Source organism: Podarcis erhardii (genome assembly GCF_964252035.2).
Source record: "Podarcis erhardii genome assembly, chromosome: 1".
Taxonomy (NCBI): domain Eukaryota; kingdom Metazoa; phylum Chordata; class Lepidosauria; order Squamata; family Lacertidae; genus Podarcis; species Podarcis erhardii.
In genome coordinates, this window is record NC_138497.1 from 15,854,793 (window position 1) to 16,143,150 (window position 288,358).

Below are 288,358 nucleotides of genomic sequence, written 5' to 3' on the forward strand. Positions count from 1 at the left end.
GAGGGAGGAGGATCGGACAGCCATGCAGAATTTTACAAACTCCTATCACGTCAACTTCTTCCTTGCCTAACTAAAAAGTCCCAATCTGCAACTTTACCTTGCAGGGAAGCTTCTCCATCCCATTGATTGTTGTGGTTGGGTAGTAAATTAAAATAACAGTAACAGTAGTAATAAAGGATGGGGAAAGGTTTCTAAGTGGTTTGTGATGTAATAACCAATTGTTATGAATCATAGAATAGAATCATAGAATCATAGAGTTGGAAGAGACCACAAGGGCCATCGAGTCCAACCCCCTGCCAAGCAGGAAACACCATCAGAGCACTCCTGACATATGGTTGTCAAGCCTCTGCTTAAAGACCTCCAAAGAAGGAGACTCCACCACACTCCTTGGCAGCAAATTCCACTGTCGAACAGCTCTTACTGTCAGGAAGTTCTTCCTAATGTTTAGGTGGAATCTTTTTTCTTGTAGTTTGGAACCATTGCTCCGTGTCCGCTTCTCTGGAGCAGCAGAAAACAACCTTTCTCCCTCCTCTATGTTACATCCTTTTATATATTTGAACATGGCTATCATATCACCCCCTAACCTCCTCTTCTCCAGGCTAAACATGCTCAGCTCCCTTAGCCGTTCCTCATAAGGCATCGTTTCCAGGCCTTTGACCATTTTGGTTGCCCTCCTCTGGACACGTTCCAGTTTGTCCGTGTCCTTCTTGAACTGTGGTGCCCAGAACTGGACACAGTACTCCAGGTGAGGTCTGACCAGAGCAGAATACAGTGGCACTATTACTTCCCTTGATCTAGATGCTATACTCCTATTGATGCAGCCCAGAATTGCATTGGCTTTTTCATGCAGAATTGCATGAAAGAGCTCTCCCACCGGTTATCTTGATTGACATCGCAAGTCCTGGCGTCAATCAAACACACACGACAGCACCGGATTTCCCTCATTCAAGAACCCCAGACAGTGTTGCCTTCTTTTGCAAATTGGCAAAAACCGTCGGCATGGGGTACCATGGGGAGAAACAGATAGGCCACCACTAAGCTAAACAGATTATCTTTCCTCTGGGATAAGGCTTTGGCGTGTTAGAAAACTGCCAACAAGTGCGCCGAAAACCAAACAAAGCATGCTGTGCAGCGTTGTTCTGCCTTAAAACACCATCTGCCATTTTCTAAGTGCACGGCAGAAACGTATCATTATGACACTCAGCTTCCACAACAAATCTAGAAAGCCAAGAACACAACAACAAACAAAAAGAATGGTGCGTTATTTTGTTTGTTTGTTTTCCTCACTAGAAGGGATCTGCATCCATTTAAGTCCTCTGGACTTGGTGGTACCTACCCAAAGGACCTAGCAGGAGAAATCTCATTCTATTTGAGAAGAAAGGGACAGTGGCATTTCTTCTGCTCCACACAATTCTACACTATGGTTGTAATGCTAGTGGCATAGCGTGGGTTGCCAGTGCCCGGGGCTGCGCAGAGGGAGGATAATGGAAGGAAATGGAGTACGCATGCACATTCAACTGCCTAACGGCATCCATGTCACCCAGCTGCAAAGATAAGAAAAGAGTTGTTCTGCTGTCTGGAGAAGTCACTTCCTGGTTCGCATGGAGAAGCCATTTTCAATGGAGCCCAGCGACGGAAGCCACAGGTGTTGAAATTTTGCAGCCCCTAACAATTTTGCACCCGGGGCAACTGCCCCTGTGGCCCCCTCTCACACTACACAACTGCATAAGGCCCTTCAGCATACAAGTGCCCTCTCAGGACTAAAGACTGTGTACCAGTACATACTCAAGCGTTTCCTCCTGAGGAATTTCAATGGGGCCAAAATGCACGCAGGATGCCCTCCAATATGTACTGATGTTCCACAATCATTTACCCCCCCCCCCCCCATTCCACCTCTAACTAATCGCAAGCCCAGCAGGCCAATCCTAGGCTTGGTTACATGGAGGTAATGTTCCACTGCGTTCAATGTAGATGCTTACCAAATAAGTCTGCACAGAATACGCATACATACTCTGAAGTAAGTCCGCCCTGTTCAGTGGGGTTTACTCCCTAGTAAGTGTGTTTTGGGTTGCAGCCTTAATGCATCCAGTCTTGTAATATGCAAGGCCTATTGAAGCAACACTGCACAGTGCTCAAAGCATAGCTCCCCTTCCCCCACAGCTATATGAACACTCGATAGCCTTTTGAATTTGAATTCAAGCGTCAGCTAGCATTTCTAGGTGAGAAGTAATTACATGCAATTATGTAAGCAGCAAACCCCGCGTAAGAAGTCTTGCTCTCAGAAACACACAGTGTTGGTTTACTAAACCCTCGTTCAATGGCCAGAGGCAGAAGCTGACAACCAGGACTGGCCCAAGACATTTTGCCGCATGAGGCAAAACAGAAGATGCTGCCATCCCACTGCCTCCGTCTCCTTCTCCGCCGTCTCCCCCCCCCCACTGTCTGAGGCAACTACAGGCAGCCCAGGGCAGAGAGGAGCAGGCAGGGGCGGGGGGGGGGACAGAGGCGGCGGCGGAGGATGAGGCAAGCAACACTGAAATATACTCGGAGTCGAGAGTGGATTTCATGCTCTTTATTCAGCTCATAGTGGTGAGGAGGAATGGACTTTCCCCCAGAATGTCTGCCTTATATACATTATTTACACAATGGGCTGCAAGTGATTGGCTAATTCCGGGATTCTCCTGTAGGCCAATCAGGTTGCAGATTCCCTTCCACCTGGAGCTGGATTGGGTGTCTCCTGTGGACCAATCAGACTGCTGCATTCTGAATCCTATTGTTCTAGGACCAATCAGACTGCTGCATTCTGAATCCTATTGTTCTAGGACCAATCAGACTGCTGCATTCTGAATCCTATTCAACTCAGTACAAGCACATGCCTGCTCTTCCCAGCTGCCGCCCGAGGCAACTGCCTCACCAAGCCTGATGGGTGGGCTGGCCCTGTTGACAACAGTAAGTTGTTGTGAGCCACGGTGAGGATGAGGAGATTTCACCCCTCCCATATCCAAGAATCTGCTGGTGTTCTCTGCTGATTCTCCAGAGAGGAGGGGCGGTTTCTGCTCTCTACTTATTCCGCTCCAGCCTCACATCAAAGTGTCAGAGAGAGAGAGACTGAGTGTTAGAGAGAGATCGTGTGTAGAGATAAGGTTGCTGCTAAGAGCAGCTGCAGACACTCAGTGCAGTTCAGCATTTTTCGTTTAGACCTCATTTAGCTCTGTATATAGTTGTGTATTATAGTTGTAGATAGAATAAAGAAAATATTCTACAGAGTTGCTCTCCGAGTCGTTTATGCTCTGCTGTACTCTGCTATACTCTGTTGTGCGACGACTGTCTTCTTGTGGAAGTGAATCCGGTGCTCACAACTCTAAGCTGTGAGTCCACAGCACTTTGACCTGTTCCTGTGCAGAAGGTGGTCTCTGGAAGTGCTACCCAGCTCGCCTAGCCCAGTCGGGGCTGAAGTGGATGAGTCCAGTTGGTGGCACTGGCTCAAGGGCAATGCTGACAGAGAGACACATAAGGGCAGATTTCACATGCATTTTTATCAGGCTGATTGTGATTGGTGATTTGCATGTGTGAAGGATGCTCCAATTATTTACTGCAAATAGAACTTTCACCTCACCTGATTCCAGACCCTCCAAGTGTCCCTATTTTCCAGGGACGTCCCTGATTTACAGAAGCCGTCCCAGGTTCTGATTTGATCCCAGAATGTCCCACGTTTCCTTAAAGGTAAAGGTAAAGCGACCCCTGACCATTAGGTCCAGTCGTGACCGATTCTGGGGTTGTGGCGCTCATCTCGCTTTATTGGCCAAGGGAGCCGGCGTACAGCTTCCGGGTCATGTGGCCAGCATGACTAAGCCGCTTCTGGCGAACCAGAGCAGCGCACGGAAACGCCATTTACCTTCCTGCCGGAGCGGTACCTATTTATCTACTTGCACTTTGACGTGCTTTCAAACTGCTAGGTTGGCAGGAGCTGGGACTGAGCAACGGGAGCTCACCCCGTCGCGGGGATTCGAACCGCTGACCCTCTGATCAGCAAGTCCTAGGCTCTGTGGTTTAACCTTAGGATGTCCCTATTTTTAGTGGAGAAATGTTGGAGGGTATGGAGTTATCCAATACACACACCCCTCCCCCAGAGCCTGCTGAAGGCAATCCTGTACAGGGAAGTTTTTAAAAAACTGTTTAATGTTTTATTATGTTTCTATATATGTTGAAAGCTGCCCAGATTGGCTGGGCCAACCCAGTAAGATGTGTGCGGTATAAATAGTAAAATTACCATTATGGAATGGGACATCCCTATTTTCATCAGAGAAATGTTGGAGGGTATGTGATTCCATGGTTAAAGCTTTCACGTCTGACCAAGACTCATTAAGGTTGCATATACACCCTACATTTAAAGTGCATTACTTCCCCCAAAGAATCCTCGGAACTGTAGTTTACCCCTCACAAAACTACAGTTCCCAGCACCCTTAACAAACCACCATTCCAAGGATTCTTCAAGGCAAGTGCTTCAAACGCATGGTGTGTAGGCAGCTATAGTGGAATGATAAGACTTGCACAGGCATGAACAAGCTGAGAGTGAATCTAGGAAATTGAATCTAGTGGATCTAGGAAATTGTCCGGACTGCCTTGAAACCACCCTTTACCTTGGAAATGTCTAGGGCGGTCAGTTACCCAATGCCACAAAAAGAGGAAATGTGTCATTTAAAAGCAGGAGGGCAAAAGAGGACACAGATTTGCGTAACATTTGCATGTTACAATGCATAGATACAAATTTAGAAATGATGACTATAATTGAAACAGAAATGGAATACGTCTCAATCAGGGCCTGTTTGTGAGCTTCCCACAGACATCTGGTTGGCCACTGTCAGAACAGGTTGCTGGCCTGGATAGGCCATTGGCCTGATCCTGCAGGGCTTTTCTTATGTCAGATAGCCCTGATCTGGTGATCTGCATGTCTCCCCATTCCACTGCCCGGGTGCTAATTGTTGATGGGCAACTTCAAGCCCCCTGTTTTTCCTTCTTCAAGTCCTTTATCTTTAAATAAAGGACTTGGAGTGGGCAGGCCTTCAAATAAAGGACTTTTTCAAATGGTGGGTTGTCCTTTGTGAAGTACGACACCCTATAAATATCATTAATGCTCAATTACTCCTGTTCCTGTGGCCTGTTGAGGAACCTCGATGGACTTTTGGCCATAACCTTGGAGACTTAACTAGTGAAACGCACTGGCTCAATCCTGGTCTCACATTGACTTGGCAAAGCCAAAAAAGTGTTTATGCTCACAGGAGTGGGAGGTCAGAAAGGGGTGGGTGGGGCAGGATTGCAAATTAACAGGAAGATATTGCAAACGCAAATGACATTAAACAAATGCAAAGGGAAAGAATATTAAAAGGCATGCATAAGGGAAATCCCAAACTAATTCATCTGTTTGCTCAGTGCAATTTTATTTGGGTATAAAAATGAAATAGGGTATAAATATTGTGTGCTCTCTTTACTTAAGTTGTGAGAGATGGTTTGATATGGAGGATGGTTAGGGTTATGCTAAATTATAGGGTTGCTATATGTCAGGAACTTCCCGGACATAGACGGAATACTGCAGTCGGAAGCAGTGTCCGGGCGGAAATCATTTTTGGCTATTTTCCTTAAAAATAGCTGTAAAACTTCTTTTTTTGCGATTTAGCCATAAAAGCTCATTACTTTGTGCAAAAAAACACACACAACCCCCCTCCCCAAAAACCCTCAACAACTTTGGCACAAGAAAAGGTCAACAACTTTTGTGTCTGGATTTTCACTTTTTGAAATATGACAACCCTACTATATTAGCGTTCATAAAGTGAGAGTGACAGCCATGAAATGTTTTTAAAAGATCAACATGTATTTACAGCAGGAATTCATCTATGCAAATACAGCTAGGAAAGACGTTAGGTACCTCCTCCATAGGATCTGCACATAATTTTGTTGTTGTTGTTGTTGTTGTTGTTGTTGTTGTTGTTCTTGTATACCGCCCTTCATCCGCAGATCTCAGGGCAGTTCACAACATTAAAATACAATATAATGCAACACTGGGGAACCTTTGGACTACAATTCCCATCATATATGATCATTTGGCTAGAGTCCTGGAGGGCTAGGTTCCCTAGCCCTGAATTAAAGTGATGATTACATCTAAAGATAAGTGAATGATTTTCTCCACAAAGCACCTCACAAACATACCACAGCCAGCCACTGAGGATTAGATTTGATCATAATTTAAGTTGTTGTTATTTTGTTGTTCTTCTATTTATTTATATCCCAATTTCCCCCCTGACAGGACTCTAGGAGGCTGTGCTAGGCCATTTACTGTTCTGCTAGGCAGGGTTTCACAAATGCAATGACAGAAAAATAAGTTGCGTTTGATGCCATTCCTGTCACAGAGCAGGACTTCAAATGGGCTCTCACCATATCCTCCAAACACCTTGATGGCAAAATTCAGGACACAATCTTCCAGGATGCCGTCTTCCCGTTTGTTCTCGTGAGAGAATGGCGGCCATTTTGGATGCTGTGATCTTGTGCAATTTGGGGGCATAATTTCCCCCTGGAAAAAGTACTTTTTCAGACACAGCGCCCTAAAGCATGCATTTTGGGGTGCCACATGAGATCACAGGACCCCCCCCAAAAAAGTGCTTTTTGGGGAAGAAATCACTGCATAAATTTGTGTGAGATCACAGCACCCACTGCTCTCTCATGAGAAAAAACAGGACATCCCAGTTTTTACAGGACACTTGGTGCTCAGTTAGATTATAGCTTAAATTCTTGTCCTGCTTTGTCTGGTTTTCTGGAATATCAAGAAGGATCATAGCCTCCAGAAAGGGGTCCCCTGAAGTCATCATGCCTGCCATCTGAGGTAACTCTCTGTACCAATGATTCATTAGGGTAGGAGTAGCCAACCTGGCGACTTTCAGATATTTTAGACTACAACCCCCATCATCACCGGTCAGCCTGCCAATGGACAGGCATGATTGGAACTGGATTCAACTGGATGATTGTTGGTGGCCGGCCAGTAACAACAACAAAAAGCAATTTGGAAATGGACCAGGCACATCCACTTCTCAGGAAGGGTCATTGTCAGGGCTGAACCAAAGGCAGCGGTCTAAAATAAGCCAGGAATCTTCAGTCAGACCGAAGAAACCAAACAGGCATTGGAGATGAGGGTAAAACAGGAATCATGGCCAGGAAGCAATCCAGACCAAGGTCAGATGTCGGGACCAAAGGACAAACCCAGAATACACACAAGATCACACCAAAAGCTCAGGAAACTGGAAGCCCTCACAATCCTTTCTGTCCACAAAGGTCCACTGGATGGCTGAGGGCAGGCTAGGTTACCAGTGTACTTCAATGCCTAGACCAGAGCTAAGGAAGCTGTGGCCCTCCAGCTATTGCGGGACTCCAGCTTCCATCAGCCCCAACCATCATGACCAATGCTCAGGGTATGATGGGAGTTGTAGTCCAACAGCAGCTGGGGACTGCAACGAAGGCTAGGTCCATTCTTAAGGATATGTACGTAACTGAAACAATTGCAACAAGCTCTTTGGGGCAGGGCCTGCCCTCTTGTATTCTGTGACGATTCAAGCATGATTTGATGGTATTAGTGTTTTGTGTGTGTACACACACACACACACATATAATGTTAATCATGTAGGGTGAAAGGAAGAAAGTTCTTTGACAGGCCTCATAATACACACCAGACTCTGCAAAATTATAATAAATAAATAAGAGGGCGTGCATTGCAGTGTGCGAGGAAGGAGATGATTAGCAACCGCAAAGATGGTAAACAACACCCTGCCAGCTTAAGATGCGTTACGTTAAGCTGCAGCCCAGGGACGTACTCTGATTTTTATTCTTAGCATTTATACACCGTTCTATGAGCAGGGAGCTGCTTAGTGAACCTCCAGAGAGGTTGCAAAATAGAGAAATCATGGGAGAAGTCGTGCAATAGATTGATACTCTTTATTCTTAATTAATAAAATAGATGAAACAGGAAACATTCAAAGCTTTGACTGGAGAAGTGTGTTTTATTGGTCGGATAACTGATCTAGTGCTTGCCTTGGGTGGGGGATGCTGCCCTTGAAAGAAGTCCCTTCATAGTCTGGGAGTGGATCCTGGAATCCACCTCTGTTGCTTTGGCCCAGGTGACCTCAGGGGTTAGGAGTGCCTTTTACCGGCTTCAGCTGGTTTGGCAGCTACAGCTGTTTCTGGAGTGGGGGAGCCGGAACACTCTCGCCCACCCTCTGGCAAACTCCAGGTTGAATCGCTGCCATGGACTTAAGGGTACCCAAGAAACTGCAGCTGGTGCTTCTACAAAATCGCCTTACCCCACAATTTGATTGGCAGAATTGGCATTAATGCAATTAGTGCCCCATAATACCCGCTCGGCATTTGTAAGAATGCAATCATTTAGTGTGGCATTTTGGAACTCCCTGCCTGTTGGGATCAAACAGGTGCCTACACAGTCCTCTTTTTAGCACCTGTGTAGACAAGCCTAACCAGATGCTTAGAAAGTGGAAGAGATTTTAATCTGCTTTAGGATTTTAACTTTTGTATGTTTTAAAGTAGGGTTGTGATTGGACTTCCGGGTTGGCGCCATAGCGGACTTCCGGGTTGGCGCCATAGCCGAATGGCGGATTCCCTCCGAGCTCCGGAGGGAATCTGCTCCACAGGGGTCGGGTCCTGCCGCGCCGGCGACGCGGGGACCCTCAAAAACCACGGGCGCGGAAGCCCGTGGACCTGGTGACTCGGCGGGCACCGTTTGCACCCCCCCGACCCGCGAAGGAGCCTTTTTAAAAGCTCCGGAGTGGGGGATGGGGAGTGGCGTGGTGCTGTGAGTCTTCTGCTTCCCCTGTCGAGCGAAGCCTCAAGCCATTCGACCGGGAGTGCTGACTTCTTCTTTTGAAAATCTGGACTAAAATCGAACAACCCGTGAGTAATCTGGAAATTTGGATATTGGCTAAAAAAAAATTTTGGATTCGGTACGAGCGGGGAAATGTAAAAAGGAAGTCCGTTTCCCCTGCCTTGTAAACAATCTGAAGCAAGGACTAAACAATTAAGGTCGAAAGACTATCTTATTTTTATTGGATTAAATTATTAATTACACGGATTGACCGTATAAGTAATTGCGCTAGAGGATTAGAGTCAACTCTGAGAGCTAAAGTTCCCCCCCCCCAAAACCCGGGAGCGATCCGCGAGAGGAGCCTGTGGAGGAGATGCAGAAGACTTTGACAGCTGTGAAACTAGCTGTCAAAGTGGGAGAAAATAGAGAACTTTGTTCTTGATGTTTTTGCTGGCTAAAATATAGCGATAAATTGTTGAAAATAAAGAAGAAATTGAAACAAATTAACTGGACTGTTGGGCTGGAAGTGTGAAGGAATACTTAATAACCAGAATCCCTCTAGAGGGGGTTCAGGGACACTACAAGAATGGAAATTGGCCGGAAGATACTAGCTGACTTGGATGAGGTTGCTTTTCTCGTGAGAAAATTGGTAGAGCAAAGTTATGTTTTGTCTACAGTCCAGGCAGCTGAACAACAAAAGAAATTTGAGAAACTTGAGGAAGTGGAGAAAGAGATATTTGTTGAAAATGAGCAGCAGGAAGGAGGGGCTGAAATGGTGCAGGAGGCAAAGGAAAGCCGGAGGCCTGTCAACATGGATATATATAAAAAAAAGGTTTGGATGATGAAAACTTGTTTTGAACTGAAGAAGGAGGAATGGAAAGATCTCCCTCTGTGGAGATCTGAAGATTTTGGGACATTAGGACCTAAAAGGATTAAGAAACAAGCTTTGAGCTCCACCTTTAAATATGGAGGCCCGGCTGGAAGAAACATGGACATTTTTGGGACAGAGCCCTTCCGAGATCTGAGGGTTAATGTAAAGGACTATCAAAAAAAACCGGCAGATAGGAGCTGAGAGGGAATTAAGAGCCTCTGATGTGAGGAATCCAGGCTGATACAAGATGGACTAATGGACAATGGCTTAGGGATTGAAACCGGGAAAGGGAGGGAGGGGTTTGGGAATCCGAAGGGTGTACAAACATATCTTGATGCTTTTTATTGTATTTGTTTTTTCTTTGCTTTTACATAGGGGAATTTGTGTAAGGGAAATTGGGTCGACCTTAGCAAAAGTTTTTAAGCATAATGATTATCGTATATAAGTTAAAATTTCGATATATAAATTGAATTAAATATAACAACAAATTAGGGTTAAAAATTAGGGATAAGAACTTGTTGAATAAATATTTGGACATGGAATACAAGAAGGGGAGGCGGGGAGAAGTCGCGGAAGAAAGTTATTGAAAATTAGGATTCTAAATGTTGAATGCTTTTTCTTTTCTTTTGCTTTCTTATCTTCTTTGTTTTTGTGTATTTTGTGTATTTTTTGAAATTATAATAAATATTATTATTTTTTAAAAAAAGTAGGGTTGTGATTTTCTCTCTCTCAGTTTTACTGTTTTACCTTTTGTAAACCGCTTTGAAGGGATATTTTTTCTTTCTTTCTTTTACAATCAAGGGGTGTATAATTTTTTATTACATACATACATACATACATACATACACACATACATTTGTTGTTGTTGTTTAGTCATGTCTGACTCTTCGTGAGCCCATGGACCAGAGCACGCCAGGCACTTCTGTCTTCCACTGCCTCCTGCAGTTTGGTCAAACTCATGCTGGTAGCTTCGAGAACACTGTCCAACCACCTCGTCCTCTGTCGTCCCCTTCTCCTTGTGCCCTCCATCTTTCCCAACATCAGGGTCTTTTCCAGGGAGTCTTCTCTTCTCATGAGGTGGCCAAAGTATTGAAGCCTCAGCTTCAGGATCTGTCCTTCCTGTGAGCATTCAGGTCTGATTTCCTTAAGAATGGATAGGTTTGGTCTTCTTGACATACATACATACATACATACATACATAATACATACTATTGGGAGGACCATTCCACATGATGTCAGAATAAAGCCTATAGTGTGGCAGTGGACTGGGAATGGCCACATCGGTCCTAAAGGATCTTCACTGGGTCCCAGTACATTTCCAAGCACAAATTCAAAGTGTTGGTGCTGACCTTTAAAGCCCTAAATGGCCTCCGCCCAGTATACCTGAAGGAGCGCATCTATCCCCATCATTTAGCCCAGACACTGAGGTCCATCTCTGAGGGCCTTCTGGCGGTTCCTTCTCTGCGAGAAGTGAGGTTACAGGGAACCAGGCAGAGGGCCTTCTCGGTAGTGGCGCCCGCCCTGTGGAACGGCCTCCCGTCAGATGTCAAGGAAATAAACAACTATCTGACTTTTAGAAGACATCTGAAGGCAGCCCTGTTTAGGGAAGTTTTTAATATTTGATGTTTTATTCTGTTTTTATATTCTGCTGGAAGCCGCTAGAGTGGCTGGGAAAACCCAGCCAAATGGGCAGGGTGTAAATGTTATTATTATTACTGCACTTTGTAACTGCTGTTATATATCATGCAGGCATATTCTCTATTGGCCTTTCGGCACCTGCTGAAAACATTCTTCTTTCAACAAGGTTTCTAAGTGGAGACTTTTATCCCATCTGATATCTGCATGATTTGAATTGATTCGTCATACATGTGTTCATGTTTGTCCTTCCACCGGCAGGTTCAATGCCTCTTATTCAAACAGGCTGTTGGGAGCTGACTGCTTTTAATGAAAGGGCTGGTGCCATGCTGTTTTTACTGTAAGTATCTTTATGTTTCTAATAGTTATTATATATATTCTCTTAATTATATACTGTTTAATTTCTTTTTAATCATTGCTTCCCTCCCAAACGCTTTTAGCTTTTCCTATTTTATATGTAAGCTGCCTTGACTTGATGTCAGGTAACAGGGCAAGGGTATAAATAATTATTATAATAATAAGAATAAGAATAACATACACTCCACCACGTCGAGGCGAAAAACCTGGACACTCATTTTCTAGGGCACACTCCCATGTGAGTCACATGACATGGGTGAACTCGTGGCCCCCCCCCAAAGCACAGTGATCTCACAGTGCCCGAAAATGCATATTTTGGGGCGCCACGAGAGATTGCTGCCCCACAAAAAGTGCATCTTTTGGGGTGAGTTTACGGTGTGAGATCATGTGAGATTGTGGTGCTCAAAACCACACGTTTTTGGGTTCCATGCTCTTGCACAGAAAAATTGGATGTCCCGGGACAAGTGATGGGTATGGAATAAGAATAATATGTGGTGCACATGTACGTTTGTTTGTGTGTGCGTGTTGTAAATTGCTGTATTGCAAATTGCTTTGAGGTGTCTCACAGGGCGGGATTCGTAAATGAAATAAATAAATAATACAGTGGTACCTCTGTTTACGAACTTAATTTGTTCCGGAGGTCCATTCTTAACCTGAAACCGTTCTTACTCTGAGGTACCACTTTAGCTAATGGGGCCTCCTGCTGTCGCCGTGCCGCTGATGCGCTATTTCTTTTCTCATCCTGAGGTAAAGTTTTTAACCCGAGGTACTACTTCTGGGTTAGCGGATTCTGTAATCCAAAGTGTTTGTAAACCGAGGTGTTTGTAACCCGAGGTACCACTGTAATAGCCAAACAATAAAGTTGCTTACAAGAAAATGTATTCACTGAAAGTGGAAAATGGGAAAGGTTGCATTAAACAGCGACATCAGAAGAGGTGTGTTGTCAGAAGCCTTGAAATTGCAGCAGGAGAGAGAATACTAACAGCATTGTTGCAGGGATGTTGCTGGAACTAAGATGAAACTGTCCAACTCCCTTATTATTTGTTTGCTATTGCCAGGAAGTGCCATGTTGTTTAATGTTGTTGTTATATTTATAGTACTGAAACATTGGGGGGGTTTCCTGCATGTCGCTATATGTATTTGTTATTGCAGTGGTGCCTCGGTTTTCAAATGTCTCCGGTATCAAACATTTCGGTTTTCGAACGCCGTTAAACCCGGAAGTAAATGCTTCGGTTTTCGAACACACCTTGGAAGTCGAACACGCCACGCAGCTTCCGTATTGAGTTTTCTGTACTGATTTTTCTGTTTTCAGTTTTTGAACGTTGCGGAACTCGAACGGTCTTCCGGAACGGATTACGTCCTTGAAATATACTCGGAGTCGAGTGTGGATTTCATGCTCTTTATTCAGCTCACAGTTCTAGTACCAATCAGACTGCTGCCTTTTGGATCCTATTCAACTCACTACATAACAGTCCGAAAAACGAGGTACCACCATACGTCGTTTCATTTCGTTATCATGCAGGAGCTCTTGCGATGGTTGGTATCAAGATATATTCCTTTATCCTTCGTTGCAAGCAGCCTTCAGCAAAATTCTTTTTTTGTGGAAAGGCGGCAGAGAAATAAAATGATGATTGAAATTGTACTGAAAGTTAAACAAGCAAACAAAATACCTAGAGGCAGCTAAAGACAACTGGAAGCTTTTAGGGTGCCTTTAAAAGCTGCAGAATCGCCTTTGCATTAAAAGCGATAAATATTTGAATGATCAAATCACCCAGGGCATTTTCTGGCTAAATTGTCTCACACAGAATTAAAACAGCATTGCAAAGGTGGGAGCCAACACCCTGACAGCTTCAGATATGTCACTCTCAGCTGCAGTGCAGTGATGTGCCCCCATTTTATTCCAAGTGTAGTATTTATACACTGTTCCATGAATAGGAAGCTGGCCTGGCCAAAAGATGAAATTAATTGGATAAGTGGCACCAGACTGGGCAGTCCAAAAATAATGATTTACATCTATTTCAGGAAAGGCATATCCACTATACTAAGGGAGCGGAATTTATCTTAGCGCGACACATCATCTACAATAACCCAGACACTTCAGGAGGACTTCTAGCAAATACTTCTCTCAAAACGGGTCCTTCAAATTGTTGCTGAATTTCACTGCTCTTTTTTTAAAAAATAATTATTGATCAGCATTTATTCTTGATTTTATAGCCATTGTTTTCAATGGTGGAGGCTGACATGATTTCAAGGATGTGTGTGTGTTTATGAGATGTATAGAAACCACAAGCCACAGCGTCTGGGTGCCTCAGAGTCTGCTTAAAAATAAACAAATATCCATGGCCTCCACTGTTTGATGGGAAAAAATAGATGTGCTTGTTTGGCATAATGTGACCAAGGGATTCAGAAGAGGGTAACAGCCAAGACTCCTCAGTTAGGTGGATGGTGACTAAGGGTGTTAGAAAACATGCCCATTTTTGTGTGCCATTTTGCCTCATATACACATATTTGCAGGAAACCTTCCCAATATATATAGAGATGTATTTATCCATTAGAGAGTAGATATATATCTATATATATAGATAGATAAATAGATATATTGATTATGTATATTGATATATATATATATTGTTTTAAAATAGATACATTTATGCCAGGAAAGCAAACAAACAAACCAACAATCATACAATCAAATAAATAAACAAACAAACTATAAATTGACAAACAGACAATAGCAATACATGAAACAACACAATTATTGTAACTAACATCATTTGCACTCCCAATGATGTGAACGATTGTAAAACTTGTAAAACAAGAAATTAAAAATGACTTCCAATTAGTCTTGCTGTACTTTATCTGTTGATTATCTTATACCGCACAGTTTCATACCATTAGAGAGTTACTGCCCTTTGAGGGGGATGGTCATAGGGCAGTTTATCCCCCCAAAATGGTACTGTAAAAAGATAAACTCATAATAAGCAAAACAATTGCGATAATTCTCATGAGTAACATAATTCGAACACAGCAAAAACGACTGAGGAACAGTTCCCAGGATCCTTTGCTGCAAGTCATGCGCTTCAGAGTTCCTTTAAATGGATGTTGTGTACACAGCCACGGTCAGAGCCAAAAGCGACATTCAGGATCAGATTGAAGCCCTTCATTCCACAGGAACAACAAAACTCTGAACCCCTGGCAAAGGACGCAGGAGGAAGGCTTGGGAATAAGGCTGCTGGAGTGATGAATGCAGTTGTGTGTAAGTTCATACATCTCAGTTAGATCAAAGTGCATACATCTCAGATTCATGCAACTCCGTTAGATCAAAGGAACCAGCAATTAATTCACTTTAACTCTGGTCCCAGCCTACTTTCTGGGCTCATTACGGCATGTGTACATCTTTCAGCTCCTTCCCCAAACTGCAGAGCAGCCACCAGTTTTTCACCTGGACAGTACAGGCATTAGGGGTCTGTGTTTAATGCCTGGGGAAACTTTTGTGCTGCGCATGCAGAATCCACAGACTGCTGAGGGGGAAGATTTAGGCTTCCCAGAGTGGTTTAACATTCAATCTCTCTTCACAGAGAATTGCAGGTCTGTGAGGGGAATAGGGGTCTCCTAACAACTCTACAGCTCCTGCCCAGTTCTCTTTGGGAGAAGCCATGACCGTTTAATGTGGTATCATAGTGCTTTAAATGTATGGCCTGTGACTTTCTTGTTCCAGCAGGTATTTAAAGGTAGAATTTGACCTTATGATATCTTTTTTATTGTTTTGCTGTCTCATATTCTGTCAGTTGTTTTATGTACACGCCTTAGAAATGTGAATAATTAAGCAGTATGAAAATGCCTCAAATACCTTTAAAAGTTTTTCTTTTTCTTTTATAAGACTGGGCAAAGCTGGATCCAAAATGTGGCAACCTTATCCCAAATTGCTGATCTAAGGGACATGGGATGCAAGTTGGATAATTGAATGAAATGCAATGAAAGGGGGCTTTGAAAATGCGATTCTCTGTAATTTGAGCAAGTCTTGTTTTTGCAAAGTCCTTTTAAATGCATCAGGTTATGTTTTATTAACATTTTCAGCCCCTGCCTTCCTCCACCTCTGATAAAAGGGATATTCACAGTGCACTAACACAACAGCAGTGCTCCTTTCAATAAAGCTGTTCAGGGGAATCAGTCCACAGTGAAAATACGATAGCAAAAGAAGAAGAAGAAGAAGAACGCAGCCCAAGCTTTAATGAGCTGGGAGGCAGGCAGATTCATTTGGGAGCATTCAATCAATAACATTATCAAACAAAGGCAATTTGCATTCTCTTCTTTAAAAACAACAACCATCAAAGCTAAATGCCAAACCATATTAAAACAACGGCGAGGTAGCGAGTTAAAAAATAAACACAAATTGCATAAAAGAGCACCAAATGTAGATACTACGCAACAATTTTAAAGACCTTGCCTTATTCTGAGGGGATCCGCAAGCCCAGCATTATTGTGAAGGAGAGATGGGGTGGCCCTCCAAATATTCTTGGACTTCAACTCCCATCAGCCCCCACAAGCGTAGTCTATGGTCAGGGATGGTGGGAGTTGGAGTGCCACAAAGCCTGGTGGGGCACAGTCTTTTCATCTCTCCTCTAAAGCAATGGGAAGCAGCTGGTTCAGGCAGAAGGTTCCAGAAGGAGAACCATTCTTCTGTTTTCCGTTTCCATCTCTGTGTGTCATTTTTTTAAAAAAAGAACAGTCCAGAGGAGAAAGCATCCGCCATTTTGACTTCTTTGTTTTTCTCAGGTTTTAAAATATCTAAGGAGGACATGTGCAGTTTTTAAAAAATATTTTAATTCTCTAAGGCAGTGCTAGGAGTGGGTGTCAGGAGAGCCGGTCAGCAATCAACCACACAGAATCAGTCAAAACAAAACAAATTCCTTCCAGTAGCACCTTAAAGACCAACTAAGTCAGTTCTTGGTATGAGCTTTCGTGTGCATGCACACTTCTTCAGATACTTCTTCGTGTGCATGCACACGAAAGCTCATACCAAGAACTGACTTAGTTGGTCTTTAAGGTGCTACTGGAAGGAATTTGTTTTGTTTTGACTATGGCAGACCAACACGGCTACCTATCTGTAACTGAAACACAGAATCAGTGAAATTCACTCTTTATTTAAGGAAGCGGGGTCTGCTTGGGAGGCCAGGCCTAGTGAGCACAACACCCTGGTAGATATTGCCCTTTTGAGGTAGCTGTAGGAAAGAAGAAGAAGAGGAGGCGTTTGGATTTGATATCCCGCCTTATCACTACCCGAAGGAGTCTCCAAGCGGCTAACATTCTCCTTTCCCTTCCTCTCCCACAACAAACACTCTGTGAGGTGAGTGGGGATGAGACTTCAGAGAAGTATGACTAGCCCAAAGTCACCCAGCAGCTGCATGTGGAGGAGCGGGGACGCGAACCCAGTTCACCAGAATACGACTCTACCGCTCTTAACCACTATACCACACTGGCTCTCCAGGGACTGAAGGTCGCCACCTTCCCACAGCCACCTAAGTCTCTTCTCCCAGGTCCTTCCCAAGCAATCTGAGACTCCATCGATGTGTATGTCTCTGCTCCACGCTTTTCATACCTTTTCTGGTTCTGGGAAACCAGGGGGAGAGGAGCTGGTCTCAGCAGGAGGGAGAGACACCGTGGCTTCTTCACCAGCCTGACTCATCTCTGCCTTTTGGGCCCCCTCCTCCCCAACCTCTGATTCTGCCTCTGATTCTGGGCTTCTCTCCTTGCCTTCCTCCTCTTCTCCCCATGACTACTCATTGTGACCCCACCACCAGTCCCCTGGCTCTGAACCTTCTCCCCTTGGTGGTTCCCCAGTTGGTTCCTCCCGCCATTCCTCTGCGTCCAACCAGTCCATGACAGTAAATGAAACCATATATCCTAAAGACACCAGTCTCCGCTGACCTTCATTCCAAGGAAGCCGAACCCCTGGAAGCTCTCAGGGACTGGGGTTGCGAACAAGGATGTGTGTCTTGTAGCTTCTTGAGAAATACAGTGTGCTGGTCCCGTGGGTTACCCGAGAGGCGAGGTCCAAGTCTGGTCCGTGGTCAAAGGTGCAACATGGAGGCAGTCCGTAGAAGCTGAAGCTGGGTGCAGGGCAGGGAGTCAGGTGAAGTCAGGAACAGGCATGCAAGCAGGGAGCCAGGGCAGGGCAGGAGCTCAGGTAAGCAGGACAGGGTCCAGGCAGGAACTAGCAACCAACAATGTTGCTCCCACAATTTGGGACTGGGGCTGGCTGGCTTTTATCTGCCCTGAGGCATAGGGCGGCCCCTATCCTCTGGTGACTTGCTTCTCCTGGCCTGGAGGCGAGCACTCCTCCTGTGTGAACTTAGTTCCCTCTGTCTCTCTGCCCTGAGCCTCTGCAGCTCAGGAGAGGCTGGAGGGTTACCGGACCCAGAGGCAACCTCAGCTTCCTCTGACGGGGCTGAGAGTGGAGCACCTGCAGGCAATGGGTCCTCCATCATCTCAGGAGCCAGAGCAGACTCAGCTGGTGCCTGCACCTGAGGATCCAGCACAGGTGAGGACCCTTCAGGCTCAGGCCCCAGCCCCGGCTCAGCTGCTTCTGGAGGCGGGGACTCCTGTGCAGGCTGGGATCCCTCAGGTTCAGCATCCAAGTCCGAATCCCAGGCCATCACATACTGTTCTGTGATGCGTTTCCCATTCAACCAACTTCTACCCAACTCGAAAACGTAAGTTGCTTCATGGGGAAAGAAATTGGGGGGGAGGCATCCCCACCCCACTCTCTGGTGTGTACAGCAACACACAAAAAGAACTCGAAACGCAGCAGAAAGAAATGACCTCGCTGCATTTTAAGCCACTGATGTGTGATGTGTGAAGCTTTTGAGATGAACCAGCCTGTCATTCAGTTAACAGCACCGTCGGACTGAAGGGCAAGCTAGCAAGGCAACAATGGACCATCTGCTTGTAGGAGAAGCCAGAAAAGGGAATCAGCATAAGATGCCTAACTGCTATTGAAATGTAATCAATTAATCGATTGACTAAGCAGTAGGGATAGTCGTGAAAGCCTCCCATCTGAATTAATCCCTAGATGCTGAGCTGCTTAATTACCTGATTATGTTCCCAGAGCAACACTGATAAACTCGGAATCCTTCGTTCTTATTTCCAGAAACTGCATGGCGTCAAAACGTTCCTTTTCTGTAACTCAGAGATGGGGAACCTTTTTCGTCCTACGGGGTGTGTTTTCTTCTGAGCAGCCTTCAGGAGGGCAACTCGCAAGCAGCAGGGCCAGACACAACATGGAGGGGGCAAGGAATATATATATATATATATATATATATATATATATATATATATATTCTTTGTATAGCAGGTATTCGTGCATTGCTGTGGGTGCCAGCAGTGGTCCATTCTGCTGAGTACCATAATAAAGGCCTGCTCCCTCTAGCCAACAAAGTAGGGGTATAATAATTAATTAAAAGAATAAATAACTAAAATCAGTTAAAAACACCAAGACAACAAATACATTATTCATTCATTCATTAAATTTGTATTCCACCCTTCATCCGTAGACCTCAGAGTGGTGGCTCCTGGAAGCTGTCTCCATGGCACAGCAGCCACATTCCAGGAAATGGCTTCAGCTGGCCAGCTAAACAAGGTGAGGGTAGCCAATGGGTCTCAGACCCACAGGGAGTTAGGGGCCTCCACTGCATGCAAAGGCAGACTCTGGCAGGTTCAGCAGAAGAGACCAACTGTGATGCCAACAATGGTCAAGAAGGTGGTTTCTGCACCTGCTGTAGAGGGAAGTGAGGGGCCAGTGGGACAAAATATACACCAGGAAGCTTAGTTGGGTCAGTCTGAAGTATACCCTTCCAGAGTTAACACTAAATACATTACTTCTGGTAAATGAGCCCCTAGAGCTGCTAGAGGGCTGTGACAATTTGTGTCCCGGGCTTCTTAGACTCATCTACCCATGTACTATTGTGCAGATGCAATCCCCCGCCCCCAAGTTTTCCTACCCCACTATGTTAACCAGGTATGGTAGCACATCTAGGAAAAGGAAAACACTGATCCTAAACCTCCGCTGCCTAGGCAAATCTGGAGTGGAGTCCCCAGGGTGGTTGAATGGTGCATCGTACGCCTCCTTCTGGCAACTCCTGCAGCCAAGCTGGTGCCAAATGTATTGCTCTGCTTTCCTTTGAACCACCTCAGCGAGACTGAGAGTCTTGTCATCTGGGAAGCCCAGAACCTCCCTATACACTACCCAGGCTTGTGCCCGGTGTGATGGCCTGGGACTTGGGCTCGGACTCTGCACAGGTTCCCCTGCAACAAGCACCAGCTGGGCCGAGTCAGGGGCCTGAGCCTGCCTTGGCTCCAGATGCAGGGATTACCTCCAGCTGGGCAATCACTTACAGCTGCTCCACTACCAGTTTGGTCGGGAGAGGCTGAGGCGGCCTCTGGGTCTAGTAACCCACCGACGTCTCCCAAGCTGCAGAGACTGAGGTCGGAGAGAAGGAGAGACCTGAGTACTTGCAAGAGGAGTGCTTGCCTTCAGACGAGACAGGGAGGTGAGTCACTGGGGGATCAGGACCGACCGTTACCCTGACAGAGAGAAAAGGCTGTCGGACCCTGCCCCAGGTTGTGGGAGCAACGGTGCTGTTTGCCAGAACCTGCCTGTGGTCCTGTGCCTAACCTTGCCTGGTTCCCTGCCTCGTGTCCTGCCTTGGCCCTGTCGGACTGACTCCTCGCTAAGCCTTGGATTCGGGACCGGACCTGGACCACGTTGCTCAGGTTACCCCCGGGCCCAGCACACCCTGGGGAGGCCACTTTGGTGCTGTACATGCAGCAGTTTGGCTTCACACCCGGAGGTGCACTCCACTGTCTCTTGAGACAGACGGATGCCAACAACAGCAATGAAGTACTTTTCAGGGATGAACATGGATGCAGCCCCAAGGTGATACAATGCCCATGTTGATTCCTGAAAGGGACTTCCTATCATGAGTTGAAGGCATCTTCCCAGAACTAACTCGGTTAGCTACACAATTGGGAAGGGTGATAGGTAAGGGTTAAGGGACCCCTGACTATTAGGTCCAGTCTTGGCTGACTCTGGGGTTGCGACGCCCATCTCACTTTATTGGCCGAGGGAGCTGGTACAGTATATCTGAAGGAGCGTCTCCTCCCCCATCGTTCTGCCCGGACACTGAGGTCCAGCTCTGAGGGCCTTCTGGCGGTTCCCTCACTGCGAGAGGCCAAGTTGCAGGGAACCAGGCAGAGGGCCTTCTCGGTGGTGGCGCCCGCCCTGTGGAATGCCCTCCCATCGGATGTCAAGGCGATGGACAACTACCTGACATTCAGAAGACATCTGAAGGCAGCCCTGTTCAGGGAAGTTTTTAATATGTGACATTTTAGTGTATTTTTTATCTCTGTTGGAAGCCGCCCAGAGTGGCTGGGGAAACCCAGCCAGATGGGCGGGGTACAAATAATAAATTATTATTATTATTATTATTATTATGTGGCCAGCATGACTAAGCTGCTTCTGGCGAACCAGAGCAGCGCACGGAAACACCATTTACCTTCCCGCTGGAGTGGTACCTATTTATCTACTTGCACTTTGACGTGCTTTCGAACTGCTAGGTTGGCAGGAGCAGGGACCGAGCAACGGGAGCTCACCCCTTCGCGGGGATTCGAACCGCCAACCTTCTGATCGGCAAGTCCTAGACTCTGTGGTTTAACCCACAGCGCCACCCGCGTCCCTCAGGAAGGGCGATAACTCGGTGTTAAAAGCATCTGCTTGTCATGCAGAAGGTCCCAGTCTTGATCCCGGGCATCTCCAGCTAAAGCTAGGAATCTCCCCTTCCTGGATCCTGGAGAACAGTTGCCAGTCGGTGGAGGCAATACAGAGCCAGCTGTGACAGTGATGTGACTCAGTAGAAGGAAACTTCCCTACATTTCCAGCTTGGATGAGTAGTAGCACCACGGACGTTTTCAGCATGATGCAGTGTATACCAGCAATATATAATTAACTGCTACAGTACTTCCAGAACAAACATGCACGAGTTGGTTTGAGTACTGTTAGCTGCACTTCCCTTCATTCCGGAGGATTAGATGTTGACTTTTCGTTTCTGCATGCAACACTTGCTGCTGTAGGGCGAAACAGAAGGTTGCACTGTGCTTATCCTTGTGTGCAAACAATATAAATAGATGTCAAATAGAGAACGCCGCGGAGCCATCTTTCTCCCGACAATATGGTAAGCCTCAAAGACAGAAATGGATTTCCTGCTCGCTGCCCGCTACCTCTGCCTCAGTTGCTATAGCATTAGCCGGAGCCTAGCTTTCCAGAATGAGGGAAATAAAATAAAAACAAGCATCTACGATAAGTAGCAAACAACAACAACATATGCACTGCTCCCAGGAGGTGCTGCTAATATCGAAAGGCTTTCGGGAAGCCGCTCGTCATTCTTAGCATGGCTTCGAAGGCTGAGAACAACCGTAGCGTGGAAGAATATTGTGCATCAATTTCGTTCAACAGCAGCTTTAAAGGGAGAGGAAATCACTCCAAGCGGTGACTTTTTGTGTGTGTGAAAGCAGCTCTGTATATTCTAATCACACCTCATTGCTGCCAAGTCCAGATCTATAAGAGGGGAAAGAGCTGAATCAGAACAGCACAAGAACGCATGCAGAAGGCAACCTCTGCTGCAAGGTTGAGGGAGTTCTGCAGCACATTTTACTAATTCACCTCCAGCCCCGCAGCGATAACGTGGCGGTTTGCAATCTCCAAGTACTCTTGGGGGGGGGGAGTGAAGTGGATGGGGGGGGGAGCATTCGTAGGAATCCTTGGTGCAATACTGAGCTGCACAACCGAGAGAGACAGGTTTCCAACCAACTCATTAAGCAATTCAACTTAAATCCATAAATGGTACTTCTTGCGCTACCTTTAACTCAGGTTGTGCTCTTCACAGATAAATGCCTCCTGAGAAAATAACAGATGCCGGTTTCGGAGGCAGATTGCACAGGCGAAAGATCGCGTTGCCTTCTTTGGCATTTAAAACAAATATTTTGTTCCAGAGTACAGGGTGATGCATTATACCAGGGCACGCTGCTTGCCCAGCTAATCTAAGTACAGTGGTGCCCCGCAAGACAAATGCCTGGCAAGATGAAAAACTCGCTAGACGAAAGAGGACAGCAAGTGAGAGCCAGGCTGGTGAGAGTCCTGAGGGCCAATGAGAGACACCTAGGGGGCCTTATCTGGCCCCCAAGCCTTGAAAATCTCCATCCCTGGTCCAGCAACTCTCCAGGGGCCCAAATAAAGGTTTTCATGCACTATGGGGGACGGAATGGAACTGTACACTCTCCCACTTCAAGTGCTGGAGCACACAAGCTGGGAGTCACAGACACTACCAGAGTCACAGACACTACCAGAACTAGTAAATTATAAATCTCTAGCACAAGTGTCGCATTTGGGGGAAGGGCCCTGCTTTCTGGATTATGTCAACCTGTATGATATACTCCCGATGTTTTAGACTACAACATCCATTATCCCTGATCATGGCTGAGTGAAGCTGATGGAAGCTGTAGTTCAAAACATCTGAAGGGCAATCACTGATCTGTAGTGATTGGTGGGGCTCATCTGCCTTCCAAGCACCAAGTGTTGCTGCTGGTTCCTGAGAGAAGGGGGTGCGAGGTGCAGGAAGCTGCCGTGCTTGGTGAAGGCACGGCAGTGGAACCATGCTTCCTGCCACCATGCTTGCACCGTGCTGAGCTCCCTGTGCCTCGCCTGTCTCCCTGGTCCCTCTCCCTCTCAGGAAACAGCAACAATGCTCACTGAGCGATACTGCTCTGCCCTTCCCCACCTTGCTGGCTGCTACGGCCTCTGATGTCAGCAGTTCAGGAGTTAAAATGAGGGATGGACATCAGTATTGTGTACTCTCTTCCCCTGACAGATGGGTAGCCGTGTTGGTCTGCCATAGTCAAAACAAAATAAAAAAAATCCTTCCAGTAGCACCTTAAAGACCAACTAAGTTAGTTCTAGGTATGAGCTTTCGTGTGCATGCACACTTCTTCAGATACTCTTCCCCTCTCAACAATGCTCACAAGAGGAGCTTTGCGGAACTGGCATTGTTACAGGTGCCAACATAATGCCTGTTCTGCATTGGTACCACCAAACTTTGAAACTCCTTGCCTGTTGACATCAGGCAAGTGACTTTACTGTACTCTTTTCGGTGCCTCTAAAAACATTTTTGTTGAGACAAGCCTACAAGGTTTGGTAGAATGTTGGTGTATGTTTTAAGCTTATTGCTAATTTTAATATTTTTAATTTTAAAAAATAATTTAATTGCTTTGTTCTCTTTTTAAATCGGAGGTAATGCATAGCCACCACATCTATGAGCTCCTTTTAGTGAGAACCAGTGCTCCATCTAAAACAAGCTTAATGGCTGCCAACCTTAGGTATTGGATTGTCTGAACAAGCACAAGATTCACATGCAATGGCATGCATGTATCACAGGAGGAGCGGGTGACAATTTCTGGAAAATGCATGGCACCTCCCTTCGCATTTGTTAACAGCCCAGCTTGAACAACAATTGGTCTCTCTCAGTTCCTGGCCAGTAGAGATTAGGGGTATTATTATGAATGGTGACATTTTTGGCGCATAGGGAGAAGAGGAGTTTTTTCACCGTAGCTGTTCCTTCTGGATAACAGAGATGTGTGAACTGCATATTTAATGTTCATAAGAGGCTTTGAAAATGTAAAGGGCAGTTTATTTATTCTTGCTTAAAATGATTAATCGTGGTCCTGAGGCACAAAAAGAAAGCATCGGAAGCTTTCCCAAGCACAAACTTTCACGTTTCAGGTCTCAATCTCCAGCTCATCATGGGCAAGGCTCGATGCAAGCAGTTTGCGTTAAGTATAATAAACATGTAAGGGTGTTGTCATGCTGCAGTGCACTGAGCCACTGACAGGGGGTGCTGTAGAGTAAACCCATCCAAAAGGCAGTGGATGAATGGCCCAGGAGCACCCAAAACAAACTCCAGGAGATCCCTAGCAGATGCCCTACTCTACTAGCTCCTCTAGCTGCGTCCTAGAATTCCTGTCCCCAGGAGCCAAAGCCCCAGGTTGCCTGGTGCTGCTACAAGCCACCTTACTCCTCCCTGGTCAACTTGAGGAGCTTGAGCTTCTGCTTCTACTGCTTCTGCTTCTGCTTCTACTTCCATGGGTAGGAGCATGAGTTCCCGTAGGAGCACAGGAAGGTGGCGATAAGCAGTGGCAGGCCAGCCTGGTAATCCGTTTCTGCAACAGAAGATCCCCAACTGGCTGGCGCTTCCGGCCTCCTTCCTGCTCTCATCCTGCTGCCAGGCCAACCTTTCATCTCCCTTGGCTGTGGTGGACAGCAAAAAGACATAGAAGCGTGTTTTGGTCAATGAAGGGGATGCAATTTCTGGAAACGGCTTCTCCCTCCCAGCAGAGCTCTTTGGAGCTGCCCTGCATGGCTTCTTGCACCTCCGAGCTTGGAGCCACCTAGGAGCCACATGGAGAGGCTCTGAAAGCCCTTCCAATCCTTCCCCATTTTCCTTTGCACCTCTGACATTGGAGTTGCAAAGGAGAAGGGGGGAGAAGGATCATAAAGGACTAGAGGAGGGGCGGGGGATCTTTGGCCCACCAGATGTTCATAGAATCATAGAACCATAGGACTGCAGACTTAGAAGGCCCCTGAGGGTCATCTAGTGCCTGCAATGCAGGAATCTCAGCTAAAGCATCCATGACAAATGACCATCCATCTAAAATATCTCTAAGGAAGGAGAGTCCAAAAACTTCCAAGGGAGCCTGTTCCACCGCCAAACAGTTTTTACCACCAGAAGGTTACTCCTGATGTTAGTCAGAATCTCCTTTCTTGTAACGTGAATCCACTGGTGCACAGCCTCTCCTCCAGAGCAGGAGAAAACAAACTTGCTCCATTCTCCTTGTGACGGTCCTTTAGATATCTGAAGATGGCTGTCATATTTCCTCTTGGTGTCCTCGTTACCAGGCTGGACATACCCAGCTCCCTCCATGACCATTCCCCATAAGGCTTGTTTTCCAGACCCTTGATCATCTTGGTTGCCCTTCTCTGCACACCTGCCAGCTTGTGAATGACCTTCTTAAATTCATAGAATCATAGAATCATAGAGTTGGAAGAGACCACAAGGGCCATCGAGTCCAACCCCCTGCCAAGCAGGAAACACCATCAGAGCACTCCTGACATATGGTTGTCAAGCCTCTGCTTAAAGACCTCCAAAGAAGGAGACTCCACCACACTCCTTGGCAGCAAATTCCACTGTTGAACAGCTCTTACTGTCAGGAAGTTCTTCCTAATGTTTAGGTGGAATCTTCTTTCTTGTAGTTTGGAACCATTGCTCCGTGTCCGCTTCTCTGGAGCAGCAGAAAACAACCTTTCTCCCTCCACTATGTGACATCCTTTTATATATTTGAACATGGCTATCATATCACCCCTTAACCTCCTCTTCTCCAGGCTAAACATGCCCAGCTCCCTTAGCCGTTCCTCATAAGGCATCGTTTCCAGGCCTTTGACCATTTTGGTTGCCCTCCTCTGGACACGTTCCAGTTTGTCAGTGTCCTTCTTGAATTGTGGTGCCCAGAACTGGACACAGTACTCCAGGTGAGGTCTGACCAGAGCAGAATACAGTGGCACTATTACTTCCCTTGATCTAGATGCTATACTCCTATTGATGCAGCCCAGAATTGCATTGGCTTTTTTAGCTGCTGCGTCACACTGTTGGTTCATGTCAAGTTTGTGGTCAACCAAGACTCCTAGATCCTTTTCACATGTACTGCTCTCAAGCCAGGTGTCACCCATCTTGTATTTGTGCCTCTCATTTTTTTTGCCCAAGTGCAATACTTTACATTTCTCCCTGTTAAAATTCATCTTGTTTGTTTTGGCCCAGTTCTCTAATCTGTCAAGGTCATTTTGAAGTGTGATCCTGTCCTCTGGGGTGTTAGCCACCCCTCCCAGTTTGGTGTCATCTGCAAATTTGATCAGGATGCCCTTGAGTCCATCATCCAAGTCATTGATAAAGATGTTGAATAAGACTGGGCCCAAGACAGAATCCTGTGGCACCCCACTAGTCATTCTTCTCCAGGATGAAGAGGAACCATTGATGGGCACCCTTTGGGTTTGGTCAGTCAGCCAGTTACAAATCCACTGAGTGGTAGCATAGTCAAGACCGCATTTTACCAGCTTCTTTACAAGAATATCATGGGTCACCTTGTCAAATGCCTTGCTGAAATCAAGGTAGGCTACATCCACTGCGTTCCCTTCATCTACTAGGGTTGTAATTCTGTCAAAAAACAAGATCAGGTTAGTCTGACAAATTGTGGCACCCACAACTGAAAACATGTTGTGCTGCTAACTGCCGGCAAACCACCTGGCTTCATCTTTTGCAAGCAAAATCTAGCAATGAAAGCATGGCTACCTACAAGGTAGGTTCCCATCACTACATGAAAATCCAGAAACTGCTGCTGCTGCCAGAGAGAAGACTTGGCTGACACTGGAGCTGCTGTGGCCAGAAAGCCGTGCAGAGTTTGCCTGCCACCTTTTCAACGGGGGCCTGAGCTGCTGTGGCTACTGTTTGGGTTGCCTGGATGATGGTTTAGAAAAGGCTGCTCTGGTCAAACACTTGTTGTTGTTGTTGTTTAGTCATTTAGTCGTGTCCTACTCTTTGTGACCCCATGGACCAGAGCACGCCAGGCACTCCTATCTTCCACTGCCTCTTGCAGTTTGGTCAAACTCATGCTGGTAGCTTCGAGAACACTGTCCAACCATCTCGTCCTCTGTTGTCCCCTTCTCCTTGTGCCCTCCATCTTTCCCAACATCAGGGTCTTTTCCAGGGAGTCTTCTCTTCTCATGAGGTGGCCAAAGTATTGGAGCCTCAGCTTCAGGATCTGTTCTTCCAGTGAGCACTCAGCGCTGATTTCCTTAAGAATGGAGAGGTTTGATCTTCTTGCAGTCCATGGGACTCTCAAGAGTCTCCTCCAGCACCATAATTCAAAAGGTCAAACACTACATAATCCATAATGCTTACCTAGGGGGAAATGTACCAATAGGACCAGTGAAAGAGAAAGGGGTAAACTTTCACACCAGGGCTGGTTGCAAACTGCAGCAGGTGTAACTAAATTGCTAAATGCGCATTTCGGGTGTGCGTGTGCTGAGTTATAAATGCAATGCCTCTCTGATGGAAAATTGCTTCATCTATCCCCCCTTTTATAGCATTGCATATGCTTGCATCTAATAGTTGGAGAGTTAGTGCAATCCAATTTCTCTGGCTTTAAAAAAACAACAATGCTAAAGCGGAAAACTATAACTTGCAGCCATTAGTCCACATTTGCAATGATCTATTATGTTCTCAGTGCCTAATTCCACCACCCTGCATGAAAATGAAATTAACAGGATCATTTTCGGGATGAGCCTTATTTTCAAACACAATGTCTTAAGATGTCAATAAAGCAGCAGCTCATTGGGCAGAGAAGCTTTATATTTTGTCAGTTGTTGGTTTATATATATATATATATATATTTGCTTTCGTAGATTTTCACGGGTACAGGAATGCAGGTTTTGGTGTCCTCGGGTGTCTTCCCGTGTAAAAGTTGGGGTGTCTAGGCGACGTTTCGACGAGGTCTCACTCGTCATCTTCAGGCTGGTGCTTTCGGCTTCTTGTTACTGGAACAGAGCAGGATCTCAGTGTTTGAGTTCCTATAAATACTGTAGAGGGGGTGTGGTGTATAGCCTCCAATGTTCTGGGCAGAGAGGAAGTTCCCAGGCTAGTGTGCCTTTTCTTCTTTTGTTCCTTAATTACTTGAGAGATATCTTGAGTGATTTCTTGAGTGATATCCTGAGTACCACTTAGGTGGGTCATTAGGTGTGGATTAGTTGTTAAAGTCTTTGTGTCTTGACCTCTTGAACTTTGTGAAGAGTTTTCCTGAGAAGATGGCTGTACTGTACTTAGTTGTGCTCTGGCTTGGCTTCGTGTATAGGGGCGAGCTGTGGTTTTGTGGCTTGTGTCAGCCATCGAGATAGAGAAACACCCTCACAACATGAACAAGCGTGACGACACATCCCACTTGCCAGACATCTGGAAATTAGCCCTCCCCACAAAAACTGACACCAGATCCAGAGGCACACAGAACGCCAACACCAATCAACCACACCAGACCCAAACCCAGACCCTCTCCACAGATGAATTACAGACACCATCCAGTAGCCAATCCATGGTGGCACCTCCGGATGCTGCACCCCCCTGCAATCCCTACACAGATCTGGCTGACACAAGCCACAAAACCACAGCTCGCCCCTATACACGAAGCCAAGCCAGAGCACAACTAAGTACAGTACAGCCATCTTCTCAGGAAAACTCTTCACAAAGTTCAAGAGGTCAAGACACAAAGACTTTAACAACTAATCCACACCTAATGACCCACCTAAGTGGTACTCAGGATATCACTCAAGAAATCACTCAAGATATCTCTCAAGTAATTAAGGAACAAAAGAAGAAAAGGCACACTAGCCTGGGAACTTCCTCTCTGCCCAGAACATTGGAGGCTATACACCACACCCCCTCTACAGTATTTATAGGAACTCAAACACTGAGATCCTGCTCTGTTCCAGTAACAAGAAGCCGAAAGCACCAGCCTGAAGATGACGAGTGAGACCTCGTCGAAACGTCGCCTAGACACCCCAACTTTTACACGGGAAGACACCCGAGGACACCAAAACCTGCATATATATATATATATATATATATGCTTTCGTAGATTTTCACGGGTACAGGAATGCAGGTTTTGGTGTCCTCGGGACACCAAATGGCTGTATTTGACACCAAATACAGGAATGTATTTGACACCAAATACAGGAATTTGACACCAAATACAGGAATGCAGGTTTTGGTGTCCACAGCTCGCCCCTATACACGAAGCCAAGCCAGAGCACAACTAAGTACAGTACAGCCATCTTCTCAGGAAAACTCTTCACAAAGTTCAAGAGGTCAAGACACAAAGACTTTAACAACTAATCCACACCTAATGACCCACCTAAGTGGTACTCAGGATATCACTCAAGAAATCACTCAAGATATCTCTCAAGTAATTAAGGAACAAAAGAAGAAAAGGCACACTAGCCTGGGAACTTCCTCTCTGCCCAGAACATTGGAGGCTATACACCACACCCCCTCTACAGTATTTATAGGAACTCAAACACTGAGATCCTGCTCTGTTCCAGTAACAAGAAGCCGAAAGCACCAGCCTGAAGATGACGAGTGAGACCTCGTCGAAACGTCGCCTAGACACCCCAACTTTTACACGGGAAGACACCCGAGGACACCAAAACCTGCATATATATATATATATATATATATATATATATATATATATATATCAAGATCCACCGATACGCTGGGATCCTTTCAAGCGTGCTTCACAGAACAGTGGGAAGCAACGATACGATCTATCTTGGAGTAACTTCACACGCGGCATTTTCCAGTTTATAAAACGGTCGTTAAAAAGAAAGCGAGGGAGGTGAATGATTATGGAAAGTGCGCTGTACGTGACAAGTCACGTCTGCGGCAGGATGGCTCGGGAAAAAACGTATTTATAAACTCTTCCCGTTGGGTGCTTATAGATTGGCAAGATTGCAACCCAGAAGATATGCATTTATGGAGGATATAAACTGTCTTTGCAATTTACACACCAAAGGAGGGTACAGCAGAAGCTGCCAACCGTGTGGCTGCCAGCACCTTCTCAGAAACCCACAATGCACGAGAGGCTGTTTGCTCATTCTTCTCGGTTCCTGGCTCAGTCCCTGCAGCCTGTCCACATTTTATTGGGTGCCAGGGTTGGACACCCATCCTCCCATCCTTCCTGAGTATAGGAGAGGTGCAAAGAGCATCTCTCTGTGAGTGAAGGTAGAAAAGTCTGGTGTAGATGCTCCCCACAACCCCCACGGATAGGGTGGCTGATGCAGAGGCATGTCTGTAATGTTTTATAGCCTTGTGCCTTTTGCTGCCCTTTTGGATATGGCAGTCATTTTGTGTTATGCCGCACCCCCGTGGCAGCCATTTTGTGCTATGCCACGCCTCCTGCAGAAGCCATTTTGTGACTGGTGCCCATGGCACTTCTTCCACTGCGAAATGCTCCCACCTGGCCCAAAAGGTTGGCATCCCCTATCATGGTAGCTTGATGGAAGAGTGTGTGCTTTGTTTGCAGAAACTACCAAGTTCAATCCTTGGCAGTGCCAGGATCAGGACCTGAACCCCACACTCTGGTGAGGCCCGCTGCTGAGCCTACATTTATTTTCAGATCTGACAAGCGGGTGAACCAAACCAACCTTGTAAAATCCCCACAGTGCCCCTGGATCTAGCATCATTCTGGAATGCAGTGGCATAGCGTGGGTTGCCAGAGCCCAGGGCTGTGCAGAGGGAGGGAAATGGATGGAGTAGACATGCGCATTCAACTGCCTAACGGTGTTCGTGTCACCCAGAAGATTGCAACCACTGAGATAAGAAAAGAATAGTCGTTCCGTTGTCTGGAGAGGTCGCTTCCTGGTTCGCAAGGAGAAGCTGTTTTCAACAGAGCCCAGCAACAGAAGTGTGCAGCTGTGTTGATGCAGCACTAGGTGTTGAAATTTTGCAGCCCTAACAATTTTGCGCCCAGGGCAACTGCCTCTGCACACTATGGCACTGCTGGAATGTTCTAGGGAATTAATAAGTTGACTAGAACCATCAGCCCAGTGCGGTTCATAACCTTGCAACCAGGTAAGCTCACTAACAGAGTAAGGGACCCGGGGTCCCTTCAAAGCTGGAGCTGTGGCCCTGATCCCTGGAATCTCCTGTTCAAAAGGCCTGGGAAGATCTTTGCCTAAGATGATGAGACTGTGGAGAGCTGCTGTCAGTCAGAATAAGCAATAGTGAACTAGATAGACTAATGGTTTGATTCAGTATACTATTATTAATCATTATTATCATTATTTTCTTATACCCAACCCATCTGAATGGGTTGCCGCAGCCACTCTGAGCACCTTCCAACAAAAATAGAGGGAAACTGGAGGAGGGGGGAACCATCAAGCATTAAAAACTTCCCAAAACAGTTATATAGTTGTTCAACTCTTTGACATCTGCTGGAAGAGTGTTCCACAGGATGGGTGCAGCTACCAAAAAGGCCTTCTGCCTGCTTCCCTATGAGGGAACCGGAACGGGTTAATTCCAGGTTTTGGGGGTCACGCATGTACAGAAGCACCGAATAGTAACCCGTGCGTGCGCAGACATGCCGCTGTGGGTTGTCAATGTGCATCCCACATGGATCATGTTCACAACCCGAGCGTCCACTGTGTGTGTGTGTGTATATATACACACACACACACACACACAGGTATATAAGGCATGTGGCCTCTTGGTTGTTCATATGCCTTCCTCCTCAATGGAAGGGCCCTTCCTTTACTACATGTTTTGGGATCTGTGGCTGCTGCATCTCCCCTTGATTGCTACACTCGAAGGTAAATTCACACTTTCCCGGGTTATATGAAATGACAATCCGCCTTGTGAGTGCCAAAGAACACCGCCCAATTTCTTCCTCACTAAAATTCCTGCTTCTTTTTCAACGGTCCTGATCTGCTGCAGACCACGGATGGAAAACCCACTATGGATTCAGCTATCCTTGGACAGTATTCAATCCGTTATTCAGTTAGCATAAGGATGTACACTTCCCCACTCGACGCACTGTACCCTGCCCCAAATTTGCTCTGAAGGGTTCAGGGAACCCCCAAAACAGGTTTAGGAGGCACCAGAGAGGCCGAAGAATAAAACCCTTTTCCTCCAGCGCTGTGGAAAGTGCCTCAAACAAGAGAGGCAATGCTCTATAATGGTTGACTTCATGATAACGAACAGCGACCAGAAATAGATAAAGCGCCAATAGCCACAATTAGTGGGTCAATATTCATTAGCGTAATAAAAGAGCTGGCCATAAAAGCACTTGGCTCCAACCCAAGAGGACAGTAGCCGAGTTTCTGTTTACATAGCCAAAACAAAATAGCTGATTTCAAGGTGGGGAGACCACTATTAAGGAGTGGTTCTTATCAGTTCAGCGCAGTCCTAATTTCATCCCTGCTCTGCCACGGTGCTTGCTGGGTGGCCCTTGGGCCAATCACTGGCAGGGGCTGGAAGGAGCTGGCAGATGAAGGGGCTGAGGAGAGAGGGGACGTGACAGAGGGCACGACTGGGGATAGGCTGGTGGGGCAGTGTGAGGAAGAGGCAGAGGATCTTGGGGATGCGACTAGTGAACTGTGGGGTTCTGTGCCACCAGTGAGAATTTAAAAAACCCTCCACCACCAGCTTCCCCATAGGCTGTGTCTGCGAGGCATTTGCCAGCAAAGTCAGGGGCTCAGGAGCTGGGTGCAAGTCAACAACAGCAAAGGAGAGGAGAGGGAAGCCCAGGCGTTGACTGGACAGCCTCTGGAGATCCCTGAGCATGCCCATGCAGAGCTTGTCTGAGGCCTATGGTGGGAATCCCCAGTCAGCTGGGAGGCACGGGCATTCTTGGCATGACGGTATAAGTCCCTGGCAGGGGACTCCAGCCAGCTTAGCCCTCAGGCCTGAGGCAAGTGTACTCTGTATAGCTCTGTACAGTCATGGCTTGGTCCTCAAATGCCTTGTGACTCAAATGTTTTGGCTCCTGGATGCCGCAAACCCGGTTTGCAAACGTTTTTGGGAAGCCGAATGTCCGATGGGGCTTCTGCGGTTTCCTGCAGCCAATCAGAAGCCGTGCCTTGGATTCCGAATGTTTTCAGAAGTTGAACAGACCTCCGGAACAGAAATCCCTTTCAGAACCAAGGTATGACTGTATAAGGAAGCTTTTCAATGTTTAATGTTTTATTATGTTTTACAGTGGTACCTCAGGTTACATACGCTTCAGGTTACATACGCTTCAGGTTACAGACTCCACTAACCCAGAAATAGTGCTTCAGGTTAAGAACTTTGCTTCAGGATGAGAACAGAAACTGGAGCCCTTGGTGGATCATTCTCCCCACTGAGGTGTACCCAACTACATCATTTTTTTCTTTCAGGAAACAGGTGGAGACCCGCCTTTTCCAGCAGGCTTTGGGATGTGGGAATTGTGATGGCAGTAATTTGTGGATAGTTTGACGATGATGCTTTTATTATAAGTTGTAGTAAAGCAAGTGTTTTTACCTCGAATGTCTGCTGTGCTGTTTATCGCGTTGTAAAGCACCCCGTGGCCTTTTGGCATAGAGCAACACCCAAAATAATTTTGATAGCATTTTGCATTCATTTCTGAAAACGCAACTAGTCATGTTTTGGTTGATGCATTTAAGCCAGGGAAGTACAAATTTGGGTAGTTTCCATTCTCCATGAATGAGTCTCGAAAGGCTTGTTCACATGTTATACCAAGCACAGGTATAACATATACATATACACACATATACTCACATCTGAGCAACAGAGTGTATCCTTATGGAGTTGTACAATTCAAATACCTGGGCACACAGGTACACAAATTGTACACCAGCCAATGGTATTGCATGTACACTCATACGGCCAACCCCCTTTAAAGCCATCTAAAGGCAGCCAATTCCACAGGTTAACTTTGTGCTGTGTGAATAAATACTTCTCTATCTCTGGCCTTGAATTTTCTGCCAATCAGTCTTGTTGGATGGCCCTGAAAGGTAGACACAGCGGTGAGGGGTGGAGAATTTTTGCATCTACGCTCTCCATACCAGGCAGAACGTTATAAACCTTCTGGAGTGATCCAAGGCCAGTTTAGGCCACAGGAAGGCATCACAATTGATTAAGGTAAAACCGCAATTCATCTTCCTTCTCCCTTTTTAAATAAGTAAAATCCAAACATTATTATTCAGTCGTTACCTTGGAAAGTTCCTTCAATAGTTGGGTTCAGTCCATCACAGTATAACTAATAAGCTGCCCTTGCTTAACTCTGGCTGGAGAAACGCAATGATACCCAGAAAGTGCTGAACTGGCATTCTAGAGGACATTGGACTTAGCAGCTTTTGGAAAGAAGGGGGAAAAACGGCACTATAAATAGAGAGCTGGAAGAATCCAACTATGTTAATTACGGTATAAATAAGGCACGCTTCAGCTGTGTTTACACGTGCACTTCATTCTGGATTTGTTCTTATTCTTGTTGGCTTCACACACACAACCCCATCCCCCAATTGCATCTGAGCTTTTGCAACGGGGTGGGGGTTTGTTTCCCCCCAGTTTGCATTCCCCCGTGGGAAACTTTCCAGGGTTCATATGCCAGTGGGGAGCACGCTGGAGAGAAATGCAGCCATCCTTTGAAATCCGCACTTCTCTGAATTTTGCTACGAAGTTCTCCAGCCAAGTAATGTGCACGAAAATACATATGCTCATGTAAGATGTGCAGATGGATGCATCTATCAGTGAAAATAACATGCAAAATTGCATTGCGCTGTAATGTGCCTTGGGATCTCCAACATTTCTCCTATGGAAATAGGGACATCCTAAGGAAAAGCGGGACATTCCGGGATCAAATCCAGAAACCAGATGGCTTCTCTAAATCAGGGACGTCCCTGGAAAATAGGGAGACTTGGAGGGTCTGCCATTCGCTTTGGGATCTGGCCCCTCTCACTGGTGACATGCACGCACACACACCCCAAACAAATTACCCCCAAGACAATGTGATTCCCTGCTCTGCTTTACGAGACATACTTGCAAAGTCTTTCATTCTAGGCTGTTCTGACGTTATTCTGCGACACGCATATGAACCTGCATGCACAGGGAAGAAGTGGTGCCATGCCAGCTGACACTCACCCCTGACACCTACAGATTGGGGAGGGCTGTAGGAAAGGGGAGCCTAACCCTTTGTGGCTTAGGGCCTTCCTATTTACAGGACCGCCTCTCCTGGTATTGAGGCATCTAATCATGCCTGCATTTTTATCAAAGCTTATATGTTTGATCAGGGCTTGTATTTTAAAATGAGCTTAAAGATTTTCAAATGTTTCATACCAGGCAGAAGACCAGCAGCCTAAAGAACCTTGGCAAAATGTTTTTCCTCCTAGACAAGGGGGCCCCCTGATTTATAGCAGAAAACAATTCTCAAAGTCGTAAAAAGGGAATTACAGGCTGAGAGCAGGACACTGACCTTGCATGTTACAGAGTACAATTAAGCTGTAAGAGTGGTCAAAATTAAGAGTGGGTAAATAGTAAAATAACACCATGTGCCTCCCATTAAACTTGAACCATATTTTCCTAAGATTGAAAGGTCAAGAGCAGTGAAAAAGGCAACTGGCTTGGCTGGAGAAGAAGAGGCTTCTTTCTATTTTTATTTTGAGGCTGGAAACTGTTCCTTCCTTTTTTACTTTGAGAAGATTTCTTTTCCTTTTAAAAGGTTATTTATGTATTAAATATATTGGCTTAAATGTAATTATGCAAAGGATTTAAGAAATGCTAGATTCTTATTTCATATAGTTGTAAGAGTTGTAACTATCCTGAAATTAAGTCAGCCACCAGCCCAGCCCCCCTGCCAAGCAGGAAACATCATTAGATATATGGTTGTCAGGCCTTTTGTTTAGAGACCTCCAAATGAAGGAGATCTTTCAATGTTGATGTGAACTCAAGATCCTTGACATATGTTTAAGATAAAAATTTAAGATTAACCATCTATTTTGGAAGGCAATAGGGCAAGGAGGGCAAGAGGTGAGCTGGTAATTAAGGTTCCTTGTTGAGACACATGTAAGATATATTACTACTTATTTGTCATTTATAGATATAAGAATATATAGCTTTTTGTGTCCCATAAAAGGGCGAAAGGAAATGGGTGTATCTTTTGTGATTGGTTCTAGCAAACAGCCAATAGGAATTTCAACCAGGCTGATTGGACAGAGGCAGCCACAGGAGGAGCAAGGGGGCTGGATTAAGGAAATATAAGTGCTGGCCAGAATGGCAGGAGGCCAGGCCAGAGCTTGGTAACCATATACCACTGTGCCTCTCATTTATTTGTCTGACAAATAAATTACTATTTTAATTTCTCTATTGCTGCGTTGAATATTTCATTCCAGCTAAGCGTTAACCACAAGCAGGGTGCTACATTATGCCCCGCAGAGGGCCTTAAGGTCCAGGAATAATCATAGTTTAGAGGTCCCGGGCCTTAAGGAAGTCAGATTATCCTCTACCAGGGCCAGGGCCTTCTCAGTGATGGCTCCGACCTGGTGGAATGCTCTGTCCCATGAGACCAGGGTCCTGCAGGATTTAACTTCCTTCCGCAGGGCCTGTAAGACAGAGCTATTCCACCTGGTTTTCAACTTGAACTTAGTCTGATCTTTTATTCCCCTTCCTTCCCTTCCCCTCCTCTTTTTATGAAGATTACCCGCTCTGGGATCCCAGCTATTTCTCCTCTGGCCTCCTTGCTGGCCCAAATAGGACTAATTTAACCAGCTATCCCTGGTGATCATTTAATGTTTATTGGATGGATTTTCCCCTAAATTGATTTTTGAATTTATTGTTTTTCACGCTTTTATACTGTATTTTATGCTGTTTTTGTTGTATCACAATTAAGTGTTTTAAATTTGTTGTTAGCTGCCCTGAGCCCGGTTTTCTGAACCAGGAAGGGCGGGGTATAAATAAAAAATTATTATTATTATTAACCTGCATATGTTCATGCCCACCAGCTCATGCCCACTCTCCTTTCAGACAATGCACAAAGACTTGGGTGCATGGAAACATTAGTGGGAACAGTGTTGTGCAATGGGTGCTGCTGAGCTGGAACTGAGAGGTGACAGTGTGCGTCTCTTCTGTTGGTGTCTGATGTCTACGAGCTGCAACATAGCCTGCCTGCCTGCCTGCCTCAATGCCTGCCTCCTCCCAGGTTCAAGAATGCCATAAATGCTACTCTCCCTCCACGAGGAATCTGACCACATAAAAGGCTTCTCCTGGATCTTCTTACAGACCTGTGGAAGTTGAGAGCCCAGGAAACTTCTCTCCTGAAGGAAGGGAGGCATACGAGTTCAGCCCGAGTGAATGAGTGACCATTTGCCCGAGGTTTCTCTGCTACAGCTGCAGACAGCTTATGGTAATTTTAAAGAGTATTTATAGCCAGCTTTGATGAGTTCCCTGCAGTATTTCAAAGCTCGTTGCAATCATTTGGCATTTCTAATGACTCCTCTATTCCCCCACCTCCTCTCTCTCTGCCTAGCCTAACCAAGCGACACTGCGGTTCCTGCAGGTGTAAAGGTTTCTGGGAAAGCAGAACTGTTCAAAGGTGTGCCCACACCTACACTGTTGTCTCATCACCATTCTTTCTGATACCAAACACAGATACCTATCAGACCATATCTGCATGGCACAAATGCCACTTTAACCATCCCCCCAAAGAATCCCGGGAGCTGTAGTTTGATAAAGGTGCTTAGAGTTGTTTGTTGCAGTTTAGTTGTTTAGTCATGTCCGACTCTTTGTGACCCCATGGACCAGAGCACACCAGGCACTCCTGTCTTCCACTGCCTCCCGCAGTTTGGTCAAACTCACGCTGGTAGCTTCGAGAACACCGTTCAACCATCTCATCCTCTGTTGTCCCCTTATCCTTGTGCCCTCCATCTTTCCCAACATCAGGGTCTTTTCCAGGGAGTCTTCTCTTCTCATGAGGTGGCCAAAGTATTGGAGCCTCAGCTTCAGGATCTGTCCTTCCAGTGAGCACTCAGGGCTGATTTCCTTAAGAATGGAGAGGTTTGATCTTCTTGCAGTCCATGGGACTCTCAAGAGTCTCCTCCAGCACCATAATTCAAAAGCATCAATTCTTCGGCGATCAGCCTTCTTTATGGTCCAGCTCTCACTTCCATACATCACTACTGGGAAAACCATAGCTTAGGAGAGCTGCAATTCCCAGAGTTCCCAGAGAAAAAGGAATCACTGTTAAACCCCTCTGGGAATTGTAGCTCCAGATGAGTTGCTAGGAGAACCCTATTTCCCTCAAAGACCTGAAATTCTCACGGTCAATTCCTCTCCCCAGGGAACTCTGGCAATTCCAGTCTCAGTGCTTTCCAAGGGAATGGGCTGGGGGGGGGCTGAAACAGGCCTCCTCTCCAAATGTTGGTCAGCCTCTCCACTCTTAATGGCCTGCCATCATCTTTGCAACTCTCTGATATCTGTCCACCCAGACAGATTTTGCTACAGACCCTCCAAGTGTCCCTATTTTCCAGGGACAGTCCCAGATTTAGAGATGCTATCCCGGTTTCTGATTTGATCCCAGAATGTCCCATTTTTCCTTAGGACGTCTATATTTTCATTGGAGAAATGTTGGGTGGTATGGTGTTATCTGACCCCCGATCCATCTGAAGGCAATCCTATACAGTCGTACCTCGGAAGTCAAATGGAATCCATTCCGGAAGTTCGTTCGACTTCCAAAACATTCGGAAACCAAAGCGTAGCTTCCAACTGGAAGCCACGGAAGCCCCACCGGACGTTCAGCTTCCAAAAATAGTTCGCAAACTGGAACACTCACCTCCGGGTTTCGGGTGTTCGGGAGCCAAAACATTCGAGAACTAAGCTGTTCAAAAACCAAGGTACAATTGCATAGGGAAGGTTTTTTTAAAATGTTTAATGTTTTATTATGTTTTTGTATACGTTTTATATACATGGCTGAGGCAACCAGTAAGAAGTGTGGGGTATAAATAGTAAAATTATCATTATGGAACAAGATGTCCCTATTTTCATTGGAGAAATGTTGGAGGGTGTGTTACCACCACCATCCAGCGTTGCCATATAAAACTGTGGGAATCAGGCCATGGATAATAAACTAAGGCCCAGTAGTAGGAGCATCCCATACGCCGCAAGTGTTCCAGAAAAACCAGCACATCCTGTTTTTTATCATGAAAGCATGGCAGCCATTTTAGTTGCTGTGATCTCACGCGATTTTGCAGTGCAATCTTCTCCTGAAAAAAGCACTTGGGGGTGGGCTGCAATCTTGTGTGGTACCCCACAAAAACACGTGTTTTTTGGATGCCTTGACCGAAAAAGCGCTTTTGGGGAAAGGAACCACAGCACGAAATTGCATGAGATCACAGCAACCCAAATGGTCGCCGTGTTCTTGCGATTAAAAAAATGGGAAGGTGGCGTCCGGGAAGATGGCACCCTGAATTTGGGCACCCCACAATGTCAGGAGGAAGGCAGCAAGTCCACTTCAACACTCCTCCCCCTGTCTCTCACTCAGGGGGAAACTCACCAAGTCAAAGTTGCCCTCTACCAGGCTTTTGCCCCAAGTGAGGGTCATAGGCCTGTTTCATACAGGACCTGGAGTACAGTTCCATATTCTGTCCGACAGTGCGATTGCCCCTGTGCCCCTGACACCCCGAAGTAAAGACACCCGAAGCATCAAGCCCCTTTGGTGTCTCCCCTTCAGAAACAGCCATGCTGCCCGTGGCAGAGCTTGTTCTTCTAATAAGGCAGGCCAGGGATTATGGCAATTGTAGTCTGGAAACATCTAGGGGGCCACAAACGCCCCACCCCTGATCGGAGCAGAGCGCCATATTGTAATGCTGTGATTTATAGGCAAAGCCCTTCCTTCTGAATGGCTTCATTTCAAATGGTGAATTTGAAACTTCCATTGAAAACTATAAATCCACAGAGTGACTCCCAACCCCCCACCTTACAAGGCAAAAAAAGAGAGAGAGTTTAAATAATCACACCCATGAATTAGACAGCTTGGGCAGACTCATAACCTATGAATTACAGGGTGGTACGTGAACTGCATCGCAATGGTGCCTTCTACACTATTAATTTTCTTTTTTTCTTCTTACGTAATTCTTCCTAAGGGTTCAGGCATTAATGGAGTACTAGAGCTCCCAAAGCAGACAAGAGACCAGCATATTCCAGATTCTAATTTGAATTGTAATTTTTAAAGCATTGAAGAGATGTCCCTTTGCCCCCAACCACTGAAGGTATTTGTCATCCCCTCCTCTCTCCGGAATGACAGCCCTGTTCGCCATTTCTCTCCTCATCTGGCCAAGGTTCTCTCCCCAAGTACTGTATAAACATTTAGATGATAGATTTTTTCTGGTGGTGTTAGAGAACCAATGGTGTTGGGGAACAAAATCCCCCGATTTCTCTGGGAAGAGGGATCGATGGTTTGGGAACCGCTCTGTAAACGGTAGTTCTGTGAAGGGAATAAAGGACTCGTAACAACTCTCAGCACTCTTCACAAACTACAACTCCCAGGATTCTTTGGGGAAAGAAGCCATGACTGTTCAAAGTGGTATCATAGTGCTTTAAATGTACGGTTTGAATTTGGCCAGTATTTGCCATCAAAAGGTATCTGTTTCCCACCCTCCAGCTCTTGAAAAGCCTGCATACGAGACCTGCTTCCAGCAGACTTCTGAGGGGGCTTTCTGGCCTTTGGAGTTGAGGCAGAAAAAAAATGGTTGTTGGCCCTGAATTCCCCCACCATTCCTCTTCGTTGCAAGACCCTGGGTTCTAATGCTATGAGAGAGGTCTGTTAGCTTTTTTCAAACAGTGCACCTCTGCCATGCTCCTTTACTTGCCTTTTTTCCAAGCTAAAAAAACCCCAAACATTGTACAGTGGTACCTCGGGTTACAGACGCTTCAGGTTACAGATGCTTAAGGTTACAGACTCCGCTAACCCAGAAATATTACCTTGGGTTAATAACTTTGCTTCAGGATGAGAACAGAAATCGTGTGACGGCAGTGTGGCAGCAGTGGGAGGCCCCATTAGCTAAAGTGGTACCTCAGGTCAAGAACAGTTTCAGGTTAAGAACAGACCTCCAGAATGAATTAAGTTCTTAACCCGAGGTACCACTGTAATCTTTTCTCACAGAGAATTTGTTTCAGTCTCTTAGTGATCTTGGTTCCCCTTTTTGGAATTGCCTGGAATTCAACTGCAAAACTGTTGATTTGGGGCATCTCCACCCCCATCGTTCTGCCCGGACACTGAGGTCCAGCTCCGAGGGTCTTCTGGCGCTTCCCTCAATGCGAGAAGTGAGGTTATAGGGAACCAGGAAGAGGGCCTTCTTGGTAGTGGCACCTGCCCTGTACAACACCCTCCCATCAGATGTCAAGGAGATAAGTAACTACACAATTTTTAGAAGACATCTGAAAGCAGCCCTGTTTAGGGAAGTTTTTAATATTTGATGTTTTATTCTGTTATGTACTGAAGTTCTCACCCTGGGCCAGCAGGGGGATACTGTAGATAGTTATGCAAATAAGGGATCGAAAGTGATGTTCAGTGATTGGATAGTTTTAGAAAATTGTTACAGTTATGTTGTACTGGCGCTCTATATAAGCAGGCTGACTGAAACCTTCAGTTCAGTTCTGTTCTGGCCTGTGAATAAACGAGAGCTGTTTGAAGAATCGCTGTGTCGTCTGATATGTTCACCCACAACTTAACATATTCTGTTTTTAATCTGTTGGGAGCCGCCCAGAGTGGCTAGGGAAACCCAACCAGATGGGCGGGGTATAAATAATAAATTCATACAGCAGCAGTTTTGGGGGGCATACATGTACGTATGTATGTATGCATGTATTGCTTTGTTCATTCTAAAATGGCATAATATATTAAAATCATAAAGTGGGCATGTACCTTAGGAATCAGCTAGAAATGTTGAGTTTGCTAAATCAACTGTAGCTAATTTTTTTAAAAATAATAATAATAATAATGTTTTTAGCTAAATTGTTATCTGGGTTTGTTTTTCTGGACTTTTGTGCCTGCTGCTGTGGTTAGCATAGTCACTTAAATAAGACAAAGTCCAGAGAGAAAAGTCTTGAAAACGCATTACTGAGGAACCGGAGCAGCACGGGGGGAGGGGGGGGTGTAATGTGAGAAATAAACAGAGCAGTTTTGTGCTTTCTTACTTCAGGCCTTGTACAGATCAGGAAGACATCCAACCAAACAAATGGAGGAAAACTCCCTCAGAACTACAGAGCACAAACTACCTTACAGCACTCTGCCTGGTTGCTAAGTAACATCACCTCAGCCACCCTCTTAGCTGACTTATGGATAACAAAATTAACCCATAAATTACATATGGAATGATCTCTTCTGTTACCCTTCCAGCAGTTATAAATCTTTACAGGTACAGTTTTATTGTTTTTCTCACCAACAGACGCCTCTCCACATCTATTAATACCGTAAGATGAGGCTTTCAGATTTGAGGATCAGTGACCTTGCCCCAATCATAATAAATTATCGTCCTGCCCACCGCCCCCGCCATTGCACCATAGTACCTGACTTTCCTTGAGCTTTTCTTTATATGAACCAATTTATCATAAAAGAGGTTGGAGAGGAACAAGGACTGCGGAAAATGTATCCTGAGAAAGCTAGTCAAAATTGGATCCACTGAAAAGCCTTCATCCTAATTACAAAAGACTGAATCTCAAGAATAACCGGTATGAAACTATTCTAAAAAGAAAATTGTATCTCCTCCACTGTGCTCTGATCTGCGTGGGAAGATACCTTCTTATCTTCCCTTTTGTTTGACTAGATCTGGGTTGGCATGTCCGCGCTAAATCATTCTCTAAGTCTTGCCTTGTTTTTCAAACAAATTATCAGACCAAATTACTTACTCCGCTCAGATAATGACGCCATTCAGATTGTCTAATGTACAATTTCCTGACACGCTCCGCAGTGGTTTCTTAGGAACCCATTCAGAGGGAGACCTGAGATCAGAACCTCTCCCAGCCTCAGTCCAACCCTAGGAAAGGTATTAATGTGCAAATGTGGCATAAGAAGCTAGTGGGGATGCACTGCAATGCGCACCCCATGCAAAGTAATACAGCACAGGTAGATTGCATCCTTCCCCAACTGTGTACAGTGGTACCTCTGGTTACATACTTAATTCGTTCCGGAGGTCCGTTCTTAACCTGAAACTGTTCTTAACCTGAAGCACCACTTTAACTAATGGGGCCTCCCGCTGCTGCTGCGCTGCTGCCACGCGATTTCTGTTCTCATCCTGAAGCAAAGTTCTTAACCCAAGGTAATATTTCTGGGTTAGCGGAGTCTGTAACCTGAAGCGTATGTAACCTGAAGCGTATGTAACCCGAGGTATCTCTGTATTCAGATGAAAACTACCAGCGGGGGTGGGGGGGAAGAATTCAGGACGTTATACGCCAGGGGTCAGCAAACTTTTTCAGCAGGGGGCCGGTCCACTGTCCCTCAGACCTTGTGGGGGGCCGGACTATATTTTGGAGGGAAATGAACAAATTCCTATGCCCCACAAAAAAACCAGAGATGCATTTAAATAAAAGCACACATTCTACTCATGTAAAAACACGCTGATTCCTGGACCATCCATGGGCCGAATTTAGAAGGCGATTGGGCCGGATCCGGCCCCCAGGCCTTAGTTTGCCTACCCATGTTATACGCCTATCGGCTTAGAGTTCTGAATTTCCTTAGCTCAGGGGTGGACAATGTTTTTCTTTTGTTGAGAGTCGTATTCTCTGGGGATAATCTGTCAGGGACCACATAGCTGTGGTCTCAGGGCAGTTCAAAGAAAATCCTTACCAACCATACAAAGTTACAAGTAGGGCAAGGATGCATGAAATTAGGTTGAGGACCACGCAAGGCCCTAGGGCTGGTGTGGCAAGCTGCTGGCCCTTCAGAGTTCTGCTGAACTACAACTCCCATCAGCCCCAGCAAGTATAGCCAGTGACCGGGGGGATGGGAATTGTAGTTCAGCAACACCTGGAGGGCCAAAGGTTCCTCGCACTTGCCCACACCTGCCTCAGGTGGATGTAGGAGACTGACTTTCACCTTCTGTTCTGTCCAATAAGCCACACTCATGGGAATCATAAGCCACACAAAGCCTTGGGTGTTTAAGGAATAAGTTCTGCAAGAGCACCTGACCCAATAAAAGTGACATATTAATATTAATAACATTAAGAATAATATGAATACATTATCACTGCAAACCAAATGATTTTGATTAAACTGTCCCCATACAAACTCGGTTCACTAAGGTACAGAGCTCTCTGCTGGGATGTTTTTGTATATACCGACATTGTCATAAAAGTTGCGGCATAAATATTTCATGAATAAATAAATTGCTGTTTTTGTTGTTTTAATTCTGTAAGGTGCCCTGGAAATATTAATGCTGTAGGGTGACATTTTGATAGAACAAAACAAAGAATAGATATGAAAATTATGAGAAAATCTTAATGCGAAAGCTATTTAAACATTGCGTAGTGCAGTAAATATATACAACCAGAAGGACTTGCCACATTGTTTTCTGTTTTAATTTGATGGGTCACCTTCTCTATTACACATAAATCACCTCTTCTAATTAGTAATGATCCGTTTATTGCCTTACCTGTCCCATCCCCCGATCACACTTCCCAACGCCCTTGGTTCAGTTCACATTCAAGCCTTGTAGGCTACAGTCCTATGCATGCTTACCTGGAAGTAAGTCCCATAAAACTTAACAGAGCTTACTTCTGAGTAGACATGTATCGGATTGCCTTATTGGTGAAGCTACAATTGTAGAAACCCCCTCCCCTCTCTGCATATACAGCCTTCCAGACAAGGGAAATATCTTCCTTTCCTTAAAGGACAAATGAAGAAACTGGCATCAGAGAGCACAGCTGTGCCACACATTAAGGCTTAAATTGCTGAAACCTTGAGCCCACCCACACTTCTTTCCACAGCTTCTCAGACTTCTGGATCCTCCTAACCCAGCACAATCTACTAGAGTTGTGCTCTTGAAAAATTGCTGTTGCATTTCATCTCATCCCTTGTTCTGTTTTGTTTCCAGGAACCCAATTTCCTTACTTTTCCATTTGTCATTGTCTCATTTGTTTAGTTTCCATTTCATTACTGTTTTGTTCTCTCGTCTTTTTCTTTTCTTGGTTATTCGTTTCATTTCTACGTTAATTAGAACAGAGATGCAGCCATAACGTTGGTGTTTACCATCCAAACGGCATTAAATATGTGTAGATGTTGTACTATTCACCTAAGGTAGACGTTCCCAGAACAGGGGTGGAAGAATCTCTGGGCTCTGGGCCATTCTTGGCCTACGAGGCAGTCCGAGTTGGGCTGCTAAACCATTTCCCCAAACCAAACCCACCTGACCATCAGCTGACACAACCAGGTGACATCAGTTGGCTGGCATGGTTCAGTCCAGCTGAGTGTTGCTTCACCAGCTCATTCCCTGCAGGGAATGTGCTGGTGAATGAGACCCCTCCATCTGGCTCCATGGGTCAACTTTGACAGATGAGAGACGGAGGGCCTGCCCCTGCCCACCTATCAGTCACCTGATGTCATTGCGATGATTGACAGGTTGGTGGGGTCAATGTTGTCTCATGGTGGTGGGGTGAGAAAGATTTGTAGAAATAGATTTAGTCACTGGGAGAGGATATACTGTTGTTATGATCCTTCCTTGCTCACTTTAGTCAGATCAACAGAGTACCATCCTTTGCAGCTTAAACATGGAAGCTAAGACAAAATTGATCTAACCTCCTAGAAACAATAATCCAGGATGCTTTAAGGCAGACTGGATTTTCCTGGTATTGCCCCTTTCCTCCCCCTTAAAAACAACAATCACACACCCACACATTGTTGTGTGAACAAATAAAAGTAGTATTTACTTACATAATCTAGGCCTTGAAGCAGCAATTACACTTGCAAGATGAAGGCAGGTTTGTAACTACTGTACTGTCTAAGTGACAAAAGTACAAAATGGATTTTTTTTTTAAAAAAAAAAGGTGTCTGAGCTGCAGAGATCAAGCATGCATGTGTGATCAGCTTCGGAGCATGATGAAGAAAAAGAGAGGTGCCCAGGAAAGAAGGAAGTGTGCAGTGTTTCAGCTTCCTGCCAAGGCAGACAAAGGAAGTGACCTTACAGAGTTCTCTCTAGCAAATATTACGGGAAAGCTCTATGAGCCTCAGCTCCTCCACATGTCTATCTGGCAGAACATGATTTGTTGGTATGACTACGATAGTGTCCCACAGTATAAAGATCTGATATCCCATCCTTGCTATAAAGGACTGGATTCAGATTTGATGCTGTGCCCACATATACCTGTGGCCTTGCCTACCACTGGCATGTGGGTACCAGAAGTATCTACACCCAGAACCCTCCCATGCTAGGAATGGTTCTCCATTTCTGGTGTTGGCTCTTGACCCAGTTTCATGCTGGTGTCAAGGAAGGGGAAAAAACACAGGGTGAAAGGAAGGGGGAGAGAAGATTGTGCCCCTCCCACTTTTGCATCCGGCCCTGCCCGCCAGTGGCATGTGGCCCCTGACAGATTACCCCCAAGGAAATGCAACCCAAAGGTTTGGTTATAGAAGAACAGACAGCCTGGCTGACCTTGTAATTATTTTCTCCCCTGGAAGAGAAAATTAGAACTATTTGTTCAAAGCCACAGATAAATACCGTAATGCCATTTTTCTTTTACTTTATGCGGGGCGGAGGGATATATATATATACCAGATGGGGGAGAAGATGCCTATAAAACACATGCATGGTGACAACTGGAAGCTGCGGAATTGGGTTGGAATTGCATTTTGCCCCCTTTTGAAAGCTTAATTTGTCATTTCTGGATGCTGTGTATATACCACAGGACACAGCTGCAGAGTTGAATCACGACTCTCCTGCCAAGGCAGCATTTAAAACCCACAAAATGGAAGTAAATTCTACTGCTGCAATGCAAAGCCCGGTTTCGGGGAGGTCAGATAGGCATCTTTCCCCCACCCCCACCCCTCAAAAAACAAAAATGTGTTGCTCCCACATTCAACATTGCCAGAGAGTTTCTTTGCACAGCCCTGAGAAACTAGGGAAGCTGTGGATATCGCAGGCCTCTTAACACAGCGGTCTTATGAACACAGCATCATGGTGAAACTGGAGCTCAGGGGTGGAAAACCTCAGGCCGAGGGGCCGAATGTGGCCCTGGGGATTCCCACCTCTCCCCAGCCACGCCCCTGTCAGGGCCTGTCAGGTCTCTGAAGAGTGTGTGGCAGAGGCAGGGGCCAAGGGGAGTGTTATGTACTGAGTTGAATAGGATCCAAAATGCAGCAGTCTGTGGATGGGGGGGGGGGAGACTTTCCTTTCTTTTCTCTATGTGATTAACCAAGAATCCCCCCCCCCCACAAGTCACAAGTCAGAAATGCCGTTTAAATGACTTAAGCTGAGGATTTAAGACTGTGTGGAGATAATTTTCTAACCAAAGCATGTTTTAAGGAGACCGTGGAAAGTATAAGAGCTTTGGAATGACGCAGCAAAAAATAGCGTCGCCATTATGGCAAGTTCTGTCGAAAGACTTATTTCTGGGAGGAGGGATAGATCTGTTTTCATATTGTGGGTGAGCCTCCTCAGAGGGACTAAAGAAGGCGACAGAATTGTGAGACTGATGATGGAAAGAGTGCTTTTATTTATGAAAGTGATGATATATGGAAACCATCTCGACATGATGATTGGATGAACGGAAAATTCACACAGGATTATAACTGGTGTTTACCTGCTTAAGGAGATTATCAGAAGGGATCATAAGGAAAAAAAGAAAAATATACGAACAAGATGAGATGTGAGAACAGCAAGATAGGACTGGATAGAATTATGAACATTATTTGGACAGATTTGTGGATATTAATGCAGCAGCAAGAAGATGATTGGAATCCCCTTCGGAACTTGAAATATGGGTCCCCCCAACAAAAATTTAAAATTCGGCTTTGTAATTCGGAATTTATGTGATGTGATTTGATTTGATTTGATTTGATTGGTCGGTTAATAAAAATTATTTTTAAAAAAACAAAATGCAGCAGTCTGATTGGTCCTAGAACAATAGGATTCAGAATGCAGCGGTCTGATTGGTCCACAGGAGCCACCCAATCCAGCTCCAGGTGGAAGTGAATCCGCAACTTGATTGGCCTACAGGAGAATCCTGGAATTAGCCAATCACGTGGGGCCCTTTGTGTAAATAATGTATATAAAGCAGACATTCTGGGGGAACTTCCATTCCTCCTCACCACTATGAGCTGAATAAAGAGCATGAAATCCACTCTCAACTCCGAATATATTTCAGGGAGTGATCCAGGAGAGGGAGCCAGCGCTTCATGGGGCTTGACGCCATTCGCAAGGCAGGAGCCAGGGCAGGCGGAGGGAAGAGAATCAGGGCAGTCCGAGATGGAAGAAGGCGCATGGGATGTGGTGGAAGAAGAAGAGGCCATTCAGGCAGCAGGCAGGTCACTAGGCCTTCCCCTGACCTGCTGTCTCCTAGAACCAGGAGGGGCTTGAAGTGGAAACAGCAAGTCAACCATGCAGGTTGGAGTTCACTTTTTATTAGTAGAAGCACAATCTCTGCAGTCTTCACTGAGTGACAGGCTTAGTGAGCAGAGCAGTTCATTCCCTGTGCTCTTCCTCCATGAAAACCAGTTGCCGCGACTGAAAGTCCCCTCCTCCCCACAGCGATCTAAGCCCCCTCCTCTCCAGGGCTTTTTCCAAGCAATCGGAGACTGCGCCTGCGTGAAGCCAATCTGTCTTCTGCCCTTTTCATGCTTCTTCTGGTCCTGAGAGATGAGGAGGAGAGGGAAGCTGGTCACGGCAGGAGGAGAGACACCCATGACTCTTCGACAGCGGGATTCATCTCTGCCTCTTGGCCTCCTTCCTCTCCGGCTTCAGCTTCTGCCTCTGGTTCTGAACCTCTCTCTGCCACAGACTCTGCCAGCTCACTAAGCTACTGCTTCACTTTGCCCCGTCAACAATCCCTGAGCTCTGAGCCTTCTTCCCTTTGTAGTTCCCCTTCTGGTTCCCCCCACCATTCCTCTGCATCCAACCAGTCCCCAACAACTTTCCATGCAGAAGAAGTCTCAGGGGAGGGTATATAAGCTGCAGAGGGGTGGGGGTCTCATTATTGGCGCAAGTGCTCTGCAGGGTGCAGATTTATGGAGGACAGCTGTCTAGCGACTAGAGCCATGTGTGTGCGTGCGTGTACATCTGCATGTGCATCTAGAGCACCACGGGAGTCACCTTAAGTGCTTCTTTTGTCAATAAAGACTTGGCTCTCAGGCGTATGCCTTCTTTAGCTGTGGTGGGCTAGGAGAGCCCCCTTTCCCCAAGCCACACCTCCTCACTGGCCCTTCTCCACAGGCTTAGGCTGGAATGTGCATTGGAATTCTGTTCATGCCTCTGGATGAAGGAGGAGGGAGACAGGGCATGGGAGTGCATGGGTGGAAACTAGGCTACTACAGAAAGGTAAAGCACATTTTATTGCCCCACCCACTTCCCCCTTTTGTCCCGCCCACTACCAGCATGCTGTATGAAACAGTACAGTGGTGCCTCAGGTTACATACACTGTTTAATATTTAACGCTGTATTGTTTTTAATACTTGATTGGGAGCCGCCCAGAGTGGCTGGGGAAACTCAGCCAGATGGGTGGGGTATAAATAAATTATTATTATGATGATTATTATTATTCAGTTTACATGCGCTTCAGGTTACAGACTCCGCTAACCCAGAAATAGTGCTTCAGGTTAAGAACTTTGCTTCAGGATGAGAACAGAAATCACTCTCCGGCGGCACGGCAGCAGCAGGAGGCCCCATTAGCTAAAGTGGTGCTTCAGGTTAAGAACAGTTTCAGGTTAAGTACGGACCTCCGGAACGAATTAAGTACTTAACCTGAGGTACCACTGTACATCCTTTCATCTGTCCTAAAACCAGGTCACTTGAGAGAGTACTTGTTCTATAGTCCAGCTCTTCTCTGGAAAGATTGGAACGCCATTCCTAGGTTTCTGCCTAGGATCGCAGCTGTTCGGCTACGACAATGTGCCAGAATTAGCAGGAAGTGGGGCTGGAGTCCTTGTGGGGGAGGTCTGACCTTTAGATGTCCACAAAAATGATAAGTCAGTGTTGGGCAGCTAAATGTCCCATGGCATTTCAGTTAGCAAGCTGGTGAAATGTGAGCCAGACAATAATACCGTTCGGTTGAATCGCAGCTGGAGAGAAAATCATACTTGGAAAGTGGGCATCAGTGGTTCCTCATCAAACTGGAGAGAGGCATTGAGTGGGGTGCTGCTACTCAGAGCCTAGTAATATTTTCATTAATTACTTAGATTACTGAGAGCCAGTGTGGTGTAGTGGTTAAGAGCGGTAGACTCGTAATCTGGTGAACCGGGTTCGTGTCTCCGCTCCTCCACATGCAGCTGCTGGGTGACCTTGGGCTAGTCACACTTCTCTGAAGTCTCTCAGCCCCACTCACCTCACAGAGTGTTTGTTGTGGGGGAGGAAGGGAAAGGAGACTGTTAGCCGCTTTGAGACTCCTTCAGGTAGTGATAAAGCGGGATATCAAATCCAAACTCTTCTTCTTCTCTTCTTAGATGAAAGCGGTTGTTGAAGGGACCCGTATCAAACCCGCAGATCACACAAAAAACAGGGAGGAATAGCAAATGCCACAGAAGATGGGAATGAAATTCAAAGCAGCATGGACAGAAAGGGAAACTGGGCTGAAATGGACAGAATGGAGTTCAGCAAGGACAAATACAAAGTCTTGCATTTGGGCACCAACACATGTATATGATGGGATATATTTTGGAAGCAGCACACGAGGAAAGGATTTTGGGACCATAAAGGTAAAGGGACCCCTGACCATTAGGTCCAGTCGTGGCCAACTCTGGGGTTGTGGCGCTCATCTCGCATTATTGGCCGAGGGAGCCAGCGTACAGCTTCCGGGTCATGTGGCCAGCAGGACTAAGCCGCTTCTGGCGACCCAGAGCAGCTCACGGAAACACCGTTTACCTTCTCACCAGAGTGGTACCTATTTATCTACTTGCAATGCGTGCTTTCGAACTGCTAGGTTGGCAGGAGCAGGGACTGAGCAACAGGAGCTCACCCCGTCGTGGGGATTCGAACCGCCGACCTTCTGATTGGCAAGCCCTAGGCTCTGTGGTTTAACCCACAGTGCCACCCACGTCCATAGTTAATTGCAAAAGGGATGGGGGGTGGTCTGGAATGCTTTCTAAAGACACTGGGTCTGTCAGCTGTCCCTCCCCCTTCACTGCTGCTGCTTCCTCCTCTCCCATTATTTCCCAGCTTTTCCCCTCATCGGATTGTGATCTCCCTCAAACCCCTGTTCTAATTCTGAACTGTCTTCTTCTTCTCTGGAAGGTCAGGCTGGGGAGGAGGTCTCCACCATTCCTCCTCTGCCCAGTCCCTGACAGCCATGTGCACACTGCTTCCAAAACCAGTATCAGGAGCACACTACACAGAGAGTAAACAGGAGTGTGCACACATCCAGTCTCTCCTGCACTGGGGTCTTTAAAGGGGATATTTACCTGATCCAAAGACTATATGGAACTGGCGGAAATGACTGGCAGAATCCGAGACCAGGGAGAAGAGTCGGTGGAAGAAGACTGGAAAAAGTTTAAAGATTATTTACGGAAATATTGTAAAATTAATGAATGTTAGAAAAAAGGTGGAATGAAGCTATATGGCTTTGGCAGAAATGTTAGAAGAAACTAGGTATAGATAGATTGTTAATGCATTAAAAGGGAAAAAAACTAGGTTACAATATGTTAAAATTAACTTTAAGATAGAAAATAGATGAAGATGGAAAGGACTTGCTGAAATAGTTAATTGAAGTGGAATACAAAAAGGGAGGCGTTGAGGAAGTCAATGAAACAAGTGTATGAAAGTTAAGATTTGAAAATATTGGAAGTGTTTTTAATTGTTTTTGTTTAGTTTTGTTAATTTAATGTTTTAGGTAGTGTTTTTGTTTTTGTCTTTGTCTTTGTATGTTCAACTTTTCTTTTTTCTTTTTGTAATTTCCAAAATCTTAATAAATATTATATAAAAAAATAAATAAAGGGGATATTTACCTAGACATCATATCGGCTATGGGTGGACTTATTGCCACCTGTGGGACCTTGTTGGCAATCCATTTTCTAATTTATCCCCCTCCCATGGTCCTAATAAGCATTGAGAGGCAGAAGTCCTGGGGCTCCTGCAGAAAAGAGGGGAAAGGAAGAGGTGAATTTGCTTGAAGCCAGACAGATAAGCAACCAGGGAAACATTTGCACACAGGAGAGTGCATTACATTTATTGAAGCAGTAGCTATGAAACTCCTAGCCAATGATAATGTGAAATTTACATATCCTTCCACTCCTGGCACACTTCAGGTGTGGGGTTGATTGTTGCTCCAAAGCTTGAAGATTTGGTTCCTTTCACAAGAGTGGCATCCTACATTGAAATTAAAACATAGATTGCTGCAGAAATAAAGCTATTCCCATCTCTGTAAGAGCACCTTCACACAAGAAATTTTTGCTTGCATGGGCAAACGAAAAACCAAGTATACCCAATTTGCATTTGGGTGATCACTGCACATTATGATCTGTGGGGGGCTTTCAAATCATTCTTCTAAGCAAGTGTGTCCTGCGGAGGAATTCCGAAGCATGATAAGTGGGATCCTCATCTTCCTAAAAGTCCAGGAACCAGGACACTCCATAGACCACTTGGTGGCACATATTTGCAGACCCATCAAGTTGATTACACAGTGTGCCAAGCGTGCCTTCCTCTTAGCACATTTCTCCTTTTCTCCCTGAGTTTGAGCGTCTTCAAAGCCCATGGTAAAGGTAAAGGTAAAGGACCCCTGGACAGTTAAGTCCAGTCAAAGGCGACTATAGGGTTGTGGTGCTCATCTCGCTTTCAGGCCGAGGGAGCTGAAATTTGTCCACAGACAGGTTTCCAGGTCATGTGGCCAGCAGGACTAAAGCACTTCTGGCACAATGGAACACCGTGACAGAAACCAGAGTGCACGGAAACACCATTTACCTTCCCGCCAAAGCAGTGCCTATTTATCTACTTGCACTGGTGAGCTTTTGAACTGCTGGGTTGGCAGGAGCTGGGACAGAGCAACGGGAGCTCACCCTATCATGGGGCTTCGAACCACCAACCTTCTCATTGGCAAGCCCAAGAGGCTCTGTGGTTTAGACCACAGCGCCACCCACATCCCCATCACACCTCTGGGAAAGGCTGTTCTTTGGAGCACTCTTAGGCCAGTGTTTCCCAGAAACTATAATTTATAACCCTCTGCCCAAAATCATATCCCCTACCTCTCTAATGCTCATACACCACACAGGGCAGCTCTCAACAAAAGCACAATGCTTTTTTTATTTAAAAAAATGCAAAAAAACACCAAACATAAAGGACGCACAACATTAAAAATGCATTTCGAAAGCAACGGTGGCAGAGATCACAGATAAAAATGAAGAACGGTGCATACTGGAGTTTGCAAATTCCGTTCCAAATATGTGGACATTTTTCTTTCCTCCTTCAGTAGCAGCAGCAACACGAAGACACTTTGCATAAATCCTCCTCGGCCAGAATCTGTAATCTACATGATCATTGCTTCTAATCTACTGACTTGCCAGGGCTTTCCACACTGGCATTAAGGAGGATAATTACAACAGCCCCCAGCCCCCCATCCGTCGTTTATCTATAGATCCAAAAGCTTTACAAATGATTTCACAAGCCCCGAGATCCTTCCGTCAGCTAAGGTACTAAATAATCCTTAAGATCTGAGTGATGGGTCACCTCCAGATGAAAATTTACCTTGGGGAAAATTCAATGCAGCATCTTCAGCTGCTTCCAACCATCTCCGCATCTGCTTGTTCTCCTGGTCCTGTCTAGTGGCTTGTCGCTAGAATTATAGCGATCGTTCCGGCCCAGATTTATGGACCATTTATGTGCAAACCCCTACAACTTTTGTGTTCTATTTTTAGGCATCCGGTGGTTCTGTGGCACTGTAGGATGCTCGCACTGCACACATCAGCCCCTTCCTTAAGAGTTTCAGATGTGCCACCTGGCAGAGGCTGGAGTGCTTCTTTCTGCCCATTGCTGTACTTGCTGAGCTCTTAGGCCAACAGGCCTTAATTTAAACCTGGTTTCAGCTCCGGCGGGGATGTGGGACCTGTAGCTCTTGGGATGGTGCTGGCTGGGTATCAGGAGGCTGTCAGAGGCTCCTGGCTGGACGCCCAGGAAAGTATAAAGACAAGGGAACGTTGGTTACAGTCCTTTTTTATTCCAATCCTTAGAGAGAGAGGCTATAGAACCCTGCCTCTTGGATAATGGCGTTGTCCCGTTGAATCTCCACCCCCCCCATCTCTCCCAATTCCTCATTCATCACTTCTATGGGTGCTGCTATGTGCCCTCTGTCTTTGAGCTCTTTGCTTTCCTACTTTCAAGGCTCGCCGGGTTCTGGGAAAGGCGGAGGGTCTGGAATGCTTTCTAATGACTGTGGCGATCACACAGGGTCCCCGGACGTTTCACCGTCTATTGATCCCTGTGCCACCACTTTATTTCTCGCTGCCACCACCCAGGCCCTACCTGGTACAATATTGAGTCCAGTCAGGGTTAAATTGTTTATTTATTGCAGTTTAACAAGCGAGTGGTTTCATAAATGGTATCGGTCCATTACAATCATGGGGTGCCTGTCCAGACCTATAACTTCCGCTACCTGCTCTCACTCACTAAACCACCTCTCAGATATTTACTTGTCTTCCTAGCCCCTAACTGTTCCTGACTCAGCTTATTTCGCTACACAAACTCAACCTACCCCCAGACTGTATCCCAATTCACTCCCACTCCAACCAACCACCCAACTCCCAATGAACTCCTCCTTCGCCCCTCCCAGAGCTGGTTTTATAGTCCCTCTGACTCCACCCCCCTGGGCTCTGATTGGGTAACCTGTTTAACTATTCCACCTCCAGCACTCTCATATGTTAACGTCATATACCTCCCCCCTTAAGAAACTTCTTAAAGTTACACTCCTGATCAAACAGTTTTGTGTTTTGTATTGTTTTTTTCTCATATATATATATATATATATATATATATACACACACACACACACACACACACACATACATACATACATATACACACACATATACATATACATATATACATACATAAACAAGTAAATTGTTGATTGTCTCTGTTCATCCTTCACTCTGGTTTTTGTGATAAGGCATCTGCCACGATGTTCAAGGATCCTTTCACACTTTTGATGGTCACTTCCAGCACTCTCATATGTTAACGTCACAATGACACGGCAGCAGGTGTTGCTCTGGCTCTCCCATGGTTTCCCAACTTTCCCCCTTATCTGCCTCTGAGCTGTGACCTCCCTCAACCGCCTGCTGTAAATCTAGACTGTCTTCCTCTTCCTCCTCCCTGGGAGGGTCAGGGTGGGGAGGTGGTCTCCACCTTTCCTCCTCTGCTCAGTCCCTGACACTGAGGTGGATAGCAGTTGAAGTTCAACAACTTCTGAAGGCCCCTGGGTTCCCCATCCGTGACTCAGGGCTTATCCACACCCCTGTTTGCCCTGTCACCACCACCCCTGGAAATCTGACCTTTAAGAGGACAAATGGTAATTGGGTTTGCTGTTTGTTTTGATTTAGCACTAAAGAGTAGTTTTTTTCAGTGGACAGTGGTGGGGCATGGCATCCAAACAAAGAAAATCATCGCCATCAAAAGACCTAGAAAAGAGTAATTTTCAAATCGAAAGCGGGGATTCTCCAGGAACCGTTGTTTTGATGTGGGTTTTCTACATTCCCACAAAACTGTGGAGTTTAGGCAGACATATGCACTTTATATGTCTGTTGGACAACTAGTACCTGGGAAGCAATGGAAAACATTGCTGTTAACTCTTCATTCCTTCGTCCTTTTTCACCTGACAAGTCTGCATGTGAATTGCTGTTTGAGAAAACGCCTACTGGCGTGAAAAATGTTGCAATTGTTTTGTCTTCTGTTGCTGCATCTTACGCTACATTTGACTTGAGTGCCTCCCCCTCAATCATTCCTGTTTGTTTGTATGTAAAATTTTCTCTTTTTATAATTCACAAATTTTTATAAAAACTTTTTTAAAAAACAAAAACAAAAACCTAGCTCACACAAAATCTGAAGCTTGAGCCCATGACTTCCAAACAGACTCTAAAGGCCCAGCTTACCCCTCTTTTGGGGACGCAGGTGGCGCTGTGGGTTAAACCACAGAGCCTAGGACTTGCCGATCAGAAGGTCGGCAGTTCGAATCCCTGCAATGGGGTGAGCTCCCGTTGCTCAGTTCCAGCTCCTGCCAACCTAGCAGCTCGAAAGCAGGTCAAAGTGCAAGTAGATAAATAGGTACCGCTCCGGCGGGAAGGTAAACGGCATTTCCGTGCGCTGCTCTGGTTCGTCAGAAGCAGCTTAGTCATGCTGGCCACATGACCCGGAAGCTGTACGCCGGCTCCCTCGGCCAATAAAGCAATAAAGTACCTTTACCTTTACCTTTACTTTTACCTTTACCTTTACCGCTCTTTTTAGCAATGAAGTGATCACTTTGTAAAAGAAAAAAATTAAATATCACCAGAACTACAGTCCTAGGAAGCCACAGCAACCTACATAGCGGGGATTGCAGAAGAGAAAACAAGTGACAGCAAAGGGGGATCAAGGTAAATCTTGAGTTATATGCACTGCATAGCAAGGAGATGAGTCTTCTTAGGCATCTGAAGATTGTCAGTTTTTTAACCTCGGAAGGTAAGAAAAGTGGAATGCAAGAAGCAAGCACACAAACAACTAGAACTGTCTCTTCCACGTAAGCCTAGCTGATAATATAACATCAAAACCTCTAGCTTTTTCCGTGGGAAAAACATATATTCTCCTCTCTCTTCATGATTATTTTGATTCAGTTTCTATACTTCATACAATCCAAGATGAAGGATTTGACATAATAATAATAATAATAATAATAATAATAATAATAATAGTTAAGTTCTGGGTGAATATATCAGACGACATAGTGATTCTTCAAACAGCTCTTGTTTATTCACAGGCCAGAACAGAACTAGGCTGAAGGGTTCAGCCAACCAGCTTATATTGAGCTCAGCTACAAAGCAACAGTAACAACTTTCTGTAACTATCCAATCACTGAACGTCACTTTCAATTCCTTATTTGCATATGTGGACCTGAGTGAAAACTATCTACAGTATCCCCCTGCTGGCCGAGGGTGAGAACTTCAGTACATAACAATAATAATATTTATTACTTATACTCCGCCCATCCAGCTGGGTTTCCCCACCCACTCTGGGCATCTTCCAACACACATAAAAACAGAATAAAACATCAGCATTAAAAACTTCTCTAAACAGCACTGCCTTCAGATGTCTTCTAAAAGTCAGATAGTTGTTTATTTCTTTGACATCTGATGGGAGGCCGTTCCACAGGGCAGGTGCCACTACCAAGAAGGCCCTCTGCCTGGTTCCCTGTAACCTCACTTCTTGCAGGGAGGGAACCACCAGAAGGCCCTCAGAGCTGGACCTCAGAACGATGGGGGTTGTTGGAGGCGCTCCATTCTTAAAATGGACAAAGCTACATATTTTAATATAGTTCACTAAATTTATATCCTGCTCTTCCTCCCAAAGGAGCCCAGGGCGACTCCTGAAGGCACATGATTTCCCCCGAAGAATCCTGGGAACTGTAGTTTAGCCTTTACATAGTTGCTACTGTTCTCAGCACCTTTAACAAACGACAGCAGTAACTGCAGAGAGCACCTCCCTGGGGGTGATCCGCCCATAGGGTTGGGGTTGGAAATTTGATTCAGCTTGCATTTAAAGGCAAACCTACCCAATTCACATTCTGCCCAATCGCTATGTGAACTGAAACACAGCTGTCCTTCAAAAGTTGCCCTTTTCTGAATTTTGCAATGCAATTCTCTAGCCGATTAATGTGTACGCCCCCCCCCAAAAAAATGCATTTAATAAACCGTGCATATAAATATTCGAGAAAATAACTTGCAAAAACACTCTGTATTAAGGCAAATTGCAAAAAGGTTGCACACACGAGAAACACCAACCCCACAACAAAGACCCGCCCGGAAGCACATGTATGCAAGAGGGAAAGACTATGGACATCATCCACGGAGTGCCAGTTTTCTGAATGCATCTCAGTGGCTTCTGTTTGAAATAGTATGCTAAAGTTGTTGGCATCCATCCGTCTTGCGTGACAATGGAGAAATGAGCCTTTAGGGATGAGGTCAAACAATTGGGAGGTTGCAGCACCTGCTGTGGCTGTAGAGACCAGTGCAAGAGAGACATGTTTTGTTGCAGCTAGGGCAGGCAGATGAAGGCATCCGGTTGGGCTGCTGCAGACTCACCATGGCGTTTCTTCTCTCTGCGCTCCTCCCAGCAGTCATTCCTCCTCTGGTCACTGCTGTGGATGCACAACTTGACTGCCCATCCCGCAGGGTTGATGTTGCCAGCCTTCCTGTCACATTAACAGACATCTTTGTGATGCAGAGTTGGTTTGCCAATGGGCCTGGTGCCTGAAGGCAGCTGCCTGAATTGACGGGCCCTAAACCACAGAGCCTAGGGCTTGCTGATCAGAAGGTCGGCAGTTTGAATCCCCGCGACGGGGTGAGCTCCCGTTGTTCGGTCCCTGCTCCAGCCAACCTAGCAGTTCGAAAGCACGTCAAAGTGCAAGTAGATAAATAGGTACCACTCCGGCGGGAAGGTAAACGGTGTTTCCGTGAGCTGCTCTGGTTCGCCAGAAGCGGCTTAGTCATGCTGGCCACATGACCCGGAAGCTGTACGCCGACTCCCTCGGCCAATAAAGCGAGATGAGCGCTGCAACCCCAGAGTCGTCCACGACTGGACCTAATGGTCAGGGGTCCCTTTACCTTTACCTTTAAATCTGGTCTAGCAAGGTGCTTCCTTAAAATCTCAATGTAATAAATGAAAGCTACTGCTCAGTATTAGACAGAAGGGCATTGTTAATATTTTATTTTCCATTCTCTTGTTACAGTTACCATCCCGAGACAGAGAAATAAATCCTGAAAGAAAGGAAGAGCGTTGCCCTTTAATCTCCTGCAATTAATGTTTGCCCCCACTAATGAATCAAGCTTTAGATAAGATTGCTATCTTTGGATTATTAACCTACTGATGGAAGCCTGCCGCAGTACATTTTAAAATGCATCTTTTAAGGTGCAAGTTTTAATTACTTACTGACCCCATGGTACCTTCTCCAACAGAATGAAGATGCAGTCTATGGGTCACGACATTCGTTTGCATGACTGGTGACCAATTTATCTGGGAACTGCATTTGTGTTGGGTGCTTGAGCTGCCTATGCAAGGCAGCCAGCCAGATTCCTGGTTGTGCTCTGTCCCCTATAAAGAATTTAAGCGTATTTAAAGGGGCACGAAATCACCTGGAGAAATAAATCACCACTGCCCAGTCCTGCTGATGACAACTTAGAAACACCCCCACTGTGTGACAGAGAGAGAGGAAGTATGGTAGTTTCCATTAGGCCATTGATGTGACATGACATACTATCATAGGTGTATCTGGGCAATAACCTAGGACCTTTTGTTATGGACTAGTGTAATAAACATAAATCTGCCCTTTTTCCCTTTGGGGGGACACAAGAGCCCTTACAGAGTCTTCTGTAGGTTCTCCATCGGTCAGAGAAAATAACAGAGGCCAACTAGAGAATATTGAGAAGCAAAGCAGCTAGTAAGCCTGATCTTTACTAAAGCTGTTGCAACAGGGTGCTCCCCTGACAGGCAGGAGGACGGAGGAGGACCCAGAACCAAGCTGTGCCTGCCCTTATAGAGACATTTTAAATTCCCTGCCCTGGAGCTCAAGACCACCCCTCCATACATCACAGAAGGGGTGTAACCCAAGAACATCATACCTACATCACAGAAAAGGTGGTCTACCACAGAAATTTGAATGTTGTTTTACCTGTCTGCCTGGTTATCTGATAATGCCTTACCCGACTGCCTTTCCTGGTAGTCTGCCCATTCCTTTGAGATGGTGATTATCCAATTCCTGAGACAATGGAAAGGCTCCCCCACCCCCTCCCTCCTGGCAGAGAAAACATTTGGTCAGTTTGGGAGTCAAAATGGTTTCAGGACGGTCTTCCTGTGCTGCTCCAGACATGTGCTCCACATATCTATGTACGTACTTGGTTGGTACATTTATGAACATTTATTATATATATAAGCCCTTAAATTTTTTATTTCACTAGAAACCTAGGTGGGCATTCAGCTGAAGTTGCACATAATGTGGGATATTTAAAATGCAGTCAAACCAACAATTCACATTTTGCTAGACAGGCACATGGTAGGAACTGAAACTCACAGAGTTTCCCTGTAAACTTGCTAGAGAGTGTCTCCCACTGTGCCCTGACGGGGGGGGGGGGGGGGGAGGGAGGGCATAGCCATATTTTCTCCTACCTGCCAGGGCACAACCTTTTCCCATCTCTTTCCACTCTGCCAGCAGTGTGCCAACATCTGCCTAGTCTGAGCTCCAAGCTTAGATTTACATATGTCTTTGTAACTGAATTACCATTTTAAGCCTACCTGGACAAAGCTGCTGTACCTGTTACTCTTCGACAAGTATTCTGTATGAGGAAATGTTAGTCTTACCTTTTACAAGACTGTTTGTGTGGTTATTGTTTTAAGGGGGGGGGGGAGAAAAGGGGGAAATACCGGGAAAATCCAGTCTGCCTTAAAATATCCTAGATTACTTAAACAAAAAGGCTGAAACTAGCCTATCCAAGCTACCCTTTAAGATGCTGAACTCGCAAACAGGAGGAAGGAAAGATAATATTTTATAAATATATCCTCTCCTAGCATCTATTCACATCCTAAAACATAAAATAAAAGGGGAGATCACTTTAAGCAGGAGACGAATGAGTGGGGCCATATCCACATTTGATTTCCCAGTCTGCTCAAGGCAGCAGCAAGAACGGCAATTGCTGCATGTTTGTGGTGCAGTGAGTGCTCTTTGGTGTATTATGTCTGAGTCCTGCCTTATTTGCATGGTTACACTGCCGAAACACATTTTGCTGCCTTAAGAATATCTCAGATGTTTCACCTGAGAATCCACCAGAGAATTCGCTTCAAAACAGGCTTCAGAATTGCACCTCTGGTGAAAGCAGCAATTCTCTCTGTGTGTATGTGTGTATGTGTTGGGTTAATTTTGCTCAGGTTTTCTCCCCGCTCGCTGTCTCCTGTTGCTAGGGTGCGATAAAATATAATTTCTGTTAGTTCTACCCCTTCTGAAGAAAGTATCTCCTCGCAAGCATAGAGTCAATAAAGATCACAAAGCGTTTTGCAAATTAATAGCGCCATTATCTTCTGTATGGAAACAGCCAGCTCCCACGCTGCTCTCTGCTGGCTGCAGTCTTAAAAGCCCCAGATTCCAGGGTTTGCCACACTCTGCTGTCATGCCAGAATTCAGGGCAAGGATATCTCAGAAGGGCTGAGGCTCAGGGACTGAGCAATCTGCTTAAGGCCCCAGGTCCAGTCCCCGGCATCTCCAGGGAAAGACTCTTGCCTAAATGGAATGTCAACAATATCGATCCGGGTTCCTTTGCTTTCTGTGGGACAAAGGAAGCAGCCTGCAATCTGAGAGACACTCAGGAGGGAGCAAAGTCTGCCTCTCATCCCAGATCACTGGCGCCAAAAGGGTGGGTGTGGATTTCCTCCCATTGTAAATAGCAGCTTCAGAGGAGCAATCTTCACCAAGAGCATAGCAGGACAGGGAGAGGGTTTGAATCCCCCTTTCTGGCCTGCTGTGATCCCAATAAATATCTGCCCTCCTTCCCTCCTCCCCAGAAGCTGCTGGTTGCATTTTCAAAAAAACGTAACAATGCATTTGACCTAGTGTTTAATTTGGCCCTGGGGTGGCCAGGGCAGGTTTTTAGGCACACCCTGGGGTGCGTTCCTGAGTATAGCTCTTTATTTTCTCTCATCCAAATGAGTGCTTCCTTTCCCCTATTCCGTGGGGTCGGACAGGCTCACCGCAGTTTTTCTAAACGTTGAGAGTTCTGTCTCCAAGAGGCTCACTATCTCAGGAAATCAAACAGTTCGAGGGATATAAGACAGCCCAAAAAATAAATGACATTAGGCTAAGCCATAAACAGTTCCAAAAGAAAATCACCCCCCCTCCTTTTTTCTTTTCAAGAGCATCAGTTGCAATGCATCTGTTTGGGAAAGAGGTGCTGCAAAGCTCAAAGCTCTGTCCCGCATATGTTGGTGATGGTGGTTTCTGGAGCTCTGCTGAGGAAGTAGGTGGGCCGTCACTCCTGGGCTGCTCCTCTTCTTCCTCCTGTCAATCAGCAGCCCCAATGGCATGGGTTGGAAAAGATGCTGCAGTGTGGCCTGTGGGGAGGGAGGATGGGGCATGGAATTGATTTTGTTCACATCTCCTATCAGAAACTTCCTAGTTCAAACATTTGGAAGCAATATGTGTAACGCATCCATTCTGAAGGAAATCAGCCCCGAGTGCTCACAGGAAGGACAGATCCTGAAGCTTGAGGCTCCAATACTTTGGCCACCTCATGAGAAAAGACCCTGGAAAAGACGCTGATGTTGGGAAAGATGGAGGGCACAAGGAGAAGGGGACGACAGAGGACGAGATGGTTGGAAAGCGTTCTCGAAGCTACAAATATGAGTCTGACCAAACTGTGGGAGGCAGTGGAAGACAGAAGTGCCTGGCGTGCTCTGGTCCATGGGATCATGAAGAGTCGGACACGACTAAATGACGAAACAACAACAACATGTGGAACGAAATGCAGCGATCTTTTCCAAGTCCACACTTCTCCGAATTTTGCGATGCAGCTCTCCAATGTATACAAAAATGCATGCTTGGGGGAGGGGCAAGTTTGCATCAGAAGACACATATTTCTGGGAGAGTAGAGCTCAGGTTCAGTGGTGGCGATACCTTATGTATATATTTAATTTATAAGTATTCTTAACCGCTCTTCATCAAGTCGGCATACAAAGAAATATGCAGTTTTGGGGGAAGCCATCATGGCTGTTTAAAGTGATATCATAGTGCCTTGAATGTATGGGGTGAATGTGGCCATATTGTCTCATTGAGGCAACACTGCAAGTAAAAGCAGGAAAGTGTCAGGCTCAGCGTGGGGGTGGGACAGCTGTGACCCTCCAAACATTGCTGGGGGCCAACTCATATCAGCCCCGGCCAGCATGCCCAGTGGTCAGAGAGGATGGCTCTAGGTGGCAAAACATCTTTGGCCAGCCCTGTCATTGTGCTCGTTTATTGTGCTTTGACTGAGTTTGGTTCTCATTATCTTTTTATGGTTGCTTTTCTTTTTAATTAGCGGGAGCTGCTTTGAGGGATTTGGGCTGACAAGCAGCCCAGAAACAAATATGAACAGTATAGATGTTATGTTAATAGATTCTGGATGAATCACGTACCTCGGTGTTTTGTAGAGCAGGGTCCTCAGCTGACCTTGGGCTCCAGATAGAGAATCACAGAATTGCAGAGTCAGAAGGGACCCTGAGGATCATCAAGTCAACGCCATGTAATGCAGAAATATCCCATGCGGGGATTGAACCTGCAACTTTGGTGTTCTGAGCACCACCACACTCTAACCAACTGAGCCAAGAAGATGGTTTAGTCAGGATTAATAAATAATACAGACACAGCATGGAGCCAAGACAGCTGGGGGACAGGAATGGCAGATAAATCCTTGTGTGCTCACAGTCAAATCTCCCCCAATATTAAGACACTGGAAAATGTATGATGATCTCCGCCAACAATTTGTAGACCATCTATGTATTCCAACATGGAAACCAGAGATGGAGGTTATGTGTGTCTTATTACAGGGGAGAGACCAGGAGCTCACCAAGACAGTAGCTAAGTTCCTCTATTTGATTTTTTTTGTCGCCGAAGTACGCTACAGGATCCTGCCCTTGCTGGAAACCCACAGAGATGAGGCGGATTGCTCGCCTCTTCTGCCCTTTGGCAGGTGAGTGTGTTGTTGGGGTGGCGACGAGATCGCACTGGCCTATCTATTCTGAATGTATTCTGAATGTTCTTATGTGATGCCAATAAAGCTTACTTGACTTGACTTAAGACACTGGTGAGTCCTTCGTTTTTTTAATAGGTAGCATCAATTCTATGCAAACCCTTCCTCCATTAAGACCAAGGGCTCTTTCGCCCCAGCAAGAGAGGTTGCAGCAGAGATGCCTGTGACAAAAGGGAGAAGCTCTGGAGAAGCTCCCGTGCCATTCCTTGCACAACTGCCTTGCAGAGCAGGCTGGTTGTGTCTTCACTACACAGTACCAGCTGCCGCCACCACTTACAGTTGTCCTCTCCTGACAGGAATATGTTATGCTCAAGGAAGCACTGAGAACCCACACAAATACACAGAGAGACCTGGGCATTTTGGCCTGGCTGGAATGCATCCTTGCACTCCCATCATGTCTGTTGCTTGCCTGGATAGAGGACCGAGAACAACATGGTGTAGAAACTAGCCTATGGCACAAAGGTAAAATTTATATTTGTTGATCTGCCGACTCCATCCCACACACACACACACACACACACACACACCTCCAACCAACACTGGCATGAGGTCCCCAGAAGGCTCCCCTGATGCAGAAAACATTTTCTCAAGCTTTCCATACCAGGACATTTTCTTGTCACCCCTGCACCCCCCGTTCCAGCATCACCTACGGAAGACTGTTCTTTTCTAACATACCTTTGATTTACTTGCCGTGCTTGTTTGTTGATATGCATCTTTGCATTTATATATATTCTGCTGTTGGTGCATCCTTTTTATTTATTATGATAGTTATGGAATCATAGAATCTTAGAGTTGGAATCATCAATTCCAACCATTCCTGCAATGCAGGAATCTCAGCTAAGGCACCCATGACAGATGGCCATCCAACCTCTGCTTAAGAACCTCCAATGAAGGAGAGCCCACCACCTCCTGAGGGAGACCATTCCACTGACAGCTATTAAGTTCTTCCTTATATTGAGTCGGAATCTCATTTCTTGCAACTTGAATCCCTTGGATCGGGTCTTAGCCTCTGGAGCAGGAGAAACCTTCTTCCTCCATCTTCCATGTGACAGCCCTCGAGATATCTGAAGATGCTTATCACATCTCCTCTCAAAATAAAAATATAAAAAATTGTCCAGTTGTACCTTATAGACCAGTGTTTCCCAACCTCCAGTAGCACCTTATAGACCAACTAAGTTTATTCTGGTATAAGCTTTTGTGTGCATGCACACTTCTTCAGATACCTTCTGAATTCTTCAGGTATGCATGCACACAAAAGCTTGTACCAGAACAAACTTAGTTGGTCTATAAGGTGCTACTGGACAATTTATTTTTATTTTGACTGCGTCAGACCAACATGGCTACCTACCTGAATCTATATCTCCTCTCAGTCCATCACATGCCCAACTCCCTCAGCTGTTCCTTCTAAAAAAGCCCAAGGTGGTATTCTACTTTTCCTCCAAAAAGCCCAAGTATATGGTTCTCCCTCTCCCTGGTTTATCCCCACAACAGTGTAGGTTAGGTTGAGGGATTGCTGTTCAATCGTTCCATCCATCGGTTGCTGCATTGAGCATTTCTGAAGCTGGAAGGGCGAAGAATATGTTGTCTAATAAATGAGTAAGTTATGAACGGACCCCTAACTTTGCATCGCCTCTTGTGCTATGGACACGGCGTGTTCTGTTTGGACAAGAGGAACGGGCTTTGTTCCTGCAAGCGAATGCCTGGCGCAGCTTCCTCTCAGCCCCGGCCCCTGCATCTTTTGCATTCAGATCACAGGCAAGTTAACCTTGGCTTTATTTCTGGTGCAGGCTGTAATGTACCGCTTTCTGCTGCCACAGTAATGACCCTGGATGGTGACAGGCAGGCTGTGGAGCTCGCAGGATGCCCTAGGAAAACTAAACCAATTTACTAGCAGAGCTGCTCCATCTCGGGAGGATCTGGGGACGTCTTCTGCCACTTCCTCGCGACTTCTCTTATTATATCCTGAGCGTTATATGGCTCTGCGGCTGCATAACTTACCAGATACAGATGGATTCTCAAGCACAGGTAGGTGTACGTGCGCCAAGGAAGTCATTTCAGGAAATCTCCAGTTGCTGCTTTTATGAAGACGCAGTCCCTGCCTGTCAGGCCCACAAGGATGTGCTGGAGCCCGAGGAAATATTGCAGGCCCCCCCCCAAGCCCAGACGGTTCCCCTTCTCACTTTTACGCCAGTGTGGCTCACCTACATGCACTCACAAGTGCATTCCCACACACACCAGTACATTTTGGAACCTGAGGCAACCCCCCTCCCAAATGGCTTATTCCTCCCTGCAAGGGAAGAAGGGATGAGTGAAGGAACAAGGAGGGGGAGGAAAAACAACATCGGGATGTGCTGCCCCTGGGGATCCTGCCACCTGAGGCCGTTGCCTCACTTGGTCTCATGTGTGGGCTGGCCCTACAGGGACAGACAGACACACACAGAGAGAGAGAGAGAGAGAGAGAGCATTGCTCACGCGCTGGCAACATGCTGACTAACACTCTCTCTTCAGAAGCTGCGTCAGTACAGACTACTGCAAATTAAATGAATGCATCCAGGAGTTCCAACTTGGCCCACCGACTGTGGGGCCATGGGTAGTACTGAAATTTGTGGGTGCCAATTCATGGGGAATGTTGTGGGTCCTCAGGCACCCAGGGCCTCGGGGAGTTGGCACCTAAGAACGCACCCTACAACAGGCAGAGAAGATTTGCAACTGGGGTGGGAGGAGCTTGAGCAGTGACCCTCGGTATAAGAATAATGGCACTTAGGTACAAAATGTGACCCTGTTTTACCCTGTGACATGTTGGTGGATGTGAGGATGCTCTGATGATAAGAGGTGACTGTACCACTTCAGACTTCAGGTGTGTGGTGAGGTGTTGAATGCTCCCCCATGGTTTGCTTGTTTTTGTTTGTTTCCTTGTATATAGGAAGCTGTCTCGACTAGAAAATCTCCCCCTGAAATGCTAGGTTTTTGTTTTTCTTAAAATCACAATAACCCCCCCCCCCTTATAGACTGAAGTGGCACAGTCCCTTCTGCATTCTCAGAATTCTACCATCTCTCTCCAGTTCTACCGAAAAGTGCAGAGCATGAGCCAGAAAGGTCCTGATTCAAACCTCATTTCATAATGATGTGGCCACTGTGCTCTCAGCATCCTGCCCCCCCCCAAAAAAAATCAGCATCATGGGGATGAAAATATGGGCCTAACTTGCAAAAGTACAGCAATATGACATAATGTCCATGAATACACCTTAAAATACTTTTATTGGGTCCGATCTAGAAGCAAATCACTCTTCGAATAGACTCGTTTAAATCAAAAGGATTTGAATGAGCAAGTCCCAGTGGTTTCAATGGGCTTAGGCTAAATATGGACCAAAGGCTGGTTCACATGCTACACTGAGCACAGATGCAACCCAACCCACGTAAAAGGGTTTGTGTGAAAGAGTCCAGCCTTGTTCATATACAGAGCTTAACGGTTGTGCGCAGGGGTACAGATGTTACACTTGCTGAACGTGACATGGGAATGACTGTACAAGTGCACAGCTCAGCTATTTGTGTACAAATGGATATGGATGGTACACCCACTGAATGGAACATGTGAAAAAATTTACTGTCTAGATCCAACCAGAGAGGTGACATCCAATATATTAAGAGTGGACTTCCACCCCTACAATGGGACATCCTTTCCTCTCCCTTCTTCTTCTGTAGCCCCCACTCCAAATCTGTTTCAGAGGACTCCCAAACTCTCCAAGTGTCCCTATTTTCCAGGGACAGTCCTGGATTTATAGAAGTTGTGCTGGTTTCTGATTTAATCCCAGAATGTCCTGCTTTTCCTTAGGATGTCCCTATTTCCATAAGAGAAATGTTGGGAGGGTATGGAGTTATGTGACTCCAGAGCCAAGAAGGTAAGTAACTATACAACTTTTAGAAGGGAAGTTATTTTAAAGGTTAATGTTGTATTTTGTTTTTATATATGTTGGAAGCTGCCCAGAGTGGCTGGAGCAACCCACTCAGATGGATGGGGGAAGGAGGAGGAGGAGGAGGAGAAGAAATAAGACACCTCTATTTTCATTGGAGGAATAATATTGGAGGGTATGGACACTGGTGGCGCTGTGGGTTAAACCACAAAGCCTAGGGCTTGCCGATCAGAAGGTCGGCGGTTCGAATCCCCGCAACGGGGTGAGCTCCCGTTGCTCGGTCCCTGCTCCTGCCAACCTAGCAGTTTGAAAGCAAAAAAGTGCAAGTAGATAAATAGGTACCGCTCCGGCGGGAAGGTAAACGGCATTTCTGTGTGCTGCTCTGGTTCGCCGGAAGCAGCTTAATCATGCTGGCCACATGACCCAGAAGCTGTACGCCGGCTCCCTTGGCCAATAAAGCGAGATGAGTGCCGCAACCCCAGAGTCGGTCACGACTGGACCCAACGGTCAGGGGTCCCTTTACATTTACCTTTATTTTCATTGGAGGAATATTATTGGAGGGTATGGACTTCTCAACCCTCCAGACTGCATTTCTGGGGGAGAATCTGCTGTGCCAACAGCATCTGCCCTGCTGAGGGATGGACACATTAGATCTCACCCGTCATGTTTGAACAGCTCATTATGAGCAATATAACAAAAACCCAGGAACTCCAATATTGAAATATTGTGACATTAACACTGAATAATTACAGCTGTCATGCAATTGTCAAATATCCAGGATGGCACTTCAGGCGGATTGTTTCTGTGCTGTACGAATCAATTCTAAAGAGAGAGTGTTTTGAAGAGGAGGCACGAGTAGCAGGCAGGCAGATAGGAACAAAGTCCTTATTGAGACATGTCAAGAATGGAAGCCACGTAGTCTGGGCTTGGGGTGAATCTTGGTTATCCACGCCCCTGATCTCAGGCAGATGGGGTGCCAAATCTCTGAGAACTAGCTCTCAAACGTGCAGCCCACTGCCAGTTCCTACTTTCGTTCTGTTTCTAATCAAGCTGCCACCAGCATGAATGAGATAAGACCCCTAAGGAAAATGTTAGTTTGCAGAGCCTACCAAATGGAAAAAGAAAAAGCGATAAAATTGCTACCGTGCTTTGTCAGCTGCACTGATTCCCTGTTTATTTCCAGGACTAGTTTAAGGTGATGGTTTTAACCTTGAAAGCCCTTAATGAGCTGGAAGCAGGTGACCTGGAATTTCACCTCCACCTATATATAAACTGCCTGATTCTCCAGATTCTCATCCGAGGGCCTGCTCTGAGTACCGCTGTCAGCTTGAGAGAGGGCCTTTTTGGTGTTGGCACACCAGATATGGAGTTGTTTCGCTTGCAACCCCTTTATGGTGTTTTCAGCACCAGGCAAAGACCTTTTACTTCACCCAGGAACACGTAAATAATTTGTGCTTTTACAAGCTGGGCTTTTCCATTTGATTTTGTCTTACTATATATCAGGAGCTGCAAATCGTAGGGAGAAGCTCTTTGAACCTTTGTTCAGAATAAGAGGTATCCTAGTCTTGCATGCAATGAAATATAATGATGTTTAAGCAGGGCCAGGGGGTGGGGTGGGCTTTGTTTAATGTAGGACATGTGTTGTAAACAAAAATTGCCCTTTTCCCTTATGGGGTATCCAAGAGCCCATATAGAGTCCTTACATAGGTTCCCTATTGGTAGGAGAAGGTAACAGAGGCCAACCAGAGAATATTGAGAAGCAAAGCAGCTAGTAAGCTTGATCTTTATTGAACTGTTGCAACAGGGTGCTCCCCTCACCCGCAGGAGAGGAAGAGGAACCCAGAAAAATGGCGCACAAGGCCTTATAAAGACTTTTGAAATTGCCACCCTGTGGATCAAGACCACCCTCAGATACATCATACCTACATCACAAAAAAGGTGGCCTAAAACAGAAATTTGAATGTTGGTTTTTCTCCTGTCGCTTATCTCCTGTCTGCCAGGTTACTTGATTGGATTGCCTGGGTAGTCTCGCCAGTCTTTTGTAATGATAAATACTTAGTTCCTCGGCCAGGTCACAGGCTCATACCCTATTCATATCTTAAATGTGCCCTTAAGAAAGGATTTGTGAGGAAAGAGACAATGGGAGGTTTCCCACTTTGACCTTGCAGAGAAAACATTTGCTCAGTTTAGGAATCAAAATGGTTCCAGGTTGGTCAAATATATAAAAGGATGTCACATAGAGGAGGGAGAAAGGTTGTCTTCTGCTGCTCCAGAGAAGCGGACACGGAGCAATGGTTCCAAACTACAAGAAAGAAGATTCCACCTAAACATTAGGAAGAACTTCCTGACAGTAAGAGCTGTTCGACAGTGGAATTTGCTGCCAAGGAGTGTGGTGGAGTCTCCTTCTTTGGAGGTCTTTAAGCAGAGGCTTGACAACCATATGTCAGGAGTGCTCTGATGGTGTTTCCTGCTTGGCAGGGGGTTGGACTCGATGGCCCTTGTGGTCTCTTCCAACTCTATGATTCTATGATTCTATGGTCTTCCTGTGCTGATCTATGTACGTGCTTGGTTGGTACGCTTATGAACATTACCATATATCTAAGACCTCAAACTTCCTATCACACATGGGTCAGCAAACTAAGGGCTGCGGGCCAGATCAGGCCCAACTGCCTTCTAGATCCAGCCCGCGGAGGGTCCGGGAATCGCCGTGTGGGTCGCCAGTGTGCGTGTTCTTTCCCTCTCCCTCTCTCTCCCTCACATGGCGGTGCTTTTCTTCTCAGGGACAGAGCAATCTTGTCCCACTCTGGGCACTGTTGACGGCGGGAGTCGGCTCGCCCGCCCGCCTGCCTCAGCAGGGTGGCACTGTGTGACGCTGGCTGCTGATGCGTTTTCCTCCTGTTCCTCCTCCCTCTCCCTCAGTCCACCCCCTTCCTTCTCTGCGCCCCTTCTCTGCGCTGCTTCGTCATGCGGTTTCTTCGTTGCCGCCTGTCTCCCTCCCACCCTCCCTCCTTTATTCCTCCCATGGCGTTCAGGTGGGTCATGTTATGTACTGAAGTTCTCACCCTGGGCCAGCAGGGGGATACTGTAGATAGTTATGCAAATGAAGGATCAAAAGTGACGTTCAGTGATTGGATGGATACTGTAGATAGTTATGCAAATGAAGGATCGAAAGTGACGTTCAATGATTGGATAGTTTTAGAAAGTTGTTACAGTAACAAGGTACTGGAGCTCTATATAAGCAGGCTGACTGAGCCCTTCAGTTCAGTTCTGTTCTGGCCTCTGAATAAACAAGAGCTGTTTGAAGAATCGCTGTGTCATCTGATATGTTCACCCACAACTTAACAGGTCATTGTGATGGCCACGGCCACTTGCGGGTTGGCGGGCGGCTCTGTCTTCTTCTCTGCGGTGCCTCTCAGGAAGCAGCAGCAGCAGGTAGTAGGTAAAAGCTCCGGCAATGTTCCCCTAGCTCCGTCCACGGCTCCTCTGCCGGGGCTGCTGCTTCTGTTTTCGCCGGCCAACACAGCCTCCTACCCTGCCACGGCCCTTGGCTGGCTGGAGAAGCCCAACTGTGGCTATTGGGACAACAACTGGGACAGGTAAAGCAAAGCATCTTCAGGCCTCTTTGCAGGCAGGTGAAATTTGTTCATTATTTTTTCCAAAATACAGTCCAGCCCCCCACAAGGTCTGAGGGACAGTGGACCGGCCCCCTGCTGAAAAAGTTCGCTGGCCCCTGATGTAGGAGGTGCTGAATCAGGAACTAAGCAGGAAGAACAAGCAATCTCTTGTGTATTGTGGATAACTCAGGCCTTTTGTCTTAGTAAGTAACCAGCTGGCAAATGTTGGCTCCCCATTTTGTATAGACATGCTGTTAATTGTTTTTTTTCTCCCTGCCAGGGAAAACAATTAGGCTGCTTTCTATTAATCGTACAGTATTATAACTTTGCATTTTTTTCTATTACTTTTTTTCCCCAAGCTGCCCAGATAACACATTCCTCCAGTAGCCACCATGCAAATAGAATTAAATAATAAACCAACATTAAAGGTGGATAGGGGATATTTTTTGCTACGTTATTTCTTTTCTTTCTTTCTTTCTTTCTTTCTTTCTTTCTTTCTTTCTTTCTTTCTTTCTTTCTTTCTTTTTTAAGTACATTTTTATTGGGTTTCTTTGTTATAACAAATTGCAAATGCAATTATCCAAATTTTATATTTTACAATCCCCACCCTCCCATAGACTTCCCTCATCTTCCCTTTCTGGTTTATTACGGTACATTACTTGTTATCTTCTGCATGTTAAATAACTATGCATGTTGTTACGCTGTCTTTCATCATATTCTGCTTAAATAAAGTTGTGAATGTTTATTCAAAACCAGCCAATGAGTCCATCTCTTTTTGTTGTTTCTGTAGGTAAGTTGTGAAAGGTCCCCATTCTTTTTTAAAGTCACTATTGTCCTTTCCATGTAATTTGTCCGTTAGCTTTGCTAATTATGCATAATTCATCGATTGTTCTTTCGTTGGTACTTCTCCTGGCTTCCAGCCTTGGGCTAACGAAACTGTTGCCGCTGTTGAAGCATATATAAATATTTTCCATTTTTCTTTTGGCAGATCTTGACCCGAAATACCCAGCACTGATACGTTATTTCTGTGATCCTATTGAGTGCCCACCTCCAAAAATTGTGCAGCCTGTGGCCATGCCCACCACATAGGAATGTGGGTGAGGATATGACCCTCTGCATCCCTCCAGCATTAGGGTGAGAGATTCCCACTGCTGTGGCATTAAGTTTGGCTGGTATTAAGTGCTATCTGGACACTAGCTTCTGAAAGGACTCCCATTGCTACGAATGTGGTATTAAATAACTGCTTGGTCCACATAGCACCCAAGATGCACTTGAACCCACTTGACATGTACTATATCAAAATGCTAAGTGATATTTATACTGGAAATGCCTGATGCAAACTTGTGCATCAACTTCTTCTTGGGTAGCATATGGCCACCCTTTATTTTCAGCCTCGGCCATGAAAATATCATCAACGCCACCGGCAATAAATAAATAAAAAGAACATCCCTAAAGTGGCACAGTTATTGCTACAAATGTTACTGATAAGCACCGATGAAGTGCAAGGAAATCGTTTTAGGAAATAGAGCAAGCATAAATGCTAGAGCCCATTATCTTGTGCCACTGCCTCGGAATTATGCCTATTTATCGCATTAAAAAATAACCCTTTGCCAGTCCGAGGAAATCCCTTTAAAATATCACACATCCCTTTAAAACATGGGTCAGCAAACTTTTTAAGCAGGGGGCCGGTCCAGTGTCCCTCAGACCTTGTGGGGGGCAGGACTATATTTTTGGGGGGGGAGGGGAATTGAATGAATTCCTATGCCCCACAAATAACCCAGAGATGCACTTTAAATAAAAGCACACATTCTACTCATGTAAAAACACGCTGATTCCCAGACTGTCCGCGGGCTGGATTGAGAAGGTGATTGTGCTGGATCTGGCCCCCGGGCCTTGGTTTGCCTACCCATGCTTTAAAATACAATACATCATACTAGCATACAGGTTGGGGTAGCTGTAGCCTGAGGCATTAGGTAAAGGTAAAGGGACCCCTGACCATTAGGTCCAGCCGTGACCGACTCTGGGGTTGCGGCACACATCTCACTTTATTGGCCGAGGGAGCAGGCGTACAGCTTCCAGGTCATGTGGCCAGCATGACTAAGCCGCTTCTGGCGAACCAGAGCAGCACACAAAAACGCCATTTACCTTTCCGCCCGAGTGGTACCTATTTATCTACTTGCACTTTGACATGCTTTCGAACTGCTAGGTTGGCAGGAGCAGGGACTGAGCAACGGGAGCTCACCCTGTCGCGGGGATTCGAACCGCCGACCTTCTGACTGGCAAGTCCTAAGCTCTGTGGTTTAACCCACAGCGCCACCCGCATCCTATGCACTCCCTAATTCCACACTAACTTCCAGATTTTAGACTACAGCTGGCCAGCATGACCAAAAGCCGGGGGTGATGGAATCTGAAAGGCAGTACCACCTGGAGGACAACCCTGCTGCTGCTGCTGCTGTTATTATTATTATACTGCCTTATACCCATAGATTTCAGGATGGTTCACAACATAAAATTACAATATAAAAAAACGCAAAATACATAATAAAAATAATAACTAAGACAACCCTGGAGAAGAGTGACTAGTGGGGTGCCACAGGGTTCTGTCTTGGGCCCGGTCTTATTCAACATCTTTATCAACGACTTGGATGATGGACTCAAGGGCATCCTGATCAAATTTGCAGATGACACCAAACTGGGAGGGGTGGCTAACACCCCAGAGGACAGGATCACACTTCAAAACGACCTTGACAGATTAGAGAACTGGGCCAAAACAAACAAGATGAATTTTAACAGGGAGAAATGTAAAGTATTGCACTTGGGCAAAAAAAATGAGAGGCACAAATACAAGATGGGTGACACCTGGCTTGAGAGCAGTACATGTGAAAAGGATCTAGGAGTCTTGGTTGACCACAAACTTGACATGAGCCAACAGTGTGACGCGGCAGCTAAAAAAGCCAATGCAATTCTGGGCTGCATCAATAGGAGTATAGCATCTAGATCAAGGGAAGTAATAGTGCCACTGTATTCTGCTCTGGTCAGACCTCACCTGGAGTACTGTGTCCAGTTCTGGGCACCACAGTTCAAGAAAGACACTGACAAACTGGAACGTGTCCAGAGGAGGGCAACCAAAATGGTCAAAGGCCTGGAAACGATGCCTTATGAGGAACGGCTAAGGGAGCTGGGCATGTTTAGCCTGGAGAAGAGGAGGTTAAGGGGTGATATGATAGCCATGTTCAAATATATAAAAGGATGTCACATAGTGGAGGGAGAAAGGTTGTTTTCTGCTGCTCCAGAGAAGCGGACATGGAGCAATGTATCCAAACTACAAGAAAGAAGATTCCACCTAAACATTAGGAAGAACTTCCTGACAGTAAGAGCTGTTCGACAGTGGAATTTGCTGCCAAGGAGTGTGGTGGAGTCTCCTTCTTTGGAGGTCTTTAAGCAGAGGCTTGACAACCATATGTCAGGAGTGCTCTGATGGTGTTTCCTGCTTGGCAGGGGGTTGGACTCGATGGCCCTTGTGGTCTCTTCCAACTCTATGATTCTATGATTATATGAACACAATAATCCCCTCTACCACAACACATTCAAAAGGGCATCGGATGTCAATCAGCCAAGGACTTGGTTGAAGATGGGGAGCCACCACAGAAAAGGCCCTTTCTCATGTTGCCACCCTCTGGACCTCCCATGGGGAAGTCACATGAAGGGCAGCCCACCATTGGAAGACTGACTACGTTCCTTGGAAAGGCATATACCTATGTAGATTTATGTTGAGAGGCCAGTGTTAAGATGTCACACAAACAGCCTCTCAAATGGGAGAAGAAAGAAAAGGCAATATGTCATCTTTCTCATTTACTTTTCCTTTCACAAACCAGAGCAGCTGTCCCTCCCCATCTCATTCCACCATCCAGCAGAAACCTCATTAAGGAATCCTTCTTTTCCAAACCCCCTCGTGTGCCTTCTCCCTAAGGGAGTTTTAGTGCCATAACTCAAGCGAGCTTTCAAGTCTTATATTACTTCTGTTTTGATTTATCTCACGCCCTGTTCACAGCAGCCCAGGGCAAAGCACAGCGTGGTTAAAAGCTGGGAAAATATCAAATGTGAATCCTAAGTGTATCCTATCATTGACGATCATTTATAGGGCAATTATATTATGCAGAATGCTTTATAACCTGCCATTTAGGCTGTTGACAAATCAGAAAAGGACACCGCCAACGTTCCCGCTTTGCAAACAATGCTCTTCCCAGGGCACAGCCTCTTACCGCCACCAGGGATGCAAAGACTGCAGTCGTATATGCATTTAAGAGTTGGATGAGACATCAATAGGTCACCTAACCCAACCTGTTTGTGAGAAACCCACTCCTCCAGGGTCCCTGACAGGTGGGCCTCTGTTTCAAGACCTCTAAGGAAGGAATTGACTGCAATGCAGTCCTGCGTTATGCCAGCTTGCCAGTTTAAGATTGCTCAGGACTCTGGTCTTCCCACCCTAGCAAGGCAGAGAGGCCATGTCTCCCCCTTCAGCATGCAAACTGTAGAAAGGGTTCATCTGGCTGGGAGGTGGGGAAATCCAGCAACAGGGATAGCCTTTCCCGACTTCCAAAAGGCGTCATGTTCCCCTGTCTGTCTGTCCGTCTGGGGAATGACTAAAAGCCACCTGAGTCAGGAGAGCTTTCAAAAGAACAAAAAAATACTGAATCAATAAACTGCGCTCCAGAACTTTTAATTTTGACAATATTTCCAGGATCGAAAGAACTGTAAACATTTTCACTAATGGCAGCTAGATGGGTACCTCAGTTTAGCATGGGAAGTGTTACGGAAGGGGGGGGGCATGTCTTCTTCACCTTCTTCTTCGCTACAATATATCAATTTATTTCCAATTGTCAATGTCAAAAGGGACTAAAATCTATAAAATTCATAGAAAATCAACGTGCCAGTTTGCTCAATTTCTCTAGGACTCCATCACACCTCCCCTGTCCAGCATAATCCCTCAAGCAAGGTGTTAAGACCCTAATCCTGTCAAATCGCTCTGATCAGCCTTTCCTCCAGGCAATGTCAGGTGACAGACTATGCATATTTGGGACCATTGTCTTCTCATCCCCAGGAAGTGTTTATCTGTGCATATCTCCAGCTCTGCATATTCCCCTCTCCCTCCTCCATATGTTAATCTGTGTAACCCCCCACCTTCCTGAAGTGCTGATCTGTGTAACCCCCCACCTTCCTGAAGTGCTGATCTGTGTAACCCCCCACCTTCCTGAAGTGCTGATCTGTGTAACCCCCCACCTTCCTGAAGTGCTGATCTGTGTAACCCCCCACCTTCCTGAAGTGCTGATCTGTGTAACCCCACCTTTCTGTGATGTATTCATGATGTGTTTTGCACTGTATTCTGGGACATGGAGGGAGTTTCAAAAACTCATGTCACCCCTTTCTCACTGTTCAATCTCGCCTTGAACCTGTTGCGCAATAAACTTGGATCTTCTGCAGTTTGCTCCTGTCTCCGGCTGAGCTCATTTTCCTCCGCAGGGACCCACGGACTTAGTCCGATGAGCTGGGTGGCAGAGCAGCCTCGCACCCAGAATTTTGCCCTAACAGAAGGAATCGGAAAATCTGTCTACACAGATTTCTGTTTAGGGAAGCTTTTAATATTTGATGAATTATTGTATTTTAATATTTTGCTGGAAACCGCCCAGAATGGCTGGGAAACCCAGCCAGAAGGGTGGGGTATAAATAATAAATTATTATTATTATTATTATTATTTATTATTACACAATTTTGGTATAAGAACCTTTGGTCTGCTGCAACCTCAGGAAAGATAGCAGCCTATCTAAGATCGAAACAGGGGGAGGCAATATTTCAGTACAGTTTGGTGGGACTTTATTCATTTACCTTCAATCCAAATATGTGCATCTCTCTGCCAGAAGTAGCCAGATCTATATGGATGTCATAGGTCAAGCACAGAGATTTCTGGTGATTGTCTCACACCATTAAGAAAAATGAGAGGGCATTTATAATATATAGATGACCCTCAGGGACCCTTCCAACTCTATGATTCTCTTTGATTCATACCAGCTCAGGAGCTAGTCCTAGGTTTGGGCTGGGTGAGTGCCAGACAGCTTTTTAGCCCTTTTTTGCAATCTTTCCTGAATTTTTCCAGCCCAATTGGCATCAGAGCTCCAACATTTAAAAAATAAATAAATAAAGTTATGAGAGGAAAAGAAAAAGTAGAAAAAAGGGGGGAATAGTGCCAAAAATACAATAAGATATAGTATAATGCACTACATATAATCAGTTACACCTAATTCTTCTTCGTAGAAGAAACTGGTTGGTTTTATTTTGAAGGATTAAGTTAGTTTATTAAGGAAAGGGGACAAAGATTATGTTCTGTATTATATTACATTGTCCTTCCTAAATGAGCAGGCCCGCCTTTGCCTTTTGTTTATTGACAACTACTTGGCTGAAAGCTTATGGCAATATTTTGCCATTTGAAAACACCCTCACACAGGCTATGCTAATGCATTCCCAGAGAGCAGAACATTCTCCATTGCAGGTCTTCCAGATTTTTGCTGTCAGAGCCCAAAGCCGAACCTGACACTAATGAGAAGGTCTGATGGGTGAGCGTTCAGATTGTGTCTCTTATGCAGTCATTTGTTATGGTTTCCCTGTGAAGTTGTGACACAAAATCATAACATCCGGCCCTTTTAACTTCACAGCGGCTTCTTCAAGCCCCAACATTTTATTCCTCTCATGCAGATCCTTGTCAAGGGAAAGGACGGCTATAGCAATAGTAAACCTATAGTCTATGTTGTTGTTTAGTCGTTTAGTCGTGTCCGACTCTTCGTGACCCCATGGACCAGAGCACGCCAGGCACTCCTGTCTTCCACTGCCTCCCACAGTTTGGTCAGACTCATGTTTGTAGATTCAAGAACACTGTCCAACCATCTCGTCCTCTGTTGTCCCCTTCTCCTTTTGCTCTCAATCTTTCCCAGCATCAGGGTCTTTTCCAGGGAGTCTTCTCTTCTCATGAGATGGCCAAAGTATTGGAGCCTCAGCTTCAGGATCTGTCCTTCCAGTGAGCACTCAGGGCTGATTTCCTTCAGAATGGAGAGATTTGATCTTCTTGCAAAGTCTATAGTCTATAGCAAAGCACTTAAGACCGTGCAGAAGGCCTTAAAACACACAAGCAAAGGCTCTTATTTGTAAGGAGGAAATATATATTTATTCAAGCAAGAAGTGGCATCGGCTTAGCAGTAGACACAGGGCGCAGGAGTCATAGTTCAGGAGCACAAGAAGCAGCACAGATCTGGGAGGAAGCAACAAAGATGTCCCAACAAGTTGCCATGCCATGCCTGGGACAGGTAGAGACATGGCGGCCAACCTGGTTGTGTATTTGCAAGGGAAAGCAGACTTTGGCTCTTTTTCCCATTAACTGATGGATCGTAAAGACAAAGCCTGTTGGATTGGCTGTGTGTAGTTCTGTAAAGTCCCAATTTGGGGACCTCAAAGTGCCAAGTCGCCTGGCATCATTGTGCTATCAGGTGACAGACAGGTAGGCAGCCACGCTGATCCTGATAAGGATCGGGCCCGCAGAGCCAGAAAAAGGTCCCTCACTACTGTTCTATGTGAAAAGCATGTGCTCTGCCACCGAGCTTTGGCCCCTGCCTATTTCACCAACTACTCTTAAGCACTACAGCTCATGCGTAATAGTCAAAACATAACTGCTCATCAGCTTTAAAGCATTTAAAGCGGCTGACAGAGTGTTGCAGAGCTAACAACTTGCTCATAAATACAAGGAAGACAAAGGAGCTTGTGGTGGACTTCAGGAGACAGAAGAGCAATGTCCAGCCACTTTTGATTGATGGGGTCTGTGTGGAGAGGGTAACAACGTTCAGATTTTTGGGGATTGAATTACAAGAGGATCTGTCCTGGAGTGTCAACACAAGGGGGCTTGTGAAGAAGGCGCAGCAGAGACTGTACTTTTTGAGAATCCTAAGGAAAAACCATCTTCTGCAGAAACTGCCGCTTGCCTTCTATCACTGTGCCATTGAGAGCGTGCTCACTTATGGCTTATGTGTGTGGTACGGAAGCTGTACTACCCAGGACAGGATGGGGTTGTGCAGAGTTGTTAGGGCAGCAGAGAGCATTGTTGGCTGCCCACTCTCCACCTTAGAGCAGATTTATGCCACAAGGTGCCAGAGGAAGGCACTGGACATAGTAAAAGATTCATCGCATCCTGGTTACTGTCTCTTCGAGCTCCTGCCGTCGGGACGGAGATACAGGACGATGAAGACAAGAATGAGCCGTCTCAAGAACAGCTTCTTCTTCTCCAGAGCGATCTCGGCCCTGAATGGGAAACCTGGACTTTGAAAGTCATCTAATCTTCCTTGCTGTATTATACTGTATTGTTTTAATTAGTGTTTTTATAGTTGTTCTGATTTTGTGTGGAGTGCCCTACCTGGGTGGATGGAGCAGCCAAGTAATTTCGTTGTCCCCGAGAGGGGGCAATGACAATAAAGATGATGATGATGATGATGATGATGATGATGATGATTAATTATTATTATTATGAGACAAAAGTACAACTCAGTGCCTGGGCACTGTGACTATTCCTGTCACAAAGGGAGCAAGCCAGTGCTCTCGTCAGCAATACTATGCTATGAGAGAGAGGGAAAAAGACAAATGAAAAGGATGTTGCAGTGAACCATAGCTTTATCTTGAAAAGATTGTCCCCTCTTTCAACACAACCAGACTTTTGTTTGTGCAAAGAGGGATCTACAGGAGTGCTTGTAACCTACTTGGTAAATTGTGTTAACAGAAAATAAATAGGCACTCCCATGAAACTTTGCTAATTGCCTCTTAATGTGCCAAACACAGGTCTCCATTCATGCAGCCATTGTTTTGCTCTGTTTCCGCTGTGGATCCATTGGGCTTTCCCCTAGAAAAGGAACAAAACCAGGTATGCTCACCTCAAGTTTACTGGGTTGACATTGGCTCAGTAGAGGATGCAGTTCCTTTGTTGAAATGAGTCAGTTCTAGAGTGTTATTTACTTATTAGTATTATTAATAATATTAGGTGGCATAAAACAAGGTTTTACTCATCGAGTAGACCCATTGAAATTACTAGACCTACATTATTAATTTCAATGGATCTTTTTTGGAGAAAAACTTAAGTTGAGTATCACCCATTAACACCACTGTTAATTTGAAGTATTGTCTACTCTTCATCAAGGGAAGCGGGTGGAGCCTAGGACTTGGCAATCAGAAGGTTGGCGGTTCAAATCCCCGTGACGGAGTGAGCTCCCGTTGCTGTGTCCCTGCTCCTGCCCACCTAGCAGTTCGAAAGCACGTCAAAGTGCAAGTAGATAAATAGGTACTGCTCCGGCGGGAAGGTAAACGGAGTTTCCGTGCGCTGCTCTGGTTTGCCAGAAGTGGCTTAGTCCTGCTGCCCACATGACCCAGAAGCTGTACGCCGGCTCCCTCGGCCAATAAAGCGAGATGAGCGCCGCAACCCCAGAGTTGGCCATGACTGGACCTAATGGTCAGGGGTCCATTTACCTTTTACCTACTCTTCATCACAGGGTCCCAAGGCGAGCCATAACAATTTAAATAGTGTTTGAAACACATTTCTGTCACGAAAGATATTACAACGCATGTCTAGGACTAGGGTAAAGAGGTGCACCTTCAGCATACAATGAGAATTGTACAGTGAAGGTGCCAGGAGCACCTCTATGGTGAGGGAAACCCACAATTTAGGGGCTGCCACAAAACAGGTCTTCTCCTGGGCAACCACACTCTGAACCTCTGAGGACAGCAGAATTACCAAGAGGGTCTCCACCGCTTATCTTCACACCCAAGACATGTCAGTAGGGAAGGAGGAGGTTTTTCAGATATTTGGTGACCAAAGTCACTTAGGGCTTTCAACACTAGCATGGGCACTTGTAATTGGGTCCAGAAATGAACCTGACAACCAAGGAAGATGTTTTCCAACGTTCCAAATGGAAGCCTAGCCAGTAGCTGAGACAGTAGCTGCATTGTACATGAAAGCTTTTTAATTAGACATGACTTCAATTTCTAGGTTTGAAATATGCAAGAAGGTACATAAAACAGGAGCTGGCTGAGAGCAGGCTGATGTTTGTAGGGGAGTGCCCCCTTTGCTCCCACCTTCACTGACTCTGGTCTGTATGGGGGTATGTCCTACACATGAGTAATACATTCCGTTTGGGTTTCTTTTGTGAGAGGGGGCTCTCTTAGGCGCTGCAGCCACCAGTCTGCCTTTCCACTTTTCCCCATGAACCCAGAACAAGACATCAACAAAAGGGCTGTGGACCTCAGTGGCAGGAATCAAGAGTCTGGTAATCATAATTTCTGGGCAACTTCCAGAACTGCCAGTCAGCCTATAGTAGCCCATAATCTGATACCCTAATTTCTTAAATGGTCTGAAAATGGGACGTTTCAATGGTTTAAATCAAATGCTTCTATGTTTGCAGACGCAATGCTAAATTTGTGAATTAAAAGTGTGATTTTGCAGCCCGCAGGGTACAAGACTGGATCTCTATAAACGGCAAGGAAGGAAAATCACTTCTCAGGGGCAAAGCTGTCATTTCTGTAGGATGCATCTTCTGTACGTGTTGATCTAAAATAAGAAATGATGGTCTATATGTTACAACCATAATGAGCCCCTGTGAGACCGAATGAACTGTGCAACTGTCCTAATGTATATTGACAGCATAATCTGAGGGATTACGGTGGAACTGTAGCCTTGCTAAAATTTATTGGATAAATAATAGAGAGAGATTTTTTAAAAGGATTATTGGATACAGCATTACTCTTCAGCCCAAGAGTGATCTTTCCTGGTTATCCAAAACACTCACAAGAGAATCAAGAGCTTGCTTGGAATATTCTGACAATTGATAGAACATCCTTGTTTTAAGTAATGTAGAAGTGTGTTGCCGTCTGGAATAGTAATAGCAGCTTAGGAGGACATGGTGTGTATTATTGAAGTGACATATTCACATACACATATGAGGAGGTGAATGGGAATAAAGCCTTTAATGACATTTGAAGCCTATTTGGTGGTTTTGTTTGTTTTGTTTTGAAAGAAGACATTGAAACAGGATTATGTTCTGCTATGTCTTGAAAAGAAGAGGTGCTGGTAGCTTCAATTAGCCCAAGAGTTCTCTCAGGCCAGTGAGGGTTCTGTCAGGAGTGATTAGTGTGTGCATTCCCTGGCCTGAGTTTCCTCACTTCTGGCTTCTCCCTGGACCCACAGCTCTTTCTTATATGGCCCGAGGAAAGAGAAGATCAAGGCTGTGTACACACTTCCGTCACTGGTTTGGGAAGTGCTGTGCAACCAGGTCCTGCTATCCAAACGCTCATTATACAAAAAATTCACCTATCCAAATACGAGGAATTTGTACCCAAACCTCACTAGACACACCGCAGATTCAGATATCCAAACAGCTGGACCTGCAAGTAATTTCGTTGTCCCCGAGAGGGGGCAATGACAATAAAGATATTATTATTATTATTATTATTATTATTATTATTATTATTATTATTATATAGGACAGTAAACAAATAAGCCGCCTTAAACAAGCCTTGCTTTTTTGCTTTGCAGATCTGTGGCAGCCCAGATCTGTGGGCATATAAGAGAGCATATTTTCCCCATCCTTGTTTGCCTTTTGCAAGGTTTTAAAGGGTGGTCCTGGTGTTTTATTCCTTATCTTGGAGTCCAAATCCCGTAGTCGGGAACGCAATAGAATTTTCCTCATGGGAATCAATGGAAACCGCAGACTTGCTCTGCAAACACTCACAACACTATTCCCTGAGAACACATTGTGTTTGTCTGGCAGGAGCTGCCTTTACAAATCCCGTGAGCCAGAATCTGGATCTATCCTGTCTCTCCTTATGAAAAGCAGCCTCAATCCAAAGTAAGAAGAATGGCTTAGCTGCACGGTAAGCAGGTACTGTGTACACAGCCTAAGTATGGGATAAATAGAAGTTGCATATTGATTACAAGAAGGGACCTATTAGGAAAGAAGAGGTCTGCTTGTTTTGGTTTGGCTGTTAAGGACAGGCCATAATAATCTCGGTCACCTCAAGTGTTGGCTGCTGATACCTGCAACAGGCCTGTGTCTCTCTCAGAGTGAGGCGTCAATCACGCTGGACAAGCAATCAATTGTCAAGTCCTATCCATTTTGGAATGTTGAGGCTTTTAAGCACACAGTACATCACATCAATGGCTTAAGTTTTGTTTTTTGTTTTTTTTAATTTCATGTCAGCAAACATTGGAAATAATAGAAAAATGAACTGTGCAGAGTTTCAGAAAAGAATCACGAGTTCCCCTCCCCACCAATAATTCCTCTTACAGTAAAATGATAATTCAAGGGGTAGGGGAGGAAAAACTATTATTTTCAGTGGCTAAGCAGTTTTATAATTCTATGACCATTCATCACAGTTAAGTGTACTAAATAATGAGCAAGGAGGGAAAGAAACAGGCAACAAAAGAGAGAGAGAGATGAATAATATTACTTACAACAGCATTATCAATACATACTTTAAAAAAACCTACCCCTGATGCATAATTGTATCACTTCAAAGGCTAATACAGAATTTTATTATATTTGCAAACTTAACTTTAATCATCAGAAAGTCCGGGGGGGGGGGATTGACCTTGTAAGCGGTCTATGAGAATTTAACGAAATTGATAAAATCTACATAATGGAATAACTATACACTCCAGTATAAATTTAAATTTGAGGAGAATATGAATGTAAACACTCATTAATATACAACATGCCCAGACATATACTGACCTTCTCTCTTCAGAACTGTTGCTTTCGCTGCTAATTGTGCTTTGCTGCCCACAGAGGCAGCTATCCAACAGGTGCTGCTTCTGTTCCAGGGATGCTTGCAAGGAAAGGATTCCAGCTCAAGCACCACTGAAATGAGTGGAGACTATGCCTCATCATCATTGCAAGTGGGATGTGCCCAGAGACACACACCAAAAAAAGCTGCATTTTTTTCAGGGAGTAGCCGAAGGGGACTCAGGGTATTCTAGGGCATTGCACAAGATGGCTCGGTTTTGACAAGCTAAAAACACAGACTACAGCTAATTGAAACTCATAAAAACAGGGACACTTGATTTTGTTTTGTTTTTACCTTGGTTCATGTTTTAAAAATGTCCCAGGAGGATTAAACTTTGCCATTTTAAAACGGAAACTTCCAAAATTAGTAAAGCCTTTTTCACTCGTCTATACTGCAAGGACATCAGGTTATTTAAAAGCAATGCTAGGATCATATCTGGTACACAACATGCAGTGTGTGTGAGAATCTAAACGAAACCAAAGAGTTAAATGACAACATATTTTAGCTGGGCCGTAAATAGTAACAAAACTGCTGGCTAGGATGGCGATTTGAGGATAGTTCCCTCCTCTTTCCCTCAAAAAAGTTGTAAAATTCTTGCTACCATTTTTACCCAACTTCAAGATGCACGCAACAGCCAAAGTCATTTCTGGAACTCAAGCGAGCCTTATATTTTCTTGTTTTTTTCTTCTCAAACGGCATCTGTTCCCTAGCCTACCAATGCCACATGACAAACTACTTCAATTTAATCAAAGGGGAGCTTCTCACATGGGATTAAGCTTCTGAGAAAAATAGCAATCCCTGCCAGGAGGCCACTGCAAACACCATGCATGGGACTTGAAGCAACTCATCTATCAGAACGTTCGAACACGGCATTGGCTGGCATTGGAACAGAGATCATTCTGTTTGGAATTCCTGGTACATCTTTGCAGTGGGCCACTTGGGGCTGTGGAACAGGAGGGCAGAATTATCACCTCCAGGATTGAGGATGGGCGCCATCGGTTCTCTGGTCCTACCTGACTTTTCTGGGAGCTGCGTGGAGGAGACCACTGACTTCCTGGGGGGTATTGCAAGGCAGGTTGCCAGACAAGGCGCCGACTAGTAGACTAGATGGCAGAGCCTGACCTTCTTCTCCACCTTCCCTCCATGTGTATACTGACTGCATGGAGTGGAAGAGCAGTTAAAACAGCCAGTCACCTTGCCCCTCAATCTGTCTTCAGCAGAATGTATGAAATACACAGGCGGCTTCTATCCACACGATCAAAGAGCCTGGCTGTGCAATGTCCCTACTCACACTGAAGACTCCATAGATCTGTGCATGGGCGGAAGCCCTTTTGCACACATTCTGCCAACCCCTGGAAAACAGGGATGGGGAGGAGCTGCATGAAGGTCAGGGATTGGGGCCAAGGGCCACAATTCCCTCCCTCTCCTCAACACACAGATGCGTTTCAAAGGGGGGAAACTGCAAAAACAACAGCAACACAAAACAAAATAAATCCCTGCAATATGTACGAGGGCAACCCTTATGGCTGCTTTGCCAGTTGTAGCTGCTGCTGAGCATATGATTGTACAACATTTCCCTAAGCTGTGTTTAGTTCAACATACAATGTCTCTTGCAAATATCTCGTCTTCCCTTGGCTCTAAATTAAAGAACTTCGATCGCATTGTGTCAGACCAGTTAGGATACAACATTCAAATAAACAAGGCATCCTGATGGATAAGCAGAGCAGTTTGGGGAGAAAAATGTACTGGCATGTTACACAACTATACTTAAAAATTAAATAGAACAAACGTAAAATTATGGCGCATGTGTACATTTGTTAAGATTTCTAAAACTAAGAGTCTTTTTTTTTAAAAAAAAAAAAGTACCACTTTTTGTCGTAGCGATGCCGTCGTTGCACAATAACTTACACTTAGAAGGAAACGAAAACTTTCCATCTTCCACAAAATATATATAATTATAACATCCACACTGATAGTTTAAGAAAACAAAAATTAAGCAAATATTACATGTAATGTAGCAATCTTTGTGGACCTTTCTAAATCAGAACGTGGTGCCTCGGAACGTGAACGCTTGAACTGAAAGGTTAAGCTTTTCCATATAGGAGACAAGACTATGAAACAAAGAAAACAAGCGAAAGTTGTTAATATTTCCCCCGTTTCATACAGTTGCAGGTGATATTCAATTAATGGTGGGGAGGGGAATTCAGTGTCGTGTTTTACTGTAGGCAGGTTTACAATAAGATAATCGTGAAGAGGCAAAGACATGATTTCTCTTCCTGGGAGAGGGATCAAGCCAAAACCCGATCTTTTTCTGATAACGTTTGGTAGGTTTGCTGAAGGGAGCAGCGAAACAGGCTTGTACTCTTGAGTTAAACCACATGATCAGCAGGTCCACTGTCATGACTGTACCACTTCAGCTGCAGAGGAGAGGTTACTCGACATAAATGCTCCCTAGAGACACAATCTTAACATGTTCTGGCCTCACTCTCTGGCATGAAATTTCTCTACGTGGAAGAGTTTTCAAATCTCTCCCAACCAGCAATCTCAAATGTCCAGCAACATATACATCACATGATCATACCTTTCAGCTCTCTGACATTATGGATTTGAGGCAGACCATTCAAACCAACCTGGCTATTATATCCTTTGCTAATTTAATATAAAACATTTACATAGATTTTCTTAAAAAATATAAAATTGCACACTGCCTAGTGCTGCGGCTGGATTTTTAAAAAAGGACAGGCCAGGGTTGTTGTTTTTGAAAATAAATAAATTACTAGGTGGAAATCCAAACCCAAAACACGCCTATTATTCTTCGCCACGTCTCTTGGAAGCTGCTACTTTCTACAACCTTGCCTGGCAGGGAATAGACTCAATTCAACAAGGATAGGTGAGGATTTAAAGAAGGGGAAGAAATGGTTCCCAGAGATCGTAATCTAGATCAGATAGCTCAGGCACAAGGAGGTGTCACTTAGGAGTAAAGGAAAGAGGCCAAGATTTTGTCATTTGCACGCTAGTATTTTTCAATTTCCCTGTTCCTCAGTAGACTAGCTGGCGTTATTTTTCAAAAAGCTTTATTGTTTCTTTAGCTCTCTATGATTTTTGGTGTCATCTATGTATTCTCCTCTTGTTTTGAACCCTGGATAAGAAAACAAGCAACATTATATATCTCGGCTTCTCCAACATTTCATCATCAGGCAGCTGCTATGAAACAAGTCTTGTTTAAAAGGTGCTTCCAAGTGGCTACAATTAGTCTTGATCTTGGCTGTTCAGGATCCGCTATGCTAGGGACCGGGGAACCTGTTGCATGTCACATTTGGCAGGACTACAGTTCTCATCAGCCCTAGCCAGCAAGGTCAGGCATGATGGGAGCGAAGGTCCAACACTATCTGAAGCACCACAAGGTTCTTCATCCCTGCAATCAGGGCAAAATGGGCAGGTGGTTGGGCTATTATTTTCAATGAAATTTGTCTACCAGCCAATTGCAATTCCCTTGTGGTTTCAGCCACTGAAAATTATGATAAAGTGCAGTTCTGCCTTCTCATGCATAGTAGAAGTCCCCAGTTATTATTACTGTTATATTGTTATTATTATTATTTTAAAAAGCTTCAGAGCCCCCTAAGTACACCACAATGGTTAAAATGCTTACACTGCCTAATGCATGTCGTAAGGAATAAGCCACCTCTTGTGCTTTAACTGCATATATTTTTAATTATCAAAACAGAAGGGACAGACCCTTCCAAAAATAAGGCATTTACATTACCTCAGGAAACAAGGGTTATTACTAGACCTGTTCCCCCATATATTTGCAGTGGCGTTTGGTGTACCAAACAGAACGTGTCTTAGGACAGCAAGCTTTGATCGGCAGGTTAGTTCGTAGGCAGGGTGTGTGTGTGTGTGTGAACTTTAGAAGGCAGAGGCAAATTTTAAAATCAGCGTGGCTGCCAGCGAAGGGCGCACATGTACATTTGCAGCTGCTACCGTAAAAAAGGGCATGGCAAGAGAAAAATATTAAAGATAGCTCTTTTTCCGTCCGACGAGCGGTAGGTTTATTAAACTGCAAATTAGTCCCCCTCTTCGCCCTCAGCGTCTCAAAAAGCTGTGCATATTGAGGTTGCAACTTTATTTGAAATTGATTTCTACATTAAGGGTACTGTGGCAATGAAGTCAACTAAAAACACACGCACATAAATTAACCCCTGGACATCCCTGATTAAAATTATTTAATTTTGCATCGTTATTACAGCTAATGAAAATATTTAAGAACGCTACATCCTACATCTTTCAGCTGAAGGGCTCCTTTGGTACCCACGCCGCCTCCATACTGCCGAGTTCAGAAGTCTAAGGAGGAGGAACCTCCAAGCCTCTGTTCCTCAAGCCAGCTCCATCCCAGCTCCTAGGAAGTGGAATTGCCACAACGGCCTTTGCCACACAGCTGGGCTCCGCGTGTTGGAAGGAACTAAGCAACAGCAGCTTAAAGGAGCTCTTGGGGTGGGAGAAAGGGGACAGGGTGTGTATGTGTGTGTCCCCTCTGTTCAAACACACATTTTAAAGGACTGAAGCTCTCTATCCTAATTTGCACCACAATGTCGTGGCCGAGCAAGCCATTTGCCAAGCGCAGCGACTGTGCTGCCTCTGTTCACTTCGATGGGGAGCCAAGTCCCTTTCTTAAGACGACAGAAGTATCAAACAGATGCAGGAAAACCCCAGAGTGAATGGCAAAGGCTGCTGCTTTTGCCCGAACCCCTTAAGACGGTCAAAGGAACTCAGCTGTGTCAGCATTCGCTGGGAGGTTATAATGAAAGTACATGGGTGTTTGGGTGCATATACATCGATTGACCAACAGATTGTTCCAAAGCAGGTTATAGGCTGCACATTCCCTTTTGCACTAAGTAAGAAGGTCCATTACGACAATAATAATGACGATAATAGAAATCACAACTAAGAACGGAGTTTTCTTTAAAAATAAAAAGGAGCAGAATACAGGTTCTGCATGTGCTAGGAGGCGGCGGGTGGTCTACCGCTTGCAGCCCTGAAATCCTACCTACTTGCCATGTCCCCTGACTTCAGAGAAGCCACCAGGCCAACCTAGCACATGCTCAATACATGTTTTTGATGGAGAATTCATTCATATATATATATGTATATAATTATTTTTTTAAAAAAAGAAAAAGATTTTAAAATGTCACTGTAAGAATAATGATTACACCATAAAGTAAGCTGAAACCACACAAGGCCGTACAGAAATACATACTACTAGGGAGCAAGTTTTAGAAACACCCCTGGTTTGAGGGGTCAACCTCTGAGCGTGGGGAGGAGCAGGAGGGGGAGGAGAGCTGGCTGGTAAGAGGTTTTTGCATGCCGGCACGTAGATGGCTCAAGGAGAAGCTAATGCTTTGAAGTTGGGTGTTGTTGAAGGGCAGAGAGCTTGTCCCAGGAACTGCAGAAAAGCAAATGGAGGCAGTATGGAGGAATGAGGAGGAAATTAAGGCAAATGTAGCACAGGAACAGAAGTGTTTTTGCCTTGGTTTGTGATTTGTTCTCTTCTTCTTCTTCTTCTTCTTCTCTCTCTCTCTTTTTGGTAATAGCTGCTTGTCCACGGAGATATGATGGCTGTCTTGAGGTTTTGCTAATACCTGATATCATGGATAACCAACAGTAGTCAAAACATCAACATTGTTCTAGGCTACCTGAGTTTCTCATGATGCGGATGTATATCTGACATCCAAAACAGAAGTTGCCTGGAGGAGAAAAGAGAAGGGAGACACAACATTAAAATTGGACAACTCATACAGAGGTCAGATTTCCAAGCCTCGTATCCTGTCCCCAAGGAATCAAAGGTAGCAGGCACCAAAATGAGGGGGGGGCCACAAAATGAGGGGGGTGGGTGGCTGACGTGAGAGCAAGGAGCTGGCAGTTCCCGTCTGCTCTGAGACGTCATTCACGGATTTCTCAGTCAATATTCATAAACAAACAGAAAGCTGAAACGTCAAGCTGCATTGCCACTCTTGTCAATGGCACGGCTTTCAGCAGAACATAAGAAGGGAGGGAGATGAGGCAGGAATGTCATCCTCAAAACCCCCTGGGCCCTAGATTTATAAATGTCTATTATGTCTCATGCACAACACTCGAGATATTCCATAATAGAGTCAAAACAAATATAAAAGCCGCACGCACATCAAGCTCACAAAGCAATGAAGCAGGGTAGGGGGAGAGAAACGATATGAAAAAGTCGAGTGCCATCCGAACTCGTTAGAAAGGGAAGGTTTAGAAATTGGGCCTGACACATCAGAGAAACAGAAGTGTTTGGGTGCACTTTCCCAGGAAATCAACATTCCATGGAGGGAACTCAGGAGCGAGGCTCCCCCCTCCTGGGAGGCAGAGTCATATGGAGACATGCTCCCTCTGTGACATGTGGGTCCTAGGCCACCAAAGGTCTTGGAATGTCAAAACCAGAACTTGAATTTCGCTTGGAAATAAATCGCATGCTCATGCAGCTGCCACCATGGCAGGCGAATGAGTCTTGGTTCCCCCTGCTTCTATCCCAAAGCAGGCTGCAGTGGGAACTCCCAAAGGGGCCTTCAGGGAAGCCCAATGCAAAGCACATTGCCCAAGAAACAAAGGTATCTCCCCAACGAGGAAGGCACCTCACTCACACAAGCCGCCATAAGATCTGCCATCATTTGAACAACGTCAAGAATAAACGAATTGATTTTCACTGTTTCTGTCAATAGCAACAACCAGACTTTGGGAACTGACTGCTTTTAACCAAAGGGTTGGTGCTGCGCTGTTTTTGCCATAATTATTTGCATGTTTTAAACAGATTCTATGTGTGTGTATAGTTTTAATTCTATTAATGTTCAATTGTTTCTTAATGATTGTTTCTTCTATGTTTTTAGCGATTCTTCTTTTTATCTGTAAGCTGCGAAGAAGAAGAAGAAGAGGAGGAGGAAGACGAAGAAGAAGAAGAAGAAGAAGAGGAGGAGGAGGAGGAGGAGGAAGAGTTGCTTGGGCAATCCAGTCAGAAGGGCAGGGTATAAATATCATCCTCACATGTGAGGAGACGCACTACCCCAAGGGCCTCCACCAGCCACTTTCTTGTCACAGATTTTACAGAAAACTCAACAAAATTTTGACGCGGAGTCACAAAGAAAGTTCTTGGTGGACAGTGTGTTTAAATCAGACCTGAGAAAGACAGTGATCTTCCATGTACATGCTAGACACCCCCAGGTTAGCCACACACAATCGTTGGAGGCTGCCAACTTTCTGTTTTAATCTGTCCCTGTTATAAAGTTTTATTGTTGCCAAGATAATTTAACTTGTACTTTCATTTTTTTTCCCCTTTTCAAATGCAACCCAATTTGCGGAATAGCGGTTGGAGAGCAGGCTTTAATTCTGCCAGCTCTGTGATTGACAAAAGGTAGCATTAAAGTCTACAAAATAAAATATAAATAAATAAGATACACGTCAAACCCAGAACGACCTTTCTTTCTTTCTTTCTTTTTGCCATGCTCTGTGCATCCTGTGCTAAAAAGTTGCCACAGAGCAAACTTTTGCTTCGTTCTGCTGGCCTCGAGGCTCTCCTTGGCTCCAGTGAATATCTGACGTTCTCCAAACATGTCAAAACCACAGGCAGTTAGCTGATAATATATGACTGGCCAGCTTCCAAATGACACCGCTAAGTAATAATGTTAGCAAAACACCATCCGAAAAGGAGCCGCTTCTGCCAAGGAACTGATTGTCAAGTTTTGGGGAACTAAATCAAGATTGAACTCAAGTTATATCCCTCCTACCTCATCTTCTTCTTCGGAAACTTTAATGGTATTATCTGGTGACTTTACGGGTTTCTGCGTACTAGTTCCGTTCGTCTCTTCTTTGCCATGCTCTGCTTCCCACTCCTGTAGGACTTCGTCTATGTTAAAACGCCGCCGGTAATTTACAAAAAAGTTCTTCACCTGCACCACAGACTTGTTTCCAATCACATCAGAGATTGCCTGAAAATCTCGACCGTATTTCCTGATGGCTAGAGAAAAGGAGAAGAGGTGTTAAGGTTATTGTCAGCGCAATAATGGAGGCCTTTGAAGTTTTAATAAATTATTATTATTGCTACAGGGAACAAGGCAGAGGGCCTTCTCGGTAGTGGCGCCCTCCCACCAGATGTCAAAGAGATAAACAACTACCTGACATTTAGAAGACGTCTGAAGGCAGCCCTGTTCAGGGAAGTTTTTAATGTGTGACATTTTAATGTATTTTTAATCTTTGTTGGAAGCCACCCAGGGTGGCTGGGGAAACCCAGCCAGATGGGCAGGGTAGAAATAATAAATGTATTATTGTTATTGTTATTATTATTATAGACATGTGATGCTTGAATTTGTATTGTTGGGAACACTGTGTCCTACGTATCATTATGTTTCTATCCTTCCTATCATCCTCTACATTCACCCCCATTTCATCCTCTCCACTGGCTCAAGATCACCCAAATCCAGTATGGTGGGGGGGGGTGGACTGTGTGCTGGGATTCCTGCACTGCAGGGGGTTGGACTAAATGATCCTTAGGGATCCCCTGCCACCTCTACAACTCTGTGATTTTATTATCTTTGAAGAGGATCCTGCCCATGGTCACACCAGGGGGCTAAGCCCAAGGGACGGTGGCCTTCTGAATAGTAGAATACTCTGTTTAAAACCGATGTAAAAAATATTTCATAGCAAACACTGGAAATATCATAAGGTCAAGCAGGACCCTCCTTATGGAACTCTCTGCAACTGGATCTGCATCTTTGAGCTTTCAATTCCGCAAACAACTTAAGGTGCAACTTTTCACCCAGGCTTTTGAGCCCTCTTGATATACATTTTCTGGGTCTCTGTATCTTTTTGACTATAGGATTTTTATGTGAAGCTGTTTGAAATTTACACCATGGTTTGCAGGTCATTTCTTTTTCAGTGCGTTTCTGTGTTCTTGTATCTATATGACAATTTGTGAACAGCTCTGAGATTTCTTAATGAAGGGTGGGCATATAAACGAAACGATAAACACAAAATAAAATTTTGAAATTGTTCCTGGCTCGACAATACTTAGGGCTGCATTGCATGATAGGCGCTACTAGGTATGAATGGAACAAATAAAATTCATCACCATTGTTAGGCAACAGCCCACAAAACTTTAAAAGTCGGAAAAAAGATTTAAGAAATGCAACCAGGACTGCATGCACTCTATATTTTATATACAGTGCTGCCTCGCAAGACGAACGCCTCGCAAGACGGAAAACCCGCTAGACGAAAGGGTTTTCCGTTTCGGAGGCGCTTCGCAAAACGAATTTCCCTATGGGCTTGCTTCGCAAGATGAAAATGTCTTGCGAGTTCCTGCGGGTTTTTTCCCCTTTTCCCCCCCTATTCCTAAGCTGTTAAGCCGCTTATCAGCTGATCTGCTGATAAGCCGCTTAACAGCTGATCGCTAAAAGCCGCTAAACCGCTAATAGCACTAATCCGCTAAGCTGTCAATGGGCTTGCTTCGCAAGACGAAAAAACCGCTATACGAAGAGCCTCATGGAACGGATTAATTTCGTCTTGCAAGGCACCACTGTGTGTGTATATATATATATATATAAAACTGCACAAAGAAAAGCAGATCTATGCAAGCTGCATGATTTTTGTTTTATCTCCAATCCCTTTTTGTTTCACTTTTCTATGCTAGCTAATAAGAACTTGTAAAATATCAGTCAAACTTTACTGAAAACGGAAGTAAACAGACCCAAAGCACCACAACCTATACTTGTTCTCTCTGTTCACCACTGTTGTGGGAGGCGGGTTACGCTGTGGTCTAAGAAAGTAACTTTTCTGCAGGGATGTTCTGCTTGAGAAATGCCTTCCCATTAGAAGTGTGCTTGGCCCCAACACTTTCATCCAGTGTTCAAAACGCCCATCATTCTAGGTGCATTCTGCGACGGGGAATTTCATCAACCCAAGCAGTTTCTGAGCTCTCAGCGCAGTACCGCGCCTAAGATTTCAGATTAAAGCTGCAGAGTGGAAGGAAAGGAGGACCTTTTTCTACCTCCCCACTTCCAGCTACTCTCTGAAAACTGGAGAAGAGACCCTCTTAAGAATATTAGGAGGGTGGGCAGGAGAAGAACTAGACCATGTGAAAAATTAACGTAATACTTCAGCTGCAGTTCATTCCTTTTCAGCTTTGTATTCTTTGTTATTAAAAAAGTGTGCCTGGACATTCCGTTGTTGCGCCCACAACCTAGGTTTAAGGTGCCATTTAGCTCCTAGCTAAAAGTCCTTTGAGTAAATGTTCATAATCAATAGTGCTACAAATGTATAGGCCTCTTTTTTTCGCTAGCAAACTCCACCTGTGACTTGCGAAACTGCATTGGGCATGACTACCTGGGTGGAGCCAGAGCTGAGCTATCACAGAGCAACCTCAACCGTAAATTGCAAACCAGACACCCTCCAAACTACTGTGATGGTTTAAGGTAAGTAATAATAATAATAATAATATTAATAATAATAATAATAATAATAATAATTTGATTCATATACTGCCCTTTATCGAAAGATCCCAGCATACAACATTAAACATTTTGCAGGGCATCATAAGAAAAACATAAAAGCACAGTAATAGATAGCATAATAGTAAAAACAATCATAATAACTGTCAGTCCCCAACACCTTTAACAGGCCACAGGTTACCTAATGACCAAAGGCCTGGATAAAGAGGAATGTTTTTGCCTAGAGCCCAAAGACACGCAATGATGACACCAGGAGCCTCTTGATAATATTAAGTAGGAAAGTAGATAAATTCTCTCTGATTTCCTTTTTCTTTTAAAAAATGTTTTTATTAACAAAGGTTTTAGTTAACAAGGGTACACACAACGGCTCTGTTTTCGATGCATAGAGTCCTTTCTACAGGTCGGTTGCATTCAATGTGAGACACTGCTATATACAAAATACTACTCCAAGACCCTAGAAAAATCCCTCAATGCAATCCCAGTCCAATTGGAGCATGATATAGGTTACGAAATAAACCCCACCCAATGGTCTAAACCACCCTTTAAGCCCATCTCAGCCAAAAGAAGGGAACTCACTTTGAAACTAATTTATAGAAGCTGGCACTGATTCACCCAAAACCTCACCTAAATGTTGGAGAAGTTGCACCACTACAGGATAAATTCTTTGTTATCAATGTGGAAGTTCCACATCACCAAGAAATAGGGTGCCCACTATATATGGCAAACTAGAACTCCCATCCTTCCTGATCTTTGATCCTGATGGCTTGGGCTGATGGGAGTTTGGAGTCTCCAGCACATCTGGAGGGCTCCACGTTGACTACCCCGGGGACAGAGAGCCACCCTCCAACGCACAGAAATAGGTTTCTGGCACTATACCTTGTACAGCAAGAAGCTGCTCGTCGGTGGTCCAGCGCGCGTTGCATTTCAGCGTAACCTAAGTGTCACGAGAAAGAAAAGGAATCATTTACTTAGGTAACAGATCTGCTTTCAAACCCCAAGCCTGACAGGTGTACACAAATGAAAAAGTTGAACAAATTGCTTGAGCTGCAAGAGGAAAACAGTCATTTGTTAAACAAAGTCCCCATTATTCCTCTGAGCGGTAAGAAAGAAAGAAAGAATATATTTAGTCAAACGACAGAAGCAATTCATTATCTGAATTAACTGCTGACTGACAGCAGGGAAGGAGGAGGGGGTGAAGTGGGCAGGTGATCTAAGCTCAGGGAATCTCTCCCAGCCCAACCCGGAGATTCCAGGCACTGAACCTGGGACCTTCTCCATGCAAGGTCGATGCTCTGCCATTGAGCGATGGGGGCCATCCCCAACAAGTTATCTTCAAACACCACCCCAAGAGAGTTTCACGCACCAAGCTTCATGTTAAAACTAGGCTTCTATGAAATTTTATTTATAGCCCTCCTTTCCACCAAGGAGCTTAAGATGGCAGACGTGATTCAACCCTGCCTTTCATCCTCACAAGAACCCTGTGAAGTGGTTCAGCCAAGAGCTTGTGACTGGTCCATGGTGACTCACTTGAGCTTCAATGTCAGGCTCTCAGTTATGCCTGCTAGCCTGGCTCCACTCCCTGACCTCACATTTCATTTCATTTCACTTTTAATTTGTATACCACCTTTGTGTATGTTACTATACACAAGGCGGTATACAGCAATGAAATGTGCAACAAAGAACACATGCATTTTAATAATCTGATCCACTACAGAAAGTAATAATAAAACGGAACTTTGAAATGGAAAGACTTGTATCAAACCAAGTAATATTCAGCGATCTATTAGAATATAATAGTAGACAATAAAATCAACTCTCAAAACATTAACGGGTAGTAATTAAACAGAAGTTCACTCTTAACAATTGCAATAAATAATTTTTAAAAAATTCCTTCCAGTAGCACCTTAGAGACCAACTAAGTTTGTTACTGGTATGAGCTTTCGTGTGCATGCACACTTCTTCAGATATACAGTGCATGCACACAAAAGCTCATACTAATAACAAACTTAGTTGGTCTCTAAGGTGCTACCGGAAGGAATTTTTTTTATTTTGTTTCGACTACGGCAGACCAACACGGCTACCTACCTACCTGTAAATAACTACTAAGCTATGATGAATCAAAATAACTGCAAGTCACAACGTATAAAATACCACAATGCATACAAAACCATGTAGAAGGATCAGATTCAGAAACAAAGCCACACAACCTATAAAATCATTAAAAAAAACCACAACAACCCTGAACTCCTCGTCTCATATGAGAAAGTCTAGAGGGGGAGCTGGCTATACTCACGGGGGGCTTCTCCATTCAATCTGGCGCCAGGATCGTGACATGGTTTGATCCCAACGTGTTTGAACAAACCATAGTTTAAGCTAAGCATAGTTCACGGGAATGTAAGATGAGTCTGTTGGATCAAAGCCAGTGGGCCATCTAGTTCTTACAATGACTAACCAGCGATGCCTGGGCTAAAGCCTGCAAGGGGAACCTGAGATGAACAGCCTGCAATTCCCAGCAAGTGGTGCTCAGAGTCCAGACATAGACCAGAACTCTGGTTACGCAGAAGTGCACATAGATGCTCCTAATCTCTTCTGCATGGCTGCACCGGGAGGAGGAGTGAGAAGGGAGAGCATGTGAGCCCCAAGGCTTATTCCCGCATTGCTAAAAAGGTACAGAACCTATTTTTTTTCCTATGGAAGCCCTGCATTCTCTCTCCTGTTAGCTTGCAGGGCGGGAGTAGGTAAGACCAGAGCCAAGATGAGTGTGGCAATTTCCTCTAATAAATATATAATATTTGTATGCAATTTTTTTTGTTGTTGTTGTTGTTGCCGACTTGCGTTCCAAAGTTTGGAGGTAAATTTGAAAGGAAACCTGTGTTTCAATCTGCCTGCTGGTTCAGGAAGTGTGAATTTGGTAAAGACACATCAAAATGAGAACTCATATGAATTTATCCCCAGTCAGTGCACATGAAACCAACAGACTTTCAGCATAACTGCCATCTCACCCACCCCCCTCCTTGGGTTCAAATTCCACTAGGACATAAAGTTACCTCTGGCAGCCGATATTGTTCAACTCCTCCTTCAAGTTTCTCTTTCAGAGCGCTGTTTGTTTGCTTGATATTCTGAATCTGAAAAGAAAAGCTTCGTCTGTCAATAGAGATAACAGAAGAAAACGCCACTTCCTTCAGACTGGGTGGGGTGGAGAAACCCCTGCCAAGCTCTGATCTGCAATTTTCTGAAACACTTTCTCCTTTCTCTAAAACTTCCTACCTCTCTCTCTTTTTTTTTCTGGTCAGCGCTGCTTTGAGGACTGCAGCTTCGCTTCAGAGCCAAAGGACTCCAGGGAAGAAATGAGGACTTTTAACTAATTTAAGAGGCAAGCTTGCACAAGATCTAAAAGAAAAATACCCTTTTCCAGGGCTTCTTTACACACGCACAAAATCTAAGGGAATTGTTAAGTTTCAGAGGCGCAGGTCAAGAGGATCTCGGAGACGGTTCGCAGGCCACGGGTCTCAGTAGGAAATAACTGGGAAAGTACGCCTGGCCTTTGAATTACAGAGAGCGTTTGCCCTCAAAGACCTTTTACGCCGAGAGGCAGCTGGTAACAGTTTAATGCTCACATTTAAAAGCAGACAGTACTTACCTATCCCGCCCTTAAAAAAACCCAACAATAACACAGCAAGAGAAAACAACTTGGCTTTTTAAAAACTAAAAACAACAACAACCACCACCAGATTATAGAACACAGAAGCCTTGCCTTGGAGCTCTACTGAGACTGTCAGTTTCAGTAGACTGTAGGGAAACATTAAAGAGATCCTGGAATCAGATACCAGAAGGAAATCATACAGAAACACCCAGGCCTCGCTTTTGCTTCTCCCCATCTATCTATCCAGCTACCACCCCAAAGAATCTAGCAATTCAGCTGCTGGGAAGCAACTATAGGAGAGGGAAATCCCCAGGTCTGACCCAACAGCAATGCTCTTCTTATGCTCTTAAACCTGTGGCATGGCACCTCTGTGCATTTTGCTCACTGGCTGCCATGCTCCTCTTAATTCGGGGTGGGGAATCCGTGGCTCTCTAGATACTGTTGGATTCCAAGTTCCCATCCCCTCTAGGCAACCTGTTCAATAGCTAGGAATTAAGGGAGTTGGGAGTCCCAACAAGAGGTCCCTGGCCTTGATGGGGGACAAAAGCATCAGCACAGGACCGCCTCTCCTGGTATGCCCCGCGGAGGACCTTAAAGTCCACAAATGACAACACTTTGGAGGTCCCAAGTCACAAGATGGTAAGATTGGTCTCAACTAAGGCCAGGGCCTTTTCAGGACTGGCCCCGACTTGGTGGAACGCTCTGTCACAAGAGACTAGGGCCCTGCGGGACTTGACATCTTTCCGCAGGGCCTGCAAGGCAAAGCTGTTCCACCTGGACTTTGGTTTGGACTCAGTCTGACCCTTCTGTTTCCCTCCCCTCACGGTTTTGATCTATGGGCTACTTTTAAAATGAGGCTGCATTTTAAATTGCATTTTAACCTGTATTTTAAATTAGGTTCAACCCCCCCCCCCATTATGGTTTTATTGTAATTTTACTGGTGTTAGCTGCCCTGAGCCCAGCTCTGGCCGGGGAGGGCGGGTATAAATTATTATTATTATTATTATTATTATTATTATTATTATTATTATACAATGGGCAAAAGTAAAGTCAGCGGGAATTTTCAGTTGGTGCCATTTCTCCCTTTGGTGGGTTCAGTGTTGGCAAGGCCGCACCTGCCAAGTTTTCAACTCCTATCCTTCATTCCCCATTCCTTCGTGAGGCATTCATAATCCATGCGGAGCCTATAAATATTTTGTTCAGCTTTTCAAGAGATTCCATTAAGCACCGGGGTTCATTTTTCTCACTTCAACCCTTTTATAGCTGTAGCCAGTGCAGGGAAAATAAAAGCCCGGTGTAATGCAAGATATAAACGTAGTAAAATTAATTAGGAAAAGGGAGTATTTGCTTTACTTGATTTCTATTTGTTTGGGGTGAGGGGTTTATCCCACTTATCTGCGCATGGAACCAAAGCGCCATTAAGTGATTGGTATAAGCAAATGTAGAATGCGGCCAAACAAAAAAGGTTGCATTAACTTCCAGTGCAATTCTGCGCATGTTTACTCACAGGTTCAAGTGTATTTACTCACGGATAAGCACGCATAGGATTGAAGCTTTTGTTCATATTCATAAAGGGCATAAAATATTTGATGCTCTGGCCTCTAATTTCTGTTATGCTGGAACGGGATGCTTGGCCAAAGTATAGCCCCTAAATTTTTATTAATTAAATAATTGAGAGTAATTAAGAGTGGTGCAACAGGCATAAATCATCCAAATCGGACAACTGATAATTGGTTCAAGAGAAAAGGGAACAAGGCTACAAGTGTCTATTATTATTATTATTATTATTATTATTATTATTATTAATTTAGAAAGTGAGAGAAACCTGCCTTTTAAAAAATACGAATGCTGCTCAGTTAATCATGAGCGAAACCAATCAACACACAGCCTCTTCTATTGCACTGATTGGGAGAAAGGCAATTGGAATTCTGCACCATGGACCAATCAGTACATACTAGGAAAAGTCTGGGAGGAGCTTACATCTCCCTTGGCAACAGTTCACACCAGCTATTAGAGGAGGCCTGGGCCACATTCACACCATAAAGTGGTTTCATACTACTTCATACACTCAATGTCTTCCCCCAAAGAATCTTGGGAGTTGTAGTTTGTCAAGGGTGCTGACAGCTGCTGGGAGACCCCTACTCCTCTCCCAGAGCTACAGTTTCCCAAGTTCCCTGTGAAGGGGGACTTGATTGTTAAGCCACTCTGTAAAGTATAGCTCTAGGGGGCAAACAGGGGAGTCTCCTAGTAACTCCCAGCACCACAAACTACAGCTCCCAGAATTCTTTGGGGGAAGAAGCCATGACTATTCAAATCATAGTGCTTTAAATACGTGGGGTGAATACATGTGGCACTTAAAAGAATGGAACAATCCTTTTAAGACAAAGCATATTTGGGGAGCAAGTTGCCCAGGGGTTGCGATTATAAAATCATGAGTTGGATCATCTGGCCCAACCTCATGCAATGCAGGGAATTGAACCTGCAACCTTGGCATTCTCAGCACCACGCTCCAACCAACTGAGCTACTGGGTTATATCAGTTATATTATAACAATTTTCTTTCTTAAAATTGGGGGGGAAACCAATTTAACATTGGAACCTTGAAGATTTGCAGTACGGCATCAACTAGGCCAAATCTGTCACACAGTTCAGACTAGCTGTGATTTGGGGCGGGGGGGGGGGGGGTAGAGAAATATCTATTGTATAGGAATGGTATGGGCAGGAAAAACAAGTGCTATCCTAGTTGTATTCCTGGATTTGAGAGTATGGAAGATTGCTATATGAGTAAAAGTTGAAGTTGGGAAGGAAATCAAGTCACCAAGTATGCAAAAAAAAAGTAGTTTTTTTAAAAAAATAGTTGGCCAGTACAAAAATGTTCTCCAAACGAAACCCCCCCCCCCAAACCCCGCCAGAGTATAAAAAAAGGGTACAGAAACTGTGATTTATAGAAGTCTATAGTAGCATCTTGGGGGAAGAGACAGGAAGCTGGCAAACTGCACATTGTACCTTGCTGCACTGTAAATAGAAAGCCAAGATGAAATAATTCCGTTCTGAAACATGCTGCTCAGCTGACAGCTTGTTAATCAAGTCTCATCCCGATGCAAAACATCTCGTCCGAGCTATGAATCCTCCGGGGAGGCACAAAATTGAGACCGATGGCAGCTCCTTTCTTAAAATATGTATGGGATGATTAAAAATAAGCCTTGATTTGTCGCAGGGAAAGCGCTCGTACCTGCCGTTTGATGGAGACCAATTCCATATCCAGTTGCCTCAGCAAGGTGGTAGCAGCTGTCGCGTTGGCGGAGACTGCCTCCACATCTTCTTGAGAAAGGAACATTCCTTTGGGAGGTTTCCTCTTGGCTCTGTTCTTAGCTGCCTGGGTACTGTGCTTTTCCTTCTTCACCTGAGGAACTGTTTCCACCAGGGGAACCTGCAAAGTAGAAATCTGCCATACGTTAAGCCGGGATAATTCACTTCAAACTATAATCCACACATACAACTGTTTAAGAGGCCTACGAACCTGTAATTTGTCTGATTGTGGTGGCTGATCAGTGCAGCTGCCACATTACTGGCGCTAGGGCTGGGTGATATCTGGTTTTCAACTTTGTGATATACCACCATCGCAGAATAAAAAAGAAAGGTAAAGGACCCCTGACAGTTAAGTCCAGTCGCAGACCACTCTGGGGTTGCGGCGCTCATCTCGCTTTCAGGCCAAGGGAGCTGGCGTTTGTCCGCAGACAGTTTTTCGAGGTCATGTGGCCAGCACGACTAAGCCGCTTCTGGCACAATGGAACACCGAAGCCAGAGCAGCACATGGAAAGGCAGTTTAGCTTTCTGCCGGAGAGGTACCTATTTATCCACTTGCACTTTTTGGCATGCTTTCGAACTGCTAGGTTGCCAGGAGGATCATGGGGATTCAAACCCCCAACCTTCTGATCGGCAAACCCAAGAGGCTCAGTGGTTTAGACCACAGTGACACCCGTGTCCCACAATGTCTGAAATAAGGATGGAGCTATGTGGAGGCATTGGCTGGCTTTGCAGTTTTTCTCACATTGTGATTTTTGCATAGTGCACACACAAACACATCGTGATTCGCGATATATCACCAGGTTAAAAATTATGAAACCAGTATCATGATATGAACTTTAAACCCGTTTTGGAAAATGTATAGATATATCGCCCAGCCCTAACTGGCCCCACATGCAGGGACCAGCTTGTATAGACCAGCGACGCCATGTGATAGCCCCATATGTGTAAGGGGAGAGGCTAGAAACATAGGAAGTTCCCTTACACTAGTGTGACCAAATTGACCTGTCTAGTCAATACCTCAAGGACTGCCTCTCTCCATATGAACCAACCCTAACCCTGAGATCATCCTCTGAGGCCCTTCTTTGTGTGCCTCCTCCATGAGAGGTCTGAAGGGTGGTGATACAAAAACGGGTCTTCTCTGGGGTAGCTCCCCATTTGTGGAATGCTCTCCCCAGGGAAGTTCGCCTGGTGCCTTCACTGCATACATTTAGACGCCAGGCAAAACATTGGGCTGATTAACATCTGATATCCTTAAATGTGTTGTGGGAGAGAGGACTGTTCACTTTATTATATGTTTTGTGTTTTTTATGTTGTAGTGTCATACCTCGGGTTGCGCAATTTCGGGCTGCGCACTGTGCCGAACCCGGAAGTTACCGGAACGGGTTACTTCTGGGTTTCGGCACTTGCACACGCGCAGAAGCGCTAAATCACGCTTTGAGCATAAGCGCCGAATTACGACCCGCGCGTGCACAGACACGCCGCTGCGGGTGCGAATTCGGCGGGTTGTGAATGTGCTTCCCTCATGAATCACGTTCGCAAACAGAGAGCCCGCTGTATTTTTATGCCCTGAAGTTATAGACTGGCTGGATGGAGAGGAGTGTTAAGAGGAACCGGCCGGGGAACCCCTAGGGGAAGAAGAGTCAGAGCCAGGGGACTGGTGGTAGGACGACAGTGAGGGGTCAGAAGGAGAAGACCGGGAGGAGGAGGTGTAGGAAGCTGAAGAGGTAACAGGGTTTGGTGAGCAGGAAGATGCTATGGCAGAGAGCGGTTCAGATGTATGGACAATCTTGCCTTGCAAATTGTTTGGGATTAGCAGACCAGCCCCCAGCATGGTGGGGGAAATGTGGACTCCCTGGGAGGAACGACCATCATAGCACTACTGCAGCCACCACGAAGGCTGACATGGTTCTTACGGGTAACAAATTGGAACTCTGGGACTGCTTGACATACATACAATGGTGACCCCAGTGCTGTTAACCATGCTTGCACTGCATCTGTCAGAACAAGGCTGGCATCATTAACAATAACATGTAGATATGCAACTGCATCTCAGATTTTCCAGGAAGATGTATTTGCATTATTTAGGGAACAGTGGAACAGGGAATTAGAATGTACAATACGACCCGAACAATGGAAGATTGCTTTGGAATCTAGACAGAAAGTTTCTTTTGATTTAAAAATTGGGAGTTTCAGGTAAGCTGGACTCCATAACATCTCTACAAGAAGGTGCTGTCAAGCTCAGATATAGGATGAAAGTGCAATGTAGGAAATGCCTCGTTGAGTCATATAATGTGGGCCAGTGCAGCAAAAATATTTGTTTTGCGCTGAAGTTGCTATCTGTATTAATCCTGTATTGGAAAAATCCTTCATATTTGTGGGTGTTCGTGTACTTTTAAATTATTCCCCTGTAGTATGGGGACTAACAACAAGACAACAAAAATGGAATGTGTGAGTCCTTATGGTGACAAAGTGACTTACACTTAAGCCTGGAGGAATAAATACCATCTATTATGTAATGATCTGAAGACCTTAATGCCCTTGGACATTTGGATAGCATATATTGATCTATATGTGTAAATTAAGATGGATGCATAGATGCTGAGTGTTACTGTGAATGTGAATAGATGATCTGGGTTTTGTTCTGTTGTTGTTGTTGTTGTTTGGTTCCACCACCCCCACCCCCTTGTGTGCATTTTCTCTCTATTTTTTCTTTCTATAATTATTTTGCAATTAAAAAAAAAGATATGCATTGTATTTTACAGTTGCAAGCAAGGTAAGTGGGTAATAACAAGTTATGAGACTACTTTACAGGGGTTGAGTTGTGGAATTTATTGCTGGGACAAAGTTGTGATTAACTTGACACGGCTTCCTAGTATGTATTCATTATGTTTAGTATGTATCATGTATTACCTGTTATCATGCATTGTATTGTTCATTATTATGAACTGTTTAAATTTTTGTTATTGTATGGATGTTGTGTTATGCATTTAATATTGGCTTGTATCCAAGGTAGTGCTCAGTCAGTTCTTCCATTAGGGCCAGGTGATCTGTTTTCCCCTCCTTCCCTCACTGACAGCAAATCACACTAGCAAGTTGGAGTTCACTCTTTATTAGCAAAAACAGGATCCACACAAGGAGCGTCAGGCCTAATGAGGACAGCAACTCATCTCCGGCAGATTGCCTGGGCTGAGTCTTTGCTTTGTTGGAAGCTGCCTTGTGAGGGTTCAGCCCCAAAGGTATTTGTAAAATAAATACCCTTATAGAAGGTTGCTACTAGTTTTACCAGCTGGAGGAAAAGAATCCTGTCTCCGCTCCCCTCAGCACTTTCCAAGTGTGTCACTCAAAGCTACACAACGATTTCCACGCCACTCTTTCCAAAGCTAGGCCACCAATATGTCACTTTCATTCTTTGCCAGAAATAAAAGAAGACCTAGCTTGTTGAGTGGGTGGGAGAGAGAGAGAGAGAAGAGTAAAGTTTAAGTTTGAGATGTAATTTCCTGTGTGTCAGCCAGAGGGGAAGAAGCAGAAACTAATTTAAGACAAAACATGAGGGGTCAGATGATTGCAGACTAATCCTTAAAGCTCATTCATTTTTATATGCAGTACCGCAAAGCACTAAGATAAGGATTTTTGCATGGGTATGGAATCTGCCCTGCAAAAGAAAATAAAAGGTCTTCTGGGGACAAGGTAGGCAACAGAAAGAATGCATTTTCAAAACACGAATCTGGGATATTGTTTTGCGTTTCAAAGCACTTGGATTTGCTTGCAGCTCCAGTACAGATTTCTCTCTCTAAAAAACTCATTGTTTTGCTTCTCTCCCAGTTCCTTACAGATAAGGAAGTATACACAGCAGAATGTGAAAGGGTCTTCTAAAATATTTGTGCTACCACCGTTACTTCTTCCTTTCCTTATTTGAAGACTGCTAGGTATGAAGTAAGGGATGCGGGTGGCGCTGTGGTCTAAACCACAGAACCTACGGCTTGCTGATCGGAAGGTCGGCAGTTCGAATCCCCGCGACGGGCTGAGCTCCCGTTGTTCGGTCCCAGCTCCTGCCCACCTAGCAGTTCAAAAGCACGTCAAAGTGCAAGTAGATAAATAGGTACCGCTCCGGCGGGGAGGTAGAGGGTGTTTCCGTGCGCTGCTCTGGTTCGCCAGAAGCGGCTTAGTCATGCTGGCCACATGACCCGGAAGCTGTATGCCGGCTCCCTCGGCCAATAAAGCGAGATGAGCGCTGCAACCCCAGAGTCGGCCACGACTGGACCTAATGGTCAGGGGTCCCTTTACCCCTCTTTTTAGCAATTAAGTGTCATGAAGTGTTCGCAACTGGACCTAAGGTCAGAGGTCCCCCTTTACCTTTAGGTATGAAGTAGTCGTGCTGCTCTCTCCTAGTCTGAGGGAATAAACCAGGGGTCGGCAACCTAAGCATGGGCCACAAGCAGCCCACGGGGGTCATTTAACCAGCCCACGAGCCGCCCCTGAACCGAGCCACCCGCAGAAATCAGGCGCACGATCCGACCCACGGAGGGATCTCTGCTGGAGTGAACTGGCCCAGGTGAGGTAAACCTTGCCGACCCCTGGAATAAACCTTCCCTGAGCAGGCAACACACCTTGTTCTAAGGATGGGGTGCAGCAAAGGGGTTGAGTGTCAGGTCTCATCTCCAGGTTATCTTGGAGAGCTGCTACCAGTCAGTGTAGACAATACTGAACTAGATGCTCCAATGGTCAGGCAGCTAAGCACCTATGATGGCTGGTGCCTCCTCAGATAGGGAGGAGGCTGTGTAGGCTGACAGCTGTGATCTGCATTAGCCAGAGCTGAGTGAAATAGCTATCACAGAGGGCAACAGTCACATGCACCAGAATAGCAGCACATTATATTTTACATGTTTTTGTTACCTCGTGGTTCAAACCAAGAGCATCCCATAGCTTCGTTTGCATCTCTGCCTCTGTTCCCCTTCCTCACCCCTCCTCTTTTTCTGCGTAGTCATAACTATGTTTTTACCACAATGTGCAGTAATTGTTCGCTCTAGTCACCCTTGGCTTGCAAGCCAGAGATTGAAACCAGTTTTTAATCTTGATTTTCAATCTCTGCTTTGAAAGCAAACTTTGGCTGGCTTTAAATGATGGTTATGCCAGTCTGGGCACCACGACCCAAGTTTCGTGATCACTAACAAGGAAAGGAAGGGGGTGTTAGTGTGGGGTAATTCAGAGATGCTGACAGAGAAGCAATTGGAAGGGGGGGCCTCTGCAGTTTGTGTGCCTCTGGATCTCAGCCCCCCTCCCTCGCAGTTGTTCGTCAGCTATTAATGATTCCTTTGTTCTGGCAGGCTTTTGTTCATATGCGGGGAGCTAATGTTCTTATGCTTGGTTTCTACTGCTGATCTTGTCTCCTTGGCTGATTGTTTCATATTGATGAGGTTTTTTTGTTTAATGAAATTGTCCATTTTAAATGCAAGCAACCCCGAGCGGTGCCTTTGCACCAGGAGGGCAGCATACTTCAACAAATTAATAAAAGTAAAATAATAGGCCCCTCCCTCCCCCCCAAAAACACTGTGATGGAGGAGCACACCCTACAATTTACATTCAAAGTTGAAAAATACTTCTTCACACAGATAACCATGGGCACAGATTGTTCACTTCTGAACTAGAGACAGAAAACAAGGCCGCATAAATATTCTGTTGGGAGCCACCCAAAGTGGCTGGGAAAACTGAGTCAGATGCGTGGCATATAATTAATAAAGTTGTTGTTGCTGTGTTTGCAGTTATGTAAATAACTGTTGTTAGATGCCTTGAGCATGGTTTTAGCTATGGAAAGGCAGCCTACAAATAACATGATGATGATTTGCACTATGTTTGGGGAGAAAGCCATTTCTGCTTCTTTGCTTCCACACATTCCAGCGCAATTGGGACACTGTGACCCCATCCGTCTTCCCAAGCGCTCTCTGTGTGCCAGGGGGCTCAAGGGAACAGAGATAGGCCACAACAAATAATGGCCGGCAAGCATAAGTCAACATCTGTGGGCAGTGGCACCATCCAGCAGAGACACCACCATCGACACATTTTAGGTTAAGCTTTTTGGAACACGCGGCGCAGCTAACAATCCCTTAATGTGTGTGGGGTGTGTGGAACCTTTTCCCACCAAGGGCCACATTCCACCTTAGGTGACCTCCCTGGGGTCGCATGCCACAGATGGACGGGGCCAGAGGCAAAAGTGGGCGGGGCAATGGTTCTAATTTTGGTACTGTAGGCCACAACCTAGCCAGGCAAATGTCAGGAGGTTACCACACCCCAACCGTTACATTTTTCCATTCTCCATAAAGGTAAAGGGACCCCTGACCGTTGGGTCCAGTCGTGACAGACTCTGGGGTTGCGGCGCTCATCTCGCTTTATTGGCCGAGGGAGCCAGCGTACAGCTTCCAGGTCATGTGGCCAGCATGACTAAGCCGCTTCTGGCGAACCAGAGCAGCGCACGGAAACGCCGTTTACCTTCCCGCCGGAGCGGTACCTATTTATCTACTTGCACTTTTTTGCTCTCGAACTGCTAGGTGGGCAGGAGCTGGGACTGAACAACGGGAGCTCACCCCCTCGCGGGGATTCGAACCGCCGACCTTCTGACCAGCAAGTCCTAGGCTCTGTGGTTTAACCCACAGCGCCACCTGCGTCCCTATTTCCCTTCTCCATGCAGGCAAACAAAATGCATTGTCTTCCAGGGCAGGTTCTAGTCAGGCAAAAGCACTTGAGGAGGGTGTAAAAAGGTTTGGCTTGAAGAGACTCCCAAGGGCTGGATAAGAGCGCTATTCAGCCTGAGCTTCTATTTACAGTAGCAGAAGAAATAAATTATATTTATTTATTTTTCACTGCTCCACAGAACATCTGAAGGATGAAGCAGGGACTTTATTTTATTTTTTTTTAAAAAAAAGGAACAATGGGATTTGCTGATCAAAGGATTAAAGGAATACACAAGCAACGAGGGGAAAGGGGCAGAGATTTCACTTTGTTAACAAGCTTTAAGAAAACCAATTGTGACATGTACATTGTGCAGAGGACCCTTATATAATTTCTCCCACTCTCATATTAATTTTTAATACCATTTAACCAAATGATAAAGCGGCGTACTCCGAGTTCATCCAGTTTTTAATTAAATAGGGAGGGAGGGGAGGAGGGAGAAGAGAAACCTGGCCATGTCATTTCCAGAAAAATATGACAAGTGAAGGGAGAATGGGGAGAGATGTACGTCCTCTCACAGATTAATCTCGCAGGATAATTTTGGATTGCATCAGCCGAGGGACTACAGATATGCAGGCTGATTAACTCTGTGCTGCCAGTTCTGACTGACAACTTCCATCTTTGCTCTATTCAAGGTGGTCACCTTGGCGGTGAACCCAGGTAGAACCAATGCAATTATCCCTCACTAAGAGTCCCTGCAGCTCAATAATCTAGAAGGCCAGGGATAGGGAATCTCGAGGCTATGGGCAGATTGTGGCCCTCTAGAGGTTTCCATCTGGCCCTTGGAATCCTTCTGAAGACACATTGCACACCGAGTTTGCTCTGTGCCATTCTCAACTACTTTGGCCTGGCTGGAATGTGTCCTTGAACTATGATGGTGCCTCCTGCTTCCCTAAATGATGTGATGGGGAGCAAAAAAAAAACAAAAAAAAAAACAAAAAAACCCTCACTTTTACAAGGCTGGTGCATTTATTTTTCAAGTAACAGTGGTATCTAATAATCTGCCCACCTTTGCCTCTGATGCCACCCACCCTGGCATGCCGTCCCTGGAAAGTTAGCTATAAGAGATCTGTTCCTCAGACTGAAAGGGTTTCCCCACGCTGCAGCAGACCTTAATAGTGCCTCCATTTTAAAGGCATGTTCTAGGATTTAATCCCAGGAGATGAAATGGGACAACTAAGCCCCCATATCTTATCCAATTTTGCAGTGGTCCTCTGCAGCGCTGAGAATGAGGAAAGGAGTATAAACGCTCAAATGCACCCAGGGGCACTACTGCCCTACACTGGGGTGGTGGTGGGGGTGGGACAGATGAACCTTGGGGGGGATGCCCTCTTCCAACTCTACATTTCTATGGTTCTTCACCAGGTCTCTGTCAAACAGGTCAAAACAGTAGTGGAGGGGGCAAATTTGAAGGTGTGGGGGGGGAGTAAGGGGGGGTGTCTGTGGAAGAGAGAGATGCCAGAGAAAAGGTAGCAGGTGGGAGAAGAGTCGAGAGAGTCCCTCCTGCTGCAAATAAATACAGAAGAGGAAAACTCTGGTTCTAAACCTCCACTGCCTTGCGGGACATCTTCGGGAGAAGAAAAGGCTAAGGAGTAAACCAGGGGTCGGCAACGTGTGGCCCATGGGCCAGATGTGGCCCACGAAGACCGTTTTACCGGCCCACAAGCTGCCCCTGAACTGAGCCACCCACTTGGCGAATCCTCCATGCGCTGCGCTAAAATGGTACAGCGTGGTGCGGGGACTCACCGAGCGCGCCGGTAATCACGTCTGCACACGCACAGATACCAGAAATTGCATTTGTGCATGTGCAGATGCTGAAATTCGCTTGGGCGCAGGAGCAATTTTCAACATCTGGGCACGTGCAGAAGCGATTTCAGGCGTCGTGCTGCGTCAGTCCGGCCCATGGACGATCTCCATGGGAGTGATCCAGCCCATGGCCGGTAAACCTGGCTGACCCCTGGAGTAAACCTTACACAAATCTGGAGTGGAGTCCCTAAGGCGGTTGGATGGCGCCTTGTAAGCCTCCTTCCTGCTACTCCTGCAGCCCAGCTAGTGCCAAACGTAATTCTCTGCTTTCCTTTGGACCACATCAGCGAGGCTGAGGAGGGGGCCTTCCTATCTGGGCAGCCCGGGACCTCCATACACACTGCCCAGGCTTGCATCCTAGGGAGACCACTTCAGTGCTGCTACCACAGTGGTTTGACTTCACCCCTGGAGGCGGACTCCGTTGTCTCTCAAGACAGGTGCCCAACGACTGTGGCAATAGAGAGAGCGCACAGCCATTGTGACTAGTAGTACTCTCATTGTACCCCACAATGCACTGCAGCTGCTGGGCAGTGACCGAGGCACCAAGAACAGTGTCTGCTGCCAAACACCTGGTTTCCCTTCTCAGACCTGAAGAATGCACACACGTACTCAATGCACACACACACACAAGCACACAATACTCTTATGTATTCTTAAGAGGCAGCGTGTCCTTGTGCCCGCAGAGCGACTGGATGCGCGTTGGCAATTCTGGAGGGGCGAGGTGAGTACAAGGGAGTACGAAGGCAGAGATTAGCTCTACTACAGCGTGATAAACAAGGGTGTGTAATCCAACGCACACTGCTTGGCTGCAAAGGGGACCTGAACTCAAACATTGCAGCCATCTGCTTCCTTTTGGAAAGCACAGCAGACACAAATTAACTTTGACTTTCAGCATGCACGGCTACGTCCACCGTTCTTGGCTTTGCAGCGGGGAGCCAGTGGCAATAAAAGGCTTTGGGGGGTGAGGGGGAAGCACAGCCAAAGCCAACATTTGTCATAAGCAAAGCCTGTCAAAGGGATTTCAAAACTTTTAGCTAATTATACACCGATCCTAAAACATCCATCCGACAAAGAGACAGTTGTGGCCTTGGTAGTGCCAGAAAACAATGCCAATTAAAAATAAAAAAATAAAAGCGAGAGTGGGATATTTTTATTGGTCTTGCAAACCACACCCATCTGCTTTTACATAAGTCACACCATTGGTTCATTGAGCCCAGCATTCCCTGCACTGACCAGGGTTTCAGGAGAGAAAAAGTCCTACAAGTTCAGATTGGCAAGTGAAATTTGTGTGCTTTCAAGTGTTGGTTCAAGGGAAAAATAGGCATTTTTAGAAAGGAGAATTCCCTGGATGCCAAAATCCAGGTTTGGGACAAGTTGTCTTTGGTGAGAGAACCCCAGCAAAGATTTAAGATAACAAAACATGCAGAAAAGTAAAGCGCGGAAAATATAGGCTGTCAGACCTTTAAAATATGCCCTTATGAGATCTAAAATTTGCCCCTTCCCCAGTATAGAAAAAAGACCGCACCTTTGGTAAGTTTAAAATAGTTTACTTACAAACTCTCCAAAGGTCAGATTCATACAGCATTCAGAAAAATTGCACAGGCAGCAAAACTTGGTTAGTTACAGTGGTAAAAGTTCCTAAATTATTGGTACAGGAACTAAGGAGGCATGTTAGAGCCATGCAGCTAAGTTTAGCCAGCTTAGCCTCTTCATACACTGAGCTTCTCAGATAGACCGGGGAAGAACAATGCCTTGATTACCTAGTCTCTTCCAAAGAGAGCTAAGCCTAGCAGGACATCTTACTCTATGGTTTTAACCCATTCATACATTCATTAGACTTAAGCATGTTGGTTATATGAGGCAGGTTATCCCATAATTTGTTTATGTCTTCTGGACCTCTGCTTTGGGGTCAGGTTGTTCCTGACCCTGGTCTGAAAGATTTGGATTACGAATGCTAATATTGTGAAGGGGTAGGGTGGAAAGAGCTTGTTCAAAGACCTGTGACGGCACTTGCGGTACTAACATCAAAGAGCTGCTCATCACCTCAGAAACACAATACACACCTCAAGCTTCCTGGATTGGGGATTTGGCAGGCAGGCAATTTTAACAGAATTTAAACTGCATTAAATTTGTGCTTAATTATCACTCAATGTCACAGTAAACTCCCAAAGTGGGAGCTCCCTCCAGCAGCACTTCATTAGGTGTTATTGGATAAATTCATCCATCTGTCACTTAAGAATTTAAAAAAAATGATTGCAAAAATTATGAAAGGGGTTCTGTCAAAAAGGAACACAAGGGCACGGGAAACATACCTGCTTCCAGAATTCAACATTTGAAAGACAGTCCATGCAACGGTCTGCTGATTTATGCATTACATTATATTTATAGTCTACGTTTTCTCCAAGGAGCTCCAGGAAGTGAAAACGGTTCTCCCAATCCACTTTCCTCTTCACAACACACCTGAGCGGGGGTCTGTTATACTGAGAGGTATTAATTGATTCAAGGTCACCCACAAGTTGCACGACAAAATGGGGATTTAAGCCTGGGTCTAACCCCAGGCCAAGTCTGGCAAAGGAAGTTAGATCATTTATTTGTCTAGCTTAGTACTGCTGACATTGATCAGATACAGCTCCCCGATGTCTCAGAGTCTTTCCCAACCATGTGTCATGGACGCAGAGGAGTGGTGGGAGGCACCGGCTGGGGAACCCCCAAGGGAAAAAGCCTGAGAGCCTGGGGATTCGTGGTGGTCTGAAGGAGAAGACTGGGGAGGAGGAGTTGTTGTAAGCTGAAGAGGCAACAGGATTTAGTGAGCTGGGAGAGTCTGTGGCAGAGAGCAGTCCGGACACGGAGGCAGAAGCGGAGGCTGGAAAGGAGGCCAAGAGGCAGAGATGAGTCCGGCTGGGGAAGAAGCCAGGGTGGCTCCCCCTCCTGCTGAGATGAGCTTCCTCACCCCACCCGACACGAAGAAGCTTCCTCATCCCTGCACAATGCCACACTGGCACATTGCTTCCTGACCCACAGCAATGCACGTTATGCACAAAAATGTGGTTGCCGCCTTTGTCCTTTGGCTGCTTGCATGCCGTTCCCAGTAATGTGTGTAAGCTTTCACTCACACAGGTATAATGACTCACATGGTTATGTCCCTTGCAAGTCCCCAGACCACTAACGGAACAGTGTGTCTAGCGTGGGTTGCAACCACTGCAAGGCGCTCTGCTTGTGGTGGTGCTCACGTGGCCTTCTCAGTGGTGGCCCTCAGACTTTAGAACGCCCTCCCTGGGGAAGTACAACAGTTCCTTTCATTGCTGGGCTTCAGGTGCCAGCTAAAGGCTTATTTATTCAACTAGCCTTTGGGGAACCTAGTTCCCCAAATCTTCGTGCGTGTTCAACTGTAGTTTTGGAAGGCTGAGTTTTTAAGACATTAATGGTGTCGTGAATCAGTTTGTGTTGATGGGTTTTAATTATACTGCGTGCTGCTCTGGGCTGCCAATTGGGTGGAAGATTGGTTTTTAAAAAATAAATCAAAACAAACAAACAATATGGCGGAAATTGGATAATCTACCAGCAGCTGCACCAGATTGCAGGAAGTACATTGTTGTATGCAACGCAGATTAAGTGTCATCTGTGCAGTTGCTGTCTCAACAGTGAAGAAGTGTTTAATCTGCCCTACTACAACTAAGGAACTGTTCTTTAAGGGGGAGACCTCTAGTAGTTGAAGGTTGAGGACTGTTTCCTTGACAGTGGATTTGTCCAATTGGTTACTTCCACCATAGGGTAATTATTATCAATTGCACCATGGAGGAATCCAATGACCCATGTGTTGGGACCATGCACCAAGACAAAACTCTGCATGGAGCCTACTATTAGACAAGGTCAGAAAATTTCATTCATGGTGCAAGACAAACAGTTCAAATGCAACCAGTACAACCGTGGGTGGGCAAAGGATTGCCGCCGATATTCATCTTTACAGACACTTGTCTTAATAATTTAGTAATCACGCTGGCCTCTCAAAGCCATTATGAGGTTGAGATAAAAGCAAGAACACCAGTGGTGGACACCAACCGCTACCTGCTCCAATGTAACCCCAATTTACAGATGTCTCTGGCCCTCATGACAAGCAGATGAAGTTTGAAAACAGGGTGAGAAGGTGCTGAATGAAAGAACGCAGTAAAGATGGCATCCAGATTAAAGCAATGATGCCAAGTTCCCAGTTGCAGAGCTTCCTCTGAACAGTAGATTAGTTTGCCACACGCACTCCTAACGTACAATTTAGCTATGGGCTTCCAGCTGATGATTTAATTCCAATCATCTTCAATGCTGAATGTATTGTTGACAGGTGCCTTTGGCACTAATCAAGATAGCAGCCACGTACGATGTGGCAGTCTTGGAGTTTGCAGAATGATGTTTGCCCCCAAGACGTTAAGGGATGTGTCACGATTTGGTTTTGCATCCAGCCCTGCTCCAGTTCGAGCAAATAAGATGATCGTTTTGTGCCATCCGGTTGCCAAGAGCAGTGATGTTTTACTGGGCCAAGGAAGCATTTTTAAAAAAACAGCTGTCTTAGGCTGCTGTGCTACAATTTAAAGAGAAGGAATATATAATCTCCCCTCTTCCAAACTCCTCCAGGGAATTTTGGTATTAAAACATTGTTATTCACTCAGATGTTTTAAAATTTTATATTTAATGCAGCCTGGCGAAAGGGTGAACTGGACGCCTGCCCATCGCATTGCTGCTGTCTATTCTTTCGCAGCTTTAACGTAATTGCTTATTCTACATAATCCTGAGTCTGATTAACCACAAAAGTGACTTAATAGACTGTATGAGCATAAGGTACAAAAGTACTACGTTCCAAGTATGACAAATTCCCGAGATAAGCAGTGATAAAGGGGATCAAAGCTCAAAGCGCTTCTTAAAATTTAGCATCACCAACACTCCCCGACAAGACAGCTATATATGTGGCAAAGCCGTGCACCTAGGTGGTCTATCAAACATTTATAGCCCACCAACCACAAAAGGGAGGTCCACAAGGGGCGTGAGAATCTTCCTGTTTTTGCTGTGTGTCTGCCTGGTGGTGAGGAGCAAGAACGAGGGAGTCCAGTGGCCGGCAGGTGGCATTTAGCTGGATAAACCAAGATGGACCAGCCCAATTCACTGAGGAAAGCATTCCTTCCTATGAATCTCCCAACTCACAAGCTAGAATCCTGAACACTCAAAGAAAGTTGTACTGGACATAGATGTTCTAACATGGTTTGGGCTCAAGTTTCAGATTGCAGTTCTAGCTGCTACATGTCCTTGATTATGCACATGACAACACAGATGGTATGCATGGCATGGGGGAAGACCAGTGCTTTACTTCTGGGGGGACACATACCCCTAAACATTTTGTGAATCTAACGGGAGAAGAAACAAAAATTTTTAAAAGTTTTGTTTCTTCTCTAGCACGGTGAACTGTCAGTTCCGTTGTTACCCCCGATGGCGGCCTCATTTCCTGTCACTGTGTTTCCTGAGTCTCAAACGGAAGAGAGCGTTTAATGTGTGAAGTAGGAATTGGAATCTAGCATGGTGATTGGTCAGTTTCGTTGTTACCACCCCCGATGGCGGCCTCATTTCCTTTCCCAGTGTCTCCTGAGTTTCCGACAGAAGCAAGCGTTTAATGTGTGAAGAAGTGTGGAATGTGGATGTGTGGTGTTTTTCTGATGAATGTTTGGCCTCATTGAAGGGAAGTATTTCAAAATTAGTAGGAAGACGTTAGTGCACACAACCACATGCCAATGTGGAAGTTACTGTGAGCTGTCAGTTGTGTAATATGAGGTAATGCATGTTCTTTGTATTTTTGCCCATTTACTGTCTTTATTTTTCCCAATTTGAACTATAAAATGGTGATTTTCTTGAGTCAAAATGAGAGTACTCCTAAATGTTGGTTTTTTTAAAGGAAAAAAGCACTGGGGAAGGCTTTCTTCACCTCTCTCATCACGCTAGAAGTCATGGACATCCTAGTGAAGCTGAATATTGAAAGATTAAGAACAGATAAAATAAAGGGCTTTTCTCGGTCAGGGGGCAGGAGGGGAAGCTGTGAAACTCCCAGACATTCCTGAACTACAAATACCATCAGCCACAGCAAACATGACCAACAGTCAAGGATATTGGGAGTTGCAGTTCAGCAACATGTGAAGGGCTAAAGGTGACTTAGGATAGAGAGGTGAGCCGAGTTAATAAAAAATGACCCCAACAGCAAGCAAACAGTTGAGGCTAAAAGAATCAGAGGCACAAACTTCTAGAACAGACTTGTAACTAACCTGTGTTTTTATATTACCTCCCACATAAGCTAAGGCACTTAGAACTGAATCCTTACTTTAAAAAAAACAACACCTAGATGAAGAAACCACAAATAAACTACCTAGCATTGTTTTAAGCAATTCCACAGGCCATTTCTCCCCTCCCTACCTTAAATGTACTAAAGCATTATTAGGGGAAATACCTCTTTTTTGTTCTCCTTGTTTTGTTCAACCTCGATATCAATAGGGTTAGTTCCATTTGCTTCTTCTATTTCATCCTCGCTAGAAAACAAAAGAGGAAGAAAGTGCCACATTAATTTTCTGTAAACACCAGACAGATCACTTAAAAAAAATACACTGTGCAGGTTCTAATACAACAAAATATAATCAAAAAGAGAATGCAAGAATCTTATAAGGAACATCCAGGGGAGATGCTCAAACTAAGGAAACAATCACACTATCACCTAAATAAGTATTAATGTGACCTGTATTTAGAGAGACAGGTCATTCTTATATTTTAAGAGACCATCTCACAAGAACTACTGAAGCAAACACAGGCTTTTTTTGCGTGCGAGCTACCAATCCATTACATGTTAGAAGAACTATAACAAAAGCCACTTCACTGAAAGGTCTACAGCACTTGCGATTACTTATACCTGACACCAGGTTTCCAAACCTTAGAAGCAAGTAGTTGCTTTTAAGCTATCTGTTTCCTTTTATTTGTTTTAAATCATTATATATTATGGTTTGGGATTATTTGCTTTGTAAGCTGCCACGGCAGTTTCATATTATGTCTTTTTGGAAGGGGAGCGATAAATACATAAAAAATAGCCCTGAACCCTTTGCGTTTGTTTTTTAAAAAATTCATGGGTCAAATCCATCATTGCTGCTCCAATAGTGCAGCACACTTCTGCTTGAACAACAGAATCTTTCCCACCTCTCCCCCATCAGCCCTCTGCAAAATCAACCCAAGAAGGTTGATGCACATTCCAGGCAAAGTCTAAGAGCACATGGGAGATGATAAGAAGGGGAGGATCCCATGGAACTCTGTGTGTGCAGTGTTGGTGACAACCCCATGTTAGCCCAAGCCCAGATGGAGCAAACCAACTGGCAGAGGATCCTATGCACGAGAACATGAAAACAGCCTGCTGGATAAAGCCAATGGCTCATGTATTCCAGCATCCTATTCTCACAGTGGCCAACCCGATGCCTGTGGGAAACTAAGGAGCAGGACATGATACGTCAGAGAACAAGAGTCTCCCTTCCTGCGGTTCCCAGCAACTGGTATTCAGAAGCATTGCTTCCTTCAACTGTGCGGGCAGAGCATAGCCATCGGATGCCCGTGAGTTCCAGTGTTATGAGACAGCCAGAGAAACCTCCTTTCTCTATCCACTTCCTCCATACCATGTGCTGTGGTCTAAACCACTGAGCCTCTTGGGCTTGCTGATCAGAAGGTCGGCGGTTCGAATCCAAGTAACGGGGTGAGCTGCCGTTGCTCTGTCCCAGCTCCTGACATCCTAGCAGTTCAAAAGCACACCAGTGCAAGGAGATGATGATGATAATAAATTAAATAAATGAATGAATGAATGAATGAATGAATATATATATATATATATATATATATATATATATATATATATAATTTATACCCCGCCCTCCCCAGCCAAGACTGGGCTCAGGGCGGCTAACACCAGATATAAAAACAATTGATCAAAATACAACTTAAAAACAAGAATAAAATACAACATTAAGATGCAGCCTCATTTCAGTAGAAACTCAAATCAAAAACTTTTTGGGGGTGAAAACATCTAATCTTCACCAAGGCCAACTATCCAGACTGGTCCTACGTGGGCCAGAAAAAAGCCAGGGAAGTCTCCAAATAGGAGTTCCATTACAGAGGGAGAAAGGAAAGAGGAAAGAGGGGAAGGGGATCAAGTTGATTTCAAACCAAAGGCCAGGCGGAACAACTCTTGTCTTACAGGCCCTGTGGAAAGAAATCAGATCCTGCAGGGCCCTGGTCTCATGAGACAGAGCGTTCCACCAGGCCGGAACCAGTGTTGAAAAGGCCCTGTCTCTGGTTGAGGCTAATCTGACCTCCTTAGGGCCCGGGACCTCTAGGGCAGTTTCCCAACCTTGGGTCTCCAGCTGTTTTCGGACTACAATTCCCATCATTCCTGACCACTGGAGGATGGGATTTGTAGTCCAAGATCAGCTGGCGAACCAAGGTTGGGAAACACTGCTCTAGGGTGTTGCTATTTATGGACCTTAAGGTCCTCCGCAGGGCCGGGAGAGGCGGTCCCGTAGATACGAGGGTCCTAGGCCATGAAGGGCTTTAAAGGTCAAAACCTTTAAATAAATAGGTACCGCTCTGGCGGGAAGGTAAACGGCATTTCCGTGCGCTCTGGTTTTCGTCACGGTGTTCCGTTGTGCCAGAAGCGGCTTAGTCATGCTGGCCACATGACCCAGAAAACTGTCTGTGGACAAACGCTGGCTCCCTCGGCCTGAAAGTGAGATGAGCGCCGCGACCCCAGAGTCGCCTTTGACTGGACTCTAAGAATCCAGGGGTCCTTTACGTTTAACCATGCCGTGCATTATTTTACAAACTTCTATCCTCTAAACTAAAAAGTCTGAAAGGTTGCAACTTTTCTTTGTGAGGGAGTTGCTCCATTTCCCTGATCATTTTGGTAGCCCTTTAACAAACTACTACAATATCCTTTGCCAGGCGAGGAGACCGGAACTGTACACAATACTCCAGTTGCACCATAGATTTGTACAACAGCATTATGATACCGGCAGTTTTATTTTCAATTCTTTTCCTGATTATTCCCAGTATGGAAACTGCCTTTTCCAGAAGCAATTCCCACTGAGTTCAATGGGCCTTACTCCCAGGTAAGTGAATATAGAGTTGCAGCCCAAATGGGGCTGCACACAGATTTTCTTGTTTGCTAAATCATATGGTATCTTTCTTTTCTTTTTTTAAAAAAAGGAAGGAAGGAACCACAGGTGACAGATTTTTCCCTGCCAGGCACAAAACAGCATATGCTCTGCAATCTGTGTACGTGTTTGTTTTAATTCCTGGCTGAGTGAAAACACGTTCTTGTCAATAACAAAAGAATAAACAACGGACATCAAACTGGAACAATATTGATTGTCATGGAACAGGCAGCATAAGGGCGTTGGGGAAAACCAATCAATCATTTTATTTGTATGCCGCCTTTCTAAAGTTAAAACTTGCATGGTGACTTGCAACGTGAAAAATTACATGGCTACAAACATAACAGAAGTAGTCATAAGCAATAAACAAAACATAAAAGTCACACAGCCAAATCATACAATTTCCACACAAATCCTAAGATCCAAAATAAAGATACATAAAATTAACAGCAGCAACAACAACATACACCTCTGCAACAAAACACCTTAAACAATACTACAGCCCAAGGGTCTGTCCAGCAGCTTCAGCTTTTGTAGCTGGAGTCAGTCCGGGCCCTGCCCTCCCAGGCCAGGTGGGAAAACGAATGTAAGATCTTGCAAGCACTCACAGCTCTAAGAGATTCCTTTAGATCTTTAACCAATCCCACACTGAAGTAACAAGGTGCCTAATAATGACTTTAAATAAACCCTCCCCAGTTAATAATAATAATAATAATAATAATAATAATAATAATGATAATAATAATAATAGTAATAAAAACAGATCACTATTTTGTATATTAGCAAAGTATTTCAAAGTCATCTGTCACCACTATCTACAATACCAGCCATGCAGGCCAATATTTTATATTCTGGGACATGTGGGTGATAGCTAACATTAGCCATACTCAAGAGTAGAACTTGTATCCATTGATTTCAATGGGCCTTATCACCCAATGAGAGTACAGTGGTACCTCAGGTTAAGTACTTAATTCGTTCCGGGGGTCTGTACTTAACCTGAAACTGTTCTTAACCTAAAGCACCACTTTAGCTAATGGGGCCTCCTGCGGCTGTGCTGCTGGAGCACGATTTCTGTTCTCATCCTGAAGCAAAGTTCTTAACCTGAAGCACTATTTCTGGGTTAACGGAGTCTGTAACCTGAAGCGTATGTAACCTGAAGCGTATGTAACCCAAGGTACCGCTGTACCCCACACTGGGTGGGGTATAAATAATAAAATTATTATCATTACTATTACCATTACTACTACTACTATCAGTGATAAGCTGTCACACGGGGCCTGCAGACTCAGTGGATTTTTTGTTTGTTTGTTTGTTTATATTCACTTACATACTGCTTAATCAACAGTAACCTCTAAGCAGTTTATATAAAACAATATAAAATATACAAGGAAATAATACATCAAATCAAATCAAAGTTTGTTCAGTTTAGCTATGGGGGAGATCTACTACCCAGGCGCAGATCTACTATGAAACTAATTAAGCTTAAGCTTCCAAGCCCCTAATCCCGGGGGGGCCCCAGAAGCGACTTTAGCCCATATTGCTTTTAAAAAATGGGTTTAGTAGATTAGTTTTTTTGTTGTATATATTTAAACAACCCCAAAGTCTGAGAGTCAGTAGCACAGATGCTGTATAGGTGGAGCGTCATGGTAAATTGGCTGTTTTGCTGAAGAGCGCTTTAATTCTTTAGGCATATTGCCTCTAGAAAATGACATTTTCGTCTGAAACTGTACGTGCATGTTGTTAGGAAAACCAGAAAAAAGAGTACTTTGTAAAACATGCTTCATGTAATACGAGATGATCCGGCACAGCAATTCTAATCAAAATCCGAGATGTAGTAGTAATTATTTTATTTTTTTAATGTGTTGACCTGTCGTGGAACAACCCCATTGAAGAAGATAACAGTGGTTACCCAGACTTCGTTGCTGGTTGTGAAGGGCTCAAACTTCAGGGTCCCTTGCCAACAAAGGTCCGTATAGTAAAAGCTATGGTTTTCCCAGTAGTGATGTAAGGAAGTGAGAGCTGGACCATAAAGAAGGCTGATCGCCGAAGGAAAATTGATGCCTTTGAATTATGGTGCTGGAGGAGACTCTTGAGAGTCCCATGGACTACAAGAAGATCAAACCTATCCATTCTGAAGGAAATCAGCCCTGAGTGCTCACTGGAAGGACAGATTGTGAAGCTGAGACTCCAATACTTTGGCCACCTCATGAGAAGAGAAAACTCCCTGGAAAAGACCCTGATGTTGGGAAAGATGGAGGGAACAAGGAGAAGGGGATGACAGAGGACGAGATGGTTGGACAGTGTTCTCGAAGCTACCAGCATGAGTTTGACCAAACTGCAGGAGGCCGTGGAAGACAGGAGTGCCTGGCGTGCTCTGGTCCATGGGATCGCGAAGAGTCGGACACGACTAAACGACTAAGCAACAACAACAACAACAAACATGTAGGTCCTCTGAGTAAGACTAATTTGTACCAAGACTAAGGACACCTGCTGTCTCATGTGCATAATCAAAGAAATGCAGCCACAAGAACTAGAGGAAGCAGCCACTGCAAGGACAATGGCACATGGACACATGGTACCCAGTCAGATTCCACCTATCTCAGTACTGTTTAGACTGGCCAGTAGTGGCCCACCACAATTCCTTCCCATCCCTACCTGGAGGTGCCAGGAATCAAACCTTCTGCTTGAACCTGGAGTTGTCAGGGATTGTACTCTTTCCCCTTCTGGAGCTCAGCAAGAAAGGGATGGAGCAAAGGGTCAGAGGGCTAGTAGGAGGGAAGCAGAAGCCCCAATCTGGCTCATGGATCACCTACTGAGCAAAGGGAAGAGGCAATGGCAGAATACCGCCAGGTGTGTTCCAGGGGAAGGTGGGCTGGAGTCGGAGGCCAGCGATTTGTGGGGAACTGCACTGGCCAGGAGGCAAGAGGCAGAGGCAGAGGAAGCTTCCGAGCTGGAGGGTGGAGCTCAGGATGGGTTGGAAGAAGAGGAGGAAGAGGCAGGTCAAGCAAGTGAAGGGCCAAGTGCTTCCCCACTCCTGCACCACTGTCTCCCAGAACCAGGAGCGGAGTGAAAAGGGAGGAGCAGAGGCAGCTTCCACACAGGCTCAGTCTCCGGCTGCATGCGTGCAGCCCGTCGAGGGATGGTACACAAGCTAGTGGAGGGGAATGGTCCCCTGCTGCTGCAACTGCTTCATAAGAGTGCAGACAGGGAACAGCTGCCTAGATTGGTTTGTGTAGGTACCCAGAGTTGTAGAAGCATCTGTAAGTGTTATCTTTGAGAACAAGGAGAAAGGAACCGCAACTTAGAGGCAGAGTTCATGCTTTGCATACAGGAAGGTCCTGGCTTCCATCCCTGGCATCCTCAGTTTAAAAGACCAGGAAGCACGTGATGGGAAAGATCCTGCTTGAAATCCTTGAGTCAGGCTAGCCCAGGCTTCCTCAACCTCGGCCCTCCAGATGTTTTTAGCCTACAACTCCCATGAACCCTAGCTAGCAGGACCAGTGGTCAGGGATGATGGGAATTGTAGTCTCAAAAACATCTGGAGGGCCGAGGTTGAGGAAGCCTGGGCTAGACAATACTGGGTTAGATCATAGGGAATCCGTAGTCCTCCACATGTTGTTGGAAGCTGGAGTCCGAGAACATCTGGAAGGAGATCTCCCTGGGCTTCTTGCATGAATAGCCCCAACCCGGCACAGAGCATCTTCCCATGGGTCTAACTGCTGCTTTAATATGCAAGCTATATCATAGCAATTACTTTGAAAGAGAGAGATTAATATGCACTGTTTATAAAGTGCCTCAACTGCTAGGCACTGCACAGTTAATTATTTTGAAATAAACAAACCCAGCCTGCAGGCTTGCTATCTTTAAAAAAGAAAAGAAAAAAAGACAACGCCATGTGGGAAAGGGACACGAGCAAGGGAACATAAAAGGAAAAGAGGACATGTCTAGCAACAAGCTGTTAACCAGAACTGCAGTTTTTGTCTCCAGAATACACCTCCCTCTCGATTTCCGGGTTGAACTGGAAGGGTTGGCTACACTTGTGAACCTCCCAGGGGTAGCTCAGAGGGCAGGGGTTTCTCAAAAACGTAGCCCATGGACCACCAGTGGGTCTGCAAATTTTGCTCAGGTTGTCCACGGTGCGCCTGTGGATTTGTGGCTGACTACAGGAGACGGCACTTCCATTGCATTAAAACAGTGGTATTGATTTTTTAATTTGTGTCTGCATTGCTTCTTTTATTGTTATTTTATTGTGTTACAATCTGTACTCTACGTAATATGGTAAAATATAAACGGTAAAAGCAGCAATGAAATTACAATTAAAACCACACAGCACCTTGTAGAGCACATTACAATTGCTGCAACGGGCATGAAAAGCCATTCCGAGGTCTGCCAAGACCCTCGACAATTTTCAAGTGGTCCGCGGGGGCAACAATTTTGGGAGCCACTGATGAAGGGCAGCATCAATCCTGAGCACGATGGATCACTAATCTAACCTATCATGTTTTGATCCTTCAATAATTCCAATCAGATGCTGGACCACCGTTCACAGTGATGCTCACCTGTGACTTAGCATTGCTGTACAGGATGCTACTGAAGAGGCTTGTGCTGTGTAGGAAGGACAACAGCAAAGACAACAGCAAAGAACTTATTGGCTCCACTTTTAATATATGCGTAGGCTTCAGATCCAATGAAACTGGCACACCTTTCCAACAACCCATGAAATTAAAAAAAGATATTGCAGAAGCCCATATGACATACATTGCTGTTTTCTTTCCCAAACTCTTTTAGAATTCCTTCCACGCAGCCCAGACTTTGCACCTGTTTACTGCGGAACACTTTTGTTATTATTTTCTGACTCTGTGGTTTTCACAAATCGAGGCAAAAATAATTTTAATAACCCAACGCAGGAATCGTTGAGGGGGCACCAATTCAGGCAACCTTAACTAATGTGCTATCTTGCAAATACACCATCGCTTGTACAAGCTTTCTAATATGTTGTATACAATTAAATGAAGAGAACGAGACACACACACACACACACACACACACACACCTCCTCCCCTGTTTCTCTCTCACGCTTTAAGAATCTGTTGCTACCGTTTGGCTAGGCAAACTTAACTTCAAATCTGTGCAGACAGCAACTGTACAGGGTTTCAGACACGGGTCTGGACAAGTCAAGGGCTGAACCTGGGACCATCAGCTTTTTCAGAGTCACACGACTGAGTCCGTCTAGTTCAGCACCATCTAAGTCAGTGGTTGACAGGAGCAGTAAACCACACTAAGAAAGCTGGAGTTAACTCTTTATTAGCAAAACAGGATCTGCGCAGGAGTGTCAGGCCTAATGAGCACAACTACTCATCTTCTGAAGGTCTTGCCCTGTGAAATAGTTGCTAAGACTGAGTCCCCACCTGTCCACAGCTGCTCAAATCCCCTCCTCTCCAGGGCTTTTCCCAAGCAATCAGAGACTGCACCTCCATGAGGTCAACCTCTCCTCTAACCTTTTCATGCCTCCTCTGGTTCTGGGAGACCAGTGGGAAGGGAAGCTTGTTGAAGCAGGAGAGGGAGACACCCCTTCCTCTTCACCAGTCAGACTCATCCCTGCCTCTTAGCCTTCCTCCTCCCCTGCTTCAGCTTCTGCCTCTAATTCTAGACTTCTCTCTACCATGGACTTTCCCAACTCGCTACGCCCTGTTACTTCTTCAGCTTCCGACACCTCCTCTTCCCAGTCTTCTCCCTCTGCCCACTCATTGTCATCCCACCACCAACCCCTGGGCTCTGAGCCTTCTTCCCTTGGGAGTTCCACAGCTGGCTCCTCCCACCGTTCCTCTGCGCCCAACCAGCCCATGACATCCGTAGACAACATGGTGCCTTTCTGATGCTGCTGGACTACAGCTCCCATCATCCCTTGCAACTAGCCATAAGGGATGATGGGATTTGGGAGTCAGTCCAACTATCTCTGGGCGGCACCACATTGCTTACCTCTGTTCTACAACGATAGACAGCATCTCCCCAGGGCTTCAGTCATAGGTCTCTTCCAGCCCTACTTGGGAGATGCCAGGGATTGAATTTGAGACCTACAAAGCAGACGCTGGACCACGGAGATCTATCGCCTTCCTTTTTATTCTCTCTTAACTGTGGAAAGATCGTCGCTGGCGATAATAAACTGAAGTGGTGGATAAAATTACGTTCGCTGCATGTGTTTTTATTGTTCTGCTTTATTGAACGCAGCAGCCCTGGGAATATTTATACAAAAGGGCAATGTACAAACTAACAAACAAAATAAAACGTAATGTGTGAAGGGGGCTACCTGGGTGGCTTTTTATTTCCCAGTGCACCTGCTTAAGGCGGAGGAAGAATGCATGTATTTGCTTCTGCATCCACCTTTGCGGCTTGCATTTGTTGGATAAAACAATACCTTTGACTCTCAAGAATTCCCAGGCCAGCAAGCAATACAAGCACAGTAACAAAAATATAAAGTATGCAGTGCAAGAAAGACAATCACTCTCACACACACTAAACAGCGTACACATGCACACACACAAACAATTGAGAACAATAACCACAGCCCTACTCAACCATTTAAAAAGATGAAATTCAGGAAGTTCACTTAAAAGCCTGGAAAAATAAAAGAAAACCTTCGCCTTGCGCCTAAGTGACATGGGTGTAGACACCAGGTGAGTGAAGCCTTTACATTAAAGACCTAGATGGACTAACAGCATGACTCAAAATAAGCCAGTTCCTAGCAATTTTCCGATTACTATTTTGCTTGCTCTGGTTCCAGTGCTAAGAGCAAGGCATGTTGGAAAATCATGTGAAGCAAGTCTACTACACATGCCTGCTCCCTTCAGTTTAGTTGCAATAGTTGTAAGTCATTGGTGTTGATGAAAGCAAGCACCAACCCAGGGCTCAGGAATGTTTATATTCTGCATTCACTCACGTTGTGCAAATGTTCCTTTCAGTGTTTGTAACCAGGCACCTGCAGGCTGCAATATTTATTTATTTATTTTGGTCACATACGTTCAGATACTGGCTTGTTTACTGAAATTGGATTGGTGGTTTTCTTTAAAAAAAAGTGGGGGAGGGACCAATTGCAATGCTGCTTGCTGTCTAGAGATCAAGCCAAAAACACTTTTTGCTCACAAGCTTATCTCAGTGATGAAATTAATACAGTTGCACCCAGCTTTCCCAAGTTTAGCTCAAGGTGGATCACAATTAAGAAACCAAGCACAATTTAAACCTGCAGTTTATCTATTCCTGGGGCTTGTTTAAAAAAAAATATTCACACAAAATATACATATGCTAGCTTGGTCCCTTTCCTAAATTGTAAGAGCGGAATCACCATCTCCATAGCAACAGGCTCTCATGACTATTTTGAATCAATATTCCTGCACTGCAAGAGCACTGAATTAATGCAAAATCTAGGCTCAGGCACATCTTTGTGGAGTTTTCCCAGGGTCCAAAGGTATGGGAAAAATACCTTGTAAATCAGATTAAGAACACGTGCGGGTCTCAAGGAAAAAGCAGGATGGAGAGAAAGCAAAACCCAACAGGGGCAGGATGGAACTATTAAGCCATTTCCCGCTTTGGGACGACTATTTCCATTGCAAATTTTCTGCTTGCATGTCCTCAGAATAAGCCAAGTGGATGATCACCATAAAAGATACAAACATAATAATAATAATAATAATAATAATAATAATAATAATAATAATGGCAGCAACAACAACAATAATGCTGTTGAATGCAAGCCTTTTAGCTGCAAAAGGAAACAAAAGGGGGAAATTAACAACAGCAATATTAATGCGATGTTTCCTTGCAAACATAGAAGGTGTGAAAGGAACAAGCTGTATCTGAACGGTCATCTCTCAATATACTTGCTGCGAAGCTGGTAGCCAGCTTGCTGGTTGTGACAACACAGGAAACGATGGCTAGTTACACATCTCACTGAGACAGATGGAGACAGAAAGGTGCTGCATGAATGGGCAGAAGGTTCATTCATATGTTAGCTTATTAAGAACTGATTGGCTGTGTTCAAATGGCCCCGAGTTGTTGTTTTTAATGGCCTTAAGCTTTATAAGCAGTGACACACAAATGACTTTTCCTCTTAACACAACTAACCCTGCCCCTCGGAACAGAATGCATGACTGGCTGAAGGGGGAGGAGAGGTGGAAATAAAAGCCCACAGCAAGGATCCCATTTACCAGAAAATCCAATTTCACAACAAGGAATTAACAGGGAAGCTCCATGTTCCTATAAGCAGGCTGGGCAGAGACCCTGGCAGGGACAACTAAATAATCTTGACTGTCTATGTCATCACCCCATAAGACATGCCCAGTGTTGACTGGGATCACGAATCATAGGGTAGTTATAAAGAAAGGTTCCTTGGGAGATTTAGGACTTTCCAGGAATGGTCTGCATTTGATCTCATGTAGCAGCAACTGATTGATAATTCTTGCAACTTGGTCAGATAGGCTCTATCTAAACAGCCAGTCCTGAAATGCCAGGCTCCACCCCTTTCACTGTGCTAATTTTAGTTCTATATATATACGGCGAGAAACAAATGGGAAAGCACAGAGATGGACATCACTTTCAATAGACTGCAAAATCCTGCTCTTTTCAGGGGGGAAACAAGAGCCTCGTTTGTGTGATAACTTCCAAAGGAAGCATTGCAGATCTGAAGCTGCAGAAACAGCAGAGAGCGTTTGGGCACCTGACAGGCAAACAGGTTTATAATGGCATGAGCTTTTAAGGACAGAGGCTACAGTGTCAGGTGCAGCCACAAAACTTAGGCCACAATAATTTTTTCATTCTTTAAGGAGAAATGGTGCTTTCTATGCAATGTCATAATCCTGCTCCAACAGATCCAGCATGGACAGTGAACAGGGATGGTGGAAGTTGCAGCCGCCATTTTGGCCACCTCTGCTTCAACAATTCAACAACAACAACAACATTGTTATTTATACCCCACCTGTCTGGCTGGGTTTCCCCTGCCACTCTGGATGGCTTACAACATATCTAAAAACAGAATAAAAACATCAGTCCTTAAATGCTTCCCTAAACAGGGCTGCCTGTTTGTTACATTTGTGTGAGATGCTCACACAGCATCAACACTGAATATTCCCACCATACAGCCCTATTTAGGGAAGTTTTTAATGTTTGATGCATTACTGTATTTTAATATTTTGTTGAAAGCCGCTCAGAGTGGCTGGGGAAGCCCAGCCAGATGGGAGGGGGTATAAATAATAAATTATTATTATTATTATTACCCTTGACTCCCAATTTGTGTGAGTTAAAAGGTATTTCTGTTCAAAGAACTCCAAACTGCCTGCATAATTCTGCACAAAACAAAACTGCAAAATATGCACCTCGAAGGGCCCTTGTTTCTAGATCTTATGTCTTCAAATCCAATCGGCAAGCTTACCTTTCTTCCCTCTCCCTTTTCTGCTTCCGAGCATGACGATCCATGACACTCGTTTTGGTTCTCGTCTTTTTCCAGGAGTAGTAGAACTTCACCAGGCTTGCTATCGATTTGTCAGGAAGCTGCGAAACACAGAATATTGGGAGCATTGAGACACCATGCGTTACTCATGCACCAGCTTCCAATCAGATAGCAAAGTTTGCAGAGGAAAACAGCCATGACCCATTTTGAGCAGAAGTTGGTAATTGGTGTGTTGGACAGGGCAAAATCTGATTCTGGGATTGCTTGGGGATGAGCTAGCACTTGCCTGAACCAGCAGCAGCGCACAAAAGGCTGGTGCATGGGTTTTCTGGGAGATCCAAATGGAGGTGTCATTCCAGAAACCGAACACAACACAAGGGGCAAAGTGAGTGCATTATCACAGCCAATGACTTACATATTGCTGGTCTTTGACCCACGGATGGGTTGCACAGCGACCTAAAACGGGTCAAAATAGCAGCCCTGCTACCACTCAAACAAGTGTCAAAAATTAAGAAGTGGGTCCCCAAATGCATGTTGAGGACGACTAACTTAAAATCACATGGGCTTGGTTTGAGCATAACACCAAGCCACAGTTTGTTCAGCCCAGGTATTGCTTGTCTGAATGTGCAAAGCCAGCCAAGCTTTGGAGAAGCAACCCATGGTTCAGGTGCTCAGGTGTGATGAGAAGCTTGTGGTTTGTTGAACAAGCCATCGTTAAAACAAACCATGGGTTAGCATTATATGTGAACACAGCCACCGAAAGGCAACAACTTGACAGTGCTTCAGTTGGTTGCTTCTTAATGATTCATTTTATTTGGCCTTCAGTGGAGAGGCTGGTCTTATAACTTGCCTCACGTTCCATAACACAACACCTTCCTTTTCAAGTTTGCATGTTTTTTTCCCCTCCCACCAACTTCTACCTGAGTTAGTCTTGCTTTATTTTCATTTAAACACTAATTACATTATCAGTTGTTCTGCTTTTACTGCTAGACAAGCCCAGCTTTAGAAAAAGCAATTTGCAATTAAAGAGCTGTCTCTCAATTGCATTTTTTCTTTCTCTTCCTTTTTAAAAAGAATGTGCTTACAACCTGAAAGGGGGGCAATTTTGCGTGTCATTTCCTCCTCTCATAGCACCTTATGTCCTCTGAAAACCTGTTGATAATGGCTGAGTTTCATCCACTGGTTCTCATATTGTATGGAAGTGGTCTTGCTTTGGGGAGACCAAAGTTCCTCAGATGCTGAGGCAAGGCAAGTAATACTCTCTTCACCAGCCAATTATTATTATTATTATTAATAATAATAATAATACCCCACCCATCTGGCTAGGTTTCCCCAGCCACTCTGGGCGGCTCCCAGCAGAATATTATTAATAATATTAATAATAAAAAAGCTATAGATGAGCTAAAGAGTACCCTAACTCACTTACAGTGGTACCTTGGTGTCAGGGAACTGACATCAGAGCGAGAGGCGGAAGCAGGGCTCCAAAGCGATGCCGGAGAGGGGACCAGCAGGGGGGAAGGAATTCAGCGTAACACCAGTAGAAAAGAGAGGGAGATGGAGGAATTGGAGACAGGTCTCCAAGACCCTTCACCAGAGACTAGTGGGGAGAGCGCTGACACGCCTTTGCCTTCCCCGTACTCGCACAGACGAGTTCCGCGCAGGGAAAGTAGGAGGAGACTTGGCGTCAAACAGCTCTTATGCTGGAAGAGGTTCAAGAAACGCCCACTGACGGATTCTGCAAGTGACTGACCGGCCACGGAGTGTGAGCTGTCAGCCAAAGCATGGTTGGCCAGGCAATCTAACCAAAACTGAAGGCAACTTACGCACAAGTAACCCCTTACAACCATTACACTTGGGTTAAGAACTTAATTCGTTCCAGAGGTCCGTTCTTAACCTGAAACTGTTCTTAACCTGAGACACCACATTAGCTAATGGAGCCTCCCGCTGATGCTGTGCCACCGCTGCGCGATTTCTGTTCTCATCCTGAAGCAAAGTTCTTAACCCGATGTACTATTTCTGGGTTAGCAGAGTCTGTAACCTGAAGCGTCTGTAACCCGAGATACCACTGTACTTTGGATTTCTGGGTATAACTTCTACCCTAGTTGCCTCCTTCATCCCAGCTGCTGCTCTGATGGCTGCTTTTATAGTTTATTGCTTGGCTTTTAGAGTGAGGTGTTAGAAGGGATCAGAAAAGCCTGGTTGCAGGTTCGTGGATGGGGAACCTCAGGCCTGGAAACCAAATGTGGCCCTCCATACTTTTCCATCCAGCTCTCAGGACCCTCCCCAGGCCACACACGACCTCAACAGTTTTTCTTTGCACCTTCACTGAGTACTTTTGCCAGGCTGAGATGTGTTCCTCAAAGACTGGTTGTGCTTTTTCTTTTGCTTGGCTCAGGTGAAGGACAGAAAGAGTGGCATGTAAGGGCATGAAAAGTAGCACACTACAAACATAAAACTCACATTTGTTGCTCTGCCTACTCTTGCTGCTGGCCCCACCCACCCCTGGTACATGGCCTATGAAAGGATGTCCAGAATGGAACTGCCCTTCTTCTAGTCTTTTTGAAGTCTCTGCTAGGTCACTAGTCTGTTAAGATTGGTGCCGCAATCTACAACACCAAGCTGCATTGCAAAGGCCTCTGAATGATCCACTGTGGGAGAAAAGGCTGGCACTGGGTGCAGTGTTTGGGTACAAAAGAGGGTAAAGGTAAAGGGACCCCTGACCATTAGGTCCAGTCGTGACCGACTCTGGGGTTGCGGTGCTCATCTCGCTTTATTAGCCAAGGGAGCCGGCGTACAGCTTCCAGGTCATGTGGCCAGCAGGACTAAGCCACTTCTGGCGAACCAGAGCAGCGCACGGAAACGCTGTTTACCTTCCCGCCGGAGCGGTACCTATTTATCTACTTGCACTTGACGTGCTTTCAAACTGCTTGGTTGGCAGGAGCAGGGACCGAGCAACAGGAACTCACCCTGTTGCGGGGATTTGAACCGCCGACCTTCTGATTGGCAAGCCCTAGGCTCAGTGGTTTAACCCACAACGCCACAGCGAAAGAGGGTGCAAGTATAAAAAACCCCAGAAAGGCCAAGCTTTGGGCTTATGCCAAAGTCAGCTAGTCAGTCTCACAGCGCTTTAAGAAAGGGCCCTGACTGACTCCAGCTACAAAAGCTGAGGCTGCTAAACATACTCTTGGGTTGTGGTATTGTTTAGGACAGCGTTTCCCAAACTTGGGTCCCCAGCTATTTTGGAGTACAACACCCATCATCCCCAGCTAGCAAGACCAGTGGACAGGGATGATGGGACCTGTTAGTCCCAAAACAGCTGGAGACCCAGGTTTGGGAAACACTGGTTTAAGGATTTTCACTGGGGAATCTTGTTTAGGGAAGTTTTTAATGTCTGACGCTGTATTGTTTTTAATATTCGGTTGGAAGCCACCCAGAGTGGCTGGGAAAACCCAGCCAGATGGGTGGGGCATAAAGAATAAATTATTTATTATTTATTATTATTATTGCTGTAATTGGTATTATTATTTTTTTGCATCTTTTTTTTCGATCTTATGATGATCTTTGTGGAAACTGCCCCATTTGGTTGCATACTTTTTCGATGTACTTTATTTACTGTTTACAACTACCTTTGTTACATTCGCAACTGTGTGAAACTTTTCATGTTGTAAGCCGCCCTGTGCGTGGTCTTAACTATGGAAAGGCGGCCAACAAATAAAATGAGGTTGATCATTTCCATCATTATGTTCTGATTTCCCAGTGCCATTGCACCTCCAAAGGAATAAACCCAAAATTCCCTGCTCTCAAGCCATTCTGTCCATAATCTCTACTGGCTCCCTTCTGCCTGGAACTACCTTATAGCAAAGTGATGCTAGGTCTCTCTTCCTTCTAGGTATGTCACAAAACCCATTATACATCCTTGAAGCCGTGGTATAACGACTTTGCACTCATCTCCCATTGAAAGGAAGCACTGAGACTGCACTCACTTTGCCATCTATTTGTCCACCCTTGGCATGTCTCTCCCATGGCTGAAATTTAGAATGCAAGCTCCTCCTAAGTCACTTTTTGGCTCATGTTCCTTTGTAAAGTACCATACAAACATGGCTGGTGCTATCTTGGTGACCTGAAGTGACTAATTCTGCCGTTGTCCTCATAACAGTACCGAATGCCACAAGAATGCACTTTTAAGCAGGCCCTGGAAAAGTCATTTCTTCCCGAGAACCTTTCAAGCACAGCAACCATATTTATGCCTTTGCAGTGGCTTGTTCATTTTTTGCTAGTTGCTGAAAATCAATAAGACTTCACATGGAGAAGAAAGCCCTGCATCTTGCTGACTTTGTTGGTTGAAATACGTAAAACTTGGTAGTCAAAGACCTTCAACTGTGAAACAATCAAAAGCACAATTAATTACAGGCTTCTTTACATATTGACTCAGTTCAGACAAACCTCCAAATCGTCATTCGAGGGATTCCTCCACTCATCTTACGTACCTTTCTCCCACAGTATAAATCCTAACCGTCGTTTTCCATCAGTCAATAATGGTGAACCCTTCCTCTCTCTGCAGTGCTGCAGTTTAGTGCTAACCATAGTTTGTCATAATGTTCCCAATCAAGAAACTGTGGCTTGAAGACTGAAATGAGTTTGGAGAGCAAGAGCTATCCAGTTTGCAGATTTCGACATCATGGCAAACTATGGTAAAATGGGAAAGACAAAGCCACATGGGTGAAAGGATCATGTGAGCTTGGGGCTCATTTCCAATGCTCCAAATCATGAAGCAGAGCCAGGGAACATGTGGCTGGGGCTAATGCGAGGTGCAAATCCGACAACATGCAGAGGGCCAGAGATATCCGTACCACAAAGTCGTTGTCCCTCCACCCTACTCTACATCATTGGCTAAACGTCTGCCTGTACGTTACCAGTAGGAGGTGGGAGAACTCAGTATGGGATTGCCGTTCTGAGTAACAGGCCCACATCTAGCTCTGCCCTTAGACAACAAAACATAATTACAGTGGTACCTCAGGTTAAGAACTTAATTCGTTCTGGAGGTCTGTTCTTTTTAAAATAATAATAATAATATATTTTTATTAACAATTGCAACATATCAAAATATCAAAACCTATCATATTCATTATTTCCCCCCCTTTATTTCCACCTCCCCATGAAACCCTCCCCCCCCCCAAGACTTCCCTCAGCTCCTCTCTCTGATTTCTCCACACATATTATTCTCTGGATCTTATAAAATTGTATAAATCCTTGTCTACTATATTAACAGTCAATAAATTTGTGTATGTTTATTCAAAACCTGCCAAGGAGTCCAATTCATTTTGTTGCCTTTTTAAGTAATTTGTAAAAAGTTCCCATTCTTCTTTGAATGGGAGGTCCATTCTTAATCTGAAACTGTTCTTAACCTGAGGTACCACTTTAGCTAATGGGGCATCCCGCTGCCGCCGCCGCACAATTTCTGTTCTCATCCTGAAGTAAAGTTCTTAACCTGAGGTACTATTTCTGGGTTAGCAGAGTCTGTAAGCTGAAGCATCTGTAACCCAAGATACCACTGTATTATTTTTAAGAACTGGTGGTAAAATAGTTAACGAACAGGGATTAAGCTGGAAGACTTGGTGGGGCGGGGGAGGTACAGCTGTTACTTCTGCTAATTAACAGCACACAGCTTTTAGTGTGACCCGTAATCTCCAGTGAATATAAATATAAAACACTTCTGTTCCATTTTTTTAAAAAAAAGACCCTCAAGGAAAAGCAAGAATGCAGATATTTGGGAGAGAGGGAGTCACTTTTCTGCACATTCTTTCTCCTAGTCGATAAAGCAAATTTATGCAAAAGCTGAGTTAAAATGCAATTAAAACAGATACAAAACACTCCTGCGCTTCTGTCATCTTAATTTGGTTCCACCCACAACTCCTATATAAACAGATCTACCCTTAGAAACCTTGCTGTGATCTTTTTGTATGTGAATATTTTGATGGATGTGTTTTGGCAATCTGAAACCTCTTTCCAGGCCAAGAAAGGTGGATATGGGATTCCATATCACAGTGTTGTCATCGCTGGTGTTTCACGGCAGTGGAATAATAAAATCCCCTCACTCCATACGCCAGTATAAGGAGGGCCTGATCTCGCTCTCAGTCTGTGAATTTCCTGCATATTACAGGCAAAAATAATAACCTGACCATTTAGACTGCCAGACCCTCCCATCTTTATGAGATTAGTGACTTACCAGTTGTAGGTAAATCTTCATTTCATGTGTGTGTGTGTGTGTGTGTGTGTGTGTGTGTACACAGCACTTTTCTTTTCTTGAAAAACTTATTCATGAATGTTAAAACCATCAAGGGCAAAGCAACAACAGCGGAATGGGGTGCACTTGAGTATCCCTTTATGATATATGTAAATATTTATCTGACAAGTTCCCTGTCGAATCTGATTCTATTAGGATGAAACACTAGTCTCCATTTTAGAAGTATATCCCGGAGTGCTCATCTTATGTCCTTTAATTTGCATTCTCCACTGTGCTACTTTAATGCAGCTGAGTAGAATCTCTCTTCCTCAGTAGCTGCTGTCGACATTTTGAAGGGTAGCTTTCATTCTTATCTCTGCATTTTTGCAACCTGTTTTTTGTTTGATTGTTTTTCTTACAGTATAAATGTAAAAAAAGGGGGAGTTCCCAGCACATCATCTTTTCCCCTGTTATAATCTCGTGCCCCAAGTCTCCAGCCCTCCTCCCTATCAGTGCTTCACACTTATCAATTGTGTAGTTCATGAACAAAGTGGGGGGAAATAAAAAGTCCAAAAACTCAAGCTCTTGCAACTCAGCCCTCCCGTCCCCCTCTAAAGATCCCTGCACCTTTGTAGATGGTCAAAGCATCTCAGCTAGAAAATCTACTTGAGATCATCCAAACCCAACATGGATCGCAGCACCCGCACTCACACCTTTGCACTCAGGCCTCAGTGAAGTCTCACCATTTGCTGAATACGGTGAAATGTTTTTCCGTGGAAACTGAAAGCCTGCTCAAACAAGACTTTGTCTTCAACCGTCCATTCGTCTGGGAAGGGGGTGAAGTTGGGTAGGTCAGCCAGAGACTTCTCAATGTTGTGCTTGTGCCAAAATAGCATTCCCAGGGCCTGGAGGAAGGAAGAGAGAGGTAGCATGGAAAAATGCAACAAAAAGTGGACCCACAACCAAAGGGAAACAACCGTCACCCTGGCAATTTTCATGCAAGTCAAAAGGCCAACACTTCTACCCTTAGTTTAGTTCCTAGGTTTTAGGGCTTGGGCTGTGTTCAGATCCTTTCTGATAACCTTCTGGCAGGCTCACTGCTTTCTTACCATAAGGAGAACACAGATGTTCTGGAAGTGAAAAGCTGGCCTTGCATCCATTCCTTCCCAGTTGACTAAGGATGCACACAGTCTCTGTTTATGTCAGCCCCTCTCTCTCTCTCTCTCTCTCTCACACACACACACACACACACACACACACACACACACAGAGAGAGAGAGAGAGAGAGAGAGAGAGAGAGAGAGAGAGACGACAACACATGCTAATCTTGAAACGATCCATTCAAAGCACAGTAAAGTCCCTGAGCAGTTTCCCCAAGACTTCTAAAATCTTGGTATCTTTCTCGAAACTGAATTGATTTTGTTTACGTGCCGTTCTTTTAAGCTGTTTTCATATTTCTAACTGTTTTTTATATATCCAATCATAGATTAACTATTCCTATATAATTTAAGATGTATTATATTGTAAATTGCTTCGGGGGTGCCTTGTGGGAAGAAAGGAGGGGGCGGCTATTGGGTTGTTTTTATTTTTATTATGTATTTTGTGGTTTTATATCTTGATTTTATTCTGTGAACCATCCTGAGACCTCCGGGTATAGGGCAGTATATCAATTCTAATTCTAATAATAAAAATAATAGTAGAAATAGAAATAGCAGACCACACAAATGGACTACTAAACATGAAGATGGAGTGCAATGTACAAACCACACCTTTAATTTTGTTTTGAACATCTTTGGGCATTCCCTAAGACCAGACTTCCTCAACCTTGGCCCTCCAGATGTTTTTGGCCTACAACTCCCATGATCCCTAGCTAGCAGGACCAGTAGTCAGGGATGATGGGAATTGTAGTCTCAAAACATCTGAAGGGCTGAGTTTGAGGAAGCCTGCCCTAGACCATGAGGAGCAGCGCTCCTGAAGAGCAAATGAACTTCAGATGAAGTCCTCAGATCTGGTGGTCATGGCTGTACTGTCACAGAATGAGCCGGAGATTCTGCTTCTCTCTCATTCCTTCATTCATTATTTGCCTTTCGTCACCAGGGTGGGTTACAGCAATTTCAAAAGGCAATATTAAAAACCCATTTAAAACAAATTGCTGTCAAGAGAATAGGATGGGTGGCGGCTTCAGAGAGCAGTTAAAACTTTGCAGTTCTCCCATCCCACCCCTCTTTCGCTGGCCCCTGCTGCCCACCCTGACACTCTTACAGGAAACCCAGCCAGATGGGCAGGGTATGTATATATAATTATGTTGTTGTTGTTGTTGTTGTTATGCTGGCCGCTGTGGCCTCTGCCACCCGCTTTCTTGTTCGCTGGTCTTCATTGCCTGGCTGGCCACTTGCTAAGTTTGCCTTCACACTGTAGTTAGCAGTGCCACCTATCAGGGACCATGTGAACTACAGCGTGATGACATCTCTACAGATATATATATATATATATATCCCCGTGTGTTATATATGTATATTGCTCAAATGCAGAGTAAAAAGTTATGTCTTCATCATAAAACAAAAGCCACACAATGAAGGTCCCAGATGCACCTCTCTGGAGAGCGATTTCCACAACTTAGGGGCAGCTAACAAAGAATGTCCTCTCCTGGGCCACCCCCTGCTTCTAAACTTCTGAGGGTGGATGAACTACCAAGAGGGCCCCTACTGCTGGCTTTAATGTCCGAGACAGTATGTAGGTATATGCTCAGGTGTTTGTTTCTTAGTTAGCTAAGACAAAAGCCATTCAAGATCACCATGATACATTTGGGAAGGGTGGCACAAAGAATGTCTGGAAAGCCCATCTTACTAAATTTTCTTGTACAGAAGAGTGCCAAAGTTGAAGGCACGGCGTCACCTTTGAATCCCAGCAAGTTGCATCTGCTGCACGATCCAGTCTTTCCTCTCTATTTCCTCCACAGCAAACATTTCAGAAAGGACCAACTATCTCACGGTCATAGTTTTAAACAAGGTTAATTTGGCAGCACTGTCTCTTCAAGTAAAATTATTATTCCCTCCATCTGTTGGCTAAAATGCCCTGGAACAAACCTCTTAATTCTCTGCAAGTTATATATAGATCACATACCTCTTGGCCAAAACATTTTGACTCAGGTTATTCAAAGTGAAAGCGCTAACTTTGATGCTGGGATTTCCCTTTCCCCGAGCCCATTTTGCAATGCAAATAGTTGTTATTATTTTTTTAAAAAAAGTTTTTCTTCATTGCTAGAAAAGTCATCACTTCGTGATTTCCTGAAGCTCCACATTGGTCAGCACACGCAAGACCTTGCTGCTCAGTTCTGTGTCATCACGCACTCATTGCTCAATATCTAGGGAGTTTTCCTTCTTGGAATTCCCTTCAACATGACTCACTGTGAAAATAACCTTTTTTACATGAAATAGTAGTTTCTTCCTTTCCGCCCCTTTCTAACCTCTCAGCAGGGACGGTGCCTCATTGAAAAATGGAATAACCAAAGCTTAAAGTTATACATTTCTCTACTTGTATCATTCAAGAATTAAGTGGATCCTATTCGCCGCCTTAGCCAACCTATCAGTTCGAAAGCATGTCAAAGTGCAAGTAGATAAATAGGGACCGCTTCGGCGGGAAGGTAAACGGCATTTCCGTGTGCTGCTTTGGTTCACCAGAAGCGACTTAGTCATGCTGGCCACATGACCCAGAAGCTGTCTGTGGACAAACGCCGGCTCCCTCGGCCTATAGAGCGAGATGAGCGCGCAACCCCAGAGTCGGTCATGACTGGACCTAATGGTCAGGGGTCCCTTTAACTTTACCTTTATTCTACCTTAGTTCCATGAGTCATAATGCTCCAGTAGTTTCCAATTTAGGCTGTGTACATGCCATTTAGGCTGTGTACACGCGGGTGGCGCTGTGGGTTAAACCACAGAGCCTAGGACTTGCTGGTCAGAAGGTTGACGCTTCGAATCCCCGTGACGGGATGAGCTCCCGTTGCTCAGTCCCAGCTCCTGCCAACCTAGCAGTTTGAAAGCACCTCAAAGTGCAAGTAGATAAATAGGTACTGCTCTGGCGGGAAGGTAAACGGCGTTTCCGTGTGCTGCTCTGGTTCGCCAGAAGCGGCTTAGTCATGCTGGCCACATGACCCGGAAGCTGTATGCCGCCGGCTCCCTCGGCCAGTAAAGCGAGATGAACGCCGCAACCCCAGAGTTGGTCACGACTGGACCTAATGGTCAGGGGTCCCTTTACCCTTTACCTTTTTTACACGTCATACATTTAAAGAACATGGCTTTCTCCCAAAAGAATCCTGAGAACTGTAGCTTATTCGGGGAGCTGGAGCTTGTAACTTCTGTGAGGGGTAAACTATAATTCCCGGGACTCTTTTGGGAAGGTCCTAGAATCCTAGAACTACAGAGCTGGAAGGGACCCCGAGTGTCATCTAGTCCACCCCCCTGCAATGCAGTCATCTTTGGGTGGGCTCGAACCAACAACCTTCTGGTTAATAGCCAGACACACTGACCCATCGCACCACAGCCTTGGGGTGGTGTTCTTTAAATGCTCCATCCATACACGCCATACATTTAGATAGATCTAGGAAATGGGTACATAGGGAAGTAGAGAGGCGTCCATATACATACTATGATATTTTCAACTGGCCAGAAGAGATACAGAAAAGCGTGCATTAATTTTCTCTCTCATCTGCTACCCTTTAGGTTCAAAACTAAACGGAAACACACTGGAGAGCCAGTGTGGTGTAGTGGTTAAGAGCGGTAGTCTCGTAATCTGGTGAACCGGGTTCGCGTCTCCGCTCCTCCACATGCAGCTGCTGGGTGACCTTGGGCCAGTCACACTTCTCTGAAGTCTCTCAGCCTCACTCACCTCACAGAGTGTTTGTTGTGGGGGAGGAAGGGAAAGGAGAATGTTAGCCACTTTGAGACTCCTTAAAGGGAGTGAAAGGCGGGATATCTAATCCAAACTCTAAAACAATCACATATCCACATCCACTTCTATTCTCTCCTTCTTTTGTCAATTTCTGGTGTCAGTTTTAGACTGGGCAGGAACCAGCTTTACGATTTCTTGCGTTTATATCCCAGAGCATATATCCTACACATTTTATCCTCACAACAACCCAGGGAGGTACATGAAGCTGAGGATAAGCGATTGGCTGAAGGTCACCCAGTGAGTTTCATGGCTCAATGGGGATTTGAACCCTGAACTCTCAGGTCCTAGTCCAATACTCTAACCACGACACCACACTGGCTTCCTAGAGTACTTCTGCTGTGGGGCAGCTACAGTGGTGCCCCGCAAGACGAACGCCTCGCAAGACGGAAAACCCGCTAGACGAAAGGGTTTTCCGTTTTGGAGGCGCTTCGCAAAACGAATTTCCCTATGTCTTGCGAGTTCCTGCGGGTCCCCCCCCTTTTTTCCCCTTTTCCTAAGCCGCTAAGCCGCTTATCAGCTGATCCGCTGATAAGCCGCTTATCAGCTGATCCGCTAAAAGCCGCTAAACCGCTAATAGCGCTAATCCGCTAAGCTGTCAATGGGCTTGCTTCGCAAGACGAAAAAACCGCTATACGAAGAGCCTCACGGAACAGATTAATTTCGTCTTGCGAGGCACCACTGTATATAAATTAAGTAGGTAAATAAATTCGGAAAAAGCAAAACGTATTATCCTTGACGCTTGCATTCGTTTCATTGTGAATTGTTTTCATTTGGGGTTTTAATCAGTTGTAAACTGCATTGAGATTTGTTCTTTAAAACATAAAGCGGTATAGTATTATTATTGTTGTTGTTGTTGTTGTTGTTATATAGCAAAAAAAGTTCCTAGACATTCTGTTGTGGCAACCGTAACCTAGATTTAAGGTGTCATTGGGCTTATACATCTAAGTTTCTAACGCTCCTTCACAATTTATGGCCACACACATTCTTCTGAACACCTGAAGAGGTCTTCTGCTTAGCTCCTATCTGTGCGTTTTCCTGCTCCTGAACCATCTTAAGAGATTGTAGAGAAGCTGTGCCAGTGAATGTTCTTCTTGGCAATTTAGAAACAAAGGCAAAGCTCACCTGTCTAGGCAGGCATCTAGCGGGTTTATGTTTTATGACGTCACTTACTGGTTTTGTGTGTTTTGCTGCGTGTCCTTTTGTATTGTGGATTATTTTTTTTTAAAGGGTATTAGCCTTTGTTGTTTGTTTGTTATATACGTTTTGAGCAAGACTTTAATGTTTCCAGCCAGCCTGACCTTTTACGGAGAGGCAAGATATAAAATGTGTTTGTTTATACATAAATACACCCAAGAATGGCAGATAAGGATCATGTCAAATGCATCTGCGTGGGTATGGTTTTCTCCTTGCCTGCCCCCCGCCCACCTTATTTTGGTTAGAAACAGGAATAAAACATCCCCACAGTGGTTTTAAAAAATTAAGATGTGTAGGCTAAGAAATGGAAACGATAACAAAATCCAACGTACTGGGAATGATTAGTAAAATATCTGCTTATTCCAGACATCAAAAAATTTACTGCATTGGTCCAAAGGGGAGAAGGAAGACTGCAGTACAACAGTCTGGTTTACAGATTACCATATTTTTCTCTATAAGACTCACTTTTTCCCTCCTAAAAAGGGGAAACGTGTGTGCGTCTTATGGAGCGAATGCAGGCTGCGCAGCTATCCCAGAAGCCAGAACAGCAAGAGGGATTGCTGCTTTCACTCGGCAGCGATCCCTCTTGCTGTTCTGGCTTCTGAGATTCAGAATTTTTTTTTTTTTCTTGTTTTCCTCCTCCAAAAACTAGGTGTGTCTTGTGGTCTGGTGCGTCTTATAGAGCGAAAAATACAGTAATTTGTTTCATTAACAACTGGAATGCAAGTGACGGACATGCAGAGTGTTGGGCCAGGATCTGGGACACCAAATTTCACCTACCTCACAGGGTTGTTGTGAGGATTAAATGAAGAAACTTATGTAAACCACCTTGAGCTCCTTGGAGGAAAGGCGGGGTATAAATGCAATCAATCAATCCATCAATCAATAATACTGGAAATGAATCTTCCCTTTAGAAAAAGTCATCATTTGGTTAATAGGACACTATAATTTTTTTAATTGTTTTCAGTACCTGCTCCATGTTGTAGCCGTGCTTTTCTTTTGCAATAGCGATGTATTCATCCACTGGGGAGAATTGGGGAGAGAGAGAGAGAGGGAGGGAGAAAGAGAATTAGATATTAAGCAACAAAAGCTTCGGAAAAGCACAATATTCCCCTCTGTGCAGAAAAGACGATGCATACTTCTGATCCTCTGAACACAAGCCAGACAATAAGTTATCAAAACTGCCTATCTATTATTATGACTTATCACTTATAAAGCACCTACAATTTGCTGAGCACCAGACAGGGATTAAAAACAACAAGAGAGTGCCGGCCCACAGGTTTACAATTGGAAAGGCTCAGAACAAAACCAAAAAAAGTGGGGAAAACTGGATGGGAAGATAAATGATTGAAGTTGCTTAAGCCCCATTTACATGCTACTTTTTTGCTTGCAGGGCACTCGTCCTTCTATGCTGCAGCGAGGCCACGCTCCTTGCCCCAATGCCACTGTCAGGAGTTCAGTCTACACTCAAGTAGGACCCCGGCAGAGACACATGCCCGACTGGCATGTTTCCTCCCTCCTGGTCAATCGTTCGGGAGCTTCACAAGCTTTCTTCAGCCCGAAAATCACAGCGACCAATGCCAACCAAGACCAGCACAGTTAGGGATCCGCAGAGTCTTCGCAGCATACATGTGAGAGACCTCAGCAACTCTGCATTTTGGCTAATCTACTTCATTTACATATAAAAACACACGGAGTACTGCAACATGGCTCCCTCTCTCTCTAGCATCAGACAGCAAAGAGAAAAAGAACAAAGAACAACAGTCCCACTTCACAGAACACAGTAACACAAACAACCTGTCTCTGTCACTTCCCACTCTGTGGAGTCAAAACATATACCGTCATGTGATAGACAACAATCCCATGACTTCAGTCATGGAGCAGGAATTCTAACAGCCACATCAGCAATAGACCCACCAGCTGAGCACGGCCCTCTGCAATGGAACCCCCGTGTAAAAGCAGCTTTACACGACGGAGCCCCCCAATTCCTTGGGGTTCCTGTTCTCCCTTTGCCCCTACATGTGAGCTGCGGTTTTCAGGAAACTGCATTGCCAGGGGATAGAGCAAGCATTTCCCCATTCTGGCTTGAAACCATGGGTGCCTGCTGCCAGTGGCAGAGTGTATGCCCATGCTGCCTGGGGCAAGCGAGGGGACGGGGCGCTGAGGGCACACTCTGTGTGCTACAGTTCAGGGTTAGGAGAGGGGCAGGGAAGCTGCTCTCCACTCTCCACCTGACCCAGTGGTGGAGGCAGAGCTTTTGTGGCAGGGGGCATCTCGCCATGGCCAAGGTGCGATGCTCTCCGCTGCCGAGTCAGAAGTGACGTGGTGAGAGAGCTGCTGCCACCTGGCGCGAGGTGTGCCACGGCTGAGGAGGGTGGGCAGCAGCGCTGCCACCCACTCACCTGCTCTCTCTCCCCACCCCGATTAAACCTGCCCCGGGGGTACCAGGCACAAGCACCGCAGTCAGGGCTCCGCTCCCTCTGGCACAGAGTCAGGCTCCGAAGGAGGAGCCTGCTGTGTGCACCCCCTCTCAAAATTGCGCCCGGAGCCACACACACACCCCATGCTACACCTCTGCCCTCTGCACAAATGAATCTCGTCTGAAACCAGCAGGGACAAAGCTCTCTTCTCTTCCATTTCTTCAATCCCAGGGAGACCAGCAGTGTTTTCTGTCTGATGGGGAATGAGCAAGTAAGCTCCCTGTTGCTGGACAGCCGAGGTTGTCAGGAAAGACATTACTTTCTTTCCTGGGAGGCAAACCTCCCTGGGCCTTGGGATATTGCATCCTGAACGCATCACACACCAGAGCCCACGTGGTGAGCTCTGTGGAAACATGAATATGCATAGGAAATGTCAAGTATTTCACCATCAGGAGCATAGCATGGCTGACCAGTCTCGTTTTCTTCTTATCAGTGGGCGTCTCTCTGCGCACAGACCTGCAGAAGCTGACTTTCCTATGCTAAATCGACATTGTTGAGTGCTGCCTTTTTATGACTTGGTTCCTGAAGCAGCTAGAAAACCCTTTGATGTCTTGGGGAGAGGGTAACTGGATAGGGAGGGCTAATGAGGTCACGAGATGCAAGGCCAGTTTGCTATGGCTTCCTCCCCGATCCACTCCCTTCCAAAGATAACAGTGTACAGCTCAGCAGAAACTCTCAAAGGGACAACACTACGTAGGTGGTGCCAATTATGCTTTACAGCAGCAATGTGGGAATGAAGCAGTTCCCATGCGGCTGCTTTAATTTACAACCACAGAAGAAAACGGCGCTTGCATTTTCTTGCACCATTTTATACCATCCTCTGCCCACCCACTCCCCACAGGGAACGAGCCCAACCACATTTTGCATGTTGATATTGTTTACTATGCTTTTTTAAAACAACAACAACAACAACGTGGTTTAATGTTGCCTGTGAAGCCTGTCAGGATGATCTGTGTATTCTGAAAGGTGGGTTATATGTAATTGTAAGGTGAAGTACAATAAGATGTCGAAAAGCACTTTACAATAAAAAGAAAACTGACCCTTGCAAAAAGCAACAAAGAACAATAGATAAAATAAATAAGCTAGTAGCGTTTATACATACATGCACATTTTTTAATGTGTCGACTCTCTTGGCTTATTAGGGCAATCAAGGAATTTTATCTGGAGGGTCAAACAAAAACAGATTTTTTTAACACTTTGAAAGAAAGGGCTACTTTCTGGAAGGCTCCCCGAGAACAAACAAGGAAGACTTCCCCAGGGAGAGAGTTCCAAACCCCAAGGGCACACACAAGGCAGGCAAAAGTGCTAGAATCTGGCATACCCTGCTGGCCATTTACTTGGCGATATTGCTGCGGCCAGCAGAGCAAGATGCCATCTGAACGAAGCTTAGGCAACGTACTGTAGAGATCAGGTTGCAGAATCGCTATAATGCATTGCGGATCAGGTTGCGGAATTTCCGGCTTTTCTAAAACGAACACAGAGAAAGCAGAGATAGAGAGAAGCTGCCCTCCGTCTCTCCTAACACTAGAATTCGTGGACATCCAACGGGACAGGTAAAAGAAAGCATTTATTTATGCGCCGCATAGTTAAAATGATGAGATTCATTCCCACAAGAGGCGGTGATGGCCGCCAACTTGGGTGGCTTTGCAAGAGGGTTAGACAAATTCATGCTATCAATGGCTATTGCCCTGATTTTCTACCTCTGCTGTGAATTCTGGTTGCTGGAAACCGCAGAAGGGGAGAGGACTATTGCGTTTGGGTCCTGCTTGTGGGATCCTCATAGGGATCTAGTTGGTCACAGGATGTTTGGTGAGACAGGCCACTGGCCTCATCCAGCCAGGGTTCTTCTTATGCCACACGCTAACCACCCCCGGGTTTAAATGCCTTTTCTCTCTATTCCATTCATTTCTCTGTACCTCCCTGCTCCAGAAACTCAGTCCTTAAAGGCTCCAATATGTATATGGCAGGTTTCCATCATTAGCCACCCTTCTCTTGAGTACAGCACAGCTGCCATTAACTGGCTTTTAGCATGAAGCAAAGTCCACCTTCCAGATAACATTTTAACCCCCCCCCCACTCCCCAGAAGATCAATAAAAAGCAGGACAGATAAAAAGTTCTCTTACAAATTAGCCTCTTAACCGTCCTAATGTCTGCAGCAATTAAAGTCAGGGTTTTTACTGTCCATTAAAAGCCCCTCTCCTCGCTGCCAATTCAACTTAAGGGTATAAAAGGGATGGGGGGAAGTATCCTACAGCAATAGCACCTTTAAAAGCAGCTGGAGTGACCTCTCTCTCTGTGTGTGTGCCATTTTAGAAATAAAAAGCAAAACTTGGTCAATGGGGTGGATTAAACATCAGTCCAAAGTTGAGGCTGAGCATGTGAATAAGATTTTAATAGAGAAAACGAAAGCAGTTTCCCAGAACCGAAAGACAGCACGCCCCAGGGGGAAAGAGGGACTGTGATCTATTGTTTCATTACCTTGAGAAATTATTGATAGCAGATGAGAAGTGTTTTGTTCGGCCTGCTTCACATTCCGTAGGCACAAGCCCCAAACGCTCGCCGCTCTTAGCTTCCGCAAATAAAACGTAGTAGGGAGTTTGCACTGGGATAAAACTTTTCTCTCCAAAGCAGAAAAAAAGAAGGCAGGGGTCGAGAGGGGACAGGCTGTGCGGGAGTTGCCGACATGGTGCACTCCAGATGTTGCTGGAATCCACCAACGCAGCCACGGAAGGGCCAATGACTCATGGGGGGCAAAGGCTTGAGCTCAGTAACATCTGGAGGGTACCATAGAGAAGGTGCACACATGTGGGGAAGCTCATGTGTGTTTACGTAGCACTCGTTCTCTCTCGGAGCCAGGGCCGTCTTTAGCAGATGCGGCACCGGGGTGCAAATATCCACCCAGCGCCCCCAAATTACCATGGATAGTGGGGGCGCAAAGCTGCGCACTGCCAGCCATCGGGGCAACACAACTCTCCCCCATGCCGCTGCGGGAGAGCAATCCCCACAGAGGTTTGGGAGGCAAGCTACACACCTGCCAGCCATATGGTTGGCGGGGCATAGCTGGTGGGTGTACAGGGAAAGGGGAGGCCGCCGGCAAAGCCATGCAGCTCCCCCACTCGCTGGGGTGCCCCTGAGAGGCCAGCACCCTGGCGTGACGCACCACTAAGCCCTATGGGAAGGACGGCTCTGCTCGGAACAGATACAGCGGTTGCATGGAAACTACCCCTTTTGGGGGACTTCCGGTCGGCGCCAGCGTTTGATGGCGGTCCTAGCCTCGAGCTCCGAGGCAGGACTGCTCCGTAAGTTCGGGTCTTACCCGCTACGGCAAGCGGGGGACCCCTAAAATCACAGGCGCTGAAGCCTGTGAGCAAGGAGATTCGGTGGGCACCTTTGCGCCCCCCCGGCATCGTGAAAGAGCCTTTTTAAAGGCTCCGGAGCGGCATCGGGGTGAGCGCGGTGCTGAGGATCGCTACCCAGCTTACGGAGTGAAGCCGCGTCGCCATTAACGGAGAGCGCCGATTCCTTTCTGAAACTAAAGATTGGCAACAACAATACCCGTGAGTAAGAACGCAAAATTAAAAACGGGACTTAAAAATTTAGAAGATTTGGCTGAAAACGGGAAGGCAAAAATTAAGGAAGTCAGCCTCCCGGATCTGCATGATTAACGGAGCAATGAAAGACTGAGCTGTGATTAAACGGACTTTCCTCTTAATTCTTATTAAACCAGACATCGAAAGGATCTCCCCCCTGTAGTGCAGGAGAAGGGGGGGAGGAAACAGAATTAATTTAACCTGCAAAAGAAAGGGATAAGGAATAAAAAACCTCTGCTGCTGACACTTCTGGTCAGGCTGCCGGAGCAGCGACCGCCTGAGAAAAGGAACTGTCAAGTGAGCTGTCAAAGGACAGCGGCTACAAAATAAGACTTATTTTGAAACATACTCGGGACTTTGGTGGATTACAATTTCAACAGTAAAGTGCTACAAACTAAAGACTTTTAATGGGACTTTTGCCTTTGGACTTTCTGTTTCTTTGTTCTGGGTGCCTTTGGATTGTTACAATTTCCTCCTCTAGAGGGCTTTAGCTACATTACGGAGTATCCAGTGGGATTTTCCACTTGCAACTTTCCTGTGTGAATGACCTTGAGTTATGAGCAACCCGCCAGAAGAGATTTCAACAAGAAGTAAAACAAAGCAGGCTCAAAAACAAGCTCAAAAAAGAGGCTCCTTATCAGGAGCAGCAGCTGCACAAGAAAAAATAACAGCAGCATCAATGGAGTCAATGACACAGGCCCTGCTTAAAATAAATCAGTCACTAGAAGTACTTACCAAGCAATCTGCAGAACTCACTAAACAGTCTACAGAGAACTCAAAGAAATTGACGGAGTTGACAACAAGACTAGACCTGAATACAACAACAATTTCATCTAATACAGATTCCATAAACCGTTTGGTTCAAGAATCTACGGAAACAAGGAAAATAGCTGAGAGTGCTAGGTCCACCGCTGAAGAAACCAAAGGAAAGTTTGCGCCTATTGTAAAAAAAGTACATGAACATGATTCAGCATTAGCCCTACTAGAACTGGAAAGGAAAAGTAAGAATCTGAAATTAAGATTGGTTCCAGAAGAGGAAGAGGACAAGCTCGGGGAATTCCTTACAGACAAATTTCAAGACTTCTGGAATGATGAGCTAGATGGAGAGGAAGATGAATTTATGATAACCTCAGCCTTTCGGATTGGCAGGAAGCAAGGGAAGAAGCCAAGAGATTGTTTAATTACCTTAGGATCAAAGGAACAAAGAGACAAAATATTGAACCTACATTTCCAGAAGGCCTTGGTCATTAAAAATTCTCAGATTCAAATCTTCAAGGATATTCCTAAATACTTTTTGGAGGTTAGATCTCAATTTAAAGAACTAGTTGATCTACTTAAGAAGAATAACATCCCATTTAGGTGGGAATTTCCACAAGGGCTGTCCTTTAGCTACAAAGGGAAGAAAATTAAAATAAAAACAAACCAGGATAAAGAGATCTTTTTGGAAAGAAATCAAGAGGATCTTCAGAAAGGAACTGTCAGCGAGGAGGAAGTACCGGACATCTCAAATCTATCATTTGGACTGAACCGAGCACCGACCGAGGAGGAACAACAACTTGGTGCAGTCGGTGGAAGGTCTACCCAGTAACCAAAATGTCTCTGCAACTCTTTAGCTGGAACTGCAATGGTTTGAACCACCCTCGAAAAAGGGGCCAAGTATTTCATTTATTAAAGAAGGAACAACTAGATGTAATCTGTTTACAAGAAACTCACATTGCCAGGATACATAGAAAACTTTTAACAAACAAGAGATTAGGACAAGAATTTATATCATCAGATAGAGTCAAGAAAAGAGGAGTTGTGATTTATGTCAAGGAAAAATTTGAACCAAAATTGATCTTTAAGGATGACCAAGGAAGATACCTGGCAGTGGAAATCCAAATTTATGGAGAAAAAATATTGATTGTCGGAGTTTATGCACCAAATGAGGGGAAGGCTGAATTCTTTAAGAAGTTGCATGAGACTTTAATGGACTTTTTGGACTTTAAAATTATAATGATGGGTGACATGAATGGAGTCGTCTCTACAAACATGGATAAGGCCCAAAGACAAACAATATCTAATGACGGAAGACTACCAAAGACTTTTTTTGACCTGACTGACACTATGGATCTGATCGATATTTGGAGAACTAGGAACCCTCTGGAAAGGGAGGGGACTTTCTTCTCTGAAGCAAAAATGACATGGACTAGAATTGATCAAATATGGATTTCTAGTAATCTGGCATCAAAGGTTAAAAAAACAGAAATCTGCCCAAAGACCTGCTCTGACCATAATGCTGTCAAGATGGAAATGAAGCTGACAACAGCTGGAACCTTCAGATGGAGAATGAATGACACTCTCTTTGGAGATGGGGAAATTTGTAAAAAGGCCCAAGAAACACTTAAAGACTACTTCGAGATCAATTTGAGATCAGATACAGAAAAAAGAATCATTTGGGACGCAAGTAAAGCCGTGATGCGTGGCTTCCTAATACAACAGAATTCAATAAAGAGGAAAAAGCAGAATGAGAAGAAAGAGAAAATTTGGAATCTAATAAAAGAAGGGGAGAAGAAATTGAGATCTAAGCCTAAATCCCAGGAGATATTAAGAGAAATAAAATTTTATCAAACACAATATATGGAATTGACGAACCAGGAAATAGAATGGAAAATTAAACAAATGAGACAAAAGACTTTTGAATCTGCAGATAAATGTGGGAAGCTACTGTCTTGGCAACTGAAAAAGAGACAAAAATTGAACACAGTGACATCACTCGAAGTAGATGGGAAGTCTATTAATAAACCAAATGAGATAAGTAATTGTTTTCAAAGTTTCTTTAAGAAATTATACAAACAAGGGCCAAAAAATGAACAGGAGATAGAAGAATTTATTGGAAAATACGGACTATCAAAAATCTCTGAAAACAATAGAAGGAGTTTAAACGAGAAAATTACAGACCAAGAAATAGAGAGTGCCATCCAGGATATGAAGCTGGGAAAATCACCAGGGCCAGATGGATTAACTGCGAGATATTATAAAGTATTGAAGGATTGGTTAATACAACCATTGAAAGAAGTCTGCAACCAAATTTTGGAGGGGAAAAAGGCTCCCGAATCGTGGAAGGAAGCATTCATCTCACTTATACCAAAGACAGAAACTGAGAAACATCAAGTCAAGAATTACCGCCCTATATCACTTTTGAACGTGGATTATAAAATTTTTGCAGACATTCTAGCAAAAAGATTCAAAAAAGTGCTGTTAGAGGAGATTCACAGGGACCAAACAGGCTTTCTACCAGGCAGGCATTTGTCAGACAATGTGAGGAATATTATAGATATTCTAGAACTTTTGGAAACTGACATAAATAGAAAAGCTGTTTTGATTTTTGTGGATGCAGAGAAAGCCTTTGACAATATTTGTTGGAGTTTTATGAAGAGGAATCTCCAAGGAATGGGGGTAGGCAAGAACTTTGAAAATGGTATAAGTGCAATTTATTCTGAGCAAAAGGCCAAACTTATTGTAAATGGTATGGTTATGGATGAAATTCCAATAGAGAAAGGGACACGACAGGGATGCCCAATTTCCCCTCTATTGTTTATATCGGTACTGGAGGTTTTCCTTAACATGATTAGAAGAGACCAGCTGGTTAAAGGTATACAGGTCGGAACTAAACATTATAAGCTAAGAGCATTTGCAGATGACCTAGTTTTGACACTACAACAGCCAGAAACTAGCACAAAAAGAGTTTTGGAACTTATTGAAATATTTGGTCAGGTAGCAGGTTTTAAATTGAATAAACACAAGACAAAGGTGTTGGAAAAAAATCTCACGGTGGGGGAAAAAGATAGTTTTCAAAGAGAAACGGGTTTGGAAATTACTAAAAAGGTAAAATATCTGGGGGTGAACTTAACATCTAAGAATGTGAATCTATTTAAAGATAATTATGAGAAATGCTGGGCTGAAGTGAAGAAAGATTTCGATATATGGTCAAGATTGAGACTTTCCTTGTTAGGCCGAATTGCTGTAATTAAGATGAATGTATTGCCGAGATTGTTGTTTTTGTTCCAGACATTGCAAATTTTAGATAAGATGGACTGTTTCAAGAAGTGGCAGAAAGATATATCTAAATTTGTCTGGCAGGGCAAAAAACCCAGAATTAAATTCAAGATTTTGACTGATGCAAAGGATAGAGGGGGCTTCGCCCTGCCGGACTTAAAACTTTACTATGAAGCAGCAGCTTTTTGCTGGCTGAAACCATGGCTACTTCTTGAGAATACAGATATTCTGGACCTGGAAGGTTATGATAATAGTTTTGGTTGGCATGCATATTTATGGTATGACAAGGTAAAGGTACACAGAAATTTTAAAAATCATATTATTAGGAAAGCATTGTATAATGTATGGAATCGATATAAAGATTTGTTTGAAAGTAAAACCCCCAGGTGGCTGTCACCAATGGAAGCTAAGGCGGTAAAAAGATTGAACATGGATATAGACTGGCCAAAATACTGTGAAATTATAGAATATGATGGTGAAAAGTTGAAACTACAGAGTTTTGAGAAATTGAAACCTAAAGTTCGAGATTGGTTACATTATTACCAGATTAATGAAACTTTTAAGCAGGACAGAAAACTAGGATTTCAGAAGGAGAGGTCAAAGTTAGAAACAGAATTGCTAGAACCCAATACTAAGAATTTGTCTAGAATGTATAATCTGCTGCTAAAATGGAACACACAAGATGAAACGGTTAAATCAGCCATGATTAAGTGGGCACAAGATATTGGTCATGATATTATGTTTGCTGACTGGGAGCAGTTATGGACCACAGGTATTAAATTTACGGCATGTAGTGCCCTGAAAGAGAACATAATGAAAATGATCTATAGGTGGTACATGACCCCAGTCAAGCTTGCAAAGATATATCATTTGCCCAATAACAATTGCTGGAAGTGTAATGAATGTGAAGGAACTTTTTATCACCTTTGGTGGACCTGCCCAAAGATTAAGGCCTACTGGGAAATGATCTATAATGAAATTAAGAAAATCCTTAAGTGGACATTTGTAAAGAAACCGGAGGCTTTTCTCTTGGGCATGGTCGGCCAATTGGTACCAAAGAAAGATAGGACCTTTTTTATGTACGCAACAACAGCAGCAAGAATCCTTTTGGCGAAGTATTGGAAGACTAAAGAATTACCTACTCTGGAAGAATGGCAGACCAAGGTGACTGAATTTATGGGACTGGCAGAGATGACCGGCAGAATCCGTGACCAGAAGAAAGAGACAGTGGAGGAGGACTGGAAAAAATTTAAAATCTATCTTAAAAATTGTTGTAAAATTTCGGAATGTTAAGATGTCAGGGGATTGGACACTAAGAATTACAGCTATAAATCGAAATTTATAAAGCAGAAACTCTTTTTAAAGAGAATTAAATATAAAAATGGGATGAAGAATTGCTAAAAATTTTGAAATTTGGATGCAGTGAAGGGGAGGTTTGGGGAAGTCGCATTATGTTTGTTTTGTTTTTTCTTTATGTTGTAAAATCAATAAAAATTATTATAAAAAAAAAAAAAAAAAAAAAGGAAACTACCCCTTTTGACGGCAGGTGCAGCGTGCCCTATACGGCCTAGGACCCTCGTACCTACGGGACCGCCTCTCCTGGTATGCCCCACGGAGGACCTTACGGTCTTCAAACAAAAACATCTTGGAGGTCCCGGGCCACAGGGAGGTTAGGCTGATAGAATTCTACAGGACATGTTGCTAGTGTGTGAAAACAGCTTAGATCCAATGATCCCCATGCATGCACCTCCAGATGGTGGAGATGTCAGGAGCCATCCTGGTGCCTAAGCATCTTCACTTGGTCACAATAAATGGATGGTCTTGGGCCAATCACCAATGCTCAGTCTCTCAGGGTTTTAATGAGGATAATAGAGTGGCTGAGGAAACCCAGCCAGATGGGCACAGTATAAATAATATTTGATGGTGATGTTGATGATGATGATGAGGGGAACGATGCTATGCCACAAGTACCTCACCTTGAGCTCCTTGGAGGAAAGATGGGACAATAATGCAATAATAAACCAAATAATTTAACAGAACATTTTTTTGTGTGGTCTGCGCATAGAAGACGCTTGGCTTTCTTGTTTCTGATTTCGTTTGGTTGGGTCCGAATAAAGAATAACCAAGCTTCTCGTTGTCTTCCTAATTCACACTCGAGGAGCTATTTTGTCATGTCCTCCAGGAACAAGAGAGTGTGCTAGCCTCAGACATCAATCAAGAAACTGAAGAACTTAATGTAGCCTGAATGGGGCACGAGAGTTGCCTGAGAATGTTCAGGGGGAATGGAATGCTAACTGACCACTGGAGGGGGAGAAGGGAAGCTATGCGGGGATTGGAGTGACTTGAATCCAGAACAGAAGCGCTCCACACTGGGAATGTTTCGTTACAAGGTGCCCCATGTCTTTTTATGAACATCCCTTTGTTATTTTCCTAATTCATCAGATTTTATGGGGTAGCACTGGCATAAGTGTTACTGGCTTTATTCACTAACTCATTTGTTTATATATTGCTTCCTATTACCATACATTTCTGCAATTCGTGTACTTCTCTCCTGCAACATTCATTCACTGTTTTCATTGCCTTGCCTTGCCTGAACACAGGTACAAGTTCTAGTTATCTCGCAATCTTAGCCAGCACTGATACCAAATAAGAACACTTAAGGGACAGAGAACAGGCAACTTCTTTACAACCCTTTTTTATGGTATTTATATATCACTCCTCCAAAGATCAAACCTGCTTGTAACACACACACAAACAAATAAAACACAAAATAAAACAAACCACCGGCAATATAGAATACAACAGCAGCAGTAGTAGTCTTCAACAGCTAGCCTGGAAATATTAGAGCTGCCTTAAAAAGTCAAGATTGCCAGTCCATATGGCCTACGACTGTCTACACCAGTATTTCTCAAAATTGGGTCTCCAGAGGTTTTGGGACTACAACTCCCATCATCCCTTGCTAGCAAGACCAATGCTCAGGGAGGATGGGAACTGTAGTCCGAAAACAGTTGGAGTTTGGGAAACACAGGTCTACATAAACCTCCTCCAGCATGGTGACTGCCAGATGATGTTGAACTCCAACTGACAACAGCTCCGTCCTCCATGGCCAGTGGTCAGGGATGGTTGGAGTCCAAGAACATCTGTAACATCAGGTTAGAGAAGGATGGTCTACAAACTCATTGTCAGCAGCAACCCAGGGTCTCAAGGCTGTTCATTCCATAAGGATTCCGCTCAACACTCTTTCTCATGGTGTTCTGGAAGCAAGCATCAGTTACGTTTTGTTCTGAGTTGTTTTTGCTTATTTGTTTGCTTTTTGTAATTAGTTGCCATCATGCTAAATATTTTTGTCATATACAGTGGTACCTTGGGTTACATACGCTTCAGGTTACACACTCTGCTAACCCAGAAATAGTGCTTCAGGTTAAGAACTTTGCTTCAGGATGAGAACAGAAATCGTGCTCTGGTGGCGCGGCAGCAGCAGGAGGCCCCATTAGCTAAAGTGGTGCTTCAGGTTAAGAACAGTTTCAGGTTAAGAACGGACCTCCGGAATGAATTAAGTACTTAACCCGAGGTACCACTGTAATAGACTTGTATCACTGGAAGGGATCTAAGGGTCATAGAATCATAGAGTTGGTAGAGACCACAAGGGCCATCGAGTCCAACCCCCTGCCAAGCAGGAAACACCATCAGAGCACTCCTGACATATGGTTGTCAAGCCTCTGCTTAAAGACCTCCAAAGAAGGAGACTCTACCACACTCCTTGGTAGCAAATTCCACTGTTGCACAGCTCTTACTGTCAGGAAGTTCTTCCTAATGTTTAGGTGGAATCTTCTTTCTTGTAGTTTGGAACCATTGCTCCGTGTCCGCTTCTCTGGAGCAGAAGAAAACAACCTTTCTCCCTCCTTTATGTGACATCCTTTTATCTATTTGAACATGGCTATCATATCACCCCTTAACCTCCTCTTCTCCAGGCTAAACATGCCCAGCTCCCTTAGCCGTTCTTCATAAGGCATCGTTTCCAGGCCTTTGACCATTTTGGTTGCCCTCCTCTGGACACGTTCCAGTTTGTCAGTGTCCTTCTTGAACTGTGGTGCCCAGAACTGGACACAGTACTCTAGGTGGGGTCTGACCAGAGCAGAATACAGTGGCACTATTACTTCCTTTGATCTAGATGCTATACTCCTATTAATGCATCTAATACAACCCCCTGAAATGCAGGAATCTCTACTAAAGCATCCAAGACAGGTGGCCATCCAACCTCTGTTTAAAAACCTCTAAGAGAGGGTACTTTCCAGCATGGAACAGCTCATACTGTCAGAAAGTTATTCCTGAAGTTTAGTTGGAATCTCCTTTCTTGTAACTCGAATCAACTGTCATTTTAATTTTGGTAATGGATTTCTAATCTGAGATACTAAGGTGGTTCTCAGAGAGGCAGCTGAAAAGCTGTTTAAGAAACCTTGGGAGTAAATAATAAAAAATGCAGGTGGGATTTCGTGCGAAGTCAACCCCAACCAATCTTAAGCCCAACTCAATAAATTACCCCTTTAGTGAACTGTGCATAAATAGGGTGAGCTCTTCTTGTTGAAAGAGGACCTAAAATCTTTTGGGTCACCAGAATGAGGGTTAGTCTACGCATGCAGCGTGTGAACTGGTAGAGTCCTGAGCTGCTAGAACAGACTCTACCAGTTCTTGCTGTAGGCGTTCTTCTGGGTGTTCCTCAAAATCTATAGGAAAGTAATCTAGGCCACCTGCTCTAGATAGTCCAACATCCTTCCTCAAACTGATGCTCTACAGACATTCTGGACTACAGTTTCCATCAGCCTCAACTAGCATGGCAACGGATGATGGGAGTTCTAGTTCATTCTTCTTCTTCTTCTTCTTCTTCAAGACATTCACACCTCATTGGTTCTGCATCTGTCAACCAGGGCTGAGACTCCAGCCAAAGTGATGCTGTGCAGGTCTACCCCTCAGTGATAGGCCAGAGCTCATTTATTAGTGTTATGCTAAGGATGAACATCTTTTTTCACTCTAATCTTTTTAGCTCATTATGTTAATTATGAAAAATGGAAAGCCTAAGTAACCATCAGCAATTGAGATTAATTAAGGAATAATCAGTAATTTCTCATAAACACAAGTCCCCACTAATTTAAAAAGCTATTATATAATGCAAGTGCTAGCGATAGAAGTGGTGGCATACAGACCAATATCCAAGAGGGAGTTGTGCTAAAACAAAAACTAGAGTAACAGACAACATAAATGCACCTTGCTTTCCCTCTGAGAGCTGGCATTCTCACAGGAATTTCCAAACTATTCCTCTGCAGTGTGGTGGAGCTGAATTGAGGGTTCTTTTGGCCACTGGCTTGGTGGGAATGTTGCCCCATAGCAGAAGTACTCTAGGAAGGCAGCGTGGTGCAGTGGTTAGAGTGTTGGACTAGGACCTGGGGGATTAGAATCCCCCACTCCGCCATGAAGCTCACAGGCTGGCCTTGGGCCAGTCACAGCCTCTTAAACTACCTCACAGGGTTGTTGTAGGGATTAACCGAGAGGAGCTGGGTAAACCATTTACTCATTGGAGTAACTGCAATAAATAAGCTCTTCTGCTTGCCTTCTTGAGAAAGCTGGAGGGGTCAGCCAGATGGAGATGTCAGTCATCAACTTGGCATCTAGAGATCTCCATGTGGTTGCAAATGGACATTTGACAATTGCAAAACGTGCCCGGGGAATTTTTAGGGTTGCCATATTTCAAAAGGTGAAAATCCAGACACAAAAGTTGTTCAGCCTTTTTTTGTTTTGCAAAATCTCAAAAAAAAAAAAAATGAAGTTATTGAGCTACATTGGTACCTTGGTTTAAGAGCAGCTTAGTTTATGAACAACTTGGAATAAGAACGCTGCAAACCCGGAAGTAGGTGTTTTGGTTTGTGAACTTTGCCTTGGAAGCAGAACATGTTTCACTTCCTGTTGAGTGTGTTCCATTTGTAAATTGAGTCCTCCGCTGTTATGGGAAAGCACGCCTTGGTTTAAGAACACTTTGGTTTAAGAACGGACTTCTGGACCAGATTAAGTTCATAAACCAAGGTACCACTGTATTTTGAAGGAAATTCGCCTAAATCTAGACTTCTGACATGGATTGCCATATGGCTGGATTTTCCCAGACATCTCAGTGATTTCTGCCTGGACACTGTTTCCGACTCCTGTATGTCTTGGAAATTCTGGACGTATAGTAGCCTAGAATTTCTAACACTGGGGCAAAAGTTTCATAACAGGACTGTTGTGCCTTTGCTCCTGCTTAGCGTTATGTGAATGATGCAAACATGCAATGTGTTAATATGGAGCAAACACTGATAACTGCATACTTCAAGAATCTCAGGAACAGACCAGAGGAGAAGGCCCATGTCCAAGTGGTAGATGGACTGCTTAGCACGCAGAAGGTGCCAGATTCAATCCTTACCAATTCCAAGTAGGGTTGGGTAATCTATTTGCCTGAAACCCTGGAGTGAGTCAGTGTAGATAATACTCTGTGTGTACATCAACTTCCTATGTTCCTATGACCTAAAATAAGTTAAGATAGGAAGGTGCTTTCACATACACAACACACTCGCTCCTCTCCTTTTGGCTCTGCAAACACAATGCAAGTCCCTTCAATGATTTCATGCATGTGTCAGGTTTTTTCTTTTATTAATGAATCAGTAATGTGTGTGGGTTTAGCTTTCACGCGAGACCTGCAGACTGCCAAGCCAGCTCCCGTCGGCTGATTCAGCTGCACGCTCATTCATAAAAAGCGCATGGCAGCGTGTGTGCAGACACATGAGTCACCCCATACCTAGAAAAACGTGGTGAGCAGTTCTGCATTTTAGTGAAGGCATCTGGCGAGGAAATCTTATTTACTCAATTCATGTGTCGCTTGCCACTCTTTAGTCGCTCGCCACGCAAGAAGTCTCCAAGAAACTTAATAACGTAAAAGTAGCATGCAGGATCGTGGGACGCGGGTGACACTGTGGGTTAAACCACAGAGCCTAGGGCTTGCTGATCAGAAGGTCGGCGGTTTGAATCCCCGCAATGGGGTGAGCTCACGTTGCTCGGTCCCTGCTCCTTCCAACCTAGCAGTTTGAAAGCACATCAGAGTGCAAGTAGATAAATAGGTACCGCTCCGGCGGGAAGGTAAACGGCGTTTCCGTGCGCTGCTCTGGTTCGCCAGAAGTGGCTTAGTCATGCTGGCCACATGACCCAGAAGCTGTGCGCCAGCTCCCTCGGCCAATAAAGCGAGATGAGCGCCACAACCCCAGAGTCGGCCACGACTGGACCTAATGGTCAGTGGTCCCTTTACCTTTACCTAGCATGCAGGATCAGGCCAGTAGTCCATCTAAGTCCAGCATCCTGCTCTCACAGTGGCCAACCAAATGCGTCTGGGAAGCCTGACAGCGGGACCTGAGAACAGCCCTCTCCCTGCCGCCACCCCCAACCCCCACCCCATGGCTTCCAGCAACTGCTCTTCAGAAGCATACAGCCTCCAACTTACAAAAATGTAAGTGCATTGAGAATAACATAAAATAAAAAGAACAGCACATCACAATAAAAGCCATACAATAACCCATAAAACGGACACAGTAAATACTAGGCACCCTTTATGGAACAGGGGGCAGAGAGAGGCATATCCAGACCTCTTAATTACTAGCCAGCCACATGTGCTTCCTTCAACTACAGAGAGCCCAAAGAAATCTGGGGGGGGGGGGTCATCAATGCCATCTCTCAACCTGCCCCACCCACTGTAGATCTCTGAATCTTGCTTTCTGACTCAGTATCCCATCAGTCATAGCTGCTGCTGCTGCAGATACAAGAGGGAGACTACCTTCCCACATTATCCTGCTAAGGAGCCGGGGGAAAGAGAGATCCATAGGGAGCCGAGCCCAAGAGAGAGAGCAAGAAACCCCAAAAGTTAGGTGGCCGCGGCAGGCTTAATTCACCATTACGTGACAAGGTACTGCAAAAGGAGGCTCTGCAACACCTTGCCTGTTACGTGCCAAAATGCACTGAGAGAACAGGGTTGAGTTGAGGACAAGGCAGCAGTTTCAACAGCACCCCCATATTTAGTATGCTCGGTGCAGGTTCTAGCATTGATCAAACAATGAGAGGCTAAGACAGGGCAAGATTCCTCCGTCCTCGTCCTCCCCCACCTCCCAAAATCCATTATCATACAGAAGAGCCGGTGCAGATTGCTTGCATACAAATCTGAAGCATCTTCCGAGCTCCAGAACATGGTGACAGCCTAAAACAAACACCGGGAGCTGCGCTTTAGCTTTCCTTTAAAAAGGAAAGGAAGAAAAGAAGGACATCTGCGGTTAGCAGGTGGCTTTTTGCTCCCGTTCATCGGCGAAGCAACTCTGCCATCTTGTGGCGCATATGCGCATTCTTGCTTGTAAAGGCGCAGTGAGAGGGAAGAGGCCGAAAGCAAGCCTGTTTAAACAAGGCAAGGAAAGCCTCTGCAACTTGCTTTTCTGTTTTTTAAAATTATTATTATTAAAGATTTTCTTGATTTACAAAAGTGTGTGCAATGTCTCTCTCTTGTATTTTTTCCCCCATGTAACATTTTTACTTGTGAGCTCCCAAGCTGAATGCAACTCCCCTGTTTGCTAAGCCCAGGTGGGTTTGCAAAAACAGTGCATTTTCATGACCCTCTGATGAGATGCTAAATCTATATAGCTAATGGGCTGGATTTGGCTTGCAAGTCTGTGATAATCTGACGATTTGGGGGACAGAGCCAATTTGCTCCAGTTAGGGCATTTGCAATTTCTAACTAAAGTTTTGTGAAATTGTCAGGGCAGGTGGCATTGCGTTTTCCAGAAAACCACCCTTAAGAGACCAAGATTGTGGTCCATCTTAGTTGCACAACTTTACCTTTACACCTGAACTGAGAATGGCTTTATATACTCAAATTCAGGAAAGGCTTTTGCAGCTTCTCAGTCCATTCATTACATGAACTATTAAGCATTATAATATACAATCAAAACATCTTAATTAAAAATCTGTATCAGCCACAATTGCTACCCATGTGAATCAATTCAGTTCAATCAATAATGTTTGTTTTTTGAAAAATACAAAATAAAAACACACAGAGAGTTTTCTCAGCAAATACTACCACCATCCAAATCACATAAAACTGAGTACCCATTTAACAGCAGTACATGATATTTTCTATATAGCTATTTACTGGGGGTACTCAAAGGTACGCAGTACCAGTAAACCCCACCCCCCAATGTTAAAGTGTGGCAATACTGTAACAACTTATTGGTGAGTACTGGCACGTTTACTATTTACAGTGGTGCCTCGGGTTACATACACTTCAGGTTACATACGCTTCAGGTTACATACTCCGCTAACCCAGAAATAGTGCTTCAGGTTAAGAACTTTGCTTCAGGATGAGAATAGAAATCATGCTCTGGCAGCAGCGGGAGGCCCCATTAGCTAAAGTGATGCTTCAGGTTAAGAACAGTTTCAGGTTAAGTACGGTCCTCCGGAACGAATTAAGTACTTAACCTGAGGTACCACTGTATTTATTTTTATAATCATTGGTTGTATACAAATACAGAGACAAAATACGCAACAAAAGTTGAAGGACTAAAGATTGTAAACAATCCAGAAAACAATTAAGTGCAACAATACCTTTTATAAGTGTGTTATCATTTAAATGCTGGGAGAAGGCTTTGAAGAAACAGATTCAATGGAAAGAAGGGAACAGACTGTTTATTGCTTGGCTGATATTTTCCTGGACAACTTGCTTCCCCCCTCCCTTTTAGTAGAAAGAATGCAACAAGTTGGTTAATGCAGGCACCATTTTAATTAAGATTACTGAACAGATCTTGCTGTCTGAATTCCTACTGCATAAATGTTCCTCAAGGAGCAAATGAAAAATGGGTGTTCATTTACAGAATTAAGGATGCACACAGTCCAGCATGGCCAATGAGCATGAATGATGGGAACTGGAAGATGCTACAGGGGCTACCTGTGAACTAATATCTTGGGTACTCAAATGAGAATCTGCACTGCTTCAATACTGGGTTAAACAGACCAGTGGTCTAACTCAGTATCCCATGGATCCAAAACTCTACCATGACTCAGTACTCCAGAAATTCACGTACCATAAACATTTACCATCATATATATTATATACCCCAGACTTTCTCAGCCTGTGGCTTCTCTAGATAATAATAATTAATAATATATATATATATTTTATACCCCGCCCTTCCCAGTTAAGAAAACCGGGCTCAGGGCGGTTAACAACAAATTTAAAACACTTAATTGTAATACAACATAGAAGCAACATAAAATACAGTATAAAAACATGAATAACAATAAAATTCAAAGTTCAAAAATCAATTTGGGGAAAATCCATCCAATAAGCCTTAGATAGTCACCATGGCTAGCTGGCTGAATTAGTCCTACTTGGGCCAGCGAGGAGGCCAGGGGAGAATTAGCTGTGGGGTCTCAGAGCAGGTAATCTTCATAAAATGGGAGGGGGAGGGAAGAGAAGGGAAATAAAAGATCAGGCTGAATTTAAATTAAAGGCCAGGCGGAATAGCTCTGTCTTACAGGCCCGACAGAAGGAGGTTAAATCCTGAAGGGCCCTAGTCTCACGGACTACAACTCCCAGCATCCCCAGGCAGCGTGGCCAATGGCCCAGGGATGATGGGCATTGGAGTCCAACATCTTCTGAAGGTTGTTGGGTAGAGGGAGGCTGTTAATACACAATTTTACACAAGTTCAAGGAATGCTGCCCCCCCCCCCATTTTTTTTCACTTTCTTTGAATGTTGGGTATTAATGTCATACATCTTGTTTACTTATGTGCACATTTTAGAATATTGATCCTCATCAACAACAAGCCATGTTTCACAGAGGTGCGACTAGAAAAAAAGGTAGCAAAGCAAAAGAAAGAGAAGATATTAATTTCAAAAAAAAATGAAACCCAAGTTAAGTGTTAAAAATGCTGTTGGTCCCCCGCTTCATAACACCACTAAAATTGAAAGGTTCTGCACTTAGGCAGGAACAACCAACTGCACAAATATGAGATAGGGGAAGCCTGGCTTACTAGCAGTAAATGTGGAAAAGGATCAAGGGGTCTTGGTGGACCACAAGCTGAACATGAGTCAACCGTGTGATGCAGCAGCAGCGAAAAAGAAAAGAAAAAGCTAACGCTATTCTAAGCTGCATCAACAGAAGTACAGTGTCTAGATCAAGGGAAGTAATACAGTGGTACCTCTGGATGCGAACGGGATCCATTCCGGAGCCCTGTTCGCATCCTGACGCAAACGTAAGATGCGACTGTGTGTCTGCACATGCATCGTGTTTCACCACTTCGGCACATGCGTGTGACATCATTTTCAGCGCCTGCACATGTGCGAGCGGCGAAACCCGGAAGTAACACGCTCTGTTACTTCCGTGTCGCCGTGGAACACAACCCGAAAATATTTAAGCTGAAGCGTATTACCCCGAGGTATGACTGTAGTACCACAGCTGGATTACTGTGTCTAATTCTGGGCACCACAATTTAAGGATATTGACAAATTGGAATGTGTGCAGAGGAGGGCAACCAAGATGGTCAAGGGTCGGGAAACCAAGCTTTCTAGGGAATGGTTGAAGGAGCTGGGTATGTTTAGTCTGGAAAAGACGAGACTGAGAGGAGATATGATAGCTGTCTCCAAATATCTTAAGTGCTGTCACATGGAGGATGCAGTAAGCCTGTTTTCTCTTGCTCTGGAGGGAAAGACTCAAACCAATGGCTTCAAATTACAAGAAAGAAGATTCCGACAAAACATCAGGAAGAACTTTTTAAAGGTAAGAGCTGTTCTGACAGTGAAAAGGACTCCCTCAGAATGTGGTAGACTCTCCTTCCTTTGGAGGTTTTTAAACAGAGGTTGAATGGGCATCTGCCAAGGATGCTTTAGCTTTGACTCCTGCATTGCAGGGGGTTGGACTAGATGACCCCCAGGGTACCTTCCAACACTATGATTCTAAGAAATCTCAGAGTGAAGAGGCATGACTCCGTGGATCTGCTTTGCATGCAAAAGGATCCCTATGTTCAATTTCTGGATAAGTAACCAAACAATTAAACCCCTGTGTTGAAAACAATTATCAGTAATATCCCAGGCAACCCGATGACCAAGTACAACAATGCAATATCAATATAAACTCTTTATAGAATCTATACGGAACATTGAACAATATGAAAAACCAAACAAACAGAAATCTTATAAATCTCCAAAGTCACAAAATGTGCATCTTGATGGATTCTCTTGAAAACATAGAATCTGAGTTATTGTAAGTTACCATGTATATGCAGGTCATCGTTTCAATACAGTGGTGCCTCGCAAGACGAAATTAATCCGTTCCGCGAGTCTCTTCGTTTTGCGGTTTTTTCGTCTTGCGAAGCACGGCTATTAGCGGCTTAGCGGCTATTAGCTGCTTAGCGGCTTTAAGAAAAAGGAAACAAACTCACAAGAACTCGCAAGACGTTTCGTCTTGCGAAGCAAGCCCATAGGGAAATTCGTCTTGCAAAGCACCTCAAAAAACGGAAAACTCTTTCGTCTAGCGAGTTTTTCATCTTGCGAGGCATTCGTCTTGCGGGGCACCACTGTAATTCATTTGCAGTTTATGAAGCATTTTTGCATCCTACTGCTGTGCTGAATTAAAATTCTACAAAACAGTGGGTAGATCTGGAATTGCTGTTCACTACGTCTGTTTGCGGACCTCTTCAGCAGCCTTGGACGTCATACAACAAAGCTTTACGGCTTGTTTTCACCAGATAAGAATCTGACCCATTGCTTCTTTCAGAGACTTGCATAGTCGACAGAGACTTTCAGAGACTTATAAGACTTATGTTTATTTGGTTCTATGTTTTCAAGAGAATCCATCAAGAGTGCACATTTTGTGACGAGATTTATAAGATTTCTGTTTATTTGGTTCTTCATATTGTTCAATTTCTGGGTAAGGCTGGAGAATACCCCATCCGAAAACTCTGGGCCGCTTTGCTGCCAGTCAGCTCAGACAATACAGAAGCAAATGGACCAATACGCTAACTCGGTATGAGACAGCTTCTTATGTACACACAGAATTCTAAGCACACCATTTCCTCAATTCCATACACAAGGCCTGTGATTAAAACCAAAATATCTTTTACTAATACTGCTCAGATCCACACACACACACACACACACACACACACACACACACACCCTCACCAGTCCAGTCCAGTTTTCCCAGTTCCATTATCAAAAGCTGAACGGGGCCTCTAAGAATAATGCTGTTTCCATCCTTAGACATGGCAACTTCTGCCACCCTCCCTCCCTCCCTCCCTCCCTCCCTCCCTCCCTCTCTCTCTCTCTCTATCTCATGAAAGTTTTACACAGGAGCCCAGCTTCATAAATAGTTCACATTGTGCAAGTCCATTATTCCACTACAGGGCATAGGTTTTTGCATTGCACTCAGGCACACATGCAAAGGGTGGATACGCACGGACTTGCCATCAGATTAAGATGCATTAAGAGGGCTACTGATAATGAAGCCTATTGCAAGGGAGAGGGATCACCATGGAGCCTTACCGCTGAAGCAGCAAAAGTAGAGGCCTATTCAACTTCTTGGTGCCCTCTAGAAGAATGGCAAGCAGGAAAGGAAAGTAATGCCCTTCACAGGCTTCTTCGCTGAAAGTTAAAAGGGGCACAAATGGGGAGGAGGGGGTGGCATGGTGCAGCGATTAAATAGACTGTGCTCTCAGTCAGGAAGTCCTCCACTGAAATCTTCCCTCCTCCTCCTCCTCCTCCTCCATCTTAAACTCACTAGCCTTGGCTCCATCTGTATTATACATTTAAATCAGCAACATGCCACTTTATAAACAGCTGCGGTTTCTCCCAAAGAATCCTGGGAACTGTAGTTTGTTAAGGGTGCTGGGAGTTGTTAGGAGACCCCCTATTCCCCCTCGCAGAGTTCCTTGAAAAAATGAATTGATTGTGAAACCACACTGCGAATTTATTGTTAGACCACTTTGTGAGGGGACTAGCTGGGTCTCCTCGCCACTCCCAGCTCCCCTTAACAAACTACGGTTCCCAGGATTCTTTGGAAAAAGCCATGGCTGTTTATAAAGTGGTATATTACTGATTTTAATGCATGCTGCGGATGAGGCCCTAGACAGGCTAGTTTTCTCCCGACCTCGGCCATCCCACTGCAACACAGAAACCACAATACTGGCCTACCATGCAGGGCTGCTTTGTAAGAAGGGGAAACAGGGCTGCCCCTTATGTAAGTTCAGTCTATTTGTTCCACTAACTTGGAACTGTCTCTACGCTTGACTGGCAAACGTCTCTCACATCACCTGCCACCCGGATCCTCCTTTTAATAGGACTGAGCCAGGTGCTGTCTCTGTTTTTAAAATTATGATTATACTTGTATCCCAACTTTTCTCCAAGTAGCTCAAGATGGCACATACAACTCTCTCCCCCGTTTTATCCTCACAACAATCCTAAGAGTTAGGTTAGGCTGAGAGGCTGTAACTGGCCCAAGGCGTGAGCTTCATGGCTGAGTGGGAGATTTGAACCCAGGTCCTCGTCCAACAATCTAGCAATTACACCACAGTTGTGCTCCACTACGGAGCTGCAGCCATTTCTCATGTTGGCGGATTCTCTAAAATGCTATTATAAATTACAAAAAAGGCACTTCCTTAGTTCGAAATGAAGCTGCAGCAATACTCAGAGACTCTCCTCGCAAACAGCTCTTTAAGATGCCTTTAAGAGTGCCTTTAAGAGTGGAAAAAGCTTATTAGCACATAGTACAATGTTCATGTACCAGCGCCACATATTCTCTTACACATGCATGCAAGTTTCTGTTTGAAAGGGGTGGGGGGAATGCTTTCCCTAAAAGTTCTTTACGCAGTGTGTGTGTGTGTGTGTGTGTGTACCATGAGGAAAATGAAAGAGAATTGCCGAGAGTGGGTGAGTAAGAAAGAAGCAGGCAGACAAGGGAGGAACCAAATGATTGAGGGTGTGTTTGAGGGAGTAAGAGAAAGAGAGTGCACACATCACTAGCAAGAACAGTTTACAGTGGAATCCCAGCCACGTCAGAAGCAAGCTCCACTAAATTTATAAGTTGGACTATGATTACAGCCTAAAAATAAATATTCCTATCAGCTTCAGTCAGGAGAAAATCTTTATGTCAACTGAGTATGTGAAAGAGATTGCTCTTTTTAACTGGTGAATTAATGTATATGTGGAATGACAGTTCCAGTGGTCTAACTGAGAGGGACTGTGGTGAAGACACACCTTCTAGGTAATTAACAGGGCAAATGAAAGCAAGTCCACGCATTTTATTTTCCCCAGGCACATCAACATGCCTGCAGTGCATAATCCTACTGCATGTTTTACAGGTTGGCAGAGAATCCACATGAACACCACATGCCATCCCTGGCATGATCTGTGTGCTGGCATTACACACAAAAAACATGCCGCGAAATTGTCATTAACTAATCAGATTAAGGTTTGGGTTTTTCCCATTTAATTTCAAAATGGCAGCAGCTGATAGCACACTTCTCCTCACGGAGGATTGCTTGCCTGCCCCTCAAAACGAGCGCTATAAATTCCCCAGGTGCGTTTTGCGACTGGTACAGATCCAACTGTGACCAGGTAGAGATTTCTGGCAACTGACATCTCCATCTGGCTAGCCCCTCCGGCTGTCTTAAACAGGTAAGCAGAAGAGCTTATTTACTGCATTTATATCCTAACTTCCCCTCCAACGAGTATACGGTTCACCCCCCCTCAATTAATCCCTACAACGACCCTGTGAAGTAGGCTAAGAGGCTGTGACTGACTCCAAGGTCACCCAATGAGCTTCATGACTGAGTGGGGATTTGAAACCCTGATCTCCCAGGTCCTAGTCCAACACGCTAACCACTACACCACACTGGATTCCTAGAGTACTTCTGCTATGGGGTAGCTATATAAATTAAGTAGGTAAATAAATATGAGGAAAGCAAAATGTCACTTAGAGAAGGATCTGAAATGTTTTCCTTGAGGACCTGTAAAAAGAGTATAGGGAATTAATTTATAATGAATCGGGGGGGGGGAGTTTAAAAGTACTTTTTTTTAAAAAAAAGTCATTTTTGTTGGGGATAATTCAGATAGAAATTCCCAGGTGTCATAAAAGCCTATTTAAGTATGCCACTACTGCGGCCTGTGTTTTGTTAGCCCAAAAATGGAAAATGAGCTCATTGCAAAATAAAAAGGGGTGCCTTGACATTCTGTTGTGGCGACCATAACCTTGCTTAAGGTGTCATTTGACAGTCAGCTTGTACAGTGGTGCCCCGCAAGACGAATGCCTCGCAAGACGAAAAACCCGCTAGATGAAAGGGTTTTCCGTTTTTCGAGGCGCTTCGCAAGACGAATTTCCCTATGGGCTTGCTTCGCAAGATGAAAACATCTTGCGAGTCTTGCGAGTTATTCCCCTTTTTTTCCCTTTTTCTAAGCCGCTAAGCTGCTAATAGCTGCTAATAGCCACTTAGCCGCTAAGCCGCTAATAGCGCTAATCCACTAAGCCGCTAATAGGGATGCTTCGCAAGATGAAAAAACCGCTAGACGAAGAGACTCGTGGAACGGATTATTTTCGTCTTGCAAGGCACCACTGTATATCTGAGTTTTTAACACTGCTCAAAATACATAGAAGTTTGGGCTACCATAAATCTGTTGGACTTTCAGTCCCTTTTGGTTGTTTTAACTGCAACAAGCTAACATGGCTTCCCCTCTGGAAGCTTCCTCACAGGGTTGTTGGAGAACAGGGAGTGTAGAGTCCATATAAGTCCCAAAGCATATTGTAATAATAATAATAATAATAATAATAATAATAATAATAATAATAATAATTTTTATTTATATTCCGCCCTCCCCAGCTGAAGCCAGGCTCAGGGCGGCTAACAACAATAAAATAGTACAACATTCTAAAATCATTCATTATAAAATTAATTCAAATCAAATTGATGGCAATCATTGGGCTAGAGTTCTGTGAGGATTGCCAAAGGAGGGAGTCAGGCTGTGCCCTGACCAAAGGCCTGGTGGAACAGCTGTCTTGCAGGCCCTGCGGAAAGATGTCAAGTCTCGCAGGGCCCTAGTCTCTTGTGACAGAGCATTCCAATGACAAACCAGGTGCCTATGGGAAGTTCCCATACAGGATCTGAGCACAATAGCACTCTTATTATTCCTAGCAACAGGCACTCAGAGACATTCTGCCTCTGACACCAAAGGCAAAACATTTTACAAGGATAGTTAATAAATTCATGAACGGAGCTGCGAATCTTCGATGGAGAAGAATTAAGAGGAGGAGAGTTACTTTAAAACTATGCGCTGGATTCAGGAATGATGGGATGGGAACAAGGTCTTGCATGACCTCAGGTGCTTCTAGTGCATGTAGCAGCATGTGCCTGGCCCCTGTCAGTTTCCAATGCTTACAAGTTCAAAGCAGCAGCAACACCAAACTATACACACATCTAGAATTAGACATTCTCCTCCATGGCTTCAAATGCTGCCTTTTCAAAGGACTGTTTGTTAGCAGCCGCTGTGAATTAGCTTTAAGCTTGTTCTCAAGCTTTACAAAAAGAAAAACCGCACTCAACTTTGCAGCAGCTCTCCGATTCTCACTCAGCAATAGCCAAAAGGCAGGAAATATCTGGCAAGAGGCCACATCCTGCAAACTGTGCAATGCCTTCAGATTCTCATTGGGTTAACAGCTGCACGTGGGCTGGTCCTAATCTATACCTGTAGAGCTACTGTCATCAAAGTCTCAGCACACCAGTCTAGCAACTTCCATTGCCTATCAGCAAGAGACTTCCCAGGACTGTTTCAGAATGTGCTTTAGGTCAGGGACTACAGAGAGACCATTAGAGATGTGAAGGCCTGAGAAAAGAATCAGGAAAAACCAGAGTTTGTTCCAGGTTTTTACAAAGCCTCTCTTTGTTTTCGCTCATCACCCAAAAAAAGGGGGGGGGGATGGAATAAATATTTTTTAAAAAATTATGAAATGATTAACAAAATGTTTAAAACAAGGGGGTTCATATATTTATTCCCCCAAAATGATTCCTAAAACCACATTAACAGGAAGACTTTCCTATAAGGCTGTATACAGTATCAGATCATTACAGCCCCTGTACACTGGGGAATTGGGGATGTTCATCCGAAATCTGAACTTCCTCTGCATGAATTGCACCTTTGGGTTAACAGCAAATGTTGACCAAAACCACTCTGCCTGATTAATCACCCTAGTTATTTAAGTTGATAAGATAAAAATCTCCATGGCCTTCTGATTTTTAGTTACAGTGGTACCTCGGGTTAAGTACTTAATTCGTTCTGGAGGTCCATTCTTAACTTGAAACTGTTCTTAACCTGAAGACCACTTTAGCTAATGGGGCCTCCTGCTGCCGCCGCGCCACCGGAGCATGATTTCTGTTCTCATCCTGAAGCAAAGTTCTTACCTGAAGCACTATTTCTGGGTTAGCGGAGTCTGTAACCTGAAGCGTATGTAACCCAAGGTACCACTGTATTTTGAACCATGATGAAGAGATAACGTAACATGGATTTTATTTGTATGCTGCTTCTCCATAGTTCAAACCATACTCAAGACAGCTTACAACTTGAAAAAAACACTAATTACAACATAACAAAGCTAGCCATAAACAATAAACAAAGCATCAAAAAGTACACAAGCAAACTGAACAACTTCACATAAATCATAAGATCTAAAATAAAGACACAAAAAAATAGTATCAATAACACCAACAACCCTTCCTAAACAATACCCCAGCCTGATATTTTGTTCAGTAGCCTCAACATTTGTAGTTGGAGTCCGTCCAGGTCCCACCCTCCCAGGCCAGGTAGAAAAAGGCCTGCAAGGCAGGGAGCAGGTCTTCCAGGATTCACAGCCAAGATGGAGGTCAGAAACTGTGTTTACGAGCATGGGAAGCTGTGTCATCCCAAATCAGACCTGGTCCAGCTACACTAACTGGCAATGACTCTTAGAGCAGGGTTCTCTCCTAGCTGTAACCTGTAAATACCAATGGATTGAAGCTGGGACCTTGCATGCAAGTTCTAAGAGATTGGCACTGTGGTCTAAACCACTGAGCCTCTTGGGCCTGCCGATCGGAAGGTTGGTGGTTCGTATCCCTGAGAAGGAGTGAGCTCTGTCCCAGCTCCTGCCAACTTAGCAGTTCGAAAGCACGCCAGTGTAAGTAGATAAATAGGTATCACTGCGACGGGAAGGTAAACGGCGTTTCCGTGCACTCTGGTTTCCCTCACGGTGTTCTGTTGCGCCAGAAGCGGTTTAGTCATGCTGGCCACATGGCCCGGGAAACTGTCTGTGGACAAACACCAGCTCCCTCGGCCTGAAAGTGAGATGAGTGCTACGACCCCATAGTCGCCTTCGCAGGTGGAGCTGTGGGTTAAACCACAGAGCCTTGGACTTGCCAATCAGAAGGTCGGTGGTTCAAATCCCCACAGCGGGGTGAGCTCCCATTGCTTGGTCCCAGCTCCTGCCAACCTAGCAGTTCGAAAGCACCTCAAAGTGCAAGTAGATAAATAGGTACCGCTCCAGCGGGAAGGTAAACGGCGTTTCCGTGCGCTGCTCTGGTTTGCCAGAAGCGGCTTAGTCATGCTGGTCACATGACCCGGAAGCTATACGCCGGCTCCCTCGGCCAATAAAGCAAGATGAGCACCGCAACCCCAGTGTCGGCCACGACTGGACCTAATGGTCAGGGGTCCCTTTACCTTTACCTTACCCATCCAGGAGTCCTTTTACCTAAGAGATTCCCATGTCTGCCAGCTCTCCATTAAAGAGAAATGAGTAAGACATGCATGCCAGCCTGTTCCCCTGAATCCACAGTAAAAGTCCTTCCTGAGTTAGCAGAAACAGAGGTATTTCCCCCAATTCTCAACTCCCTCTAAACACCTTCCTAGTCTGGGAAAAGGTGATGATTTCCTTTTGTTAAGTACTAGGCCAGACAACAACCCCAGGGCCTAATCTGATTGGATTAAAATATTTACAATTAAAGGCATACTATAATTAGAAAGACACACTGCCAGTAAAGATTAGAATTCTTTTATTTTTTTACGTAACTTCGCATACTGAAATATAGTTTAAGAAACTTAAAGGGGGGGGGGGCATGTCACAACAATTGTTTCCCAGGCAGCTTTCCCTGCAAATTAACTACAAGTTACCTAGGCGTTCTCTGTCCCATACACACTTCTCACATATAGGTTGCAATCCTGCGTACAGTTATCACGAAGGGTGCATTCATTGGGACATTTGTACATAGGACTGCACATGCATAGGACTGACAGAAGCTAGAGGTTCACACTCACCGGAAAAAGAACATCACAATCTAATATTTTAAGCCATATGCCAATAGTCAGCATCTGAATTCTGAGGCTGAATTGCACATGAGAAACTCCAGAACTCCGGCAATGGAAAGTGAGACCTGCATTAAAATGTTGCAGCATGGAGCGCTCCTATTCACTGTTCCAGCCAGCCAACCACAGTAGCTGGGATGCACTGGGGACTGATAGGTCGCAAAGGCAGGGAAGCCAACAGTAGGGGGAGCCAGAGCTAATATAAGGCAGATCTTTTTGTCCCCATCCTCTTCCCTGTCGAGTTCCAAAAGGGGCAAGTCTGGGACTAAGGGGGAGAAAGCAGATGGTGAATGCAACACCCCCTGGACCGGTTTAAGGCAGGCAGGCAGGCAGGCAGGCAGGCAGGCAGGCAGGCAGGCAGGCAGGCAGGCAGGCAAGCACAGGCTGAGAGCAGAATGGGGTTGGGGGGCAGTGCCCCGTATACCCAAAAGCACCATTCTCCACTGGTCAGTCCTCCTGCCTGATACTCCATGCTGCTTCCAAACCCACTTGGCATCCCATGGCCATGAAACACCCATTTGTGGTGTTCCCACTATTTTGGTACTCCTGCAAACCTCAGGTTCCCCCAAGCTGGCTAATACCTCCGCGTCTTCTGTGGGCTCATGCCATTTGGACTAGGTGAGCAATGGCACTCACAACCCTGGACATCGGAAACAGAGCATGATGCACCAAATTAATATCACCTTCAAACCTTGGATTTAATCACCTGCTTCTCAGGTCACACGCTCAAATAGTCTGGCTGAAGCTACGGCATGCTTAATCCCAGGATTCCCTGACTCTCAAAGTTCACTGAACGCTCTGGAATTTAGGTTACAGTCAGCCTTTCTAATAATCCTTCCACACACCCCTTAAGTGAATAACTCTTGTACACATTTATTCATAAATATAACGAGGGCGGGGGTTACAGAAAAAGGGAGGGGGAAACAGCACTTGTTTTACTGAAAAAAGTAAATGTCTTTAGACCACAGACCAACTTTTCCAAGTATGATGCTGTGTTTTAAACACCCATCAACCCCGGCCAGCATTTTGCATGGTCAGGAATCATCTGTGGTGTAGTGGTCTTGGAGTTGAGGGGGCTTCAAACACCTGTTACTAATTTTGCTGCAGGGTCCCAGTTTCCAAGATCCTAGAGCCACTCCATCAGCAAGAAAGGAGAGTTTTTTTAGCCACCTTGTGCACCAAAGCTAGGAATTTAGGAACAAAGCTAGGAATTTAAAAGTGCATACATTGCAAGGGATTGGTATGCAAGTTCTGTTACGCAGAATGACATTTCATGGAAAACACAGTGTCACCCCAAAGAAGATATTAAAGGTAAAGGGACCCCTGACTGTTAGGTCCAGTCGTGAACTCGTGGACGACTCAGGGGTTGCGGCGCTCATCTCGCTCTATAGGCCGAGGGAGCCAGGGTTTGTCCGCAGGCAGTTTCCTGGTAATGTGGTTAGCATGACTAAGCTGCTTCTGGCGAACCAGAGCCGCACAGGGAAACACCATTTACCTTACCTACAGCACCTAGCATTTGTGTTAAAAGTATAGCAATGTCAAAGCAGTTAGATTCAGCCCCTTTGTATTCCCCTGTTTTAAGCCTTGAGTTGCTTAGGAGACTTTTTAGCGCATAAAGCGCCTGATAAATGCAATCAATGAATAAGTAGTGGGTGAACAGCATGGTGGATGCATTAATGGGTGATTCCAACTGCAGGACGTCACACTTTTTATCTGAGCTGATTTCTGCTTTCCTATACGTTTGCCTCCCAGTCACGTACAGTGGTGCCCCGCAAGACGAATGCCTCGCAAGACGGAAAACCCGCTAGACGAAAGGGTTTTCCATTTTGGAGGTGCTTCGCAAAACAAATTTCCTATGGGCTTGCTTCGCAAGACGTAAATGTCTTGCGGGGTTTTTTTCCCTCCCCCCCCCTTTTTCTAAGCCGCTTATCTGCTTATCCGCTAAACAGATAAGCCGCTAAAAGCCGCTAAAAGTCGCTAATAGCGCTAATCCGCTAAGCCGTCAATGGGTTTGCTTCGCAAGACGAAAAAACCGCTAGACGAAGAGACTCGCAGAACGGATTAATTTCGTCTTGCGAGGCACCACTGTACTTGCTTCTTCCAAGGTTTTCATTATTCAACACTTATTCTCCTCCCCACCCCCCTGGCAGACCATAATATAGGGTTTGCAGGAGAAACAGGTGGAATCTACTTGCCTTTCTCACCTTCCTAGATGATTATCTTTTAGCATTAAAATATGTACAACAGGATGCAGCTAAGCAGCAGCAGAAAGAAGGAGGAAGTGGGAAGAAGGCTCAGAAAACCCCTGGGAAGACCTCACCCCACCACATACAACTTTTGCACAGATAGCTGCAGATAAGAGTAAAGAGGCAGAGCGGCCAACGGAGGCTGCATACTTGCCATATATTTAAGCATATATTTTCCTCACAAAGGATTCTGGGGACTGCAGCTTGTCAAGAGTGCTGGGAATTATAGTGCTGTTAGCCGTAAAACTACAGTTCCCAGGATTTGGTAGTGGGTGTGCACATTTTGGACGTGCGGTGTGTATGCCGTCTTGCAAACAACCGGTGGGCTAAGATCAATGTTTAATGAAGCCTTTGCCAACCTTGCCTGGTGCTCATAGGAGTGGCAGTTCAAAATATCTGGAAATATTACAATATTCTGTTGTAATGTACTATGAACTGAAACAGCCCAATTCATTTGCTTCTCGTCAATCTGGGACAGTTTAAAATGGGGTAACACAGGACCTACGCAGGCTCCCAGCTGTGCCTTCTTGCAGCAGGTGAGGCAAGAGCTTGTTTAATTAAAAACAAAGGAGAATCCTTTTTTTTTTTTAAGTGTAGGCAAATCCTAGCTTCCTTTCATAGGGTTGCAGCCATCTTTAGTTCTACTCAGACCCACTGAAAAGAACAGATATGACTAAGTCACACTTATTAATTTCATGGGGGCGTAGATAGTAGAATTGATACAACCCTTAAGTCTCCATTTTCAAAATCTCGATTAGCAGCAGGCCTTTACTTGCAGATAAATTTGGTTAGACAAGGGCCTGGGAGATCAGGGTTCAAATGCCAACACAGCCATGAAGCTCATTGGGTGACCTTAGGCCCCTTAGCTTATAGCCTACACCTCAGAGGTTTGTTGTGAGAATAAAAATGGGGAGAAGTGAAACTACTACTACTACTACTACTAATAATAATAATAATAATAATAATAATAATAATAATAATAGCAGCAGCAGACTGTCTCCTGCAGACACTCAATAGATTTCTGGAACACTTCTGAAGAACTTCAGGTGAAACTTAACATGACGGGAGAATATTCGTATCTGACCCTCATCGGTTGTATCAGAGCAGCAAGAAACACATAAAAAGAAATAAGGAAGTCACATCGTTCTGACCACAGCCACCACCAAAAACAAAACAAAGCCAACTTAAAAATAGCACCTGGGATTCCGGTACTGTTTATCATCTGTTTCTAAGCTCAGGCAATTCCCTAAAACTTCCTACATGCAAAAACACAGGAAAACCTTGTTCATGTTTTGCTGGTGGAGAGTATGATCCTGCCATCTGGAATGAAGACAGCAAATACGTCATGATGTCTTGCAAGAGAAAAGAATTCCAGGATGCAGTGTATGTGCGCTCTGAGTTTTTTGTTCGGCTAAACTGAGGACTCTGAAGGGGAGCTGGCTATGCTAGTTATATGGGCAGAGAGCAGAAAAGAAAAGAAAAGAAAAGAAAAGAAAAGGGAGAAAACCGAAGCAATGTATTAATTCAATGGAGGAGACCACCCCAGGCCAACCCAGGCCTCCTCCAGTTGCCATGGCAACAAAGTATTGATTTTCCTTTTCCTCCGGCCCCCTCTAGTGTGAGGATGCAGTATTTTGAATCCACTGTGCCGCTAATGACATCCAACAAACCCTGCTAAAATAGTACTGAAAATAAACAACAGAAATGTGTGTGTGTGTGTGTGTGTGTGTGTGTGTGTGTGTGTGTTACGGGCGACACTGAGGCAACCTGCCCCTTAAAATACTTTTAATAACTAGGAGCATGGCGTGGGAGGGGAGGGAAATGGGAAAAGAAGCTGCAATTAATATGGAAACTTTTATTTCAATTTTGTATTTATTTTTTCTACTGGGGAGAAGGCCAGCTAAATGACTTTGAGGATAGTAACAACAGGGCTAACAACTGCACACCTGCATTTCAGTGCAAATTGCTGCTTTCAAAAGTTCAAAAGGTGATGGGAAAAGGAATTATCTGTGGGGCTGAATGTAGGTATGCTTGAATATTTTTAAGGATTGTATGAAATGTATGTCTGTATGCTTGTATATTCGCAATATGCGTGTATTAATACTGAATTATTTTAACAATAAGAACTTTTCCAAAAAAATAATAATTCTGCATTTGCTGCCCATTGCTTCCAATGGGTCCTCACCGTGTGTGACTAAAATTGGGTGTCACCTTTTTATTAATTAATTAATTAATTAATTAAATTTGCATACTACCCCTCACCCATAGATCTCATGGTGGTTAACTTTCCACATTCTACTGTAAACTGATATTACTGTTTGAATGCATGAATTCAAATTCAGCTGTAATACAGAACAAATTCAGCTGTAATACAGAAAAGAATTCATTTACAATGCTAAATGTAAACTGTAAGTGGGGACCCCATTGTTTTGTCAGTCCTCCCTTTGTCTTGCCACTTTGCCACCAAGCTGGTGTGTATGTGGTGGGGTCCAAAATCGTCCGAAAAATATGGGATGTGACAAGGAAGGTTGTAGAGGAGGAGGAGGAAGAGCAGCAAAGGCCAATGGAAATGAGCAATAGGGAGAGCTTTTTGCACCTTTGGTTCCAAGCAAAGGAACAGTCTCATACGCTGCCCGGAGTATGATTTAATTGGATATAACTCAAGCAGTTTATACCGATCTTCCTCTAGACCAGGGTTTCCCAAACTTGGGTCTCCAGCTGTTTCTGGACTACAACTCCTATCATCCCTAGATAGCAGGCCCAGTAGTCAGGGATGGTGGGAATCGTAGTCCAATAACAGGTAGAGACTCTTTACAATGCAAAAAAGGTTATTGCAATGAAGTAGGCTTTATATCTCTATCTATATCTGAATATAAAGGTATTCACAAAAACACACAGACTACTTATCATCTGCAACCTGCTTCACCAGCTTGGTGCCCTCAAGATGTTTTGGACTACGACCTTCCATCAGTCCCAGCCATCAACTGCTGGCTGATCGAAAAATTTTAGTCAAGTAAACGTTGCAACGCTAGCAGAAATCCAAGTACAGATAGCTATGTACACCATACTAGAGCCAACAGCAAGTTTCCCACACTGATTCAAAATGGCTGCAGGCTGCACCTACGTCAAATTACTCTGGACCATAGTGGCACTTGTTACTTGTAAAGTAGAAAACCAACTTACCTCAAGAATAACAACTGGAAACAATGAAATGCAAACAGAGTGAGATGCTGATCTACAGATATTTAAGTTCCCCCCTCCACTTTTTAAAAAACCTTATAGCTGTTCTAAGAGCATTGTTAGGAAGCACGAACATATTTGATTAAGACACTGCAGGGGAAATTTTCTCCAGCAATGCCTCAGATACACAATACATTTCTTTGACTACTAGTAACATACCAGGAGTAGCTGTTTCTTTGTTTTTAATAAAACAAATAAAACTATTTTTCAGTTTGCTCTGCCCCTTACGATCACAAGGCAAAGCTACAATACAATTATCACACAATGACAATATAATTAAAAGCACAGATGAAAAAAAAAGTGTGGTGCAGTGGCATAATATCAAAACTTAATGAAATTATAAGATTGAGAGAAGGAAGAGGCTTGAATCATGGGCTTTTATACTTGTAAACTGCTCAGAAGCCTGTTTTGGTGTGAAGCAGTATATAAAGTAATCGTAATAAATAATACAAAGTTAACAAGCCATCATCTCCTCAAATCCGTGAAAGAGGAAACAATTTTAAATATATGATAAGATTATGCAATATTCATGCAGAACACTCTTATACATTATCCTAGTTTACATTAATAAATAGTAAAAAGTATATAAAGGTTAAGAATCTAATATTTGAATTAAATTTATTTTAAAAATAATTTTAAAGTGCAGGTAAAAAAAAACGCAACCTTAAAATTATAAGATATGAAAAGATTTATGGCTCCTTAATTGCAGCATTAGTAAAGGTAAAGGTAAAGGTACCCCTGACCGTTAGGTCCAGTCGTGGACAACTCTGGGGTTGCGGCACTCATCTCGCTCTATAGGCCGTGGGAGCCAGCATTTGTCTCCATGTGGCTAGCATGACTAAGCCGCTTCTGGCGAACCAGAGCAGCGCACAGAAACGTCATTTACCTTCCCTCCGGAGTGGTACCTATTTATCTACTTGCACTTTGACGTGCTTTTGAACTGCTAGGTGTACAGGAGCAGTGACCGAGCAATGGGAGCTCACCCCGTTGCGGGGATTTGAACCGCTGATCGGCTCTGTGGTTTAGACCACAGCGCCACCCGAATCCCTGCGAATTGCAGCATTACAAACTACTAATATTCAACCAAAGCTCAATCAAACAGGTGGATATTTGCCTAATACTCTTCAAATTACAGGAACACCAAACCTAGGTTTGCGACCAAATGCACGTGCAACAAAAGGCTGCAGAAAAATTCGCATTCAATACTGACCTGTGTACATAGGAACACAGGTTGCCCAACATGTGTCGTTTGGTGCTATGGAAATGAGCCCTGTGCTTTATGATCCATCTCTGGGAATTATCCACTTAGTTACCGTATTTTTCATCCCATAGGACGCTCCGTCCCAAAGGACGCACCTACTTTTTTTTGGGGGGGGGGGAATAAAGGAAAAAAATTTATCCTTTATTTCCCCCCCAAAACCAGGTCAGGGAACAGTGGGATGGCGGTATTGTGCCTCCCCGCTGTCCCCCGAGCTTGTGGGGCTGGGCGATGTCTGCCCGGCGCCAGGGGCACTCTGTTTCAGGGCGCCCCACGCGCCCCCCGGCGCGCAAGGCTTGCGGAAACCTGCGCAAGCATGGGGCATCCTCGAAAGGGCGCCCCGTGCTCCGCGCTGCCGGCTGCCGCCCGCAAGCCATGCGCGCCCGGGGGGAGATCCCCCGGGTACGCAAGGCTTGCCGACACCTGCGCGGAGCACGGGGCATCCTCCGAAGGGCGCCCCGTGCTCCGTGCTGCCGCGCGCAAGCCTTGCGCACGCGGGGGAACTCCCCCCAGGCGCGCAAGGCTTGCGGATAGCTTCCTGGAGCCTGGAGAGCACGTCGGTGCGCACCGACGCCTCTCGCTCTCCAGGCTTCAGCGAAAGCCTGCATTCGCCCCATAGGACACACACACATTTCCCCTTCATTTTTTGAGAGGAAAAAGTGCGTCCTATAGGGTGAAAAATACAGTACTTCCTGGTTTGCTGCTACCCTTGAACAACTACAGCTATGGTTTGTGCTTGCCCAGCTAAGTCCTGGTTCAGGAGATAATTCAAACAATAATTTGCAAGTTTGGATATAACTACAAGCTATGATTTGTATGTTTTATAACGTTTTTGTGAACCAACCTGGAATCACAGCAAGCAGTCAGGACATAAATATTTTAAATAATAATATAAGCAAATAGAGGCATGAAGCAAAAGTAGGAAATACTTTAATTGATTAAGCCAAGGAAGAAAGAGAGGGGGAACATGTGAGCCAGAGGTTCTGCCACATAATGCCAGACCATGGCACGATAGCATGCAACCAATGAAGCTTTGCATCCACGTTCTCCCTTTCTTTCCTTCAGCTTCATGCTCTTAGCAAGCCACAGTTTGCCCAAGAAACTATGGTTTGCCAAGAACCAGAACTAAATGAAGGATCCTGAGCAGACAAGGGGAGGATGAAACATGTGGACCCAAATATCATTCATGCAGTAACAGCGCCAAACCATGGGTTCCCTTTATGTTTAACACTGCCTAGTATTTGATTAGATCCACCGGTTTTGGAGTTAGAGAAGTGAGAAAATCCGAGTGGAACTCCCTGGTATTAATAAAATGTTCTTTGGCTATATAAATTATTCCCAGCTTCGCTTTTCCTTCAGTTTTTTGATGTGGGTGGAGAAGCCTTTGATCAGAATAACACTCCCCTGTGCATGGCACATTAAAGTGGCACTTCAAATGCTCCTGGCGGGTATTTTTTTTTACAACAACAACAACAACAACAAACAAACAAAAAGTCTACAGTCAGGAGAAGTGCAGTAACTTCAGAAAAGTGCACACATACATACATTATAGACTTTCAACAAGGTGGTATGGCCTTCTACCCTCAGTGGAGATAGGTCAATCAACCAGAGAATGCATGCAGAGAATTGCACGTGCCATTACAGAAATTCATGTACAGGGACCAGCAAATTGTGTCTAATAATAATAATAATAATAATAATAATAATAATAATAATAATAATAATTTCTTATTTATACCCCGCCCATCTGGCTGGGTTTCCCCAGCCACTCTGGGCGGCTTCCAACTGAATATTAAAAACAGTACAGCATCGGACATTAAAAACTTCCCTAAAGAGGGCCGCCTTCAGTTGTCTTTTAAAAGTAAAATAGTTGTTTATTGCCTTGACATCTGCTGGGAGGGCGCTCCACAGGGCAGGCGCCACTACCGAGAAGGCCCTCTGCCTGGTTCCCTGTAACCTTACTTCTCGCAATGAGGGAACCGCCAGAAGGCCCTCGGCACTGGATCTCAGTCTTGGAAGTCCACAGTTGTTTCTTGTGTTGAACTACAACTCCCACCATCCCTTGCACATAGACCATGCTAATGACAAGTTGGAGTCCAACTTGGAGAGCAACTCTGGAGAACACTATGTTGGCTGTCACTGCATTAAATCTGTCTCATCTCAGGCTATTTGTCCCAAAAACAAACACCTGGGGGGGAGGGATTGATTTGGAAATTTTTCTGATGCTCTCAAGGAGGGAGCTGTACCCTTCCAGGTGCTATTGGACTCCAACTCCTATCAGCCCCAGCCAGATTCACCAATGGGAAGGGATGATGGGCGATACAGTTCAGCAACTTCTGAGGGGCCACAAGTTCCGCCGGTCATCCGCAGTTTGGCCATCTTATAGCAAAGACCCCGGAAGAGAGAACTTACTCTGCCTTATCGTGATTTAAACTTGCAAGTCAGTTGATGTATAATATTTATAGAAAACTGGAAGGAAAACAACAGACCAGGCCTTCTGCTCATTTGGGAGGCAGGTGTTATAGCTCCTTGGAAAAGGCTAAAGACAAGTCCTGGGCCGATGTGGTCATGACTGCCACCTTTCCCTATGTTCCAATTTTATTTTATTTTTTAATTTGCATTGTCTTGGTTATATTTAAGGCGGCACCAACAGTTTTTGCCCTAAAGTGCACTGTAACAACTTTTAGAGAACATCAGCCCTACACTTTTTTCTGAGCAGCTCAAATTAGAACGCATGCTAATTTGCAGATGCAAAACTTCACAAGATCTCAGAAAAGCTTCGTCCCGTGGAAGTATAAAGGGGAAGGAGAATAAAGAACAAGAGCTGCAAATCTCCTTCTACCCTATCGGAACTAAGAGCCTTAAATCACTTTCCAAAAAGTTCTATCCCTCGTGGTTGGATAAGGCAACGGAATGTAACTGAAGAATACAAAAAGGACATTAATAAATCATAATTATGTTGTTGTTTTAAAATATGAGTGTCTGTATAAGCTGTTCAAAAGTTGGAACTATTCAGCAAAGCTTGCCGCTCTTCAAAGCATTTTCTGTGTTTGGACAATGTTCCTTGCAACAGCATATGGTGAAAATATACCGTATTTTTCACTCTATAAGACACACCAGACCACAAAATTCATCTAGTTTTTGGAGGAGGAAAACAAGAAAAAAAATATTCTGAATCTCAGAAGCCAGAACAGCAAAAGGGATCGCTGCGCAGTGAAAGCAGCAATCCCTCTTGCTGTTCTGGCTTCTGGGATAGCTGCGCAGGCTGCATTCGCTCCATAAGACACACACACATTTCCCCTTACTTTTTAGGAGGGAAAAAGTGAGTCTTTATAGAGCAAAAAATACGGTAATTAAAACCAGAAGAAAATGCCTTCTCACACAGGCACCTTTTATTTTTCATGTATATCCCAGTTTTTCCATGTTATTTGAAGGTGCACAAACTACAGCTACAGGTAGAGTCAGTTAGCTGACCTGACTTACTTACTAAATCTGACTGACAACAAGCCCGCACTGCAAGGGAGTCCCAACCTGGCTGAACAAATCGAAAACACCTAACTCAATCTATGCTGAATGCTACGCTAACGGCATCATTTAAGATTCACAAAATATGTTCAGTGGCCAGTCATTACCATTTCCAAGCATATACTGGGATGATCTGAATGCAGCCAGGTAACAGCAAACCTCACAGAATGCACATCCAACATGCAACTGGCCAGGTTAAAAATAGAGCAAAAAAGGAGTGAGAAAATGATGGGGAGCCTCAGACCAAGGCCCATCAAGCCTCTGTAACTGACCCTCATGTCTTTCTCTAGGTCAAGGCCTCAGGCCTTCTCCAACCACACCTGCCACTGGCCCAAAGCTCTGTAGCAGGAACAATCCTTCCTGCCTGGCCCAAATGTTTCCAGATATGATGTGGTGGGGAGGCAAGACAGTATCCGCACAGGCAAAATGACAGAACTGTGTTATAAGAGATGTAATTTGTGCTTGTCTTTTCCCTCTTCCCTCCCCTTCTTTTTTCCTCGTGTGTCATGACTCCCTGAATGAGTCATCAGTTTTTGCAAGTCACTCAAGGAACCTTTATGGCTAAGAGAGAGGGTAAAAATGCTTTCAGTAACAAACAAATGTTCTACTGTTAGTTAGTTTGGGGGCTAATAATCATAGCTGTCAACCTTCCCTTTTTTTGTGGGAAGTTCCCTTATTCCAGCGCCGTTTCCCACTGCTATCCCGGATTGTTAGATATCCCTTAGACTGTCTCCGGGACAGGTGAGGCTGCTGATCCCTTATTTTCAAATCTGAAAGTTGACAGCTATGCTAATAATGCAAATTTGAGTGACCATTCCACATTTTTAAAAAGTTTTTTTTTAAAAAAAAAAAAAGTCAATAAGAACAGTGCAAATAACTTATTTTCAGTCACCCTGATATTTTTGGGGATTCTTATCGGAAACTTGTTAACTAAATAGCATGAATAGGAATACTTGCCTCTGAACAGTTACTCCCCACTTTATTCTTAGGGATGAACCTGCTCCCAACAAACCTTACTCCTACAGCTGAGCTGCCATTATTTTTTCCTTCCTCCCTCTCCAAAGCAGTAAAGCCAATGGCACTTATCCTTGCACAATGCTTCATAGAACACATCCAGAAATTTAGTGAGAATTCTGGGAAGCTTGCGTTCAAAATTTTCACAAGATGTGTGATTAGGAAACGAAGGAATTAAAGATGCTTTCTCCATCCAGAGTTTTTTGACAACACCTCCCATCAGCCTCAGAAAACCTTGCGTAAGGTTGCGTTACATCACAGAATCAAAATTCCACTTAATGGACAATGAAAACAAAAAGTAGGTTACAGCTGTAGTTTCTCCCCAGTGAGAAAGCATCCTGGTGTTTTATTTTATTTGCCTTTTTAAACAGGCTTTAAAAAAAAAAAAAAAGTAGGGAGGTTGGGGGAAGCAAAAATCCAGAGACTTACACTTTGCTTCAGAAATATTCTGGTTGGGCGACCAGACCAGCATACCAAGATTTTCTCTCTCCTGGGACCGCTTTGCAAGTTTAGCTGGAAGAAAACACATATATGTATGTTAAAATAAAATAGCAAGGTGGAATCTTATTGCTTCTAAGCGCCGATAAAATAAACTGTATAATTAGGCTCACAAACAGTGTACCACCTAGCCGCAATCCTTGAAATGTTTTCATTCATTTTAAAAATAAAAATAAAATTATGTCTTGACAGTATTTTCCTGGACCCAACTGAAGATGAAGATTAAACAGAATTCAAAATGTTGTTGTTGCTTTAAGATTTTGGCACTTTCAGGGAACATGCCAAAAAACCCCCACACTAACACACTATAGAGTTAAACTGCAGGATTTGCAGAAAAGGTTGCTATCTGATTCTCTCCAGCTATTAGCCAAGAGAAAAAGAAGAGCAAGCAAAGAGAAATGGGAGTCTGGCTGTATTGTGTCAGCAGGTAAAGCTGGATCAGTTCTTAACACCAGCAGCGCCAGCCAACTTATATATGCAGTTACCCCTGAAGACTGGTCTTAAATCAGGTGTTGAAGGAGAAGAAGAGCTTCTATTGGGTTCATTAAAGGCCTCTAGGTCTGTGATCAAATACCCCTTTATCACATTATACATTTAAAGCACATTCCATCTTGCAAATAATTCTGTGAACTGTAGTTTGTTAAGGGTGCTGGGAATTGTAGCTCTGTGAGGAGTAAACTACAGCTCCCAGGTTTTTTGGGGGGGGTGAGGGGTTAAATGTATAGTATAAATATAAATGTATAGTATAAATGTATAGTATAACTCCTCTATTCCGAACTTAAAAATGGAAAGAGTAATGCTGGTGGTCAACAAAAGAGGTTTAACGACGGTCTCAAGGCAAATCTAAAAAACACTGACAACTGGGAAACACTGGCCTACGAGCACTCCAGTTGGAGAGCAGTCTTTACCAAAGGTGTCATGGGCTTTGAAGACACTCGAACTCAGGACGCAAGGGAGAAACGTGCTAAGAGGAAGGCACACTTGGAAAATCTACACCATGATCAACTCCCGTCGGGAACCCAATGTCCCCACTTTGAAAGGACATGTGGATCCAGAATTGGCCTCCACAATCACTTACGGACTCCTTGTTAACACAGTGTTTATGGAAGACAATCTCGCTCGGCTACGAGTGACTGCCGAAGAAGAAGAATAGTCCCATAAGAAGAATTTACACACTTTATATAGGATTCTTACGTTGAACTTTTTTTAAAAAAATCAAGTACTGTACTGGGACAAATAGAAAGAGGCAACTATACAAAACTCAGTCCGCTCACAATATTGTTTATTCATACCATCTTTTAGATCTTAGCATAATGTGCAGTTTTCCAAAACTGCTATGATAGAAGCAAAAATGTGACAATTAAAAACATGATTCAGGAAAAAAAAGTGGGGGGGAGGCATGCCGGCACAAAAACAATTTAAACAGCAGCACACACACCCCAAAACCAATCATGAACGACCTGGGGCCCACCAAGGAAATGTTTGCTAATGAAACACCCAACAGCAAGCTCTCTGACACTGCTCCTAAGGCCTCAGCAAGGGAAGTTGGTAGATAAAAGTAGCCCTTTTGAGTCAGTCTCTTAAAGACCCCCTCCTCTGCATTCCATTTGCACTGATTGATTTATTATACCGCCCTTCATGTGCAGATCTTGGTTTACAAAACAAAAGCACAAGATAAAAACACAAAATGTGTAATAAGAACAAGAACAAAAAACCACAAACCAATAAAAACACCTTCCTCCCACAAACACATTTATAGGAGTAAAGGATGTTAATCAGCCAAAAGGCCTGGTCAAAGAGGAATGTTTTTTCACCCTGGCGCCTAAAGATGTATAATGAAGGCTCCATAACCTGGGGAGAGCATTCCACAAATTGGGAGCCACCACAGAAAATGTTGGTTCTCAGGTTGCCAGCCTCCGGACTTCTCATGGAGGAGGCACACAAAGAAGGTCTTGAAGAGGATGGTCTCAGGGTCCAAGTAGGCTCGTATGGAGAGAGGTGGACAGCTACATATTCCTGCATTGTTGGGGGTTGGGATAGATGATCCTCAGGGTACCCCCCACTCTACAATTCTATGCTTCTATATGTTCAGGCCTGTAAGGTGCCACCATATTTGGCTTGGAGGTCATCAGATCTGATCTGCCCAACCTGGAGCCTAGACTGGGTAATTTATTCCTAATCAACGGGTGCTTGTAAAGAGATTCTAAACTCAGTAAAGCAAACTGAAGCATGAGAAGTTTAACCACAGATCTCCAGGGCCCAGGGCATTTTGCAAGTACAGTGGTGCCTCGCAAGACGAAATTAATTCATTCCGCGAGTTGCTTCGTCTTGCGATTTTTTCGTCTTGCGGAGCGCGGATTCCCCGGGTATTAACGGCTTTAAGAAAAAGGAAGCAAACCCGCAAGACGTCTTTGTCTTGCGAAGCAAGCCCATAGGGAAATTCGTCTTGCGAAGCACCTCGAAAAACGGAAAACCCTTTCGTCTAGCGAGTTTTTCGTCTTGCGGGGAACCACTGTATCCTTCCTGGGCAAGAATGATTTCTCACCATGTGGGAAGGGCCATAGCTCAATCGAAGAATATGCACTGCATTCAGAATGTCCCTGGCCTCTCTAAGCCGGGCTGTGAATGGCTCATGTCTGAAACCCTGGAGAATTGCTGTCCGCCAGCGTAGACCAGGGGTCAGCAACCTTTTTCAGCCGTGGGCTGGTCCACCGTCCCTCAGACCATGTGGTGGGCCGGACTATATGGGGAATTAACAAATTCCTATGCCCCACAAATAACCCAGAGATGCATTTTAATAAAAGGACACTTTCTACTCATGTAAAAACACCAGGCAGGCCCCACAAATAACCGAGAGATGCATTTTAAATAAAAGGACACATTCTACTCATGTAAAAACTATCTGATTACCGGACCATTGAGAAGGCAATTGGGTCGCATTCAGCCCACGAGCCTTAGGTTGCCTACCCCTGATACAGACAGTACTGAATGAGGCAGACCGACAGTGGGACTCAATATAAGGCAGTTTCCTATGTTCCCGCAAACCTCACTGCTCACTGCAAAGAACAACAGGCTGATAAAATGTTTGAAATGAGAGCCTGCAAACTGCTTGAGAGAACAGCAGTTCTCCAAGTCTTATCTGCTCTTTCCTTCTATCTAGGGCGGTTACAAGGCAGAAGAGGAAATCTAGCCCTTGCGTAAGTCAAGCAAACGAGCTGCCAATTAAAAGAGAGAACTGGGTGTGGCTACCTGAGTGTTGCAACGCAGCCATGCCAAGGGCATCATCAGCACAGTAGGAAAATCTAGTACTAGAGACGACAAGTACTCCTAGATTGATGAAGGTATACAAATTCCACATTTTCTACTTAAATGGCACATAATGGATGCAGCAGGACTCTTACTATTGAGGGGGGGGGGAGCATTAATGTGACCAGGGGCTTTTGAATCATGTAACTAGTTCCAGCCAATTGATTTTTCCAATGTTTCCCCAAGTCAAGACCACTGCAGTGGTACCTCGGGTTAAGTACTTAATTCGTTCCGGAGGTCCGTTCTTAACCTGAAACTGTTCTTAACCTGAAGCACCACTTTAGCTAATGGGGCCTCCTCCTGCTGCTGTGTCACCAGAGCACAATTTCTGTTCTCATCCTGAAGCAAAGTTCTTATCCCGAGGTACTATTTCTGGGTTAGCGGAGACTGTAACCTGAAGCGTCTGTAACCTGAAGCATATGTAACCCAAGGTACCACTGTACTGTTCTTCCTAGATCCATTTCCGCATATTCCACCCCTTTCCCAACATACTGTGTTTCCCATTTCTGAGACTTTTAACTTTTCCCTTGTGGAAGGGCATTCTGCAATTCGAGAACCTCCACAAAACATTTTGCTGCAGGCAAAATTTCACTTAGAGCAGGATTAAAAGTGAATTGGGGGTGCTACAAAGTATTTTAAGGGAGCTAAAAGTTCATCTGAGATGAGTGAATTGGGGATGCTACAAAGTATTTTAAGGGAGCTAAAAGTTCATCTGAGATGAGTAACTTTTTTCAGAGGGGGTACCCTAGGCCATGACTAGATTTTGTACATCTCTAGTTCTTCTGTTGTCTTTGTCCATGGAGTTTTCTTGGCAGGGATACTGGAGTGGCTTGCTGGTTCCTGCTCCAGGTGGATCACGTTTGGTCAAAACTCTCCACTATAACCTGTCCATCTTGGGTGGCCCTGCATGGCACAGCTCATAGCTTCTCTGAGTTATTCAAGCCCTTTCGCCATGGCAAGACAGTGATCCATGAAGGATCTTTGACCAAGCTGCAGGAGGCAGTGGAAGACAGGAGTGCCTGGCGTGCTCTGGTCCATGGGGTCACGAAGAGTCACGACTAAATGACTAAACAACAACAGTTCTTCCAGCAAACGCCCCTTTTCCGCAGAATGATCAGTGCTCTCAATTTCATTCTCTGTATCCTTTTGCACAGTGGACTTTCAACCGTTGATCAAGCCTCAGCTTGGTGAATTCTGGAACTGACATTTTTAAAGCGACTTCAAGTTTACTGATGAACAAGCTCACCTATGCACACACAGTACTGAAAGCACAGCCAGATTTGCTGCTATTTTAAGATTTTAATTCTAGAAGTCTTCTAAGCACGGCATAATAGCAAGAAGAAGAACCTCCTAAAATGTCACAATATCAGACATGCCAGGTTAAATTGGACAGCTTTTTTTTTTACTGTCACATGTACAGCAAAGCTGCAGGTCTTATGCTGATGATAACTTATATTCATTGCGCAAAAACTGGGGGGGGGGGGGGAGCAGCTGCTCATTCCCATCAGGCATTTATTCCGATAGCTTCCTTCCACCTTTTGCTATGCAAATACACAGACAGCAGTAACATAAAAGTAGTTTCAAAGCTACTGCATTTTTCCACCTTTTCATTCTTAGTGTAGTCTCCATTGGTGACTTTCCACTGACAGGAAAGAATCCAAAGGCACAGAGGGGGAGAGCCAATTTTCAATGACTGCTGCAGCACCCCACACCCCCTCTCAAAAGGCTCTGGATAGTCCCCAAAGCCGCGACATCAGATTTAGAGAGATGTGGGGCAGGAGGAAAAGGGGATCACCAAAACTGGCTTCTTCTTCATTCTTTTCTCTCAGTAGACAGCCACCAATGAGTTATTCCTCTTTCTGCGCACCCAAATGTTGGCATCATCAAAGCATAATGCAGTGCAATCTATGGAATCTTTGCTGAATTAACATATAGAATATGCTGTTTGCAGATGGCACAACCCCTACAAACTCTACACCATCTCAGTTGCATGGAAACACCTGAACGGAGCTACTGTTAATCTGAATATTGGGGAATGGGGAGGTTTGAGTGTCAAGTTCACCTTTGGAGCCCTGTATGGCTCAGGACCACAAAAGCTCAAGGGCTGTGATGAGGATAATGACGACTACAGTGGTACCTTGGGTTACAGACGCTTCAGGTTACAGACTCCACTAACCCAGAAATAGTACCTCGGGTTAAGAACTTTGCTTCAGGATGAGAATAGAAATCGCATGGCGGCAGCGGAAGGCCCCATTAGCTAAAGTGGTACCTCAGGTTAAGAACAGTTTCAGGTTAAGAATGGACCTCCAAAACGAATTAAGTTCTTAACCCAAGGTACCACTGTATTATTATTAGATGTATATACCTGCCTTCATCCGAATATCTCAGGGCAGTTCACAGGATTAAAATACAAGCAAAAAACACAAGTAAATAGTTAAAAGAACAAAACAATAACAACCCCCCTCTTTCCCATAAACACATTTTAAAGGCTGTGGAATATTAATCAGTCCAAGGTCTGAAGAAGAACGTTTTTGCCTGGCACCTAAAGATATATAATGAAGGCGGCAGGCAAACCTTCCTGGGGAGAACTGTCGCGTATTCCACGCGGCGCTTTCAGCAGAGACGCCAAGAGTTCCAGGTTTTTACAGTGCAGTCCTTTTTTTAATGTGAGCTATATACAGGCATATACAAAAGAAACAGTCCATACAGAGTACTTACAAACGAAGACTCACCACCACACTACAGCACAACCACCACACCAACCACTGTTAAACAGGCTTTCCTTTTAAAACGGGTGATAGCCAATCACACTAATCACACTCCTGCTGAGTCACTCTGACCCAGCACTTCACAGAGTATTGCATCATCCTGTTGAAGCCTGCAGACTTATTCAGTATCCTGCAAATCCCAACAAGAACATCCCACAAATGGGGAGCCAATGCAGAAAAGGCCCCGTTCTCCTGTCGCCACCCTCACATGGAGGAGGCACACAAAGAAGGGTCTCAGATGATGAACTCATGGAGTCTGGGTCGGTTTATATAGGGAGAGGCGGTCCCTGAGGTTTTGTGGTTCTGAGCCATTTAAGGCTTTAAAGGTCTAAACCGGCACTTTGAATTGGGCGCCGAAGGTAACTGATCTTCACCGGTGCCCCACCAGAAGGAAGTGTGGAGGGTGGCCACATGGGAACAGACCTTTTCAAGTGGTGCCTCCCCTCCTCATTTCAGGTGGAATGCTCATCTAGTCAGTTTTTACTGACTCTTTGGTTTCCCCAGGGCTTTGGTTAAGCACTGTTACCTCTTATGGTGATGGCCATCTTAAAGGAAGGTGGGCTGGCAGGGTGGATTTGATTTAAATCAAACCAATTTAATTCATGATTTAAATCACTAGTCAGTAAGACTTGATTTAAATCATTTTTTTTACAGAAAGACTCATTCTTGCAGGTATAATCTTAGTATTTACAACCAGATGAAGATTTCATTTTTGGAGTAATAAATTTTCAGAGTAGTTTTTACAGTTACAGTGCTACCTCTGGTTAAGTACTTAATTCGTTCTGGAGGTCCGTTCTTAACCCGAAGCACCACTTTAGCTAATGGGGCCTCCCGCTGCTGCCGCACCACTGGAGCACGATTTCGGTTCTCATCCTGAAGCAAAGTTCTTAACCTGAGGTACTATTTCTGGGTTAGCAGAGTCTGTAACCTGAAGCGTATGTAACCTGAAGTGTATGTAACCCAAGGTACCACTGTATATAAAAAATTACTGATTTGGTTATACTATTAGAAATACATAGACAGAGAATTATGTATTGTGAGGTTTAATAACTTAACTGTTTATATTTGGACAACTTTTCTGCTGTACTTTATTGGAAGGAGAAAAATAATCATTTCCTGAATAACAATTTAAACAATGTATTTAACCATAACAATAACATTATATAATATGTATCCATGTTTGTTAACTGATGTGGTTAAACTTAAAAACAACAACTTAGTTTTAGCACACATGGAAAACTTAAAACAAAACCTTATTTCCTGATGAATAGCCTTTGGACTATAATGTAACTTAAATAGAAAATTATATTTAGAAAGATTTCTCCTCCAAAAGCATTTTATTTTAAAAACCCATTTTTTTAAAAAATATCTGATTTAAATTTTAAAAATCTGATTTAAATTTTAAAAAATCATTGATTTTTATCCACCCTGTGGGCAGGACTTGTCATTACTACTAGTGTTTTACGTATTTTGCATTTTTTAAAATCTGGTTTTATATTGCTTTTACGTGTTGCCCTTTACTGGGATAGGTTGCCCTGATCAATTTTTTATTGTCGAAAGCAAAAGATAAACGTAATCGTAATCATCTCCCCATCTGTGGGCAGGATTTCTGCATTGCTGGGATTGGGCCTTGTGAGAGGACCTTGTGACTCTTCAATTTTGTGATTCTAAGGGGTCAGGGATGATGGGAGCTGCAACCCAACGATATCAAAGACTGAAAAACACTGCTCAAGAAAAATGTGGGAGAAGGCAAGTCCTTCAGGCACTACAAGAAAAGAGATCCACAGGTGATCAGATATTCAATCCTTCTCCATCTCTTCCTCTCTTATCAACTTTATTCCCAAGTCTTTCAGCAGATTCTCCAGATTCCCAGCAGAACCTTTGCCGATATACAAGTTGGCTGTACAATTTGTAGGCCTGTTAAAACGTGAAGGAGCATTTCCAGGCCCAAAACCTGTATATCAAGTGGGTTCTTTTTAATTAAAAGAGCTGTAAATTAAGCAGCATTGGAAGACTTCCTGTGCGCATCTATACCCAATTATCACATAAATATTCCTCTGTCTGTCCATCTTTCTCCAACACACACCCCGATTTTTTAGTTTCACTTGTGACACAAATAACTACAAGACCACAGTCACCATCCAACATTACAAAGCTTTACAAAGCTTTACAAAGCATAGAAAGGTTAAAATGCCATACTTTGATATTTACTCTTAAAATTGCACTTTTCAAAAAAAAATTTAAAGGCTTACAAATGTTTATAAAGGATTAGTAGCATTTAAATACAATTCATCAAAAATCATGCTCTCTGAGGTGGGCTTGCTCCTGAGTAAGCGCACATGAGATTGCAACTTTAGGCAAGTTCCCCATATATAGATGTTGTTTTTTGCAATTCATCTTGTTCTTTTATTCTAAACCGCTTTGTTGTTGTTTACAATCAAGTGTTATGCAGATTTGATGAACTCAGTAAAATAAATCAACAAATGAAAAAGTAAAATTGTATAAATAAGCCCAGTTGGCTGGGGCTGATGAGGATAAGTCTAACATATTTTGAGGGCACCAAGCTGGAGAAGACCACTGGAAAAATGGGGAGCCTTGAAAAAGCACAATCATGTTCTTATCACTAGGGGAGAGAGGAGACGAATTATCTGGATTTTTCTGCCTCAGGCACCAAACCGTCTCAAGACATCTGTCTGGGGCCAGAGATAAGGCAACAACTTTTTTTCTCCCCTTTGTGCTTCATTAATAAGGGTGGGGCTCAAGAACTCTGAAGTCGGCAAAGGTACAATAAAAACCTGTTTCCAATTCAGAAGGTGTTAACTAATCCACTGTATATATCAGTGTTTCATATGTTTTTCCTGTCTACCACCCTAAGATATTTATCAGCAGCCAAGTCTCCCACCTCCAGATTGCACTGCATACCCAAAGCAAACAGGAACCTCTCCTGTTAGTAAAAAGGTAAAGGTCCAGTCGTGGCCGACTCTGGGGTTGCAGCGCTCATCTCGCTTTACTGGCCGAGGGAGCCGGCGTACAGCTTCCGGGTCATGTGGCCAGCATGACTAAGCCGCTTCTGCCGAACCAGAGCAGCGCACGGAAATGCCGTTTACCTTCCCGCTGGAGAGGTACCTATTTATCTACTTGCACTTTGATGTGCTTTTGAACTGCTAGGTTGGCAGGAGCAGGGACTGAGCAACGGGAGCTCACCCCGTTGCAGGGATTCGAACCGCCGACCTTCTGATTGGTAAGCTCTAGGCTCAGTGGTTTAGACCACAGCGCCACCCGCACATCCCTCTCCTGTTAGTGGTGCAGACCATACAAAATTTCACTTTTACTACTGTAATTATCACTGGGGTTGAAAATGTTGGTTTGAACTGCACACTTTGTGCAACACACAAAGTGCAACTTTGTGTTGCACTTGGGGGGGGCAGGTTTAACAACTGGTGCCTCCGCTTGCTTTTCTTTCCTCCTCCCTCCTCCTCCTCTTTTCCTTCTGTTTTGTGTCTTTTAGGTTGTGAGCCTGAGGGCACGGACTGACTTTCTCTTGTTCTGAAGAGCAGGGTAAGATGTGCTTAAAATAAATAATAAACAAACCTCCCAAGCTAAGACAAGACATTGATGTGGACACTTGAGAAGCCCTGGTCCAACTTTATCTGAGTCACCTACAGACAGCCACCCAATCTTAAACAACTCCTAACCCACAATAATACTACAACCAGACTTAACACGGACACTCGCACCAGAGCCTGCAATAAACCCAGATGCCAACTTTGCTGCCACATACACCCGGACAACACCATTACTGGCCCCAACAACATCACACATACCATCTCGGGACTATTTAATTGCTCATCGTCTAACATTGTGTATGCCATCAAATGCCAACAGTGTCCTTCAGCTCTCTATATTGGACAAACAGGCCAAACCTTACGCCAAAGAATAAACGGACATAAATCGGACATCAGGAATCACAAGACAGAGAAACCAGTAGGAGAACACTTCAATCTCCCAGGACATTCTATACAAGATCTCAAAGTAGCTGTTCTATTACAAAGGAATTTCAGAAATAGACTGGAAAGAGAAGCTGCTGAATTGCAACTTATTACCAAACTTAAAACCATGGAGAGACCTGGTCTGAACAAAGACATTGGATTCTTATCTCATTATACATGACAAAGCCATTTTTCACCTTCTTACCCCTTGCTTTTTCCTGCAAGACCTATTGTAGTGCAGTCGTTAAGAGTCGTCAACAGGCTCATCACAGCTATCTGCCAATCACCCAATCCCACCACCCTTCTGAGTAATACCCCTCCCCACCTTCTCACTATATAGAAGGGTCTGATGACTTCTGTTTCAGTGTATCTGAAGAAGAGTGCATGCACACGAAAGCTCATACCTAGAACTAACTTAGTTGGTCTTTAAGGTGCTACAGGAAGGAATTTTTTTATTTTGTTTTGAGTCACCTTTAACCCTGTACCCTTCTTAGCTGAAGTTGCTTTAGCCACACGAACCAAACGAAAAATAAATACCTGAATTAGTAATTGGGATTGTATCACTGCGTAAAAGTGACACAATGGGATGGAGCACAACACAGATCTGCAACTGCAAACAAACAAAGACAAAGGAAGAGCAAGAAAACGCAAGTAAGGTTTATTGCTGGGGTCTCAGCACAATGCTATTATCTGTGAACTTAAGAAGGCATTGCTCATTTCCAGGAGGCCTCTGAAACATCAATCATTGTGACTGAGCAGGTAGCTGTGTTGACCCATTAGAAGGAGGAGAAGGGGGGGAATCAGATGTGGTACAAGCATAAATACCTTTATTAAGAGCAAAAGGAGCTGAAAAGCTAACACCTCAACTCCAACCTGGCGAAACCTAATGCTTTCTTCACTATGCGGTATATTCCTCTATCTTCTTTATAAATCAGGGAGACCACAGGATGACTGTCACCAGAAGCAAATTGCCAGGATTTGGAATGATCCAAAACAGCACAAGTTTCGCCCACACGATTAACAGGAAAATATTCTGTTCGAATGGGAAGGAAACAACTGGTTTATGGACGTATCCCCTGGCCCAAACCTTGGCTTAGCACAGTGCTGTATGGCGGCCAAAAACAGAATGGGAAAAAACAGGAAGGAGCAAAGGTACTCTGTCCTCCTCTCCAAGGGGTCCACACAGTCACAAACCAACCCAGAGTTTGCTACCTGTGAATCAAAACCAGCAAGGAAAATACCGCTGCAAAGACGCAAGAATACTAGTGTCATTCCCAGAAGAGAGAGAAGGAGTCAAACAGAACCTGAGCCTGTTTACTTCTGCATGATTCCTCCCACAAGTAATGTACAGCACATTACGTACCTATGGCCCGGAGGAGGAGGAGGCTTGCTTCCTCCCTTTACCGCCTCCTCCAGTTTCCTTGTACATGGTACTCTTCCGCTTTCGCCCCAACAATGGAAAGCAGGGAAAGGATGAGGGCAGCCAACTCATTCGCAAATTCTGGGGATGCTTCCAGATCGGCAAACTCCTAGAGCTAGCAAATCATTGCCCTTCCACTGTAAGCTGGGTGCGGAATTGCAATTCATGCTTTGCAGGAATGGGTTAGGATACAGCAATCAATCAATCAATCAATCTCTCTCTCTCTCTCTCTCCCCCTTCCTCCCTCCCGTATGAGTATGAAAGGGACTTTTTTTTACAAAGGACACTAACTGCACTATTGCTTTAACTTTTTTAAAAGATGGAGGGTTAAAAAGTGTGCTAGGTAAAATGAACAGCAAAGGAAGAAGTTGTTCACAAGGTGCAAACTGGAAAAGCAGACCCAAATCCTGCCATTTTCTTGCTTGGGATCTCATGTGTACAGCCGGCTAATTTAGGTTTATTAAATATAAGTGTCATTTGCCACTTAAAAAGAAGAAGCCCTGAAGCAACTTACAGCAAATAAATACAGTAATAAAATAAGAGTTAGCAGTACAATAAGAGTTAGCAGTACAATATTGTTGCTGCTGTCCAAATGCCCAGATAAAAGCAAAAACACCAGGCATGAGGTGGTATGACAGAGAAGGCCCATTCTCTCCTTGCTGCTCTCCTGATCTCCCACCTTCCAGGTGTCCCTATTTTCCAATGACAGTCCCAGATTTTCAGAAGCCATCCCGGTTTCTGATTTGATCCCTGAATGTCCTGTTTTTCCTTAGGGCACCCACATTTTCATCAGAAACGTGTTGGGAGAGTATGTAACTATGCTGGATTTCCCTCAACCTGCCTTCTCTTGAGCGGTTAAGCATGTTCCACTAGGATGTCAGACAACAGCATACAAAGAAAATAGGGCAAAAATCCAGGAGAAAAGCAGCAACTGGTGTGCTGCTGTGATTAGGGGTTCAGTGTCTTGGTTTCCCTGTGTGCTTCCTCAAGCAGAAGGAAGGGAATGTAGGCCAGTTTAGATAAATCTGAACCTTCTGCAATTGGCCACACACTGTTTCCCACTCCCACGAATGACCAGAGTGTTGGGTCACAAAATAGCCTTCCCCTCCTGCAAAGGCCAAACTGTTTCTTGCGACTTCCTCTAGAGGAGAATTCCTCTCCCCTAATTCTACATGTGGTGGGGTAGCTACTAATCAGTCATCAGCAAAATCCACTCATTTCCAAACTTAAGAGGAACTACACATGCTCCCAAGGAGATTTGGGGGCACTGGCGAAGGAAGAGGAGTGCGGGGGGAGTGCACCGTCCCTGGCAGCGCGATCATGGTGAGGTGCCATCGCTGTGGTCCCCCTGCCCACACTGGGCACCACGCCCCTGCAGTCGGCATGCCACGCCCCCTAGGACACACACCACGCCCCTGCGGGCGACGTGCCACACCCCCAGGACGCACACCAGCCCCGCCCCGCCTGCTCTCTGCCCGATGCCAGAGCATGAAGCTCCATCACTGTTTGGGCCTGCACTTTGGTAAGCCTGCATTCAAATTGAGCCCCACGCCTCACTAAAATCAATACAGTATAACAATCTGTGTGCCATGCATACATGTACCTACGGGACCGCCTCTCCTGGTATGCCCTGCGGAGGACCTTAAGGTCCACAAATGACAACACTTTGGAGGTCCCAGGTCACAAGGTGGTTAGATTGGTCTCAACTAGGGCCAGGGCCTTTTCAGTACTGGCCCCGACTTGGTGGAACGCTCTGTCACAAGAGACTAGGGCCCTGAGGGACTTGACCTCTTTCCGCAGGGCCTGCAAGACAGAACTGTTCCGCCTTGCCTTTGGTTTGGACTAAGTCTGGCACAAAATGCATAATGATTTAACCGCTACTTTTAAAATGAGGCTGCATTTTAAATTGCATTTTAACCTGTATTTTAAATTGGGGTTTTTCCCCATTATGTTTTTACTGTAATTTTACTGGTGTTAGCCGCTCTGGCCAGGGAGGGGGGTATAAATTATTATTATTATTATTATTATTATTATTATTATTATTATTATTATTATCACCTCTTCCATGCAGCCTCCTCCTTCCCAACTAACTAAGGCACTATCTATCTATCTCTTGTCCTTACAAGTTTAATATTCAGCATTGCAATTGGAGCCAACACTTCAGCACCTGCTCACTCTTCTCTTCCTTGTACCATTTGCACAGCCTAGCATAGCTGGTGCAGCTTGTATTCGAGAACCAACCACGCACAAGGTTTGCAGCAGCAAGGAGCCAGTCCTTGTATTATGAGCCAGCCCCTGCCATTACAGATAATGCACTCAAAGAACCAATCAAGGTTCCTTCAGAAAACGCAGCACACAACTTTTACACTGGGATAATGAGGGGTGAAGAAGACATATGGTAATAAGATGGTAGCCAGCCTGGATAGAAGTCCATTGGAAGGAGCAGGTGTCTGCCTCAGGCACGTTAATAGAACTTAGCTAGGGTGGGGGATCTGTGGCCTTCTAGATGCTGTTGGGCCAAAATGCCCAACATTCCTGGTGACTGGTCACAAAATATTAAGAGGCCATGGTTAGGCATGAGCCATAGGCAACAGTAATGTGAGAGAAGGAACTCAAGTAATTTCGAAATAGTTGTATGGGGGGGGGGGGAATCTGTTCTGAGTGAGACCGGCAGGGAAAGGAAGCTTAAGATGTTCTGACTAGTTTCAGTTTTGTATATACCGTATTTTTTGCTCCATAAGACGCACCTAGTTTTTAGAGGGGGAATGCAAGGGGAAAAAATTCTTTAAAGGGAGTGCTGAGCAGAGCCTCCCTCCTGCATTCGCTCCATAATATGCACACACATTTCCCCTTACTTTTTAGGAGGGGAAAGGTGCATCTTATGGAGCGAAAAATACGGTAGTTCGGTAGGAGCTAAGAAAAATTTGTTCCTTCTAATCCAGTGTACGTGGTGATTTTGCAAACAATACAGCAACAGTGAGGGGCTGGGAATAAGGACCCAGGCAATAAACAAAAGTCACAGCAGAGTGCAGGTATATCTCAGTTGCTTGACCAAACGAACAGTGAAAAACAGAAAGTCCTCTTATACTCCTTCCTGTTCTGGAAAAGTCAATGGCCAGCCTAGCAAGTGGAACCTTGAAGATCCTTCACAGAGTAGTTATGAACTTCGCCACATGGGGCAGTGGTCAGCAGTTCCTACCAGCCAAGAAGACAATTTCATGTTAAACCAAAATTATTATAATCTGTCCAACATGTTGCAGGTGGCTAAAGCGAGAAAAGGCAACAGAGAGAATGCATTAGGAATGACAAGCACTGCACTGGGTCGCTGGGAAAACTCCATACTGCAAAGTATCCTAGTTGAGACCAAAAAGGGTTTTAATCCTAGGGCTGGATCCAGATTCCATCACTGAAATCAGTGAGACTTAGATTAAGTCACATGCAACTTAAATTCCATTGATTCCAACGTTTGGATTCAAACCGTAAGTTTCTGAAATGACAGAAATATCCTTACGACACTGTTAAAATCAAGAGGGAATGCACTGCTAATTAGATTCAGGAACACTTTTGGGCAGGCACTGAAAGCAGATTTTCCAAGAGTGGCAAGTTTCACAGATCTGAATGGTGCGAGAACAGTCAGACCCATCTGTAAGGCACTTGAGACGTATGCTCCTAATTTTAAAGCACAGAATGCATCATCCACTCAACAAACTCCCCCCCTAGAAGCAAATTGCATTCCATTTACCAAAAAAACAATTTTGTTGTCTATTGCCATTAAGCAGTTAGCAGTAGCAAGTAGCTAGCAGTAGCAAGACTGTGCCATTGGGCTCAGTCATCAGCCAGCTTCTAGAAATTTAAGCTTATATGTAAGCACATTTCTAGCATGGATGGATGCAGAGGTAGGCCTGGAAAGGGGGGAGGGTCAACTTGCGAAGGATCAGAGCAGGCATAGGCAAACTCGGCCCACCCGATGTTTTTTTGGGACTACAACTCCCATCATCCCTAGCTAACAGGACCAGTGGTCAGGGATGATGGGAATTGTAGTCCCAAAACATCTGGAGGTCTGAGTTTGCCTATGTCTGGATCAGAGGCTGGAGGGATGGATGGAAAGACAGTGAACTGAAACAGACTTGATTCCACCCCACATTCAAAGGGCATAGAGCAGATCTCAAATGGCTGGTAGGGGTGAAGTTTCATTGCTCGCTATATTGTTGTTGGTGGTGGTGGTGGTGGTTAAATTTATATACTGCCCTTCATCGGAGGATCACAGTATAAAAACACAGAAATACACAACATAATAACAAACAAAACAATAACGCCCCCTCCCCTTGCTCATCGCTCAATGACTAGAAGAAGCTAAATTATGCAAAGCAAGCAAATCTATTAAAGTGTCCCATTTGCATTGCTCATACAAGTTGTAGATACCGAATCTGAAACTTTTCCCAGGAAGGAATGTGTTGCCCAGGAGGGGATGTGACTCTCAGGCTGAAAAAGGTTCCCCACCCCACCCTCATCTGCATTTATCTTCTTTACAAAGGAGAACCAAGTCTTTTCCAATTTCCCTTCCCTCGGGGAAAAAAAGGAAAGCCAGGGTGGAGAGGTGGAGTGAAAAGAGATTGCAGTTTACCTTTTAAAAAAAACAAAAAACCGGTTTGAGATACAATCAGGTTTAAAACCCCAGTTCCAACTGAACAGCCTAGCAGCCATTTTTTAAAATGCAGTTGGAGCTTTAGAACCAAATACAGTCGTACCTCGGATCCCAAACGCCTTGGGAGTCGAATGTTCCGGCTCCCAAACGATCGAAACCGGAAGCGAGTGTTTTGGTTTTAGAACTTTGTTTTAGAAGCTGAATGTCTGATAAGGCTTCCGCAGCTTCTGATTGGCTGCAGGAGCTTCCTGCAGCCAATGAGAAGGCGTGTTTTGGTTTCCAAACGTTTCGGAGGTTGAATGGACTTCCAGAACAGGTTCCATTCGACTTCCGGGGTACGACTGCACTCCCACACCAAACATCAGAAATAACAAAAGAAAGGTTGTTTTTAGCCATTCACCCTTATGAAGCTGCTACAGGGCTTAAGTCAGTTCCATTGATTTGCAGTGGAACCAAAACAGTGTGTTGGTGTCCTCCTTAAATCATGCCTTCCACAGTCTAAGATTGTACATCAAGAGGTGAGCAACTCACCTGGGGTCTTTCTCTCCCCCTTTCCTCCACCCACTTTTAACTAGGGACCTGGTTTGGGGTGGTAAGGGGGAGAAAACATTTCTAATTGCCTCCCACTGCCACCGCACTATTTCTGTTCTCATCCTGAAGCAAAGTTCTTAACCCAAGGTACTATTTCTGGGTTAGCAGAATCTGTAATCTGAAGCGTATGTAACCTGAAGCGTATGTAATCTGAAGTGCATGTAACCCGAGGTACCACTGTACAGCACAGCCAGCACAGCCAGAAAACGGGAGAGCTTGCCATGTGGAGAACTGTGAGAGCCAAATTACCGAAAGGACAACAGCAGTCGTATACCTTGCAGATTATAAATTTCCCTTGTGCAACTCTCTTCCCCGGGAAAAGTGTGCAGACACGCACTTTGAGGGCAGAGGATAAAGTGTAGACCCCTCTCACACGGTGGGGGGGGGTGAGAGACAGAGAGAGAATGGAGAAGTAACAGCCTTGTCCCTCTCCTTGCTATTTCCGTTTCTTTCTTTTAAAAAAGGAAAGAAAAAAAACTTCCGTTTCTGAACAAGGTCTGCTGCTACTGATCTTACCGATTAGAAACAGAGCGAACTCCGCAGCTCCCAGTTCAGATCTCACCTTAAACTTCTTTATTGATCTGCTGAAAGCAGAATTTTTACCCTGGTCAGCAGCTGAAAAGGCCTCCCCGCAGAGCAGCTTAACATTTAGCAGTTATTTACTTTGTTCAATTTCCTACCCGCTCTTCCACCATAAGGTCCCAGGGCGGGTTACAGCAATTATTACCGTATTTTTTGCTCTATAAGACTCACTTTTTCCCTCTTAAAAAGTAAGGGGAAATGTGTGTGCGTCTTATGGAGCGAATGCAGGCTGCGCAGCTATCCCAGAAGCCAGAACAGCAAGAGGGATTGCTGCTTTCACTGCGCAGCGATCCCGCTTGCTGTTCTGGCTTCTGAGATTCAGAATATTTTTTTTCTTGTTTTCCTCCTCCAAAAACTAGGTGCGTCTTGTGGTCTGGTGCATCTTATAGAGCGAAAAATACGGTATTTTTTTAATGCAATGTTGAAAACGGTTTAAAACAAGAGTTACACTCAAGAGAACAGGGTGGGTCCTAAAATATCTCTCTCTCTCAAGTGTAGAAGGCCAGGGTTAGGGGTTCCTGATCTAAGACTTGATAGAAAAGGAAAAAACGTAAGAGGGAGGGAGGGACCAGTTCTTAAAGTTACAAGCTATGAGTTCAACACTCATCAGAAAGCCTGTTCTCTACCCTTCTGTCTGTGATATGGGGACATTGCTAACCTACTGCAATATTTCTTTAAGGACTGCAAACAAAAATGCACACCAAGAACTTTGAATGCACACAAAGAAGTGCTAAATAAATGCTGATCCTCCTCTCCAGTAGGACAGACCAGGATGAAGAATATTTACTTATTAAAAGTCTATTGTTCCTCTTCCTTTGGAAATCTCAGAACAGTCTTGCATGTGGCTCCCTGGCAGTCTCCGATCAGCTTCATTTATTTATTTAGGATCTTTCCATCCAGCCTTTCCACTCAGAAAGCTCTCCCAAGTGGCTAAAAAGACCCATAGAAATAGTCTTTCACAGGTAGATCAGTCCCTCCAAAACACACACACAGCTCAAGGATCTTAAAATGCTATCAAAAGCTTTGGTGAAAAGGACAAAGTTCATCTGGTGCCTAAAGGGCAGCAAGAACGGTACCAGCTGCACAACAGAGGCCCATTGAAATAAATGGACTTGACCAACTTAAGCCCATTAATTTCACCAGGTCTATCTACTCTGAGTGTAACTTACTTCGTTGAAATCTTCAGTTTCCCTTCTCTTCCCTCCTCACCCCACACAAGAGGACATGCAACAACTACAGTGAGTTAAATAAATAAATAAATAAATAATTTAAAAAGCAGGTAACATTCAACAATTACACAATTACAGAAAATAAGAATCAAAAATAAAACAAGAACTAAACCATCACAATTTTAACAAACACAAAATAAGGCATAGTAACAGTTGTCTTATAAAAACTTCCTACTGACAATTTATGGAACCATAAATGGAGGCAGTAGCTTATGGCAAAAGTTAACTTTCTATTTTTAGTAGCTCACGGGCCAGTATTTGGGACAGTGACCTGGCCGTTAGGAGCCCCTTTTGTGTATTATAATTTTGGGAATAAACTTTACCCAATTTAAGAAAGCATTGCCAGCAATATGGGTCTTAGTCCACCAGGACTTGAGGAAAAGAGGGAGCAAACCCCATTTGACCCCATGTACTTTTTAAGGAAGTCCATGCATATTAGGAATAAGATGGAGAGGTGGGTTTTGCTTCACTCGCCCAGAAGTGTCAAAAGAGATTTAGCACAAAGCTCTCCTTGCCCGAGTTACAATTTGTGTTCTTCACTCTGAGATAGGCCACGAGACACATCTGGCCTGTAATATAATTTGACTTTGCCTGGGGATTTAAAGACACAATTTCAGCGTATTATATCTATAAAGGGTTTCTAGTTGTGACTGCAGAGGCAAGGCTCATAAAAGGCAATTAAGGCTACAGTGTCAAGGTTTCAGGTATCGCAGCCTAGCAAATCAACGTTATGCAAGTTGCAGGAATGATAATTAGCAAAGCAGCTACGAGGGAAAGAGAGAGATCTGGACACCCAGGGAGGTGCATAGATATAATCACTTTCTCACTCTTGCCCACTGTTAGCTGTGCTCTTACAACAGCCCTATGAGGAAGTCTAGGCTGGGGGGGGGGCAAGGTCACCAAGGCAGTTTCATCCCTACCAAATGTTCATTATGTAACCAAAGGCCATCAATTGTGCTGTGGGTTAAACCACAGATCCTAGGACTTGCTGATCAGAAGGTCAGCGGTTCGAATCCCCGCGATGGGGTGAGCTCCCGTTGCTCGGTCCCTGCTCCTGCCAACCTAGCAGTTAGAAAGCATGTCTAAGTGCAAGTAGATAAATAGGTACCGCTCCGGCGGGAAGGTAAACGGCATTTCCATGCGCTGCTCTGGTTCGCCAGAAGCGGCTTAGTCATGCTGGCCACATGATCCGGAAACTGTACGCCGGCTCCCTTGGCCAGTAAAGCGAGAGGAGCGCCGCAACCCCAGAGTCGGCCACAACTGGACCTAATGGTCAGGGGTCCCCTTCAACTTTACCTTTATATATCACTTAGAACAGGGGTCGGCAAGGTTTACCTTGCGGAGATCGCTCTGCGGGCTGGATCGCGTCTGCGCAGACGTGATTTCCAGTGTCTGCGCAGACATGGTTTCCAGCGCCGCGGAAGCGAGTCCCCGCTCTGTGCTGCACCACTTTAGCGCAGCGTGTGGGGACTCACCAAGCGGGCGGCTCGGTTCAGGGGCAGTTTGGGGGTCGTTTAAACCAGAACAAACTTTCCATAGTACTAACAAACAAGAGAACATTGCAAAAGTAGTGAAACGCTGCGTATATTTATAATTTAACCTAATGTTTTAACCCAAAGTTAGCAACTCTCTGCTATCCATGTTCCTTCCCACTCCACACCATCCCACTGTCATTGTTCTGAATCGTGCTGTCAGTCAACCATTGGGTGTCCAGACATCTTGACATGGTCTCAAGTGACCAACAGCCAGGTGCAAAATGTGCCATAGCTAGGGTTCGAAATTAGCAGGGCGCCAGGCACATTTTGCGCCTAAAGATTCTCCACTTGCAAGCACCTCCAAAAGTCTGGGTGCCATTTTTTGCGCCTGGCTGACACTCAAGGATTACTGAAATGTATGTGCTTTGAAGCCTCAAAGTATATGTTAAGGATAGGCGATATGTTAAAGAGTTTAACATTAAAGGGTAGAGTGTTTTGAAAACGGAATACGGTATCAATATATTTATTGTAAACACCAAATTAAACATGTATTAACAATTTCTGTTAAAAATGTGATATTAACAATGCGTCACTTATGTGACCTGTGTATTAATTCGTGCTTATAAAAATATTTTAAAAGTTTTGTTGACCCTCCCCCTCAAAATGGCGACTAGACATTCTGTTTTGGCACCCACAACCCAGATCCCAAACCTAGTTTTTCTATCCCAGTTTCAGCCTGTGAAAATTAAGTGGAATTTTCATATTTTAAAAAATGAGGCTGGTCTCATTTGGTGTGCTTGCTTCATCGTCTTTATCAACAAAGCAAAAACCTTGAAACTGCCAACCTTGCTTAATATTTATTTTCATAGTTACTAAAGAAATGGGAAATTTTCTGCTTAGCGATAAAGCACTGGAAAAACATTCCAACCTGCAGCACTCAGCCCAAGCTGGAAGAAAACAGTTTTCAGCTGCAGGAGCTGTGCACAGCTCTCAGTTGTTGTCCCTTCTGTCAATCAGGAAGTTGCCCCACCCACACCCAGGCAGACTTTCCAAATATTTTTTAAAGGAAATGATAGCGGGGTGGGGAGTAGTAGTAGTAGTAATCGGCCAAAGAATGCTTAAGCAGAGCGATATGCATGTCGCTAAGAGGAGAATGTAAATAGTCTGCTTAAAGCTTAAATCTCAACTTCCATCTTTTCCATGAAGCCTTTGGCACAGGATTGCCTGCTTGCCTAACAGACTCTAAACACTCGTGTTTTGCAGAAAATAATACACATCCCAGCTAGGGTGCCATTTATAAATGCCGAACCTGAACAGTCAAACACTGCTAAACGTATGTGGCTTAATTTAAAGAATTCATTGCCATTTCGGAGTCTCGGTGGTCTAAGTTCTTTGGTGCTACTCTTCAGAAAATCCAGACCCCTCCTGCCCCCACCAAGATGTTGAGGGTTACATCCAGGCAATAGATACCACAGGCAGTTCCTCCACTGGCAGCAATGAACAGAGTGCCCTGGAATGAGGTGTTTTGCAGAGAGCCAGTGTGGTGTAGTGGTTAAGAGCGGTAGTCTTGTAATCTGGTGAACCGGGTTCGCGTCTCCGCTCCTCCACATGCAGCTGCTGGGTGACCTTGGGCCAGTCACACTTCTCTGAAGTCTCTCAGCCCCACTCACCTCACAGAGTGTTTGTTGTGGGGGAGGAAGGGAAAGGAGAATGCTAGCTGCTTTGTGACTCCTTAAAGGGGGTGAAAGGCGGGATATCAAATCCAAACTCTTCTTCCTCTTCTTCTTCTTCCAGGTGGGGTGCCCAGATCTAAACCCCCATGGAGGAGGAAAGCCGTATATGAATCGTCGTATAAATATACAAAGAATGCAAAATAATGACTTAGGCAGTGCTATTTTTCTAGAAAAAGAGGTGCCAGAACTCAACATGAACACCTCCCTCGTTCTCTTAGAATGGCAATGGCACCCACCTGAGAGGTGCCAGAACTGAGTTCTGGATGAAAAGAGCCCTGCATTTTAGGGTAAAAATACTTCAACAGGCTTTAGCTCAACATATCGGCTAGGGAGTCATGCATTTAGGTTTAAGAGATTATAAATCAGACTAACGTATTTTCATTTGCATTAAAACTGAGCTTTCCTTTTTGCACCAGGTTGTCTAAAAGTAAACTTAAACCTGTTCTGTGGGTTTAAAAACAATCAAACAAACAAAAAAGAACTGATACCATACATATATTATATACATATATAATAGCTCCGGGCCTGAACACTGAGGTCCGTCCGAAGGCCTTCTGGAGGATCCCTCACTGTGAGAAGTGAGGTTATAGGGAACCAGGCAGAGGGCCTTCTCAGTAGCAGCACCTGTCCTGTGGAACACCCTCGCATCAGATGCCAAGGAGATAAATAACTATACAACGTTTAGAAGACATCTGAAGGCAGCCCTGTATAGGCAAGTTTTTAATGTATGACGTTTTACTGCGGTTTAATAATTGTTTGAACTAGGGACGCGGGTGGCGCTGTGGTCTGAACCACAGAGCCTAGGACTTGTCGATCAGAAGGTCGGCAGTTGAATCCCCGTGACGGGGTGAGCTCCTGTTGCTCGGTCCCAGCTCCTGCCAACCTAGCAGTTCAAAAGCACGTCAAAGTGCAAGTAGATAAACAGGTACCGCTCCGGCGGGAAGGTAAACAGTGTTTCCGTGTGCTGCTCTGGTTTGCCAGAAGCGGCTTAGTCATGCTGGCCACATGACCCAGAAAAACGTCTACAGACAAACGCCAGCTCCCTCGGCCAGTAAAGCAAGATGAGTGCCGCGACTGGACTTCAACTGTCACGGGTCCTTAACCTTTGCCTTTTTAATAATTGTTTGAAGCCACCCAGAGTGATTGAGGCAACTCAGTCAGATGGGCAGGGCATAAGAAATTTATGATTACAATTATATTACCCCTGTACCATGGAATGCCCTTCCCCTACCATACATGAAGCAGCAATTATCAGTTGCTTCAGATGTCTTATAATATCATATCTTTATGTCCTGCCTCTCCCTCAGCAGTAAGGTTGGGTCCTGTTTTATATCTGCGAGTTCCCCCAAATCCGTGTTTTTATATGCGCCCTTATACAGTGGTACCTCGGGTTAAGTACTTAATTTGTTCCAGAGGTCCATTCTTAACCTGAAACTGTTCTTAACCTGAAGCACCACTTTAGCTAATGGGGCCTCCTGCTGCCACAGCGCCGCTAGAACATAAGTTCTGTTCTCATCCTGAAGCAAAGTTCTTAACCCAAGGTAATATTTCTGGGTTAGCGGAGTCTGTAACCTGAAGTACCACTGTACTGCTGTTTTCCTGTTGTAAGCTGCTTGGGTGTTTTTTGTTTTTTAAAAGTTAAGCGCTGTGATGGCACATTCACACATTCAGGTCAGCTACTGTCACAGATAGTATATATACAGACCGATGTATAAGGATGAACACAGAAGAACCACCAGGGGGTGAGCTTCAACGTCTGCCAAATGCCAGGTTTCTTTTTTTCCTTTCCTTTTTTAAATAAAGCTTTATTAATCTTTTTCACAATACAGGCATACCTTGGAATTCAAACGGAATCCGTTCCGGAAGTCCGTTCAGCTTCCAAAACGGTTCAGAAACCAAGGCATGGCTTCCAATTGGCTGCAGGAAGTTCCTGCAGCCAATCGGAAGCCGAGGACGTCACAACAAACGTTCGGGTTTCCAAAGAACGTTCACAAACCGGAAAAATCACTTCCGTGTTTGAGGCATTCAGGACCCAAAACTTTCGACTTGCAAGTCGTTCGAGATCCAAGGTACGACTGCACTGGAAAAGACATGCCAATCCACACCAAGAATAACAAAGAAAGAAAAGAATGATAGAAAAATACAAGGTTCTCCCTCACACAAGTGTATCTCAACTTTTGTCCCGTGCAGAAAAAGATGCCCCTTTCCCAGATCTCACCTGGGAACATCCCTTTCTTCTCTCCTCACCCTGGGAGATCTCACCTTCCCTGTCTCTCATGCAAGTTCCTTCAAATTGTCCGTCATCTTCATCTGCACACTGCATTCCAAGTTTCCAGAGACCACCTCAACGCACACCATGCCTTGCGCCAGCCAGAAACTTTTAAAAGTTTCGACCCGAGCAAAAATGCACCAGGCAGCACACAAGGAAAAAGGCCAGCCCGCGGCGAGGAACACTGCAGCTTTGTGAAGCAACCAGATACGGCACACATTTTTATTGAATGCCTGCAGTAACAGGAGCACCTGTTTTAAAAGGCAGCAAACTGGTGTGCGACCGTAAGCCGTTTTTGTGGAAGGAGAGGGTCAAATCCTTTCCCGGTTCCCCCAAACATCAAAGCCACAGGTCACTGGGATGGGGGTTTTGGCCCATTCCTTGACTCTCCACCAGGAAAAGGGGTAAATAGAACAGGTTTGTGATCAGATATGCCATTGCTTTGAAGGGAGTTTGGTTTGTCTTCCAGGCCTCTGACGTTATGCTGCTCTATGGCACCCCAGTGCTATTCGGCTGCTCTGGGAGAAGGAGGAAGTGGAGCAGCTTGCATTCACACAGCTGAGCAAGAGATAATCAGATGAAGCAATGTTCCATGTAATCTAGTCACTCAACATTTTGCTGGAGACATCTGCCTTCGGAGCATCCCAGCCCCCAATTTGTCTGCCTTCAAGGACGCAAGCAGAAGCCAGGAAGAGGATGGAGTAACAAAGGGACATACAGGCCCTTCCACCAGCATTTCATAGAATCATACTTGGAAGGGTCAACGAGGGTCATCAAATACAATCCCCTGCAATGAATGCAGGAATCTTTCACCCAAGTAGGGTTCAAACCCACGAACTTGAGATGAAGAACATCGTGCTCTAATGACTGAGCCATCGCTCTCAAACGTGGGTCCCCATCTGTCGTTCGGACTACAACTCCCAGCATCCGTGAACGCTGGTCTTGCTAGCTAAATACTGCCTACACTGATTGGCAGTAGCTCTCCCAAGGATTCAGAAAGGGTTTTCTCCCAGCCTACCAGGAAATGCCAGAGACTTTATTTAATTATTGCATAGCTGGTGTACATGGTCCTCCTCCCCACTCCTCATTTAAACCCTACAACAATATTTAATGCTGTATTGTTTTTAACACTTGATTGGAAGTCGCCCAGAGTGGCTGGGGAAACTCAGCCAGATGGGCGGGGTATAAATAATAAATTTTTTATTTTTTCTTCTTCTTCTTCTTCTTCTTATTATTATTATCATCATCATCACTGATCCAAGTGGTGGGGTCCCAGTCCAACGTTTGCCTTGCAGGGTATCCTTGAGAGAGAGAAAAGTCTAAGGAGTAAACCCTACACAAATCCAGAGTCCCTAAGACGGTTGAATGGTGCGTCGTGCGCCTCCCTCCAGCAACTCCTACAGCCAAGCTGGTGCCGAACGTATTGCTCTGCTTTCCTTTGGACCACATCAGTGAGACTGAGAGGAGAGTCTCTTTGTCTGGGCTTGTGCCCTGGGGGAGGTCACTTTAGTGCTGCTAAAACAGCAGTTTGACCTCACCCCTGGATGTGCACTCCATTGTCTCTCGAGGCAGACAGGTGCCAACAACCAAAATTAATGGCTAGAAGGGGCTCCCGCTGTTTTGCCCTGCTCCTATCCCAGGAAGTTCCGCCTCCCTCTGGCATACAACAAAATGTTGGGTGATGTTGCTTTTTGCCAAGGCTTTGGCTGCACAGATAAGTAATATTCATATTTTGAGTGCTGCAGCTAGGTAGATAAAGGTGTTTCAACCCCAAGGCCTTATGAAGGCATGACGCTAACTGGGATCCAGAGCATCGCAAATGTGTACTCTGTGCCCTCGCATACTCTTGACTGCCACCCGCAACTTCCTGTAGGGAAGGGAATGCAGCTCAGCGATGCATGCAAAAGTTCCCAAGTTCAGTCTACAGCAGACTCTGCTCAGCAGCAGCAGTCAGGAAGCTGCCCATCTCAGAACCGAACACACTGCTCTTTGGAAACACGGGGTTCCCCTGGGGTGGCCAAAAATGGCTCATGTGCTGAAGCCGTAACGAAATCAGATTCAGCTCCTAGACAAGTTTCCACCACCGACATCACTCTGCTGCGCAGATTCACTGGGGCATTGTGATATTTGCATGCAATGGGCTCCGGAGGAACAGCACTGCACAGAGGAGGCCTTTTAAAGTTGTGTCAGTAGCCGCCGCTGCAATTGGCAGAAGGCCAGACTGTGAAGCCAGAGTCAAACTTCCAGTACTATTTGAATTATTTAACCCCTCCTCCTTTTAAACAAAAAACCCCCCATACACTTCTTGATGTTAAAAATACAGACCTGGTAGCTCCACACTGAAAAATTCAATTAAAAACAGCGTTTCTGCGGCTGGGGGGGGGGCACAGGAGAGCGCCATGCAAGCGTTTCCCACGACTGCCTCAAAAAAAAAAAAAAAAAAAAAGGCAATCTGTTCGATCTCTGAAATTGCTATTACAGTGGTGCCCCGCAAGACGAATGCCTCGCAAGACGAAAAACCCGCTAGACGAAAGGGTTTTCCGTTTTGGAGGTGCTTCGCAAGACGAATTTCCCTATGGGCTTGCTTCGCAAGACAAAAATGTCTTGCGAGTTTTTCCGACTTTTTCCCCCTTCCCCCCCTTTTTCTAAGCCGCTAAGCCGCTTATCCGCTAAGCCGCTAATAGCGCTAATCTGCTAAGCCATCAATGGGCTTGCTTCGCAAGACGAAAAAACCGCTAGACGAAGAGACTCGCGGAACGGATTCTTTTCATCTTGCGAGGCACCACTGTAATTGCATTCATATCCAAGCAATCTTGCTCCAAGGAACTGAAGAAAATGTACATGATTCACACATACACACACACACACACACACAGTGAGAAAGAAGGGGGGGACTTTTTATCCTCACAATAAACCTGTAAGGTAAGGACAGGCTCAGAGGATCTGAACCCGGGTCTCTGCAATCCCTAGTCCAACCCTGCCTTCCCCAACTTTGTGCCTTCCAGATTTTCTTTGAGCAGAGCTCCCACCATCCCTGACCACTAAGTCCTGGCTAGCTGGGACTGGTGGAAGCAGAGGTGTAGGTGGTCTGGGGTCAGGGGGGAGAGTGTCAAAGACCCGGTACTATTTCCACAGCAGAGTCCCTCTCTCTAATGTCCTAGACCTGCCCAATCAACATGCAAGGAGAGCTTTTTCGCCACCGTGAGCTCCAAAGCATTTAGGTACCCTGAAAACAGTGCTAGAAACTCATTTTGGTTGCTGAAATTCATTCTGTTTGTGCAGATGAAATATAATGGATTGAATTCTACAGGATGTGTTGCTGGTGTGCGAACACAGTCAAGATCCGAGGGTCTCCAGGCATGCACCTCCAGATGGTGGAGACATCAGGTGGTTGCAAGTTGCCGATAGCTAGGTGCAAAATGCACCTGGCAATATTTGAAAGCTGCCTGAAAATGCAAGGTGTTTCAGCTTCAAGGGAATGGTGTGCAAGTTTCTGCTGTGTACAACTTCGCAGGAAACACAACTCAGGTCACCCCCCAAAAAAAGATATTTGTGCATTCCACAACATTTGCCCATGTTTGCGTACAGAAAATAGCAGATTTAGCTGAAAGGAAACACTCAAATATCTGCATTAATCATTGCAGTGCGTGCCTGATTGTTATTATTGTGCAATTATAAGATGACTGCATAACTTTATAAAGTTGCATAATCTGAGATGGGGTGTGGCTGTGAGTTGACTACCAGGAGGGAACCTGGGCTTCTGAACTTGCCACTACACTACACATTGGAAATTGTAATCCAACACTGCCTGGGGCACATGAGGTTTGCGGGGGAGCGCCTGAGCATCCTCTAGCCTTTGTACCACATCGGCTCTTTCAAGACTTCTGGAGAGCTGCAAAAACAAATGAGCTGTTAATCTGCTGTGCTTTCAATGTGCTCGCCCCAACTTTTGGCCACAATCTCCCTATTCTGCTAATGAACCCTCCAGTTCTGCTGTCAACTCCCCAAGTGTTGAGAAGCTGGATTTTTTTTTCAATAAAAAATATATTTAAAAAAAAAAAATCAGAACATGTTCCTCTTACGGAGACTGCTCAATACCTGCACTGAGTTAGACCTGCCTAGCAACAAGTTGGGAGCCACAGACTCGCATCTTCCTCCTTGCGTTCCCATGGCTACTGTCACCCATGGTGAATTCAGCAGCTACACACAATCAGCAGTGAGGTCCCAGGAGGACCACAGAGAATGGAGGAGAGAGAAAATGCCAGCAGTGGTATAAATAAGCGTCCAGGCGGACTCGCCCCTCTCTTGCCCCCGCCAAAGCGAGAGCTCAGAAGCCAGCTTCCCACAAGCGTCTATGGAATGCAGGGTGTTTTTCACAAAAGACATGATCAGGCATCTCCGACATACACAAAGATTTACAAGTATTGCAAAAGAGGAGAGGTTAAGAGAGAGACGAAGAAGGCGCGTGAGAGAAGCATCCCCAGGTCTGCAGAACTGCTGCCAGTCAACTCGTCGTGCAAAGGAACACCAGAAGCTGCCTTAGTAAGAAAGACCGGCAGTTCCAACTTGCTCCGAATTGTCTGGTAGCTGGGTTTAGCAGCTTTATTCAGAGACAGAACCACCGGTTTGTCCATATTGTCTACATGGATCGGCAGCAAGTTTTTCCAAGTGGGACATTCCCAGCCCTGCCTGGGGAGATGCTGGAGATTTAACCTTCTGCATGAAAAGCATGCATTTCTGCCACTGAGCTATACAGAACTTATTCGCCATGGGGCATCTCACAAATGCTGTTTACAAATCTACAATTACGTAAGGACAGGCTACAACAAAGAGGCTACCCCCCCTTTTTTTCTAAAATTAGGATGCTGGGATGAAAAAAAGCTTGTAAGGGAAACCAGAAGGGTTGGTGGGGGTTTTTTGGTGGGGGCTTGGTTCAGTCACAGCAGCTCACTTTCAGTACCATCTCCTGGGCTGAGCATGTTCTCACAGGCATTCTGCTCTTTAATTCCACAAGTGTGTTTGCTGCTCCTGTTCGACAGTGGAATTTGCTGCCAAGGAGTGTGGTGGAGTCTCCTTCTTTGGAGGTCTTTAAGCAGAGGCTTGACAACCATATGTCAGGAGTGCTCTGATGGTGTCTCCTGCTTGGCAGGGGGTTGGACTCGATGGCCCTGGTGGTCTCTTCCAACTCTATGATTCTATGATTCTATGATTCTATGCTCCTGCCTCTCCCACTGCCGCCACAAGAAGTGGCTGTCTGCACCAACTTAGAATCATAGAATCATAGAATCATAGAGTTGGAAGAGACCACAAGGGCCATCGAGTCCAACCCCCTGCCAAGCAGGAAACACCATCAGAGCATAGAAACTTCTCACAGTTAGTGGAACCTGGGGTTCTAGCAAAACCAAGCTTGAAAGCAGTGCCCACTGGCCTGAAGTCTGCCTGGCACTTGCTTGGAAAGCTTCAAGGGGGAGTATAACGAGGGGAAGGGAAGGCCTAACCATGATAACTAAATAGAACCTCCAGCTTCAGAGGCAACAGACCTCTGAAAATCAGGTGTTAGAGTACTGTTTCTCACACAAATGCTGTTGTACTACAACTCCCATCATACCCAGCTCCAGGACCAGCTGTCATGGATGATGCAGATAGTTCCAAAGCAGTTTATACAACAACCAATAAAGCAATCCATCCACCAAAACAATACGGGAGTGTTAAGACAAAACAAAAACCACAAGTAAATACTTAAGCTCCATAAAAATAGGCATGATGCAACTTCTGTAAGATGCCTGCTGAATCAGAGGAGAGCCTCCCTCAGTCCAACCTGGAGATGCTGAGAAATGAATTTGTGATGTTCTGCATGCTAGCCAGACACTCAAACTTGCAAGTTTCTCCCTACAACTACTACCTTTATGAAAGAGTAAATCGAGGAGTAACAAAACACATGGGGACGCAGGTGGTGCTGTGGTTTAAACCACAGAACCTAGGGCTTGCCGATCAAGGTCGACGGTTTGAATCCCTGCGACGGGGTGAGCTCCTGTTGCTCTGTCCCAGCTCCCGCCCACCTAGCAGTACGAAAGCACGTCAAAGTGCAATTAGATAAATAGGTACCGCTCCAGCGGGAAGGTAAACGGCGTTTCCGTGTGCTGCTCTGGTTCGCCAGAAGCAGCTTAGTCATGCTGGACACATGACTCGGAAGCTGTCTGCAGACAAACGCCAGCTCCCTCGGCCTATAGAGCGAGATGAGCGCGCAACCGCAGAGTTGTCCGCAACTGGACCTAACAGTCAGGGGTACCTTTACCTTTACCAAAACACACTACTCTCTCACACTTTTATTATCTAAAGAGAACTTGTCCTCCGCTGTCTGGTGGTTTCTAAGAATTCCACAGCAGCCCTGACCAATACATATAAGACAAAGATCAGACAAATATTTCAACTCAGGCGCCCAATTTCAATAGGCAGGTGGCTTAGAAGTTTTATGGGGCCGTACCAGCAAGCTAGGCAATGTCCCACCTTTGAAATGTGACCGTAATGTTGCGCTTTAAGGACTACCCAACGGTTTTAGTCTTTTGTCATCTGAAGAGAAGTTATTATCTGGCAATGAGCAGCTGTCCGCCTCACAGCACCTTAGCAAAAAAGTTTTGGGAAGTGGCTTCCAAGGGTGGAGACACACAAACACACTCACACACTTGCTAAACACATGCAGGAATGGGGCACAGGGGAGGGATTTACAAGGAATGAATATATCGGACTCTCCCCTGCAAACACCTTCTCTAATCGCAGAAACGATAAATACAGTAAGGGATACGTGGGCAAAGAAATCAAGCCATCTCTCCCAGTCACTGATTCTTTCCTGCAAATGTGTCCCCCCCCCATATTAACATTGCAAAAGAGCCAGTGCAGGTGTAGTAGTTAAGAGTACAGGACCACAAATTGGGGGAGGGATCTGGGTTCAGGTCCTCACTCATCCATAAAGCTCCCAGGGCCAGTCATTGGTCGTGTTTAGGCGTAACCAGAAGCCACAATGTGCATAAACTGGAGAATACAGCTCCAGGCTCCAGCTGCGCTCCTCCCTTAAGTCCACTGGGGAGTAAACCACACAGGAGCTAGCTTGGAATTACAGCCCACACGATTCTCTCTGAACAAACCATGATACACGGAGCCATGGTTTGTTACTGCTGGCTTACCCTTCCCCTGTAGCACCTAAAGTAGCAGGAGTAGAAACTGTATATTTTGCTCTGGGTGTGATCCGCAGTTACACCCCCTCTCCCTGGCCATGTCCTTTACCTTTTCCTGGCTTTGCACCCTCTTTTGAGTATTTTTGCTCAGCAGGATGCTTTCAGAACAGCAAACACAGAGGCACTGTATTATTATCCAAGTGCACTTTCGGGGAGGGGGGATACTATTGCTCAGATTACAGTGGTGCCTCGCAAGACGAAAATAATCCGTTCCGCAAGTCTCTTCGTCTAGCGGTTTTTTCGTCTTGCGAAGCATCCCTATTAGCGGATTAGCGCTATTAGCGGCTTAGCGCTATTAGCGGCTTAGCGCTATTAGCGGCTTAGCGGCCATTAGCGGCTTAGAAAAAGGGGGGGGACTCGCAAGACTCGCAAGACGTTTTCGTCTTGCGAAGCAAGCCCATAGGGAAATTCGTCTTGCGAAGCACCTCGAAAAACGGAAAACCCTTTCGTGTAGCGGGTTTTTCGTCTTGCGAGGCATTCGTCTTGCGGGGCACCACTGTACATGCCTTGCGTGCAGGAAGACGCAGGTTCGATCCTGGCCATCTCCAGTTAGAGTAATCAGGTAGCAGGGTGTAGAAAATTGTTGCTGTTAATGATGCAGAAAGATATTAAGAGCGTGGGTCATTTTGCAAAAAAAAAAGGGGCTTTTGCTAGAAGAACTGGTGGTGTAAAAAAATCTGCCATATATGTCATTAAATTCCTCAGATGGTCTCATTACTGAAGACTCTCCAAATTCTCTTCTAATTTCACTTCAGGCAATTATTTGGTTATTATTTAAATCTGTATACCACCCTTCATCCATAAATCTCAGGGTGCTTCACAACATAAAATTACGATATTAAAAAACCCAAATACATAATAAAAATGAGACCAAAAAGAAACCAGTAACACACACACACACACACACACACACACACACACCCTCCCACAAAACATTTAAAAGGGCATCAGGTATCAATCAATCAGCCAAAGACCTGGTTAAAAAAAAAGGAATGTTTTCACCTGTCACCTAAAGGTGTATAATGAAGGTATCGAATCAGCCTTGCTGTGGAGGGCATTACACAAATGGGGAGCCACTGCAGAAAAGGCCTGTTCTCATGTTGCCACCCTCCAGACCTCTTGCAGAAGTGCCACACAAAAGAAGGGCCTCAGGTGATGATCGTACAGTCCGGGGCAGTTTAGATACCTTGAGGTATTGTGGTCTTCAGCCGTTTAAGAGGAAAGATGCCTTTGAGATGTTGGTACTGTCAAAACAGACCACAGTGGGCAACATGGGACAGTCTGGCCCAATATAAAGTCTGCTTTCCATTTGTTACGAACCTGCCCCCTCTCTGCTGCACACAACCGCAGACCTCATGGGTACAAGCAGGTGCACTACCTATTAAAAAGGTAAAGTTAGGACCCCTGACCATTAGGTCCAGTCGTGACAGACTCTGGGGCTGCGGCGATCATCTCGCTTTATTGGCCGAGGGAGCCGGCGTACAGCTTCCGGGTCATGTGGCCAGCAGGACTAAGCCGCTTCTGGCAAACCAAAGCAGGGCACGGAAACGCCGTTTACCTTCCCGCCAGAGCGGTACCTATTTATCTACTTGCACTTTGACATGCTTTCGAACTGCTAGGTTGGCAGGAGCTGGGACCGAGCAACAGGAGCTCACCCCGTCACGGGGATTCAACTGCCGACCTTCTGATCGACAAGTCCTAGGCTCTGTGATTTAACCCACAGAGCCACCCGCGTCCCTCGTATAGGGCAGTATATAAATTCATAATAATAATAATAATAATAATAATAGCACCATGCTCTACCGACTGAGCCATTGTTCACAAACCTGGGTCCCCAGCTGTTGTTGGACTACAACTCCCATCATCCTTGACCACTGCTCCTGCTAGCTAAGTACTCTCTGCACTGACTGGCAGCAGCTCTCCAGGGATTCGGAAAGGGGTTTCTCCCAGCTTGCTTGGAAAGGCCCAGGGCCTTTAGTTATTGCATTTATATCCCACCTTCCTCTCCAGGAGAGATTTGAGGGGGTCCTCCCCTCTCCCCACAACATCCCTGCGAGGCAGGCCAAGCTGAGAGGCGGCATGAGTAGGCCAAGGTAGCTATCTGGTGTAGCAATGTTTCCCACAGCCTGTCCGGTATCTCGTCCAACCCAACCCCCAGCCATGCCAAATGCTTCTGTTTGGAGCAACGCCAGCACCAGCCACTCCTTGCATGCTGAATAAAGGTGACTAAAGAGTTGGGAGAAGTTTGGCAGGGAGTGGGAGAGGGAAGGAAGAAAGGCCTCCCTTCTCTGAGGGGCAAAGGGGATAGAGAGGAGGTGCTGAAGGAAATTAGAAAGTGAGACAAATTGCTAATATGTATGATAAGAACCACGATAATAAATAAGAAGGGTGAGAAAGGAAAGCTGTGAGAGGAGGAAGAAGTGAAAGCAAAAGGCACAGAAAGGAGGGAGCGTGTGTGAGGGGGGAAATAAGGTACAAGTTGAAGGTGAGAGGGAGGAAATTACAGGAGATGGGTAAAAACATGCCTAAGAGCCATGTGGGGTTAAGGACAGGAAAAAATATGAAAGAAAATGCCAATTCCACTTAGAGCGTCTAGATGAGCAGATTTCACCTAGAATGGGGAGGCTGTGGTATTACCACCAAAGCAAATGTCTGTTCTTTGCTTAAGGAAAGCTAAAATACGGAACTCCTTGCCACAAGGAAAATGCTGTGGGAAACAATTCAGTAATCACCAACCGTGGATTAGGTATATCAGAAGGAAATGATGTCAGCTGATTATGCCAAACTCTGCCACCATCTTGTGGTTGGCTTTGCTTTGCCCGTTCATCAGTTGCATTGTGTGGGCCTTGTTAATTTTCAGGTGTCTCCAACTGGACCCAGGGGGCTGAAAGTTTTGAGAATCTCCATGGTACACTTCACTTCCTATGTTAGTACAGTGGTACCTCAGGTTACATACACTTCAGGTTACATACGCTTCAGGTTACAAACTCCGCTAACCCAGAAATAGTGCTTCAGGTTAAGAACTTTGCTTCAGGATGAGAACAGAAATCGAACTCTGGCGGCACAGCAGCAGCAGGAGGAGGCCCCATTAGCTAAAGTGGTGCTTCAGGTTAAGAACAGTTTCAGGTTAAATACGGACCTCCAGAACGAATTAAGTACTTAACCTGAGGTACCACTGTACTAGATTTGAAAAGGAGATTTTAAAAAATGAAGGTAAACTCCCATCATTCACTTGGTCTTTACTCGACACAGCCAGGAGATAAGGCAGCTGTTGCGCTAAGATGTCAAATCATTAGAACGAAAGACTGCCTTTTATAATCTTGTAAACTCCTTCCCACTCCTTAGAAAAAGTACAAGGGTATTTAAAAGAACTATTTGAGTGAGACAAAGTGCTAAGTCCCTGCAATTATGTCACACTGGCTTGTCGTGACAAAAATGCACCCCCGCCCCCAAAATGGGATAAAACAAAGAGAAAGAAAACCCAGCGAACTTTTTCTGAAAATTAAATGTGACCAGTTTTTGTGGCTGTTTGTCTCTTTGATTCACCACTTGGGTGTCTGACGCTATGGATACTTTCAAAGGATCCCTTAACAATAACCTCACCAACACGCCCCCCTTCTTTTGTTTTTTCAGATTTTGTTTAATTAGTTACTCAATCCATATTCTGTTTCCTATTTCAACAGCAAGCAATTTATAAATCCCAACAAAAAGGAATCAAGGTCAGAAACACAATACGTATCCACATAGTAACTATCTTAAATAAATAAGCAAATCTCTCTTAATTATGTATGTTAGAAATAAAGCAATGCCGAGGCACCAGATGGCTTCACGGTTTTCCCCACATTGTGATTTTTGCAAAGCGCACACACACATACATCATTATGAAAACAATATCATGATATGGACTTCAAACCGGTTTGGGGCGATATATCACCCAGCCCTATACAATACACATTACATATTTATCTACATGCTTCACCACAAATAATATTCTACCATGTTGGGAGTGGTACATGCAAAAGCCACACATTTACTCCAATGCATCTGGCCGTTAACCAGAATGTTGGTGGTTCAAGCCCACCCAGGGACAGCTGTGGGCAAGATTCCTGCACCTAGATGACCCTCGTCGACCTTCCCAACTCTACAGAGCTCTATGATTTCATGAAGTGCTGTTATAGGCTGAGTTAATTCCCCACCCACCCCTTTCTCTCTGTGCTTGGCTAGCCAATTACTTCAATGATGACTTCACTGAATGCTTGTTTGTGTGTTACGAATTGTGTATTTGTGGGAGATCTTCTGTCATCTACTTGTTTTGCTCTTACATTTGCTGTGAACCAAATATGTAGGTTTATCATACTTTTCCGGGTATAAGACTATGTTTTTTTACTCTAAAATACTGTTCAAAATCTGGGCTCGTCTTATACACGGATAGTATCTCCTCCCCCCCCCCATTTTCTTAAATCAGAGTCCCAAAAAATAGGGGGCGTCTTATACATGGGGGCATCTTATAGACGGAAAAACACGGTATTTGCTCAGAGTTTGCATTGTTTCTTTGATATGGAAAGTCTTAATAAAACTGTTCTTAAAAACTGTGTCTGTGTCTGTGTGTGTGTGGTGGTTGTTGTTGTTTAAGTCAATTCATATCCTTCCCATTGCCCAGACTCAGGGTTTGGATTTTATACAGTGGTACCTCTGGTTATGAGCTTAATTCGTTCTGGAGGTCTGTTCTTAACCTGAAACTGTTCTTAACCTGAGGTACCACTTTAGCTAATGGGGCCTCCCCCTGCCTCCAAGCAATTTCTGTTCTCATCCTGAAGTAAAGTTCTTAACCCGAGGTACTACTTCCGGGTTAGCGGAGTCTGTAACCTGAAGTGTTTGTAACCTGAGGTACCACTGTATAGTAAATGTGTTGCTTTTTGTGTAAGCCCTGATTCTTTCCTAGCTGGCGCTGCAAATTCCTTCCCCCAATCCTAGAACAGTAACAAGTGGAAAGGGGGAACCGCCACTCAATATGATCTCTCTTTCACTCTTTGTCTTCACTTCCTGTAAAAGTGGCTTCTCCGAAGATGTTTACAGACTTCGCGACCCAGACTGCAGACAATCCATTTTCCGGATTTCCTAGCAGTCAGGGCTCATTCAAACACACAAGCAGTAAAAATCACCTGCTCGTGCCTCACATTGCATTGCAGGGGGTTGGACTAGATGCCTCTCACGGTCCCTTCCAACTCTACAATTCTATGAAAATGCTCTAGTGCTGCGTTAGCAAGCAAGGCCTAAGTTGTTGTTATTATATGTATTAAAAGTGGAAGTTCATTTTTTAACCCCATACCTGGCTACTAAATTGCAGCCCAAACAGGAAAGTATTGCAGAGCTTCCAAAAGTTATCAAGGCTCAGAATAACCCTAATTGCCTGCAGGGAAGGAAAGGAACAAGCAAGCTGTTGTATGGTACTCTTCTCAGTCCATGCTAACTATTGGAGTTCGTCCAGAGGTAGCTGGACAGGGTTTCCTTGTTTATTTTATTACATTTTTATGATTATCCTGCCCTCGGCTCCAAGGAGATTGGAATGAGGTACCAAATTCCTCCATACACTGCCATCTTTAACCTCAAAACAACCCTGTGAGGTAGATTCGTCTGAGAGGCAAGGTACTAGCCTCAAAATCACCTTGTGAGCTTCATGACTGAAGTGAGGATTTGAACCCTATTCTCATTGGTTGGCTCTGGCCATTGCACTACACTATCTCTCCCTCTTTGTTATCTTTATGCTATTCCCCATCTCAAGAGAATATACATGATTTCAGACGCAGGCCCTTCTTCGAACAGTGCCTTGTGTCTTTGTAGCCAGGTAAGTATCTGAGGTGGGGAGGTCAAATAAATCACGGTTACGGAAAGGTTTTGAGTTCACATGGCTAAAACACACCAAGATTCATAAGTCAACAACAAACCATTGTTTCAGACTGTGGTTCGTTGCCAGTAAACAAACTATAGTTAAGCTGCTGGACTGAGTTCACGCACAACACAAAGTCATGGTTTAATAAACCATGGTTTAGTGTTAGGGACAACGAGGCGGTTGGATTATTTACACAGCTGAGCAGTTGCCTAAAAATGAAAATATCTGAACAAAAGTTTGCTTGGTTTTATAGCAGCCTCTGCCAACCTGGTGCCCAACCAAAATACAGTTTGGAATGAGAACATTGGGCAAAAGATTGGACTAGATGACCCTTGTGGTCCCTTCCAACTCTATAATTCTATCATCATCATTATTATTATTATTATTACTGAAACATCATCACAACAAATGTCCCCAAAGCAACTCTTTGTAGCTACCCAAGCAGCAAAATTAAGGACTGGGAGTTTCCAAGCTAGAGGCAAGTCAATCAAATACAGATGGAGAAATAAGGATTCTTATTTCTTATGTCCACCGTGAAAGAAATCCTAACAAAATCAAAAGCTTTTAAAAGCAATTGTTGCTTCGGCAATACCCCACATGTGCCCACTCAACCGCTTACATGATTCCACAGTTGCAAGAAACACATCTTTTGCTGTGGCAAAAGACATTGGAACTCTCTACCCATTGATAACAAGCAGATGCCGTCACTAAACTGCTGTTGGGTGTCTGCTAAAAGCTTTTTTTGTTCCAGCAGCCCTACCCAGGCATGTAATTTTAACAGGTATAACTGTTTTAAAATTACTTGATTTCATTTTTTATTTTTTATGTAACTCCTTCTTAATTGGTATTTTAAATGAACCGACTGCCTTGTAAACCACTTAACAGGGTTGTGTTTTGTTTTTGTTTTTTTGCAGTAAATGGCATATAATTTTGTTAAATAATAAATTCCAAGACTAGCAGCAGAGAACCCCTACTCATTGTCTAGCTGATAAGACCCATATCCTTTTCCTTATTTCCTTAGAAAGGTATACCTCACACCAAGCCTACTATATCTCTGGCATTTAAATGGCAGCAAAGCTACAGACCTTTCTGCTGATTTTACTCGGCACCGTTAGCAAAATGTGCAAATCAGACCCCATACACTGTCTGGAATTTTTATTTAATGCAAATCAATTATTACCAATGCACACCTTGCAGACAGGCCATATCTGTGTGCTTTACTCTGGATTTCACACAGACTTTAACATTTAGATGTGGGGAGGGTGCCAAGCCCTTGCTTGCCTCTACTCAGTTCATGGAGTCACAGAGAACAAAGAACCTCACCACAGGCCACTGCTTTTATCTTGGATACATTTTGGGCTCTGCACAGAATTATGACAGGCCTCCAGCTACCTTGGCAATTTCATGGGCTTTAGGTCCTCGCTGTAGAGGGAGACTCTAATTCAGTGGTGCAACATCCACTATGGCTCCAAGAGCGATCTCCAGGTAAGGGCCCAGGTAAGGTCAGGAGGGACCCCTGCCTGAAACTTTGGAGACGCACTGCTTGCCAATCTAAAAGGTAAAGGTAAAGGGACCCCTGACCATTAGGTCCAGTCGTGACCGACTCTGGGGTTGCGGTGCTCATCTCGCTTTATTGGCTGAGGGAGCCGGAGTACAGCTTCCGGGTCATGTGGCCAGCATGACTAAGCCACTTCTGGCAAACCGGAGCAGCACACGGAAACGTGGTTTACCTTCCCGCCAGAGTGGTACCTATTTATCTACTTGCACTCTGATGTGCTTTTGAACTGCTAGGTGGGCAGGAGCAAGGACCGAGCAACAGGAGCTCACCCCGTCGCGGGGATTCGAACAGCCGACCTTCTGATCGGCAAGTCCTAGGCTCTGTGGTTTAACCCACAGCGCCACCCACGTTCCTATGCTTGCCAATCTAGACAATAATAAATTAGATGGGCCAATGGCAGTATAAGGCAGCTTCCTCGTGGCTTTGCTTTACATACAGTCAGGCCAGGTGAGACAAGCAGCTGATCCAAGAAACTGCAAAGGATCCCAGCTTCTTTTTCCAACCCTAGTACCTCTGTACTTCTTGACCAGTCATCCCATAAAAACATGGAGACATTTGGACGCAACCAGTGTTCGAAATTCCCCAGGCGCCAGACACATTTTGCAACTGGTGTAAATTCCACTACATCGAGATCCCCGGGTTCCAGGTTGCTGACTGACATCTCCATCTGGCTGGCCCCTCCAGCTTTCTTAAGCAGGTAAGGAGAAGAACTTATTTACTGAATGTATATCCCAGCTTTATATCCATGGAGTACATGGTTCACCCTCCCCCCTCAGTTAATCCTTACAATGACCCTGTAAGGTAGGTTAAGAGGCTGTGACTGATTCCAAGGTCACCCAAGCTTCATGACCGAGTGGGGATTTGAACCCTGACCTCCCAAGCCCTAGTCAGACACTCTAACCCAGGCATAGGCAAACTCGGCCCTCTAGATGTTTTGGGACTATCATCCCTGACCACTGGTCCTGTTAGCTAGGGATCATGGGAGTTGTCGTCGCAAAACATCTGGAGGGCAGAGTTTGCCTATGCCTACTCTAACCACTAGACCACACTGGCTTCCTAAAGCATGGCTGTTATGAGGCAGCTATATGAATAAAGTAGGTAAATAAATAGGCGGGGAAGCAAAACGTCCCTCAGAAAAGGATCTGAAATGTTTTCCTTGAAGACTGAATTTGTTTTATTCCAGATTGTTTTATTTGATGTTTTAATGTGTTATACACCACTTTGAGGGTTTTTTCTTTAAAAGTGGTAGTAGTAGAAGAAGAAGAAGAAGAAGAAGATGATGATGATTCACACAGAAAATGTGCCTAGACATTCTGTTGTGGTGACCGTAACCTAGGTTTAAGGTGCCATTTGATTATATATCTGAGTTTCTAACACTAGTCTCATCTGAGACAAGTTTAAAAAACAGATGTAACCAAATCACGTCTCCAGATAGGCCTGCCGAAACACAGAAAAGTTTTTGGCAGGTGGCTAAAAGGATACAATGATGGTGCCGACCTAATGTCAATAGGCAGGGAATTCCAAAGATCAGGTGACACCACACTAAAGGAATCACAGAATTGTAGAGTTGGAAGGGACCCGGAGAGGACCATCTAGGTCAGAGGTCAGCAACCTTTTTCAGCCAAGGGCCGGTCCACCGTCCCTCAGATCATGTGATGGGCCGGACTATATTTTGAAAAAAAAATAAATGAAGGAATTCCTATGCCCCACAAACAACCCAAAGATGCATTTTAAATAAAAGCACACATTCTACTCATGTAAAAACACCAGGCAGGCCCTACAAACAACACAGAGATGCCTTTAAATAAAAGGACACATTCTACTCATGTAAAAAACACGCTGATTCCTGGACCATCCGCAGGCTGGATTGAGAAGGCGATTGGGCCGCATCCAGCCCCCGGGCCTTAGGTTGCCTAACCCTGATCTAAGTCAACCCCCTGCAATGCAGGAATATGCCACTGTAAATGACTCCTTACAATGTGAAATGAACATTGTGTGGCCCTTGTATAAGTGCAAGTTCCACAGATCAAAGCGATTGGTTGGGTTAAGATTTTAGCTGAATCGCCCCTGCCCACAGAACCCCCTATGCCTGCACAAGGTCAAATAACTATTACACACCATTAGAATAGCTAAAATGGTACACTTGGGTCAAGCAAGCACATAGCGAATACTTTAGGTGTGCATCAACCTTACTGATTTAAGCCGACACTGAATAACTAACCCTAACCAGGTATCATTTAAGCTACTAACACCAAATACGCGTCCTGTCGTTCTGCCTAATATTGAAACCATCAGACAGCTAAAATAAATAGTCATAAAAAGTTAAAAGGCAGGACAGGAAGAGCACCCCTAATTCTAGATACCCACAGCACCAAATTTTTAGGCACTTGGGAGGCAGAATACAGAAGGTATTTTCAATACCAATTTCCTTAGGAGGAGGAAGAAATACCAATTTCTTCTAGGAGAGGTTTAAACATTTTACTTACCCCCCCCCCCAAAAAAATGCTGACGTTCAAGAACTAGTTGACAAGAACACTTCTGGGAAAGATTAACCTGACAAACTTGACATCACTGACATTTGTGTAAGTTAAAGCAATACCTTGGTGATAAGCTCCATCAAGTAATTTGACAGGTCTTTACCCCAGTTAGTAGAGAGCATCATTAAGAAGGAGTTTTTTAGTTCATAAAAAGGTAGTATGCATGACTCTCAATTGATGGAAGCCCAAGTGGGGGGGGGGAGCGGAGCTAGCCTTCCACACAACCTGGTCCTATCCAAAGTTTTTTGGGATGTTACTCTCATCAGCTGCAGACAACATCTGGAGGACACCAGGCTTTTGTAAATGTGGGGAAGGGCGACAGGGAGATTAAAAAAAATGTGATGATCTTTGCGGAAAGTAAATTAAGGTTCTCACTTGGTTAGTGTGTGGTGCTAATAACACCAAGGTCATGGGTTCGATTCCTTTACAGGACAGCAGCATACTGCACAGGGTTGGGCTAGATCAGACATGGCCAAACTTGGCCCTCCAGCTGTTTTGGGACTGCAATTCCCATCATCCCTGACCACTGGTCCTGTTAGCTAGGGATGATGGGAGTTGTAGTCCCAAAACAGCTAGAGGGCCAAGTTTGGCCATGTCTGGGCTAGATGATCCTCAGGGTCCCTTCCAATTCTATAATTCTGTACATGCAATCCCATTTACAACAGCCAAGTATCCAAATTCCTAACAAGTTAGAATTTACCTAAGAGGAGCCCTGTGGAATAACGCCAAAGGTCCCCAAATCCAACATCCTGTTTTCAGAGAGGGCCAACCAGCTGCCATGGGGAAGCCTACAGCCAGGACCTTGAGTGTAACCCCATCTTATTTTCCAAGCAACAAAATATCCCATCTCTCTTTTAAAAAATGTGGAAGCTTTAAGACTGATGGGAGTTCAGTGGGTATATGTTTTCCCACCCCCAACAGTGCACACATAAGAGGGCCTATTCCAGCAATAAATTCACAGTTAGTTCTCCATGAAACTCTCAAACCCAGAAAAAATAGTTGTATTATTGCAGCACAGGAACAACTTCCACGTGGCCTAGCCATATCTGCAGAAAGGAGATACATGAGACGAATGGATTGCCTGGAGAATAACGGCGCCATTTGCCACGTCACACGGATGCAACGTAAAAATGGTCCCCATGCAACCTGTCTGACAGCTGAAGTGGCCAGTCCAATTTGGAGCAACAAGATGACCAAAATATAATAACCACACTACAAAACTCAATCTAGTTTGAGGGAGCCCTCCCCAAAAAGAAGCTTGTGGATTATAGTTCTGCAAGAGGAACATGCTGCTCAGACGCATCTCAGCACCTCCACCTAAGATTGCTTCTAATCAGCTCATGAAAATATTCAGTAACAAGTTTATTGCAGCAGGAAACAACCTACTACAGTCATACCTCGGGTTACAGATGCGTCAAGTTGCATTTCTTCGGGTTACAGACGCGCCGAAACCCGGAAGTACCGGAACGGGTTACCTCTGGGCTTTGGCAGTCGTGCATGCACAGAAGCACTAAATTGCACTTTGCACATGCACAGAAGCGCCAAATCGCAACCCACGCGTGCGCAGACGCGGCACTGCAGGTTGTGAACGCTGCGGGTTGAGAACATGCCTCCCACACAGATCACGTCCACAACCCGAGCGTCCTCCGTACTTCAGAAGCAATTGGAGCCAACCAGTGGCCACAAAAGTTAAAACACAACGCCAGATTTAATTTTCAGCATATAATGGTTGGACCACTGTAACCTACATAACCGGGGCAGAAGGCGTTGGGAGAGGTGGGGGAGGGAAGAGTACAAAAGGATCAAATTAGGCAAGACTTTGAGAGGTCCTTGATTGGATCTCCTGCAGGTATTTGGTTTTCTTTAAAGGTTAAAAGAAATGTAGGGAAGTAAATCTAATCAGGGCTGCGGTGCAGGAGAACAGCCAACAGACACAAAAACCTTTACAAGCCAAGACCCCTCCCCAGTGCGGAAACTCATTGCCCAAAGGAGAAAACATGCAAATTTACACATCCCTGTGTGCCTTCTACCTGCCCCCTACAAATAGCAGCAATTTTGATCACGAAAATACACCTGGGAAAGAGGATGAGAGCTTTTCCAGCTCATGGGCCCAATTCAGACACTCACCCTCTTCAACTTGGGGGGGGGGGAAGGAGGGGCAGGAAATCTCCTCTGGATTTTGGCCCTGCCTTCATCCAAGAAGCACTTCCTACATGGGGAGTGTCCTACTGTGGGAATCCCCTTTGATGTTAATTGTGTGTGACAAAGACACATGAACCTGGTGCTGCCATATGTATAGCCAGCTGCTCCACACACACACACACATGTACACATGGAAAACCAGATGTGTGCGCATGCAACACATGGTCACGGTCTAGGGAGGGATTCATGCAACACTAAACAAGCATATACAAGGCATAAAAAGCTTAGATCAGGGCAAGTGTAGTTTAGAGCAGGGTGTTCCAACACACAAATGCGGCCCTCCAAGCCTTTTTGGGCGGCCCTTGGCAAGCCTAGTTAGCACTTTTCCAGGGTTGGGAAGGAGGTGGGAGGACTGCAGGACTTGCCAGCCGTGTTAAGAAACTGGGAAAGAAAAGCTAGGAGCCAAATGGCTTCTGGGACCTGGGTTGTGGGTGCCAAAACAGAATGCCTAGTGGCAGAACTTTTTAGTTGTTATTATTTTGAAAAGTATGAATTAACACACAATACACATAAGTTAATTCACATTGTTAATGTTTTTTAGCAGAAATTTGTTAATACATGTTTAATTTGGTGTTTACATCAAAATATATTAGGACCGTACAGTTTTCAAAACACTCTACTCTTTATTGTTAAACTCTTTAACGTATTGTCTATCCTTAACGTATACTTCAAGGCTTCGAAGCACAGACATTTCAGTAATCCTTTAGTGTCAGCCAGGCACAAAAAAATTGGCACCCCCCCCCCGACTTTTGGAGGTCCTCACAAATGGAGAATCTTTAGGCGCAAAACGCGCCTGGCGCCCTGCTAATTTCGAACCCTAGCCTGGAACCTACTTCCCAAAGCCCAGAGTCTTGTTAGTGGGCTTTGGGTTGGGAAGGCAGTGTAAGGGCTGGGGGCGTGTGTCAATTTTTGGCCTCAACCCCACACACACACACACACACGTGACAAGGCACTGTCACATTCTGTGTTGAAGTACTTTTGAGGCCCAGGTGCGATGAGAGGTTGAGCCGCCCCAGTTCAGAATGTCAACAAACCCAGGTTCAAAATCCTGTCCAACCATGAATGGGTGACCTTGGGCCAGTCACCATCTCTCAACCTAAGATTTCTCACATGGTTGTTGAGAGACAAAAGGGGGGTGAAGAGAGAGCGAGGAGAAAGACCGTTTCCCTTGAACTTAAGATAGACTATGAATGTAAAAAAAATGTAAAAAAAAAACAAACCCACCACACAAAATGATTTCATTATATTTCCTCCCGCCCCCAATGTTTCACAGGGTCCTTCACATTAATATAGTACATTTAAGTGTTTTTGAGTGTTATACAGCACTTTTGAATCACACGTTGTCAGCAATACTCAACACAACCCAGTAAGGTAGGTGGGCATTTTTCATAAAATCATAGAATCATAATGTTGGAAGGGGCCCCAAGGGTCATCTAGTCCAACCCCCCCAGCCCACAGTTGTCCCTGGATGGGTTTGAACCACCAACCTTCTGGTGAACAGCCAGACGAAATGACCTTCTCATATTTAAGTTTTAAGATTAACATTCTTTGAAACCAAATAAATTCCCATGAATCCACCGAACCAGTTGTGTTTACTTCTGAATAAGTATGCATAGGATCAAGTGTTTGGCAAGTTTGTGGCTGGGGCAACTTAAACTTAAAGCGACTTAACTTTCCAAACTTTTTATGTCAGTGGCACACTTTTTACATATGCATCATTTCACAACACAGTAATTCAGTTTTGCATCATTTCGCGCCACAGTAATTCAGTTTTACTAGCAAACCAGAGATTAAACTAACCCTTTTCCAGCCCCGGGAGGAGAGCGGGAAGCGTTCGCATGACACACCTACACACTGTAGCCGACACACGAACGTTGGAACTCAGCAAAGTAAAATTCAATAATGCAAAAGTTTTGCATTTGGGCAAAACAGAAATCAAATGGCAATGCCTGCCAGTAACGCATGCGAAAAGGAGCTTGCGATTGCAACTGATCACAAACGGAAATGTGAGTCCGTGGTGTGATGCAGCGGCAAAAAAGGCCAAGGCAGTTTGAAGCTGTTATTCATAGAGCCATAGTTTCCGAGGGCCAGATTCAAGTACTCCGTTCCACTAGCAGCAGCCAGCAGAACTGAACTCACAGTAGCACATCCGGGCTTTCCTCTACCTCCATGAATCTGGGAGAACATCAAGTACAGTGCATTTTGAGGAAAGGGGGGTGGAGAGATCATTTCACTGTTTTGACAGAGAGACCTCGCTTGAAATGCACCCCCAAGTGCGCAAGAAGTAATAGCTGCACTTTATTCCAAGTACCACATCCAGTTCTGGCCTCCGCACTTAGGAAAAAAAGAACAGGTTCAGAAGAGGACACGACGAGCATGGCCAGTGGTATGGAAAACATGTCTTAAGAGGAAAGGATGGAGGGAGCTGAGTTATGTTTAGCCCGAATACGGAAAGATCAAGGTGGAAGACACACTCTTCAGATATCTGAAGAGCTGCCACACAGAGGGGAAGAAAGAGAAGCTTTAATGGGAGATTTCGGATGCAAAAAAATTAAAAGAGGAGGAATCTCTTGATGGCACAAGCGGCTCAACAAGGTCACCCGTATGAACTAGGACTACAAACAGATGGTTGGACAGCCGCCCCCCTGAGGATGCTCTGCCCCTGGGACTTTTGCACTGAGGAAGGGGGTGACTACATGGCCTGCAGGAACTCCTCCAGCTCTCCCGATTCTTAAAACAGGGGCATCCTAAGTCCCGGCCCTGCCCAACTACACCAGCCCTACAAATCTGCGAGCGCTATCACAAATTACGACAGTCAGCAAACTAGGGGGGAAATCAATTATCCGGAGTTCCGCCGGGTCGTGCTAAAAAAAAAAAAAGAAATCTCATACTTTTCAAAGGGGGGGGGGGGGAGGCCGGGCGCTCTTTTTCGTTGGGCTTATTATTTTTGAAAAGTCCAGAAACAAAGGATTCAATCAAGTTAGCTACATGCTAGAGTCAGTTCTTGTGTTAAGACCGAGACAGTGGGGGGTAGCAGGGTGGGGCAGGGATTGGGGTGGGGGGGTTGTTGTCGTTGTTTTGCTTCTTTTACAGGAAGACAGCATCAAGCTATAGTTGCAACTGGGAGCCTTTCCGTTTCAAAACTAAGGAAGTAAAGGCTGTAGCATGGCTCCTGACAAACACACATTAAAAATAATAAATTATCTGCCTTACAGGAAACCTTGAATTCCTTTGTTTGCCCAGGTTTCTCTCCCCCCCCCCAACCCCTTCAATTTTAAATTAAGAGTAGGGGAAACTGAAGGAGAGATTAAGTAGACAGAGAGCATTGGGGAACTAGCTTTTTCTTCCTCCTCCTCCCACTCCCAAGAACAGAAACAGTTGATTACAATAAATGTGCACATCCTAAATAAAGGAACAAAGCTGTTTTGTTCTCCACTCCCAAAAACCCTACACCATATATCCACGTAAAGAGAGATTATTATTTTTTAAAAGGGGGGGGAGCAAACACTCCCCTTTCGCCATCTCTCGCTGGACAAATCTGTTGTTCTGCTTGACACCCAGTCTATAAAGCGCCCCCTGGAAAGACTTCTGTTGTTTTTATTAACTGGATTTCTTTTCTTCCCTGTCTCTCTCTCTTTTTGTCCTCTACTCCACTCGTCCCTAAAAATCCGTCATTAAAAGAAGTAGGAGATTCCTGCTCTCCTCCGCACCTCTCTGGACAACCTAACCAACGCGAACCGCTCATTTAATAACAATAATTGTAAAAGTAATTGGATTTAGGTCAATTGCATGTGAAATAATTGGTAGTGGGGGGGGGGAGAGAGAGAGAGAGGTTGCGGGGAGGAGTCTAAAGGAGTCGACTGGCACCGGATTTTCATAAAGGGCAGGTTCCTTTCCCCCCCCCCTCCGCCAATGTGAAGTATGAAAATAGTAACCACACCTGCAAAGCACAGAAATGGGGGGGGGGAGGAGAGGAGAGAATATTAATCTTTTCTCCTCCCTGAAAAATCCACTTTATTTTTCTAAAAGGAAGAAAAAAAGAAAGGGGGAAAAGAAGAGATAATAAAGAATGGATTTGTGGGAAGATTTTCGAAGAAGTAAAAAACCCATAATATATCCTCCCCCCCCCTTTTTATCATCAAGTGTGGTGGCACGTTTCCCAAGCACGTTTCTCTGCTTTTCCAAACCCCCCCTTCCCTTGCTGTTCCTTCCTTGGACAGCAGGGTAAACACAGAGGGGAAGGGGCAAAAGTTGTCATCTTCCTGCTTCTTGAAAAGGGTGGGGAAAACAACAACACTTTTTTAAAAAAATAATAATACTACTTTTTATAACAAAAGGAAGGAAAAGCCCTTTCACCCTTGCGCTCGCAATCTCGCACACAAAATGACTTTAGCCATTCCCCAATCCATTACACGTTTTACTTGGGAGGAAGCACCACGGAATTTACTTCCTAGCAAAAAAAAAAGGGAAAAAAAAGCAGGCACCAGATCAGATCCTTTCCCCCCCTTCCAAATGGCGAAGGATTAGCGGGGGGGGGGGGTTATGCAGAGACAGAGAGAGGCAGACCTCGGATCAGCCACGCTCAGAGCAACCCCGATTGGAATTAATGGCCACCCATGACTACCCACTTGGGCCCATGCACTCCAACGGGCCTACTCCCGAGTAGGACTTCCTCAAAACTACTCGCGGCTCTTCCAGAAGAGACGCCCCCCCCCCCAAAAAAGGCACGCAGGATCCACGGAAAATGACTCACCAGGGTCGAAGTCGGGAACGACGGCTTGGTATTGGGGTCCCACTCTCATGCCTCCTCCTCCTGATGTGGAAACAAGCAACAAGAATAAAAAAAAAATGCTTGCCATGCCCGTATTCTCAAAAGTCTGCAAGCTTTTTGGGTGGGGGACAAACTCTGCTCGATTTCTTTCCTTGCTTCCCTCCACCCCCGCTGCTGATTTAAAAATAAGAATGCTTGCTTTACAAAAACCATGCGCCTATTTCCAGAAGTCTGCAGAGTTTCCTCCCCAACCCCCTTCTCAATTTTCTCTCCATCCCTTCCTTCCCCCCCCACCCCCCAATATCCTCGGGAGACTCACCATGCTCCTCATCGCTGGAAGACCCCGAGCTGCCCTCTTCCCAAGAGTTGGCGGCGCTGCTGCCATTGCCATTGGGCGCCGCCGATGCCGCCGATGCCAAACTTTTACTATTATTCCCATTGTTGGCGCTGCCGGCTGCGACGGAGGCAGAGGCGCCCTGAGATGCAGCGCCGCTCGCCTGGCTGCTGGCATTATTGTTCCTGCCCCTTCTTTTGCCGGAGATCTCCGGGCCCTTCTCTATCATGGCTGGCATTGGGGGTTGGGGGGGGTGGGGAGGCAAAAAAAATAAATAACTAGGAAAGAAGAGGAGGAGGAGTGTGAAGGGTGGTTGGGGGGGGTGGGAGAGATAGAGAGAAGGTGAAAAGGAAAGAGTCAGAATTTAGAGGGAGGAGAGAAGGGGGGAATAGCAGAAGACGAGCTTGCTGCTTTCTTTTATTTTTCCTCCCCCCTTTTTTTTTTGCAAAGAAAGGGGAGGGGAAGCAAGCTGCAATTGCAAAGCTTTTCCCCAGAGGCTGCTTTTATTGCAATCTCCCTTCTCTCCTCTCCCCTTCCTTCAAAGAAGAAGGGGGGAAATTCCTTGCAATGAGAGGAAGCCTCGAACTTTGAAGCTCATCCCCTCCTCTCTCTCTCTCTCTCTCTCTCTCTCCTTGCACTTCCCTGCACTGGGACTAGTCACTGTCAACCTGAGCTGCTAGCCTCCCCGCGAGCCGGCCCCCCTGCGCAGCCCATTGGCCGCCCACACATTTTGGGAAGCCTCCCCGCCACGCCATTGGCTCCGCCGAGCCGCCCGTCAAAGCCGGTCCGGAGCTTCCGTTTGCTCAGGTTAGGTGGAGAAGGCGGGGGGGGGGGAGAGAGAGCGTTCCCTTTGCAATCTCTGCGCCCAGTGAGGCAAGGCTCGTTGCAAGGCTACACTGTGTCTTGACTGAAGCGAAAAGAGGAAAAGAAAGATTGCAATTAAAAAAAAAAAAAAATTAAAAAGGGGAGTTTGGGGGCAGCGTTGGCAAATGCACTCTAGCCATGCTCAGGGGAACAGGGAGCTTGGATACAAAATAGAAGAGGGTGGCGTAGCCGCAGCAAAAAAAAAAAAAAAAAAAAAAAGCGAGTTGCAAGCAATTTCTCTCTCGTGCTCACATATATTTCCCACCCCCCCCCACCTCCGCACCCATCAGAAGGGAGACGAGTAGCTTGGGACTATTTTTTCTCCCCCTCCTCCTCTTTGGCGGAAGGTTACTGGTGACACGCTGAACAGTTTGAATGGAATCTCCATACAAAGAAACTAAGATAATACTACGAAGTCGCTCGCTGTGGGGCGACGGATGCCCTCGCCCCACTCGCGCGCGTGGAAAGATGTTCTTGCATTGTTTCCTCCCCCCCCCCTTTTTCTCTCTTTTTTTTCAAATGCCCAAAACCTTTCTCTTGCGTGTAAAGTGGGAGCTATTGCTTCTTTACAGAGAAAGGCGGGGTGCGCGGATAGGCAAAGTCATCTAAATTGCTGGAGTTGTGTGGTTTTTTTCCCCCTTTAAAAAGAAAAAAAGCAAATTGCTTCTCCTGTCTGGTGGCGTGGAGTTGAGAGAGAGAAATACACAGAACCTTCCACCTTATTATAAATGAAGGCAACTTTCCCCTGCACATTTCCACACGAGGCAGAGAAGAAGAAGAGGAAGAAGGGAGATAGGGTTCTTTCTTTCTTTCTTTCTTTCTTTCTTTCTTTCTTTCTTTCTTTCTTTCTTTTTGCAATGGTACTGCAGAACAAATATTCAGGGGAAGAAAGAGAAGGAGAAAGGAAACCCTGGAGGAGGTTTCAAATGCCTGGGGTGGGGTGGAAGAGAAAGAGAGAGAACCCTCAAAATAATGTACCCGTCCAATCCACCCACTGGGCAAAGGGAGACATCGAAGGCCAATGGCATATTTTCCAAAGCTGTCTTAACATTTGATTCCAAAGTGAAAGAGGCTTCGCTCTCTTCCTTGCGTCTCTCTACGCCCCCCCCCGCAAAAAACCTGTCTTTCCTTTCCCTCCCCTTCCAAAAAGAAAAGAGGAGGAAGGAAGGGGGGGGTGAAGGCTCAGGGAAAGAATTTGTCAACATCTGACAATTTTTTCCACACGGGGGAAGGAGGAAAAAAGAGAGAGAGGCAGCCTTGAAGGGCTGAAGTTTCTGTATGTGATGGCCTTTGTTTGGCTCCTCAAAGGCCTTTGGGAAGGAAAATAAACAGCACACAAAATATCGTTGATACCCAGGCTGTGAGCCCCCCCGCCCCCCCAGCAAAGAGCAAAACCTAAAAGGCAGGTGAAATTTTATAGTGCAAAACCAAGGGGGTGGCTGCTTTTAAAAATACAGTATATATATGAAAAATCGTGATATGAAATAGAAGAACTCCAAGCCTCACTTGTCCGGCAAATATGAACCTGCCTGCCAGCTGGAATCTGCCTCCACAGCCTTCCCCAACCTGGTGCTCCCTAGATGCTTTGAGCTACAACCTGCATTACTGTAGCTAGAGGGCACTGATAGGATCTGTTGTTCATAATATCCAGAGGGCACCAGGTTGGGGAACCTCTGGGAGAGGGCCAAATGCAGCCTTCCAGGAACTTTACCCAGCCTTTTTCCGCCTTTCTGGCTCTGCTTTGCGCTCCAAATGTTTCTGTCCTTGAAATCTTGCATATCCGGATGGAGGATAGAGAAGGGTATAGAATCACAGAAATGTAAGAGTTGAGAGGGACACCAAGGGTCATCTAGTCCAACCCGCTGCAATGCAGGAAACTCAGTGGAAGCATCTCTGACAGATGTGAGTGTGTCCCAGTGCCTGCTGGGAAATGGTAATATTTGCATTTGTTGCTCCGCCCACTTTTGCCTCTGGCCCCGCCCACCTCTATCATGTGGCTCTTGGAAAGCTGCCAGGAAGGGGATGTGTTGAAGAAAGCTTCCCATCCCTCCTGGAGACAGAGCCTTTCCTGTTGCAAAACTCTCTGAGGGATAGCTCAGCGTGAGGCTCTTAATCTCAAGGTTGTGGGTTCGAGCCCCACACTGGGAGAAAGATTCCTACATTGCAGGGGGTTGGACTGGAACTGGCCGATCCTTGTGGTCCTCATAAAACTGTGGTACAGTTTTATGCTTCTCTGCTACACAGGTACACCAGGGCCCTTCTTAGCTACAGCACCAACTCTGCCCTGCTGTCTGTGCCTCCAATGTGTGGCATAATTGTTGTTGTGTTGGACTAGGACCTGGGAGACCAGGGTTCAAATGCTCTACTCAGATATGAGGCTCACTGGGTTGACCTTGGGCCAGTCACCTACCTCACAGGGTTGTTGTGAGAATGAAATGGGGAGGAGGAGAACCATGGGCGCCACCTTGAGATCCCTGAAAGGTAAAGGGACCCCTGACCATTAGGTCCAGTCGTGACCAACTCTGGGGCCGCGGCGCTCATCTCGCTTTATTGGCCGAGGGAGCCGGCGTACAGCTTCCGGGTCATGTGGCCAGCATGACCAAGCCGCTTCTGGCGAACTAGAGCAGCGCACGGAAACTCCATTTACCTTTCCACCAGAGCGGTACCTATTTATCTACTTGCACTTTGACGGGCTTTCGAACTGCTAGGTGGGCAGGAGCTGGGACCGAGCAACGGGAGCTCACCCCGTCACGGGGATTCGAACCTCCGACCGTCTGATCAGCAAGTCCTAGGCTCTGTGGTTTAACCCACAGCGCTACCCGCGTCCCATCCCTGAAAGGTAATGGTGGCATATAAATGTAGTAAATAAATAAAATAAATAATAACTTTTAATAAGGGTCGAGACACATTTAATTGCCTTCTGCTGTTCTGATTCGTTCTTAGCCAGCCGGTTTTAGTGTTCTGTCTAATGCTCTGATGATTTTTATGGTAGCCGTCTTTTTTGTTTTAAGCTACTTACTGTATGCTGGTTTCAGGGCAACTGGCAATAAGGCAGAACAGAAATCTTAACAAATAAGAAAATAAATTAAGCCACTGAAGCACCCTACTTCATGTTGACTCAGAAGTAAGGCCCACTTTGAGTGCAATGTAGCTGACTTGCCAACTGTGTTATGCTGTCAGGATGTGTTTAACACTCATCTATCTGCCCAGGCATTTCCAGGCCATTAATATTGGATAGGAAGCACAGAGCAGCACCTACAGTGGATGTGATTGTGAATTTTGGTGTTTTTTGGTTTGGGTTTTTTTCTGGTATGGTTTTTACCGAATTGCACATTAGAGTTTTTATTGAATTGTGCATTATAATGGTTTTTATTGAACTGCACCTTTAGCTTAGCATTTGCACCTAACGCTGGGACGCAGGTGGCGCTGTGGGTCAGTGGTTCGAATCCCCGCGATGGGGTGAGCTCCCGTTGCTCGGTCCCTGCTCCTGCCAACCCAGCAGTTCAAAAGCATGTCAAAGTGCAAGTAGATAAATAGGTACCACTCCGGCAGGAAGGTAAACACCGTTTCCGTGCACTGCTCTGGTTCGCCAGAAGCGGCTTAGTCATGCTGGCCACATGACCCAGAAGCTGTACGCTGGCTCCCTCGGCCAATAAAGTGAGTTGAGCGCTGCAACCCCAGAGTCTGGACCTACTGGTCAGGAGTCCCTTTACCTTTACACCTAACGCTAAGCTAAACTATGGTTTAATGCAAACACGCAAGTGTGAGGATTCCTGGAGAGCTCACAGCTGCTGCTTTACGTTTGCCACAGTCCTGCCGCAGTACTACCAAGCCATGATTTGGCTTAGCTAGTTGTCTGAACCCGGGTTCGAAGCTTCTCTTGCTCCTTACAGATTGTGAGCTGTAACCAAGGTTTGTCCTTGGGTGTATAGCTTGTGGTTTGTCTGGAGGAGACAAACCATAAGTCCGGGTTTGGTCAACATGTAAAACCAAACCATGGCTTAGCTCATAGCAGCAGGAAGATTAGGGAGAGGGATTGCAGCAGTCACCCTCCCCTCTCTGGGATGCCTCATACTTGTATATTTGCAATGCTTTGGCAAAGCACGATGTATGAACCAGGTCATTGTCTCTGTACACTGCAGTGTCATTTTTTAAAATACAAAGTGGTATATAAGTGTTTAAAAAAATAATAAATGCCTGTTATCAGGATTGCAAGCCATAGTTTGCAGGATCATCCGCAGGAGTGCTGTTCATCACTCCCTGGGCTGCCAAGGCTCATTCGGACAGCGACAAGAAAAGGGAGACTTTAGTGTCATCGGTCCAGTCTTCTGGAATACGCTGCCAGTAGAGATTGAGTCGGGGCCCTTCTATCTCAGCTTTCAAGTGCCTGCTGAATACTTTTTCTATTCCCCCAGGTTTATGCAGGCAATCAAGAATACACAGAATTGTAGAGCTGGAAGGGACCACAAGGGTCATCTAGTCCAACCCCCTGCAATGCAGGAATCTTCTGCCCAACATGGGGCTTGAAGCCACAACCCTGAGATTAAGAGTCTCATGATGTACCGAATTAGTTCTCATAAGAGTTAGCTGTCCTCTGATTTAAAAATAATAATAATAATATGTTTTTAATTGCATTGATTTTGTGCATAGCTTTTGTAAGCTGCTTTCATATTTTTTATGAAAAAGGGTATAGAACTATATATATATATATATATGAGAAAAGTAACTATCAATCTACTTCGTCATGCGTCTTTCAGGACGTTTTATTACTCTCTCCCATTAATAAAATATAATAATAATAATAATAATAATAATAATAATAATAATAATAATATACTTTATTATTTTTACCCTGCCCATCTGGCTGGGCCTCCACAGCCACTCTGGGTGGCTCCCAACATCATCATCATCATCATCATGTGATAAAACATCAAACATTAAAAACTTTCCTAAACAGCGCTGCCTTCAGATATCTTCTAAAAGTCAGGTAGTTGTTTATTTCTTTGACATCTGATGGGAGGGCATTCCATGGGGCAGGCGCCACTACCGAGAAGGCCCTCTGCCTGGTTCCCTGTAACCTCACTTCTCACAGGGAGGGAACCGCCAGAAGGCCCTCGGTGCTGGATCTCCGTGTCTGGGTTGAATGATGGGGGTGGAGATGCTCATTCAGGTATACAGGACCAAGGTCGTTTAGGGTTTTAAAGGTTAGCACCAACACTTTGGTGACCTTGTATACCTGAGCACATGTGTGGTGTCGGAAGGAAGCTTCATGGATGGAAAACTGATCTAGGGGTTGGGAGACCCAGATGCAAATGGCCACTCGGCGATGCATCTTGTTATGGTGACTCACCATAGCCCTATTTGGGCATTCCGTTTGCACACAAGGAAGAATCAAAGAATTGCAGAGTTGGAAGGGACCTTGAGTGTCATCTAGTTCTCAGGAATTGCAGCTAAAAAATCCCATCCACACTCGTATGTTTAAAAAACTTTCACTGAAGAACAGTCCACCGCCTTCCAGTGCCGAATTACCACATAGGCAGAGCAGGTACTGGCCTATAGGGCCCCATGCCTTTTAGGGGCCCGGCAACAACAGATCAAAATAATATTAATATTAATTAATTAAGTGGCAGAGAGACATCTCTAAATTTGTCTGGCAGGGCAAAAAGCCCAGAATTAAATTTAAGATATTAACTGATGCGAAAGAAAGAGGGGGCTTTGCCCTGCCAGACCTAAAGTTGTACTATGAGGCCGCAGCTTTCTGCTGGCTAAAAGATTGGCTACTTCTCGAAGACACTGATGTACTGGATCTGGAAGGCTTTAACAATGCTTTTGGTTGGCATGCATACTTATGGTATGACAAGGTTAAGATCAATAAGGCCTTTAAGAACCATATTGTCAGAAAAGCAGTGTTTAATGTCTGGACAAAATATAAAGACTTATTGGAAAACAAAACTCCAAGGTGGCTTTCACCTCTGGAAGCTAAGGCCCGGAAAAGACCCAATATGGAGGCCAAATGGCCAAAATATTGGGAAATACTAGAAAAAGATGGAGACAATTGGAAATTGCAGAGTTTGGAGAAAATGAAGGATAAAGTGCGAGACTGGTTACACTACGCTCAGATTAAAGAAGTTTTTAAAAATGATAAAAAGTTAGGGTTCCAGGTGGAGAAATCGAAATTGGAAACAGAACTGTTAGAACCTAAGACTAAGGTACTTTCAAGAATGTATAACTTGCTGTTAAAATGGAATACACAAGATGAAATGGTTAAATCGGTTATGATAAAGTGGGCACAGGATATTGGGTATAATATCATGTTTGAGGACTGGGAAAGGTTGTGGACCACTGGGTTGAACTTCACTGCATGTAATGCTTTGAAGGAAAATATAATGAAAATGATATATAGATGGTACATGACCCCAGTTAAACTTGCTAAAATATACCATTTGTCTGACAACAAATGCTGGAAATGTAAAGGAAATGAAGGAACATTCTTTCACCTCTGGTGGACGTGCCCTAGAGTGAAGGCTTTCTGGGAAATGATATATAATGAGTTGAAAAAGGTATTTAAGTATACCTTCCCTAAGAAACCAGAGGCCTTCCTCCTAGGTATTGTCGACCAGAGGGTGATAAAGAAGGACAGAACTCTTTTCCTGTATGCAACAACAGCAGCAAGGATACTCATCGCCAAGCATTGGAAAACTCAAGATCTACCCACACTGGAAGAATGGCAGATGCAACTGATAGACTATATGGAACTGGCTGAGATGACCGGCAGAATCCGAGACCTGGGAGAGGAGAAGGTTGAAGAAGACTGGAAGAAATTCAAGATTTATTTACAAAAATACTGTAATTTGGTTGAATGTTAAGAAGGATGCCAGATCATAAATAATTGAGCACCACTAAATTAGATGGAATTAGGATGACAAGTGAGATTGAGGAAAATATAATTTTTTTGGAGAATTATTAGATTATATTTAAATGAGCGGGACATAAGAACGCAAACAAGATGATAAATTGCTGGTAAAAATCTATAATGATGTAAGTGGGAACGGGAGACGTGAGGGAGTCCAAAGAAGCTATGAAACTATGTTATGATACATGTTACATTGTTTATTATTTTTGCATTTGTATTTAAAATCTTAATAAATATTTATTTAAAAAAAAACAAAATAATATTAATTTGATCTTGTTGGTTGGTAAAATAAAAAACGTGTTTGTTGTTTAGTCATTTAGTCATGTCCAACTCTTCGTGACCCCATGGACCAGAGCACGCCAGGCACTCCTGTCTTCCACTGCCTCCCGCAGTTTGGTCAAACTCATGCTGGTAGCTTTGCGAACACTATCCAACCATCTCGTCCTCTGGATATTAGGAGATAATTTGTGAGCCCCCCCCCCCCCCGGCTTGAGATTTCAACTGCCAGGAGCCTCCACAGGGTTTAATACGGCTCTGCCACCATCTAAGGTAGTCTTTCCCACTGTTGACCAGCTTTTACAGTCAGAAAGTTCTTCCTACTGTATAGTCGGCACATCCTTTCTTATCATTCAAATCCATTGCTTTGGGTTCTACTTTCTGGAGCAAGGGAAAACAAGCTTGCTCCATCTTCCGTGCAACAGCCCTTGGGATATTTGAAGACAGCTCCAAGCCTCCTCTTTACCAGGCTAGATATACCCAACTCCCTCAACCATTCCTCGTAAGGCTTGGTTTCCAGACCCTCGATCATCTTGGTCGCCCGCCTCTGCACACATTCCAGCTTATCAATAACCACCTTAAACAGTGGTGCTCCTAACTGGACAGGCAGAGAAAGTATCTCAACCAGATATATTTGTCGAAATGTTGGATTCTCTTTGTAAATGGTTGGAATTTAAATTTCCGAGAGAATATGCTATCATGATTATTGTCTTTTCTATATACAGATAAGGGTTGTTTATTTGTATACAGTAATTTAAAAAAAAATATTTTGATTGAAATATTTTCATGGGTAACAAAGGTACAAATAACTACTCTGTTTTCAGTTTGTGGAGTCTTAGCTGCAGGTCAGATACATTTGGTGTGAAACACTGCTATCATAGGCAACTCTACAATTCTGTTTCTAGTACTATAATCCCTGCCTTCAATCAAGTTCTGAGGGCAGTTTACAACGATGTTCAAGCACAATAAAACATACTAAAAACTCCAAGGCTGAAGACCAAATTCAGGTCAATTGCAGAACCTGATATTAACTAGCCCAAATCAAAGTTGTTTCTTGTAAGTTTATTGTAAAGAGCTCTGATTTGGGCTAGTGCCTAAGGTTCTTGCTTTGTTTTAAAAGACTCCGAAAAGGTTTCCTTTTAAAGATAAACTTGAGCTGCTTGTCTTTATCAGGCCTTACGCGGGTTGCCCATCTCAGTTTAAGATAATAATACAGATTTGCGTTGCGTGAATCTTTCCCTTTCCCTTTAAAGCATTGCAGTGTGAAACATTGCCTTCATCATGTGTTTATAGGTCTGTGATGATTGCAATCTAATCTCCTTTTCGGGGTTTCACTTTGATCATAGGTCAAGGAGTGGAAGGAGGGTTGGGGCAGGAGCTTCAGTGGGTTAAGGAGTTTCTCTACATTTCCCTCTTCTGAATTTTAAAAGGCGACCACAAATGCACCATGATGGAGAGCAGAGAAAGTCTGGCATTCCACTCTGTACAAAGTTCCTTCCGGCTTGTACACAGCAAAGGCTTTCAGCGTTCCAGCCCTTTGCAGGCTGGGAACTGGCGCCTCCTAAGAGAGAGGGGGAGGCCTTTGGCATTTCCCTTCTCCCACAAGCTTTTCCACAGAAGGTGGCAATCTGTCCCCTTGGTAAGCGTTGCAAATTCGTTTGAAATTGCTCCTAACCAACAAAAATGTGGAAGGCGAAAGAAAGATCCGAGAGTGCACATGCAATTTAAGTTAGGAACAGTTCACTAAAAAGCAGCTTCTAAGGTAGGATTGCCACTAGATTTTTAATTTTTGATAATGCCGTTTGTAGGTCTTTTAACAGCAGCAGGAAGTTAGAAAGTCAAGCTTTCCTCATCACTTTAGAGAGCAGATCCACACCATATATTTAAAGCACCTAAATTTAAAGTGTGTTACTTCCCCCCAAGAGCCCTGGGAGCTGTAGTTTGTTAAGGCTGCTAAGAACTGTATGGGGAACTACAGTTCCCAGGATTCTAATGGGGCAGTCGCGCGTTTTAAATGTGGCTTTGATGTGCTCTAAATGCATTATCTTCAAACCTACCTGCTAAATTACTTATGTCTCCAAAAGTGTTCCCACATTGCACATTTAGTGTAGAACTGCCATACAATCGTACCTTGGAAGTCAAACAGAATCCGTTCCGGAAGTCCATTCAATTTCCAAAACGTTTGGAAACCAAGGCACGGCTTCCGATTGGCTGCAGGAAGTTCTTGCAGCCAATCAGAACCCGCGTCAGATGTTCGGGTTCCAAAGAATGTTCGCAAACCGGAACAATCACTTCCGGTTATGCGGTATTTGGGAGCCAAAACATTCAAGTCGCAAGGCGTTCGACTTCCATGGTATGATTGTATTTAATTCACGTTTTACAGAGCATCCCAGTAATGATGCCATCTTATTATCATCACCATCATCCTGCCTTTTCCTGTACCCCTCCAGTCTTTCGTCACATCACTAGAAAATCTGACTTTCTTCAGAAGCATGGAAGAGCAGGAAGTATCAGCAACCCCAAAAAGAGGGTGATAAGAGAAAGCAGCAACATTGAAAAGAATGAAATTGTGGCCAAATTCTCACCAGCAGCTTGTTTTTCTTACACCAGGGAGAGAAATGGCTAAATATAGTTCTCAGCCTCCACAACTTTTATAACATGAGATTTCTTTCCCATATCTTAGGATCATGTTTTTGGAGAAATTAAAGCTCTGTTTCAGAATGTTCATAATATTCAGAAATAGCCATTTGTACAAGTTGAATCCAGAGCCCTGTCTGGACATTCAGTGTGCAGTTATCACGTTGTGGGGCAGGAGACCAGGAGACTCTGAGAATTGTAGCTTTGTGAGGGGAATAGAGGTCCCCTAGGTAAAAGGTAAAGGTAAAGGACCCCTGGACAGTTAAGTCCAGTCAAAGGCGACTATGGGGTTACAGCGCTCATCTTGCTTTCAGGCTGAGGGAGCCAGCGTTCGTCCACAGACAGCTTTCCGGGCCATGTGGCCAGCATGACTAAACCGCTTCTGGCGCAATGGAACACCATGACGGAAACCAGAGCGCATGGAAACGCCATTTAATTTCCCGCCACAGCGGTACCTATTTATCTACTTGCACTGGTGTGCTTTCAAACTGCTAAGTTGGCAGGACTCGAGCTGGGACAGAGCAACAGGAGCTCACTCCATCGTGGGGAGATTTGAACCGCCAAACTTCTGATCAGCAAAAGGCTCAGTGGTTTAGACCACAGTGCCAAACTCTCAGCACCTATAAGAAACTGATCAGTTTTCATTGGGCCATCCATCCTGTCCCTGCATTGCTGGTTTGTTTGTTTGTTTTTTCTTTTCTTTTCTTTTCTTTTCTTTTCTTTTCTTTTCTTTTCTTTTCTTTAAAAAAGTGTTACTTCTGCAAAGTTTGGAGTGTTGGGAGGGGAGGTATAAAAGGAGAATTCCCTGGATGCCAAGATCTAAATTTGGGGCAAGTATTTTTTTGTGAGAGAACCCCAGCAGAGATTTAAAATCGCAAAACATGAAGCCAAGTAAAGTATGGAATTATAGGCTGTTAGAACTTTAAAATATGCCCTCCTAAATTCCAAAACTTCCCTTAGCATAGAGAAAGTCCACATGTTCAGCAAGATAAAAATGGTTTACTTACAAACTCTCCAAAGGTCAGATTCATGTGCTTTTCCATTTAGCAGAAAACATGGGCAGTACAACATGGCTTCGTTACAGTGGTGAAAGTTCCTAAATTATTGTTCTAGGAATACAAGAATGGCTTGTAAGAGCCATGCTGCCTGAGCTGCAGCAACCAGCTCAGAACCTCATCACATGCTATGCTTCTCAGGCAGACTGAAAGTGAACAGAGTCCTTGATTACCTTCCTCCCAAACTGCGGGAGAGTGACTTAGTTAAGCCTGGCAGGACAGCTTACTCTATGGCATTAACCCCTTTATGCCATAGACTTAAGCATTTTGGTTGTATGAGGCTGATCATCCCACATGGAGTTCCCCCAAGCATATTGAAATCCCCCTCTTGAATGTCAGTAGTACTGTTTTTGTTATATAAGCACCCACAGCCTGAGCAATGGGTGGAAGTAGAGAGGCAAGCTGGGTCCCCCAACAGAAGGCTAACTGTGTATGCATAGGCACCCATGGGAATTTTCAAGGGTCGGGGGAATAAAGTAAATAATCCAGGAAAAACATACTGCTACAGCATTGGTTGCGAAGCCGTCTTTAAGTCTCATCCAAGCCCATTGTTTTATATCTGTAAGGGGTGGGGTTCTATAAAAGAAAGAAAAAAGACTCCAAACAACCCTTTTTATTCAGTTAATGGCACTAGCCAAGCATCTCTTTGCATGACAAAAGAGTTGGCCAAGTACAGGTGTGCTGCCATAGAAACAACTAGCTAGGGATGAGCTTTCAGAAGAAAGGGGCAGAGAACTTCATCCCACACCTGTCTGGAGGTGACCTCATCCTGGATCCATTTTGAACTCCATTTGGTCTCACCCTAATTTTTCACACTCTTTATCTTGGCTATTTTGTTCTCTGTGCTGGCTGCCTTCACCGCATGCAATTTAAGCTTATCTTGGCATGCAAAGATCTAATCTCCATTCTCTTCCAAGCATTCCCACGGTCCCATTTCTTCCCTTCAGATCATCTTTTTGTCCTTAGCTGCACCATACCTCGTTCACTTAAAGGGGGAAAAGGAAGATCTAATCCAGTAATGTCTAACCTGTTGTCATCCAGATGTTATTAGACTCAACTCCCATCAGTCACAGCCAGAATGGCCAATGGTCAAGGGAAGGCACTATGTTGGTGATGGCTTAGTTACCTGTTGCACAAAGATAAGATCAAACGTATTTCCTGCCTGCCGGCTAATGCTCTCTGCCGACTGGAGCTTATGGGAGTTGTAGTTCAAAACAGCTGGATGGCACAACGTTGGAGAAGGCTGCAGGAGTCATAATGATACATGTAGACTGGTGACTGGGGGCGGCCGCCGAGACCACATAACACCGGTCTTGAAAGACCTACATTGGCTCCCAGTACATTTCCAAGCACAATTCAAAGTCCTTGTGTTGACCTTTAAAGCCCTAAATGGCCTCAGCCCAGTATACCTGAAGGTCTCCACCCCCATCGTTCTGCCCGGACACTGAGGTCCAGCACCGAGGGCCTTCTGGCGGTTCCCTCATTGCGAGAAGCAAAGCTACAGGGAACCAGGCAGAGGGCCTTCTCGGTAGTGGCGCCCGCCCTGTGGAACACCCTCCCATCAGATGTCAAAGCGATAAACAACTACCTGACATTCAGAAGACATCTTAAGGCAGCCCTGTTCAGGGAAGTTTTTAATGTGTGATATTTTAGTGTATTTTTGGTTTCTGTGGAAGCCGCCCAGAGTGGCTGGGGAAACCCAGCCAGATGGGTGGGGTACAAATAACAACAACAACAACAACAAGTGTTGCTGTTATTTATTACTACCATAACAATCAATATGAAGGTGCCCTCTAAATAGAGCCGTAAATACAAATCATGCCAGAAGGGCAATTTGAGGGCAATTGCTCCCAGGCGTTTACAAGTTTCAGTAGCCTAATCAAGCAGCCATTTGAAAGCGGCAAAATCTGGTGCAAATACTGGTACATGAAATCTGAACAAAGGAAAAATCTTGGCAGCATCTGTGGAAAGAAGGAGTTTTAAGAATACGATGCTGCTATGTATTGTTATGAGTTGGGAGGTGAGGGGAAGTATCCGAGATCCTGGAACGAACAAGCATTAAAATATAAGCCAGGCTATTTTCCTGTGTTGAGGTGACAGCCTGGGCAGTGGGCCATTAAGGGAAACAAAGGGAAGAGCCCTCAACTCAGAGATAGTTAGAAGGAGGAAGCAGAGTTCAGAGTTGAGTTGCAGCGATGTGACCTTAGAAGCAAGTCGGAGAGAGAGAGTCGGAGCAATGTTGGGGAGGACTGTTTGATTTCTGTTTGAATCCTAGGCTGCGGCTTTGGGAGAAACAAGACCCCCCCCCCTTGGTGTTTTAATGTTGTGAACCACTCTGTTGTAGGCTCAGGTTGTATATACAGTGGTACGTCTACTTACGAGCACCTCTGGTTACGTATCCTTCGGGATACGCACGCGGCAAACCCGGAAGTATTTTTCCGGGTTTCACCCCACACGCATGCGCAGAAGCGCTCTACCACGCTGCACATATGTGCAGAAGCACTCTACCGCACCGCACGAATGCGTAGAACAGGCACCTCTGGTTGCAAAAACCTCGGGATCTGACTGGAGCTCTAAAACGGATCCCGTCCGCAACCGGAGGTACCACTGTATGTGTAAATAAACCATATAGCATAAAGACACCACAGTCTCTGCTGTGCCTCATTCCAAAAGGAAACACAAACCCTGGGTAAGTGCCCAGAACCTCATGATTCTCACACCAACCGCTCAGAGATTGGGGTGGCAAGCAACAGTATGTTAGCAAGTTGAAATGGTAGCTATGGTGACCACGAACAAAGAACAAAGGCATTTGGGTCGACTTCAACACACCCTCAGTTCACAAACTGTTGATGTAATACTCAGGCTTTGTGAAACCAAGTTAGATGTGGGGGGGGGGGGACATTTAATTCTTCACAGCTCTGTTAATTTTTTTAACCAGGTTAAAGCAATCACACACCAAAAAAGGATCCCTTTTTTTATTAAGTGTGTTCTCCACTAGAGTCTCCCCTCCCCCACTTTTTTAATTTTTTTAAAATTGATTATTCTGCCTGCACTTTTGGAGACAGCCAGGAATTACTAATGGAAAATGACTGAGCAGCAAGAACTCGTTTATTCTCTGTTATTGCCCTACCTGGTTAGAAACTACGCAAAAGAGTAAGGGAATTACAATGCTATTGTGGATCTTCTACTACACCTTCACCGGGTTTTGTTCACGTGTTATTAGGTTTTGTGTACACTTGCTGCAAAACCCTCTAATTTCACTGACCTGGAGTTGTGCGCTGTGCAGACATCTCGGTTCCTCCTGGGCATTACTGCTGTGCAGCCAAAATAATTGTTCACTCTATTTATCATTTCCGTCCCCAAAGATGCTCGCAAATGGCATCAAAATGGCGGCACTGCCGGCAAACACACATACTCATAGAGGGAGGTATCAGAGAGTTTGGATTTGGATTTGATATCCCGCTTTATCACTACCCGAAGGAGTCTCAAAGTGGCTAACATTCTCCTTTCCCTTCCTTCCCCACAACAAACACTCTGTGAGGTGAGTGGGGCTGAGAGACTTCAGAGAAGTGTGACTAGCCCAAGGTCACCCAGCAGCTGCATGTGGAGGAGCGGAGACACGAACCCGGTTCACCAGATTACGAGTCTACCGCTCTTAACCACTACACCACACTGCTCTCAGCAGACTCAGGAGAACCCCAAAATGTTCAGGGTTGGAAAGAAGGGGAATGACCTCTAGAGGACAGACCAATAGGTCTCAATGGCCACTGATGACAGATTGAAGCAGGTGGCGGCAGTGGCGGGCAAGCTGATTGGGTGCCTGGGGTGGTGTGTGTGCCCTGTGCCCAGGGGCGGGGCCAGCTGCGCAAGGGGCGGGGCCAGCCGGGGCAAGACGCTCCGTGGGGCCTCCGAGGAGTCTGCCTGCCTCCTCCACCTCAGCCACCTTGAAGCTGAGGGGGAGATGGCAGGCGGACCATTTGGGGCAGCACGGAGCCTGCGGGCGCCCAAGCCACCGCCTCACTCCCAGGAGAGATGCATGGCTCGGGCACACTGCAGGCCCTGTGGTGAGTGCCGCCCAGCATTTTGTCACACACACACCCTCAGTGGTGACACCTGGGGTGGACCCGCCCCTACCGCACTCCCCTTCCACCACTCCTGGGGGGCGGGAGACTGAGAACCATGTGGGAAGACTAATGGAATGAAGTGGGTGCAACAGACGAAAAAAGGAAGAAACTCATAGATAGAGAAAGGGCAGCAAGATCCACCTTACTGTCTGGATAGGTCATTTCCTGGTTCACGTTGAGAAGCTGTGTCCACACATTATTATGGCTTGGAAACTTCTTATGGGCTTTTTGTGTGGAAGATAAAACAAACATATCTGAATTTGAAGATTGGGGGGGAATTGGCTTTTCGAAGATATAATGTTTGGAAGTTAATGAGTGAATACTATATGTAGCTGTAGGACAGAGAACTGGAGGTCTTTATATTTCTTTATTCTTCTCCCTCTCTCTCACCTTTTCCTCTTCCTTTCTTCCCCCTTTTTAACTTTATTTCCCCTTTCTTCTTCTTTCTACCTCTGTCCCTTTTAAACATTTATTTTATTTCAGTGTGTTATAAAAATATACTTGGTATTGGGTATGAACTTTTGTATATCTTTGGACAAGTATCAATACATACATTTTGAAATAAAGAAAGAAAGAAAGAAAGAAAGAAAGAAAGAAAGAAAGAAAGAAAGAAGCAGCTCTGTCAACACAAATGACATCTGCCCATAGAAATATTACAGAGGAACCCAAGATTCGAAAGTAGCAAAATCAAGCGAAAAACGTGAACCACAACCGTTGAGAACTGAGTATTCTCAGTGGCCATGGAATATGGACTGACTGACTGGGGGACATATGCAGAAACATGCCGGTATTCCACAGGTGAAACTATTATGTTAAACAGGTAGAAAATGAGGAAATAAGGGGTGGCATTCAACTAAATATTACTCAGTATAAACCCATTGAAATTGCTTGACGTGACTTATGAGTGGAATTCAACAGAGCACTAGGGCTGCATCAACATTTATGTTGGTCTGACTGAACAGCCCCACTCTCATCTCCATGTGGACTGTTCTCCCAACCCTCCAGAGCGGATTTGGGGGAGGCACAGGGGGAGAAAAGAGTGAGGGGAATCCCCATTGCACTAATCGGAGTCCTTGTGCTGGCTTTTGCCCATAGGAGCCAACCCCTAGGGGGTGCAGGGACTTCGGTCCCCTCAATAAAAATAAATATTGAGTCCCCCCCAAAGTTGATGGGCATTGCCATTCAAATGGTGTTTGTGCGCCGTGTCATGTTATCAATTAAGCAGGGCCCCCACAATATTTTGTTCAAGTTGGCACCCCTGCTTTCGCTAGAGGAGCGGGTTACTTGAATCTGGCCCTAAAGCAGGTCTAATCATTTCCATTGGCCTACTCTGAGGGAAAAAACACCACACAAAGTCTTCCTTCTCAGGCCAGAAACAGCTTCAGGGGTTGAGTTCCCCCTGCTATCTAGCTTTGATGCGTGAATCTTTTGCTTTGTGAATGATGTTGCCAAAACAGCATCACCTAAACACAGCTGGGAGGAACCAGCAAACTTGGAGAAACACTAAGGTTTGCAGGAGGAGGAAATAAATAAGGGGTGGAGAAACAAAAAAACAGGCCAAAGGGGACAGAGGAGTGTTCAACAGCCATATAATGCTAACTATATGACACGGGTAGCGCTGTGGTCTAAACCACGGAGCCTAGGGCTTGCCGATCGGCAGTTTGAATCCCCGCTATGGGGTGAGCTCCCGTTGTTCGGTCCCAGCTCCTGCCCACCTAGCAGTTCGAAAGCACATCAAAGTGCAAGTAGATAAATAGGTACTGCTCCGACGGGATGGTAAACAGCATTTCTGTGCGCTGCTCTGGTTCACCAGAAGCGGCTTAGTCCTGTTGGCCACATGATTCGGAAGCTGTCTCCGGACAAACGCCGGCTCCCTCGGCCTATAGAGCGAGATGAGCATGCAACCCCAGAGTCGTCCGCAACTGGACCTAACGGTCAGGGGTACCTTTACCTTTTCAAGGGTTGGGAGTTGATGAAAAGAAGACCAGGTGGGAGAGGGAATGTAAGGACTGGAATCAAAGCAGCAGTACTCCATGCTGCAACAATTTATTGCAGGTCCTACTTGTGATTCTCAATTAGCGGATTTTTTCAGGAACATAGCAAGCTACCTGATACTGAACCAGACCTGTTGCTTCACCTGCCTCAGTACTGACTGACAGCAGCTCCCTAGCGTTTCACAGAATCGTAGAATTGTAGCGTTCAAAGGGACCCCAATGGTCCTCTAGTCCAACACCCTGCAATGCAAGAATCACAACTGAAAAATCCCTGACAGGTGGCCATCCCACCTCAGCAAAACCACCAAGGAAGGACAGTCCACCACCTCCCAAGGGAGATATTCCCAAGCCTGCCTAGAGATTAACCTGGGCCCCCGAGACACAGAAAACAGGTGCTCCCCACCCCAATAGCAATGTCACAGGAGTGATCTAGGATCTCACCATTAGCCACTGACAATCTCGGCCCTTGCCTCTCCTAAATTTGCTCAGTAGACGGGAAAAGGGTTGTCAGTGATAGTTGTGCTTTCAAGATGAGCTGCTGGGTTCAGGGTAGGAGGAAGGAGAGAGAGGAGGGGACTTGATAACACAAGAGTCATTAGTTAGGTACAGTAAGTGTGCCTCCCACTATGCAGACAAGCAACATTTTGACATACGGTAAGCATGTGCTGTCCCTTCTTTTCCTCCCCCCCCCCCCCCCGCTTGAGTGCTTCAATTTGCCAACAGTCAATATAATTAATATCTGCAAAGGAGATGTAGCTGTAGGGTCCCCTCCTCCTGCTCCAGAAAGGTGGGCTTAATCATGAAACCCTCAGCTTCAGTTCCAACTCCTTGATTGAAACCCCCCACAAACTCCTTCCACTTATCCCATGCCGTTAAATTGACAACAATCACAATTTGCAGCGCCTGATGATGTTATGGTCGCTGTGGGAGTGATGGCTCCGAATTTGCTATCTTTGGCATATTGGCATTCTGAACTTATAAATATAACGCAGTTGTTTTTGTTCCGTTTAATGTCAGCGCTTCTTTTTAAAAATTAAAATCTATAATAAGGGTGTGTTTTTGTCAACATGCTTCCAGAGATACGTGCTGGGAGCAGCTGGTGCTGTTTACACCAGATCCCGAGCGGAGTAACATTGACGCATCACTTCAGGTGGTTTTGGGAAGGTACGCATGGCCAAAACCTGATAACTGTGGCTTTAAAGATGAATGGGAACCCTTTACAAAGTATCTGAAGATGCAACAATGTGAACTGGACTCCTTGGCAGCTTTTGAATAAACATTCACAAACTTTTTATTGATAACGATCAGCTAAATAGTTTGAGGATCTATACAACTTTGTAACATGCAGAAAACAGCAGTCTCAGAGAAACCAAAGACTGGAATTGAGGGAAGTGGGGGGTGGGTGGGGGTGTTTTGTGTGGGAGGGTGGGGGGAGGGAGGAAAAATGGGGGGGGGAAAACAAGGATGATATGTTTTTGGATAATATGTCTTGTTTTAATTTTGAATAAAAAAACTTTTAAAAAAACCAAAACAAAACCTGATGTTACCTCAGCAAACGTGCGTTCTCAAGTTGCACATCATTTACTTGGGTCACAGGGATGGTGGAAGCAGTTCTGCTGAATCTTCCTCCATCTAGGGGTGCACCGAGATAATTTTAGACCCAGAGCTTATTGGGGGGGGGGCTTTCATGGTCACTTCAGTCTCTGCTGACCATCATTTGAAGTAAAGCGAACCCTTAACTTTATATTCTCGCCACCACCACCAACATCCCATTCTTTACAACGGCTTCCAAATTCCTGATACGTTACATCGAAATTATTAAAGGCAGTTTGCCAACCCTGATTTAAAAAACAACAACTCGCAGTTTTGCATTTTTATTTCATTTCAGTCACAGCAGCATCACGACTACAGGAACTAAACAGGGTGCACTTTTTCTGCTGTGGTAGTTAAACACATTTACGTAAGAATAACAGCGGCTAACAGATTGAGGTTGAATCCTGACAAGACAGAAGTACTGTTTTTGGGGGACAGGAGGCGGGCAGGTGTGGTGGATTTCCTGGTCCTGAATGGGGTAACTGTGCCCCTGAAGGACCAGGTGCGCAGCCTGGGAGTCATTTTGGACTCACAGCTGTCCATGGAGGCACAGGTCAAATCTGTGTCCAGGGCAGCTGTTTACCAGCTCCATCTGGTACGTAGGCTGAGACCCTATCTGCCCGCAGACTGTCTCGCCAGAGTGGTGCATGCTCTGGTTATCTCCCGCTTGGACTACTGCAATGCGCTCTACGTGGGGCTACCTTTGAAGGTGACTCGGAAACTACAACTAATCCAGAATGCGGCAGCTAGACTGGTGACTGGGAGCAGCCGCCGAGACCATATAACACCGGTCTTGAAAGACCTACATTGGCTCCCAGTACATTTCCGAGCACAATTCAAAGTGTTGGTGCTGACCTTTAAAGCCCTAAACGGCCTCGGTCCAGTATACCTGAAGGAGTGTCTCCACCCCCATCGTTTGGCCCGGACACTGAGGTCCAGCACCGAGGGCCTTCTGGCGGTTTCCTCATTGCGAGAAGCAAAGCTACAGGGAACCAGGCAGAGGGCCTTCTCGGTAGTGGCACCCGCCCTGTGGAACGCCCTTCCAGCAGATGTCAAAGCGATAAACAACTACCTGACATTCAGAAGACATCTTAAGGCAGCCCTGTTCAGGGAAGTTTTTAATCTGTGATATTTTAGTGTATTTTTTGTTTCTATGGAAGCCGACCAGAGTGGCTGGGGAGGCCCAGCCAGATGGGCGGGGTATAAATAATAAATTATTATTATTATTATTATTATTATTATTATTATTATTATTATTATTATTAACACCCATGGCAGTTTTATCAAGAAACGAGTACTGGCATCTCATAGTAATATATATTTTTTAAACCAAACAAAGCACCAGAAATGTGTATTACTTCACTTCCTTCAAAATCTGTTGTCAGTCAAAATCTGTTGTCAGAGTTTAAGGGGTGACCTGCTCATTCTGCTGGGTGAGGTCCCATACACAGTTAATAGAGACATCCTATATCATCATCATCCGTACTATTTATACCCCATCCATCTGACTGGGTTTCCCCAGCCACCCTGGGCTGCTTCCAACATATATAAAAGCATAATAAAACATTAAACATTTTTTTAAAAAACTTCCCTATACAGGGCTGCCTTCAGATGTCTTCTAAGGGTTGTATTATACAGTGATACCTCTGGTTACAAACTTAATTCGTTCCGGAGGTTCGTTCTTAACCTGAAACTGTTCTTAGCCTGAAGCACCACTTTAGCTAATGGGGCCTCCCGCTGCCGCAGCGCCGCTACACACGATTTCTGTTCTCACCCTGAGGTAAAGTTCTTAACCTGCGGTACTATTTATGGGTTAGCAGAGTCTGTAACCTGAAGTGTTTGTAACCCAAGGTGTTTGTATCCCGAGGTACCACTGTATCTCTTTGGCTCGGGGGGAGGGGTGTCATATAACTCCATACCCTCCAATATTTTTCCAATGAAAATAGGGACGTCCTAAGGAACAGCGGGACATTCCGGGATCAAATAAGAAACCAGAACGGTTTCTGTAAATCTGGGACTGTTCCTGGAAAATAGGGACACTTGGAGGATTCGAGGTCCTGAATTTCTGCCCCAAAGTCCTACCCTCTCAGCACTGCGATTTACTTTTCATTCATTAAATTTTTTTTGTGGTGATTGTAAGATAGACCATAACATTAAGTTTCCTGGGTGGCTTGCAGTCCAGGTGAGAGAGAACTCTCCGCCTGAAAACCTGATAACTAGTCCGAGCAGATGCTACTACCATTGCTGGACCAATGGTCCAGTCTGGTCTAATATGGCATCCTATATTACCCTGTGCAATCCAATGAAAGCATGCACTTAGATTTTGCTTCTCTTCCACATGTTATAAACTCACACTAGATGGCTCTTCACATCAAGCAAACATGGCTGTTCTTGATGGGAAGATTGTCTACTCCACCTTGGGGGCGGGGGGGGGGAGGCAGGAAGGTAGAGTGCAAAGTTCATTTGTTTTCATAACTGTTTGAATGTAAATATAACAGAGAGGTTTGGGCCCCACATGCGAAGATCAAACTCTTTACAAGGCTGTAGAATGTGACACTGCCTGCCACCTTCACCCCAAACAATGAATATACAAAACAAAACAAATTCCTTCCAGTAGCACCTTAAAGACCAACTAAGTCAGTTCTTGGTATGAGGTTTCGTGTGCATGCACACTTCTTCAGATACACACTGTGGGTCTTTAAGGTGCTACTGGAAGGAATTTGTTTTGTTTTGACTATGGCAGACCAACACGGCTACCTATCTGTAACTGGAACAATGAATATACAGTGGTACCTTGGTTCTCAAACGCCTTGGTACTCAAACAACTTGGAACCCAAACACTGCAAACCCGGAAGTAAGTGTTCCAGTTTGCAAACTTTTTTTTGGAAGCCGAACATGCTCCGTTTTGAGTGTTACACTTCCGTTTTGAGTGTTACGCCAAGGTCTGTCTGTTTTTGCTTTTTATTTTGCATTTTTGTTTTTGTAGCTGTTTTGTTTTGTTTTTGTGACCGTGTGGAACCCAGTTCAGCTACTGATTGATTGATTGATTGATTGATTGATTGTGTGACTGCAGTACATTGTTTATTGCTTTCATTTTATGGATCAATGGTCTCGTTAGATAGTAAAATTCATGTTAAACTGCTGTTTTAGGGGTTGTTTTTAAAAGTCTGGAATGGATTAATCCATTTTGCATTACTTTCTATGTGAAATAATAATAATAATAATAATAATAATAATAATAATAATAATAATAAATTTTATTTATATCCCGCCCTCCCCAGCCGAAGCCGGGCTCAGGGCGGCTAACAACACTAAAACAGTATAACATTATAAAACATTATAAAAATGAATTAAAATCAAAATTGATGGCAACCATAAACTAAAGTCTTGTAAAGATTGCCAAAGGAGGGAGTCAGGCTGCGCCCTGACCAAAGGCCAGGTGGAACAGCTCTGTCTTGCAGGCCCTGCGGAAAGATGTCAAGTCCTGCAGGGACTTGGTTTTGGAACGCTTTGGTTTTGGAACAGATTTCCAGAACGGATTAAGTTTGAGAACCAAGATGCCACTGTATTATAATGATGGTGATGATGATTTGTTAGTCACTTTTCTTACAGTGTGACCCTGAGAGTCACAGTCTCATGTCTCATGTGTTACCAACTGAGCTGTCCCACAATGTCACCCTTCAAATTAAGGGCCTAGTGCCTAGATAAAGAGAAGTCTTTGCAATACCTAAGCATGTCTGTCAGCTGCCTGGGAAGCGAAAAGTGGTGTGTCTCCATAGGAGCCAAGATGCTCAGACAAGGTTAGGGAACAATCAGAAGAAGTGATCTAACTTCAATATTCTATCCAGGAAGAGGGAACAAGTTAGACCTGTGTGTAAAAAGAAGGGCAGACAGGAGTTTGAATGAGCATGAGAAAGAAAAAGAGATGGGTTTTGGTTTTGTATGGATTTTAGGGTACTGGTTGTCTCTTGGATTATGTGGGGCCTCTGAATACAAATCTGTTCCTAAATTTCAAGCTTTACATAATCAGGTTTTTTTAAAAGAAGATCATGTAAATGTGGTGGGGGTGAACAGACATTACCGTTCTGATATGACAAAAATATATTTCAGCTACACAATTATTTGTCATGTTGTGTTTATAGCACTACTCATAAAAGAATATCATCACTCATATCATATTTGTCATCTTGTGCTTACAAATCTGTGCAAAAATAACCATAATCTGTGTGAAAATTTCATGAGGCCAGGTAACTGCTTTTGTGTCGCTGTACATTAAACGTATTCATATATGCCAAGTAAGAAATCACAATATATTCTCATCTGGAGTTGTTTCTTATGCAAATAGGCTTTATTGCAATATAGATGTTTTAGTTAGATGGTTAGTTTTTAGTTGCCAGTACGCCGGTATATATGCAAATATAAACCTTTATTATTTCTTTTTTTCATAGTTCTTTCTGTTAGAACAATGTTATGAGTCCTCTTAAACATGACATACAGTTTAGGGCCTCAGCATGTCTTAATCCTGTCCTGCCTGCAAATCTGAAATAGCAGCAGTGGGCTTCGGCTGCCCATGGGCTGTGTTTAAGCCGTGCTACTACATAGCTATATCCAACCTGTATATTTATAAATAATCGCAAATATTACAAAGTGGCCTAAGCTTCCAGCAGCTTCCTTCCAAAAAGAAAATGAACAGTCTGCAGCTCTGCAACTACTATCGGAGAAGCGGAGTTGAGCATACATTTTTTATTGTGCTATTGTTGATTTCCTAAAGGGTTAATGTTAAAGTATCTCCATACACACTGCCCAGGCTTGCGCCCTGAGGAAGTCACTTCGGTGCTGCTAACACAGTGGTTTGACTTCACCCCTGAAGGCACACTCCATTGTCTCTCAAGACAGACGGATGCCAATAATAATAAAAAAATTAAAGGCACCTTGTTCAGGGCTTCTTTCATTTCTCAAGCAGACCATTGCTCTTTCAAAAAAAAATGCAACAGTTTCATTTTTTAAAACATATCTGTTGCATTCCAACACTGTATTTTTTTACAAGTACTTTTTACAGGAACACAGCTGGTAGAGCATGAGAATCTCAGGGTTGTGGGTTCAAGCTCCACCTTGGGCAAAAGCTTCCTGCATTGTAGGGGGTTGGACTAGATGACACTCAGTGTCCCTTCCAACTCTACAATTCTGATTCTGAAAATGCAATATCTGAAGCATCCCTCTGCATGTGCTGTTTCTAAGGGCACCCCAACAGCTTTTGCAAATACGGAGATGTATATTTAAATCAGTTTGGGCGGACGGGAAAACGGGTAGACACTAACAGTATATTCCCTGTGTAGTATTTTTGGCCGGAACTGTGACTTTACTGCACTTGTGCCTTGCTTACTGACAGGCTAGCTGACTATTACACATAATTAGCCAGGAGAGAAAGTACAAATCTTTCATCTGCTTCCAACCTCTTGTGTGTGTGTTTACATGCTCTCTGTCTGTTGCAATAGTAGCTCAACTGTGCCCTCATTAATTAGTGACAGCAATTTGTGCCTATCCTCATGTGAGATAAGCAAGCCTATTGCATAGGTAGGAATGGCATGTGATAGCAAGGTTGCAACAAAGGAAACTGTTCAAATGCACACCACCCCCTATGTCCACATGCCTGGCTCTCCCTATTGAGGAGGAGCAGCCCCTAATTTCTGCTATCACCCCTGGAAAATAATAGTTTTTCCCACTTTTTGTTTTCTGAGAGAAACTAGCAATGCGTTTTTTAAAAACTTTATTAGGCAACACAGTTGTACACATGTGTCTGACAGATTTGAGTCCAATCTCTGGGTCAGAAATGGGGAAACACATTGAAATATACTCGGAGTCAAGAGTGGATTTCATGATCTTTATTCAGCTCATAGTGGTGAGGAGGAATGAAAGTTCCCCCAAAATATCTGCTTTATATAGATTATTTACACAATGGGCCCCACGTGATTGGCTAATTATGGGATTCTCCTGTAGGCCAATCAGGTTGCAGATCCACTTCCACCTGGAGCTGAATTGGGTGGCTCCTGCGGACCAATCATACCGCTGCATTGTTCTAGGACCAATCATACTGCTGCATTCTGAATCCTATTGTTCTAGGACCAATCAGACTGCTGTATTTTGGACCCTATTCAACTCAGTACATAACACACATCCTGACTACTGCATAGGCAGACACACTGCCAGGGAGCCAGCCAGCAATAAATCACACAGTGTATATGAAGTTAACTCTTTATTAGCAGAAACAAGGCCCGCTGAGAGGAGTCAGGCCAAATAAGCACAGTGACTCTTCCTGGTAGGTCTTGCTTCTGTGAGAAGAGAGAGGAAGAGATTTAGGCAGCGGTGGGATGGTGGGGATTTTCAGTCTCCAAAACTGTCTAAATCTCTTCTTCCCTCTTCTTCCCTCTTCTGGTCCTGGGAGACCAGTGGGGAGGGGAGCTTGTCTCAGTAGGAGGGGAGGCACTTCCTGGCATCTTCACCAGCTGGACTCATCTCTGCCTCTCCTGCTTCAGCTTCTGTTTCTGGCACAGACTCTCCCAGCTCACTAAGCCCTGTTGCCCCTTCAGCTTCTGACTCCGCCTCTTCCCAGTCTTCTCCCTCTGCCTACTCATTGTCATTCTGCCACCAGTCCCTGGGCTCTTAGCCTTCTTCCCTTGGGGGACCCCCCAGCTGGTGCTTCCCACCATTCCTCCATGTCCAACCAGTCCATGACAGACCTCTGGGGCTTGCTGGCAACAGCAGAGGCCTTTTCAGCTTAGTGCAACCCAGTTTGGCCACACTGGGTTCCACGCTGCATGGGGCACCACAACAATGCTGTAGAATGGAGCGTGAGAGGCAGGAGGCACCAAATTTTTATGTTGCCCAGGGCAGCGCCGAAATTTGAGAGCTCCACTGGCAACAGTGCCAAACCACTGGGTATCACTTTTTTGGGTTACCTCAAGGATGTCTCCTCCCCGCCCCCCAGGTTTGTCTTTGTTAGTATGGGTATTCTGGTGGGGGCAGGAATTATTGTGGGAAGAGCACATATGCTTATCAATAAAATAACGATGTTTAGTTGGGTAGTAAGTCTGCTGAGTTAATTTGCTTAGGACCACACTGCGCATGCTATATATACAGAAGGATCCCTTCTCTTAAACTGTAGGGCACCAGGTACACTGATGATCCCATCCAAATAAATAAATACATGAAAAGTTGGAAGGTGTGAAGTTAGGTATCATAGAATCATAGAGTTGGAAGAGACCACAAGGGCCATCGAGTCCAACCCCCTGCCAAGCAGGAAACACCATCAGAGCACTCCTGACATATGGTTGTCAAGCCTCTGCTTAAAGACCTCCAAAGAAGGAGACTCCACCACACTCCTTGGCAGCAAATTCCACTGTCGAACAGCTCTTACTGTCAGGAAGTTCTTCCTAATGTTTAGATGGATTTTCTTTCTTTCTTTTTTCCTTTTTCTGTCCAGGGTACAAGGTCTACTCCAACAACGGTGCTATTTCTTCTTCAGCGCTCTTTTTCCTTCTCCTTTCATAGGGCATCCTTTCCCGCGCAGCTTTTTCAGCCGTTTCATCTCGTCTTTGAAATATTCATGTTCATCTCTGTAGAGGCCATAGGAGCCAAGTTTTGTCATGAGGTTGTGGTAGGTATTGTGCGGAGGATACCAGCCATAAACTTCCTTCCGCATCGCATAGGGCTGCTCGCTTAACAGTTTGATGACTTTCATGGACGATGTTATCAGCTGGGCGAGCCACTTCTCCAAATATCCACACACTCAAGCGAGCCATCTGTAAAGCGTAGTAGGAAAGATTGGACGACATCTCCAAGCACAAACTGGGCACATGGAATTGCGGGCACCGCCTCACTGTGGGTTAAACTACAAAGCCTACGACTTGCCGATTGGAAGGTCAGCGGTTCAAATCCCCGCAACGGGGTGAGCTCCTGTTGCTCGGTCCCTGCTCCTGCCAACCTAGCAGTTCGAAAGCACGTCAAAGTGCAAGTAGATAAATAGATACCACTCCGGCGGGAAGGTAAACGGCATTTCTGTGTGCTGCTCTGGTTCTCCAGAAGCGGCTTAGTCATGCTGGCCACATGACTCGGAAGCTGTACGCCGGCTCCCTCGGCCAATAAAGCGAGATGAGCGCCGCAACCCCAGAGTTGGCCACAACTGGACCTAATGGTCAGGGGTCCCTTTACCTTTACCTCACTGTCCCAAGCGTGCCTCTGCCTGCAGGATACCTAATGGATTTTCTTTGGGTGGTATTCAACTGGATAAATGCGTGAGCAGAACAATTTCCACTTGTGCAATAGGACTTCCACACACACCCCACCCCGCCTTCCGGCCCCTGCACACACCCCAATTCTCTTCTTGGGGTTCCGTAGCCTTTCATAGCAGATTTGGGGATAGCATGGGGTGCACTCTTTCCCCAAACAACGGGGGGGGGGGGTCCCTGACAACTGGGCAGGCTCACTAGAGTTTATGGGAGTGGGGTCCAACAGCTGCTGGAGTCCACAGGTTGGCCACCCCTAAGAGAAAAGGGGAGGCAGTTTTTACTTAGTTCCTTGATGCTTCCTGTGCTCCCCCTGGGAGGGGAACCCAGTGGAAAAGCATGGAAGGACACAGGTGGGGGGAGGCATGGATGGAAACGACCACCTTCAATTGCCAGGGCTCACTCACTGCTGGGTCAAAAGCCATTCTGTGAGCAGAAAGGTGGTGCTGGATGCACTCCACCGTCTTCCTGATTTTGGAGCGTCTGAGAACGGAGGTTAAATGTCCAGGAAGATAATGCCGTGCAACCCTCTTGGGATGGTACAACTTCACAGTACGAATTCAGGTTACAGCAGCAATTCCAAACAACAGGAGCAACATAAAAGCAACGGTAGGAGCTGTGTTAAAAACAACCACATAACACCCAGTAGCCGCCCGTCAATTGGGTCAAAGTGTTTGCGATAATGTACAAATTTCAACTTTACCAAAAAGGAAGAAAATTAAGCTCAGCAACTGCTGTTCTTGGCATAGATGCGTAAATAGGGAGACACATTGCCCACCTCGTCTGCAGCAGAACCATTATTCCAAAAAACAGCAACATCTGATCATCCACTTAATTGGAGTCATTACCTTTCCATAATTATTTAGGTTTTCTAATTTCCAGGTGAACTGGAGTACCTGTGATATAGAAAAATATCTGAGACCAACTCAGGCCAATCAGTTTATCTTTGCAAAGAATGTGTATAAGAGGGGAAATGTACACTAAAATGCTGCTGAATTTTCATCTGGACTGTATTATTTTTTAGAATGCAAATGGATGTGGAGATTTGGAGAACTGAGCTTCTGCGTTGAAAAAAATGAGAAATTGAGAGAAGCCAAAATGGAACGATTCACCTATCGCTAAGTGGTGAGAATTGGCTGGTGACTGGGACCCTGACAATCACCTGAGGATGCCACAAGCTGATGCCAGGCCTGTCTCCGCTACCCCATTGCTCATGCCCTCCCCCGAGTCCTTAGCTTTCCCTTGATATTCTCTGCTAGCTCATCCTTGCGCTGCCGCTGCTGCCGTTCACTGTGGGCTGCATTCCATATGGAACGACAAGATCTCTAGCTGAATCATAATCAAGTGAGAAGTCTGTCGTGGATTCTTGCCAAGGCTCGGCATCCATTTTTGGTAAGGCTTCGTGGAGCAATTCCTCTTTCGAGCAAGTTTAAACTTCCAAGGGGAATGTATTCCAGCCCCTGGATTCACACGGCACTTCCCAAGTTGTGTGCATCAGGCAACATCATCTCTGCTATAATAGTCACCAACAATTTGAGGCCAAGGCGGGGAATCTCTAGCCAAGGGGCCAAATAGGACACCAGCCCCCAAAGCAACATGACCAGTGCAAGGTGAGATTGAAGGGCGGACAATTGCCGCATCCCCACACCATCCTCCCTTGCAAGGCTTGGATCTGGGGAGGGCAGTGTAAGAAGGATGCAACAGCCACGCCGCTCGGGGGCTGGGGCTGGGTGGGCAAGGTGGGCTCTGTTTGCCCTCTGCCCCTGTCCCACCCTTGGCGCATGCACACACACACACACACACACACACACACACACACAACACCAGTCCCTGGAGGCATGGAGATATGCTCCACCATTGGAGCACAGGGTCTCTTAACAACTCTCAGAACCCTTAACAGTTCCCTGGAAAGGACCATTACTTTGGGAGAAGGCATGACTGTTTAAAATGATATGATACTGCTTTCATTATACAGCCATACCTTGGTTTTCATACAGCTTAGTTCTTGAACGTTTTGGCTCCCAAACGCTGCAAACCCGGAAGTGACTGTTCCGGTTTGCGAGCTATTTTTGGAAGCCGAACGTCTGACGGGGCTTCTGCGGAACTTCTTGCAGCCAATCAGGAGCCGCACTTTGGTTTCCGAACGTTTTGGAAGTCGAATGGACTTCCAGAATGGATTCCGTTTGACTTCCAAGGTATGACTGTATAGGCAGATGGGGTCTCAAGGTTGCATGATCCACAGCTAGACAGGGGAAGTGTCCCATGTATTTACTGACACATGTGTACACATGTTAACATTATAGGTTTGCAGAAGCAAGCACACAGCAGACCCTACCACTTGCAAAGTAATACCAGCATTCTGGATTCCTCACAAAGCTGCTTCAGCTGGCAACATATCCCTGGCTAACTTTCAGCCAGCTCCAACATTCAAATAATTTCCCTTTCCAGCTCTTTTGGCACACGCATCCCACACTCGACTGGTCAGACCAGTTTCATAGCCTCCACCCGCCATGCAGGGGCGTGTGACCTGGTTATCCAAATGGCTAATGTGATCTGCCGCGTTGCCAAAGAGGGAGAAGATCCACCTTAAAATGGTTAGGGAGACATGGTGCAGTTTGCATTTGCCAACATCCCCCTGGCATATACTTTTTAAAAATTGGATTTGTATCAGCATTTCCTCCAACAATCAGAAAAACTCACATAATAAAAAAACAAACTAATATACATAGCAAATACTGACTGTGAACTTCGCCCTGGTACTACTTGTTGATGCACAGAAAGAAAGAAAAACTGAAGCAACCTGAGGACAGCCCCCGCCCTATTATTAATTCTGTTTCTGTCCTTATTGTTATTTTGCCTTTTACATATGTCACTCGCGCAATAAAACCAACTAAAATAGGTTTTTAAAACAATACAACAACTAACAATAGATCCAAAAACAACACAGATAAACACTCAGGTCAGAGACTTAAAACCTTCCCCCTTCCATCCAGTCGGAATAGGTAAAGGTAAAGGTACCCCTGCCCGTACGGGCCAGTCTTGCCAGACTCTAGGGTTGTGCGCTCATCTCACTCAAGAGGCCGGGGGCCAGCGCTGTCCACAGACACTTCCGGGTCACGTGGCCAGCATGACAAGCTGCATCTGGCGAGCCAGCGCAGCACATGGAAACGCCGTTTACCTTCCCACTGGTAAGCGGTCCCTATTTATCTACTTGCACCCAGGGGTGCTTTCAAACTGCTAGGTTGGCAGGCGTTGGGACCGAACGACGGGAGCGCACCCCGCCGCGGGGATTCGAACCGCTGACCATGCAATCGGCAAGTCCTAGGCACTGAGGTTTTACCCACAGCGCCACCCGTGTCCCCCAGTCGGAATAGGAGGAAGCAAAAATGACTTCAGTTATTACAGAAACTGCAAATAGTGGGGGCCTGCCATATCTCTGCAGGGATGCTGTTCCACCAAACAGGGGCAGCCACAATGAAAGCCCTGCTCTGAGTTGCCGTGATATTTTAGGAACTTCAGGGAGAGACTCTCCAGCAGAATGCAGTGCCCTACTCGGTCTGTAAGGGGTAAGATGTGCAACCTAGGCTGGGTAGAGACCACTGCTTATTCTGGCTCCAGTGTGCTCCTGCCACTGGTGCTTGAAGCCAAGTGTACATGGTGTGAGCCACAATCCACAGGTATCCTGTAGCTCATGGATAGGCAAACTAAGTCCCGGGGGCTGGATCTGGCCCAATCGCCTTCTCAATCTGGCCCGCGGATGGTCCAGGAATCAGCATGTTTTTACATGAGTAGAATGTGTCCTTTTATTTAAAATGCATCTCTGGGTTATTTGTGGGGCATTGGAATTCGTTCATTTTTTTTCCCTTCAAAATATAGTCCTGCCCCTCACAAGTTGTGAGTGACAGTGGACCGGCCGACTGCTGAAAAAGTTTGCTGACCCCTGCTGTAGCTTATTGACAAATACTTTTGTTTGATGCACTTCCCTTTGAACCAGCTTCCATCCAATTTGAAAACAGAAGCTGCGGTTAAGTATGTACGATCCGGGACGTGGGTGGCGCTGTGTGTTAAACCACAGAGCCTAGGACTTGCCGATCATAGAATCATAGAATCATAGAATCATAGAGTTGGAAGAGACCACAAAGGCCATCGAGTCCAACCCCCTGCCAAGCAGGAAACACCATCAGAGCACTCCTGACATATGGTTGTCAAGCCTCTGCTTAAAGACCTCCAAAGAAGGAGACTCCACCACACTCCTTGGCAGCAAATTCCACTGTCGAACAGCTCTTACTGTCAGGAAGTTCTTCCTAATGTTTAGGTGGAATCTTTTTTCTTGTAGTTTGGAACCATTGCTCCGTGTCCGCTTCTCCGGAGCAGCAGAAAACAACCTTTTTCCCTTCTCTATGTGACATCCTTTTATATATTTGAACATGGCTATCCTATCACCCCTTAACCTCCTCTTCTCCAGGCTAAACATGCCCAGCTCCCTTAGCCGTTCCTCATAAGGCATCGTTTCCAGGCCTTTGACCATTTTGGTTGCCCTCCTCTGGACACGTTCCAGTTTGTCTGTGTCCTTCTTGAACTGTGGTGCCCAGAACTGGACACAGTACTCCAGGTGAGGTCTGACCAGAGCAGAATACAGTGGCACTATTACTTCCCTTTATCTAGATGCTATACTCCTATTGATGCAGCCCAGAATTGCATTGGCTTTTTTAGCTGCCGCGTCACACTGTTGGCTCATGTCAAGTTTGTGGTCAACCAAGACTCCTAGATCCTTTTCACATGTACTGCTCTCAAGCCAGGTGTCACCCATCTTGTATTTGTGCCTCTCATTTTTTTTGCCCAAGTGCAATACTTTACATTTCTCCCTGTTAAAATTCATCTTGTTTGTTTTGGCCCAGTTCTCTAATCTGTCAAGGTCGTTTTGAAGTGTGATCCTGTCCTCTGGGGTGTTAGCCACCCCTCCCAGTTTGGTGTCATCTGCAAATTTGATCAGGATGCCCTTGAGTCCATCATCCAAGTCGTTGATAAAGATGTTGAATAAGACCGGGCCCAAGACAGAACCCTGTGGCACCCCACTAGTCACTCTTCTCCAGGATGAAGAGGAACCATTGATGAGCACCCTTTGGGTTCGGTCAGTCAGCCAGTTACAAATCCACTGAATGGTAGCATAGTCAAGACCGCATTTTACCAGCTTCTTTACAAGAATATCATGGGGCACCTTGTCAAATGCCTTGCTTAAATCAAGGTAGGCTACATCCACTGCGTTCCCTTCATCTACCAGGCTTGTAATTCTGTCAAAAAACGAGATCAGGTTAGTCTGACATGACTTATTTTTCAGAAATCCATGCTGACTATTGGTGATCACAGCATTCCTTTCTAGGTGCTCACAGACTGTTTGCTTAATGATCTGCTCCAGAATCTTCCCTGGTATTGATGTCAGACTGACTGGGCGGTAATTATTTGGGTCCTCTCTTTCCCCCTTTTTGAAAATAGGGACAACATTTGCCCTCCTCCAGTCTGCCGGGACTTCGCCTGTTCTCCAGGAATTCTCAAAGATGACTGCCAGTGGTTCTGAGATCACATCTGCCAGTTATTTTAATACTCTTGGATGCAGTTCATCTGGCCCTGGAGACTTGAATACATCTAAACTAGCCAAGTATTCTTGTACTATCTCCTTAGTTATTCTGGGCTGTGTTTCCTCTGCTGAATCATTTGCTTCAAATTCTTCAGGTCGGGCAAAGAAGGCATTGAGGAGTTCAGCCCTTTCTGTGTCCCCTGTTTGCATTTCACCATCTTCTCCTCTGAGTGACCCCACTGTTTCTTTGTTCTTCCTTTTGCTACGAACATACCCATAAAAGCCTTTTTTGTTGCTTTTAACCTCTCTAGCAAGCCTGAGTTCATTCTGTGCTTTAGCTTTTCTGACTTTGTGTCTACACGTGCTGGCTATTTGTTTGAATTCCTCTTTGGTGGTTTCCCCCCTTTTCCATTTTTTGTACACATCCTTTTTTAATCTTAACTCAGTTAAAAGTTCTTTAGATAGCCACCCTGGCTTCTTTAGGCACCTTCCATGTTTCCGTCTCATTGGTATTGCCTGAAGTCCCTTTAGTATTACTGTCCATGGGATTTCACCCAGCACTTCCCTAAGTTTTGTGAAGTCGGCTTTCTTAAAGTCAAGAAATTGAGTCCTAGTATGCTTGGCTGCTCCTTTCCGCTGTATAGTAAACTTCAGAAGAGCATGATCACTCGCGCCTAATGATCCTTCCACTTCTACCCCACTAACCAGGTCATCAACATTGGTTAGGACCAGATCTAAAATGGCTGTTCCTCTTGTTGCTTCTCCCACTTTCTGGACAACGAAGTTGTCTGCAAGGCCAGTGAGGAATCTGTTTGACCTTATGCTCTTGGCTGAGTTTGACATCCAGCAAATATCCGGGTAATTGAAGTCCCCCACTACTACTATCTCCCTTCCTTTTGCATGCTTGGCCATCTGTTCCAGGAAGGCATCATCTATGTCCTCCGTTTGGCTTGGGGATCTATAGTAAACTCCCACAATGAGGTCCCTGTTATTCTTCTCTCCCTTAATTTTGACCCAAATGCTCTCACTTTGGCTTTGAGGTTCTAAATCTTGGATCTCTTCACAGGTATACACATCACAGGTATACACATGGAGAGCCAGTGTGGTGTAGTGGTTAAGAGCGGTAGTCTTGTAATCTGGGGAACCAGGTTCGATTCCCCGCTCCTCCACATGCAGCTGCTGGGTGACCTTGGGCCAGTCACACTTCTTTGAAGTCTCTCAGCCCCACTCACCTCACAGAGTGTTTGTTGTGGGGGAGGAAGGGAAAGGAGATTGTTAGCCGCTTTGAGACTCCTGAAGGGGAGTGAAAGGCGGGATATCAAATCCAAACTCTTCTTCTTCTTCTTCATCCATGACATATAACGCCACTCCTCCTCCTTTCTTGTCTGGTCTGTTTCTCTGAAATAGATTGTATCGCTCCATTATTACATTCCAGTCATGGGACTTATCCCACCAGGTTTCAGTGATGCCTATTATGTCATATTTAGTTTGCTGTACCAAGAGCTCAAGCTCATCTTGTTTATTTCCCATGCTTTGCGCATTAGTGTACAGACATTGAAGTCCATTAATCATTCCCCCGTGTCTCTTATTTAAGGATTTTTTCCTCCCACCACTAGGTCTGCGTGCTGTTTGCTCCATTTGGTCTATGAAATTTGGATGATCATCTTCATCAATTGAAAGACTCCTACCTTCAGGAGCACTGTCTCCCTCCCCCACATTAGTCAGTTTAAAGCCCTCCCGATGAGGTTTCTGAGATTTTTGGCAAAAACATTCCTCCCAACCGTTGTGAGGTGCAGCCCATCGCTTGCCAGAAGTCCATCTTCAAGAAACTGCAGTCCGTGATCTAAGAATCCAAACCGTTCCTGTTTACACCATTTGCGAAGCCAGCTGTTCACTTCCACTATTTTTCTCTCTCTCCCTGGGCCACGTCGTTCAACTGGGAGGACAGATGAGGTGACAATTTGTGCATTTAATTGCTTCAATTTCCTGCCCAGAGCCTCATAGTCTCTTTTGATCTTCTGGAGGCTATTGCTTGCAGTGTCATTGGTTCCCACATGAACCAAGAGGAAGGGGTATTTGTCAGTGGGTTTTATGATTCCTTGCAGTCGTTCAGTTACATCTTGGATCTTAGCCCCGGGGAGACAGCACACTTCCCGAGACATCTTGTCAGGCCCACAGATCATTGCTTCTGTTCCCCTCAGTAGGGAATCCCCTATCACCACTACACGCCTCCTCTTAGGTTGGGTCGGGGTTCTTCCGTGATCTGTCCGTTCCAAGGTCCCCTGCACATTCCCTGAGGACTGACTTTGCTGCTCGTCTTCATATACCTGATCGACTGTAATGAGGGAGAGATCCTCAAATGGAGTCTGCTCTTCGTCTTCCATGCTAGGAGAGAGGACCTCAAAGCGATTGTGTATTTCTAAACAATCAGAGCGAACCCTGGGCTTCCTACTTCTTTGTGTCACGTTTCTCCATATATCTGGCTCCTGTGTTGGTGAACTAGCCTCCTTCTCAGGGGAGTCCCCTGTCTCCTCCTTGGTGGAGATGGTGTGCTCTGTTGCTTCCAAGAAGAGCTCCAGCTCTCTAATTCTTTGGAGCGTAGCCACACGTTCCTCCAGTTGCTGGACTTTGTCTTTTAAGAGGGCAATCAATATGCAATTGCTGCAGGTAAAGCTGCCTGCAACCTTTGGCAAGATGGCAAACATTGTGCAGGAACCGCAGGCGACTGCAGCTGTTCCCTCACTCTCCATCTTGAGAACGTGTCGTTGGGGCTGGCTACAGTGGTACTCCATCAAAAGAAGCGTGCAGACAGGACAAATAACTCTCCCCCCCAAAAAAACCCTAGGTCTCCCCCAACAAACGTTTGAGACTAGCTACCCTAAATGTACGAGATGGATCAAACTGCGCGCGCCCTTTTTGCTCCTTCTTCAGCCGCTGCCCTGCAAGCTCTGATAAGCTCTGATAAGCTCCTCCCACAGCTAATCACCTACCTCAACAGAAACCCTGCCCCCTCTGACCTTTGCACAGGGAAAGCAGCTAATCAGCCACAAGAAACACACACTGTGCTGGTCCCGGGGGAAAGGTACCATGATCGTAGTCAGAGTTCACGAGATGAGAGGCGAGGTCCGAAACAGGGAGCCGGGCGGGGAACAGGAACGCTGGGAGGTCAGAAGCTGGGAGCCGGGTGGGAACAGAAGCACTGGAAGATCAGAAGCAGGAGGCCGGGCAGGGAACAGGAACGCTGGAAGGTCAGGAACAGGAGGCCGAGCAGGGAACAGGAACGCTGGAAGGTCAGGAACAGGAGGCCGAGCAGGGAACAGGAACACTGGAAGGTCTGAAGCCAACAACGACGTTGCTCCTGCAACCTGGGACCGGGCTGACTGACCTTTATCTTCTTCTAAGGCCAGGGGCGGTCCCGGCCCCCAGGAGCCTCGCCTCCTCTGGCCTTAAGGCGAGCACTCCTCCTGGGAGCAACCAGTTCCCTTCGCCTCTCTGCTCTAAGCCTCTGTAGTTCAGGAGAGGCCGAAGGGTTACTGGGCCCTGGAGGAGGCTCACCTGTAGCCACTGAGTCCTCCAGCACCTCTGGGGCCAGAAGGGTTTCACCTGGTGCCTGCTCCTGAGGCTCTGACACAGGTGCAGGCTCCTCAGAATCTAGGCCTTGCCCCAGTTCAGCCGGCCCTGGAGGCGGGGACTCCTGTGCAGGCCGGGATTCCTCTGGTTCAGCCTCTGAATCGGAATCCCAGGCCATCACACCATCCCCCCTCCCAGGCCCCCCCCCCTCAATCGAGGGTCCGGACCCGGCTTGCCGGGGTACGCCGCATGGAACTCTCGGAGGCAGGCAGGCACGTGGACGTTGGCCGCTGGTTCCCAGGAACGGTCCTCCGGTCCATACCCCTTCCAGTCAATGAGATACTGCAGCTTTCCCCTGCGGTATCGGGAGTCCAGAATGCGTTCCACCTCGTACTCAGGCTCTCCCTGAACCAAAACTGGCTGCGGTCGGGGACGGTTCGGGTGGAACTCGTCGGGTGGGGCCACCGGACTCAGAAGGGACCTGTGGAAGACCGGGTGAACCTTCAGGGTTGCGGGCAACCGGAGACGGAATGCCACAGGTGAGACTTGGTCCACGATAGGAAATGGGCCGGTGAAACGGGCGTCCAACTTCCGCGAAGGTCGAGAGGGGTGGAGGTGGCGAGTGGAGAGCCACACCAGGTCACCGACGCGAAGTTCTGGCCCCACCTGGCGGTGGCGGTCGGCCTGGGCCTTGTACGCCTCCTTGGCCTGGTGCAAGTTGCTCCACCAAAAGCTGTTGCTGGGACTGGAGCTCTTGAAGCCACTCCATCACCACAGGGACCGCGGATGCCGGCAGCACATCTGGAAACAGCCGTGGATGATAACTGTAACTGGCCTGGAACGGGGTCTGCTGGGTGGACGCATTCACCGCGTTGTTGTAGGCGAACTCCGCCAATGCCAGGTGGTCGACCCAGTCATCCTGCTGGTAGCTGCAGTAACACCGGAGATACTGCTCCAGCACCGCGTTCGCCCGTTCCGTCTGGCCATCGGTCTGTGGGTGGTAGGCTGACGAGAGGTAGACCTCTGTCCCGAGGGTCTGGTGCAATGCTCACCAGAACCGGGATGTGAACTGAACGCCCCGGTCGGACACCACACGCTCAGGTAGGCCATGCAGGCGGAAGACATGCTGAAGGTACAGCTGAGCGGTTTCCTTGGCTGTGGGTACAGATGGGCAGGGGGCACAGTGCACCATCTTAGTGAAATGGTCGGAGAAAACTAGAAGGCAGGTACAGCCACGAGACGGGGGTAAGTCCACTACAAAGTCCAGTGAAACTGTGTGCCAAGGTGGAACTGGCAATGGCTGAAGGAGGCCGGGGGGTCGCCTGGTAGGGCCCTTGGCGCGCCGGCAGACGTCACAACCAGCAACGTAGCGAGCCACGTCAGCCTTCAGGCGGGGCCACCAAAACTCACGGCTTACCAGATGGGTGGTCCGATACCGTCCAAAGTGCCCTGCTGCTGGGGCATCATGGGCCATCTGGAGAACCTCCAGCCGCAGTGGCCCTGGCGGGATGTACAGGCGACTGTGGTGCAGCAAAAGGCCCTGATGCAGGACCAGCCCCGGATACTGAGGGCTGGACCCTTCAGCCAGCTCCCGGACTCGTTCCTGGGCCCAAGCGTCGACCCGCTGCTGTTCCCGGACCCGAGCCTGCAGTGGCTCCGCCTCCTGTGTGGCCAGGAATGCAGCTGGTGGTAGGATCATGGTGGGTACTGCTTGCTGTACCGTGTCTGCGTTGTCTTCAGGTTTCCGGGACAGGGCATCCGCCTTCTGGTTTTGGGAGCTAGGGATGTAGCGGATCCAGAACTGGAACCGGGAAAAGAACAACGCCCACCGGATCTGCCTTTGGTTCAGCTTGCGGGTAGTCTGGAGGTACTCCAGGTTCCGGTGGTCGGTTCTCACCTCCACCGGATGTCGTGCCCCCTCAAGATGGTGGCGCCAGACCTCAAAGGCCACCTTGATGGCCAGTAGTTCCCGCTCCCACACGGTATAGTTACGCTCCGCTGGAAGGAGCTGGCGGGAATAGAAGGCACAGGGTAAGAGTGGCGCTTCAGGTCCATACTGCTGAGACAAGACGGCACCGAGAGCCGTACTGGAGGCGTCGGTCTCCACCACAAAGGGTCGAGAGGGATCAGGATGTTGTAAGATCGGCGCTCTCTGGAAACAGGCCTTCAACCCCTGAAACGCCTCCTCTGCCTCCTTGTCCCAGGAAAACGGCGTCTTCGGGCGCAGTAGCCGGGTCAACGGGGTGGTGCGATGAGCATAATCTGCAATGAAGGTCCGGTAATAGTTGGCGAACCCCAGGAAACGCTGTAGGTCCTTGCGGTTCCGGGGTGCCGCCCATTCTCGAACCGCTGCCACCTTCCCAGGATCCATCTGCACCCCATCTGGAGAGAGCCGGTGACCAAGGAAGTCCACAGACCGCTGATGGAACTCGCACTTGCTGAGCTTTGCATACAAACGGTGCTCACGCAAGCGCTGCAGCACGGTCCGGACATGTCCCTCATGGCGAGCCGGGTCACGGGAGTAAACCAGGATGTCATCCAAGTACACCACCACGTACTTGTCTAGCAAGTCCTGGAACACGTGGTTGATGTACCATTGGAACACAGCAGGCGCGTTGCACAAACCGAAAGGCATAACCAGGTATTCGAACTGCCCGTACCGGGTCCCGAATGCTGTCTTCCACTCATCCCCAGCTCGGATCCGAATCAAGTTGTAGGCCCCCCGGAGGTCTAGCTTGGTGAACACCTGTGCCCCTTGCACCCGCTCCAGCAACTCCGAGATAAGGGGCAAGGGGTACCGGTCTGGGATGGTAATTTTGTTCAGGGCCCGGTAATCATGGCAAGGGCGGAGTTCCCCACATTTCTTCTTAACAAAGAGCACTGGCGCAGCGGTGGGAGAGGTAGAAGGCCTAATGAAACCACGCTCCAGGTTCTTGCGCAAGACGTCCTGCAAAGCCTCGCGCTCCGGCTCTGTTAGAGAATATAAGCGACTCACCGGTAAGGGCGCTCCGGGCTGGAGGTCTATGCCACAGTCAAAAGACCGATGCGGCGGCAGCTGGTCTGCCCCCCGTTCCTCAAACACGTCTTGGTAGTCCCGGTACACGGCTGGGAGCGTGGGTGCTGCCTCCTCCGTGGGTGCGGCCGCTAGCATCTCGGACTGAGCATGGGAACATGGGTCTGGGAAGTGCACAGTCCGTTTGACCCAGTCAATCTGAACGTTGTGAGCCTCCAGCCAGTCCATCCCGAGCACTAGGGGGAACCGGGGCATAGAGGCAATGTCCAAAGTTCGCAACTCCCGGTGCTGCTGGAGACACAGGACCAGGGGCTGGGTCTCCTGAGTAACGGCACCTGAACGTAGAAGCCGTCCGTCAATTGCTTCCACCTGTACCGGTTCTGGCTTGTTCCGAAGTGGCACCTGATGATGGGCAGCAAAAGCAGCGTCCATATAGGAACGGGTTGCTCCTGAATCTACCAAAGCATGGGTAAGAATCCAGGGTCCACCTGGAGGGTATAAACGTACCGGAACCATAAGGTGTTGCAAATCCATTGGTGCGGGCCCATTCTGCGCTGTTTGGGACCCCCGGTAGCCAGGGCCATCAGCTACTGGGGTTGGCGGTTTCCCTGTGGCTGGCGTTTCTCAGGGCAGGACCGGGCGTAGTGTCCACTTCCGTCACAGTAGAGACATAGGTTCCCCTCCTGACGCCGCACCTTCTCTGCGGGGGAGAGGCGTGGCCGCACTGCCCCGAGCTGCATAGGCTCCTCCGTTAACTCAGTTGTGACCTTGGGGCTGCCGGAAGAAGCTGGTGCCGAGAACTGGAAGTGTCGGCGGCCCCGGGCCTGACGACGGTCCTCCAGTCGGTCGTCTATCTGTAGACTCTGTTGAATGAGAGTGTCTAGCGTGGTGGGGTGTTCCATTGTGGCCAGCTGGTCCAGTATCTCGTCCGAAAGCCCTTCGAAATACTGGTCCCGCAGCGCCGAGTCATTCCAGGTCAAGTCCTGTGCCAACAGCCGAAACTCCGTGGTGTATGCGGCCACCGTGGACTTGCCCTGTTTCAACCGCCGAATCGCCCGGTTGGCTTGACTCCCTTTCTGGGGGTTGCCAAACGCGGCCTCCAAAAGATTGCAAAACCCCATATAGTCTGCCAGCAAGGGGGAGTCTTGCCTGAGTAGCAGCAACGCCCACTTGGCCACCTGGTCCTTTAACAAACTAATCAAAAAGTGCACCTTGGTGCGGTCGTCAGGGAAGTTCCGGGCTCGCCCCTGAATATACAGCTTGGCCTGGGCAAGGAACATGGGAAAGCTGGCCGGGGCCCCATCAAATTTCTCAGGCAAAGCCACTGGGTACTTGCCAGGAGCCGGGGCGTCGGCCCCAGGAGCCGGTAGGGCGTCCAAGCGCTGCTGAAGTGCCGTAACCGCGTTGCTGAGCTGCTGCACGGTGTGAGTCAAGGCCTGGTTCTCCTGGGCTATTGCCAGCAGCGTAGCCGCTTGGTCGGCCATGGCTTCTGGCTCTTCCCGAACGCACCCCAAAAAAGAGGGAGTGCGGGAGGTGGCGGGAGCAAACTGTGCTGGTCCCGGGGGAAAGGTACCGTGATCGTAGTCAGAGTTCACGAGATGAGAGGCGAGGTCCGAAACAGGGAGCCGGGCGGGGAACAGGAACGCTGGGAGGTCAGAAGCTGGGAGCCGGGCGGGAACAGAAGCACTGGAAGATCAGAAGCAGGAGGCCGGGCAGGGAACAGGAATGCTGGAAGGTCAGGAACAGGAGGCCGAGCAGGGAACAGGAACGCTGGAAGGTCAGGAACAGGAGGCCGAGCAGGGAACAGGAACACTGGAAGGTCTGAAGCCAACAACGACGTTGCTCCCGCAACCTGGGACCGGGCTGACTGACCTTTATCTTCTTCTAAGGCCAGGGGCGGTCCCGGCCCCCAGGAGCCCCACCTCCTCTGGCCTTAAGGCGAGCACTCCTCCTGGGAGCAACCAGTTCCCTTCGCCTCTCTGCTCTAAGCCTCTGTAGTTCAGGAGAGGCCGAAGGGTTACTGGGCCCTGGAGGAGGCTCACCTGTAGCCACTGAGTCCTCCAGCACCTCTGGGGCCAGAAGGGTTTCACCTGGTGCCTGCTCCTGAGGCTCTGACACAGGTGCAGGCTCCTCAGAATCTAGGCCTTGCCCCAGTTCAGCCGGCCCTGGAGGCGGGGACTCCTGTGCAGGCCGGGATTCCTCTGGTTCAGCCTCTGAATCGGAATCCCAGGCCATCACACACACACACACACACACACACACACACACAAGAAAACCCTTTTTGCTCCTTCTTCAGCCGCTGCCCTGCAAGCTCTGATAAGCTCTGATAAGAGCAGCCGCTGCCCTGCAAGCAGTTCAAATCCCCGCGACAGGGTGAGCTCCTGTTGCTCGGTCCCTGCTCTTGCCAACCTAGCAGTTTGAAAGCACATCAAAGTGCAAGTAGATAAATAGGTACCACTCTGGCGGGAAGGTAAACGGCGTTTCTGTGCGCTGCTCTGGTTCGCCAGAAGCAGCTTAGTCATGCTGGCCACATGACCCGGAAGCTGTACACTGGCTCCCTCGGCCAGTAAAGCGAGATGAGTGCTGCAACCCCAGAGTCGTCCACGACTGGACCTAATGGTCAGGGGTCCCTTTACCTTTATGTATGATGCAGGCAACCGCTGCACATGTGCAGATGGCAGTGAATTGGAGTTTGGCTCAGGGTAACAACTCGGGTCATAAGCCCTTGGTGAATACATCCCTGTCTCCCTCTGTCTAGGACTGCAGTTTGAAACACACACACAGGAGCGGGGAACAACCTAGCTGCATTTTAGACCGCTAATGTGTACCAAGCCCTGGTTGTCTCCAGCTGTACGAGGCCACTTTGTGCTAGTACTGTACCAAAACCTTGAACTTTTAAAAACACAGGATCTCTTTCGACTCCTTTGAATCTAATCAACCCTGCATCCTTCAATAACCCACCACAAGCTATCTCTGTGCCTACATCAATTCATACCAGCAGTGATTCAACTGGGAATCCCTTAGCAATGGATTTGCCACCTGAAGCTTAGGCAGTTATTGTAACAGCGCACTTTGGGACATGCTAATTAAACAATGCTTCTATGTTTGTTTTAAATGGCTTTGTAGGGATCCATAAATTTCCAGTAAACGTAGTAGGGGCTGCTGAAACGGCAGGCGTGTGCACCCTGGCCTGATGAACAAATATTCACTTTGAGTGGGCTTTGTTTTTATTCCTTAGAAGGGAGTCGTTGCAGTCCTGTCGGACGCAGTGGCTTGGGAAAATAGCAGGAAAACAAACAAGAGAGCAAAAATATGTTCTGTGCATAAATTAACTTGCTCTGCTGGGTGTCTGGCCAGACCTTCTAACACAGTATTGTCTGCACTGTCTGGCAGCAGCAATGCAGGGTTTCATAGAGACAGCATCACTCTCAGTGCTTCCCGGAGATGCCAGGGACATTCAGCATGCAAATGCCGTGCCCCTACATTTAGAGAACAGAAGCAAGCAATAACTGAAGGTTGGCTCTGCTGGTAGAATAAAAGGTAAAGGGACCCCTGACCATTAGGTCCAGTCGTGGACGACTCTGGGGTTGCGGCGCTCATCTCGCTTTATTGGCCGAGGGAGCTGGCATACAGCTTCCAGGTCATGTGGCCAGCATGACTAAGCTGCTTCTGCTGAACCAGAGCAGTGCATGGAAACGCCGTTTACCTTCCCACCGGAGTGGTACCTATTTATCTACTTGCACTTTGACGTGCTTTCAAACTGCTAGGTTGGCAGGAGCAGGGACTGAGCAACAGGAACTCACCCTGTCGCAGGGATTCGAACCACCAACCTTCTGATCGGCAAGTCCTACACTCTGTGGTTTAACCCACAGCGCCACCCGTGTCCCCTGTTGGTAGAGTAGGAGACTCTTAATCTCAGCGTTGTGGGTTCGAGCCCCTCATCGGGCAAAAGATTCCTGCATTGCAGAAAGTTTGGCTAGATGATGACTCTCACTGTCCCTTCCGATGCTACAGTTCCATGCAGAGTAAGCATTTTCTCAACATGCCGGCTGAACCAAGTTTTGGGAGAAAATGCAAATCTTACAGTGCAGCTTCCCAGAGCACGAATCTCTTTGCACAGGAGAGGATGAAACGGCACGTCCCAGGCTCAGGAAGAAAACGTGGGCTTTTGATGCATGACAGAACGGCAGCTGTGGTTTTTGCTCAAACATTCAAACACAACTATTTTTAACAATTCCCCTCCCCCCAGGGCACCAGAATCTCTAGTTGCAACCCTGCAATCAAAGGACTTTTTTATTAGCCATTCCCAAAAGGAACTGTAGTTCTTTAAGGAGAACTAGGGAACCCTGTTGGTCTGGTTCACATTGCAACAATAGGTAAAAGGTAAAGGTACCCCTGCCCGTACGGGCCAGTCTTGCCAGACTCTAGGGTTGTGCGCTCATCTTACGCTAGAGGCCGGGAGCCAGCGCTGTCCGCAGACACTTCCGGGTCACGTGGCCAGCGTGACGAAGCTGCATCTGGCGAGCCAGCGCAGCACACGGAACGCCGTTTACCTTCCCGCTGGTAAGCGGTCCCTATTTATCAACTTGCACTTTGACGTGCTTTCGAACTGCTAGGTTGGCAGGTGCTGGGAACGAATGACCGGAGCGCACCCCGCCGCGGGGGTACTCGAACCGCCGACCATGCGATCGGCAAGTCCTAGGCGCTGAGGTTCTACCCACAGCGCCACCCGCATCCTATTGCAACAATAAACCATAGTTTGAAATAAAATACAATTTAACATGTAACAGGTCTTTGCTCCTTCCACGCTCCTGACTGTGCTACTTGGGGACAGAAAAAAGACAGAATTGTGGGTTTGCTTGTTTTTTTAATCTGTGCTAAACACTACCTTATTGGGCTGATGAAATTTCCGTCCAACCCCACCCCCAAAAAAACACTTTTTAAATTTTATTTTCTGTTATATCTCACCATCAACACGTACTCTGGTGCATTCATGCACAAAATGAAAAGAAAAACAATAACATAAATATAAAACATAAACATGCAATAACAATAGTGACATATGTATATTCCTGCAAGCTGTTTAAATCCAATATAATTATTGGGCTGATGAATTGTCTTACTGGCCATTCAGCAAACTGCGTTGACCACCTAAGTGTCCCATAAACACTGAAAATAAATACAAGTATTCTCTTAGCCTCTGGGTGGACAGTAGGGTGAGCATTATCAGCCTTCCGCAATTGCTCAAAAATCTGGGCAAGCACCAGCAGAACCAGGCATAAACAGATAGCCACCTCTCCACAGTTTATAGCTCCCACTTGGGATGTTTTGAAGTAACTTCCATTTTGTTAGCAAGCAGCGATCTGTTCCCTTCCACCCAAAGGTTGTTTCAGAGGCTGATGACGCAGGACAAATATCGGGAACCAGTCACAACATTCTGTGAAAAAGGAATTTCAGGGTGTTTCACCCACATCCCTGATGACCCTCATCAGCTCGGGTCAATTTCAGGTCACTCGTATTTGCAAGGAATTCCTGAACTCTGCCTGCTTCTGCACAACAGAGATAAGCGCCCTGCAACCAAGTTACTGCTCACGTGTCTCAGAACGCAAAATAGAACGCCAAGGTTCTCTTCTTTCAGCTCAGTCAAGCATCCAATTCATCTCTTGAAGATGCAAAACAAGCAAGTGTAGTGGTTAGGGTTTCGGAGACCAGGCTTTAAATCCCCACTCAGCCATGACACTTAACGTGTCGCGACACACAGTTTGGAAAACTCTGGACTGGTTGGTTTTAAAGGGGGGGGGGGGAGCAGCACACCTTGTGGTTATTTTATTTTTCTGTCTCACAACAACTCTAGCTGTGTCAACCCAGGTCACAAAGTCGTCCTTTTCAAGTAAGGGGATTTGTGTCTTTGCCACGCATGCCTCCTTCACTGGCTGTCGATCTGCATTCCTCAGTCAGTGTGAGTTTGCCAGAAATGCAGGCCCTGGGAAGGTTTAATCATGTCTGATCTGAAATGAAGGTAAGTGGCATACCGGATGAATCGCATGAACTCTGCATGAGAAACAGCCTGCTCCTTGTAGATGTGATAATGCAAACTGGAAAAAAGAAGAAGATGGGTATCATTTGTCGAACATTATCAGGAATGAAGGACGGGAAATAGTTGAAGTTCTTATTTGAAGAGGCTGGAGAAGATGAGAGCTGAAGTCAAGGGCAGCTGTGACTGCAGCTCAGCAGCAGTATGGAGAGAGAGAGAGAGAGAGAGAGAGAGAGAGAGAGAGAGAGAGAGTGAGTCGGGCAGGCAGGCCTTAGTGGGAAATCCTGCACCAAATGACAGACACCCTGCTTCAAAGGTCAGCATGCAATTTCTTTAAAGCATGCATATTAGCGAGTAGACTTCAAGCTTTGTGGGATATTGTGGAAGGACTTCAGGTTTGTGGGGTTTTCTACTAGACACCTAAAATCCTCCAACTGGAGCCCAGTGCAGAAGACATAAGCTAAGAATTAAAGGATTCAATCAGGGTATGGGGAGTTTGCTTCAGGAAAGGCCTTCCCACCCAAAAAATCCTGCTGCAGCAGAAACATAATTCAGGGTGGGAGGATGACAAGTAACATTGCTGCTGCTGCTGTCGTCAAGTTGGGAATCAGAAATCCTTGCCCATCTGCGGCAAGCTGCCCAGAAATCTATCAGGAGATCCTGTTCTGCCTTCTGAGCTAAAAGCACCATGCTTTCCTGTGGTGCTCTTTTAGAAATTAGTCCTTGAGAGACGTTACAGCAAGGGTCTTGTAAGGAGACACCCTCTCCTCCTTCAGGAGAAGAGAGGAGGATCTCTTCTCCTTTGGGCCAAAGCAAAACAGGAAACAGCATTTCCTCTGAGTTCACTTGCATCCTTCCCATGTCTCTACTCCTGGACAAGAGTGATCCAGCACCGCTGGCACACACAAAATCCTGGCTTCCTGCAGTCTCCTCTCCCTCGTTCTCATTTCTTCCTTTCTGGTTCCATAGGGATAATTTCATGTGCTGCAGGTCCAGTGGTAAACCATCAGCTGTGGTGGTGAAATAGAAGCTCAGTGGTCTGTGGCAGTGTGCTTCTTAAATTCACAACATAAGGGCCAGACTGGGTAAAGATAAAGGACCCCTGGACAGTTAAATCCAGTCGAAAAGCAACTATGGGGTTGCGGCGCTCATCTTGCTTTCAGGCCGAGGAAACCGGTGTTGGCCCACAGACAGCTTTCCAGGTCATGTGGCCAGCATGACTGCTTCTGGTGCGGCAGGACACCGTGCCGGAAACCAGAGCGCACAGAAATGCCGTTTACCTTCCCGCCGCAGCGGTACCTATTTATCTACTCACATTAGTGTGCTTTCGAACTGCTAGGTTGGCAGGAGCTGGGACAGAGCAACGGGAGCTCACTCCGTCGCGGGAATTCGAAACGCCAACCTTCCGATCAGCAAGCCTAAGAGTCTCAGTGGTTTCTACCACAGCGCCACCTGTGTCCCACTACGGGCCAGACTAAGGCTGTGCTCACACGAGGAGAGGAGAGTGGGGGACTGTGCTGTGTAGCAAGGTGAAATGCTTGCATGTACAGAAAGCTCACCGTATTATACGAGGCCAAATTCCATCCCTGCTTTGGAAACCCATATTGCCCAGCTTTCACAAATTCAGTTTTACCCCACCAGGGCAAATGAAATGCTTTCTATTTTGCTACAGCCACTGTGCACTTAACATCGAAAAGTCATTAGCCTTTTTATTGTTATTAATTCAATTTGCATACTGCCCTATACCCGTAGTGTCTCAGGGTGGTTCACAACATAAAATCACGATGTAAAAACACCAAATACGCAATAAAAATATAAACAAGAGCAACCCAATAATTCCACTACCCCCCCAATTTTTTTTTTAAGGGCATTGGATTTCAAGCAGCCAAAGGCTTAGTTAAAGAGGAATGTTTTTGCTTGGCACCTAAAGGTATATAATGAAGGTACCAGCCTAACCTCCCAGGGAAGAATTTATATACTACCACGTATCAAAAGATCCCACGGTGGTGTACAACATTAAAAACACATTACATAGCACCAATAATAAAAACATAACAAAAAGCATAGTAACAGACAGCATAATAATAAAATAATCATACTATTTGTTGCTGATTCAACTCATTTGCACAGGTCCTTTGGAGGCTTATCTGGTTCTTAGTATTTGCCAACTTGAGTAATTTGGTGTCATTCCTTACCTTGGGGCAGATCCACACTGTATATTTAAAGCATATTCATCACACATTTAAAGCACATGAATCCCCCCCCAAGTATCCTGGGAACTGTAGTTTGTTAAGGGTGCTGGGGTGTGTACCCCCTATGAGGGTTAAACTATAGCTCCCAGGATTCCTTGAGGGAAGTCATGTGCTTTGGATGTGCACTGAATATGCTTTAAATCAGGGGTCAGCAAGGTTTATCTTGCCTGGGCTGGATCGGTCCCGCAGAGATCCTTCCGTGGACCATATCACACCTGTGCTCGCGATTTTCGGCGCTGCAGAAGTGAGTCCCCACGCTGCTCTGCGCTGGTTTACCGCAGTGGGCAAGCGGGCAACTCAGTTCTCGGGTGGCTCGTGGGCCGGTCAAACGACCTCCGTGGGCCACTTCTAGCCCATGGGCCTTAGGTTGCTGACCCCTGCTTTAAATGTATAATGTGGATGCAAAGGGGAGGAGGACAATTTTAAAAATTCATATTTGACTCCAGATCAGTTCAGGCGTGGGGATTATTGTGTTAGTTTTCCTGATTGTAACGCTAGCACTTCTATGGTGGATTCTAACATTTATGTTACACTGTGCTACCTGTTGTGTTATGAAGCTGTGGCTTAAAAAATAATATTTATATTGGTTTTGGTATCAATAGTAATACGCATAGCAGATAACACAGGATTAGCAGCTACTAAACAAGAAGTTGCAACAGTTATGTGATATATCAAGACTTAACACTTTAGAGATTTAACTAATGTCTGTGTCAGCATGAAATATCCATACCAGTGAGGAGTGTGTGGGTCTTTTTGATCAATAAACCTAAATTTTAAATGTAAGGAAAGAACTGTTTGCTGGAATACCACCTCAGATTTCCTCATGTGAAATAATAACACAAAGCTCCTGCAATTTTCTAGAGCTGCCAAAAGGGATGTTTTCTGGAAGCAAATAAAATGGAAATGAGCGCTAAAGTTTCCACCGGATTCTGCTGGTTTTCCAGAAATGGCTTTTACATTGTGCAAAAGGTCACATAAAGCATGGAAATTATCGGGTCAGGAAGCACTGGGGAAATGGAACAAAGTGTTATGTGAATGCAGCCTAAATTAGGGTGGGAGACCCATCCCCCTCCAGTTAATTTACCAAAAATGTTGCAATCAGTATGCATTTATGATGTTACATTTGTTTGTTCACTTGTTTTTTAGCGGTGTGGCAGGTGGGAAAGGGGGAGCATTTTGCTGGCGGTTGCGTAATTAAGGACCGAATGAGAGATGATGCAAAGAGGCAAGCTGGCACAGCTTAGGGGCCAATCAGGGCCAATGCTGGTGCCTGCCCTGACTAAGTCCCCAACACTTACGTATCTTTCACTCCATAAGATGCACCTGACCATAAGACACACCTAGTTTTTAGAGGAGGAAAACAAGAAAAAAATACTCTGAACGAAACATTGGATGTATGATTTTTGTGGTTCAGACATGTGATCTGATGGTGAATTTGGGGTGACCCAATGCAAAAATCCTGAGGATCCATGTGGATCCATGCTTTGTAACCACGTTTTTGCGCCATTGCGGCCCCCTCCCAGGCAGCCTCCTTTATCTCTAGCGTTCCTTATCTCTCTCCCCGATCGGCAAACGATCAGCGGCTTTGTTTCAACACCCATTTACCTCTTTTTTTTAAAAAAAAAAAGCATTATCTGCTTTTTGCCCCTGAGCAATTTGGCTCCAGGGACCATGCATTCGCTCCATAAGATGCACAGACATTTCCCCTTACTTTTTAGGAAGAAAAAAGTGTGTCTTATGGAGCAAAAAATAAAAAATTTGGTGTTTTCCATACCTGGCACAGCAAGCAAATCCAGTCAGTTGAATCCAGCTGCCCTTTCGATTTCCCACAATGCCCTAGAATGTTCTGGGGCATTGTGGGAAATTAAACGGGTAGATAGACTCAGCCACTCAGTAGAAAACTGGAGTGCTGCCACGACAGCTGGATGAAGCCGTTGACTGAGGAAAGGGCTCACTGAGGACACTTTGCCCTGAAACCCCTGCAAGAATTGACTTCATCCAAGGCCGAGCCTTGTGCTGTACAGCATCAGAGCTCTGGTGTTGCTTTGGCAACAGCCGCAGGCGAAGTTTTCAATCTCATCCCCGGAAAAGCATCTTCACACAGGGGCCAGTTCAACTAGGGAATTCGTTTCTGCAGGAGACAATAATGGCCACCGGATTGGACCGCTTTAAAAGGGAATTAAGGCTGCTAGTTAGTGGCTGTCTCCTTAAAAGTATAGGTTCTGCTGCTGAACTGAGGAAGGCCTCTTTTCCCTTCACTTCAGCAAAGCGAAACATAGATCAGAGTTATTTAACAAAAGTAGCCTTGCCAAAGTTACTTAACCGAAGGCTCATGTAAGTCGCTAGCCACAATGGCTGTGCTCTGCATCCACACTCGAGGCTATAATGGCTTCTGAATACCAGTACAGTGGTACCTCAGGTTAAGTACTTAATTCGTTCCGGAGGTCTGTACTTAACCTGAAACTGTTCTTAACCTGAAGCACCGCTTTAGCTAATGGGGCCTCCTGCTGCTGCCACCCAATTTCTGTTCTCAACCTGAAGCAAAGTTCTTAACCTGAGGTACTATTTCTGGGTTAGAGGAGTCTGTAACCTGAAGCGTCTGTAACCTGAAGCGTATGTAACCTGAGGTACTACTGTAGCTGGGAACCACAGGAGGGGAAAGTGATGTTCTTGTGCTCCAGTCCTGCTTACAGGTTTTCTACAAGCATCTGGTTGACCTGATTGGTGGTGGTGGTTGTTGTTGTTGTTGTTGTTGTTGTTGTTGTTGTTGTTGTTGTTGTTTAAAAGAGAAAAACAGGTATGAGGAAAATCTGGAAAATGCTCCCACCGGCACCATTGAGAATCCTCCCTTTCCAAACTAAAAGCGGTGTGTGGGGTGAAGGGGGATTCCGGTCAAGATCATGGTTTGAGATGGAACTGTTAGACATCACCTCTCCACGCACGGGGGTGCGGAAAATACATCTGCTATTAACAGAAGACAACATTTGGGTGTGCATTCCAGGAATACATGCAGTGTCATTTGGCCTTATGAAAAGACAGCCATCTTATTAGAAACACAGACAATCTCAATAGACATAACCATGCCGGGATGAGTGATGACAACGTCAGCTTCAAGGGCTGCTGCTGGCACCGTTCGAGGGCCTCCCTCCTCTCTCCTTTCGACACAAATATTACTCAGAAGAAAACCTGGCCGGCCTGCCAGAAGGTTGCAAACAAGGGCTTGGCGCATTGAGTATCGCATGCCAACACTACGTGAATATAATCTGGGGCCTGGGACCTAAAGCAGCCTTTGCCATCCTGGGGTCCCCTCCAGATGTAATCAGACTACAACTCCAGCTAGCCCAGGTCGTGCCAGATGTGGTTGATGGGAACTGTAGTTGAACACATCTGGAATGTGCCAAGTTGGCAAAGGCTGGCATAAATCACACCGCTAGCCCAATTAATATGGCTCTGCTTCTGAAATTTTACAGTTTCTAACAAACACTTAGGTGTGAGGTTTTATGTTTCGAAAAATCCTTGGGTTGCATCCAATGTAGCATTAAGTAACTCGTTCCATTAGTGCAAAGATAATTCGGGAAGGGCCGTAGGCCAGTGGCTGAGCATCTGCTTCACATGCAGAAGGTTGCAGGTTCAAACCCCCACCCCCCAAGAAAATAAAAAATCCTGGAGAGTAGCTGCTAATCAGTGTAGGCAGCTCTGGGCTGGACTGACCAATGGTCTGACTCAGTATAGCACAGCTTCCTATGTTCTCTGTGTTCCTAAGGATTTACACATTCGCAACAGAACACCCCCCCCCCATACACAAACTCTCCTCCTCCTGTGCACCCCTTAAATCTGTTATGGGGGTTACCCTAACCCCCTGGAGCACGTTTGGGGAGAGTTCAGGGTGTGAGGGGAGAAGGGGGGGAGTGCCCTGCACAAGCATAAATCCTTGCACTAAGGGAGGAGCATCCTCAATCTAGCATTCGACCTCTTCACAATCTCCTCCTTTCTCAGCATTTTTCGGGGCCTGTGCACCTCAAGGGTGTTGCTATGGAATCGTTCAGCGGCCCCAAGAACTGAGTCTTCTGCACCAGACTCCAGATTTCCTGCCCTTCCCTTAAAAAAAGAAGATAGGGTTAATATGTTTTTTACTACTACTACTACTACAACAACAACAACAACAATAACAACTTTGCTTACAAAGCAGCTGAGCGCACCACAGAACAATTCCGCCTGCCTCCCCTCCCATTAATTTGCAGAGGGCCCAATCCACATACAGCACCGTTGGCCCAGGAAATCCTATTTGCACCCCCCCCCCCAGCAGTGGCCGGAGGTGTTATTTCTCTCTCTCTCTCTCTCTGAAAGCCAGCCCAGATTTACACTGCTGCATAGAAATTAGCATATGTGCATTTTAAGGCAATTTATGCCCCAAGTCTTTTTAAATACCTTGCCACTGCTTTAAGGTGCGGTTGCCTTTTCTGTTGATACAACAACCCAGGCTTGCTCCCCCCCCCTTCGCCTTCGCCCAGGTGATCTATTCATCCTCTGAGACATCTCCAACTCGTTCAGCTCCCCCCACAACCCAATTACTTTTCCTTTGTATGTTCCCTGTGCAGGGCCTGTATTCAGATGGTTATGCTGAATGGACAATATACAGTACAGATGTTCTGCTGAATCCCCACCTTGCTGGTGTATCTCCAGCACAGTATGTTTCTGTGTGTGCTTGTGTGGGTGAGAGAGAGAGAGAGAAAGAGTCCTTTGAGGAGGGACACCGTTTCTGCTTCCACATATGGTGCTCAAGGAGCAGTGGGAGAGAGGGTAAGCTATTCAGCGAGGTCCAAATTCCTTGAATGCGTTCAAGGTCAAAGCAACGAAAAAGCCCTGGGTTTTAAGAGCATTTCTTTCCCCATCTTTCCGACACCTCGTAATTATGACAAGGTTATCGGCACAGGTTAATGAGAACCTTTAACACAGCCTTTCTCAACCTGTGGGTCCCCAGATGTTGTTGAACTACAACTCCAATCACCCCTAGCTAGCAAGGCCAGAGCTCAGGGATGATGGGAGTTGTAGTCCAGCAACATCTGGGGACCCACAGGTTAACAAGAGAGCAGAGGGGTCCTTTGTCACTATGGAAAGCATGTCTTCCACCTGAGACCTGCTGCCAGTTAGTGTAGACAGGTAAAAAGGTAAAGGTAAAGGACCCCTGGATGGTTAAGTCCAGTCAAAGGTGACTATGGGGTTGTGGTGCTCCTCTGGCTTTCAGGCCGAGGGAGCTGGCATTTGTCCACAGGCAGCTTTCCGGGTCATGTGGCCAGCATGACTAAACCACTTATGGAGCAACGGAAACCAGAGTGCACAGAAACACCGTTTACTTTCCCACCACAGAGGTACCTATCTATCTACTTGCACTGGTGTGCTTTCAAACTGCTAGGTTGGCAGGACTTGAGCTGGGACAGAGCAACAGGAGCTCACTCTGTCGCAGAGCCGATCAGCAAGCCCAAGAGGCTCAGTGGTTTAGTATCAATGGTCTGAACTGGCATGAATGTACTTCTTATTTGCCTCAGGGGAGAAAATGCAGTGGTACCTCGGATTACATACACTTCAGGTTACATATGTTTTCAGGTTACGCACTCCGCTAACCCAGAAAAAGTGCTTCAGGTTAAGAACTTTGCTTCAGGATGTGAACAGAAATCGTGCTCCAGCGGCGCAGCGGCAGCAGGAGGCCCCATTAGCTAAAGTGGTGCTTCAGGTTAAGAACAGTTTCAGGTTAAGAACAGACCTCCAGAATGAATTACGTACTTAACCCGAGGTACCACTGTATGTAGATACCAGCTTCTTCAAGGGGCAGGATTTAAATGGGGAAAACAGCAGAAGAGGCAGGGCCTATATAAACCTCCCCAAGTGCCTCAGCCTCAGCCCCAAAGTACCCTCCCCCTTTTTAAATCTAAATCTCCAGCATTTTGTCACAGGAGAGATGCTGTGAACTCTGAATAATTTTGCCTACATAATGTATATTTAAAGCATGTGTTATCCCATAGAATCACGGAATTGCAGAGTTGGAAGGGACCCCAAGGGTCATCTAGTCCAACCCCCTGCAATGCAGGAATATGCAGCTATCCCATATGGGGATCGGACCTTGGCGTCATCAGCACCACACTCTAACCAACAGACCTATCCATGTTCCTCCAAAGAATCCTGGGAGCTGTAGTTTGTTAAGAGTGCTGGGAATTGTAGCTTTGTGGAGGGCAAAACTACAGTTCCTATGATTTCTGGGTGGGTGGAAGTCGTGTGAATTAAATGTGGCCACTGAGACCATATAACACCAGTCCTGAAAGACCTACATTGGGTCCCAGTACATTTCCAAGCACAATTCAAAGTGTTGGTGCTGACCTTTAAAGCCCTAAACGGCCTCGGCCCAGTATAGCTGAAGGAGCGCATCCATCCCCATCGTTCTGTCTGGACACTGAGGTCCAGCTCCAAGGGCCTTTTGGCAGTTCCCCCCCTGCGAGAAGCGAAGTTACAGGGAACCAGGCAGAGGGCCTTTCCGGCAGTGGCGCCCGTCCTGTGGAATGCCCTCCCAGCAGATGTCAAGGAGATAAAAAACTACACAACTTTTAAAAGACATCTGAAGGCAGCTCTGTTTAGGGAAGTTTTTAATGTTTGAAGTTTTATTGTGTTTTTAATATTCTGTTGGGTGCTTCCCAGAGTGGCTGGGGAAACCCAGCCAGATGGGCGGGGTATAAATGATAAATTGTTGTTGTTGTTGTTGTTATGTTAGTTGTGCAAACCTGGTTGGTCCTTGTGCGGAAGGACGAGTTTTCAGCTGATACGACTTTGACCACCCCTGCAAGATGAGAAGAGCTTTGTAAAAGTAGACACACCTGTGCCCTCCTTTGCACCTGAGTGCTCACACGAGGAGTGTGCAATGTAGAGCTCAACAAGCTAAATAACGCCTAGAACAGTAGCCGTCCCCCTCGCCCACCTGCCCACTCAGCAAACCTCCCATTTTTAAATGATTAGCTGGGACTAAGAAAACAGGAGGACTTCAGATGTCTAACAGATCACACTACATGTGTGTGTTCATGGAGTTATTACATAGGCTGACCCGGGTTATGCTGTCTCTTATTCATCAGGACAAACAAAAGAAAGTACTTCTTCATATAGCACATAGTTAGACTACGGAACTCACTTCCACAGGAGGCAGTGATTTATACCAAGTTGGATGGCTTTAAAAGAGGATTGGACAAATTCTTGGGAGTGAAGACTATTGATGGCTACTAGACACAAGGAATGCGCTCTGCCTTCAAGGTTGAAGGCAGTAATGCTTCTGAACACCAGTTGCAGGAAGCCACAGATAGGGAGAGGGCTCCTGTACACAGGGAAACCAAAATGCTCGTTTACAAAGCTATTGTCCTACCAACTTTACTATACGCTTGT

At 45.4% G+C, this 288,358-nt stretch overlaps 1 protein-coding gene, 1 long non-coding RNA gene and 1 pseudogene across 4 annotated transcripts; all 3 read right to left on the minus strand.

Annotated features, from left to right (window-relative positions):
- Positions 1 to 84,294: 84,294 nt before the first annotated feature.
- Positions 84,295 to 233,404, minus strand: RCOR1 (REST corepressor 1). 2 transcript variants are annotated; one of them, XM_081863225.1, is made up of 12 exons: positions 232,743 to 233,404; positions 232,406 to 232,465; positions 184,158 to 184,241; positions 142,881 to 142,933; positions 136,513 to 136,674; positions 129,529 to 129,647; positions 117,377 to 117,455; positions 102,296 to 102,493; positions 98,469 to 98,546; positions 96,298 to 96,355; positions 92,707 to 92,936; positions 84,295 to 90,654 (listed from the first exon to the last, which is right to left on the minus strand). In XM_081863225.1, exons 1-12 carry the CDS (start codon positions 232,993 to 232,995, stop codon positions 90,613 to 90,615), a joined length of 1,416 nt encoding a protein of 471 aa, XP_081719351.1. In that variant the 5' UTR covers positions 232,996 to 233,404; the 3' UTR covers positions 84,295 to 90,612. The 2 variants fall into 2 exon arrangements, with proteins under 2 accessions (XP_081719351.1, XP_081719350.1); XM_081863224.1 differs by having other exon boundaries at positions 102,296 to 102,508; positions 232,743 to 233,403.
- On the minus strand, positions 158,677 to 166,288 carry LOC309345632. Its single transcript, XR_014158332.1, has 2 exons — positions 165,612 to 166,288; positions 158,677 to 158,838 (listed from the first exon to the last, which is right to left on the minus strand). It is a non-coding gene; the product is annotated as an uncharacterized lncRNA (long non-coding RNA).
- Positions 233,405 to 259,701: 26,297 nt separating the features above from the next.
- Positions 259,702 to 260,058, minus strand: LOC309349029 (small ribosomal subunit protein mS33 pseudogene; annotated as a pseudogene). Its single transcript has one exon. The product of its transcript is annotated as a small ribosomal subunit protein mS33 pseudogene (transcript).
- Between the last annotated feature and the right edge of the window lie 28,300 nt (positions 260,059 to 288,358).

Excerpts from the sequence above, each read along its gene's own strand:
- RCOR1 (XM_081863224.1), bottom strand. The coding sequence starts at position 232,995 with ATGCCAGCCATGATAGAGAAGGGCCCGGAGATCTCCGGCAAAAGAAGG. Across the intron at positions 117,456-129,528 it reads AAAAGGGAGAGGGAAGAAAG|CGAGGATGAAATAGAAGAAG; the intron begins GTAAGCTTGCCG and ends TTTGTTTTCTAG. Across the intron at positions 102,509-117,376 it reads ACAAGGAGAACAAAAAAGAG|ATTTCTACTTTGCAGGTTCC; the intron begins GTATTTCCCCTA and ends AACGTATGGCAG.